This window comes from Poecile atricapillus, chromosome 1 (genome assembly GCF_030490865.1).
Source record: "Poecile atricapillus isolate bPoeAtr1 chromosome 1, bPoeAtr1.hap1, whole genome shotgun sequence".
Classification (NCBI taxonomy): domain Eukaryota; kingdom Metazoa; phylum Chordata; class Aves; order Passeriformes; family Paridae; genus Poecile; species Poecile atricapillus.
In genome coordinates this window covers 74,530,007-74,809,008 of record NC_081249.1, presented here as the reverse complement: position 1 = coordinate 74,809,008, position 279,002 = coordinate 74,530,007, and the positions used below count along the sequence as shown (strand labels likewise).

General features: G+C 38.6%; 3 protein-coding genes across 3 annotated transcripts in view; 2 read left to right on the top strand and 1 right to left on the bottom strand.

Annotated features, from left to right (window-relative positions):
* Nucleotides 1-31,787: 31,787 nt before the first annotated feature.
* On the top strand, nucleotides 31,788-39,177 carry LOC131574182 (glutamate receptor 4-like). Its single transcript, XM_058828594.1, has 3 exons — nucleotides 31,788-31,987; nucleotides 33,138-33,296; nucleotides 38,791-39,177. Exons 1-3 carry the CDS (start codon nucleotides 31,900-31,902, stop codon nucleotides 38,949-38,951), a joined length of 408 nt encoding a protein of 135 aa, XP_058684577.1. The 5' UTR covers nucleotides 31,788-31,899; the 3' UTR covers nucleotides 38,952-39,177.
* Nucleotides 39,178-98,450: 59,273 nt separating this feature from the next.
* GRIA4 (glutamate ionotropic receptor AMPA type subunit 4) lies at nucleotides 98,451-251,458 on the top strand. The gene is made up of 15 exons (XM_058836213.1): nucleotides 98,451-98,607; nucleotides 104,552-104,791; nucleotides 159,543-159,727; nucleotides 176,341-176,394; nucleotides 178,345-178,503; nucleotides 180,309-180,476; nucleotides 182,046-182,150; nucleotides 187,456-187,566; nucleotides 195,047-195,253; nucleotides 201,574-201,944; nucleotides 203,390-203,588; nucleotides 208,386-208,633; nucleotides 241,173-241,287; nucleotides 243,516-243,650; nucleotides 250,327-251,458. The coding sequence occupies exons 1-15, from the start codon at nucleotides 98,451-98,453 to the stop codon at nucleotides 250,489-250,491; spliced, it is 2,619 nt and encodes an 872-aa protein (XP_058692196.1). The 3' UTR covers nucleotides 250,492-251,458.
* A 23,053-nt stretch (nucleotides 251,459-274,511) lies between these two features.
* Nucleotides 274,512-279,002, bottom strand: part of MSANTD4 (Myb/SANT DNA binding domain containing 4 with coiled-coils) — an 8,932-nt gene continuing 4,441 nt past the window's right edge. The window contains exons 2-3 of the mRNA XM_058826146.1: nucleotides 278,250-278,878; nucleotides 274,512-276,477 (exon numbers count right to left, since the gene is read on the bottom strand). Of these exons, the coding sequence (XP_058682129.1) occupies nucleotides 275,902-276,477; nucleotides 278,250-278,711 (1,038 nt within the window). The 5' untranslated portion in view covers nucleotides 278,712-278,878 and the 3' untranslated portion in view covers nucleotides 274,512-275,901. The remainder of the gene's footprint in view (nucleotides 276,478-278,249; nucleotides 278,879-279,002) is intronic.

The window sequence follows — 279,002 nt, the reverse complement described above, 5'->3', positions numbered from 1 at the left end:
TTTTCTCTCATTTCAATTGCAACGAAGTTACAGTGTCAGTCTCATGAAGAATTGAAGGCAGTCGTGTTTTCACAACTTTATCCTTGATTGCATAGTTTTATATCTCTCTGGACATTAATCCCTACTTGCTGAAATGCAATGCAAATGTAATGAATCAATTTTAACTGTTTGCTAGCAAATTTTCTCTTTCCACATTGTACTATCAAGCTGTACTCTTCATCCTTTTTTAAATCTTCAGAGTTTTTCAGGCTGCATTCACAGACAACACACATTCAACTTTCTCATTGCTTTTCATCTTCCCAGTTCGTTCATACTGAACAGGACTTTTCATAAAGCCTGTCTTGTTCAAAGGATTATGTTTGCTATATCCAAACATTTTGGCCAGCTGTGTTATCTAACCTCTCTTTCTGTCTAGTTCTTTTTTGTCTGGCTGAGCTGAATTCTATTAGACTCAGTTAATGTGCACTGTCAAAAAGAAGTTCTCTATGACTCGATATCATGCATTTAACTCTAAAAGTTAAATATTTCTCCTCCCCTCAGAAATATTTTCCCCATTTTCAGTCAAAATCTCTGTTACCAAATATTCCATCAGTCAATGGTGTGTGTTAGCACATAGTTTTTCGTTGCAAGGGGTCAGGTAATTGTCATTCTCTAAATTTTTGCCTTTCAGAGCAACTGGTATTCTGTAGCTGGCTTCAGGAATACATCTTAGAGTGGTCAGCTTTTGAAGCCACTTAAGGTAGTCCACATGCTGAAATTCTATGTGGAATATGAGCATATTGAGATGCTTATGAATTTGCTCATCATGAATCAGAGTAATTTAGCAGCATTGGTAAATGTTACACCTATTTTCTATGAACAAAATGAGGAACGATGATGAAGAAACAGCTTGCAGAGAAATTTGCTATAGTGCCAGAAAATGGAATAACATCTCCTGCCACAGAAAAATTTTGTTAGTTTTCTAACAGGGCATGTAAAAATTTAACACATATTTAACACTTAACTCTATATGCATTATAATACCTAGAATAAATAAAGCTCCTAAGCTCATGGAAGACCATATGTGTCCTGACAATATTATGTTTGAGAAGAAATTCAAGCTTCCTTCACATATGATGGGTTGATCGTGTCATTACTTCATTCCAAATCCAATTGACCTAACAGCCAACTCAAATTACATTTTTTCAGAGTTCTAGGAAAGCACTTTCCCTATATGAATGTGCATTGCTTGAATTTTCAAAGATCAAAACAGGGAAAGAATCCCACTTCAGTGCTTACTGAGATGTTTTATGGTTTGATTTTGTTCTTACTGTCTGCAAATTTAACAATACCTGTATTAAATGAAAGGCAATGATACCACAACTGCAGAGAAGTGTTCAGTTCCTCTGGGCTGGATTCTGCTATCAAGTTGAGGAGCTACCACACAGTACAGCCCAGACACAGTCATGTAAAAACACCCAAAACTGGAATGATTAGAAGAAAATTCCCTTACATTCTGACAACTCAAAAAAACCTCTGACCAAATATTTTTCCAATCAGTCTCTACTCTGAATACATAGCAGCCACAGCCGCTATTTCTCTAAACAACATGCAAATGACATATTCCAGAATAAAAGTTGGATTTGCTTTGTGCTTCTGTAGTTCTCATACAGGTAACCAGTGAAATTACTTACTTGTAGATATTTCTCTTTCAAGATCAGTCTGACATGAATTGGACTGCTGTTTAATTACAGCTCTAAGCTTCATAGGTGGACACTGGAATAAAAATATTGGAAATGATGTCCCCAGATCATCACAACAATGACTGCAACTATTATATTTGTGACAAAGTACCAGTTTATATGTCTCTGTGTTGAATTTGGACCTTCTTTTTCAGTTATTCAGTGATTAAGTTGTTTTTACTCTTTCCCCTACAACATTATTTTTTTTTAAGACATAGTACATATTCCTCAAAGACATGCTTTTAAAGGCAACAGCATGCTGCTTGACAAAGGGCAAAAAATGAATAGAAAATATTCTCTTCTGCCAACTTATTCCTGGTCCAGGCAATAATCCAGGCTACTTGCACAGTTTTATAGAGATCCTTCTGTGCTATGCATTATACAAAACCAAACAAAAAGGTAATTTTCCTGAGACTGCTTTTAATCTACTTCTAAAATGAAAAAGCTACACAATAATTATAAATAAACCAGAAGATATATTCAAAATTGTTACTATAATCACTTATCTGTGGTCCCAAGACTTCCTTTTTTCATTTTCAAGAGCTTTAACACTGTCACTGAACAGTCACATCGTTTCCAACAACAAACTTGTAGGTGGAAAATTTAACTGACCAATATTTGTAATGATCCACCAAGCAGTCTCACTAGTCATGATTTTTAAAAAAGTTGAAAACTGTGAATTACTTTCCCCAAAGTTCAGCAGTACTACATAAGGATTTCATTACCATCATTAATAGAAAGTATCAAATAGCAAGTCCAGTGATGACTACAGGCTAGAAGAAGAGCTCTTTGAGACCAGCCTTACAGAGAAGGACTTGGTGGTGCTGGTGGATGAGAGGCTGGCCATGAGCTGTCAGTGTGCACTCCCAGCCCAGAAAGCCAAAGGTGTCCTGGGCTGCATCCAGAGCAGCGTGGGCAGCAGGGCCAGGGAGGGGATTCTGCCCCTCTGCTCTGCTCTGCTCAGACCCCACCTGCAGGGCTGCAGCAGCTCTGGGGTCCCAGCACAGGGAGCACATGGACCTGCTGGAGTCTCCTATGAGACATCTCCTACAAAGACAGTTTGAGACAGGTTGTTCAGCATGGAGGAAAGAACACTCCAGGAACACTTGATTGTGGCTTTCCAGTACCTGGAGGGGGTTAATAAAATACAGAGAGAGAGTGACTTTTTACATTTACATGTGTAATGACAATACAATGGGTAATGGTCATAAACAAAGAGAGACTTAGATTTTAGGAATAATTTACTCAAAGCTGTGTCTGAGACTGGGTTGCCCAGAGAAGTTGTAGATGCCTCATCCCTGGCATGGTTCAAGTCCAGGCTGGCTGAGTCTTTGAGCTGGTCTAATGGAAGGTGTCCCTGCACATAGAAGGGAGTTTGGAACATGCTATTTTAGGTTACTTCCAAACCAAACCATGCCATGTTTCTGTGATCTTCTTTGAGGAACCCTGTGCAGTCAGCAAAGGTCTGTTCTTCAGCCTTGCAATGGCAAGAACAGGATTCATATCAGATGGACTCCAGCCTTGATCTTTCTTGCGTTTAATTCCCTTAAAATGAGGCCCCTTCTCTGCTAAGGTAACGATAATGGAAGGTTTTAGAAACAGTGGTGATTTAAATGTTAAATGTAGCAATAGATTTTGAGACATTTCTTTTCAAGTTAGATAAATACATTCTTTGTACATAACATATATTAAGTAAACTAAGAAATACTTTATGGAACTTAGAATCATTAAATCACACTGCTATGGCGGTATAAAACGAAATGTATGCATTTATATGTCTCAGTCTTCAATCATCTTGAATTTAAAGTCATAAAAACACACTTTATATACAATAAAAGTCTGCTTTATTACATCACAAAGTCTAGTAAGATTCTGACTTTCTTCTCGCTCTGTTTTCCTTTTTGTATATACTACTGCAGTCTATACAGTCTATATAACGATATTAACACTTTTATTTATGAGTCATTGCATAAATTAAATTATATTTGGTCTAATAAATATGTTGCTATCTAAATAGCAGTCTCATTAGAATTTATTATGAATATATTTTTATTAAGGCAAAGGGATCAGCAGTGGTGTGGCCAGCAGGAGCAGGGCAGGGACTGTGCCCCTGGACTCGGCACTGCTGAGGCCACACCTCAAATGCTGTGCTCAGTTCTGGGCCCCTCAGTGCAAGAAAGACATTGAGGGGCTGGAGCGTGTCCAGAGAAGGGCAGCGGAGCTGGGGAAGGGTCTGGGGCACAAGTGCTGTGAGGAGCAGCTGAGGGAGCTGGGGGTGTTTAGCCTGGAGAAAAGGAGATCAAAGGAAGACCTTATACTTTCTGAAAGTACCTGAAAGGAGGCTTCAGACATGTGGGGGTCAGTCTTTTGTCACAGGTAATAATAGGATGAGAGGAAATGGCCTCAAGTTGCACCTGGGGAGATTTAAATTAGATAGGAGGAAAAATTTTTTCACACAGAGGGTTGTCAAGCATTGGAACAGACTCTACAGGGTAGAAACTCCATAACATTCTAGCTACAGGGTAGTGGTGGATTCACCACTCCTAGAAGTGTTCAAAAAACATGGATATGACAATTGAGGACATGATTTAGTGGTGAACATGGTGGTACTGCTCAGTTGATGGTTGAACTTCATGATCTTAAAAGTCTTTTCTTACCCAAAGGATTCTACAGTTCTATAATTCCATTTCTAATGTACTGTAATGCTGACTGCTGTTTATACAGTTCCTGTAAAATATCTGTACACTTTTTTATGTGGAGAGCAACCTCCACAGTTACATTGCAAGAAGATTTAAATATGCAACAGTAAGATTTGTAGCGACAACAAATAAGTAAAAATACTAAAATGAACACATGCAAAAAGAAGGAAGTCGACTCAAAACATAAAGAGAAATGAGGAGACCAAGGATTAATAAAGCATATCACCAGCATTCTCAAGTAATGAAAGATGTATTTCATTGATACTACTAACAAAACTTATTATTAAACTTTCTAAACATCTACTGAACTGGACATAACACAAATGGTGGCAAAAGAAAGATGTTACAATCTCTTTCACCCAAGAGATAAAACATTAAATAAAATTAAAAAAAGAAAATTGTACATCTACAGTGGTAGACTGTATCAATAAAAGTATTTGCAGAGGTTCAGGAAATATTAATGCCATTGTAAAATGTACTCATGAGATTTCATCTGGAAACTCCATAACATTCTAGCTACCCAAAAAAAACAGGAGTTAAAATTGTAAAAGCAGGAGAGAAAATTTCCTAGCATGGACAGGGAAATGAGGAAGGTTGGTTTTACAGACAGTACTCAAAGAGCATGACTTGCTCATTTTACCAAAATGAAGGCTGTGATGTGGAAAGGAATTACAAGTGGCTTTTTTACAGAACGAAGCAATGAAGGAAGGTGTAGGAAGATGAAGTAGGATGGTGTCAGATGGAACGAGAACCGGTGTGGAGGTAGAAGAATCACATAAACTGCAAGAGACACTAACACAAAAAATATGTAAACTAGACAGAAATAAATTCAGGTTGAGAATTAGGATTCTGTTATGAGAACATACCTTTGGTTTTTTAGAGGGGTGGGGTGGATAGAGGGGAACTCATACCTAAATTTTATATGGCCCTGATCAGGTCAGCTCACTGATAGCAGGGAGCTTGAGTTTAAAGGCCAGGGCTTTCTTGAAGCTGCCACACTTTGCATTGGTTCAAGGAGTTCGTTGAGTTTCATAGCAATGAATCTTGATAAAATGAAAGATGAGACACATTGAAAAAATTAGCCTTAACCTCCAGTATTGCATTATAAATCTTCCAGAAATTAGTATAGTTTGTTGGAATTTCTGTTCTGCTCTTGGTCACTTACTGTCAGACTCTAGTGACACTCAAAACAGCTAACATGGTAGATTGAGTTCAGACATGTGAACGAATCATGGTACTTATGTGCTGTGGACCATTTTTTTTTCCTACTAATGATTTTTCCCAAGGTATACTGCAGAGTGTGTTTGCTCTTAATCCCTGAAATTTGACAGGGTATAGATTTTTATAGATACAATCACCATGGTATCCCAACACTTTCTATACTGGGACACTTCAGCACTTGACTTGATCAGAAACACTCTTTTAATGGATTTCCAGAAGAGTGTCAATACTCTTATGCTAATTTTACTATGTAAATTTGATTTAAAAAAAACACAGCTAGAAAAATATAATATCATCATAATTCAAGTGACACATCTTCTGCACTTTCTCTATTCCTGGAATTGAAAGAATTGATAGAGACAAGACACTCAACTGTATATTCCAGAACATCTGCTAAATTTTTAAGTACAAGCTCAGAAGAAAATACAGTCAGCAGCTTCCACTTGCTTTTTTATTCTTAATATTACCAAGTGAAAGTAATCTAAGGTCAAAAATTATTCCCAATAAAATGCAAAAGCTGTGGAAGATAAATCTAAAAAATAATCTTATTAACAATCTAAATAATCTTATTAACAATCTAAATATGTTAGTTGTGCTCCTTAATCTTGAAGAAAAAATCATCTGCTAGATTTTGTTCTGTTAATAGCTGCAGGGTGACTCAGAATAAACTGGAAAAAAACCATAAAGCAGAGAGGGTAGTAGGTCTGGGAGCTGTGTGTATAGATCTGTTCACAGGGATGGATTTGCACTGCACAATACAAATATAGAGGGTGCACCCACTTCTTGAGTGCTGCACATCACGGGCACTGCAGATACCAAGGAACACTGGAGAAACAGGGATGAGGGTAAGGACCAGGGACCAGACCCCCCTGCACACACACTGCCTCCCATGCTAAGGGGAAAATGGGTCATCTTTTGAAAATACTTATTTCCTCCCCTTGGAGATGCTGATGAAGTCAAGACTTTTTGGACAGTGAGGAATATGCAGGAATAAATTGAAACATAAAGCATGACACTTCAAAAGGCCATTTCAAACTATTCAAAGGTATAGACATTACTAAATGCGACAATTTTTACTTTACAAGACACAGATCAAGTGTTAATTTCCTAGAAATTAGCTCCATAAGTTTAGGTCAGGGGAAAAACAAAATCAGAATAAAATCCTGTCAATCTTTTAACTATTATTTATATGTTTCCACAGGAAAAGGATCTCTGATACAAACAGAAATATTCATACAAGTCTTTGTTGCAGAAGATGTCGAGTCTAATTTAACAAATATTTTCTTGAAAGGTCAGCTAAAGGAGTGCTAGGAAAACCTCTATTTCACACAACATGGTGCTTCTATGAAAATATAAGGTATATTCTTAAATCTCTTCCTTCCAGCCTTGCTCCAGCAGTGTAGTAACTTATTTCATAAATTGCCTATGTCTGTATTCCATTTGCATTTTTTGTGAAGACAAGACATAATTCTTTTCTTGAATGCAGTAATCCAGAAACTACTGCATGGTTTGCATGTTGCAATGACTGCCCTAATCTGCTGGCTGAAATGGGAAAAAATAACTATTATCTGTATTACTCATGCACCTAACCTCCCTCTTTCTCTCCCAAAATAACAGCAACCTTAGATTACAAATGTTTAGGAGTTCTGAGCGTTATACAAAGGTATAACTGATATACTGGGAAGATGATGCTGAGAGTCCTATAAACTTAAAAATAATAAAATAATTACAAAAGGAATTTTCAGAACTGAAAAAATCTTTAATTGCTGTAAGAACAGGAGAGTCTGTCCAAAACTTCTGCTTCAGTATTTCACTGATACACACAGTAAATGCATTTAGGGTAAAGGAAACAGGACAATTGGATATTTACAGATAAACTAGAATTTTCAGAGATAGAAATTTTATTTTAGTCTTGTAATTCATCATAAAAAAAATCTCAAGTGTGTGACAGAGCATCAGTGAGAGATGAAAAGGGGGGATAAAATTAAGACTGACTTCTTGAGCACAACCCCAAGTCTTCTCACTGGTGAGGTGGGGTGAGAGGCAGAAAAGGCCTTGACTCTGTGCAAGCCCTGCTCACCATCCTAAAACATCCCTGTGGTATCACCACTGTTTCCAGCACAAATTCAAAACACCGCCCTGTAAAACCTACTGTGATTTAACCTACCCCTACAAAGCAAGTATTCCAGGAAAAACACCAGTTATTTTATTCAGTAGTATCTTCTATCCCCAAGTCCACTTTTCCTAGGTTTCTTAGGAGTATCTTCTATGCATTAGGTTACTGGAGGAAAAAAAAAAAAATACCTTCATGTCTGTCTAATGCAGCTATAACTCAAAAATATGTCTGCTTTATTATGGAACACTCAATTTGACCTGATTATTTTAATTTTAAAGTTTTATACAAGTAATTAACATATTTCCATATTCTTTACTGGACACTCTGAAAATGTCAGCTCTTTGTAATCTCTTGCTACAGACCTACTCTTTTCATCTGGGGAGTTCATTCTGTTGTTCCTCATACTGAATGCTTAGAATGTCCAGAAAAATTTAAATGGAAACAGCTTTCAGTGCAGAAGGTTAATTCTATCAAGGTTAATCCTTTGTGAAAACATTTTCACTGGGATTTTTTTTGAAGTGGGGGGGGCAGTTATTAATGAAAGGAAGAAAATGTGACAGAACAAGAGAATGAATTAAACCTTCTTTGAAATTAATTAAACCTTTATTCCTTTATCATTGTTTAATTTACTGAATCTGTCTGTAGACTAATGCAGTGGTTAGAGTCAAATACAAGCCCTGCTTTCCTGCTATTTCAGGCAAACAATCAGAATTTTTAAGAGCCCCTTACTGTCGTGGTAAGTCAGGACCCACAGATTTGTGCAAAGAGAGAAGGCTCTATTGGAATTTAAGGACCTGCCTCTGAAAACTTATGCGAAAATCTTTTCCAAGACAGCGTTCTTGTAGATGTCTGTGGTTATTTTTGTAGCAGTGTGATTATTCCTGGCAAAGACACCTCAAAACACTTCTCCAAAACTTGCTTGCTCCTGTGACAGCTGCTGACCTACTGACAGTTTTTGACAATGGCTTAAGCACAAAAGTATCACTGCAAGGTATGAATCACTTGAAAAGTCATTGTTTGATGGCCATTTTTTCCCCAGCTATAATAAACAACTTGTTGTTGTTGTTCTAGTTGTTGTTGTTGTTATATTCAGTTTAGCAAAGCTCAGCAACCGAGTGATAAAATGGCTGTTGAAATTCAACAGCAAAGTGAGAAGTAATGCAAGAAGGAAAAAAATATCTTTACTGATGGATGCTGAAGACTCCTTGTCAACCATCTTCACTAAGGAAAAACTATGAGAACTTCTGCGGATAGTTCTCTGAAAATGTCAGGAAAACACTCAACCAGGAATTCAGGCAGCAACTGGATGTTGAGGGTCATTCCAGAACAAATAGATAACAACCTACAACAAATCATTTCATCACTTTTTGAACCCACAGTTTCTACTGGAAAATTTCATAAAGGTCAGGAGAAACTGTTGCAAAAAAGCTTTCTAGAAGATGAACACAATTATAAAATATTTTGTATATTACAGGAAACTACACAGATTTCAGCATAGAAAAGAAATATGGTGATTTCACAGGAAATACCTATTGACATATAAAAAGAAGAAAGATATGTCTTTATGTATCATAGCAAGATAACTGGAGAACATGCTAGGAAATAATCAGGCAGTGTAGATCAAACAAGAAATATAAAATAAAATAAAATAAAATAAAATAAAATAAAATAAAATAAAATAAAATAAAATAAAATAAAATAAAATAAAATAAAATAAAATAAAATAAAATAAAATAAAATAAAATAAAATAAAATAAAATAAAATAAAATAAAATATATAACTGTAACATTTATGACTGCAGGATTCCGTGAAAGGTTAAAATACAGGGAGGGCTCCACATAGGTCAGACATACTCATAAGGTGTGTTAGTTCTGTGGTTTAGTGACTTATTTTTTTTGCTAACTGACCCAAACTGGCTCTTGATTATCATGATTCCATCTTCCATATTATTATTATTTGAACTGTCATATTAGCAAATAACTCAACTGGATTCATACCTTTGACCTACAAAATAATCAATTATTTACACAATGGTGCACTGGCATCAGGATACATCAGTGTTTCCCACACTGGAGTACCCAGCATGTATTAGGCATTCTTCTATGTTATGAAAAGTACAGAAACAAATCCCATCAGTTTGCAGAAGAGAATCCTGCCTGCTGCCCACAGTGGGCAGGAAGGGACAGGATTTTCTCATCTTCAACACAGGCTTTAAGCACTTAAAGTATTCTGACCTATTCTGCTGAGAAGAACCTGCTTGGTGAGTTCAATAGTGCTTCTGAAGCTTCGTGTCCTTTCCTCTGCCTTCAAATCTCTCTGTGACTTTGCAACTTGACTTCTGCAGATTAGCAAGTGTCCAATAAATAGAGGTTGGGATAATCACAAATGCTGGAGCAGCAATACATTTTCTGTACTACTATAAGCAGCAGGACTTGAAAACACGCAAAATCCACGTGCTTGCAGAGAATCTTGTGTAGGAATCTCTCTTAGACAGGTTTTCAAAACACTGCACAGAGTGAGAAGTTGCCTGCTTGTCACAAGCCACACATTGCTAATGCCACGTGTAAAGGGTTTGAGCAAAAGCAGCCTCTGTTTGAAGCAGGTTCTGGCTGGAGCTGCATCCTCCCCATCCTGCCCCAAAGCTCTGCAGCCCTGCAGCACACACACAGCTACTCCAAAAGCTCTGGCAACACCAAACATTTATTTAATGGGATGAGTGCAGCTCATCACAAGGGTACAGCAAGATCAGGGGTAGCTCCAGGTGAGGTGAGCCAGGGGCCAGAGCCCTACACCTGATGGGTGCAGTGCCACTGACACGGGGGAGGGCAGGGCAGGGGGGTGACAGCACAGGGTTCTACCAACAGCCAAGTGGTCACCAGGCAATGGCAAGCAGCTAGTCAGTAGCAAAATCAAATCCATGCCATTTTCTAGGAACAAGAGGCAGAGACCCCTACAGCAGGGCTCAGACAGGGACTCGGTGGTCCTGGACTAGGCTTAAATGGAACGAACCCTCACTCAGCAGTGTGGAGGGGTGAGCCTTGCTAAGGCCATCAAGGACAACCCATGCCCTCAGGACCCCGACATCTGTATGTAAGGTAAACTCTACTGCACCTAACAATCATGTGCAATACTTGTCATTTGAGCTGAGATGCACATCTCAGAAATGGAAAATGGAAAGTACTGGGCTGTAAAATCATACCATACTGCCCTTTGCAAGCTTAGCTCACTGTAAAAGAGTTATTTTCACATTTCCAGTGAAACTCTCTGACATAGCTAAATTGATTTACAAAAGCATTTAAAATAGAAATGTGTGGGGTTTAAAAAACCTGCTGATTTTATAGTACTCTTGCAAAACTGAGGTTGTATGCACCCTTATTACAACAATAAGCAATTCATCAAAACAGTGGTGTTGCTATAATATGAGCTGTTGGTAGTACTGTGCAGAAAACATAGAGCAGATCCAGGTGCCTGAGCCTTAAGGAAAAACCAGCAATAATGCTTCCATCCTCTTCTGCATCTGCAGAATACGTTACCTCATTCACTACTTCTAGCTGCAGTGGCAACACAGGTGAGACAGTGATGCTGTCTCTGACTATAATTCTTACCCACCCAGTCTGTACTGGGAATTTACATCAGTATCCACCCTCTTTCCTTCTTGTCTCACTGATTGTCTGCTTTCAGTACCCAGTTATCTCATTTTCCTACAGTAGGGCTCAGTAAATTCATTTCCCTAAGACGAGACAAGGAGTCCTGGAATTTTAACAGGATTTGAAGACACCATCACAGTGTGACGTTTTCAAACACTTGTTGTTGAGGGTGAATACTTGATCCAGCTTCAAAGACTGACACTTGCCACAGAATCTGCCTGGGTTGCTTACAGCTTATTATGTCTTGTTCTTGCTGCTTTGCTTGTGAATCAGTATATATGTAAAATCAACATGTGTGAAAACTTTACTATTCCTCACCAGTCACTGAAAAGGTTTTTCTATATTTTTTTAAATTATCTGGGACCATCTTGCATCAGTCAATTTTAGCATCCTGGAATAATCAAAATCTCTTTAAAAAACAATAAGCTTGTTTGAAAATTTATCTGTTTACTAATGGAATTTGCTGATAATGATTGCCTGTTCAAAGCTTTTATTACTTTCTAGTCCATTTTCTAATAAAATTTACATCTGCAATATATCAATAGGCACATGATCAAGTTTGTTTATAAAATAAGCATGTACTAGATGGAAAAAAAATCAATACACTAACTTTGTATACTAACAGCTAATTTATAGTAGCATTTGACATTAACCTCAAATAGTTGCTTCATCATTTTTGGGTAGTGTTTACGAGAGTGGAAAAAACTTTTCCAGTGTTCAGGCAACAGGAACTATACAGAAAAGCTTCTGCAACTGATATGACTTGATGAAAAATAAGTCTACTAATCTCTGCTGTACTGGGTTTGTGCAGCCAGGTTTTGGTAGCAGCGGGGCTACAGGAGGAGTTGCTTTGAGAAGCAGCCTGAGGCTTCCCTCATGTTTGACAGAGCCAATTTCAGATTACAGCTCTGGTAAAAGCTGATCCCATCAGTGATAGTGGTAATAGTAGTGCCTGGGATAACATAGTGAAGAAGGGGAAAATAATTAGTGTGCAGAAATAGATGTGGCCAGAGAAGTGAGGAGTGAGAATTTGTGAGAAGAACAACCAACAGCAAAGAAGGAGGGGCAGGAGGTGCTCCAGGCACCAGAGCAGAAATATCCCTGCAGCCCTGGGTGCAGTCCATGGTGAGGCAGCCGTGCCCCTGCAGCCCATGGAGATCCATGGAGATGCACAGATCTACATCCCACACCAGGGCAGAGGGATGCCCAGAGAAGGCTGTGACCCTGTGGGAAGCAGGCTCCTGGCAGGACCTGTGGCTTCTTAGGGAGAGGAGCCCAAGCTGGAACAGGTTTGCTGGCAGGACTTGTGACCTGTGGTCACAAAAAAGAGTTGTCAGGCCAAAAGACAAAGTAATAGACAGGAAATAATTAACCTTTTTAAGAGTACCATTCGGCATTTTCCAGTATCCAGTCATTTTCCAGTATCACTCTAGAAATCAGCATAAACTTTTTCTCTCATGATAAAGGTGATTTTTTTATTACTTATATTCATATGCCTCACTTTCTTAGACACTTTCCAAATTACCGTAGCTCTGTGCATCACAGTCTTCTTCTGACCCAACAAGAAAATATGTGTTAATGACTAAAAGAAACCCTTAACCTACATTTCTGAAATTTTAGTAACCCTACAAAGCATCACAGTTGCTGACTATGAAATGCTTTGACTTTGAAACTATCTATGAGTTGTTTACTCTTCTTTAGGCTAGAAGAAGAATCCAGCAGCATGGAAAAAAAAAGAGAAAAGAGCAATGAAAGGACATGCCAGATTATGTGATGCTTTTGTTTCAGTCAGAGACCCAAATATCAGCGTACTTCTGCTCCAATTTCAATTTTGTTGTGTTATCAAGCATAACACCATTTCACATGAACAATACCATCAATGCTAAATCTACCATATGTGGCAAGCCTACATTTATAAATAATTATATCCATATTTACCTTGGAATATCTAGATATATCATAATTCTGAATGTTTAATTTTCTATCTGTATCTCCTCAACACGATTTTATAGATAAAAAAGATACTTATAGTAGAAGAAAGTCAAATGGTGCCTGAATGATTTGCAGTACAAGAAAAAGACAGTGATTTTTGCAGATATATCTCTTTCTTAAAAGTCTGCTCACTTTTTGAGGATCTTCCCCACTTCCAAAGAATCTGCATGCTGAAGTTCTGAAAAACTGGTGACATGGCAGCAAATACTGAGTGAAAAATTTAATTTCATACTCATTAACTTTCTGAAAACAATGCCTTTGAACTGAAAGCTGATATTCCTTTTCTACAAACCTAAGTTATAATCCTGAAGCGAAACAAGAGACCAGTTCCCAAGACAGAAGTTAGAAATGAGAGACAGTGTTGTGCAACATGAAAAGAGGCTTTTAAATAATACACAATAAATAGAAATGTCTTCTTTCAAAGCCTAGTTCTACATCTGTGCTCAAAAAGCATGAACCATGAGCCACATGATGAATGTCTGTAAATGTTCACTGAGACTCAGAGTAAAGGTCGAAGTGTATAATATCAGTCAGTCAATCAGTCCAGCATCTGTTTGCATTGATTTTCACAGACTCTTTTTCGAATGCAAAGGTGTGGCATTTAAACCATTTGTTGCTGCAAGTTATGAAGCATCACAATGGTCTTTCCCCACACTTCAGCCCTCTACCTCACATGTCATCTCAGTATGTCATCCTTGCAATGTGGTAAATCATTCTGCATTGTATTAACTTTGAATAATTCCTCATAAGTAGTAGGATTATTTCAATGTTAACTTGTAAATATTTAGATCACGTACTATGTCTAAGGTATGTTTGAATTGTATGCTTGAACACATATTTCTGAATTTAATAAACAGTCAAACTTTTGAAGTTCACATATTATAATCTTTTAAACTCCTATTAACAACAATTGATAGGTTTCTTCACATTGGGATTCATTTTTTGTTGAGGAGAAAACTAAAACGACTGCACCAAGCCTTGACTACTTGGAAATAATTTGATCATGTTTTAACCTCTCTCAGCTATCACTGTTTTTATTATTACCTGACATCCTTCTCAGCCAGCTCCCACTTCTCTATTTGGCTGGGGTTTGTTTCTTAGTAAAAACATTTTTGGTGGGCCATCCAAAGCAGTAAACTTCATTTCTTCATGTGCATAGTACCTGAAGGAATCTCAGAACACTTATAAAAATCTCATTACAACATTTATAATAATCTCAGAGCGCTAATAACAAGAGCAACTTCAAATACCTTGAAATATATACTACTAGATTTCTACGAGGTTTCTTTCTACCTCTGCCTGAGGAAATAGGCCTAAACACTTGAAAAGCATTTTTTCTAAAATGTTCACCAACTCAGTGTAAGACTAAGAGCAAAAGACTAACTATGAAAATCGATACTGTTTGAGAGGAAAAGTCACAGCTGATTTCCATTAAATTTTATCAGAAAACGAGTCTGGTTTTCAATTTGCAATAATTTTCAGTAGTTTTGAATATATGAAGATAGCTATACATTTACATTCCTTTCCTCTCTGCAGAGACACCAAGGGAAAAACACAGAAATTTTGATTTCCTACAAAACAGATCATACTTTTCCAGACTATCTTCTCTTGTTTTTATTGTATGTCTGGCACACTGCAAGACTTTTCATTTTGCAATTTGACAATGCCTTTAGATTCAGAATTAACTGGATATATTTGTTTCTTCACTGTAACCACAATATATGTCAATATTTTCACTTGCATGGTTCAAGTGCTCTCAGACTGTGAGATGAGGTTTCCTGATGCAGCTTAGATCTCTTATGGAGCAAGATGTTCCAAGTCCAGGTTAAAAACAAAATCAGCTTTCATTTTTTCTTATTTTTCTCCATTTGGAATAACACAAACCTAGAATTTCCTAACTTATGATTAATAAAATAGGTGCTTTTGTTATTTGATGACTTCCAAACAGAAATGAGCTGGCAAAGCAAGAAGTAACACCAGGACGGTACATCCAGATGTTGTAGATTTTCACAACAATGTGACATTTCCAGAAGTCTATTAGAAATAAATTAACCCACAAGGATTTCCATTTTTGTTTATCTCAGCAGTGGAAACATACTAGGTTGTTTTTATTTTGCAAGTTTTTATTTTTTTTGTTCCCAACTCTAATGGTACGTTATCAATAAGCCTTTAAGTCAACTTTCCAAAGGTATGATTTAGTTATCTCCTAGGGAGGAAATAATGAGGAAGAAAGTTGGTTGATACAATGTTTCTGGAAGAGCTCTCTTCAAGTTTGAAATCACACCCTTTGAACTGGACACCCAAGCCAGGTGTGCGGGTATTCAGATAAGGGGTGAAAAGTTCATGTTAAGAACTGAAGCTTGGAAATAAATCCCACAATATGATTTCTTCCTCATAGTGTTAGGCCACACAGTAAGGATGAAACAAGATTAGGAAGAGAATGGATCACAATAATGTATCTGTCTGCCTATTAATGTGATTTGTCCCTTATTATGCAGTATCTACTCCTCAATCTGATCTTGTTTTAAGCTCTTTCAAATTAAGAACATATTTGTTCCCTTAGGTCAAGATCCCCAGCTCCCAATTCCCATGTCAATGACATCTTCAGCTAGCGCCAACTGCAAATCTTGAATTATTGATAATATATATTTTACTAAAAAATAACTAAATATGCCTAATGTTTCCTCATTTGCTAAATCTTAACTGTATCTAATAATACACACTTTGTAAAAATATTCTGCATTTAGGTGGAATAGCTGTATGCTGAGATCTGGATAAACTAGCTCCGTGTTGCCAGTTTTCAGATTTTTTTGATTATTCCCTCCTCTGCTCTACAGAAATTCCCTGGATTTCTTACAGTAAGTGATACTGCTTCCTTACTCAGACTTGAAAAATCTCATTCATTAGTTAAGTCAGGTCTTTTTATAGGACCCTGTCCTATATAAACAGGGTTTCTGAGCATTTGCATAAGTTCTTTTTAGCAGAGTAGATTTCACCTTCCGTTAAAAGCTCCCACACTTTTTGGGGAAAGAACCTATTAATTCATGAGTATACTCTTACTAGAGACTTACTAGAGAGTTTTCAAGAAATTTTCTGTAGAAGCCTGCTTGTTCATGCCAAAAAGAAAAAGGTGATTATTATATCAACTCTCATGCTTCAAGATAAGCCTGATAAAAATTTAGAAGTTCATAAATTTCCCAGCTCCATTAGAGTTCAAGAACTTTTATTTTATTTTATTTTATATTTTATTTTATTTTATTTTATTTTATTTTATTTTATTTTAGTCTAAGTTTAATAATTTTACTGATTTGTAAAATCAGTAAATTTTCCTGATTTTAATCAGTATTATTTTGGGTTTGCATAATAGTGAAAGATCTATTTTTCTTTATAGGTAGATATAAATCTATTCAAAAGACACTGAACACTAAGAGGAAAATTTAAGAAAAGACAAGCACAGCGTCCAATATAATTTTGAAGAATGCAACAATAAAACTTGAGAAATCAATTTTTCTCATTTTTACATTCAGTACTTACCCTGTTGGAGCAGCTCTTTTACTTCCTTCTTAAAGTTATGCTACAGAAGAAGAAAAGCCCTACAAGATATGCAGCTAAAATAGTAAAATCAAGCAGTTAGGACTGTGAAAATCAAGGAGTTGGAGCTGCATTTGTGATTTTAAATTTGTTAATTTTAAGACATAATGTAAACTGTCATTACTATAAATTCTCATTACACAACCACTTTGAATATTTTTTCCACATAATTCTGACTCTGTATGCAGTCATTATTCAAGTGAGTAAATATTTAGTGGAAAAATTCAACCCATCTTTATCTACAATCACAGAATCATAGAATGGTTTAGGTTGGAAAAGACCTACAAAGAGCCTTCATGCAGAGATCTGATAAATATGCTACAATGATGCATTGGCCAATAATATTAGAAAACACTAAATTTGATATATTTTCCCTCATTAAGCTCTCTTGAATATATGGAACACTCAATTGCAAGACTTAACTAACACCATTTTTCTAAGGCTGCCCTTTTTCGAGGACTATAGTGTAGCCTAAATCCTAAAAATATCAAAAAATGTTGAATGTAGGAATCCCCACAGCTTGTTGCTCCTGGTAGCCCACAGTAATGTGAGGCAGTCTGAAAACGATGGAAATGAGGAGACATTTCATCTTGTACACACAGAATAGCAGTAATTATTCAAAATAAATGCAGAGACATTTTCACAGGGAATCAGTTTCCTTCAAAAACCATTTTGTTCTGTATAATTTAATAAAATATACAACATAATTTTTAAAGGGTAGAAAGCCTACTGAATGTAATGATGAAGATATAAGAGGAATTCAGATGTTTTGTTGGTTGGAGAGTTAGCACAAAACACAAAACACAAGCCCTTAATTTGAAAATGAAAGAAGGGTTGAAGAACAGTTCACAAAATTCCCTCCAAGACCCTTTCAGGTAAGTAAGATAAAATAACAAATTCTTACTCTAATAACATAATTTATGTCTTGCTTTACAAAACTATTCAAGGTGTTCTGTGAATATTCAATCTTGTGCCAAACCACATTTCACGTCATGAGTTTCATGCTGTTTTTCCTTTTCATCATTCTCTGCACATGATGAAGCGATCAGCTGAAAAGCAGCAAGCTGTCACATACAAACACACAGGTGTGTACAGACACACAGGTGGGAACTACAGACACCTGCTTCCAGAGCAGTCCCTGCTCCTGCGGCTCCCGTCAAGGACTGAGCCAGGCACCTCAGTTTGGAGAGGGCTGCATGCAGGTACCATGGACAGCGGAAAAGGAGCAGGAGGCGGTGTCCCAGGTGCCAGAGCAGAGCTTCCCCTGCAGTGGCCACAGTGAAGGGATACCCACAGCCATGGAAGACCCCATGTCCCAGCAGGTGGATAGCTCCTGAAGAAAGCTGTCACCACAAAGAGCCTGCTCTGGAGCCAGGGAAAAGCATGGACCGACTGCAATGCCCACCCCCATCATTCTACAAAAATAGAATTCTAAGAAGTCCATCTTTATATGCATTTTGCCTACTTCCAAGTTAAATAGACCAATATTTTTTATTATATTTGATAAAGAAAAATAAAGCAACACACTGCACACTGACCTTTAAAAGAACATTTTCTTTCTGTTAGGTGTGTCAAATAACAGTTAAGTCTGATTTTTCCTCCATGAAACCTGTTAGATAGCTCAGGCAAAGAATTCCTTCAAATACTAAATACAGGTAAAGCTTGTCATGCATCATCAGAAATCAGGTATATTTTTTCAATGAATAAGGTTTAATTAAATCTTTCCAGGAACATCTGATCATAGGTAAAATCATAATTCGTGGAAGTTAAAAAGAAATTTCAAAATTCTCAGCTATTAAGTAGAAGATAATTGCCAGTGAAACCTAAGAAAATATTTTTAAGCCTATTAGCACTGTCTGGTGTTCCTTAAGTAACTCTTGAGATGCAATTACCAAGAAAACTATATATGTTTTGATTTGTTCCCACTTCTATCCTAGAAACTTCTGATCAGCTACAGTGAATAGCTCTTGGCAGCTTTGGCTTAGGAAGTCCTGCTTTTCCTAACCTGTGTTACAGATTTTCAGAGTCCTGCCTGGGCTTCATGCTCCAGCACAGCTATCTGGATACTTATATTTCAAGTGCATATTTAGAAACTGAATTTACACTAGCAGCACAGAAACAATTGCCACCTAGACCTATTCACAGATGATTTGGTTGCATATGACTTGACAGCTGCTGTTGATTCTGTCTTAATATCATTAACCTATGAAAATACATTCAGCATAAATGCAGACTTCCATGCTGAACTTCATAAAGTAGTTCAAATCATTGTTTGCTGCAGGTCATTAAGAAACTAGTAAACAGACTATTTAACAATGATGCTAATGTAAATTTTCCATGACAGCAGTCACTGGTATCCTGCTGACATATGATAATGTCCTCACAACGTGTCCTTAGAGCTCAGTAATTACTTCTGTATTCATGAGTGTATTTGGCTGGGAGTTTACCTGATCTGAATGTTAAATCTCTCTGCAAGGTTTACATGTGCTAAGTGCATCAGGTGCATGTACAACATGAATATGCTCAAAATACCTCTAAAAAAAATTACCTGTTCACCTCAGGCATTACACAATCTTCTTGCCACCACTCAAGATTCTGCCTGAAATATGGCTTTATTGAACTATTGCTTTAGCTCCTTACATTACAAGATAACACAATAAGAAACCATTTCAAGGAATAAAAAGTGAAATGCTCCAAAAGAACTGCAAAAAAAGGCTTTAAAAGAGTCTTGGCTACTTGTGTAAAACAAGTTTTTGTTATTTCAAACACCTCTTACATAGTTTGAAGCACAGTTTTATGATGATGATTCTTTCAAGCTGCTTTTAAAACTTCTATACTTTTTGGATGACAAAATTTGAATTTCAATAGTTAACAAAGAGTGCCTAATATTTTTTAATAAGTATTTTATTTTAAAGTGTCCAGTACTTGATTAAATTTACTTCCAAGTGCATAAAGAAATAATACTTTATATGAAGCATCAGTGATTACATGTGAGAAGTCATAGTAGAGAGGAATAGTCTCAGAAAACAAGAAAATGTGTATCTTTAAAAGAGAGATAATGGGGAATACAAAGAAAACAGGACACTGCACCTAACTACAGACTGCATTTAAATGGAATAGATGTGTACAGAGAAAACTCAGAAACACCAGAAGAATAATTAAATCAAGCAGTGTGTATTTCGCAAAAATTAGCTGTTGAGCCACACTAATCTCCTGGGGCAGGATAAGTGTATTACTGTGTGAGCTGATTTTGGCTGGTGTAATTTCCTTCATAGTAGCTGGTTTGGGGGTCTGGTTTGTATTGGTGCTGGAAGCAGTGTTGGTAACACAGGGATGTTTTAGTCACTGCTGAGCAGCACTTACACAGAGTTAAGGCCTTTCCACCTCTCACCCCACCCTCAGTGTGCACTGGGAGCTGAGAGGGGACACAGCTGGGACAACTGACCCAGTTGACCCAAGGGATATCCCAGACCATACAGTACTGTGCTCAGAGTATAGAGCTGAGGGAAAAAGACAGAAGGGAGGGTGTTCAGAGTGATAATGTTTGTCTTCCCAAGTCACCGTTACATGTGATGATGGACCCCTGCTTTCTTGAAGATGGTTGAACACTGGGCTGCCCATGGGAAGCGACAAAGGAATTCTTTGCTTTGCTTGTGTGAGTGTCTCTTTCTTTTCTTATAAAACTGTCTTTATCTCAGCCCATGAGTTTTCTCATTTTTACCCTTCCGATTGCCCGATCACGTTGTGTGGGGAGTGACCACGTGGCTGTGTGGTGCTGAGTTCCCAGCTGGGGTTAAACCATGACAGAGGGAAGAAGAATAAATTTGCAGTATATTGGGTACAGTGAGAAATTTAATATTTTTTCATATTAAATTCTCGTAGGAAAATAAGGGAAATGTCATCTAGATGAAAAAGCATATAGAGACTGTGTGTGACTTCTTGGAAAGCTCTTTTCAAAGTATCAAATGGGGATTTTCTTTCAGACTGTATCCCTCAGAGATTTCAGGCCCAGCTCAGTTTAGTGCTTTCATTAAAAGTATGGATTAAAAAGTTTAAAAATATTGTAGATGAAATAGGATATGTGAGGATTACAGAAGTCTGGAGAACAGTCTGAGAATCCAAAACTGTCCTAATAAATACATAATCTAGAATTAAAAATAAATTAATAAAAAAGAAATAAAGTTCAGAGAAAAATAACTAGTAAGGAGAAATGAATACTGAAAATGCCAAGTGAGGAAAGAAGTACCTAGAAGTTTAAGAGTAATAGTAAAGACCCGTGAGTCAACAGTGCAGTATTACTGCAAAAGAAGGAAAGGGAAAATCTGTTGTCAAGCATTTTGCAGGTAAGAGATAGATCAGAATAATTTCCTTCTACTTGTTTGCAGGGAGAATGCAGCTGAAGGAGTGTCAGTGGCTTTCACGGCCATAGTCCAAAACACACACAGTCACTATGGAAAGAATACAGAAGAAAACAGCAGGGAAGAGAAGAGGGCTTAGAAAGTATTAGTAGTGAAGGAATACTGCAAAAATTAGGGTTTCTTTTAGCCTAGGAAGACAAAGACTTGACAGATCTTTTAGGATATGGCAGACTGTTAATAGGAAAGACAATGATCAATTGTTACCAATTGTTCATGTGAAGGAAAGACAGAAAGATCACAGTATAACTTGCAGTAAAGACTATATAGGTCATATATTAATAAAAAAAATTGAGAGGAGAAAGCTCGACCAGGACACCCTTGGAGAGTCTTTTAGCAGAAATTCTAAAAAAAAGTAGCAGATAAAAATCTCTGTAGGAAGCTCTGGTGTATTTGTTCCTTCCCCAGAGCCAGAGGACTGGACGATATAACCTTCGGAATTTATTCCATCCCTGCATTCCTAATTCAATGACCACATGATGTGCTTTAGTAAGGACCACTTATGGGTTTTTAAAGAGTGCTCTAAGTGACATAAGGTTAGATAATTTCACCCTTTTGCAAAGTAGCATTTTCTTCCCCTAAAGGCACCCCTGCTTGCCTTGCACTTACTTAAAGATTACAGCACTATTTAGCACAGCAAAAGACTGAGAAAGTGAACATAAAATGTATTTTGGGTAATTTTTATAAGTATGTATACATCAATGATTATGAAAAAATCTGACCTCTTTTAAAAAATGCTCAATGAAAAAACTTTCTACCAATAATCCTTAGTCCTTAGAGTATGAATCATTGTTTATCAACTAGTAAATAAACCAACAGCTTATGAATTAATTTCTTTCCAGGAATCTTAGCACTAAATGGGACCATTACAGCACTAAATTGTTTCATAAACTTTACTTAATGCAACTGATAAACCCACCTTGCATCTTTGATACATATTTCTGAATAAGAAATAACTGGATTAAAAACTGACATGTCTTGACTATCAGAGTACTAGTAAGAACTTATACTTACAGCATTTAAGGCATCAAAGACTGATTCTCTAGGGAAACAGATTCTAGCTCTGCAAACATGGCACATGGCTATAGCTGAATGACAGCAATTATTTAGTCTGCAGCTTTCATGGTGTGGGGGACGGGGGCTGGAAGCCAGCTAGAGCTGAGCCAAAGAGACAGATTTATTTGAGATAAACTTTAACCCTACCATGGAGAGAATAATACAATTTTGAATACAGAAAAGCCAAAACCGTGGGCTGAAAATGCATCTTCAAATTCAGGCAATATTTTATGGGCTCTAATTAATATGAAAATTTAGCAGAAAATAGAGAATGTGTGCCTGTGATTTGAGAAAAGCATTGCATTGTACATTTTTTTCTGAAGCTGAGAAGTAGCTTCATGTAAGTAAGAAATGCTTTGGTACAAAAGTATAGATGGTATGACAGCAGGATATTTAATTCTCAGACATGCAGATACAGAACTGTTAGGGACTGGGAAATGCAAGAGAAGATCACAGGATGTAGGTGAAAAGTATCATTTTTATTGGCAATAAACCTCACTAAAACTAATTTTTTATGAGCAATTTAGTGTATCAAACTGCAGTTACATTCTATAAGTATGATTTTGCAGAAACAGCATTGAAGGTTTCCGGTTATCATGCTTGAAATATTTTTTATCAAATTTGTTTTACTTCATGAGTTAAAAAGACAGGGCAGAGGCTTCTTCTCAGCAATTTCACCATTCCCTTTCTCCTTCTGGATGTGGAATCACCCCTTTTGCTCATCCAGCATCATCAATACTGAGACTCCTGCAGCTGCATCTGATGAGGTGATTCTCTGATAGTGGTGGCACAAGCCACACAGAAACCAGTTCACTCCTTCTTATGGGTGACAACACTCGGGAGGTGAACAAGAGAAAAGAGCTAAAAACTATCACCTTCAAACAAAGGTGAACTTTGGGGTGTTTTTTCACAAGAAGTGACATGTAGGCCAATACAGCAAAATGCTATGGGTAGTAAACAGAGGATATTCTATATATGGTTCTGATATCTTCCTCACTTGGCTGAGTAGATTATGTCACAGAGGTTATGGAAAACATTTTAATGAGATCTGCTAAGAAAATGAAAAATATTTTCCATAAAATTTTGTCAAAAAAAAAAAACCCAAAGTACAAAAATGTTTAGGGGGAAACCCTTTTTTTCATGGAATTAGTGTGATGTTTTAATATGTTTTTGTGGTTTTGGTTTTTGGTTTGGTTTCAGTTTGTTGAGGTTTTTTTTTTTAATATAACCAAAAGAAACAGTCTTTTTTTTATTTAGGAAAAACGAATTTTTATTCATAAGAATTCACATTCCAAATATCTGTAATTACCTAAATTCAGTTTCTGTCTCCTGATTTTCTTCTGGTTTCTTCCCATCTCATTCCACATTGAATTCAGTTTCACTACAAAGCGTTCACCTGCAGGGAGTTGTCTTTGTTACTGTGACTGTTCTTTGCTTAGGAGATGTAGAACCAATGTCCTGATCCCAGATAAAAAAGGGAACTTTTAAGTACTGCATGATTCAGAAGAGCCATATGCATGTCTCCTGTCCACAGCAGAGGGACATGTGAGTGAATGACCTTGCTCAACTTGTACCCTCCCTTTCAGATAACAATCTGACTTTTGCTGTGGGTGATTACTAACTAGACTCCCCAGAAGTACCCAGGGGAAGCCTTCCTTTGCTTCCTTTTTTACTTAGAAAAGTACTCAAATGAAAAAGTGTAGAAAATGAGAATGAAATACACTTATTTTAAACCCTATTTCATGTAAGTTTACAGACTGTTGGTCTGACTTGCCCAGCACCTAGAAGACTAACAATAACTCATCTTGAATTCAGGAATTATTATAAGTGATGGGCAGAATCCAGCATTTTTCCCTATACAAACAAGACCAGATGGGCTCAGGTGAAATGCTTTTAAGTTGCTGCATTTTCCCCATACGCACACCTCTAATTGAGGAGGAAATTGCCCCATCCTTCAGAATTGCCTGGCATTTACTACTGCAATAAGCTGTACTTAGGAAAGAAACATTGCTTCAAACTTTTGTATTTTCTCAGGTACATCCCATGATGCAGCCCAGGTTATAAATATGGACATAAAAAAACCTATTAAGCCATTATAAAAGTAATGAATATGAGGTCAAATTTAAAGGGAATAGATTCCATTTTTTTTTTATTTTATCAAATTCCCAGGGACTGAAGCTGTTTGGAAAGTATTGCAGAATTTTCCAATACTAATAATCAATACAATAATTGATTGAGAAATAAAATGGCAAATGAAATGCTATATTAAAAAAAAAAAATACAATGCAGTGCACATGAGAAAAACAACCTTAACTATGCATACACAATAATAGGCTCTAAATTAGGTATTAACACCCAGGAAAGGGATATGGAAGTCTTTGTGGACAGTTTGCTGAAAAAATTGTCTGCAACTTCAGAGAAATACGATGTTTTAGGAATGATTAGGGAAAAAATGCATTAAGAAGAGACCAGTTTTGATGCCTTGAGAAACTACCTAGAACAGAGGCTAGACAGAGCTGAAGGAATAAAGTGGGTATTTATTAAAAAGACCCTGGGCAGTAAAAGAGCCCGGCTGAGGCTACACCCAAAATGGATGATGGATCATGTGTTTTCACACTTTCATAAGTTTTGGTCCATTTCCATTTTGGAGTTAATTGCCCAATTACAGCTTCAGGTTATGAAGTCACCTCCTCCCAGATTGCTATCCTCAGTTCACTGTTGTTTATAATTTTTGGGGCCTTAAGCTGCAATGGTGTCCTTGGTTCCCAGGCTGGAAAAGGATTGTTTTGTCCAACTAAACCGTGAAAAGAACTTGCTAACACTTCATATGAAGTTCAAAGTTATATACTAATGCATATATATATATATATATATATATATATATGTATATAAATAATGGGAAATATGAAAGATGAAACTTAAGGCATGAGTTTTACACCTGAAAAATTGTGTCTTATTTCATGTGTCCTGTTTTTCAGAAAGATAAAAGAGATAGGACAGAGAAGAGTGGCAAGGAGGACTGATATATTTGATATATAGTATAGACTATAAGATATGGGAAGACAGAAAGAGGTGACTGAAAGGTGACAGTATATAAAGTTATGTATTATATGGCAATGTAAACTTTTTTTTCATTTATTACTTTTGGGAATTTCCAGGAAATGGTCAATACAAAATAAGGCCTAAATCAAAGTACATAAACTACTTTCTTAGTATGGGGTTATGGAGTGCATTTGCATAGGATGTTGCTGGACATAGAAATAAATATAAGGCAACAACACTGTAGGCAACACAAGCAGCTCTAGAAAATCTTTAGTTTAGAAGCCTCAAAGCCCTGACTGTCAGGAGGTCAGAGGACTCAGCAAGAAATAACCTTTCCAAAGTCCCTTAAAGTTTAAAGGAAAAGTTGTTCAGCTCTCATACTCTTCCCTAATAAACCTCTGACAGTTACTGTTACACATAAGATACTGAGACAAAAATAGACATTGAGTCTAACTTAATAAGGTAGTTCTTAATTATACCAGTGTTACCACATTTTTCTCACACTGAAAAAACTCCCAGACTGATATAAGCACAATTTAGATTATAGTAAGGATTTTTCACTTTCCACAGTAACTTCTCTTTTCACAGTCATGGTGTCTTATAGTATCCCTTTAATTTCTTCAGGTCATTAGGTTTACAAAGAATGATGTTAACATGCAGCACAGTAGAAAGGAGTAGGACTGGTGGATGAACAAGTTCAAAAACCAGATGCATTGTACTGCAGTTGTTCCAGTATCAAAACAAAACTCTTAATGAGAAGTATTATTAAAAATAGTTAACTGTTCTCTCTACCCCAGAATTTAGATGAATGAAAAATAGTAAGAATGAAAATGGGAGAAAAAAATCTTGCAAAATGGAAGAAAATGCTGTAAAGAGGTTTCCTGAAAAGGAGCTCTGCTGCTGAAAGAAAACTGTATCATCTGCTTGTGCACTGCTCATCTATTCAGTACTGCTGGTATGACTACAAAAGGTCACGTGAGACCATGCCAAAGGGTGGACTGCAAAAATTCTACATAGATGCTTTGTATTTTATTTACTTTTTATTGCCTAGTAGTGCTGAGCATTTCACAAAAGACATAGCTTTGTCCCAGAGTTTACAGTCTAAGGGATCTATTTGACAGATGTGTGAGCTACAGCATTTCATAAGGCAAGAAAGTACTAAGAAAGTACAGGATGTTGACTCAATTGGTTTTGCCATTATTTATTTATTGCTGAAACATTTCCAGGGTCACACAGTGAAAGCTGCAATGAAAATTGTATTTGAAGCACGACTAATCTAAATGAAGGAGTCCCTTTTTGGGATGGATCTCTGTGCCCAGATGGCTGTGCCATAGGGAGCCGTCGTGGCACAAACACTTGCCTACTCTGAAAGGACTCATTAGGAGCCCTGGCAAACAAGCCAGGAGCATGGTGCTGTCTGTTTTAAAGCTGCCACTGCCTCTGTGCACCTGGAACCTGCTAGGAAGGGATGATGGTCGATCTTTATTTTTGTGTCTTTTGATAGCAAAACTGTCATTCTCCGTTCCTCCTCTCTGTGCTCCTAATTGTCACAACCTATCCTTGACAATTGGCACAGCCTTTACTTTCCCTCTTTGTCACTCAAGACCCCCCTCACAAAGTTACATGTCTCCAGACACATAATGACATGCCTTTTTAATAGATGGTGTAGGTGGAATTTGCATTTTGGATGCAAGAACATATAAATAGGAATCAGATTTGCTACTTCAGCATGTGGATATTTATCTACTACACATGCAACATGAACTCTGTTCACAGTGCTAAGTTTCTGTCTCCTCCATATCCTGCTTTTCCTCTGGGATTCACATAAGATGAATGCCGCTGGTATCTTCTCTGCAGTTTTATTCCTCCTAGCTAACATACAGCCTTCATCTCTTCTTTAGTGTAGATCTTCTCATATTATTCAAGTTCCTGCAGGGTCTTTTCATACAGGCATTTTGTTCAAGCACAAGACTATCTGATCAGGAAAATAGCCAACGGTTTCCAAAGCTTGCTAGAGGGGAAAAAAATCTCATTCATGCACCTTCTGCAGCAGGAGTCATTCATATGCTGCAGCAGATAGTCAGCCTCAGCTGATTCTCTACAGAGTGAGTCTTCTCTCTAGTGGTGGCCTCCAGCCAAGGCCAACATGAGCTATTTGTGCCCTAAGGCAGAGCATGCCTTCACCACCAACAGTCAGCACTCCCTAGACAGACCCCCTCTAGCCTATCACTTCCATACAACTGATGTATTCAACGAAACTTCTTTCAATAATTTCTCCATTTCTCTGATATTTCATTGTAGAACTCCGAGATCTGTCCCTCATTCCCTTAATCACCAACCACAGCCTTCCTAGTCTGCCTGAGGGGAATGCTGGGACCTCAGTTCAGAAACGGCTTCAGCACAGCGCCTCCTCAGCTGCCACCAGGAAAACACACGGGCTCTTCCCTCTGGTCTCCCCTTGCTTGGCAGAGTACAGCTATATTGGTTTGTGCAGCAAGGCTGGGCTGGGAGGGTGTGCTGCTGGGGTGGCCTCTGTCACAAGACACCACAAGCTCCCAAAAGAAGCCTGTTTCATCCAGCTCCAAAGCAGATCCATCGCTGCCCAAATCTGAGGCCATCAGTGATGCTTGGTGGCACCTCTGGGAAAACATATTTAAGAAGGTGGCAAAAAACACTGGACAGCAGCTGCATGAGAAAAGAGTGAGACAAATGGGGAAGAAACAGCCCTGCAGACATCAAAGTCAGGGAAGAAGGAGGGGGAGGAGGTGCTCCAGGCACTGCAGCAGCAGTGGTCAAGACCATGATGGAGCAGGTAACAACACTGCAGCCATCGTACAGAATACCCTACGTTGAAGCAGGTGGAAGTGACTCAAAGAAGCTGCAGCCCACTGAGAGCTCATGCTGGAGAAGGTTTTCTGTCAGGAACTGCAGCCCATGGAGAGCATCCAGTGGAACAGACTGTTCCTGAACTGTCCCCAGTGGGAAAGACCCACCATGAAGCAGAGAAAAATAGCAAGAAAGGGGCAGCAAAGTTTTATGGACTAATCAGAACCCTCATTCCTCATCCCTCTGTACTGCTCAGGAGGAGGAGGGAGAAAAGTCATGAAAGAAGGAGTGAAGTTGAGCCTGGTGAGAAGTGTTTGTGTGTGGGGGGGTGTTTATAGTTTTGTCCTTGTTTTCTTACCATCCTATTCTATCCCTCACTGGCAATAAATTGAAATTACCTTTACCCAATTTGAGTCCATTTTGCCTGTGATAGTAACTGGTGAGTGATCTCCTCATCTTTACCATGACCCATCAGCTTTTTCACCCCCTCCCTTTTGGGAATGGGAGAGCAGCTTCATGGGCACTTGGCAATCAGTTAACCCACTAAAGTGGTAAAGAGTCTAAAATCTTATCTCACCTTTCCTCTCCTCCAGCCTTAATCCTGATTACATCCGTGTCACCTTTCCTGTTCCAGTTCTTCTGTAAGATAAACATTGTGATCAACTACTTAATCATCTCCCATTCACTTCTCAAAACTTACTGAAATGGGATTTTCTCCCTTTGATACTACAATTCTATATATTTTTTTTTTCCCCTTGTGTCTTTTAAACAAAATTGCTACAGTATGGCCCCAACCTCTTTCTTTCCTCTCCTTTCCACAGCTGCCAAAATGATCCTGAGCTGTCTGAGCAAGGGAGTGTCAAGTGGAGGACAGGATTATTTCCAGGAATAGCACTGAGTGATACCATTACAGGAATACTGGGTTCATCTCTGACAGTGAACATTAGAAGCCAAAGCTAGAAAAATGCAGGTTTTAACAAATGAGAGTAGATATCAGCTTAAACAACTTAGCCTGGGAAGTGATGGATTTCCTGTCTCTTGAAGTCTTTAAATCAAGATTGGATGTTTCTCTAAAATACATTGTCCAACTCCAAGAGAAATTACAGATTTGATGCAGGAACTGCTGGGTGAGACTCTTGGTCGGATCAGGTTAGACCACTGTATGTTCCCTGTGCACTCCCAAATTCAATTTAAATTAACATGTTACCATTTTATTTTAAAAAGACCAAAGCATATTCCTCAGCTCAGATAGTAGGCAGTAACTTGCTGATCCATTAAAATGGATATATGTCTACAATCCTAATATTTAATACTTATTTTTATTTATGTGAATTCACATGCATATGTGACAGCAAATTAACTAAATATTTTTCCAAGTTCACTTGCTCCTACTGGCGAAGAACCAGTCAACCATGGAAATATTATCTCATTTTCACTGCTTTTTATCTGGGTTTACAAAGTTGGAAAAGTTAAATGATGAAGAATGGAGGAATAGAGGAACCAGACTTTGGGGAGAATTTAGGGAGACAAAGGAGGCAAAGCAAGGGAAAGAAAATCAAGCAAGAGCAAAAGCAGAGTTCACAAAAAGAGATGGGTAAATAATGTGAAGAACAAGCCTGCCATTTCAGACAGAAGACTGGAAAACGTGAAGGGAAAGTAAACAAAAGTAGAAGATTTACTGAAACATAAAGGAATGAGTATTCTGAAATGCAGGTTAAGTCTGTTTGCCATTGATCTGCAAAGAAATCTTTCAAAAAGTAATTCATTTACAGGAACTCTGCCGTCTCCTGAACACACACACACACACACACACACACACACACAGAGGCACACAGCTGGACATGTCGATGCTGATAAGTCTGTCTGTATATACATCTCTACTTTCAATGATCTCTGCTTACTCTCCCATGTGGTAGATGCTAAGGAGTCTACAATCATTCTTCACAAATCACTGTCACCCTCTGCAGCAAATAGAGGGGTTTTCTTTCACCCTCCAACAGGAGAGTTTGAGGACACAAGGTGCAGTAAAAAACTAAGAAAGTAAACTTGACTGAAAGGAGAAAACTCTGATCTTGGAGCAAATGCGTGTGTTTCAAAGCAGAGCCACAAAGTTCACCTTAAAAAAAAATCAATATTCTTTCACATTGCCAATTAACAATTTAAAATTATGCTGTTGCAACTCCAATCATAGATAGAAATATCTTGTAAAGCCACATGTGAAGCTAGAAGCTCCCTCCTCTGACATACAGCTATTGTTGGATGATTTCATTACCTATCATTTATTATACATATTTTTTAATTATTAACTGCAATAGACCCAAATAGACCCAGATTTCTGGCATCTCCTCTGGGAAACTTCCAAGGCTTGAAGAGAAAAATTTAAAGGCACCAAAAACAGACTAGAGATGAAAAGAACCCCATTTTATTTTTTTTTCCCCACTTAGAAATATTAAAAAAAAAAAAAAAAAAAAAAAAAAAGAAAGGTGGAAGGGAAGCGAAAATAAGGCGGAATAGGAGCAGTGAAGTTTTCCTTTCCATCCGCTCTCCCTCCCTTTGGCACGAGTGCCACAGCGCTGAGCGCTCGCCGGCTCTCGTGGCTCCGCTCCGCGCTCTGCCGCAAAGCCGGGCGGTGCGCAGGGGTCCCGCGGCTCCGTGCGGAGGGGGGACCCGCCTGCCCATCCGCGTCCCCGCTCCGCACACGCACATCCTCCCCGCCACCTTCCCTGCTGACACCTGCTACTGAACAGCAGCACCCCAGCGATGGGCAGCAGCGGCCGAGCCTCCCCGCCCAGCCCGGGGCACTGACCTTGCCGGGCCCTCTCTCCCGCCCTACGCCCGCAGCACAAAGTTCCGCCACGCTGCGCGCCCGCGGATCGGCGAGCGAGCGGCAGGAGAAAGGCGGGGGGGAAGCGGGCCGGAAAAAAGCCCATCAAACCAAAAAAACACCCCCCAAAAAAACGCCAAACGAACCAAAAAAACAAACCGACCAAAAAATTAAAAATAAAGGCACACGGCGCGCCTGTGGCCGGCGCGGGCGGGCTCCGCGGCGCGGGGCGGAGCGGGGGCGCGCACGGCGCGGCGGCGGCTCCCGCCCGCGGCGGTGCGGGCGGCGGGGGGCGCGCACGGCGCATGTCCGCCCGCGCCGCGCCTCCGCCAGACGCTGCCCCCCGCCGCCAAACTCACCACCATCTTCTGCATGTGCAACATTTGCAGCCGGACACACTCCGCTCCCCGGCGATGGAGACTGCGGGAAAAATCCGCCGCGGCGGCATGGCTTGCTGAAGCGGCAGCCGGGAGAGAGGCAGAGCGCGAGCGGGAGGGGATAGCGAACAAATTCTAAAACAAAACCACCAGGAAAAAAAAAAAAAAAGAAAAGAAAAAAGAAAAAGGAGGAAACCTCTCTTTTTCTCCCCCTTCCCCCTTTTTTCCTTTTTTTTTCTTTTTTTTTTTTTATTTTTATAATTTTTTTTTTCGTTCCTGGTTTTGTGTGTATCCTCCTCGCCCTCGATGCCTCTTTGAGCAGCATCCAGCGAGCGAGCGGGAGAAGGCGAGACAGAGAGGCAGAAGAGAAGATGAGGATAATTTGCAGACAGCTTGTCTTGTTGTTTTCTGGCTTTTGGGGACTAGCAATGGGAGCTTTTCCTAGCAGCGTGCAAATAGGTAAGCGCTGCATTGGGCTGCGTGCGTGTGTCCAGGGGTTCAATCCTTTGCGAAGTGAGTTGGAAGGAGGCTCTGAAGGCAGTTTTTGCAGATTTCTCCTCCAGCACCATCCCATTTCCGTGCCTGCACGAATCATCCTCGTGTTTCTGTATGTGTGCCTCCGTGTGTCTGTGTGTGTAAATATTTCTGGGTGCGTTCGCGTGCGGGAGGGAGGATGCTCATCTTGTGCAGAACTCCTTCCAGCCCCGGCTGTGCGATATCGGCAGGGCAGGAAGGGGCTCGGGGCTGATGCCCCTTGGCTGCTTCAGCCCCCTCCGACTCCGCTTGCTTTTTTCCTGACTCTCGAAGGAATGGCGAGTCCTGGGCACCGGAGGTTGCGGTAGCCGGCAGGGATGGGGGGGGTAAAAGGCTACACCATCCTTCGTTCCTCTCTGTAGTTGGAAAGTTTAGGGTTTTGTAGGTGTCTCCCTGTAGTCCTGTGCCCCATCCTCACCCCTTTCCCATCGCTTCTTGCTTCCCTCTTTTCGGATGTGTTTCGGATGGGACGCAGCTATCTGAATTCTTTCCAGCTCAGCTCCATCACTGCATCATTTCTTGTGGACTTGTAAAGATGCTGCTAATAAGGCTGAGCTGCTCCTTGCCTGCACATGGCTGCAGAGGAGCAAAGTTCATTATAGTCCTCTTCAGTGAGGATTATCCTATGCCGAGTTGGTATTCTTTTTTTTTTTTTTTAATCCAGAAAGCATCGTTCCGCTTAATCAGCCCGCCACTTAATGTGAGAGGCTGTTGAGCAGCTGATTTACCAGTGTGTTCGGTATCGGGGAGATGGAGGCTAAACACTTTAAAAGGTCACTGTAATCATGACAAATCTGGGTATTTATGTATGAAAGGCTGAAAACCGAGAAGTCAGAAAAGAAGCCTGGATGCATCAGGGAGGTTAAAATCGATTGAGGACGGTGATTTAAAGGCAGTGGTTGTGATTATGAATATGATTAGTTCCTTACCCATTAAAGTCGTAGGACTTGCCTTACTGTGCAGCTTTGGGAGAGACAGTTGCTCAGTCTTAAGAGACAGTAAGTAGCTTGCAAATGATTTACCCAGCTTCTTTTGCTTTTTTGCTTTTTTTTTTTTTTTTTTCTGTTTTTTGTAGGTGGTCTCTTCATCAGGAACACAGATCAGGAATACACTGCTTTTCGATTAGCAATCTTTCTTCATAACACCAGCCCCAATGCATCCGAAGCACCTTTTAATTTGGTTCCTCATGTAGACAACATTGAAACAGCTAACAGCTTCGCTGTAACAAATGCCTGTAAGTAAACATGCCACTGATCACACCACTTTAGGCATAAATTGCAGGAGACCACATCGTTGTCTTGCATTATAAATACATCAGGAAGTCTGTCTTCGGTACAGATACCCTTTGCAGAAGAGCAAAAGGGGTAGCAGCCCTTGTTAGTTCCTTAGTGGAGCAAAATCACCTCTCCTGCCTTCTGTTGACTAACCTGATGTGACATTTACTTTAGTAAAAAGTAAACTACAGTATTACTGTAGTTTCTTGCTTCCTGGTGGTCTGTGGGGATTAATTTTGTTGTTGTAAAGAAAAATGATGAATGTCTCAATAAGTGCATAAACCCCACACTAAACTCTTGTTTGCTTCTGTGCATGTTGTGCCTTGCGTGTATTTGAAAATGTATGATAATGTTTGTGCTCCCAAATGCTTTTCTAATGGCTGGAAAGGAGACAGGGAAGCAGTGGTGTGCAGGATAATATATCTGAGTTGCTTGACGCTGCAGTTGATCTGGTGATGTCACTTGAGGCAGCCCTGCTCTTATATTCTAGGTTGTAAATGTCTCTTACCATTTCGTAATGCATACATCCTGTGGATATGTCTCTATGCATCCATACATTGGTGCCAAATCAAGTTAGTATCTGATCTACTTGATTTCACAGACCACCTCAACTGGAACAAATATTCTCGTCCTACTATATATTTTATAAACACACACAAACACACCCACATACACACAGATGCACATACACAATGAGAGGAAGACACAGAAAGAAATGCCTTTAACAAATGAGGTAACACTTAATTTATTTTTTATTAAAAAAGAAAGTGACATATAGTTAGCTGAACTTGCTACATTTCACTTCAGGGTCTTTACCAGTGGTTAAAACACATGCTAGATGCACCTAAACTCTGAGAGGGGCAAAGCATTATTTCTATTTCTTTTTGTGTATTTCTGGCTGCTTAAAAGGAATTCATGTTATTATGTAAGACAGTGGTATACAGTGGGGCAGAACTGAAGACTGTAGTAGCGTTACTACTTTGATGTTCGTATTTCAGGACTCTATAGGTTTTCCTCTGTAGCTCTTAAGTTTTCGAATCCCTCCTCTTCATTCAAGACTGAATTGCCTCTGGAAGTAGATGCACTAAGCAACATTGCTGAGCGAGTTTAAAATAGAAACGTACTGGAGAATGCCTTAGTGTTCATCGTGCCTTTGAAATACGTGCTGTGTTTTTCTTCACTTTCTCACTGCCATCTCTGTGGCACTTTTTAATATGTAAACATACAATATGCTGTGCAGTTCTCATGAATAATTTATTGCATGATTGCTAAATTTATTTATACGAGTCTTTGCTACTTCAAGTTTCAGATGACCTTGCCACCTTGTTTAAGAGGAAAAGCTTCTGAGCTGCCAAGATGGCTCCATTCATTTTATGCAGGGAAGACTGATGTCCCATAAAGTGTGAATTCTGTATTAAGCAATGTATTAGTTGTGCTTAGCGTTGAAATCAGTATCAAATTCCAAAAGGTAAAAACATTTCAAAAGATGCTTTGAACCTGAATCAGGTCTGTGCAGGTGTAGTTCATTGAGAAAATATTACAGCCCATGTCAACTTTTGCAAGCACTGACAGTATTTATTCCATGGAGACCAATGACACAGTACCTTTTTTAAACTTAGATTTTTAGTAAAAGAGGATGGGACTAAAATTTTTGTGTACTAAAATCAGTAATTTTAGATGAAGTCAATTATTCTAGATTCTGCCTATTCATCTAGTTCTGACAATTTCTCAGGCTATTGTTACTTTTTGGATTAAGGATATTGCTTAGTCTTTCAATTGGAATGTTAGTGAATTAATTCTGATTTGCACAAATTTAAAATTGTCTAAAATTAGACCACTTTTCTGTGTAAAACTAAACACCTTAAATTCAAATAGTGTTTTCCCAAAACTTCGCTCATTTGCATTATTTGCTGCAGATTCTTCTCTCATTCCAACCACCTTGTGTTATTCTTGTCTTATATTTAACTGAGGAACACCTCTCCCATTATGTTTGCTGTCATTTATAAAAATAGTGATTCACAACCTGATTCTTTTTTTTTTCCTCTTTAAGCTGAAGCCAGTTTGGTTCCAAAGTGTTTAATGGCTTTAGAAATGATGAATCCTTGTAGTATGGGGGGAGGCAGAGAAGAAAGGAAAAATTAGATTTATATGCTTATGTGTGTGTATGCTCATACAATTCTGTACGTCTGTATTAAATAGAAGTATTCCTAGAGGCCTTATTTTTTTGTTTCTAGTTGCCACTTAAATCCATACATATTTTTGCATTAGTCCAAGTTTGCATTTATTTCACGTTTTGCAGTCTTGTGCCAATAATCTGACTACTTCTTTTTAAAATCATTTTATTACTGAAGAAAATTTTTTAAACAACAGATATTCTCCTAATGAAATGTAGGCAAACCGACTGACAACTGAATGAACATATCTTATGTTCCTTAAGCTAAGTGTGAGCAGAGTCCTGCAAAAATCAATTGTCTGATAGCTGGAGGACACTAGCTTCCATGTGATTGAATTCGCTGGCTTGACAGAGGCTTCTAAAGCGCAGATGTGTGAGTTTTTCTAACCTAATTAAAGAAACCCCCACCATCAGCTCTGAATTAAGTGATTTTATGATAATATGAAATGAAAACTCTTTGCTGAACCGCTGTGAAACAGTGGGTTTGGACCTTGCTATTTGCGTAGAAATTACTCAGAGCACATGTCCCCAAATATACAGTACAAAAGCCTTAGAGCTGCTGGACCGAGATGAATATTCATGTGAGTTCAAGCATAAAGCTCTGAGACATTACCAGTTTCGTCTGTTTCTGTTTCCATTTGCTGCAGAGGTTACTTGTGAAGGTTCAGGGCCTGACCCTTTGCATGTGTCAGGGAGAGTAGACAGATTATTCCAAAGGACTATGGATGGCATACTAGCAGGTAACTCACTGCAACACTGGCAAAACTTTAATTTTAATTTTTTTTTCTTTTCACTAGGTAAAAATCATACATCAAAATGTTCACCCAGGAGTACTTTTGGAACTTGAATAATTTTGTGTATTCAATGTCATAGCTAATTTCCAATGGTTATTTTATGCATTTTTGTTTTCTTCTAAAAAACATAGAAGATTAGTATTTTTATTTTAAATCTTGAATGCATATGAAACAGGTTGCCTTAGCAGATAGAATCTGTTGTGAGTTATCAAAATTGATCTGATCTATATCACTTTGGAGATTTCAGTCCTTTTTCTTTTCCCTTCACATTTGCGTGTTTTATTTAAACCCTGTTCATTTCTTTTGCACTACATACATTATTCAGAGAATCCCTCTTACTGACAGAACTGAAATTATTCCAAAACATGAATAGTACAAGATTCTTCCTCATCAGAACACAATACACCAGAGCTGAAACATTTGTCTATTGGCATACATTGGTTTGCGACTTATAAGCAGGAAATTCTGTTCATGATTAGAAATTTACCTGCATTGAATTTGATTTCAGATGTTGCAGCAATATATTGATTTTTGGAGAGGATTTTATATATTTATTCTTTAGCTGAATGCAAAATAATTTTCTTCCCTCCGTGCACCATCTATATACTACATCAGATATAGTACACTAGTATATCTCAGCAACACAGTCAACATTAAACATGCTTGATTGCTTATGAGAGGTAGTGCTATAATTTTACAAAGAGCTATTTCCCTTTAGCTCTTGTCTTGTGGTTGACAATTTTTCTGTTGAAGTTTCAAAAATCCTTAATCAGTAGCAACTTGGAGTTCTTGCACAGAATTAGGCTAAAGGGGATGAAGAGAGATTGATTCTAGTCTTTCATTAGTGTTTTATACTAAAAGCTAAGCTTTTCTCTCTGAGTCTGTTTGACTTCTTGTGTATTCTGAGATGAATATATACCTAATAAGTGTAATTTAGGGATAATGAGACACTTCCTTCCTCTTTTGCACAGTTCCATTCTTACTAGATTCTAATCCCAGTAGATGCAAATCCCCTAAAACATAACCTTGTTTATTATGTGCCACATGGATGAGAAGCCTACTGGACTTAAAAATTTTGTGTCTTGGAATAACTTTCCTCTTTCTCCAAGAGTTATTGTCTTTGACTTTTGTGCCCTCTAGATTCATGTGAGGTTTATGTCCTGAAATTGGAGGGCCTGATTCTGCCTCACTAGTAGGAATGCAGTTTCTGAGGAAGATCTACAGAGGTCAGAGGCAGCCCTGAGGACATACAGGAGCCTCCTTTGTCATCCTCATCTCTCTGTGTGTTTGTCTCTGGGCTTGTGCATGCTACTGAGAGGAGAAGCAATGTCATTTTGAAGTTAACTTTCTGCTGAGAACTCCAGAAAGCTGAGGAAATAGACTCACACATAGTATTGCCCTTATATTGTGACTATCTGTCATTTTACCCCTACAGGAGTTTCAACTTTGATTTACTCAGCTGCATCATAATGGGATTTTCATTAAATTTGGTTATTAATTCTGCGTTATAATTACAATTCAATTTAGCGATAAAAGCGTAACCTTGGTTGAATAATCAGTGTCATTTAAAACCGTGGTGTTCTTTATTTAGAAAGTGAGTTTTCGTACAGCTGAATGGTGTTTTGCTATCAAGAGCGGAGCAGTATTCCCAAGGATGCAGTCTGGAGTGTGTTGGAAGTTACCATACAGTCAGCTTTTAACTGCAAAAGCAAACAGCGTATCAGTTGGCTAGAAAGATGGGACTGGATTAAATTTTAACCTTTTAAATAGGTTCATTTACAAACAATTCCTTTGAAGTGAGTGTTTTGCTTTAATACATGGAATTTATCTCAAGCTAGACTCCAGTTATTGAAAACAATTTCTCTTAACATTTTTTATATTAGCACTTGCTGATGGAATCAAAGAACGTGTGTGTACTCAGGTGTCATCTGCCGTAAGAAGGATTCTGTATATTTCTAAGAGATAATAATAATAACATCCATATTCAAAGAGCTTCATAGCTCTAAATGTGATATTTGTAAATAGCCATACAACAGAGAGAAGATCAACTGTCAATATCTCCAATCCATCAGAGTCTGGTTTTAATTTTCAAGGTTATTGTTCAGAAAATAGAGGAAGGGCCTTCACTGACACAGTCTGAAATGGAAATGGAAAATTTCTATTTCCATTTCAGTTTTACCCTGGAAATCCAGAGTATTCATTTCCCTGGCATTAAACACGACTTTTGTCCTAGCATATTACTGGACTGACTAAAACTTTAAACTCAAAAGCTTTATAGTAACCTATAGAAATAATTTAATGTTCATTTCAGAGGATTAATAAGAAAGATTGTGTTCCTCCATTCCTTTTGCAGTAGGCAATGCAGTGCAGTACTTCTTGTGTAGGACAAAGCACTTTAAGAAGTAAATTAAATTGATTAACTTCAGCTTTATCATTGTGATCTAAGTTTGTATGCTAGTCTAAATAACTCAGGCATTTCATTTTTAGGTCTTGATTGTTTTGAGACTTGCTTGTTCATGAGAGGGGAAGACGTCTGCTTTGATTTCTTAACAGTTTTAGATCCTACAGTGAATTGTGCAATTTCAGATTGTGAGCAGGTGAAGTTCTTTGGATTTAAACATGTTGGACCAAATAGTCGTTTCTCATAGTTCCTATTCCTTAATATATGACTGATTTAAGGATATGAAACTGTGCTAGTGCAAAAGTGAACATGTCTCTCTGATTGCACCAGTGTAATAGGGAAAAATTGGTGTTTTCTCTGGATTTCCATTCCTCTGGGTATTTAGCTTGAGGCAAAGATTTTGGACTAGTACAGCGCCAAGTCTCCTTCTGCAGCTGAGGTGGGATACTGAAGTTATGTGGTAGGACACAAAGTCAAACTAGATAATTTATTCCTCTGTAAATCAAGAATTGTTCTGATTTTTGGAAAATAAATTTACTCAAAAGTATCTGATCACAGTGTCTTCTTTTGAAGTTTTGGCGTGGCTTTACTTTTAACAATTTTCTCAGAAGTTTTAGCATCTTCCTCTATCTAGTTCAGGTTCTTACATAGATTTTGGTTTTTATTATAGTTTATAAAGATATTACTGGCTTTTATCAGCATAGATGTGGATTCAATTGTTTGTCAATGCAGTTATATCTTGAGTAATCTCAAAAATTCTGTATTAGTGGTGTCTGCTTTCAGTCACCCAAGTTCAAATAGAAAGGCTACCCTACATTTTGGCACTCAGAGACATTCTAGTATTTTCCAGAGTCCTTAGCAACACCTGCCTTCCTGTTGGGAGCTGCTTACTGCTGAGCACTTGGGAAAATCTGTCCTCTGTGCAGTAACACATAGGGCAAGTGTCTTCTGTCAGTAGTGCTGCTTCCCTGTGAGGACTGTGTTTCCTCCCTCTCTTTTCTCCCATAGTCCAGATGAAGTCTGCCTGACTTGTACAAATAATTGCAGGTTCCATATGGTAAAAGGATGGAACCAGAGTGACACACACCCATCACCCTTGTCCTGGCAATGCACTGGAAAGACCCAGCTCGTCCTTCCTCTTCACCATTTCCTCCAGAGATGACTATAGCTAAGTTTTATGTTGGGCTCAAGGGGGAATTCCAGGAAACTTACAACAAAGCTACTGTAATGGCTAGATTTTGGCCAGCTATGCTAACATTAACAAATTCCAATGCAAACACTGGCCCTTGTCCTGCAGCTTTTTTTCCCCCAGACAGAGCTGTTTGTGATTTAAATAGGGGCTCTACCTGAGCAATGACTGCAGATTGTAACCTCTTAAAAAGAAGGAGTAGTAGGAATCCACTTTATTTGCAAGGGGAATGTTCTCGTTTTTCATCTCATAGCTTAAATTTTTAAACATATTTAATTGCTTAACTCCTATTATTTTTAAAAACCAAAATATTTAGCAATTGGACCCCTGGTATATAGTTGTTAACAAAGAAAGTCAGTTGGGCTACTGTTTTCCACAGGCTATTTCAATTTTGTATTTATATGCAGAAATTGCTCCAGAAGCATGCAGGCTTGTGCAGTACCTTCCACTATATTCATGGCTAACATGCAGTTGTTTTTTTCCTGTAAATACAAATAAAGCCCAAGAGAAAGAAAAAGTACTTACTCTTCTCATTAGATTATTTATTAGACTTTTTGTGGACAAAGGCTTTAAACACATTTTGAAGATGTATTAAAATACATAATCATTTAACTATTCATAACAACTCTGTTTCCCCCTTTCAGACCCTCTGTGGGGTAGGTCCTGTGCCATTTCTGCATGCCCACGCTTCCAGTTGCTTCTGTAGTGTATTTTCATAGTGAACTTTTAAACCCATAAAATTGCAACTTCATTTTGATTTGCACATGTTGATGTAAAATTCAGATATTCTTAGTGAATATCCATCAAATTTTAGGAAAGTTCACAGGTAGAGAGTTAATCACTGAAAAGAATTAAGACCTTTATACTTTTCTTGCCACAGTTTTCAAGGATGTGGAATTTACATCTTCACATTGTGGTGTAAAGGGTGATGCATATGTTAATATTAGAAATTATTATGCAAAATAGGTAAGAATTATTATAAAAAAATTCTGGGTTTGCTAATTTCTCAGATATGCATTATGTTTCATTTTTGATTATCTGCAAGGTCCCTTTCCAATCCAAACCATTCCATGATTTCTTTCTTTAGAGATTTCACTAATGTTACCGTGTTAGGATCAAATCTGTTTTCCCAGTGGGTAAAGCAATTCATATGATACACATTCAAGGTTGAAACAGCAGAAAGAGAGGAAATTCTTGTAGAAAAGAAAACAAAAAATGTACCTTATTATTTGTCCCCAAAAGCTTCCTGTGCTACTTTAATATTCCTGATGTTCAGTAGAGGTGTTTCACACTACTAGTTAACGTGAGATACAGATCTGGATGGTGCTGTGTTAAAAACGTAGCATCAAAAAACTGGCAAGCATTGAGTATAAAGGAGAAAGATTTTATCAAACAGAGATACATGCATGCAAAATTCAGGAGAAAAATCTGTAATGATTTTTAAATAGCATGTGCCTATAGATAAACTGAGTTCTCTGTTTTCTCACCTAAGTTGATGAAGGGAAAAGAGAAGATTTTACAGACCCTCAGTCTCAGCAGAGTAGTGTAGGATCTCCTTTCAGGGATTTCCTCCAGGTTTTCTGTGTGGATCTATCCTGGAGAGGTTTGTTGTTAAAGGCCTTCAGCTTTGGTAATTTCCATTCGTTTAAATTGAGAAGAGTGTTTAAGAGTGGACTTTTCAAAAGCACTGCAGCTGGGAGGATAATTTCCTTCAAAAAATCAATAGTCATGGGCTCTTGGCTGACTCAAGTGTTTTCTCACTTCTCCTCCAAGTAGAAAGCACAAGCCAAGTAAAAAGCTGGCTTTTGGGGCTGTTTGCACACCCAGTTAACACTGTCTCTGTATCTAGCTGTTTGTGTGGCCTCCAGTTGAGAGCTGCTCAGGGTTTTTTCTTTCTCAGGTCTTTTGTTTAAAAAGCAGTATTTTTGCTAAGTGCTTCTCTCAGATGGTAAAAGCAGCAGAGTAATACTGTATGATATGTTACTATTAATTACTATGATTAATTGACAATTAAGAGTTGCTGTCTGGAGGCAGAAGCAAAGGTCCAAGGAAAAGAGTGTAAGAGGTGTATTGGGAGGACCTTCATTGGCAGCTGCTGCAGCATTACATATATCTCATGAAAGCGTGAGTCCAGAAGGTCAGGTGTAGTGCTGAATGGAAGCAATCCAAGTTACAAGTCCTTACAGATGATGGAGGAAAGATGTGAAAGCAGTCTGGGGGAGGAAATGTTGGCTGATGGCTACGAGCATCGTTGGTTCAACAAAGAAGTAAAGGTCACCAGATAACCCGGAGTGTGGATAGCATGCCATAATGTTCACAGATTAAGGCTAAGTGGAATCCTTTTGGTCACCTAGTGGGACCATCAAGATGCTTGTCAGCCAGCCTCAATCCCTTTATCCAACCTGTAATTATTTTTTTTCCCAAATAAATCCAGTGCTGACTTGAAGACTGGAAAAAACAATCATAGATAAATTGTCATGTCATCAACACTTCATTGGGATAGATGGACCCAGTGTCTTTATCTTTGTTTAATGTAGGTACCATAAAGAGTAGGCAAGGAAAAAAAAAAGTCTACTGGGTTTATTGTTGGCTTTTACTTTAGAGGGATACCATAATCAGCATGATTTTCATCCAGTTGTCAAGTGTTGTGCAGCTCCAAGCACTCCTGAGGTTTGTTCTGGATGGTTGGAACTGTGTCATGCTGGCACAGAAAGGTGGCTTGGGACACCCTTAGTAGCATGACTTAGGTATGGCAACACATGTAAGGACTTACCAGGGCCTTTTCCAAGTTCCCTTGAAGAATACTTAGGGTGGATACAAATGGTAGGGCTCTTTCCCTCTCATAAAAGAAAAACATCTCCTTAACCCCAGCAGGGGCTGTGGCTTGAAGCAACAGTAATACAAGCTTGGTAAATGTATTCCAAGACCGTTAAATACATTTTTGCTAACTATTGTATGCTAATCCCCATTATTTGTATTCACAGACTCATCTACCTACAAATACAACTTAATGGTCATATATGTTATACATATTTCACTTTCTATGAGCCACAGAGGATGTGAATCTATTACTGCTTTCACCTGAAGGCTTTGGGCTGTTAGCTTAAAATATCAGGAGTTATGAATTTAGCTTTGGAAGTCCCTAGTTCCATCTGCTTTGTGTGTTGGATGAGATTGCAGCCTGAACACAAACATGATGAATGAGATTTAAACCACAAGAATATTTGCAGAAAGCAAAAGACTGAATAAAAGAATACAAGAAGTGCTCCCATAGCTGTCTTTGATGATCTGTTGCACTGTTCTGAATAGCATATGTATATGGAAAGAATAAAAAAGGACAAACCCTTTCTTTCCTCATACTGTAAGTCACTAAAACAGGTACAAATAGTTACAGAAGACCTCAACAATTAATTATTGTTGTAGTAATAGTTGTATTTACAACATTCTGTTTTCTACCACTCCATCCATTAAATGCTTTTCTTAAATTATTTATTATTCAGTTATTATTGAAACCAGCTAGAAAATGTAAAGGTGTTTTCAGATAACTCAGAAAAAGAACAGGCACAGTTAATGCAAATGCATGTGTGCAGCAGATAATTGACAAGGTTTTGGCAGGTGCTGTGTGAGATGATTTGGAGCCCAGGTGGGAGGTGGGTCTGCCCTGGTTCTTCAGCCACTTTTGCAGACTCAGAAATGAGAGATTACCCAGAGTAAGGACTTTAGAGTTTGAGATCTTGCCCCTGAGGTTGCTCTTTGCCCTCCATTGACCCCCAGCTGGGGGAGAGAAGGGGTTTAAGATACATCAGGAGCTGTGTATTAAGGGAACACCATTATTTGGTGTTGGGGAAAGAGGTTTCAGAGAGCAGAGAACGGACTGATATGGAGCACTACTTGCTGCCTGGGGAATTTTCTGCTTCTGAAAACAGCTGGAAGATGTAGCTGGTGCTTTTGAAACAGGGATTATAGCTGGTGTGAGCTGACATGACTTTAAAAAGCTTTAAGGTGAACATGTGGATGTGCCAATCTGAAAACTTAGTACAGAGGGGGAAGTAACGCCTAGACCTGATGTCCAGTGAAGCACAGGAGGAGTAATGGAATAGCACAAGACTAAAAAATACTGTTCCAAGAGACGCAGAGAAAATTCTGTTCCCTTCCTTCAGCAATCTTCTTCTCCCTGGTTTTTATTGTTACATGCCCCAGCTTTACATGACAAAATGGGAGCAGTGTTCAAGAAGCACCGCCAGTGGAAGCAGTTGACATGGTGCTTCCCATGTTAGGCGCCACTGAAGAGAATCCTGGCATCCCAGAAGCCAAGTCATAATGTTCCAATCCTACCCCACAGCTAGGGACAGGCTGTTGTGGCTTCTGGGTTCAGCACCAGAAGCCACAGCAGCTTATTAGTTCCTGTAATGTATTGATTGCAGATAACTGTCAGCTTAACTACTGCAGGGAAAGGAAGGAAAGGGAAAGAGCATAAAACATTTGCTTCTTGGTTACAAACAAAAAAAGAGATTGCATCCTTATATGACCTCAGAAAAACTCTGCCTGTTTCCATCTCTGTCTTACTCCCCCAAGTCAGAGTTGGACTTCAACATGGTCAGCACTTTGAGGGAGTGGTGGTGCTGTACCACAGTTCATGCAGATGAATTGGATTGCTTCCCTCCATTCTTTTCTGTCTCTGTAATAGGTGTTGAAGGACTACTGCTTTTTTATTTCCTGATGAGAGGACCAGAAATCATCCCATCATTCTTTCAGTTACTGTTTATGATGGGAATCTCTTGCTCTTCAGAACAGCTGGCAGGCACCAGAGCTTCACACCTTAATCTCATTTTCTTTGTGAGCTTTTCACATACTATGCTAAATGGGAGACTAGCAGAAAATCCTTTGAGCAATTACAATAATGGGATAATAATAATTATTGCAGTTCCTTGCACTTATATAGTGTCTGTGAGATTAAAATGAGATCCAGCATAATGTTACCCCTTTGAAACGGTGTGGATATCCCCTGCCAGCAGCATCACCTTGAGAAACTGCTCTCCAGGGCCTCACCTTCCTGCTCCCTTGTATTTGATATGGTAAAGCAGGGCTGTACTGCCACCTTCCTATTCATGTCTGTGAGCAATTGACTGCACAAATGAAGTCATGAAAGAGAATGTGAATGCAAGGAATTGGCACCATGAAGAAGTTTTTTTTTTTCCTCTTGTGCCTATAAAAGACAGGAGAACATTAAAGGATAATCTCTCCAGTTCAGAGGGAGCGCACTTACATAAGATATTTTTCTTTCTTGACTGCACATCATGTAGGTCTTAGAAGTACTAGTTAAGAGAGTGAAGTGTGTGCCACCAAAAATGTAACACACAGGTATAGCTTTAAGCCTGTTGATTTCTTAAAAGATGTGCATTACAATAATGTACTGCCTTCCTGTCTGGGAAAGTATTGTCTGCACACCGTTGGATATTGGCACAATAAGTTACTAGTTTCTGTCTACTGAAATAAAATACCTCGGGACCTTTTCTTGGCCCCAATAAAAGTGTTTCACGTTTAACTAAAATTATAAGGTTCAATGTCAGGCTTTCAAAACTTTTTAAGTATTGTTAATGCTGTGATGATGATAAGTTCCTTATGGTGTGTGACCATAATAAAGTGCTACAGTTTTTTCACTGAGACAAAAATAGAAAAGTCATTAAAAATCCTAGGGTTTATTTGTTTGTTTTTGTTATTGAAATAGACTGTAACTTTCCACACTGAGAGTAAAGAACAATTCCAGAATCTATTTGGAACCTGCCCCTTTTTCTCACCTCTCTCAGCAGACAGAGATGGAAGCATTCAAAACCTGTCAAAAGACAGGAACAAAGCAGACTATCTCCCTGAAACTGTAGCATGGGTGACTGAAAGAATTGTCACTTCCATTAATGTGTCTATCCTGATGCTTGACTTCAAGAGCAAAAATAATGGCTCAGTTTTCCTAAAATCCAGGATGTACCACAATTCTGTTCCCTTTGTAAAAACTGTTCCCAGTTTTCACCTGTAACAGACCTCTGTTGAGGGCAGCATGGATGTGACCATTCCTGGTGCCTCACTGGATGGAGTGTTTTTACCACTGGTCATCATCATTGCATGAGAAGGCAACGTCAGAGGTTGTTACCGCTGAAGATGAACAGATCACACGGACACAGTTCGAGGTGTGGTGAAGAGAAGAGAGAGTTTATTTTTCCCTCCAGGATTTATAGGTTTCTGACCACGGCCAGAGATTGGATGGTCAGGATAACACTTTCTCACAGCACTGGCCATGAGAGATGTCCATCACAAGACGTGTAACAGAAAGAATGTACACATATCTATGTTTACAGTTACTGTCCTGGGAAAGTCTTTAGAAAACTATGTTAGCAAGCTCAGAAGCTGAGTTTTCAGGGCGACATGAGGTTGTACTGTAATACTTCTCACTCTCTTCTCTTCATCCTCACCAAACAGATGTTTTGGTCCCTGATGTCTGTATGGCTGTAATCCCCTGGAAATTGCAGCACCCTACAGTGGTCCCAAAGGACTGCAGCAGAGGTTTGCAGGAGTATCTTGTTTCTGCCACTTCTGTGTTTACCCAGCTAATTCTGTCTCCATTTGGCTTTGTGAAGGGCATGAAGAGAGCAGAAGATGGCTGGAAACCCTGTCCTTACTGGGGCCTTTTGCTCTTGCATCTACATTTCATCCAGTCCATCCTCTACCCAGATTAATTTTTGGAACTCAGACTGTTTTCTTAGGATTGTTACTTGTATTTAAAATTATACACTTGGTTGACAGTGTTTGTAAGGAGGTTTGGGATAATAGGAACAGGTCACTGAGGCTATGCCTCAGCATTTTGGGATGGTGTCTTAGGTTGAGGTGCAGATACATGCAAAAAGCATCTTGCTTGGTTTCTTCCATCTGTGTGTAGAGAAAGCTCTATAAAACATTTAAATACGTTTAAAATGGTGTATTTTGGCTTTATGTGGAGAACTGTAAACCTTTAGGAGATGCTTTCCAGAAGGAGAATTTAAGGTACTTTGCACATCCTGGCAGGGGGAATTCCAATACTCTGTTGGAAGCCTGGATGAGAGTTACTTTACTTAGACCAAGTTGTTAATTTCTGGTTGAAACTGTTGCCCAGAAGTCTCTGTAAATGTGTAGAGCTGATAGAGAGCTGTCCTTCTGCACATGTATTTTTGTACTACTTTCAGCCACTTCAATGATTGAAATACTAAATCTAGTACTCAGACAGCTTTTGGATTTATGACGGTCCCTGAAGGACTTTGGCTTACAGTTATTCATATAGGTAGTTTTGAAAATTTATGACAGAAATAATAACTCTGTGGTAATATTCATCCAATTGCTTATTTAGAGCACCCAGTGTGAGAACAAAAAAATGAGCAGCCAGAAATTCCTGGGGCAAAGCTTTGGCTCAGTGCTCTGCTGTCCCTCACAGGATGGGGACTCCAGAGACATTTTAGAGACTTAAGGCAGTTTTCAGAATTTGCAGAGATGTAAAACCTAAGTGAAATTTGTCCCTGAGCAGCAACTAGTATATTTAACTGTATTTTAGTTGCTGTCCTTATCTATTTCAACTTAATTATTGTTTTCAAATATTCAGGTATGTGCACATGCATTGTAGAAGCATTTAGTGAGTCACCTCTGTCTCACTCCACATGCTGCTCACAGGATGATAGTGATTTTCATCAGCTTGTTCTGCCCCTCTTGCTCCTCTGTCATTGTCTGTGGTGTTGCCCAGAGCACACTCTGGATCTCAAGAGGTTGCAGCAGATCTCTCGGGTCTAGGCAGTAACAGGGGCACCTTGGAAAAACAAGAGCAGGCAGATGGAGATGAGTGAAGTCACAGCCCAGTGAACTGCCTGATGTAGTATTGCCTTTCCTTCTCCCTTCCCTCTTGGGCCATCACATCCACCAAGCTTTATGAAAGGAACCTGCCAGCTATCAGTGATGATTTATGTATATATATTTCATATTTTTGTTATACCTGCCATCTGTGTTTTCTGCATTCTTTAGTCAAAAAGACCAACTGTGACCTGAAGGAAAGTCCTTCTGCAGAGGGGGCAGAACATGTCCTTCTAACATGCATGTCTTTTTAAGAAGAGGGTTAGTGGTGTGATCAAGCATGAGCAAAAGATGTGAGCATTCAGGTGTGATCTTTCAGATATGCTTGGGATGATAGTCCTGCTTTGATGTTTGTTTTTTGGTTGATTTTTTGGAGATTGTTTTGTTTTATCTCAAATTCAAAACTAATAACTAGGAATCATCTGCATAAATCTTATAAATCATAAAAAAAAAAAGGCCAGGTAGGGCTGGTAAAATTGTACAGAAGTCAGGAGGCTGCAGCTCCTTGAGAGTAATGGAACAAGCCTGCCCTGAGCTCCACCTGTGCAGAGCAGTGTCCACCTCTGGCGCTGCCTGCCAGGTGCTGGGCTCCAGTTGGAGCTGCCCACCTACATCCCCACAGGAGAGATTGGCTGGTCTGTGGGGCTGGAGAGGGCACCAGCATTTCTTCCATAGAGGTAGGAACCTAAAAATGATGATTAACAGCTTCAGGCTTACTGCAGGGAGAGTTCTGCCATTAAAAGCTCAGTTACAACCTACTAAGGTGAATATAAGTGACTCCAGAAATGGGTGATTTTAGAGGGAAACTTTCAGACTTTTTAATTAACAAAATAACTGCTGCTTGTTTGTATGCCTTGAAATTATGTGGGTTTTCTTCTTGCTCTTCAGGGTTAATACACTGTGGCCGTGTCATAAGAGCATGTCTGCTAAGTGTTTCTAGCAACATATCTTGAAATGCTGCCAGAGACCTGGAGATCTGCATACCTTGCTTTTAACACAGAGTGACAGCTTTGAATCACACATTGTGCCACTGCACAGCCAGGGTTGTAAATACCAAATTTTAATTATCAGGTATATTCATAATTCATTAATAGGAGGTAGACAAATAGGCTGCGCTGGCTTTGCAGTGCAAGAGATAAATGGAAGATGGTGCATAGGTAATAGATGCTGGAGCAAAATGTGTAGAATTTTTCTTTCCTCCATTTTGTCTTGCTGCAGCTATTTTTCTTGAACTCTAAAACTCATTCCAGGAAAAGGGTCTGGAAACAGGACAAATGTACATTTATCACAAATGTTCAGAATTCTGAAACTGAGCTTTAAGTACAATGTGAGCTGTTGAATGCAAAAGCTACAGGATGAGCCATGGTGTTATATATGTTCTGTGGCAAATATTTCCCTAGTTATTTATAGCAACCATTGAAACTTCGGATATATTAAATAAAATAATTCTTAACCACCTTCATTACATTTGTTCTTGAACATGTAAATTTAACTGACTTAATGATAAATATTCCAGGAATTGCTTGTCAATTTGGGTGGTATGATAGGTGATATGTCATTGATTTAATGACATAAGCCCATGTTTAGGTAATGAACTTTTCAGTCTTTCTCTTGTTAACATTCAGTCACCAGCTTCAACAGTTTTTTTTTCAGGCTAAATTCAAAGAAGCATGGGAGAAGTGTAATACATATTCAGTATATCACATACTTAACTGTAACTTGAGTCTAGATTGCAAAGCACACGATTGCCTAACCATCAGGCTGGCTTTGGAGACGTAGTCAGCTATAAGAAAATGGCGAGCACATAATTTTAGATCATTAGAAGTAATTATTATAACTAGGAATGCTTTTAACCTAAAGGTGAATAAATGGCACCTCTGTGGTATATATGCCCATGGCTTGAAATACCATTTTAAATCAAAGATGTAGTGGAAGACAGAAAATGGAAATTAATTTTTTTGCTTATAATATCTTTTTTTTTTTTGTGGAGTTGTCTTGGGACACTTAGGATGGAAATGACATTTAATACAATGTACTATTTATGTGGAGGCTTAGTGTCAGATATATATTACATTGCTCCTAAACAGGGTAGTTCTTTGTCTGGATCAGGGCTTGGCTGGGAGGTTCCATGGCCTCTACTGGTCCCCACACCTGGGTGTTGGGAGGGTCTGGGGGAGCACAAAATTTCAGGGCCACTAACTTGTTTTACTTTTTTTACATGATGCAGTTTAGTTGGGAATGTGATTCATAGATTTTGAATGAGAAAGGTACTTGTAATTTTTAAGTCAAAAAATATTGTGAAAACACCTGCTTACAAAACAATATTCAGAAGCATACTTAAGAAGTCATGGCAGGCAGGTGAAGTTCCCATTGACTGGAAAAGGGGAAGGGTAGCCTCCATTTTTAAAAAGGGGGAAAAGGGAAGACATGGGGAACTGTAGACCAGTGAGTCTCACCTTGCTGGCTGGCAAAGTCATGGAGCAGGTCCTCCTGGAAGCTATGCTAGGATTTAGATTAGATATTAGGAGGACATTCTTTCCTGTGAGGGTGGTGAGGCACTGGCACAGGTTGCCCAGGGAAGCTGTGGATGGCCCATCCCTGGCAGTGTTCAAGGCCAGGTTGGATGGAGCTTTGAGCAACCTGGTCTAGTGGAAGGTGTCCATGTCCTGTCCATGGCAGGAGTTGGAATGAGAGTTTTTAAGGCTCCTTCCAATTCCACACAGCCTATGATTCTTCCATTTTCTCCTGATCAGGCATTTGGTGACTTTTTTTCAGGAGTGGTGTGCTGACGACACACGCTGTTCCATCAGCCAGAAAGCTAATGGGAGATGTTGTTCTCACTTCTGAAAAATAGGGCTGAATTTTTCTCCCAGTTGATTCACCAAATGTCAAAGGCAGTTTATTTTGTCTGGAATAAAAGGTCAGTAGGGTTTCTGCTGAAGCATATAGATGGCTTCACCCAATTACAGAGTCAGTAGCTTGGTAAAGTAACTGTAACTATCAACTTCTGGTTACATTTTTGGTTCTAAAATAAGTAAAATCAGCCAACCCAACTTCTTTTATAATTTCCAGGACAGCTGCAAATTTCAGAAAGATTCAGTGCTCAGCTATGTATGCTGTGTGTGCAATAGCATCTCCTAGGGAAATACCATGACAAAATGACTCAAGGTCCAATCTCCAACAGTTTATTCATGTGCGTGCCAAACACAGAAATTTCATTTTACCTAGGTGTTCTCATCAACAGTGATCTGCTATTTAAAGGCTGAAAATAAACAAAAAAGTATAAGAGAAGGAAATCTGTGGCATGATCATGCCAGGCATGGTCCTATGCCCCATATCTGAGAGTTTAAGGGTGCACTTCTATACTTCAGAAAGACATTACACCCTATCAGTTACAAGTTACTTGTAGCCAAGCTACGAGTGAAAATAATCATTACTTCTATCATTAAATAGAAGATAAGAAGAAAATAATCATTACAATCTATCCAATATGCTTTTAGCAATTCCACTTTAAAACACAAGTTACAGATGTTCTTTAAGGCTCATCTCAGACAAAATTTCTTTTTGTGTTTTTTCAAGAAAACCTATTATGTCAAAGTTATTGCAATTATGTGTATGTGTAAAGTTAAGCATACTTACATTGAAATGCTTAGCTGAACAAGACATTTGGGACATTTCATTGTTCTTCAGGCCAAAGCACAAATATTTTACAAATGGGGTAAACAAAGTGAAATATTTGCTTGAGGATAAGGAATCAGTTTCAAGCAGGCTTGGAAGGGACTAAATTCCTTTACTAGCTTCTTGACGGAGCACAATCTGAGAGTGATTTACTTATTTAGATATAGGTGTAAGAAACTTCATGATGGGTATATTTTATGGTTGTCTTCATTCTCTATAAATGCTCTGTCTGAAAAATTGGAATTCCTTTAAAAAGCAAACAAGCTATTACATTGCAATCTATTATTATGAAAATAAAATAAAAATTGTGCATACTTTCTTGTTTTTATATTATAGTGTTGTCATGAACAAGTTTATAGCCTTAGCAGTATGTTTTATTTTTCCTGGAAACATTAAAGATGTCATTTAATTATAGTGGGATATACAATTGCTTGTTGGTTTATCATCAAATTAAAAGGGTATATTCCTGGAGCACGGAGCACAGTGTTTCCCAGGAAAACTAATTCCCTGATTGTAAATGTCAAAAACAGTTGCTGTGTTACTATTCTGTTTTTAACTTTTATTTTAATAATATATTAAATATGTACTGTAAGCTGCTCACACAATAATTTTTGCCTGAAAAAAAAAATCTGAAAATATTCTCCTGTTTATTGTTGGGCTGTTTACAAGGAAAATTTATGTCTGTGCTGACTTTTTAATAACAATTGAAGTATGGAAACAATTGTTTCCAGAGAGTAGAAAGAACTTTTGGAGTTTAAGTAATATTGGTGTAAATTGAAGTTATTTATTTCATATATTTTTTATTCATTTTCTCAAAGTTTTTAAGCAGCAGATTTCAAAACAAACAAATACTGAAACAACAAACAGATGTGGTTTCGTGGTAGTCCTGTGGGACCTTTTTCTGAAGAAAAATGGTGATGCAAACAGTTTGCATCAATTCAAGTTCAAATTAGCTGTGCACTGTCAGAGATCCACGAGTCCAAACCACTCAGAAGCTGTAATAGGGAGTTGTAAATGCAAATAGTTGAGTGCTGGGAGATTATTCAGGTGAATTACTGACTTCCTGAGCACTAGTGGAGATAGGTGGATCCTTTACGTGAGGCAAAATTGCCGTTCTTACTCTGGGGCATGTTCCCAACCCTGTTAGAGTTATAGGCCCCTCTAGGTACCACACTATCCACACAGTGCAGGATGGGCTAGACACGATGGCACACCAACATCTTTGGACTGCTGGGACTGACCTGAGGTGACTTTGGACAACTGAGTGTTGTTTCTAGGAAGTGAGGACCACCTGGGAGTGTGGTTGTGCTACTGAGCATCAGCCTCTTGTGGGTAATGGCATGAGAGGGAAGGATGGGAGAGGCTCAGAACCAGGGAAACAGTTTTGTGTCCAACACAAACACCAGCACAAATGAAAGCCTCACAGGTATTTTCAGAGGAGAATGTACCCTTTCTATGCATAAACATCAAAGGATTCGTAGGGTTACTGATTAGGAACTGCAGCTTCTTTTAGTTAAAGAAGGCATGGTTAATTAATGATTTTGCGTTCTGATTAGAAAATTAACATTGCTAATGCTGTTATTAGATAACTGAGTTTCGGTATTATAAAAGCCTTTTGAAATGCAATTTGACAGAGCATATATCAGATTAAATTGGATTGATTATGGGAGTTTTGAAGTTGTTGATTTCTTTGAGAGCTCTGTTAACGAAGCATTATATTGTAACAGAATCCATTAATAGCTCCGTTCTCCTCAGCTAACGGCCTATTACCCTTGGTAGGTAATAAAGTGCAGACGTGAGACACCCTAGCAAGCAGGGTAGGACAGAGTTACTCCACTGTGTCCACTGCAGATCTTCATGTACACTTCTAATTTTGTAGAGCTGGGGAGGGGTCCTGTTCTCACTGTCAGCTTGGGTTGGTAACACCAGGTCCCACAGAGCCCTGTCATGAAGCAGGACTGTGGTTTGTCATTGTCTGTTAGCATCAGAGGACTGGCGTGCTAATACCACATGGCAGGAAGGTGCAGTGACAATGTTCTGTCTATTCCAGGCACTGGTGAAAAGAATTGACACACTGGGACATGTGACCCTCCCAAAATGGCAAATACTACCTGCATATCCTCACCTCCCCAGACCTTTTGTTTTGCATTCTAGATATGCCAAAGCAATTTCCACAAACTTGCTGATGTGCTAGATACCTAAGTGGACAAGACAGTATTAAGGGTTTCCCCCTCCCAGGTGGGGGTAGGAGTCTTAGGTCCCAGAACTAGTGAACTGATTTATTTTCCTGATATCTCTGTGGAAAAAAGACCTTTCTGAAAAATGTAAGAGTACCTAAAGACATGTATTGCACATTTAGGAACATCATTAAATTGCTAGTGTAGCGTGATTCAGCTGATGGCCTTAAGAGTACCGCTGATTTTTCTTTTTGTTTGGATGTTTGGAACGTTCTTTTTTTTTTTTCACTGGTTAATAGTTGAACTTAGTGATCTTAAAGGTCTCCTCCAACATAAAAAAATCCATGATTTTATGATTCTGTGTAGTTTTCCTCAGTTTCTTTCAGGTGAGGTACTTCTCTCCCCAGAGGCCAAAGCAACTGTGTTGTACTCTGGGGTACCATGCAAGAAATGAAAAAAATATGCATTGAATATTAAAATACAGAAGCCAACCTCAGAACTAATAGCAACTAGAGGAATTGGCTGAATACCAGAAGCTCTTTTCAATTCTTCTAAAAAGTTCTCTGCATTGGATCTTGGCCAAAACCTTATCTTGGCCAAACCCTATATGCTCAAAACTTTGGAGAGAAAAAGCCTTGGTGTCTCATCTCTGAATGTTAGTGCTGCACCTTTGCTACTTTCCCATCCATTACTGTAATGGTCCCATTGAAGGCAATGGGCAATACCACTGTACAACTCAAGAGTATAATCCAAAGTCCTGTGGTGCACAGATACACCAAAAAGTTATTTTTCATCTTCTGAGCTTTTTTATAACAGTGATGATGATGCAGGAAAAGATATTTTCACAGGTGGCAGCTGAAAACTGGGCTTTTTGTGGTCAGGAATATAAGAGCTTAAAAAATATCTATCTGCTATCTATTGTTACCTTTTGCAGTGAAATTGCCTTTAATGTAGATGTTGCCAAGTCCACAGTTTCACACTGTGGTTGTCTGGGAGGCCTGAAAAAGAAGCAGCCTGCTAAGGAAACAGCCAATAGGGAAATACATTATACAGCAGTTCTGTTGCCATCCTGGCATGCAATGTCTGTTTTTTATGCTCCGGAGATAAAGCAAAACTTTTACTTTATTCCTTAAGGAGATTTTTGAGGGTGGCAGAAAAACTGAGGATGTGAGATACTATGTACTTTCTGGAGGCTTCTATTAAATTACATGCCCCAAGTATCCCTGCATGATCTTGACTGTAAGAGACGAAATCTGTGCTCAGTAGAGGTTAATAGGTCCTAGAGCAATAACCCAAGAATACCTAAATGCACCTGTCAAAGACTGATAAGGGCTGAGGTCTGTCAGCTGCATTTCTGTAGTTCCGGAATTGTGTCAGCCCAATTTCCTCTCTATTTTATTACTTTTCGGTGACACGAAATTCTTAGGAGTGTCTGGTGCCTTGCAACCCCTGAAACATAATTCCAATTATTTGCCACCAGAACTACACTCACAGACCTGCAATACTAAAATTCTGCCTGCATTGCAGGGTGGAATCAGTAGCTATTTATTTTTTTTTTTATTTTAAAGCCCCAACAAAACGAACAAAAAAAAAACAACAAAAAAAGCAAGACATGACACTGTTGGCCTTTGATATCAGATTCCTCTATGTCACACTGGGTTTTTTTTTTCAATGAAAACGACTTTACACAAAGTTAATTAGATTGAGTTCATTGACATTTATCTGAATTACCATTGGCTCTTAATTCTTTTTTCAATTTTTTATTTTCAGTAGTTTGGGTTTTATTTTGAAAAGTATTCTCCACACCCAGAGCTGGAGACTTTTAAAGCAGTCTTGTTGTTAATGTGGTCTCTTTCAATCAAGATAAGAAAAAAGAGTAAAAAGCAGATGGAAAGGATTCACTGCCATGAGAGAAACAGGAAAGTAAGGAAAGCAATTCCAGGGCACTGGAACATGAGAACAGTTGCACTGTGACCCATGCCATTTCTACCAGGATGCAGAGATTTCTGGAGCCAATGTGTTTATACATGCCATGATTATTTATTCAGTGAGTTTATCTATCCTTCAGGAATTTGCCTAATCCCTTTCTGAATTTGTGTATCCTTCTGAAATTCTCAACATCCTGGTGTGGGAAGGGAGCTGGAGACACATCATATCCATCACCTACAGCATCTTTCCTGTTTTAAGTTATGAAATGAATGGAAAGGAGTCAAATCTTCAGCTATTGGCAGTTGGTTTTCTGGGGTTTATGCGGAAAGCTGCATCAAGCTTTGATTAAACCAGACAAAATGTTTCCTCCAAAATATCATTTAGCCAAACATGCAGATCTGTTGCTATTGATATAGTTCATTAATCCATTTAGATTCTGTGAGTATGGCTGACAGCATGTTCTCTCCCTGTCTCTCTCATCTTCTTCACATTAGATATACTTAAATATCAATTTCTAGATTTAGTATTTGACATTTTAGTTTTGAAAACTACTTTGAATTCAGTGTAAAACACAGAAATTACAAAATTACTCAAATACAAAAGATTTTTTTTTTACTTTCAGATATGTTTCTGACCGTTTTAGTGGCAAGAAAAAAAATCCCCATCCACATAAGAAGTTGATTTCATTTGCAAAATTTCAAACAAACTGAAAAAATAAGTTATTCAGACAGTTTTCCTCCTGCATCTTTGGAAAACTCATACTTATTTTAGAAGCCTCAGATGATAATAATTTGTATTGTAGTACGTACTGGTGTAATCTAGTCTTGCAAATAATGAAAGAACATGTATGCTATTTGTATATTGCATGGAGAATCACAGGTAGTAGTGCTACAAGATCGAGTCATACTGGATTCCCAAAACAGTCAAAAATTAGACCCTTTATGGAGCTATGAAGTTGCTGCAGTACTCTCTGTCCCCGTAAGATTCTTGTGACTGCTCAATCAAAATCCAAGTGGAACAACTAGTTCTTAAGGACACTGGATTTGTCAAAGTCCTTTGAAGAGGTGGCATTTGATTAAAAAGATCAAAATGACAGAGTAAAATTGTCTGTATTACCTGTGACTTCTTTTCCTGAAACCACTGCAGTAAAATTTTTAAACACAGGAAGTGTCTGAAGACTTCATTTTGGAAATTGTACCTTTACGATAAGTAAGCATAGAACATACTACAATGCCTATATAAATGATCAAAAATTGCAAAGGATTTAATAAGTAGGCACAAATTTTTATATCACATCAATGAAGAAAGATAGTGAAGGACAGCGAGCAGGGACAGAGATGAGATGTAAAAGTCTAATTCTGTCATGTTACAGGTAGCAGTTCTCTACCAGAGTTGTTAGAACTCCATGTCCCTTGAGAAAGAGTAGAAATTCATTTTTGCTTGCTTTACTCTCAACTCTTCACACCACTTAATAGAGAACAAGAAATAATCCTTATGACAAATCAGTGTAACTAGATCATTTAGATTTTATTTTCCCTGTATTTTTTCCCTCTGTATTTTATCACACTGCTTAATTAGGAAGATACCCATGATAGGTGAGAAAATTGCTTGAATATCTGGGTCCTTTTGTTGGTTTATTTTGAAGCAGCAGAAAGCAACTAGAATCACTGAACGTGTTCATATTCAGTGCTAAATATTGACCTAATAAATTTTTAACAGGAATTTATTTTGCAAGAGCCATTAAAAGAAAAACTTTTTAATGCAAGCTGAAGTATAAGTTGGGGAGAGGATTTAGGTTATTCATGTATTGTGAGTGATATCAGAAAATCTACTAGGATATGCATTTTTTTCTCCTTTTTTTCCCCTTTTTTCCTACACAAAACCAACACATGTCCCTTTGTGGAATTTTAGTTTTCAGCATTACATGTGGTAATCTCTGAAATAAAAGCATTGGAAACTATTGAAGACTACAAATACAGCACAATAGGCTACACACCTTTTCATTTCCACCTAGGATGTTTCATAAGAAGAACAAGATTTTTTTTATTTTTTTTTCCCAATTGGAAAGGCTTCTGGTTGTGCAGACAATGAATGAGGCCAATTTAACATCAATATTCTCAGTAAAATTAGACAGATGTATTAGTAATCTTGCTCCAGTCTGTGTGCTGACAAGCAGTGCATGAGTAATGAAGAGGTCTTTCCAATGTGACCCTGCTGCAGAGCACTAATGAGAGGGATGTGCGTTATTAGTTGATAGTACATACCAGAATTAGAATAAAGAAATGCAGTTTAAGGTGCTGCTTACATATCTAATCTTCTAGTGACTTTACTTTAGGGAACAGAAAATAAGTGGGACTTCTGTGCTGGACCTGAACAAGTCATGTTTTCCTTGTTTTTTAAGGAATTAATGCTTTTTCAAGAAGAATGTAGAAAGCTTCAAGAAATTATTGTTCCTGTCTTTACAGACAAAAAAGCAGACTATCTGACCTGTAAAAATATTTCCATTTAAATTGCAGTATGGGTGAACAGATAAATGCTTTTAAAATGATCAGTCATGTTCAGTTAAAGGTAATCAACACTTTACTTAGAAATGGAGATACATTTTTTTTAGGTTTTGAAACCCACTCTTGCCTCAGAACTAATAGTTGAACAAATCAACTGTTTTCTGGCTTTTTCTCTAAGATATGCTAACAGACCTTATATTTTGCCTCCTATTTGCTTATTTGGGTAACAATACTTCTGATGAAATAAATTTTTGTATACTCCAGACTGAAAGTTAACTGTTCACGTGTTTTGAAATTGCGATCAGTTGCATAGGAAGAGAGAAAGTAAGATATTACGGAATAAAATTTCATCTCAGAAACACTGCAAACCACTGGTGCTCATTCAAGTGAGGAGATAGTCATGGGGAGTTGTCAGAGGTCCAAGGATTCAAGTCACAATAGCACATTGCACTGGTTTGGCGTTACTGAAACCGACAACACCGTCATGCACTGGACAAAGGCAGATACTCGCCACCCAACACAGACATGATCTTTTGGTGCAGTAGTGTGCCTGTTAAGATGGTTTTTCCCACTCCTTCAGATTTGCAACTATGTGTACAGGGGTAGTAGAAAGGAGATGTGTGATGAGTTGTTGGTTGGAAGCAGAGTGTGGAAGGAAAATAGCAGCTGGCGCTGTGTTCGGAGTCTTTGGTCCTTGGAGCAAAGATGCTTAGAGACACCTCCAAAGACATTGAGAGATTGCAAAATATTTCATTAACCATGCTACTGTGGAAAAAAAGTTTATCTCTCTCAATTTTTAAATTACAGACAGATTAGAATCATAGTATAAAGGATGTTTTTTATTGTTATTGAATAATATATCTTTAGAATAGGGAACACCTAGTTATTATCAGAGCATGAAATCACTAATCCATTTCAGCTGACCAGCTAATTTGAGGAAACATTTGGTCTGTGGTCTGCATGTCCCCCATTTGACTGAGGAAGTCAAGAAAAAGTGCTCGGAAGCCAAGCAGTCTTCCAAGTCCAGTAAAGTGCAAAGTTATTTGTTTTGTTTCATTGGAAATGGTAAAGGCTGGCTGGTCTACCAGACCACTTCGGAAGTGTTTATGTTCAGGTTGCACAGCTGTATGAGGAAGCTCAAGGCTTGCTTTTAACTGGAATCAAAGCAAATGTGATTCTAATCCTCATGTTTAAAAGTAGTCTTTCAAAATATTTTGGATGTCTTAAAGCTAAAAGTTAGCCCACTAATCTGTATTCTGAATCTTGTGAAGTTGTGGAAATAGTGGAGGAAGGTAAGTCATTCTTTTTGTAAGTCATTCTTCTGTTGATTTGCTTAGATTGGTTTCAGTGAGTATTTGCTTGATTGTTTGTATGTACAATAGGAGAAAAAGCAGCTAGCCCAGCCTAACTGGTTTTTTATCAGTTTGGCAGTAGATCTTCCAGATAAAATCCCCCTCCATGTATTGGAGATCAGCTGAATTATTGTCTTTTGTGGTGCATCTTTGTTTGCAAAAGTAACGTTATTTTAGTACTTCTGTGTACGAAAGGATTTTACAAAGTACGTATGTAAATTTTAGAGCAGGGAAATGCAAGAGACTTAATTTTGTATCTTTTTCTGTTTATATTAGATGTTTCAGAATATGTGTGTTTTGTTTCTGTTTACCTATTTTCCTATTTAGTTTTACCTACTTACTCCTCTAGAAAAAAATTTCCTTGTAAAATACAGCAATATGTGCATATATATATAGGGGGGTGTGTGTGTGTGTATGCATACAGATGTGGGCATGCATGTGTATATGTTAGACTTACCCTAAGCCTGCTTGTTGATTCTGATGAAAGTTTGATACCTCTAGTGAAGTAACTGTAAATACCTCAGAAAAATAAGATCTTAAAGTTAATAAAGGCTGTGTGAAAGTTGTGTTCCTTTTGTTTTTGCTTGCAAAGACTAACATGTTTCTGGGAATGTTTACACCAACCAAACTGGCCAGGCATGAGATTTCTCTGCCTTTAAACCATTTGCTGGCTGCCATGTAGGTCCTCTAGGACTGGCATGGAGTGCTGTGGGACTGTAGGTCCAGTTGTGGGCACTGGGGGAGATAATCCACGATATGAACCCAGCTGCAAAGATAGAACAGAAGAAAGAACAAAGTAGCCCCATTTCTCTGAATGGTTTCTCCTCTTCAGATACACAACCTTACCCCACATGAAGTTATTTTCCTTTCCAGAATTGTGAATGGAGGTTAACGCATTTTATCCCCAAACTCCCCATCTTGTAGAGAGGCCAGGGCGAGGGAGACTGTAGGAAGTGAAAGCCCTTGGCTAAAATTAAGATAGCTAAAAAGAGTAGTGGAAGATTTCTCTCTGGAAAATTGGCTTTTGACCAAGTATAACCTTAAGGCTTTTCCAATGGGAAATTTAGCATACCTGTTACTGTGACCCTGCCCTAGTAACCACTTGCACCTGTAGCAGTTCAGTGAGTTGGCGGTCCTGCCGTTTTTACAAGAAGTATTCATGAGCAAAAAGCAGTTCAAGGTTATGAAATAAATTTGCAAACCTCATGTTTTCCCAGCAGAAAAAAAATGCAAATATATTTTGCTTTCTAAACAATTCCTTGTGTTCTAGTGTAACAGGCTATTTGTATATTCTTTTGTTGTGGGACTGTAATATGTGATTTAACGATATAAATATTTTGACAATTATCTGGACAAATGATCTCTTTAATTAGTAAACATTGCTTTAAAATAACAACTAAAATATTAAATGAAACTGTGGTATCTTATATTTTATATACATATCCTATATATATATATATCTTTATATATATATATCTTATATCTTATTTTATATTTTTTACTGTCTGATAAACATGGGCATGTATTTTAAACTGTTAAGGAAACTTTCCTGTCTGACCATTCAGGGAGCACTCTGGCAGTGACACTCCCACCATTCAAGACTTTTCGTTGCTGGGGCTGAAGCCCCTTTGCAGCAAGGCTCACGCAGTCAGACGAGGTTTCACTATGGGCTCAACCCCAGGTTTCCCATAGCAGGGTCTCAGACATCTGAATGCTTTAAGTAATTTAGTCAAGGTGCAGAACACAAAGCCAGCTTGAGCTGGGTGCCTCCAAGGAGGGACTTGAACAACTGAATCCCTAAGCTCTCATACTCTTGCTGTCTAAGTGTGCCGTGGTCTGGGGTCCTCCTGCTGTGTTCTTGGCTCCCGCAGTGTCTCTGAGTGTCTGCTCTCCTGGCTGGCCCCAAAGATCTCGCTGTTGTGCAAAGGGACAGCACCAGGTCATGGCCTTTTGCCTGGGGCTTCCATCATTTCTCTACACCCCAGAGCCCAACCTGCAGTTCACGCTGCAGCTGCACACTGAGATATCTGCGCTAAATGAATTCCTCAACTGGACCACTGAAGTTTGTGTTTGTTGACTGCTCACAAGTTCCAGAGTGCTCTGCTAGCCCACATGCTGAGTTTCATGGAGTTTACCATTATGCATCATGAATTTTGTAGAATGGGAATTAGAAAGCTTTACCTGATGTTTTGTTAGAGTCACAGTGGTTGTACACTGAGGATTTGTCATGCCTGACAAATCAAATTATAGATTCTCATGTACTGGGACGGGTGCCCATCAGTACACTCCAAATTAAGCCATGAGGGGCATACTTAATCATATTGATTAGACAAGGACAGTTAGAGATGTAGAGGAAGTATTTCAGATTGAGTAAAACTCAGAGGAAAAAAATGAACCCAAGACAGGTAGGGCTGAACTGAAAATATCATACCTGGTAAATCCCTGTGCAGAAGAGGCAGGGGAAGGAGACACAGTGGAACCATGTGTCTGCCTTTGTCCCTGCCAGCACAGCCCAGCTTCATGGCAAGGAACCTTGTGGGTGCAGCGACTGGCTGCTGTGGCTCTTGTCAGTGTATTAGAGTCAGTGCTAAGCACAGTTGGAAATTAAGAGAATTACCCTGTAACTCACAGGGGGCCTTTCTAGAGGGCAGTTGTCATATGCTATTAATGATTGCATCTCTTTCTGCTCTGTTGACTAAAAATTATAATTTGAACCTTTAAAATATATATCACGGTGTCTGTATACTATAACATTAACCAGCTTGTACTGTTCCAGGTTGACTGACAAGATAATATATATTTAAATAAGAAATGACAGTGGGGCTCCACCAGATTTCCCTGGGATTCAAGCGGCAATTAAACATTACTCAGTCTTCTTTGTACCACAAATTAATGAAGAGATAGAACAATCAGAGGAGAAGCTTACAGCCAGAAAATACCATTTACGTAAAGTGATCATTGATAGGAAGTCAAATATTTACTGCACTGCAAATCCACAGTTTTTCCTTTTGTAAAAAAATTAACCACAGGCCCATGGTACATGTCTTTTCTCTACAGACATGACTACCGTAGCTGCACCCAGCTATCAAGTAAATATACTGCCAAATGCTTGTTCTTGCCATAGAAATAAGAAAAGCTTACATACAGGTCTTAAATGAGGGCAGTATAAGTGGCTCTGGGCAGTAATTCAGAATGTCCAGATGTGTCACTTTTACAAGAGGACTGTGACTAACAATAGCTCTCTAGTACCAGGAATAGTGAGACCAGCTTGGGATGTGGAAATTCAGGTTATCAAAATGCTGCTAACTCAGGCTCAGACACCTTATGGACTTTTTAAAAGGAATCTGTCACTTCAAGATGTTGGGTTAGATTTGCAATCCGAGGTAAAAACACACAGCAGTGTTCACCACTGGAGCTGACCATTGGAGTAAATGTAGTGTTACCACTGAATAACAGCAGGAATTCACTGCTGAAGAGAAGTCATACCTCAAAATTAAAATTGGTTGGGGACTTAAAAAGCAGAAAACCAGCTAGAATGAATAAAATAATAGCTTAACTGACAGTATTTGAAAAAAAAACTAACTAAATTGCTCATTTCTACCAATGCACTGAAACAGGGACAAAATCTCACTAACATGAGCTGTAACAACATTTATTCCGTTTCAGGGTGGAACTGCTTGACAGTATGTTTCCTTAGCTCAGTAAAACACATGGTGAGCTTGACAAGGAGTAATTGAAATAAGTCACTGTCTAACCCTAAATTCATTATTGCTGTGATAACCTGTACTTAAGGTTGCACTGCAAAATTTAGTCTCATAAAATATTGTTATAGCTGGGTAATAATACTGAAATGTCAGTCATGTTTTTATTCAGGCAGTGTTCAATTAATTAGACAGATTCATAACCATTAATATTATAATTAATATTAAATGTTTTATTACTTCAAATGTACTTACTTGCCTTAGCTGGAGGTGACTTCTTTCTGAAGATAAAATAAACTGCCAAAAACCTTGAGGTTTACAAGTGTCTGAACAGTGGAGTTTCTTCACTTAGGATAATGGATAGAAATGTATTTTTACACATATGTGTATGAGAGTATAGTTTTCTGTCCTTATATTTAAGATGAATAGTAGATCCTTGAATGATGAAATATGTTCTCTGTTTCGCTTGAAGTTTATTTAATACAAGTACTGTTAAAAGCAGATGGAAGTCAAAATGTAATCTTTGAATTTAGGACTATAGTAAGGGTTCTAGTGTTGCTTCTGAATTGGAGTAAGAAGTGTATGTGTGTTTCAAATTGAAAAAATGTACATTTGCATAATTCGTTTTGAGAGAGAGTTTTTAAAGTGGCATAATACGTATGTTTGTATGTGCCAGTCATAGTAAGGGTTTTTTTCCTTGTATGACAGTTTTCTTGGAAAGAGTGGTACTTTTTCAGATACATTATTTTTTACAATAGACTTCGAAAAAAAATACATTTTTTTTTCCACAGGATTCCTGTATATTATTTTAAAAATGAGAAAAATTAAAATCTTCAAATAAAACTGATGATTTTTTACATTGGATTAAGAAATGTTTATGATTTTATTTTCATCCCTTGGAGAGGAGTAATTGAAATTTTTACTTCAGCCTGTTTTAAAATACCTCTTCAAAGGCAGATGGGAAATGAAATTATTGTTTCTCCACTGAACAAAGCAAAACTCTCTTCCAAAAAGTCTTGCAAAAATACCTGCCATTTCTAAACGTATTTTATCGTGTATGTTTCTTAGTAGTGAGAAGAACATTAAGACATCATAGCTACATTCTTTAACTGACAGCTTTCTGATTATCAGGAAGAATATGTTCTTATGCCAAAGAAAGGCAATTGTATTTCCAATTAGAAAAAAAAAAAATTATCAGAAAAAATGCCTTTGAGTTGTGTAAAGTCAAGTTACTATTAAATTTACCTTGCCTTTTGAAATTTCTATTATATATTCTCTCAAAAAAGATAATCTTACATACCTGGGCATACTATTCAGCTAGATGCCTTGGCTTTTCAGTGTCTTTTGTGCTCTTCTGTACTTTGAACAGATGTGATGTATTATTTAGTGTTAGGAAGCCACCACTATTTAGTTACAAAAACTCCCTTTATAGTATTAAAAATGGAATATTATATCCTAGGAAGAACTTATTATAAAAGTTAGACTAGGCTGTGGTTTTGGAGGAAAGATACAGAACAGATGACCTTTGTGTCCAGTATTGATTTGATTTAATCTAATTAAAAGCCACATGAAATGGTCTCTGATGAAATGCTGCTAAGCAAGGACGCAATATTTTGGCTTTTCATTTCTTTGTCAGCAGTGGCTCACTTAGCAGTTAGGAGCGTTATGAAATCTTTTTAATACCTGAGGTGCTCCCAGGTTTCCTCGTAGGAAACACTTACAACACGGTTGCAGGCACCGGCCCCAAGCCTTGCCAGGGTGGGCAGTCTGGCTGCAGTGCAAGCCAGAAATGTACTTTCCCAGCTGAAGACCTAAAATATCCTGATGTGCCGTCTTGGCTTGTCACCTCAGATCCTCATCAGGCTGTACTGCTTTTCAGTGCTGAACAGAGACATGAAGGACGAGCTTCTGCCCTACTTTGTACTAGGTGGCTATAAAGCACGCTCAGAACCACATCACTGGTACACAACTCCTTCCAATATCATTTTGGGGAGGTTTTTTTGCCAAATGTGACTGCATGTAGGAACTGCAAGGTAGGGGAGTGTCAGGGACTGTGGTGGGAGCAGGGTTCTTTCTGTTTTGACAGAGAAAATGTGAGCTACCTCTGGTAGAGTGAGTTCATGTGGTTCAAATTGCTAGGTAATAATTTTTAGGATGATTAATTGTCTTTATTGCAAAAGTATCTACATGCCGTCAACACTTTGTATGCAGCAGGAAAGACTGTGTTGTGGAGGCATGGTTGGCCTGGGGGAACTGATGCTTTGTTTTATTGCTAGATCCAAATAGAGTCTTGGGAGCTAAAGAATTAATCCAAGCTAGGACTGTACTTTCTGTACTGAAATTTCTATTTTGTTTATACAATGTTTGTGATTAGGGATGAGACAATACTTGGTAGTCCTTGGTTTGTAGGTGCTTTAGAGTTTGTGTAGTATGGATACACTGTACAAATTTTCCTAAATAAAAGGTAAGTTATGTAGGGGGGCTTTGCTTCTCCATACAGGCTGCCTTGTGCATTTTTCTCTTTGGACACTAAGGTACTGAAACCATCACACAGATTTACGACTTTCTTGGAGAACTTACAGCAGCTCAACAAGTTCATTATGTGCCCATTTGTTGTCTATTTTAAGCAGACTTTGTGGGTACTTCTTTTACCTGAGTCAGTGTATGAGTCCCTGAATATTATTCATGCATACATTTTCTTTTGAAAGCATAACATTTTTCATGCATTTAACTTTTCAGTCAAACAGAAGTGTAATGGTAAGTGTTGATTTTGTATAAAAATATTGAATGTTGAGTGTATGAAATGCTGAATTTAGAATGTGAAGTATACAGAAAAGCAGATAGCTGAAGGCTGCCTACATGAGTTTTCAATGAATGTTTAGACTGCAAAGTGTCATATTAGTAATGTGTCACACTCTGATTGTCTAGTTCAGTTGTTCACTACCAAAAGTCAGTCTAATGGAAACATTTAATTTCAAGAAGTCACAGATTTTGGTCGCCAGGTGTACTGTATATTGGTATTGTCTGTGGTTATAATTTGAAGGTAGTAACACCTAAAATAATGCTGTGCTAGGCACTACAGCAGTCATTCCCTGCCAAGGGGCAGGAGATGATCAGTGCAGAAAGTAGGAGTCCCCACCCTCCCAGAAAGAATAAACCAGGTGTTGATAAGGTAGTAGTGGTACCAAACTCTGCAATGTTTATGGATGAGTCATGTTGATATGAGAAAGGAAGAGAACAGATATTTTCGCCTAAATTTTCTACTACAGGTATCTGTCATAGGGTGGCTTTACCTTTAAGATAGCTTTGGGAGCTAAGGAAGTTGAAACTGCTGGTGGCTGATGGGAGTCTTTCCTCCTGACCAATTATTGGTCATTTCTAAGAATTGACAGCAGTTTTGACCATTAAAAAGTTAAGTCAACCTGTGAACACCTCCTTAAGATGTAAAGTCAGAGAACTCTTGTCTCTCTTTGTTTCCTGGCTGTGAAACAAAGGCAGCTCCGGCTGGCCTCCCGTTCCCTGCCCAGGCCATGCGGCCCCGTGGGGCAGGGGCTGGGCTGGGCCCAGCGGCTCCCGGCCGGGAGATGGGGCCTGCGGGGCTTGCCCCGGGCTCTGGCCGGGCCGGGCCGGTCCCTGGCTCGGCTGCAGGTTTTGCTGTGACTGAATTCACCAGAGACTGCCGAGTAAAGAAAGGAAAAAAAAAGCTCTTGACCTGCGGTGGGCTGAGACAGTGACCACACTCTCCAGAGCAGCCATGAAGAATCTTCTATCGCAGACAGCTCCAGCTGCTGCTCCGGCAGAGATCACAGAACCAGCTACAAAGCCTGGGCAAGATTTTAACCTTTTCATTACCTAGATGAGACTTGCAGATTAATCCTTTTATCCAGAGAGAGAAAAAGAGAGTAATCAACATGTAAAGAGAGTTTATAAACTATCAGAGACAGTAAAGAAAAGAATTAAGCTTCAGAAGAGGTAGAGAATAAGGAGATGCTTTATAAGCTGAAATATTTTTCTGTTAAAGCTATGGAGATGGACAATAAGTTCCTGAAAAAACTCCTTTAATTCATGATAGAGTATATAGGGAGGAATGGAGTGTTCAAAGTTTGGATTTTGAGCAAAAAATTGTGATACAGTGAGGTGCTGGAACAGAGTGAGGCGAAGATTTGAGGCTGCTTGAGGCAATGAGAAAACTGTTTCCAGGGAAGCTCAAAGAGACAGATGAAGACTTTTGCCTTTGAATAACTCATCCTTAAAATGGCATCCCTAGACTCATGGCCCATACACACCTCAGAGTGATGTGAAATGGGAGGAGTGAGCTCTGATGACAGGATTTCTGGGCAGCTGACATCAGGGAAATAGAAAACTATAACAGAAATAGTTTTCTTGTGAGAAACTCCATAGATTAACAGAAGGAGACTTCTGTTTCTCTACAAAGACTGATGAAAAGACTGTAGCAGGAATTGAGACTGTTTTAACCACCAAAGTTCCAAAGTTTTTTCTGTCTCTATGTTGTCACGTGTACAAAGGAATGGTCAAGTAGTAGGGGATAAAAGAGTATTCTGGAAGTTTATTCTGGTGTTTTTATTATTGTAGTTTTGTTAATAAACTTTCTTTATTCCTTTTAAGTTTTAAGCCTGTCTTGCTCTTGTTCTAATCCATATCTCACAGCAAGAAATAAGTAATTTTTTAGTTACTGCCTTAAAACCACAACAGTGTCTAATACCAAGTACTTCAGTGCTTGAAAGGTGTGAGAATGTCTTACTATTCCCAATGAAATTAACTGATGGAGAGGCCTGAGGGCAGCTCTCTCAGTCAGACCTGAATCTGTGACTTTTGAGGTGTTGGCCTTTATATCCCTCTTTTGTATAAGTGTGTTCCTTCACAGTTTGCATCCAGAAATTTTTTGTAAAGGTTATTTATTTAGTACATAATTAGAATTCTAGCAATTTCTGTAGTTTCTAAGAGAGAAAAGCAGAACCAGAGTAATAAAATCACACAGGAGAGGCACGACTGTATCCACGAACAAAAGTTGAACAGTGCAATTTTGTCAGGATCATGGATGTGTAAACCCTACAAAAAGATCTACAACATATTCTGCTATTCTCTTCCTATTTAAGGGCTTCTAGGAAACAAACTTGAAGGTTTTCTGGTATTTCTGGTGCTGTAGTCTTCAGGACTTGAGGCTCACAAGGATGAAATCTTGGGGGCTGTCCATTTTTCTGAAGGATGCACTGCGAATTGCCCTTTAGCACCTATGGAGAAAAAAAATCAAGACAGACATAAGTATTCTTCAATATAAATGGTTTTCACTACTGTCAAAAAAGCTGCATCCTTCTCATTTTCTGTGTCCCTTTCTGCCTCTCCACAAGCTTTCTTTCCTGCATTTATTAAATATTAATTATATGGTAATACACTCTATTAAATTAAAGGAAACATTCATGTGATTTTATGCTTTGAGGTTTGCAAACTCAGTAAGGAAATACATTGAAACACCAGAGAGATGTAGGGTAGTTACATTCACTTCTGCCATGTAAGTCTGTACTGAATTTTTCTCATTGGCATAAAACCTCTAGAAAATTGACATTTTTATACAAATAAAACAATAGACTTGCACAATGAAAGCATTTTTTCTTTTTGCCTTCTTACTTAAGTCACCTTTGAATAGTATCTCAGTAATTGAAAGGTAAATGTAAACAATAATATTAATAAGTAACATTTTGAGGTCCAGGATATGTTTGCAGGTATAATCTAGCTGCCTTGCACACCTCATGAGTGCCTGCAGGGACTGAGAAGGGTGCTGCGTGCCCTTGCTGAATTAGGGATAGGCAGAAAGTGAGCTTCAATCTGCAGTAGTTGTTCTACCCTGGGTTTTGTCATCAGCCTCCTGAAAATAAGGTTTTGGCAAGTTGTCTTCATTGGAACTTGCTGAAAAACAGCTGAAGAAGCTTTATGGCTTCCATGTGCTGATGCTGAGTGTGTGGTAGCATTGTTCCAGAATCTCCTTAGGAGGCTTCTTATGCTGTGGCTGCAGTTTGTGCCACTTGCAGTGACTGTGCTGGGGTTGTTGAACCTTACAGGTTGTTGAACCTGTAGGTTCTAAGGTCTGTCTGTATATCTCACCTGTGCCTCAAATCCCTGCTCCAACACAGACTTGTTTGTGAAATTGTATTACTGTTCTTGAATTCATTTAATTTCTAATCCTAATTGCAGATAAGATACAAGGCAGCTAAATATACAAAACTCACTCCAAATAAATAGTGAGATACTGAATGGTGTAAACATGTTGGGAATTTTGCATGTTCCTTAGAAAGTTTTTACTAACAGCATGTTGCCAGCTACATCAGCGAGTGAGACTGGGATTCAGTAGAGGATTCTTCCAGTGTTTTCTGTGCACTGTATCTTTTCCCATTCCAGTGCCCTGAGATCAATTCAACTTCCTGCCTTGTTTGGATATGTGCTTCCTTGGGTCATTTTCCACCCAGGAAAGTCCTTCCTACTCTGTCTCCTCACCTCAGGGTTGGAAAATTTTCAGTTTGTAAAGGTCTTTCATTTCTTACAGCTACTATGTATTCATGTCTTCCTCCAATCTCTCTCCTATCCTCTTCACCTGCATCACTAGACCTTCACCATCACAAGCAGCATTATACAGCATTTGTGGCACTAAGAGATTCAAAGATCTTGCCAGCCTTGCAGTGTTGGCATCCTGTCACTTGTATGTCAGGAGAGGATATTCCTATGAAGGCAGCTGCAAGAATGTACCCCATATCCAGATATTTCACAACATATTTAGGAAAGAGCACTTACATAATAAAAGCACCTACTATTTTAATTTGCTGCGGAACAGTTTCCTGTTTTATTTATTGTCAATTTAGACAATGCTTACCATAAAACCTATGCTTGTTTGAATCTTAAGTGCCTGTAACTTGTTTGTACTGTTACAATATCCCTTCCCATCATATATACAAGTTACTAAAAATGTTGGTTCCACTTTAAATTACATACTCTTTGAGCAACTGCTGAAACAAAAGTTTCGTCATAATCCTTTCTACACAAGTGTCTGGCATAGAAGAGGACTAAAACTGGTATCATTAGGATGAAAAACAAAAATAGTGTCCATTTTGAACTGCATTAATTATAAATTCTAAAACCTGATTATGGACCTCACTTCCTGAGCTCAATTGTATAGCCTTGCATAAATATATTTTCTGTTTCATACAGCTTTTTTTTCTTTCTTATTTTTAGTGTGTGCAATCTAAAATGAAATTACATCCTGCACTCATAAGCTGAACCTCCTATATAACCAGGGAGCAATAGTTCTGCAGTAGAGAGAAGTACTATCAAGTTGCATTGTATCCTATGTGGAATTAGTGAGCATGTGAATTGATCTGATGTTTCCTCTCAGTTGTCAGCAGACGGGTCACCAAATTTATATAGTACCAGTCACTGTCTTACCTCTATGTTGTATTATCCACTATGAAGTAAGAAGGTAAACAGCAGAACAGTTCATTACCCTGTGCTGATTTTTGAACACATGGAATACAGCTATGAAATCAGAAGCAATTACAGTGTAGAAGAAAGAAATGTACTCTTTGGGCACACCAGGAAAGCTGAAATTGTATTACCAGTTTGTAGTAAATGTGCAGTGAAGCCCTTTCCTACGAAGAGGATTTTAGTGTCTAATTAATGGCGCTGTGTCTTGCTCAGATTTGAACTCCTAGCATGAACCATACAGTGTGCTCTAGACTTGCTTGAGGGAGCAAAGGGATGGTCTAGTCAGCAGTTCACCTGCATGACCTTTACATTTCTCTGAAGGATTGTGCAGGGTCTGTTTCCTCTCTTGCCTTCTGTAGGGGGGAGGTGTAGAGTATCTCCTGCTTGTCATGCACACACTTAACTCTTGTTAATCCTGTTGGGAGCGACACTGTAGTATCAAAGCAGGCATATACTTTTAATCTCTAAAGCAGCCCTCTAAGAGGTAACTGGAATTTATAGGTCTTATCAATTTGCAGCAGTGCAGGTGAATAAAGAGAATCTTTAAAATAAAGCAGCTGCTGACTCAGCTTACATAGAGGCTTGAGAGTAAAACTGAAAATTCAGCAGTGCTAGTCCCTCCTCAGATATCAGCTGATTGAAAGTGTTACCCTTTTTATGCTAATCCTCTGAGACTGGTTTAATATAAGGTACTGGAGATATGGGTGTCTAAATAACAGTAGATCACTAGTGTTTGGAGACCCTTTAAAGCGTAGCTCCTCAGGGTATCCTTCCACAGCAAGCAGGGAGAAAGTCAAAATATTAAGGTTTGCTTTATGTCTGAAAGCTGAAAAAACTGTTTAAGTAAAATTCAGGGAATTCACTAACATGGAGAGAGTCCAGATCCATTTCCTTTGCCGTGAAAAGGTGGTAGGGGCATCTGCTTTTGATCACTTTTGTATTTTGATTACCTGAGACAAGTAAGGTTCAATAGTCATCCTAACTCAAATAACAGCTGTCCAAATAGCTCACTGCCAATACATGTTGAATAACAGTATCATTGTGTAATGTCAGATTTATGTAATATGCTATTTGTCAGATCACAGATAATAGAAATGCACATTTGTTGTATGGTGCTGGGATGAGCTCATTTGGGATCCAAATTTGTGATCTCACTTCAACCCATAATTAACTGTGTTACCCTTCCAATCTAGCCCTAATAGCTCAAATGTCTGGTTAATGTTTGCAGATATGTTGAAAAATGGAGCTGAACAAATAGTTTACAAATAAAGAGCAGACAAAGATGCTGTTCTTGCTGCTAATTTTAAATCAACATACTTTCAGACAGTTATATTTCTCTCTTTAGATACTAGTGATTTGATGAGTAACCGGAAAAAGTACAGTGGAATAAGAAGTCTAGTACATAGATAATAAATATTATTTAGTGCAGTTAATAAAAATGAGCAGTGGTGTCTTGAAAAGCTTAAAAATTTCAGTGGGCGTTCTGATAGTCTCTCGTTAGTTAATTTTTAATATCTGTTAGATAATTAGATAGATTATTCATCTGTTTGATTAATAATTTCTGTAAAATAATGGCTTTATATTTGTGTCACTTTATATTTTTTTCCTTCTGACTACATAAAACCATGTGCATGGTAGTCATTGCCCAGGGTGCTTTAAGAGCCAGAACCTTGTTCTTAGTTGTCAGAAAAGGGTTTTTTCAGGTACTATTCACAGGTGCTACTTCCTGAAAGAAACTACATTGAATCTCATATGACCATATTGCAGCCAAATTCTGGGTTTTAGAATGATAAATAGCATTGAATTATATATTTTAAAGATGCAGAAATGGCAGGTTTTCTGAGTCTTATTCTCATTACCCATTACATGTTGATTTTGAATAAAATGTTCACCTACATACTAAATGCCTCCTTCACAATGCAGAATATAAGAAACAAGTACTGTGAACAGAATTCCATAAAGTAAATATTGCTTATACTTGTAGAAATGGAGGCATTCTGAAATTTCAAATGCAATGAAGAAAAATGCAAATAAAAAAAACACTGTGCTTGCAGATACTTGTAGAGAAATTTCCTGGATCATTAGATGCCTCTTTTCATTCATAATATGGAAGCATAGCAAGATGCATCTGGTATTTCTGTTGAAAGAAATCACATTCAATTTTTTCAACTTCCTGAAGCTTAAGACATTCATTATCTGAATAACAGACTTTACAAGAAAAAGATTTACAGGTTAATTCTAAAGGCTGATAACATGCGAGAAAATATCAGAATGCTAAATTATATGCATAAATCCAGGTAATGAGGGTGTGGGGAAAGTCTGCAAAAAACTTTATGGACCTGGGACATGTTTTAATTACTGTTCTGTATAGAGAAAACAGATTTCTGAGATCTCATGGTATCTGCAGTTAAATTACGAAGAAGATAACATTATACAAAATGAAGAAACATAAATTTGGAGTTTATGTTCATGACTTCAAAGTCTAGGGATCTGCATATCATCTCAGAAATGAAACAAAAGCTAACCATAAATCAGCTGGTGTTCATTATAATTTACATACATGTATGTAATTAGAAGTGAATGGAACAGTAGAAAAATACCATCATTTGCTATCTTTTCTTAAGAATTGTCTGTAAACATTTTGTGTCTGAACTGTAAGCTAAGTCACAGCTGTAAGTTGATGTCTCTCAAAGATGAGAAACTGCAAGTCGGGTCCCACCATGGATGCAGAGACTCCACTAGAACATTGCTCACTGGGATATTTCATCCTGAGATTGCTGTTAAGTGAATTCCTCAGCAGTGGCAGCTGTTCTTCGCTGGACCTAGCTGCTGATGCTTTTAATGCCGTTAACCCAAGTCCTGTAACTCCATGTTACTGCTGTTGTACAACTCGGTGCGTGTGTGACTGCTGCCTTCTCTATTCCCTTGACCTTTTCCTTGTTTGAGTGTGGAGTCAAGCATGTTAGATTGAAATGCCTTCACTGTTGATTTAAGATTAAAAAAAAAAAAAAAAGACTTTTCATTGGGGCACTGAGTCTAGGAAGCACTCGTGGGCTCCATTTCGTTTGCTTTGCTGTTGTCATGGTGACCTCCAACATGGAAGTGGAAAAAAAATGGCCTGAGGTAATAACATTTGCAGCTCTTCCAGCTGCCTGCAAAGTAAATATGTGTCTGTGATCTTAAATTCTAGGATGTAGTTTTGTAGTATGTGGTGAATTTCTGTCCCTAAAATAAATTTAAATTTTAAAAATGAACCCTTTGAAAAATATATTTATTTAAGTCTATAAGATCACATTTTAATAGATAGTAGTATAGATTGTTAACTTCATGATGTTGTTATGAGGATATCTGTATTGGTACTTGGCTTTCCCGAGGCAGACTCTAAGGTCCTGTAATCTTCCCTGGTCCAGTGGTAGAGACAGTCTTGTAAACATGAGAGTTTTCTCCATAAAACTGTCCTTGCAAAATATATCTGTGCAATTTGCCCTCTGTCACTCTGTTTGGCACTTGCTCCTGCAAATAAAATGTTTCACTATTCAATGGGTCTAATCCAGATTAAGTCTTCAGACCAGGGTGGTAATTTCTGTGTCTGTTTACATCTGCGGTGCTATTTAAAGATGTCATATTGTTGACCAAAATCATTACTTGCCAGACATATTTTTATCCAGTAATGTCTGGGCAGGCTATCTGGTTATAAGATGAATGGGGAGAAAAAAGTGCATTGCTGGAGGGGCTGAAGAGCTTTTTCAGTCTGCATTTTTTGAGGTGCTGTGTGAGGGAACTGTCAGTGATAAAGGAATTGTGCAGTGTGTCCAAGACCTCCAGTTTCTTTTGCAACGAGCCAAAGGAGTAGGAAGAAAATGGAACGTTTCCTAAGATTTCTTATTTTTGAAAGCCATGCTCAAAGGTTCTGTGAAGAATGTTTTATTGCTAGCTGGGTACCAAGACAAGAGGGTACTCTTCCAGCAGGCCCAGATTGCCTTTGGGCCTACTTACATAGCTACTTTGGGCATGTGAAATGACCTGAGAATGGGCATAGCTAACAAGATGACTTGTGGCAATGTCCATTGGGATCTGGGATCACATCTGTCGCTGCACATTTGCACTGCCTTATCTCTTTGCAGCTCAGAAAAGTCTTCTCTTGCAGCTCAGAATAATCCTTCTTTTGGTGATGTTTCTGTCTTGATCTAGCTCTTCTTACATGACTTCACTTTTCTTAAGCCATGAAATATATTCCTTCAGCACTGGAAGAAGACCTGCAAATATATCAGTCATTGGCCTCGATTCAGGCTGTGGGAATGCGGCAGGCTGGCTGCTGCAGAACTGTACCAGTAGTTAAATCTGTATCTGTCAAAGCTGATGTTTCATTTCTCAATACATCTCTCTACTCACATCCCCAAAGTTAGAAGCTGGGTCTTAGAATTATTTGAGTCTGTGTGGACAATTTTGTACTTGGACCTGAAAGCTTGAGGCAATTCTGTACTATTCAGGGCTTTTCACCTTGGCCAAGCTGTATCCCATCTCAGCCTGTGTGGCTGGCTGTGTGTCCTGTCTCTAACACTCACAGGCTGAAACAAGTTCTATCTAGTGATCACCGAGGAGAACCTTTGTGTGCAGTCAAGATCCAGTAGGTTTTAGCTGTATTCATGCATGCACTTGAGTGATCTGGTATTTTATCACTTGACGTACGAACTGAGCCAGCTTAAATCAGTGACAGAGGAGTGATACCACAAGGGAGGACTCAACCAGGCTGCTGTCTTTGGATTTGAATGTAAGATGGAGGTGCTCCGTATGCATGGTGTTTGCATGGGAAAGATGGCGGTTTAATGAGTGCAGTGTGTAGGATTTCATGCCAGGAGATGTTCCTGAGGTTCTCCTGAAAGGTTTCCCACGGGGCATGTGAGTGTGGGACTGGCCAAATATTCTATGAATCAGTGTCAGTACACATAGCTCAAAGAGATAAAAAGTTAAGGGAAGTGCTTTAGGGTAGTGCAAAAGGAAACAGATTTAATTAAGGCATATAGCTCCAGGTGCCTTACAAGCATGTAAATTTGTTCCTGAAAACTGCACTAAGCAGTTTTGGAATTTCTGTCATTTGAGAAAACCATGAAGTGACTGTGGACTTATATGACTTGAATTCACACAGGAGAACTAGAGGTTAGAGTCAGACAGATGCTTGGTATGCATTTACAAGCTCAGTTTCAGTCTGATCTTAAAATAAAGTTGTAGCTAGGTGTACTTAACCATACATCAGTGTCTCTATGAGTAGTAAATGGGATGGCTAAGGTCTGTCATTTAACAATTTTTTCAAACCCTTCTTGGGGAAAGCATTGTATTTGAATTGCCTGCTGATGTTTCATTTTTGCTATGAAAATTGTGAAAGGAAAGGAGTGAAAGGCTTTATTTTCACATGTTCTGAATAAAATTGAATCATTAAGCAATTTAAGCATTTATTTCATTATTAAAATTGATGCATACATACAAGGGGGGTGTGTTCTACTATTTTTTATTACTGCTTTGCTTTTCACTATTTTTTATTACTTAGTAGTTATGAAACAAGTATTATTGATGATGGCTTTAAAGCTGGAATGTATAGTAGTTACTTAGCATCCTTGCTTTTTCTTTAAGATGCCTTAAGCTACTGAAAAAGTCATTTACTATGTCACAGAATTTCCTGCCTTATTAGTTAAAAGAAAATATTTCCCTACAGATATTTTCACATGTAATGCTATTTCCCATATTTCACAAGCTGTTTGCAGTTTAAACTTAATCATATTTGCCTCTCTGTCACTGAGGCTCTTTAGAATTACCTTAGAGATCTAGATATTATTTGGATATTTATAGCATAATTAGATTTGACGTATCATACTTTGTTTATCTCAGTTAATGCCTAAAGGCTTGATTCTGATCTGAGATCTGCAGAGGCATAGCACCAAATTTGGAATAAACTCTGTATTGGAAATGCTAATAGCAGTCTCTGTCCAAAATAGTTACCCTGCTGTCCTCCTGTCTCCTAAAATGTGTTAGATTGGAAGGATGCAGTTGTATTTTTTTTTTTTTTTAAGAATGAGGTAATGGCAGGAAGGGGAGCCAGTCTGCAGTATTTTAGTCTTCTCTGGTGGTACTCTCTGTAGATGTTATTGTGTAGCTAACATAAGAATACATTTTATTTTCTCAAATCAATATGACTTTGATCCTTCAAATATAACCTCCCACAAAAAGACACAATCACCTGTGCACTTTCGATTTGTGGTTTTGTCTCAATTTTTAGTAAAACAGAGATCCAGACATAAAATTCAGCATTCCTAGAAAGTCAGTCTGGACTGGTGATTCTCCCTAGAGATCTTTATTCTCATGAATCAATGAATTGATCATCACCCAGAATTTGCTGTTTACCCTCAGTAAATGAAAAATATTTTGGTTATCATTCTTCATATGCACTTGCCAAGGATAACTGTAGGCTTCTGACTGCTATGAATTAACATCTTTCCTTGCTTTAATAAAGTTCAATATGGTCCCACCACACTAGAGATGGTCCCCATAGCGCTATAGCTAATGCTGCACAGCTAGAAACAGTTGCAATGTGTGGTGGCTGATGATGCAGCAATTCTGAGTGCAGCAATGGTGCTGAGAACTTGTGTTCTGAATACACTGAATTACAACACAGAAATTTGTATCCTTCCTTGCCTTGCATGCGTTGGCAAAATGCTCTCAGCATCCTTCCCCCAGACACATACTTTCATTGTATATCTGATATCATAATCTTTAACTAAGCTGGTTTATCATGTAGATCTTTAAGGCTGATGATGGTTGAAAGCAGGAACACTTGTCAGGCCTACACTGGTTCGCCCACATTGAAAGTATGGGGAACCCTCCTGTGTTCAGCTCTGAGAACAGAGTGTAGGACAGGAAAACCCTGGTGTAAACTGCTTCACGTCTGCACAGCTTTCGGCTGAACCCCTCAAATATATGTGCCAAAAAACCAGAGCTGGTTCTGCTTAGCTCATCCCTGATTTAGGCATTGGGTAACACAGCCCATGGACTCAGATTATTGGGAAATCTTTCCGTTTCATAACTGTCCCTTTTTGTCATTTGAACTCTGACTCAGAGTCAATTGAATTCAATGGCCACAGTCATTCTTTGTGACTGCTATCCCTCATGTGAAAGGAGCCCTTTTAAGAACAGGTAAGACTCCCAAAATGTTTATGTATCAGCAGTCCCTTTCAAGAGATGGAATGCATTTGTGGATTTCCTGAATGAGATAAAGTAGGGGAGAGGTGTTTCTGAATTACCTGTTTTAACAGACTGAAAGTATGCGATTGTGTCTTGAAGGTTATCTATAGTGTTACATTTTTATGGAAAAACAGTAGGCTAAATTAAAGTTTGCTGACATGTATTACAGGTTTAGCTACACTTAAAAAAAATACACATGAAATGCTTTGCAATTCTCATAAAAATACAGGCAGAGAGACTGATTTTTTTCTGGTTTAACCTTTAGATGAAGAATGCTGTTTAGTATTCATAAGGCAGAGGGTAAAGTCTTGCTTTTTGAATTCTGGTGCACTGTTGAAAAAATGGCAAGTGCTGAAAACCACTATTTCTATAGAATTTAATTTCTTGTTGGACTGTTTGTGTCATTTTAGAGAAATATGGCTTTATTAAAGAAAAGACAAATTAATATCCTTTACTTATTAGTAAGAGGTTCTGCATACACTAATTAGCACTGTGTTACTTCTCAGATATTCAAATTATCGTGTACAAATAAATTTTAATTGCTAATGATTTGTACAAAAGTTATACATTTCATTGTTACAGAATGTTGATACTGTGGAAAATTATTAATGCATTAAGTATTTTAGACAAGAGCAGGGCCATAATTATTGCTACTATTAGTATTCTAGTACTTTCCAGAATTTACTGAGTGCTTTAGAAATGCAGAAGACAGCATAGCCTACATCTAAAAAAATGCATAAAACAGCGAGGACAGATGTAATATGCAGAGACTCAGATTGATGGTAGGCAAATATCTCATTATTTACAGGTTTGCTCCTGTGTGAGTCTAAATTTAACACTCTGGTGGTATTTAAGCCGTTGCTGTCTACTCTGATCCATCGAAGTCAGGAGTGACCAGCCTGTGGCTCTTGAGCAGGCGACAGGCAGCCCCTGCCTGGGCTGTGTGTGGAACCACCATCATGGGCATCACTGGAGAAATAAAGCCCGCAGCCACGGGGGCTGGGGGTGCTGCTGAGGCCAGAGAGGCTCTGCAGGGCCTCCTGGCTGGGCTGGGCTAGGAAACTCTCCCATGTGCATGAAATGCTTGAGAGCTTTGGATTTGCTTCCCTGCTCCACTGCCTCCTAGCTCCACCCGGGGACGGGCTGTCTCTTACTTTCATTCCCATGAAGTGTGATGATGCAGAATGTAGTAGCAGCTGGAATTTGGGATGCTTCTAGCCTTTTTTCTGCAACAGTTCTGGCTAGGTGAATGTAGGCTTTGTACCTATGGGCCCTGCAATGCATGTCTGAGAACTGCCATAGGGAGGAAGAGTGACTCAAGGAGACACCTGGCAGGGAGTGGAAAGCTTTTCCAAACATTTCAGAGCAGGTGATCCCACTGGAGTTGAACCATGGAGGGAAGTGAGGGCATAACTCCGAGAAATGTAACAAATGAGGTGTGAATAATGCCTTCATGACTATTTGCTTTCAATTTGCTGCAGCTGGAGATCTCAGAAGTAACACTGGTGAGAGCTCAGAGGTAGTGCTGTGATGAGAAGCAGCAAGGGAGACCCTGTCAGAGATGACTCTTACACGGACCAGAAAGTAACAAGTGTGATTTCTGTCAGGCCAGTGTGCAGGCATCGCTGTGAGTTGAGCTGGTGAAGGTGCAATAGGAGAACAAAGCAAAGAAGATCTTAAATGCTGTGTGAGGAAAAAAAGTATTAGATATGACTTGTGGGAGGGGGGGAGGAAGATGCGGAAAAGGGGTCAGCATTGTGTTGGGCTATATCAGAACTACATGGTGAAGCAATTCCTGGAGGAAACAGAGGAGTTTTGCCATGGTGAGTTGGGCAGATACTGTGAAATCATGAGTTAGGTTGATTTATAGAACTGAATAAATTGAGACAGGCCATCACTGAAGAAGCAGCTTTGCTGTGAGTCACCTATGCAAGACTATTACCTAACAGTGTGTGAACATGCAAAATTGAGGAAAAAAAAAAGAGAGAAAAAAGACAGCTTCAAGAGAAATCAGTGAATGCAGGTAGACAACTGCATTTGACTGAGCCAAAAAAATATAATGACTGTTCTCACTGTTTTCCAGTTTCTCAGCTCATGGTAAATTAACATGTCAATCGGTTTGAATTTACAACTACTGAAAATCAGAACTTCGATATTGAAACAAAGTAGCATACATAAAACAGGCAGAAAGACCCAATAAATAACTTATTTGACCTTTATATATTATTTATAAAGGGCTATGCATGCAAAGCACTAAGCATCTTCCATTTTCAATAACCAGCCTGCAGCAGATCCCATAAAAGCATTGCTTCAGTCTCACATGGAAGGAAGCCAGGTTTATCAGAGGTTTTACCTCAGGCAGTGGGACATGATGACTTCTGCTGCCTTTTTGACATGAACCAGCTGTGTAGTGATACCCAAAAGAAGATTTTAAATAAATAAATGCAAAAAGTAAGTGTGCCTGCATGGCACTGGTAGAAAAATAATGACAAAAAAACCCAGAGGACTGAAGTTCTCTGATACCAACTAATTTAAATATGATTTATGTGTTAGACTTTCTAAGATTAAAGAAAAACAAAATCCCATAACCTTAAGGCAGATGAACCTGAAGTTATGGTTTATGCAGGGGTGCTAGAGAAGAATGGACCATCTAGGAAAATTACAGTAGGTCAAACAATTATTTATGTAATGTACCACACTTATACCAGTGAGCAAGAGCAAATGGAAGCTGTTGCAGTTGTGAAGTTCCTCATATGGAAAGGGTTTACAGTCACAGTCAGGATTTGCAGGATTCTGTGCTTGCGTTATTTAGGTACAGATTCCCCAGTGCTTAGTGGGCTGAGATCTACAGACTCTGCTTTAGGTCAATCAAAAGTGTGGTACCAGAAGCTATGACTCTAGCACATGTAATTTTAAATGCAGGTTTGGAAACAAGAAAGAACTTCATAGTTTTGTAGTCCATTTCTTCTCTTAATTTACAAATATACCTGCTTGCTTTTCTTAGAACCACTTAGGCTTTTTGTTACAATTAAAAACAAACAAAAAAGCACAAAAAGAAAATTAACTTTCAGAAATCTGTAAAAGGGTCATCAAAGTTCTAAGTGATCAATTTAAATAGGGAAGATAAACTACTTATTTTATATCACAAGGGTGCCTAGACAAGATTTTGATATGGTGTCTTCTGAACTAGAAATCTGTGTGTCCAGGGTGTTATGGTAGTTAGGTTGATAGCAAAGGCTCCTACTTGTAAATATTGTCTGGGTTAAGAGTAGCTCATCTCTTAGATGGGATGATAGAAATTTCTACTGGTGGAAGAAGGCAGTATTCAGCCATAGGCTGTATTTGGCCTTCTTGAGAGTGGCATAGCATTAATTACTCATACTTTAAGCTTTACTAATGCAGAAAATTCTGTACATTGGGGATTAACTGGATTTCCTACAGAATTGGGTTTCTTGTACAAATGACTTAAAGGTGTGCCTTTTTTCTTTCAAATCTTGAAGACTTTTTTGTCTTTATGAATTCTACATCTGCTGCAATAGTTCAGTTCAGTTGCTTTGAGAAATCAGAGTTTTTTACAGTGCATAGATTAGATCTTCCAGTGTATTTTGGAAACCTGATGATCTTGGAGGTCTTTTCCAACCTTAATGATTCTATGATGTCCTGTTGGTGCTGGTTGTCCCCACCTCATGAAACTTTCTGAGTGCTCAGCTGGCAGTTGAGTGTATCTGAGGTAAGAGAGCTTCCACCTCTGCTTATGGGGAAGTTCATCTACACATTGGAATGGTTGGACTGAGTCTTCATACTAGTCTTAAGTCATGCATATTACATTCATTGTGTCCTGTTTGAGTGTGCAATTTGTGCAAGCCGAAGTATCTTTTCTATCCTTCTCTTCATTTAAGTGCTTGCAGACTATTACTTTCTGATCCTTTAGAAATGATTCTTCTGATCTCTTTGAGGAAGCAAATTTAATTTATTTTTTTTCTTTGGCATCTTCTTTCTCCCCTTTGCTTCTCACTTTTGTGTGTTTGTTTTGTTTGTGGGTTTATTTTTAAGAATGGAAATAATCTCATAAAGAGTGTCATTGTCTGACCTTGGCTAAGGGCCACCTTACCAATTGCTGCCATGGACAACACAGATGTGATTTTTGGGGAAATTAATTAAGCAGCTTTTCTCAGGGTCAGCTACAGTCCTTCCCTCCTGAGTGTTTCTCCTTGGCTGCAGGGCTCAGCCATGCCCTGTGGTGGGGCCCTCGGAGGCAAACCTCGCTTCCCTCACAGTGGTCCCTGGAGCCCTCCTGCCCAGTGCCTGAGTGCTGACACTCATACAAAGAGACACAATTCAGTGAAAACATCCAAAGAAAAGTTCTTCCCAAACCACAGTACATTTTCTTCATTCTGTTTTCTAGTACTTTTGGGCTAAGCTTTTTTTCTGGTGTGGGTATGTATATGAAAGCTTACTGTCTTGTTTTATATATATAAATTTTATATTTTTCAAATTATATTATTTAATTCCTAAGATGCTGCTGCTTCTTGCATAAGTTTATCTCCCCTGTTCTGCTGGTTGTTACGTCCATTTTTTTCCCCTCCCACAATCAACTGTTAATTAGGGTTTACTGCTCTGTATTTATCAGAATTACTCTGCCTTTTGGTGGCCTGCTAGAGCTTCACCATAGTTGCTGTTTAGCATCAGAAGGCCAAGCAGCAGCACTGGGTCCATTCACTTCTTCCTCTTCTAATGTGCTTTCGGCATGAACCTGGTTGATGCCCAAATCCTTGCCCAAACCTTGCCTCTTTTACCCTTTTGGACAGCATTACCAATTCCAGCTTACTTCTTACTGTCCATTGGTTCGGGAGTAAACATGCTTTTCTTCTTGGACTTCTTTCATTGTTTTCTATGGGCAAAATTGTTTCCATGAGCTTCAGACATTTGTACACTGGCACAGCCATACTACCTTTTACCTTAGCCTACTTCTGTTAGGCGTATATAGATATCTCAGGGTTTTTTCCATACATATATATGTACAATTGATTATGTTTTTTGTACATTACTATATATGATATATTAATATTTCCTCCCCTTAAACTTTAGCCACCATTATAAATGGTTTAATCTTTCCCAGACTCTCACTGTACTCTTGATTGAAAATCATTTTTTTCTTACTATGTTAGCTATCCTATATCATGATGGTTTCAAACTTCTCTTTCACAGCTACAGATAACTTAATTACTGGAGTCTTCTGTTGATAGGATAACTGAGAGTGAACATGGGAATATTTAGACTCTGAAGCTGAGTCTTTTGGGGGAGCTAGTTAAACATTCCTGATGTGAGAAAAGTTTAACAATATAAAAGATGCTAAAATATCTTCGCATCTTTGCACAGTTTATAAGCTGGACACTGACCTGTGTACATGTGGTTTTAGCTTCGTAAAATGTTATCTTCTGAAGTATAAAAATATGGTCACTGCAGGGCTCTGTTTAACAAGTTCAAAAATCTGAGTCACAGAAGCTTAACTGCAGGACAAGTGGTATTTTTGTGAAATCCAAGTCAACTACTTTTGTCTTACAAAATTACGACTTCCTGTCCTTTGAAAACTATCTATTTTGATGTGCTTGTTTCAACTCTTGGCAGTGATGAAGGTGTATGTATTATTCATGATCCTTGAATGTCAGGTGTATTTCCAGTTGCATAGCTCTCAAAGTTAGACTGCTCATTTCATGACAGGTTTTTTGAGTAGCACTAGTATCAGGTATGACCAAGCCATGTGTTAAAAAATCCTCATTCTCCCCTGTTCTTAGACATTTATAGAAATAATGGAGATCAAATATTTGTAATATATGGCATATACTTGCATGTCTTTAGAATAAATTAAGATGGAAAATCAAAAACACGGTTCCTCCACTTCTCCTTCTTCCCTCTACCCTAGCAGCAGCTCTTGTAATCATCCTGTTCAGGAGGCCGGGTGAAATGTTTTGCTCCATCGTGGGAACTGTGGTCTGACCAGAGAACTCTGTTTCAAGTGAGAATGAAAAATTTTCTGAAAAAAGGAAATAAATATGGATGGACAGTTCTGAAACAAATTTTTCTGAGTCAGTTTTAAAAAATGAAATATTTTAATCTTATTTAAAATATAATTATTTGTTTTGATTTTACTGGTGAAAGATGTGAGTCTTCAGGTAGTTTTGAGTAGATGTCAGAGACCTCTACATTTATATAAATTGTATTTTCCTAATAATATTCCTATTTAGATGTCAGAAAAAGGCAAGTTTTTTAATTGCACTCTACACCGTGATATTACCCTTGTGGCTTTTTTACTGAAATTAGAACCATTAGTTCTCATTAGATATTTTTATTGTTTTGAAATTATTTGGTAGTCCTTGGTTTTTGATATGTGGGATCTCAGGAGATGAACAGATGAAAATTAGAGAAAGGTCAGTAAGTAATCATCTGTGCAATTAAAAATACATCATGTTTATGAAATCCAACCCAGACAAATGTCACAATTTTTAATAACTTTTCTCTTGTGTTAAATGCAAAAACCAAAAGTAATTATGGCAAAAAATAATTTGACTGTGTGCATATACACATGTAACTACCTTTTTACCTCATTGTATACTGTATCATTCTGTGTTGTCCCTATTATAAATCTAAAATATGTGCATCATGTAGTAGATGTAATTTAAAGACAGTAACCTTACAAAAAGAAGATATTTTGTCATTGCCCATGTGATGCAGTACAGCAAGGAGAAAAATTGGAAGCATTTTGGATAAGAGAGAGCCCTCTATCAGAGACCGCTTAAGGCATATCTCACTAGCTGCTTGATTTCCTGATTGCTCAGCATTTTGCAGAAGATTGTAGTTACACTAAAAGCAAAGTTATGTGGTTTTGACAAATTATTCACTATTTCTTTGCTGCAAGGCTAGTGCAGAAAACAACTTGCACTCTCCTGGTTTGGTGCAGAGGAGCTTTTAGGTGAAGCAAGGCGATAACCTCGCTTCACCCGGCCAGATGAGTGTAAACCAAAACACTGCTCAGTGCTGAAGTGTCACAGCACTCAGTGTCAGGCAAAATGTAAGCATCAGGAGGAGGCTGAAGTGCTGGTGTTTCCCTCAGAAACCATCAGCTCGTTGCTTTATCTCTAAGGAGAAGCATCCCTGTCCATCACACTCTCTGCAAAGTGCTCGGTGCTGTGACTGCCTCCCCTTCCCAGGTGCCCTGTGTAATAGGAGTGGGGCTGTGCAAGTGGGATGGAACAACAACCAGGATGGTCTAGCTTCATCTAGCTTGGAGGTGTCACCAAGGTTAACCCATCCTGCACCCTGCATGAAAACCACTTCCATAAAGAAAAACAGATATGTCATTGCCAGAGAAGACGGCCTCCTGAAGGGAACACAAGGCCTAATATGCAGACTGGACCCAGTCCTTAGGGAAGCCTGCTGCCTCCCTGGGGATCAGGTTGAACATATGAAGAGAAAGCCTCCTACCCTGGATATGGCCCTCAGAGTCTCAGATCATTATTGATGTATCAGGTAGGCAATGTTAAAGTTGCACCAAGAAGCCTAAGGGCAATCAAGAGACTTTTTTGCCTTAGGATGTCTGGTCAAGGGATGAGGAGCACAACTCATACTGTGTATCCATCCAGTTGCAGGAAATGATGAGGGAAAAAATGGAAAGAGCCAACAGATTCTCTTGACTGTATGTATACCTGTGTGATATTCCTTAAATGCTAAATTGAAATATTTTTCAAAGACCTGCATCTATTTTTTTCACAATCTTTATACTAACTGAAGTTAGTAGATCACGTATAAAGCGTGCCCTCCTAATTTTGTTAATAAATTGAATCTGCTATGCCTGTGTGGGAACTGATTTCCACAGGTGTTCTGCCACTTACTTCCTTGAGGTAATGCAAAAAGATGGGATAGTAAATAGAGAATAGTAAGACAGGATGAAATATAACCTCTAAAGAGCAAGGCCTTTGCACTATTCTGACATGTCTAGACCTATGCCTTAGGCTGTGTACAGTGTCAAATAATCAAATTCTGTTGTTCAAAATACTCATTGATATATGTTTTATTTTCTGATGCTGTGGGATGACTTCAGGCTAGATTTTGCCCTTGTGTGTGCAGAAGCAGTTTTTACTGACTTTGAGGCAAGGTGACTCTACACAGAAGTGGGATATTGTCTCTCAGGCTTTATGGCAATGCAATTATCTAATCAATTGGAGCCGTGTTTTTACGACACCTTATATGCACCAAATCCATAATAAATGATCAGTCTGGAGTTCTGGAGTTAGTAAGTGATTTGGAATAAAACATGTTAATAACATTTGTTAACATTTTGGCCTGTGTTAATAACATTTTGGCGTGGGCTTGTCCATGTATAAGTGGGTGTGACTTTTTTATGTTTCTACAGTTGCCTTAGTGCTGGTCCAAATTTGTATTGGGATAGAACAATATGATTATCAACTGCAAATACGATTACATTTTAAGTCTGTATTTTCAGACACATTTACATTTGTGTTCATTGCAATTACCATTGATAAGCCTTGGTTGTTAAGGTTTTGGGGTGTAAAGTTTTTTTCTAGTACCTGTGCTAACTTTGATCATAGTAGTTACTTTCTGCTTGCAATGTGCAATGAAAATTGTGACATTTTCAGGTAAAATTTAGAAGAGGGCCTGTTAACCAGTATCAGTATCCTGAGCGGTATGAAAAGGGGCAGAGACAGTAGATCAGAGTATTACTCACCTTGAGCCATGTGAGGAGAGGCTGGGGGCGCTGATCTTGTTCAGTCTGGAGCAGAGATGGCTTTGGGGAGGACCTGACAGCAGCCCCCAGTGCCTATGGGAGATCATCTAGGAGACAGAACTGGGCTTAGTGAAGTGAGGCTGGGTGAGAGGACGAGATAGTGAAAGTAAAGTGAATCAAGAGAGGTTCAGATTGATTTTTATTTTTTTTTAAATGCCCCTGTGAAGACAGGCATTTGAAGAGCAGAACAAGCAGATACATTGTGCTGTTTCTGTCCTTAGAGATTTTCAACCTTGACCAGGTGAAGCCTGAGAATATGGTCTGACCTCAGAGCTGACCTCCTGTGAGCTGGAGGTTGGACCAGAGCCTCCTGAGGTCACTCTCAGCCTGAACTATCCTGTGATCCTGTTCCTAACCTCCAGAGAGGTTACTTGAAACCTGTCTGTCTCTATTTGCTTTTTCTGAATTTTGGTCTGTTAAACTCAAAGATAAACAGTACCATGGTAAGAAAATCCTGTGAGATTGTGCTGAGTTTGTCAGCGCTGAGATCAGAACATTATGACAAGGAACATGGTGCTGGAGGAGATTCCTTTGAGTCTCCAATATAGCCCCCTCTGTCCTCACAGGCAACCAGCTGGCAGGCCATCCCTCTTCTTCAGTCTGGAGTGAAGGAGAGCAGAAAATTAGGCAGCTAGTTTGGTTAAACTATCTCTTGATCACATCATACCTGTACTTAGAGGAGGAATTACCCAACAAGTGTGGCTGTGAAGTAGATGATCTAGGCATTGAAAACCAAGAAAGTACAAAGACTAGATTTTTATTTTTTTTTATCTCCTCAGTGTGATTTCAGCAAGACACACCTTAAACCCACCTGAACATGGAAGGAAGTTAAATTACCCTACGTAGATTATGCTTTTCCTTAGGCAAGAATGTAACTAATGCATCTCTTTCTTTTGTGAGTAGGTACATATTAGAAGCATACTAGAAGCATAACTACTGTGGAAATGTTAAAATATGCTAAGAAAGAGACTGTAGAGAAAATCAGGTTTTAAAGGACAAGTTTTCCGTGCTTTTGTATATTAGGCCCTTTTCACAACAACCCTTCTACTTCAAATCAAGCTGTGGAAAATAATCTCTATTTTTCTTCTGAAGCTCGGGTAGCATCTATGTTTCTTTGTTTACCCATAAGCAAAACAAATTAATCAGGCAAAGAGTAGTTAGATTTTGAATGACTGTAGGAGAAAAAAAATGCTTTGTTATGTACATTTTTTTCTGACTGATTGAGTTTAGATTTATGTCAGCATTTCTTTTAAATCTTCAGTTGATTGAAAAGTCTTAATCAGCATGATCAGCATTTTCTAGACTTGAAAAGGTTGATTTTGGCCAGTAATTGCATTTCTGTGTAATAAAATCATTGTGGTACCTAACTACTGAGTTTTTTGTATGGTAGAAATTAAAAGATCATAAAACATTATTAAGACAAATATGATGGGACTTTTTTAAAGGAAATACATGCTAAGGTAGCTTTGAGCTACCAGAAATTAATAGTTTTTAATGGCAGAGGTACTTATAAATGTTAGCAAATATACAGTAAGAAATGTGTTACAATCCTTGTTCAGGGAAAGCTTCCATCAAGAGAAGAGTAAGCAACGTAAATCTCAGAGTGTAAGGAAGAACTTGCTTTATTAGAACTGTTTTGAGTACATCTTGCTGGAACCAATAAAACTGTGGAAAGCCTTTCATTTTTTTTAATTTTATAGCGAAGAAAAAAAAGATTGAACCTGGTTTTCTTAAATACTCTACTCATATTGGTTTCTTTTCCCCCAGTATGCCTGTAGGCAGTACCAATCCATTATCCTAAGGCAGTAGTTTGATCCTGCAGAGCACTGTGGAGAAAAACAGCGTGTACAGAAGCATTTCTGCACTTGGTGTTTTGTGTGATTGCTTTGGTTCCGCATTACCACAGTCACATTTCATCCACCAACTCTTCGGCCACTGTTAATATTTTTTTCTCATTTCTCCTTCCTGTATATAGCAACAGATTGACTGGGAATTATGAATGAATATATGCTAATTAAGAAAATAAAGTAGTTTAAAGATACACAAATGTTAATAGGATTTGAAATAAGAGGTAGCTTGAGGCCACTGCTGTAACTAACAGGCCATTTAAAAATTATTAGCATCAGGCCCAATGGACCAGTAGTAAAGTACAGCTGCCTTTTTAGTAGAGTACCAGAGCTAGCAGCCCCTAGACCCTGAGCTTTACTCCACTGATCACAGCTGTGAGCTGTGCTGAACTACTTTTGCTTATTCCTGCAAATGCCAGCATAGAAGCTACTTGCCTTACATAATGCCGAAGGTGATATATACAATATTTTATTATTCTTAAAGAAGTCTTTACAGCAAATTAATTTCAATACATCAACAAAGGCATGTTCTTGCATATCAAGCTGTTAAATATTTTAATAAATTTCAGTGGTCTGCTTTCATGTACAAAAGAAGGGATTCTATTGCTCATTTTGTTGACCAAACAGTTCAATGAAGTGATGGACTCTACTTTGGTCAGCCTAAAATCCAAAAATAAATAGAAAAAATAGAAAATAGAAAAATCATAGGATGCAATTGAGAAGTCTGCTGTTGCAGCAGCAAAAGAAGTTTACATATTTTAAATCTCTTGTGATTAACATGATAAAAAAAAAATTTGTAAGGGCAAAGCCTGTTTGACAATGTGCCTCCTTTTCCTCCAGGTCCCACAGAAAACTCTCCTTTGGTCCACTCACAGAGATAACAGGATGCCAGCCAAACAATCTCAGCTCCCTTCTTATCTGTCTTCTTTTCTAAAACTATCACCAGAACATTTGCCAGCTCTGTAGAAATCCAAATTATAGATAGCCCATTTCAAAATGTCTTATGGATGAAGACCCTTTCCTGCCGAAGATATGAGAGAACAAAAGAGGGCTCATGCTCCTGTTTTAAATTAGTGAAATTGTGGAAATACTTAAGATGGTGCCTGAAAACCAGGCATAGAGAAGACAAAATTAGCTGAAAAACCAGGAAGAAATGGAGAGAACTGAAAACATTTTTGTCATTGTTTTTTGGGGTTTTTTTGGAGTTTTTTTTTTGTTAAGCATTTTCCAACTAAGTCATGAGCTCTACCTTCAGAGGGTGTATTTTTTGTGAAATTAAGAAAATTCATTGCATGTAGAAAGATGTGAATTGGTGCATAAAACTAAATATTGACAGCTGCTTTAGGCTGGGACCAGCAATGCCCTCTCACTTAAATGGTTTAGAATATATTTTGCCATCTTTTTGTTGTGCTTTACAGACTATTGTTCTCATTTATAACCTCAAAACCTGACAATGTCATAGGAAGAGAGAAATGGAAACAGCATTTTTAATTGTTGTGCCACAAGCAGGATGGGAACTGAAATATCTGCATCGCAGTGTGCCTAAGGAGAGCAATGGGGAGATGGTTTTTGAGAAGCAGTTTGATTTCTTTGGGTTTATGATTTTAAGTCAGCAGGTTTTACTGACTTCTTTTTGTGTGGGTGCAAGAAAGATTCTGGTGCTACTGTAGTCAGAAGTGTAATAATTAAATTTAGTAACATCAGTTGATTTTAATGCAAGTTAGCAGTTTTGCTCTTGGAGGACAATACAAGGTATGCTAAGCAATTTCTGCCTGTGAAAGGCAGTGTTGGGTTTCGGAATGGCTACTTGAGTCAAGGGGAGATGGGTCATGCCAAACATTCAGAACCTTTATTCTACAGTCTGCTTTTAGTTTGGAAGCCGTTAAGAGCTTCGGTTTTGGGTAAAGACACCATTTTGTTTTGTGTTTTACAAGTACAGAGTTACAAAAGAGATGTTCATTTGTAACAGAAGTTAATTATTTAATGTAGAACTTAATTATTTCATGTGAAAAATTGTTTTGTGTGTGGTAACAGTGCTTTATGAGACAGCATAAACATTCTCCTCTCATTGACTGCTAGGTTCTCAGACAATAGCACATCTATTTCCATAGCTATCTCTTGCCCCAGAATTGAAATGAAATAAACTCTCCTTGTTAAACAGAACATGGAGAAATATGTAAGACAAATATGTTAGACACAAAGTGATGTACTTTATTAGGCTTATCTGCATACTTCTTCTAGAGACATCTAAGCTAACATCTGTCTTTTGGTAGTAGAGATTTATGTGTTTAAAACAAGCAGCTGTACAGAACAGAAAAATTTGTGACCCACAGAAGCAGAGAAGACACATACATATGTAGGTAGACAGGTATGCTTAGGCATGTATTAAACTTTTTTTCTTAAGCCTTGTTTTAGCTGAAAAGAGTTATTTAGAAAGCATACCCCATTCATGGCATTTGACACTGAAAACAACCTTTCATATCAAACAGCTGGAGCTTGAAGTCATTTACCACAGGGCACAGCCAGAATATATTTTGCACTCGGATCTGATCAGGCTGGTCTTCCATTTAGAAGGCGAATGGCTTTCACTGTAAATAACCTTAATCAAATGGTTCATCTACATTTTATTTTTAGAAAAGTAATTCTTTCTTCTCATTACTTTAGTTATTATGTGAGACCTATAGCTATTGAAAAATGTCTTTTATACATAAAAGAAGTTGAAAGATTAGTTTTTTAGAGAAAGAAAAAACAGCTTGATGGCAAAAATGGAAGGCAGTGGAACATGCATTTCCAATCATCCACGCCAAGCATTTGATGTTAAAATCTTCATTTGTTACTGTGGCTGATTTCCACTGGCATAATCATGAGAGGCTAAGAAGAAGCCCTCATAAAATGAGTAGAGGAGAAACTGCAAGGCACACTGGGAGAAAATGGACAGAGGGTAGGGGGCTAGCTTGGGGTTTTTTTAAATTTTGGAATTCTGGTCCCCCACAGACAGTGATTTCCTAATGTCATTTTGATCAGACATGTCCACAGTAGGCAGAGCCTACATCTGAAAAAATTCCTTGGCTATGAATCCTGAATTATCTGGGGAAAAGAGGCAAGCTACAAGATGCTGGAAAAAACCTCAGTGCAGTGAGATGGTTGAAACAATGATGCAACATAAAGGAACAAGTACAAGTACAGAAAACCCAAACTGTTTGAGTGTTCAGCATGAGATGTCTGAAGTAACCATGATTTCCAGAGGTATATAGTCACCCAAGAAGGCTAAGATCTAAACTTCTGGAGAGAAAATCTCTTGGTATGGTTTTGGTTTTGTGAAGTTAAGACTAATAATGCATAAAATTTTTGAGGGAGGGCTGCAGTATGAAGTACAGAATAATGAAAGAAATCTCAGAGAATCCTTGCTGAACAGGCCAGTGATGGATAATAAGGGTATTTACAGTCATCTTAATGATTCTTTGAAAATATTTTATTCTTTAATTACATGAAGAACTTAAGTGTTAGCATTTTGGTTTTCAGAAAACTGCTTGTTTTTTTAAAAAACTCAGAACAGCTAATTGACATGTCTATTGGAAATTAAAATAGGAGTTTGAGTGAAAATTTAAAACTCCTTGGCTTTCACTTCTCTATCCTTCAAGGTACCATTAAGGCAGTTCAATAGATCAAGGCTAGGAAAAGCAGTGAAAACAGAAAGATGATACAATTTATGAGGTAATTCTGAGCTGTTGGAAACACCTAAGTTATGAAAAAGCCATCATTACCAATCCTCATGTGGAAGAAGAAACAATCCAAATAATAATGAAGCACATTTTAGATATACATGGCAAAGTAAATTTCACATTATTTTTAAAATTGATTTGCTCTTCAGAGCACACTTGCACTATCACAGAATAAAACTCACAGGATCTCTTATCCACTGTAAGTAAACATCCTCAAATGTGGGTAGACTAATAGAACAATTGTCACTTGATGGGTGAACATCCTCATCCCTGAAATGACAGCTCAGAAGATCCTCCTTGCTTGGGGAATAGCTTCAGCAGAAGAGCCTTGTGCACTTCGTCAAGTGCTGTCCTGCCAATACCTAGTAACAGGCTGCAGAAGGAAACAACAGAATTTTTCTAGATCCTCTGAAGTTTTGTCTCTCTGATCAAGTTGTATGTATTCTCATGATGCAATAGCACGTTCCATTTATCTGACAGTAACACTGGTTTTGAGTTGTGCTTCCTACCATCAAGATGAAAAAAGTAAGGGAAAGACAAGCAGATTTTTTCAAAAACAGGTATTTTCAAAAGTATGTATGTAAATCCCAGCTTTTTTTTTGTACTGTAATTAGTATGTGTAATTAGATAATAGTGGTTATTAACCCACAGGAAATTGGGGGAAAAAAAACAAACAGGTAAGATTAATTGTTTTCAGAAATTAGAAACCATGTTTTCAGGATCTTTAAAAGATGCTCAGATCTAAGAGTGGCCAAGGAAGCAGTGTTTTATTTAATGTTATTTCATCAACATCATGTGATGGATGTCTGTTAATCTTATTGAGGCCAAAAAGAATCCATGGCTTCACTCATTCTAAATAGTAAACAGCAAAGTGAGAGAAATTATTTAAGATTATATCCTTGCACAATAGCTTGAATCAAAGTCAGCAGTGATTGAATTTGATAGTGAGGGAACTCCTGATGATGTAAAATCAGTTACTGAGGAGAGAAAGTAGAACCTCCACCTGGGCCAACACATTCCAAATCTTGGACTGGACAGAGATCATTGCACTTCAGGGGACCTGCGTTGGCTGGAAGATTATCAAGGTGGACGAATAAGAAGTTGAGAAACAGACTCACCAACAAAAGAACAATAGAGTTGTAGTGATGGATCAAATTACATCACTCCCTAAGGACAGACTTTAATTCTAAATATAAAACTACAAATCAGAAAAAAAATAACTCAGTGTCTTTCCTGCAGCGGTCAAATTGAAAACAGTATTTGAGGTACAAATTATGGTAAAGCCTTCATCAAAAAATTTAGGTTAGGGGCCATACTGTATGGCTTCACCTCACAATGAAATGCAGTTAATTCCTGTCAATGACAGTTTTGCTGGCAGGAGCAATGCAAAATTAACATGTGTTTCTCCAAAATGAAGAAAAAGATTGTCGCTATTTTTTCTGTATACTGCAAATAGTTCTTCTTATGTGTAAGAAAAACCTGTGATTACATAGCTATGTATAAAAGCTATTTTTATGTACTTAACTGCATGCTTCATAAGATACACTCCTATTTAAAACTGATAAAATTGATTTTTTTTTTTAGCTTTTTCTTCTGGAAAGAAAAACTTTTTAAATATGCCTATCTTTTCCCTTTTCAAGATAAATTAAAAAAAAAAAAGCTAGTATTGTAGAGAATTGGGCCATCAAAGGATTACTTCTTAAAACAAAATTAATATTTTTATTTGCTCTGTTTCATTAAAATAGGATATGTAGAGTGCAGGGACAGGTTTTATAAAATATTAGATTTTGGGGGCTAAAACAAGCTGCAAATTTGTTTTGTCTACAAGGAAATGTTTGGATGAAGTTCAAATATTAACTGAAAGAAGTAATATGTCTTGTAAAAAAATTAATCTATCCAAGAAAGAGAGAAAATGTTTAATAAGAGAAGCAAAAAATGTTTAATCACACAGGCAATCTAGATAAGTTATCAAACAAGATTTCTCTAGATATTCATTTAATGAGGATGAGTTTTCCCTCAGATGGCAATCTGAAAAGGTGATAGGATTTTGCAAGAAAATCTCTAACCGCCAGGAGTATCAGAGGTGAAATGTTCACATCAGTTAAGCAACTGAGAATTTTACAATTGATTCCTTAAACTAGTTTTTAACTGTAGTCCAGTCTAATTTTCATGCAATCTGTTATGCCTCTCTAAGCTTTTATCCAGAAGCAGAAAAAAATATTTCAAAGAAGGCTGTAGAGACTTTGTCCTTGAGAAAACCTGCCAGTGTCATAGGAACTTCCTACCATGTTTAACTTTTTAAAAAAATTCTATAGCTCCGAAAAGCTTGGAACTCTCACATGTTACTGATATTTTTATCAGCTTTTATAAACAGCCAAAAAGGAACTTCTGTACCAATGTGGATTCTCATTCATGTGACTATGAAAGGTAAATGCTGCATGTGGATTCTCTATGGGAGAGCTTTCAAAAAGAAAGTTTTGGCAGAGTTAGGGATACTCACGTGTATGTGTATTGCCAGACAGCTATAAATATCAGATCCATGGCGTGCACAGGACTGGAGGACAAAGGCACAAAGACTGGATGATTTATTGTAGACAGGGCTGTAAAGTGCTTTTAAAAATGAGAAAAGACTTGTTAGTGTTCAGCAAATGTGAAATTCATGAGGGGTGTTCTATCAAAGAAATTATCCAAGGCACAGAGGAAAAAGAAATGTTGTAAATAAACCCAGTGGAAATTTTTTTCTTGTTCTGTAAAACCATTCTATTGTATTTAAATGGTGTGGAATTGTATATTAATGAAAATAAAATAGTTTAGTGGTGCCCAAGTTTTCAGATAGAAATTATTTAAAGATTAAAGCAGTTTCTCTCACAGAAATTTGTAAATGGCCAAGCTCATATCAAGAAATGAGAGTTGTGAGCACTTTTAAGGAAAATGGAAATACATGATCTCTGTGTGAGAAATACCTGGAGCCCCTGTGACAGACATATGAGATGGGCCTTAGAGAAGGGCAGCTCCAAATCATGTTGGATCTAGGGATAGAATGGGAATTAAAAATACAGAAGTATTTTTCCTAAAGTGAGATTGTGTGAACAGTTTTTAATCTATCGATCTAAATGTAGGTGCTGAGCCTTTCATAATTGTGTAGTTTTGTTTTGCAGTTAGAGAGAGAAAGGTACCTCTAGTGGATAAATCAATACACACAATTTATCACCCATTTTAAGATCTGTCTTCAGAATGTACCTTTTTTCTATTTTAGAAGCACAAAAAAACCTCCAGAAATTAAACACTTGACTTTTGGGTGGTAAGAACCAGGTGAGACAGACTCCTTCACTCTCCCTGTGTGTCCCTATACATACAGAGGCACACATGCTTGTTTCACAACTTCTTTTGCAATAGGCTTGGAGGAAACTTTAATCAATGTATTAATTTGTGGAGAGAAAATCTTGCCTCCCTGTGAATTATTGAGAAGAGTTCAGCAGTTGGATCTACAAGCCAGTCTTGCCTTGTCTCAATGGTCTTCTCTTATTTTGGGCATCTCTCAGGGAAACCTTCTAAAGTTAATTTTCTGTAGCTTAGCGATCTGTTATAAGACATTGTACACAAAATATTACATAAAAAAGTTTAAATTTATTTTAAAAAAAGAAAATACTGTACATGTTAACTAAGCTTATTCAATTCCATTTTCCATTGAATAGGCAAGAAATGCACTATCCCTTTCTGATATTGTTTCAGGAATCGTCTTTTAGAGACAACTCACCAAAATTATTTCTGGAAATGTAACAATTAATTAAAAAATGTAGTAAGTTTGTTTTGCAATATGTTCTCACATCTGCAGCTGAACAAACAGAATTGCATTTCCCAAATTAGCATTTGATCTAGCACGTTAAACCAAGGCTGTCATTGTACTTAGGAAATTATTTTTAAATTAGCTGGTAAGGCGCTTGGAAGAGAGTCCTAGAAGGAACCAACTTCTGTGAGTTAAAAAAACTCATGAATTTTTTGTGTTCGGTGGACCTGTCTGTTGAATTCCAGTTAAATACTCCTGCACACTTTTTAGTATGTGCTTAATCTTATGCATACAGCCAAACACAGTGGCTTTCAGGACAAAGGCTTACATAGTTTTAGGGTTTCAGAATTTACTATGGAACTGCAAGATACAGGCCCACTGGGTACAAGGTTCAAACACATTGGGGTAGCACTCAGAAGCCACATTGAGGCAGCTGGACCATTGTGCTAAGCTTTTTACAGATATATAATAGGAGACTGACCTTCCTGTCCAGTGTTTATAGTCCTCAATAGAACAGACAGTTTAAACCTTGAAAACTCAGACACGGGAATGCAAAGTGACTTGCTCCAGGGGATGAATTTAGTTTCAGAGATTTGGTACCCAGCGTGCCAGACTTCTCATTATGAAATATCTTATTATAGAAGGACAAGTGTTTGAGAGGGATAAATACTCAAGAGGGAAATATATGTGATTTATTGTTTTTTGGGGTTTTTTTGTTTGGGTTTTGGTTTTTTTTTGTTTTTTAAAGCTAGAAAGATCTTAATGTAGTCTTTTTGTTCACCTCAACGACTAATACAGTGTTAAATTTTAGAGCAATAAGCTGGTTTTGGTGAAAGTAATGCTGTGATATTATTTCTGGTTATAATGCTTTAGACATGTTGCTACCTAAGATGTGATATATGCCTCCTAAATGCAAAATAATTAATTTGCTTGAAGGAGCTTGTGATCAAAAGACAAAGGTAGATGATGATTTAGAGGGTGCAGAGACTATAAATAGAACACGAATAGGGTTTGTTGGATTATTATTTTTATACATTGGGTTATGTATTAACTATATAATTTGTAAAAAAAATCTTGTTTCCCTTTTGTCCTATTTTGGTTAACTGTATTTAGAGGTATCCTATTCTACTCCAGACAATTTTTAAGATAGTAGTAAACTGGTCCTAATATATCTATAATGTTTTTCATCTACCCACTTTATGTAACGCTCTTTTCTCTTTTATAATCCTGTCTGTCATCTTATATCAGTGATTTAGTTCAGCTCATTAAGTTCATCTGAGTGTTGGGAATTTTTTCGTAATGCAGGAGCATAATTCAGTATTAAATCAGCAGTCTCAAACACAACTGAGGAAGAGCATATGTGTTTTAAATCTATTCTGGATTTGGGTGCAAGATAGTTTAAAACTACAGAGGGATAATTTAGATAATTTCTCTTTTAGTTCCAGAGCTCTAACAAGCCCTGGGTCCTCTTCCAGGAGGTGGTGGTCAGTGGAGTGGTCAGGAGGAGGTGGATCAGGGAGCACAGAGGAGAAAGAGACTGTTGGGATGATCTGTGCAAAATGAACAGAAAGATCTTTGGACATTTTAACAGGAAACACCAATCTCAAAGCTACTTTAGAAATACTGCTTAATCTCATCTCTGATGTCAGAGTTCTCATGGACATAAGTTGATAAATCACTTGATCTAGGGAGGCAGGTTCATATTTAGATTAAATGATTCTCCCTTCTGTGTTTCATCTCACTTGTAGAGCTTGCATCTCCATATGGGTAGGCTGTTCCTCTTGGAAGGAGTTCCTTAGGTTGGGAAAATTTGCACAGTATTTTTTGCATCAGTGCTGGCAGGTGCACAGCAGCTGAACAAAATAGTGTGTATGACTGTGACCCATGAAGACATGGATCACTGACAGCGTTGCAGACACACCTCAGATGAAAATCTTCATGTACTATTACGGTGGCAGAAAGAAATGTGACTCCCTCAATATACTTTTAGATTTGTTGCGCTCTGGAGTTTACCAGATGAAAGGAGCATAGAATAAGCTAAGTTGGAAGGGATCCTCAAAGATAATCAAGTCCCACTCCTGGCTCTGCACAGGACCATTCTCAAGAGTCACACCATGTGTCTGAGAACATTGTCCAAATGCTCCTTTAACTCTGTCAGGCTGGTGCTGTGACCACTTCCCTGAGGGGCCTGTTCCAGACCCCAGCTTTGGGTGAAGAACTTTTTTCTAATACCCAACCTAAACCTCCCCTGACGCAGCTTCAGGGCATCCTGTCAGGTTCTGTCACTGGTCACCAGAGAGAAGAGATCAGTGCCTGCCCTTCTTTTGCTGGAGGGAGGGGAATACAGGGACAGACTCTGTGAGAAGATGTCAGGGGCCACTCCTATGTCAGAGTTTTCAGCCAGCCCCAAAATGGATGTGCTGGTGGTGAAAACTGAGCTTGCCAGTGATGCTGTGGTACCTCAGTGATAATGCGTTTAGTAAAGGATAAAAAGCACTGCATAGGAGCCCTGAGAGAGTGGAGTGAGAATATGTGGGAGGAACAGCCCTGCAGACCCCCAAGTCAGTGCCGAATTAGGGGCAGGATGTGCTCCAGGTGCCAGAGCAGTGATTCCCCCACAGCCCAAGGTATGGCCCATGGTGAGGCAGCCATGCCCCTGCAGCCCATGGAGATGCATGAGGATACAGGGATCCACCTGCAGCCTGTGGAGGATCCATGCCAGAACAGGTGGAAGTGACCTGAATGAATCTGCAGCCCACAGAGTCCCCATTGAAGCCAGCTGCTGGCAGGAGCTGTGTGCCCAATGGAGAGGAGAGCCCACACTGGAGCAGGTTTTCTGACAAGAATTGTGGCCTTTGGGGGGACCCATGCTGAAACAGTCTCTTCCTGAAAGACTGCTTCTTGGAGAGTGCCTACAGTGCAGCAGTTCTTGAAGATCTGAATCCCATGCTGAGGGCCCATGCTGTGGAAGTTTGCAAAGGACTGTATCCCCTGGGAGTATTGGGTGAGAAGCCTAAGGAGGAAGGAGAGTCAGACACAAGTTGTCATTGACTGATCACAATCCCAAATCCCTGTTTGGATGTCCAAAGCATAGGAGGAAGGGAACAGAGGGCAATAAAAGACAATCTTCGTATCTGAAAACTTCCACAATGCAAATTTGAGTCTTTCAATTTTGGCGCTTCCATAGTTTCTGTTTTTATGACAGATCAGTGTGTCTGTCAACATATCTGTAATAGCTAACTGTGCCAGGCCTTCCCACACAGGAGTTGAAAACTTAGGGGAAAGCATTTTAAAATGCTTATTCCAGAATCTGTGTCCTGGAACACCCAGGGTCTGTGAGTCATAACTGATGCAGATTCTGTCACGTTACTTCGGGTCTTGGGCTGCAGGTCTTCCAGGTTCCTACATATATGGTTCCTATACCTGGTACCTGTTTGCTGCTGAGCAAAACACATTGTTGGCAGACCACCTGTACACTACTTATTCTTTGTAAATATATCGTTTATAGAGGATTTAAACTATGTGGGTATAATTTAGAAATAAGGAGTTGTCATTTTTTGCTTTTTGTTTTTCAAAATAAGGTTTGTGTTTTAAGTGAGGGACTTTTTTTTCAGAGTAATAGCAGGAACTTTGTAAAGTATTTTTCTTACAGAGAAAGAAGACCACATTACTTGACCGTGTGTCTCAGTAAACCCTTCAACATACAGAGTTTTTTGCCATTTTGGCTTTATGATGTCTTTTCTTAACTGAAGGTCCTGTGAGTCGCCTGTTCTTTTAAAGTGATTTTACTATCACGTAGTACAATCTGCTAGAATAGAACACATCTAATTCACATTACAACTATTGCAATAACACTATCTTGGCCATTTAAGGTGCATTGCAATGTTTTTTCTGGAGTCTGTTCCAAGGGGAACAGGCTGGGTGGAGAAAGGATTGAGAAGCAGCCCTGGGGTAAAGCCTTGGAGGTGTTGGTGGATGAGAAGCTCATCATGTCTTGGCAATGAGTGCTCAGAGCCCAGAAAGCCAAAGATGTCCTGGGCTGCATCCAGAGCAGCGTGGGCAGCAGGGCCAGGGAGGGGATTCTGCCCCTCTGCTCTGCTCTGCTCAGACCCCACCTGCAGGGCTGCAGCAGCTCTGGGGTCCCCTGAACAGCAAGGAGTCAGGTGGAGTTCAGAGGTGGGACACTTGTTCCCAGGGCTGGAGCTCTGTTCCTGTGAAGACAGACTGAGAACCAGGTTTCAGCCTGGAGAAGACTCCAGGGAGGCATAATTGCAACCTTCTCATACCTGAAGGGAGCCTACAAGATAGATGAAGAGAGTCTATTTACAAGGACATGTAGTGACAGGACAAGGGGGAATGGCTTTAAGCTTTAAGAGGGTTGGTTTAGATTAGATGCTAGGAAGAGATTCTTAACTTTGACGGTGGTGAGGCACTGGAAGAGTTTGCCAGAGAGGTTGTAGACTCCCCATTCCTGGAGATGTTCAAGACCAGGCGGAACAAGGCTCTGAGTAACCTGATCTAGTGGCAGGTGTCCTTGCCCATGACAGGGGATATTGGAACTATATGATCTGTAATGTCCCTTTCAACCCGTTCTATGATTCTATGAGTCTCACCTCTGCATTCATCTCATCTTTGGTGAGACCAATGGCATTGCAAAATCTGCAGAAAATGGTATATATTATATAGTATTATATTACATATAATAATATGGATAGAAAGTTGTCAACTGCAAAGAGGTATCTGCTTTAAAGAATATTATTCAATATTTTTCGAATTATGCTCATAAAAGTGTGTTTGTCACTGCTTTGTATTTATGAAGGAAAAAATACAAAATTTTCTTAGAATGCTAGTATGCGACTGTTTTACCAAGCATAATTTAGTGCATTTTTGATAAGTAAAATGTCTTTAGAAGTGTAAGAGAAATGGAAAAAGAATTGGCAAATTCAGGTAGTCATGTTTGCTGGGAGGCATTTTCTGAAAACGGTAGTGAGCTGGAATGCAAATCCTCATGGCTTTTCTGATTTTGTGGTTGCTGCTGATTACAGTAAAATTGATTCAGGAATGTTGCAGCATCTCTGCATATGTTCAAGCATCATCTCCATAGTGTCACAGGCATTTTTTTTCTCTGTGGGTTTTGTACTGAGTAAGAAAAAAGTCTCATAACGCTCATCTTAGCATTTTTCTTATCAAGGAGCAAAGAAGGACACTCTCCAGTTATTTCCCAGTCTTGATCTCAATTACAATAGCACAAGTTTTCTTGGATCAGCTAGTTCAGAACTTTAATGGTATTCAGATAACGTTTTATCACATTTGGATTTAGACTGGGGCAAGGATAGTTTGCTTTGAACATGAAGAATTATTATTCTGTTACTCTAAGTTATAAGTACTTCAGGGTCATATTATGTTATTTAATGAAATTTCAAGTTTGACTTTTTTCTCCATCCTGAGAATTAATTCGAGCTTTAACTCCACTAAGTGTACAATTTCACAGCTTGCCATTGGTTTCTTAAATTTTTCATCACATGGATTCCTAGTGTAAGGACCATGTGTTACAAAAAATACTTTGTGCCCCTGTAAAACTGCAAAGTACAACAACAGGGAGCCTTAGGAAGGAGTTGTCTAAACAAGAAATATATTAGGTAACTACCACTTACATGAGGTTTGTGTTGAATTATTTCAGTTGTCAGAGTTAATTGAACTGTGTTTAAAAATAGAGAAGGCCTGCCATATCCTCACAGAAATACTTGTAAATCATGGAGAAATCCCTTTGCAGAGGAAAGTAATGTACGGGATGTGACTGAATGAATGATTATAGAAGGAAGATACAAGAAACAAGTGTTTAAAAAGGATTATTAATAAGAAAGATTGTGTTTTAAAAATAGGAGATATAAAGGACGTTCGCTGCCGAAATGAAAGCCTAAGTTAGGGCTTCCACTGAAAAATTGTAAACTTTTAAACTTTTAAAGGACATTAATACAACAGTCAAAGGTCATTTACATATTTAAATAAAAATACAGAAAATAAGAAAATAATTGAAGCTGTTCTATATTGATGATGGGACAGAGAAGTAGGAAAATCTGGTTGAAGATTTCAAACTAATAGATATTTCACATTTATTTTCACTCAAGGAGAATGTTGATCTTAAAAGAGGTGTGATGACTAATGAGGACAGAGAAGCCACATCTTTCTTCCCTGGTTCTTCAAGAAGTGGTTTACTGAAGGGCAGATGCAGTAGCAAGCACCTCTTACTAGAGCTGTTAAGTAAGTTGTGATATATCTGATCAGTGAAGTTACAGAACTGATTTTGATGTAAAGAAAGCTTTAAAATATGGATATAGACCGAAAATGGCATAAAATGCAACCAGGAGTTGTTAAGGTAGACAGTATAGCATCGATCTCTATCTTCCAGTTGCCAAGAGAATGTAATAAAATAGACATATTCTTAAGAGAAGTGATTTATGGAAATGGAGACAGAGTCAAAAGGCAAGCATGAAACTGTGGAAAAGATGGCAACAAATTTTGGTAGAAGAGGAGGTGCCAGGCTGGAGAAGCACATTTACAGGAGAAAGATTATAAATGTCTAATTTGATAGTAGACACAGAGTCAGGGTACCATGATGGAATTTGCTGGAGAGGCAGATAAGTACATTGAACAGAGCAGGCAAAGACTGTAAGCATAGAAGTAAATAATTTTAAAGGAGTGCAAAAATATGTATGGCATGATGGAAAACAAATTATAGCGACTAAAGAAAATACTCTGCTATAAGCAGAAACTCATTGTTTGCAAATGGCCCAGGAGGAAGAAGGAGCAGACTTTTCATCCCAGCATTATCATCAGCCATCATTGAAGTTCAGATTTTAGAAAAAAATACAGTATCATCTTAGGATATGTAAGAAAAAATATTTTGTGGTCGATATGGTGAAATAATGTAAAAAATAGCAGGAAACCTTTAACTGAAAGTCTCAACATGTTGGTCATCTGTGTTCAAGCAAGATGAGATGGAGCTGGGAAAGCAGAGATTAAAGTTGCCTGTGATGATTAGTGGATGACAAGCCAATCATTTGAGGGGTCTGTGGGAATCTGTTTGTGTGGTCCAGCATATAAAATACCAAGAGGGTTTGTAAGAGATGTGTATATTGAAGGTGAACTTGGGTTCAAGAAAGAAGAAAGGAAGAAAGCTTTTGAAAAAGCTTTATTGATATAAAATCTGGCTATAAAAATCATTAGGATGAGAGCCATAACAGTGGAGGAGACTATAAAATCATAAAACTGCCCTCAAGCTACTTACTCGAGTTCTGGCATAAGAACTGGGTAAATCACCCGAGTCTTAGGAGAAAAATGCACAATTTGTATTTTCAGCTCTTTATGCAGTAAATGTAATATGAAAAAAAATTAAAGCTGAAATGATTTGAAATTGTACGATTGCTCATCGTACCCTGAGTGTGCTGCACATGCAAAAGACTGTGAACTCCAGGCTAGTGGGAAGGTGTCTTAAATCTTCCCATGTTTAGGCAACATGTAAGAACGGACTGTGAGAAGAGAGGATCTGGAACAGGAGAGCATAGGAAATACTGAGAGGAAAGCATAGGAAATATGATGATCCTCTAACTGACTGTTCCTTTCTCCAATTTCTGTGATTCTGGGAGAGGTAACATTATTAATGGTCACACAGTTTCTAATAACTTGGTTTGTGCATCAAAAAAACAGGATGTTTTTCGCTAGACCCTTTATGAATTGATAGAAATGCAACAGTTACTCAAGAAAATACCTATATGCCTGCCTTTATGTGTAGAGATCAGCAAAGTGCTTACCCAGTCTGATGAAATCAAGAGAAGTCTTTCCCTATGTCATAAATTAGTCCAAGAGCAAATCAAAACTCAGAATATATATTCAGGTCATTTGTTTTCTGGTTTTCAATTAGCAGAGAATAGAAACAAAAGGGTTGGGGCAAAAGTCAGATCACACTGACTTACTACATTTTACTTAAACTGCCCTCTTAAAGTCAAGGAGATTATTCATGAAATAGGTTTTTACTCAATGTCTCTAGAAGTGTTTTAATGTACCACAAGGGCTTCCTGCTTAAAAGGGAGCAAAGGTTCTGCATTGCTACAGTTCAAAATGTCCAAATTTCACTTACAAGGTCAGTAACATTTTTTTGATAATTTTCACATTTTAGAATGTGAACATTTTTCAGTTCAAGGTAGTGGAAATGCTCGATGCCTGATACTATGCAGAGTTATGGCTGAAACAGTATGTGTTGATTTTTTCCACTGGTGTGCAAAACCACGTTATTTATTTTACATTTTATTTTGGAGCAAAACTACTTAGATACTTTAGTGTTCTATGAATAGGATCAGAAAGTCACAAAATGTTATTTAGATATTTATTTATTGGTTTCCAGAATAAAACAGACGTGAAAATTGAATGTAACTGTAGATAATGTAACTGTAGATAACATAAGAATTGCTAATATTCACATTAAAAATTTGGGGATGTTGGAATGTGTAAGTACATGTTTACAGATTTTGTCACTACTTAAACTCTGTTTGTTTGTTTGTTTGTTTGTTTCAGTTTGCTCCCAGTATTCTAGAGGAGTTTTTGCCATTTTTGGACTATATGATAAGAGATCAGTACATACCTTGACCTCATTCTGCAGCGCCTTGCACATCTCCCTCATCACGCCGAGTTTCCCCACGGAGGGTGAGAGTCAGTTTGTGCTGCAGCTGCGGCCGTCCCTGCGGGGAGCCCTCCTGAGCCTGCTGGATCATTATGAATGGAACCGCTTTGTTTTCCTGTATGACACAGATCGAGGTAAGCTGTGACCCAGCTTTCTTATCTTCATCATTCCAATGACTTTTGCAAGAGCTGTGAACTTTTATGTCCCATTGAGAGCTTGGGGAGCCAAATTTTAGAGGGCCTTTGAGGTGAAATACCTCTGACTGAGTAGCTGTGTGGCTGAAGGAAGAACTCCTTAGTCTGCAAAAATTGGGTATTGGATTCACATAGCATGTAATCGACCGGCCAAAGTCTGTGCTTTAAGTCTAGAATACTAAAATCTTTAAACTAATGGTAGTGAAACATAAACACAGTTCAATAAGCAGAATGTCACAGGTGTAGTCTCTCTTCAGTTCACTTTTTAAGTGACAGCAGTACAGAGAAGTAGAGAGGAACAGCCGCTTCTCTGCATCTGCACTGGTGCGAGCTGAGATGGGAGTGAGCCTGTGGGACTTGCAGGCTTTGGAAGGTGAAAGCAGAGAAAGGCTCTGCCCTCAGGCTGTGCCAGAGGTCAGAGGCAATACCTGCCAGGTATCCACAGGCCAGCTCATCTTCTTTCAGCTGGAGTTACTCCAAGTGATGGACTACACTTTTACAAAATATAAAACTAATTACAGAAAAGGGTGCATTTTCTGTCCACAGTCTCCATTCCACATCCCAGTGCATCTCAGAACTGTTTAAGTGGTAAGGAGCTGTAAGTGCATCACTGCATGTCACCACTCAGTGAGGAATTGAGAGGTAAAAGCTGTTCCCTGAGTTGTGTGTTCATTCTGCTGGCAAAGTCTTTGTTTGTGGAATAGGACTGAGCCAGCAGAGCTGAGCTTCTGCAAAAGAGGCAAGATTTTTGTGTTGGTGGCTTGCTTTCAGGGGGGAAGCAAACAGCATAGCTGTAGTCAAATAATTATTTTACTACAGCTGTTTCAATATAGTTCCCCATGTGGACAGTCTATTCTGGAATTAAAGTGGCTTTATTCCAGTATAATTGCTCTGCAGAAGAAATAGGGAATTACAGACTTAACTAAATCTGTTTAATTATTTGATTATGGATATATAAGTTAATTTTCTCATATATACAAGCACTACATTTTAGTGAGTTTTTACCTTGATATACTGCCTAAACACCTGAATTTGAATCTCAATAATGGAGGAAAATGAAAGAGTTTATATTGTTTCATATCTTTTTGTTTGTTGTTTTTAACTAAATATTTTTTGTAATGCTTGCTGGACCCATAAAGGAAGTTCTGGGAAGCATTCTACAATGTATTAGGTAACTGGAAAGAGAAAAACATAGCAGAATTTTAAGGTATTTCTACTCAAAATATAGTTATGGGTACCAAGAAAACAAGCACATAATTACAGATGTGGTCTTACAAGTTCAACAGATTGTTAAGTAAAGAAGTGCACAGCCTGCAGTTACTCTTCTCACCTGAATTCACACACTTAATTAGATTGAGACATCATTTTTAAGCAGGTGATATCACACCAAGGACAGTTTCAGAACAGTCTATAACAGTATGGTTAATAATTAATTCTTATGGCACTGAACTCAGCCACTCTGGACTCATCAACACGTCTTTGATAAAGACATGACATTTTCTATCTTGGATTCAGGGGATGCTAGATTGGATAGACTCTCAAATTCTGAATAGGTCTCGTGATGCAGTTTCATGCAGGAGAAAATAAGATTTAATGTATCTTTTGGTATTAAGAGTACAGTAAAGACATAATTGTTGAGTAAATTTTCACCATCTTTGCACAAGACAAAATTTCAGTGTGGATCTGAGATACACTTAAAAAAAAAAAAAAGCATCTCCTTACGATCAAAGTAAGTGAAAAAAAGAAAAAAAAAATTATGTTGAATCAAAGAATATCTATCAGTGAGGCCAGAAATTACCCTTGTCCATATTTTTGTCAGAGATCCTTCCTTTACATGCCAGATGTCTCCCTGTTTCTCTGAGCAGCCCCATCAAAGCAAACCGAAAGAAGGTGAACCCCCTCAGCAATTTGTTACTGGGCTTGCAAGTTGATCTTTGCAGCTGAAGTGGGAAGCTATGAATAAGCTCTTATGGGGGAAGGTAAGCAATAAGCCTGAATTCCAGCCTGACACAGTAGCTGTCGGTGAAGAAGGCAGTATTTAGCAGCTGTCAGTATTGTAAAAGGCAGAAGACCTTTGCAAAAGGTAGAATGACAAAATACACTTAGACAAACCTTCAGCAGCAGTGGTGGACAAATTAATGTTGTTTTCAGACCTGCTCTGGAGCCTTTCTGTCCTGCTTGCTTCTTGGTTCTGTTACATGTGACTCAGTTGCTGCTCACTCGTGGGGGTTAATCAATTACATCCTATTATCAAGGTAGGTTTCTCTGTTATATCATTCCATTCATCTATTTGACAGCCCCTGAGCTCCCTGCAGAACCCCAGTCTTTAATGCTGGGGCCACCTATGTTAACATTTCAGTTTAGGGCAGGAATTTACTTTTGTTGCATCTGTTTAAGCCATTCCCACATAGCACACTTGGGGTTACACCCCGTAGCAGTCGTGGGCCTCGCAAACTCTGATGAGGTGGTGGCTTCAGCTCTTATGTTAAATCTCCCTTTCTGATGTTCTGCCAAACTCACAGTCTGGAAAATCACTGTCCTGTGACAGAATGAAGATACTAGGAAGAATGGCAAAAGTAAAAAATTAATTGGATCTAGCAGGGGACATTATGGAAAAGGAGAGCAGGTTTTGCAAGAGGCATTAGACCTAAGAGAAAAATGAAGGAAAATTCAGCTCATTATTTAACAGGGGAAAGGGAGCAAGTAAAGAGTGACACAGAAGGCTAAAGCCTGAAGCGTCCTTTTGTTTCAATACATTCCTCTTTCTCTTATCCTCCTTCCAGGTTTAAAAAGGTTTAATTATGGCCTGATGCTTAATACAATTAATATTAACAGCAAAGTGCCAGGAGCACAGACAGGAGAGGGAAAAAGCAGGCTAAAGAACATTTATCTGAGTTATACAAAGCATAGTAGGAAAGGGCTGAAGCAAAACCTGTACCTCTATCCAGAGGAAATGGAAGTCCAGCAGGGAAAAAGAGCTCAGGTAATATTTGATGTCACCTCTAAAGTGAATTAAATGAAAAAAAACAAATTAGTAGAGCAGAAGAATATTCAGTTTATATATGTTTTTTTACTGAGAGGTATTTAATTTTGAAAGAGGCATGCAATCAAGTATATCTGTGTATCTGTAAATCCATGGGATTTTTGACCTAGCACAAGTATGCAGTAGTGTGATTTCACTAGTTGGTGACAACATTTTCTGACATCAGAAAGAAAAATTTGGATCCTGAAACGACAGAAGAGGGCTGAAGGAGTTTGTGTGACATGTGAGAAGCTCTTTAAGAATAAAGTCATAGAATAATTTAGGTTGAAATATTGAAATTGGGTGACCCTTAAGTCCAACCATTCACCTAGCAGTGCCAAGATCCAGTATAGACTTGAGCAGAGCAAGAATTGAGCCTACAAGAGGTCACTGTTAGTTTTCCACACTGTGTGCAGCCTTACTGAGAACTGGCATGGCTGAAATTGCTCTTTAAACTGCAGGGATTACCCAGAGCTGAGGCGTCCCATGATGGAGAATCTCAGAGGGGCTGTAAAGCAGCATGGGGACACAGGACACCAGGGAGGGTGGCAGCCAGCAAGCTGGAGAATGCTTTCACAAAATGTCACTATCCATTTGAATTCAGCTGTGTTTCACAGCAAGCATTTTCAGTCCCTGATTGTGACTAAAGTGGGGAGCACGAAGGGTAGAGCTAGCAGCTGGCCTAGCAGTTGGTTCACCAGAGGCAAGGACTGTAAAAGAGTTATATTCTATAGAAATCAGGCATCATGTGTGAGCCTTACGAGCTTATGTACCTTGTTAATGCTCTTTTCTTTCCCTCCACTCCTTTTAATTACATGTTCATAAAGCCAACACAGTCATGGCTGCAGATGAGGAAAATTAGCTCACTGTGCACAAGGTAAATTTGATTTTCCCACATTTCTGGATAGCAACTCCTTTAAAGCTGAAACTGTTCTATGATGCTCTGAACCTGGAAGAAGGTTTATACAAGTACTGAAGACCTGTTAATCTCACAGTACACAGAGTAGCAATCTCTAGGCTTTTGTCTTTAAGAACTTGTGGAGGATAAGTGATTCCCAGAAGAGAACAGAAGATGTCTGGAGAAGGCAAATAATGGTACGGGAAATTTAAAGCTTTCCCTCTTATTTTGAGGGAGATTAAGGATTTTATTTACAATCAGTTTATCAAGATAATCTAATTTCCAGCTTTGGCAGAGCATTTGGCTCAGCAGTAGCCATTAGGTTTGGTGTGTCCATAATTAGTACCTCCAGTGATACTGCCTCAGGCCTGACTTTCTCACAAAATAAAAAAGAAAACAGAGGTTCAGCTATAGCATAGCAGTTTGAAAAGTAGAAACCATAACCCCAAAGTTTTTGATAATAACATATTTTAAAAGTAAGAGCAGGTGAGATGCAAGGGATTTCTCTTTGAAATTGCATGACAGCTCAGAGGAAAAGAGGCTTTGGTGGGTTAGTGAGCCTGGCCAAGGTATGAGTGGTACAAAAAGGGTTCAGGGTTCAAAGTGATCTGCCAAATAGACAGTTCAAGAGGGTGAAATGTGGTAAGGTGGTATAAAGGCTAAACACAGTAGGGGAGAATCATAGATACAAAGTGCAGACTAACTGTCTCAGAATTAATACCTAGATATAATGGGATATATTTCAGGAGCTGTGGTGAGCCACAAGTATAATGTAAGTACAGAAAACCATGCTGTGTCCAATAAAGTAGAGGTTATTTTGAAGTTTTGAAAAAGAATGTTGCATGTGAGACGTGAAAGCTGAATATTGCTCTCAGCCATGGCTGGCCATGCTTCTGTGTTGAGATTTCCACTGCGAAAGAAAACATCAAAAATTTTCAAAAAAATTTTACCTTGCCCTTTAAAGCACCAGATACTGTTTTCAGCTGTAACAAGGGCCTTCAGTATAAATGGAGCTCAAGGATCCATTGCTGGCACTGTGATCACTGACCACCACATACAGATACAAATTTGAAGGTACCACAGAAGAGAAAGAATCTTTAAAAAAAAAAAAAAAAAAGACATGACCAATGAGAAAAAACTTTACAAATGGAGATTTTATTTTATTTTTTTAATTGTAGGACTGTTAAGGAGCAAAGATCAATTGTTTGTACCTGGTGAGCTGTAGGCAAGATAGAATTATGTATATTGATTTAAAGTGTTACTGGGAAAAAATGTTTCAATCAGATTGGAATAAGCAGATGAGGTTCTTACCACTAGGGTAGGATTGTTTCAACTTCAGAAGTTTTGAAGAGGTTAGTGAGTATCTGAAGTGGTGATAGGCTTTGCTATATCCTCCTCAGATGATCTCTTATGTCCCCTCAGGATTATTTATGTACTTGTCATGATTTCTCTAGGAAACTGGGAATGGCTTCTTCATAGTACTTGGGACACTGAAAAGATAATTTTGTACTTTGGAGCAACTTTCAATAATATATATTTCTATTCAATTATATATAAAGCCTTTGTAAAACATTTAGTGTATTCTATTATTCAAAAATCAGATCAAAAATATTCTAAGTGATCTAGATAAAAACACCATAAAATCACGTTGAAGGACTATCATTATAATATGGTACCCAGTAAGTTAGGTTATCATTAGCTGGGAATTTAAGTGCTGAAAGAATTGGCCCTCTGTCAAGCTTTGCTCAATGTTTTTACTGCACTTCTGAACAAATTTTTCGATGTCTCACTAGTGAAAGCAGTGGTAATATAATAGCAAGTTGTGAAGTTATTTCAATACCTCAATTAAAAGACCTAAACTTACTTACGTCATTAGTGATACAAACATATAACTTATATTTTTATGTGCATAAAAATAAGAGTCAAAGCTCTTATTTGTGAAATAAATTAAAAGAACCAGGTGTTGCTAATGAAAACAAAATTGCAGGTGACCTTACAAGTCAATACTGAAAAAAGATGGTTTTGACCCCAAGTGCTCTTTACTTATTAATTGCTTTCTGAATAGCAGTGTTAAGCCCAAACCTACGTCACTCTTGCCTTAAACTTCTAGAATAATATCACAGGTAAGACTGAAAAAATAAGTCTTGAACTCTAAAGAACATTATTTTGGGAATCTGACTTTGTTCAATTGCAGTCATCACTTGGTCTTTTGCCCTTTTTTCATTGCTATCACCAGGAAGAATTTGGTAGGATTCTCACAATATGAATCTTTCATCCTACTGATCTTTGGCAAAATGTTGGACAAAAAAAAAGAAATATAAGTTCATGACTGGGTCCACTAAAAATGGAAGGTTCTTACTTGCATCATGCATTTTTGTACCAAACTTTTGTGAAATAAAGATCAGTGTTATGATATTGAAGAAATATGGATAAAAGAAGCAGCATGCAACACCTGCTCTCATAGTCTTCAGACTGCTCTAACATCATGGTCTGCAAATCTGAACCTTTCCATATTCCTCACTAGATCTGATAAAAAGCTGTTTGTCTTCGGCAAACACTCTCATGTGAGCAGTGAATCATGTCACACATATTGGGATCCAGCTACCACTGTGTTTGTTTTTTACTAAAGTTATATTGTAATTTAATGCAGGACAATCTGAACCGATATACAAAACATAGAAAAAAATATCTTGTCAAATATCAGTGAATTTAGAGAACTGCAGTAAGTTTTTCATATTATCTACTGCTGTCTGTACTCAGTAACAGTAAATTTCATGTTTTTAATGAAACAGGGCAACGTGCTTTATCCATCAGTAACTGGCTTGCAGCAAATTTTGTTTTGCCAGTGTTCGCTCATTAATAATTATACCAGTAAAATGCCAGCTCATCCTCATCTTCTCAGCAGGTAATAGCAGCTTGAAAATACAGGTAATAAATGCACACGTGAAACTAAAACACAGCTGGATCCTAAAATCAGCATTAGTAATGATACTGTGACTTTCCATCTTTCCCTTGTCTTAGCACTAAAGAGAAGCAATACTGGTAAATCAACAGGGTCATCATTTAATTTGCTACATGTGAAAAATCTTCCAAGAGCTTTCAGAATACTTCATTTAACAAAAGTGACTCTTTTTTTTTCTTGTTATCTGAAATGACTGAACATTAGATCAAGGTTGAAATTAACAGAAAATGTAGGTATTGGAATAAGAAGCTGATCATCAAATGTCCAGATGAGTCTCCCGACTTTGGTATTCCATGTAAGACGTGGCTCAAACTACGCTGCATCAGTGTGTTTGGTCTTCTGCCTAAACACACAGAACATGGGGTGCAGCCTGATATGCAAATACCATAGGAATATATGAATTCTAAAACATTAAATAAACTTCTTCTTATTATATTCCTAATCTGAAGAATTTGCTCTCCTTTATTCTGACTTAGTGGGTGCCATGGAGAAGACAAGAGACTCATGATAATTTTAAATATTGCTTTTTAAGTTGCCATGCCAGTGAATCATCTCTGCCCTTTCTAATGATTTGTTTGTGACAGTGTTTCAGAATCCTTAGAGCTAAGTTCTTTTCTCAGTAGCATTTATCTCAGTTTTGCACATGTGTAATGCAAGATTATGCCTGTAACTTCTATATGCCTTTATATTCCAACATCCAAATGTAAATAACATTGCGACTTCCAATGGCTTGTTCTAATGATATCAGAGAATTAGAGAATAGTTAATTTTTTGTTACCTGCATATGTAATACATTCCTTTAAATGAAAACATGTCATTTTTATCTGGTTTTTACACACATTCTGTGTTTACTTGAGAGCAGGGACAGTATGGTCTGTAATTCTGAATGCCTGTTTCCATTTGCTTAAGAGCTTTTGCACACAAGGATGATATGCTGCAGTTAAGAAAAAAAGTGACTTCATACCACTTTTTCTGAAAAAGCTCATCTATTGGCATTTTTGTTCTAGATTTTCTGAGTAGTAGAAATAAGTTAAGCTTCTCTTATTAGTTTCAAATAGCAACATTTTATTATTATTCCATACCAAATAAGAGGAGGTATTTTATATATATAATGATTGGACTTGTATTCTTTTGTGTGGATCAAACAAATCACTGTAAGAGAGCAAAGTGTTAAGCAGAAATCTGTGTTATTGTTGATTTGTATTTAACTTTCATATTAATATTTAGGGTAGACCTTGCCATTCTTTACATATATCAGTGGTATCACGTTTGACAAACCCTGCAAAAAACTACCTTCAGTGAAGGCAGTCTTACACCAGCATAGCCAAGAGCATCTTTTCTAAGTCTGAGGCTGTGCTATGTCACCACTACACACTGGTCAGCAGTAACGCTGCAGACAGTTGATGGATCCAGCAGCCAGCAGCGTGCACCGCCAAAGAAGGCCTTGAAAAGACTCAGACGAGGAAGCCAGCCACACATCCAAATGCTTGTGCTTTAGAAATTCCTTTCAGTATGGACATCCGAGTCCTGCAGCTGCTGATCGTAGCCTTTTATATGGCCACAGGTGTTGGCTTCAGTGCTGGAGCACGGAGCGGCAGCAAACAAAGGGGGGTATAGTCACTGCTGCCAGAGACCAGACGTGGTGCCAGTTTAATACTGAATGTAAAACAAACACTTGTGCCAAGTTGTTTCTAAATGCATTTTTAGTTAGAAAAATTAGCTTGTCTTTTGAGAGTATTATCTGTGTGTAGATGGATGTTCCAAGTTTTAATAGAGTATAAAGCAGGCTTTTTAAAAATAAAAATAAATAAACAAGATGTAGACTTACAAATATCAAGACACGCTATTCCATTTTTTATGCACCTATTGTTTTAAAAAATAATCAAAATATATAGGGCTAATTTACTTCTTTGTGATCCCTCCTTGGCATATTTGTGAGACATATATCCCTTGTGTAGTGTGAGTTACTTCTCCAGAGCTGGAGCAGGAAGTAAAGGTAATTCTGCTTTATAGTAAATCTGTGTTTGTATATGAGGGTATTTCTGGAGTTGCACCTTCTTAATTCAGCTAATTGAACTGCCATTCTGTCATCTGTGCAATCTGTGATTTTAGGGTTACATTTTCTGCTTCTGTAAAGAAGCATATTCCAATGTATTTAGATGTTCGCTATTCTGAGATGCATTTTCCCTATAAATGGAATATATTTTAGGTGGTTCCCTCATAAATTACAGCTGAATCCTATTTGCATACATATTTATACAAATAATTTATCTTTGGTCAATTCCAAAAGGGATGGTTGAAGTGTAGACATCCTTTTAAAATGATTGACTGCTTATCACAGTGCTACAGATTCTGTTTCTGCCTCTGTACAGGGAATTTCCTGCACTAGTACTTACAGATAACGGCATTAGCAGCTGCTTCTGTTACCAAAATTGCAATGCATGTTTGAAGAATTTAGCATTTTGCAATTGGAAAGAGAGTTACCAAAGGGTCCTTTAATCCTGGGGTCTCAAAATCCCTTTTTTGTACTACTACCTTGGTGGGTTTTAATATTAATGCACACCTGGACGCTGCAGGACATTTTCCTTTGGACAAGGGGCACACATTTTGTTCCAGTGTGACTTTGCCTGCAAACGGCAAGCAGAACATTTAATGTGGTTTTGAAGATCTGGGCATAATAAATTATGGAAGTGTCACCAAAGAGAAGGGTTGTGAGGGCTGTGAATACCACACTGGCTGCCAGTGTAGTTCCCTGGAACAAATACATATTTTATGTTAACCTCTTACTGGGAAAAAATATCAAGAAAGAAACTGCCCTGGGAGTAAGGACTTGTATCCTAGACCATCCCTCTCCTAAGGGTGAATCCGGTCAGCATGGGACTGTGAGCTTGTCCTAAACACATGCTGTTATTTCATGGAAGGTATTGGAGCCAAATTTCCTCTGAAGTGAGATCAGAATAAGGAAAGTAAATAAAAAATGTCTAGTGTACATAACATAATAAACAAGTATTAAACACAGAAAAATAATAAGGAACATCTTTTTAAGTGTACTATTCAAAGAAGTCTCTCATACCAGAAAAATGTGTTTGCAGATGCCTCTTAAAACATGATTTGATATGTATGAATAAATCAAGTGGAAAGAAAACAGGTTACTATGTTAGTAAACTTGATAAAAGTAAGACATTTAGATATCTCTGTTTTCAATTATATCCTTCCTGTAAAAAAAAAAAAAAAATAAAAAGTGCTCTTCTTTATATTATGTGTTAAGGAGGGTTTCAAATAGGTCTGAATTATTCAAAACTGTTTTAAGAATCTTTGGCTAATGGTAGTAAAAGTAAGGTAGCTTTGCCAAATTTACGTTATAAACAGTTTACTTTTAGAGTACAAAACAGGTCATGAACCTGGCCCTTAAACACAAGTGACTATCCCAATCACAAATCTATCACTTATTTTTTGTGTGGAATCTACTTTTGAGAGTGTGGATTAATTTTTATCTTATATATATTTGTATGTATGTATGTATATGCCTAATAATAATTATATCTCTTAGCTTTAAATATCAAAAATCTTCATATCTTACAAATTCAAGTCCTGCTACTGAAAAATATTATAGCAGTACTTTTAGATTATATTTTCATTTTTATTTTCATTTTCTTTAAGCATGATATTATAACCAACCTTTTTTTTACAATCTTCAACTAGTATGTCTCAACATCTCCATTATTTTAAAAGTATTCAAAATAAGAAACTCATCTAAAATAGCCTTTTCCCATGAAAAACATTTCAATATTTGTCTTTCAAGGAAAGAATCAGGGAAAAAATGTCCCAGCTAATTCTATCAAGTAATCATTTTACTGAGAAAATAATATCCTTCTTCTGAAGTGTTTAATAAATGTGTTTTAAAAGACCAGTGATTCATTGTATATATCTTTTCGTTTGCACCTTTTGCTAGATTGATTTCACATCCAGTTTCTCCTCAAATAAGCAAAGCATTCTGCCAGGTATTTCCTAATGCAGCTACATGCACTTGATCTTGAGGCAGAATGAAAATCTCTGTTCTGAAGCCAAGGGTGACGTTCACAGTGTGCCTTTCTGCACAGGACTTCAATTATTCTGTGAAACATCCCCTAAACACCCCCCCATACACACACCCCTTGATGCATCCCTCTCTTTTGTGATCTCTTCATTAGCCCTTGTGAGAAGAGGAACTTCCTTTCTCCTCTGTGTCAGGATATCTATCCCCTTGTGGGTTCTGAATCTGTGGACTGTGGGTAGAGCTGCAGCAACTTTATCTTCTGTCCCTTCAGAAACTCTCTTTGGTAGGGCCTCCCAAAACTCAGATATTTTGTTGCTCATATTTCCATTGCTTCAAGGAGGTTTAATTATTTTCAATTGCATTATCTTGTGAATCACCTCAGGATCTACCTCTGCAGTCCTGCTTTCACATATATGACCAGATTTATTGGCTTGATTCTGCTTCCTTGATAATTTATATTGGCTTTTTTTCCACATCTTCTAATCCTTTTGCCACATTTTCCAGTTCTATCACTACATTCCAGTAAGCTTGATCCATTTTCAGTTCTTATACATTATTTCAGAGTCTGGGAGCCACTGCCATTCATTTCTATCTCTGCTATTTACAGTTATCACAGATCACGATTTTTAGCTTGAAAAGTTAGAAAAACAAAATATGTAATAAGACTTAAAATTAGTCTGTGGCTGTCATAGTGAAAAAAACTGCAGTTCTGTCTCTGGGTGAACAAAGAGTTATCAATACATTTTAATGCATCAAAGTTCCAGTTTGAATGAAACAAAAGATGTAAAACACAAAAACCCAAAACAAAACCCGAAACCAGATATCAGTTATATTTGGTTTAAGTCTAAGTCATTTTAGAATGACAAAGAATTCCAGGTTTTATTTACTTACTTTATTTCTGCTAAATTGTCTGTGGTTTTCACGTGCATGAATCACAAACAGCAAAAGGAGAGGTTCACCAAGTGCATTATCTTGTAATCTCAATTGCACTTCCAAGCTTCTAGACAAATGATAATAGGAAATGCATAGAGGTGCAGTATTTCATCTGTACCAAAAGATGAATTCACAAGTAGACTAAACACAAAATTACATAATTTCTCCTCCTGCGAGTCAGGCACGTTGCGGTGGCCACTGCACAGCTGCTGGCCTGGGCGGCATCCAGGCAGACACAGACACAATTGTCTCTTTTCATCTGAGTCGTTCTGAATTCCTTCAACAGGAAATGGAGCACAAGCAGAAAAGTTTTAAAAACATCCCAGACATGAATCAACAAAACCCCCAAACATCTGCTCATCAAAGCTCATCAGAAAACAGTGTATTTTATTTACACTACTCTTCTGGGTATACTGAGAATGCCTAATGAGGCTAGAGATCACAGGAAATATTGCTGGTGAGAAGTGTCCATTTCACTTTCAGAACAACTGGTATAATCTACCAAAAATATGTGAAATACAGAGTATTTCTTTGCCATTTTTGTTATTTATTTTAGCATAAAGTGATACAGTTTTATTAAATAACACAGTTCACTTCAAATCCAAGCTGGCTAAAAGAAGATAACAACATCTTACACAATATTTTAATTTGTTTTGAACATAAAATTGTTCTAGTAAATGCAGAAACCGGGATAATGGAAAAGGCAGCTAGTATAAATGCATTCATCGGAGATGTGAGAAACATTTTCACATGAAAGCAAATGTGGGGTCAGATCCTCAGAGCAGCTCAGCATAACCTACTGACTGCATCCTGTACTGGATGGAATTGGGCCACTGGGTTTAAGCATCTAATGTTATGTAGCTTGTCTCTTCCACAGGACAGATCCTATACTTTGTGCTCATGCAGGATTTATGAATCCATGTGTCCTTACAAGAGGTCTCGTTACTGGGGCCGGTCTAATTTCAGCTTTGTCCATAGTAAGAGCTCAGAGACCCTTTTCTTCAGCAGTTGCTGTGTTTGTAGAGCTGCACTCAAGCTATTACACGAGAAGGTGGTTAACTAAAAGATGGTTACTGACCTGAGCTACTTCAGTTATTGCAGCAAGGGGTTCACCTCAGCTACAGTGAGAAAACAGCGGCCTTGACTTTGTCCTTGCAGACATCCTCACACCTCTGCGCATATCAGAAGGGAAAGAAAATTTTCTTTTTTCAGAATAAAATTTGCTAGGGAGTGAAGGGATTGTTTTAATTTTATTTATTCACTGTCTTATTCAGTCTCTTTAAATGGTTCTTATCATCTTAGCATGAAAACAGTACACAGTATTTCCTCTGAGGCTTTTCTGTTTGTGTTCATTGGGAAGCATCTTCCTTAGCCTTTAAAAGCAGCCAATAGAACACCTTGGTCACTCTCTTATGGACACAACTTGGAGATTATGTCTTCCTTAGTAAATTCCAGAAGCAAGAATACTTTCATAGCGTTGGTTTGGAGGAGGAAGACATTAGCTATGAATGACTGGAGCAGCTGTAAGTCACATAAGGGGAAATTATTCTTTGCAAGTGTAGAAAGGAATCTTATTCTGCATGTCTGCTGTGTAGCTACAAAATATTGCTGTCAATGCCAAAAAGGATAACCACCTGCTGAAAGAACTGTGAAGAAGATTATCTCTCTTTCTTATACATACACTTATGAAACGTGTACTACACACTGGACCATCTCCAGCATTTTTCTCTTTCTCTCAGCATTTTTCTAGCCATTGAGTCAGTTATTCACCCCCTCTGCCTGACCTGTGGAAAAGACATCTGCTATGGAGAGAGGCCAAATATCAACATATAACATGCTTCAGTTTTGTAATGCTAACCTTGTAGAATAGAGCATTTGCTTGTTTTTTATTCAACCTGCTTTTGAGTTTTGTCACGTGATTTTGTCACTGGGATGTGAGGCCAGCACTCTTTTCTGCTTCTAATCCTTTTCACCAGGCTGGAAAGAGCTTCTTGCTGACTTCTTTCTACCTGTGCAGCTGTAGAAATGCTCTGCCAGCAATGCTAATGCTCCTTTTCCAGTTTTTAAACATTCTGCCAAGTAGAGAGAATTAATAACAAGATCTGAATCATCTCTAAAGTAACCCCTGTGTCCTATTCCTCCAGTATGATGTCATTTTTCAGCTCCTGTCTGGGATAATAAGAAGAATCTCTTATACCCCCAGAGCTGAGACCCGTGTCAGGGCAGGTCACACCATTATTCCAGCCTACCCTTTCGCCTTTGCAGCTCTAAATGTTTAAAAACCTTTAGGCCAGATTTTACAGTCCATGTCGTGCTGCTCAGCTGGTGCAAAGTGGATGGACTCCAGCCAAAGCTGGCGAGTGGCCACAGCCTTCCCCTCGTGCCCATGAGCACAGCTGGGACAGGGCAGTGTGGGCCGTGTCCCCGTGGCTCCTCTGTGGTGTCACACGCAAGGCAACCCAGGCCAGACCCCCCCAACCTTGGAGGGCTCAGCCCTGGGCTCAGCCCTATGCATGGGCTGGGCACCCCTTCCTGCCATGGCCAGCACTGGCCCCTCTGAGGACATCCATGTTTTAGAGCAAAGCTTTTGGTTTTTAGACTGAAAAACAGAAGAGTTGAAAGAATTGGTGGGTTTGAGTGGAGGTTAAACTAATAGGGAATTACTACTAAACCTGAGCCATAGCTGATAATATCTACAATTTACATGCTGACTGTATCTCCTGCAGCAGCTTTCTACTGCAATGTAGGCTTAACTTGATTCTCTTTCTTTCATTTTGTTTCATCCTTTTTGCTCCACTTGGAAGCAAAAACAAAGATCTTGAAGGGTCAAGATGAACTGTCAAAAGTTAGTGGAAGATGCTTTGGGATAGCCATGCTCAGTTAGTGCCACACCTTCAAGAAGTGCTAAAAAGCACCACTTTAGGTTTAAAAGTGTTTATTTTTTTGTGTCAAGAGGAAAACTTGGCCTTTAGTCTGCAGAGACCTCTGCAAACTGTATGAATGTGTGCAGAGCAGGAGCAAAGGAGCGGATCATGTCCTGCTGAACTGTGGCGCCTGTTTCTGCTCCCAGCACCTTTCATTCCTGTTGCAGCTACCGATGGATGGCTTGCTTTGGCTGGCTGTCGAGTTTTCTGTCCCCAGTGATCTGAGGATAGTGGGTACACTCTGAGCTTCTCCCCTCTCTTCTCTCCTGTATCTCTTCTACCACACATCAGTGATGAGCTTTATTTCATAGTTGCATGGTATACTTTGCTTGTCTACAATTCTCTGCAGTGCTTTTGGTTTTTCATTTGGTATGAAGACTTTGAGGCAACAGTTCTGCAGCTCATTGTTTCTATTTCTGCAGCCTAGTTCTTTCTGTCCACCGTTCAGAAAGAAGGACTACTCTGACTGCTTGCAACGACATCCCTAAATGCCAGTGTGGCAATTCTGAGACTGTAGTGTGGTAAAAGAAAAACCCCTTTCTAGAAATGCAAACAGGCTCCTAATACTGTGGCATTTACCTGCCAGTGGCTGTGCCTTGGCCTTGTCCTGCCCTAAGAGTGTTAGTTGCATCTAGATACCACATCACATCCCCTTTGGCCACTGCTTTTATTAGTAAGGGGCTATACTGCATTGGCTGTGATAATAACAAAGTACTTTAATTGATATGTCTGAAACAGCTGTCTGATACAGGACACTAAATTCTTTCTGCTTCTCTGCTCCATTTGTAGTAAAGAGGCAGTTTCTGAAGGCCTAAAAAGTTATCTGGCTTGTAAAGAAAAATCCACTCTCTGGCAGAGACTGAAGTTATAAAATTTGATCTACTTAACTAAAAATCCTATTAGATGGATTTACACATGGCTCTCTGACATCAGGCCGTCCAATATGAAGAATAGGACCTCAGGCCTTTTAATGGGACCTGAAGCCTTAAAGCTGTTTAATGCTGTCAGGAATTTTTTCCAGGTTACTTCTCCATGGTTCCTTCAGATTCTGGTGCTAAAAACAATGCAAACTAGTGTCTGATCCATATAGACCTTGCAGTTTAGAATATCATTGTGTCAGATGATTAAATCTGTTACATGAGAACTCGATAAACAGCATTGCTGTAGTCAAGAAAAAAAAGTATTTATTTTTTGTCACAACTAGCTACATGGCACAGCAAGATGCATGTCCTTTGTGGCTGTTTCGAGCTCTTAAATAGTCAATTCTCATTTTAGCTTACTGTTTTTTAATCCATTTTTTCTTGACTTCATAGCACTTCATCGCACCCCATTCTGCAAAACCATGTGACTTAATTTCAAAACTAACAGTGTTTTAGTGTTTTCTTCCTTGAGTCTCTTGCTTGGAGACAGGCGGTTCTGTGAAGTTCTCAGCACTCCTTTCTGCCCAAAAAGAAAACATGAAAAAGGAAATTTTTGTCCTCCTCTCTTGTGTGAAAGAGTTTGTGACCCCAAACAGTGCACTGGCTCAGAATTCAGATGACAAAAAATTTACCTTTCAGCTCCTTTATTCTAATTAGTTTTGTAATTTTTATTTTTATTTTTTTTTAGTATCATGGAATTGCTTTGAAAGTTTGTTTGCTTTCAAGTCCTACCAAAAAAAACACCCCAACAATTGAACCCCCAATGTCAACACACTGCTAAAGATCCTATGAAATACTAACAGTTTAGTTAAACTGGATTATCCCCTATTCCCTTATTCTCTTTGATTCCTTCTTATCTTCTAGATTGTAATGTTCCTGTAAATGAGAGAGATGTTTTCCAGTACTTTGGTACCATCTTTGCCATAGCTGTCAGAATTTTCATAACCTGGGCAGGAGAAGAAAATGCATGTACCAGACTGGAATAACTAAATAAATTTGCTTTCTGAGATACCATGAACTCAGGGTACTCAGAGTGACCCTTGGCAAAACTTGGTGAGGTGTTTTTTCCCTAAAGTGTTTGGGATGGTGTTTCTGGGCCCTGAGGAAACACCTTTTCCTCCAGCATCCTACAATCTAAGCACAAGGAGAGGACATTACTGTATTGGGTGCATTGAGCTCATACTGATTGTGAGGAATATTGGTACAGGTGTTTTGCAAGGCAGAGTAGCTTACTTTCTAGATAATATTGCTTTTAGGTGAAATATTATTTGTCTGAATTCAAACACACTACACGGGGTTTGCATTTAGTTACCATAAATGATCATGAAAATGCAAAGCCTTATATATTGATTCCTCACTCTTCAGCTCATCGAAGTTTACAGTACATTTGGCAAGTGGGTATTGACCTTCACATGGATGATGGTCAATGTTATCTCTTAAAACATTAAAATCCTAGTCTCATCTAAATAAAAGTGTATATCTTTATACTACCTCTCCTTTTTCCACATGGATTATTGTGTTATAAAAGACAATTTATGAATTTAGCTTGGCATTACTTTGAATCATACATATGCTTGAATTTTCAAATAGGGTGTTTGAAATTAAAATAATGTATTAAAGAACTCTGGTGAGACATGGTGGATTTATAAAAATAGAAAACTGCAAGTACAAACACATAAATATTTATGGTGAATTTTCTTATCCCTGTTTATATTTTATATTTTATATAGCATAATCTTTCCGTCATAGTATTAGTTTTGGTCTGCCACTGACAAGAAATTTAGAGCCACTGTCATCAATCAAAATAAATCACAGTTGCAAAGAGTTAATATCAGATCTACAAATATGAAAGCTTTTTAATGCATGACTGATGTATGTGCATGTCTTGTCCTTCTGAATTAAAAGGACCATTTAGGGCTGAAAATGAAATCCTAGATGAACTGTTCTTCAATAAATAAAACAAGGGATACAAAGCTTTTAAAATACTTTGTGATTCATAGATACAGTTCATAGAGTGCACATTGCAGTGGCTGTTTCTTCAGCCTGATTCAGCCTTCACTGACAGTGGTGAAAATCAGGAGTAACTCCAGCAAAGCCAGTGGAGCTACCTGGGATAAGATGAGAACAAAATGAGGAATTTATTGTCACAGCTGTGAAGAAAATATACTGCAGTGATGGATTATTTCTTTATGGACTATGACACAGCTTGAAGGAAGGAAAAATAGTAGTGGCCTATGAACAATTGATTTTCTTTTTCCCAATGCTGACTGAAAGTAGAGCCACTGTTAGCCATTGCTCTTAGAGAAACAACTGAGAAAGTACAAAGAAGTTGTACTGGATGTGAAGCTCTTTTGCAAAGATATTTTCACTTTAATGACTGAAACACAGTATTTTGCCTTTTTGTAAAGGAAAATGTATGTCTCTGAAAATGGTGATGAAGTCTGCCTGGTAGCAGACATTTTGGAGAGCGTATATTGGAGAAATGTCTGCCAGATTCTGCCTGAAATATTCTTTATTTGCAGATTAGGATATTTTAATGTATGTAATTTTGAACTATTGCAGTCTTCTATGACTGTTTAATTCTTTAGTTAATAAATGGTAGAATTCTTTAGTCAATAAATGGTAGATGACTTTGAGTTAAGTAGATCAATGAAGACTTTCATTTCTGGAGTTTTTTTTAAACTGCTTTAACTTCTCATAACTTTCCATGCATACAGGTTAGTATAATGGTTATATTTGGTTAACAGTGAACACTCAAGTCACTACCTGTTGCTAGTAAAATTTAATAAGCCATTTAATTTATCTTTCTCTTGCAGTTCTCTGTCCTTTTCAAATTAGATCTAACACTTGGTTTTGATCTTTAGCAAAAAAGTGCCACTATATTCTTCTTTTAACGAATCAAAGTGGAAACTGACACCTAAGTCTAACTGCTTTAAATGCAGAGGGCAGAAGATTCACTCTGTGATAGAATTTTAATTGCCAGTAAGACTTCAATAAATTTAGTGAACAGAAAGCAAAAGAACTTATTTTTGCTTGGTAAGATTACAAAAGAGCTACTAAGATGGGGAATTTAAGCATCACAAATGTACATGAAAAATTACTTGGAATTATTTTAAAGTAGCCAAAGAAAAACTTAAAGGAGCAGAGCCCTAGCTCAGAAAATGCCAAATGGTATGAATCCAGATGCTGGGAAATGTCAAATGTTGCAACTACAGAACTATCACTAAAGGGAAAGGAAGCTAACAATTGAATACCAAGGACAGATACCTGTAGATTTTATTTATTGCTTTTGAAATTAATCAGAGGAAAATACAGAAGCTATCGAATAAAGAGAATAAAGCTATTGTTACAAGAGACCAGTTATCTTTCTCCATTTGAGTGCATATGAGCAAAGATATGGTAGATTTATCTATCTTTACATAGCCAAAATTGAAATAGCCATGAAAAGCTGGCCATTTCAAAACTCTTGAAGAATTTTGTATATAGTTTTGAATTATATACAGTTTTGAATTATACCATGAAAATGACACTTTCAGGATATTACTGAAAGTATAAATGTAGCATACCTCAATTATCAATTGGAGACTGTGATGAGGAACAGTATCTTGAGTTATATTCTTGAGTAGAGCCGAAGAAGAACTATTATAGGGAAGACAACTCACTCAAATTTTACATCTGAATGTAAGGGAGCATGACAAAACTGCTAAGAGACTATAAAACATAGCAACTGCCTTTTGGCCTTCTTGTGAAGCAGCTGGTGTTGCATAGTGTAGGATTCTGGATGGATTTGGCCTTGTTCAGTGTCAAATATTATAAGCTGCAAATTGAAAAATATTGTGGAGACTCTAAAATACAGTGATATAAAACCTATCTATAAAAATTCTGTGGCCCAAATTTCTCTTGGATAGTTTGTCCAGTTTCATTCAGTGTGGTAGGACTGTGGTAATTTATTCTAGGTGACAGTAAGACTTAGAGTTTTAAGCTACATAAGAGAAGAGACTTCAGCAAAAAAAAACACTGAGAAGTAATCAATCTTTTAACTCCAGATTGAAAAACTACCACAAAGCTAACAAATTGTTTTTAAAACTAATGACAACATGAAGTGAAAATCTAGTTTTTGTGGGGAAGCAACACTTCATTCTGATTTTCAAGCCAAATCACATGGTTGCCTCACAGGAAGCAGCTCCCGTGTTTTCTGTTGTTATTGGGTAAAATTCACCTTCAGGTGATGTCGTTGAGATAATACAGCTGGCTAATGTTTGTATGGATGGCCATCAACCCACAAAAAAATATAATTATTTTCTGAATGAGAGAAGCAAAAGTTCTGTGAATACTGTAGCAAATAATTAAAGTGTCTAATGAAAATAAAACACAAAACAGGCAGACAAATTCCTTTGTTTTCTGGTAGCTCAAAAATGCCATGCTTCAAATGTAACAAGGTGCACATATATGTAAAGAGTGAAATGAGTCTAAAAATCAAAAGCCATCTTCAGTGAAGTTTTAAACCAAGTTTTTCATGCATCTCTGATATCATTATCAACTCTTTGCTTAGCAAAGAGTGTGTATATTCTTATCACTTATCTAAAAGTGATGCTTGTGATAAACTGGCAATTAGCTGATTACCAAGCTGCTTTGAGAAAGATTGTCTCACTCGGTCTTTCTTCATTGGTTTCCAATTCTGCCTTACCTGGTTTTCTTCTGTTTTCTTTGTTATCCTTGGCGGTCACTTCAGCTGACTAAGTGACCAGCCACTGACCACTGTGATTTGTGATTACAGCGTCACGCATCTGCCCTTCACCTCCACCTGTTCTGCTCTACATCACACTTTTATTCTAACTCATGGACTGCTCACCCTATGGTGAATAAATAATTTGGAATAGGTGCTGTTCCATATCACTACACACAGCTGAACTCCAGCTGAATTATTTAGACAGCAGTCAACTGACTACCAGATGTTGTCTGAAACAAGCTAAAACCGGGGTACATGGTGTGGCAGGTTGCTGATGCTTTCTCCTTGGGTTATGGGGATATCACTCTGTGTTCCAGCTCAGGAAATGGATGGATACCTGGCATATAACTGATCTTAATGAGTGAGGCAAGGAGGTACTTGGTACTAAGTACCTTAGCCTTTTCCTCAGCCTTTGTCACTATGTTTTCCCCTGCATCTTGTAATGAATGGAGGTTCTCCTTAGCCTTTCTTTTGTTGCTAATGCATTTATAGAAGCATCTTTTAGTCTCCTCCAGCAGTAGCCAGATTATGTTCTAGTTGGGCTTTGGCCCTTCTGTTTTTCTTTTGTAACCATACAACATCCTTGTAGCCCCTCTGAGCTGCCTGCCCCTTCTTAAAGTCTCCTTTTTACCGTGAGTTCCAGCCAAATCTCTGCTCAGCCAGGTGGGTCTTCCCTGCCAGCTCATCTTTCAGCACATGGTCTGCTCCTGTGTCTTTAAGATTTCCTTCTTGAAAAATGTGCAACCTTCCTGGACTCCTTTGTCCTTCAAGACTGCCTCCCAAGGGATTCTGTCAACTGAACTGCTAAACAGGCCAAAGTCTGCCCTCTGGAACTTTTTTTTTCATGTAATATATATGTATTTGCAGATTTTCAATGTCACAACAAAGTGCTTTATAGCAACATCCTAATAATGAATAATGCAATTATAAATAATCAGAACAGCCTGAGCAGTAGTTCACATTGAAAGCCTGAAAAAACAAAAAAGCTTTTTGTTGTTCATGAGTGAAAGAATATTAACTAGAAAGCTGATGCTCTAAAATGTACTAAGTAATTTTTTTACTCGAAACAGACATTCATTTGAAAACATGTTCATGTACAAATTGCATTGTGATAGTTAATCAAAGAACATGTCGTTAAATTAAAGGAAATATAATTTTCCTTTTGGCTGATCATTAACCTGATAGGGGTCTGCCCCAGTTGCAGTTTTAAAATGAGAAACTAGGGAATCCCTTTTAAAGAATTCATTTGGCTGCTAAAATGAAAAAAAATAAAAAAATAAACCCAACAAAAAGTGAATGAACAAAAACCCCTGTTTGGTTGGTATTAGAACTCATTTTAAGCCTAGGGTTAGTATACAACAAAAACTTACATCTTCTTCATTGAGAAGATACCACAGCTACTACAGTTTTGATTAACGTCCCAGCTAAGTCTTGGATGTTTTGTTCATCTTGGATTACATTTATTTGTTCTGCCTTTATATGGGTTTCTTACTTCATTAGACTTGATGTAGTGTTAAAAATGGGAGCACAGATGAAAAGAGGGTGAGAGATTGTCATGTTAGACATGGGCAGAATTTCTAACGTTACATTCTTTCTGTCTAGTTTCCTCTTTCTTTTCTTTGAATTGTAAAGCATCATGCTTCTGATACAACACATAAATGGTGAAGAAATGCAGCACCTCTTGCTCTTCCCATCTGTCTGACTCAATGAGAACTGAGGGGTTCTAAAGACTGGGCTGTGTTCAGTATAACATAAATTATACATTAACTGGGCATTTTGCTGTATATGGAGCAACAGTTCTTTGCAAACTGCTGCACTGGGAGTCCATCCTGCAGGGAGGAGCACTCCCCAGACTGCTGCATCGTGGGCCACTCTTCCACAGGGTCAGGCCTTCAAGGACAGGCTGCTCTGGCGTGGGTCACAAGTCCTTCCAGGTAACCTGCTCCAGCATGGGCTCCTCTCTCCATGGGTCTGCAGCTCCCTGCCAGGAGCCTGTTTCTGGCCTCCCATGGGTTCCCAGCCCTCTGTCAGGCATCCCCCTGCTCTGGTGTGGATCTCCTCCATGGGCTCCAGGTGGATTTCTGCATCTCCATGGTCCTCCAGGGGCTGCAGGGACACGACTGCTTCGCCAGGGGCTGCACCAGGGGCTGCAGAGGAATCTCTGCTCGGGTGCCAGGAGCACCTCCTGCCCCTCCTTCTGCACTGACCTTGATGTCTGCAGGGCTGTTCCTCCCACATGTTCTCGCTGCTCTTCTCTGGCTCCAGTTACATCTGTGCCGTAATTTTTTTTCTCTTCTTCTTAAATACGTTATCACAGAGGCTTTACCATCACTTCTGATGGGCCCAGCCTTGGCCAGCAACACATTCATCTTGGAGCCAGCTGGCATTGACCCTGCTGGACATGAGGAAAGCTTATGGCAACTTCTCACAGAAGCCACCCCTGTAGTCCCCCCTGTACCAAAAGCTGGCCATGCAAACCCAGTGCAAACACACATCTGAGTCAATATCAAAACAGGCTGATATCCCTGGTAAAATCACAGAATCACGGAATAATTTGTGTTGGAAGGGACCTCTGGATCTCATGTGAAAATTCTCCCACCCAAATATATGGGCAAAATTCAGCCTTAGAAAGGTTGCTCAAAACCTTCTCTAATCAGTTTTTAGTAGCACCAATAATAAGGATCCCAGGTCTCTGAGAAATCTTCCCTTTTGATTACCTTCATTATGAGAATTGAAAATTCTGTGTAAGGAGCTTGCATCTATTGGGCCTGTCTTACTTTGCATAGCTATTCAAAATTAATAAAGAACCTTATTTGGAGTCACTTACACCAGTAATAGTCTTTTTCAGTCTTAGTTATGGTATCAGTAGTATAATTGTATAATAAGAAGATTTTATTTTTTTTCTCTGCCTTGAGGTAAAACTATCTGCAGAGACAAGAGCTGCACATTGTGTTAGACTTTGCTGGTTATGTACCCTGTTAGCATGGGGAAAAACAAGCTGTGACACTGCTCCATTCTTTCCTCTGTAGATTATCATCTCCCCTCCACCCCAGCCAATCCTTTTCTGAGACACTCAATGCAGTAACAGTTCTTGAAAAACCAGCGAGTGTCAGGATTGAAATTGTTCCTGGCTTCAGTGAGTAGCTCATGAGGAATTGGTCGCGCAAGGAGCAAGGATAATGTAATGGCATGGAAATGTCCCACTTCTTAGATATGCAAACACACAGTGCTAAGGGCTGAATTTTTTTGCTTCAGTGCCTTTGTAGATGGGGGCTGTTTCCCCAGTGTGCTGCACCTATGTGAGCTAATGGAGGAAGTGCAAAGGAGGCAGAAATGAGAGGCCTGCTGCGTCTCTGACCCCCAGCACTCTCCTCACAGCAGCTGGGCTGTCAGGAGGGCATCTCGGTGCACCTGGTGCATGCCTGTCTCCGGCTGCTCCCACTGCAAGGAGGAAGCAGGGGACCGAATTGTGACTTTCTGGGTCACCGTGCACACCCGAATCTGCCCCGAGCTATGCAATTACACATTTTCCTTATTCAGGGATCATGCTGACTATGTGATCTAAATAAATTTCAGAGCTTCTTTTCATGTGGCTGTGATTAGATAAGTTGGCACAATGGCTGTTTTATAAAACTGCAGTGCACTCTGTCTATGTAGAATGTAGAGAAGTGCTGAAAATGAAATTCTGAAATAATTCTTTCTTCAACTGAAATTTGGTTTTCAAGCTATAAATGCAGGGTATTTTTGAAGAGGGTTTAACTGGATATTTTTTCTCTCCTGGGAGATGTGTGCAAAGCTCTCTACCCTGTAGATAAGGCAATGACAAAGCTAAATTTGATGCACTAAATGTCATGCTTCTACATTTTCTGGTGGGCATACATTGGAATGATGTTTACAACATGAATCATCATAATTGCTCCTGATAGGTCGCTTGTATCAATTTAACTTTCCTCCAACAAAAGACAGCTCTTTATTTCTTTCCTTGGAAAAGTTGAGCACCTCCTGTACAGCATAAGGCTTCATAACTGAATTTAATGCTTTTACGAACATCAGCAGAAATACCTTTGCATTTGTTCCTGATGGAATTACTATTCAGGATGAAAATTTTTTATCTTAGTATAGCTCCTCCAAACCATAAATACACTAATGCAGAATATCCAACATCAGACAATTTTAAGTGTCTGTATGCCAGAACATTTGAACTCTTGTTCTCACAGATTGTAATTTCTTTTTGCTGGATATATGCAGAACTTAGCATTTCTCAGTACTGCTTTATTGTACTTAATTTTCATTTCATAGCTACCTTACATATGATTCATTCTTAGTGAAAGTTGCTCATTCAGATTTTCATTGTTTTATGTGTTCACACAGTAAATTTTTCCAGTGTTGTATACAAAAAGGTGTTGTGGGTCCTGATTTTGGGGTGAAAGGAGGATCAAAGTCAGGAAAAGAGGAGGGATAAGTAGACAGATAACAGTGTACATTCCTGAACAGTACTGTGTAATTATGTCAGAAGTCTGTCCCTGAATTGATGCTTCTTTCAGGTCCTGTACTGAGGCAACATCTGATCTGGATGCATTTATATTGTGACTTCGCAAAAATGCAGGATATGATGAGGTAGTATAATGAGAAGCAGAAGCACTTGTAGCCACTGAAGTCTCTCCTTGTCACTGCTTGTGTGCAGCTGTTGTGTGTAAAGACTGACAATTCTGTGAAATCAGGATGAAAGCACTAGAAGGAAGAAAAATACAACTACAGTTATTCAATACTACATTGTCAACAACAGCCAGGCTGCAATTTTAAAATAGATGCATTTGTTCTAGATCTGATTTTGACTCATTGTGCCAGGACAAAGTTAAAAACTGAAAGTGAGGGAGACTGAGAAGTAATAGTATCATACTCCTTTTTGGAAACAGGCTATCTCACATGCATACTGAAATATGTCAGTCTGGTAAAGAACAGTGACTCATACACACTTTGGAAATGCAAACAGAAATGCTGCTCCATCAGAATGGAATCAATATTATTAAAGTACTAAAAATAGCAAAATTAAATGAGGATCTTGATTAGGAAAATGAAAAAAAAGCCAGCAAGAAGTTTTGCATGGGTTTGAGAAAAAAGAGGCAACAAAGTATGAACTAAAAATATAATTATGTTTATGAAGTGGTTTATAAAAAGTTTTGCTTCAGTATTTGTTATCAGTGGTCGAATTATCCCTATTTCATAAAGGGGGACATATTTGTGAGCAGTCATTGGAACCCTTCATAGTCTTTACAGAATCACAATAATATATTTGGTCCCATATAGTTCATAATGACATGGCAGAGTTTATTTTTTAGTAATTTTTTTTTATTTTATTTAGTCATCATTTTAGTTTTTGTTTTTTAGTCATTAATTTTATTTATTAACAACTTCCTCCTGTTTTTGAAGAACAGAATGGTGTTACCTTATAACATCCAAATGTTCTACAAGTGGCTACATTATACCTACCCTGGGATCACTGAAATATATCATCTCTAGGTACCTATCAAGGACCAGGCCTTGGCATACAGCTACATATTAAGAATGTTAATATTACGTGAAGTGAATAGGGGCTGTCCGTGTTCTTTGCCTGTAAAATGAGGTTGATACCTGGTATCTCTTGCAAAAAACATTCACAATAAAGTGCAGTTTTTGAGCTGCTGAGATATAGGAATACTAGAAGCTATTGAAGTTTATGAGAAAGGAATCTGAAGATTATAAAAAAAAGGTGATAATTAATATAAAACAGAGGATTTTTCCTCATTTCCTCTGTTTTGTCATTTGTCAAATCACATAGCAAACAACTTTGTGGAGAGAATAAAGTCTATATGTCTTCTGTCACATCCTTGGAGCAGGCAAGAAGCCAGTGTATGACATAAACTGATGCCCCTTTTTTGTCTTTTTGAACTATTCATTATGCTACAAGAGTTCACATTTTTATTTAAACCCCTCCCCCTGAAATTAATAATGTGATGTCAGCTACATGTACAAGGCCAAAACAACCAACTGTGGATAATTCCCCTTCAAAATCTGTCAGATACAATTTTCCAAAACATGAAAAATGCAAGTTGCTCAATAACACTCTACCTCCTCTTATGAAATATATTTCATAGATTAGTTGCAAAAACATAGAAAGAAGAGCACACTGAAGCATTCTATTTTTTTTTTTTTCTAGCAGTTGTAATTCGACTTTCTGGTTTCTTTTGCATTTACAAAAAGTACAACTACTGATCATATGAATTATCACTGTTACCTGTCTCAAGTGCTGTGCTTTAGCAAATGAACAGCAGTGGGTTCATTTCTTATTTCCTTTCCTTTTTCACTCTTTCCTTCTGATTCTCAGTGTACTCTGGCATACAGCTTTTACCTTCATATGGCTGCAAAGATGTTTGAGGGGGTCTTGGCAAAATTGGAGAAGGTGGCAGTAACAGGCCCAGGTACAAAATGGCTGAGGATCATTGCACAGTGCTCTGATTTTTCTGCTCTGTAGAAGAGCATTCAATCCCCAAGATGGTGTTCACTTACAGATGGCAGAGTTGCTGAAAGGAATTAATGTGGGAGTGTGGCATAGTCATGACTATTTTTTGCCTCTGGTAGGATGGAATAGCTGCTAACAAAATATCCAGGTGATTGTTTCATCTGGTATTATTCAAAGCCTTTGGTTTTAAGATTCCAGCTTTTGAGATACAGAATTCTTGGTTCACATAGATAGCTGACAAGCGATTCATTAAACATAATAAGAAATGAGTCAAGACAATGTGGGCTATGCCTACACTTCATGTTATGCTTTGATTGGAAGCTTGCTTTTTTGACCATTTTTGTCGTATTGCATGGAGGTTTCCTGACTGCTCAAGAAACATTCAAAAAATGGGTCTTCCTCAACAACCTTAATGGATTGATAGCATGACAATTTTAGAATGGAATTAACAGCAGAATTACCCAAAGGCAAGCTACCAAGAAAATGGAAGCTGTGTGTGGATATGAGTATTATTTGTATCATCATCGCACTGGAGAACTGTGGTATACTGCTTACACATAGAAGTACAAAAGAAAGAACCATTGCTTAAAGTGATTACATCTAGGCATTATACAGGAGAGTGAGAGCAAAAGATGGGAGAATTCAATCCCACAAGGGGAGGCATGAAAAGTATTCTTAGTATCAATGAGCAGTCTGCTCATTGTCGAGCTTTCTTGCAGGTGGTATGGAAAAGCAGTATTTGAGCAAGGGTAACGAGGTGACTAAGCAAATGCTCACAGGGATTCTGCTCAGCCTCACAGATTTTGCAGAGCCACAAAGGAGAAAGCTGAGTTGAAAGCTGGAAAATTTAGTAAGTGGATGTGAGATTAACATCACTGATCATCATCATCTGTAAAATAAATTATAATACAGTGGAGCTTGTCAGAAAGGGCCTTGAAAGTGGAGAGAAAGATTTAAACTTGATGCCATAAGGAAAGAAGAGTAGCATAACAGGAATACAAAGAAAAGGATATTATCACCATAACAGTAAGCTAAGAGATATTAAGTAACATTATGGATGGATATGAGTGAGGAAAAACTATGTCTGCCAGAAATTAATAAATAATGTTGAAATGGATGAGAAAAAGGATGGAAGCTATGGTGAGTTTGGACTGCAGGCTGGATACAATATGCAAATATTAAAGAATTTAAACTGCAAAGATAATATTTTACCATTAGCATGTTTAATGTGGTGAATTATTAGAGTTCTGATACATAGGTTAGGAGCCTGCCTTACAAATAAGATGTGCTGTTTATGTTATCACATTATTTAAGTCAATAGGCAGGTCAAAAAGGAAAATTTTTCATGTTGATCCTGAGCTCATGAGGAAAGAGTTGAAAGGCAGAGGACAATTTTCATCTGTCAAAAACACAGGCTAGACTCACAAATGCACAGGTTATAAATTTGATAATGGCTAAATATCTAGGAAAATAGGGACAGAATACAGATTTAAATGCTTAAGCCGAAACTTTAGCTGATACAGACAGTTAGGTGGGAAAGCAGATGAGATGATCTGAGAGGGACCTGGCAGACAAATGTGCTTGAAGGGATTGTAAGCAGTGGATTCAGAATGCTTAGAAAGAAAGGAGATTGTAAAGGCAAATGGATGTTGGATTGGTACAAATTCAAGTTCTCATTGGGAGGAAAGGATGATACTAATGTGTATGAAGTATATATACCTGTTTATTCATATTTATAAGTTTACAAAAGAAATACTCCAAAGGCAAACACAATTCCTTTTTCTTTTTGCACTGTAGCCTCCTTGCCACTTTATTTTTATATAAAGTATGTGGGTTGGTTTTAGAACTCAGCAATTCCTTGAGAGTAAAAAGGGCATAACTCTGGCTTAATGTGTGAAGGGTCTGGATTAAATAGTTCTATTAAAAGCTTTGTTCCACTAATTATATAGGTAAGTGCTAATATAACTGGTTTATATTACATTTAGAGTACAATATGCACGAGGAGGGATGTTGCTTTTCTAAACCTTCTTTGCTGCAGAAAAAGATAATGAGAGCTATATAAAGTCCTGAAATCATAGCCAATTTATCAGGCCTGCTATGTGAGCTAATGCAAGACTAGAGACATACTGCATCGACTGCTGATCGTTTTATACCACTTTTAATGCCTAGAAATGAAAAGAAAGAAATTAATGGGGAAATAAAGAGAGAAAATGGAATATATGTAATGTATTTTTACACTTTGAATCTCACCCTATTATTAGTCTTTTTATATGGAAAAAATCCAATCAAATCAGACAAGTATTCAGATTTTCAGCATTATCCCATATACAGGGATTTTAGAGGATGCTCCAAGAAGGGTTCCAAAAGAATATATTTCTGATGAGGATCTAAAGCAAACAATGAATGCAAGCTAAAACAAATATGGTTTCCTTAGCAATGATGATTCATGATACCATAATTATTTGTTGTTTATACTACAGCAGCAAACATTCTTTTATAATACTATTACTAGAAGTCTAGAAATTGCTTTTGAGGCCTTGCTTTAGTCTAAGAATTGACTTTAAAATGTAAGCTCAAGCAGGTCATTTTAAGTAAAGGAAGGAGGAAAAAGATAATGAGCAATAGTAATAATTCAAGGCACATTTGTGTTCTGATAACATAAAAATTAATTTGATTCCTAATCTGAACTGTTGCATTTAGGCTTTTAATTCAAAATTATCTACATATCTGTTTTTTAGGAAAGTATCAAGGGCTTGGTGTAGTGGGCATTGGGATGACATGAGAGAGCACCATACTCTGGGGAACAGGGTAGTGGGAGAGGCTCCCATGTTCTCACCTGGCGAAAAAACGGTGTCTGTAGTCCCATCCCAGCTGTCTGTGCCTGAATTCAGAGAGCATATGGGACAAACAAGTGGGGTTAAGTGTCCCTGTGTGGCCACCAATGTGGTGGGTTACAGAAAGCAGTGCTGTGGCTAAAAGGATGGCAGTGTTGCAGGGCATGGAGGAGGTGGACAGGACCCAGACCTGTGCTCTGTGCAAAGGGGTGACTGCACTGTCCAGGAAATTCCCTATGGGGCAAACTGACCTGGAGTGCGGGGCTCAGGAGCAGAGGACAGATAAGCAGGTGTGATGGTACCTCTGCTAAATGCAGTCAAGAGGTGAAAGTGGAGGAAACCTCTAAGCACCTGGAGAAAGCCTCAAAATTTCAGGTTCTGATACTCATGGGGAACTTCAGCTGCCCTGATAAGTGGTCAAAATGCAATAGGTGTGCAAGAGTGCAAGAAACAGGAGATTTCTGAAGCACATCCAGATGATCTCTAGGAACAGGCAGTGAAGGTGATAACCAGGGTAGACCTGTTAAACCTGAGCTACTAGCAAGGAAGAGTAAGGCTGGAGATGGGCAAGGCAATGGCAGCCTTATAAGCAGCAAATAATCTCATTTAGGGATCTTCTTAGCACATTCCAACAGATATCTTCTCTTTGGAGGAAGGGGTTCAGAAAGCTAGTTGGTCTTCCGGGACATTTTTCCTCAAAGCACCCAGATTACCCTTGTTGATGAGCAGCAAGTCAATCAAGCATGGCAGGTGCTTGAATGGGGAGATGCTGACAGAGCTCAAATGCAAAAAGTAACTCCACTGAAGATGGAAGCAGGGACAGGCTCTCTGAAGTACTATGGAAACATGGCTCAAGCATGGACCTGTGGAGTAGAACGAAAGTCAGCAGAGGGGTGTAAAGTGTGTCCAGAAGTGTATTGGCCGAAGGAGGTGGAAAAAAACTCCATGTGAGTCCACTATCTGTTGAGCAGTGGAAGAGTGGACAAGCACACAAAAATCTCAGTGCCTTTTTATCTTGATTTTTACAGGGAAGATCTGCCTTTGGGCCCTCTAAATCAGTGAGCTAAGTAGCAAAATTGGAATGAAGGACTGTGTCCGAGACCTTTTAAGACAATTTTTTTTATTCAGACCAATGATACGAGATGGTTTCTATCCAAGGGTGTTGAAGAAACCCTTGACATCATTTAAAGGCTGTTCTCTATGGTCTTTGAAAGATCTTGTTGTTCAAGAGGAGGTTCATGATGACATGGATAAGGAAAACTTCATACCCATCTTTAAGCAGGGAAAGAAAGAGGATTTGGGAAAGAAGAGGCTTGTCTTTGGCTCACTCTGCTAAATAGTTATGGAGTAAATTCATTTCTGCATATATGAAAGACAAGGAGGTGATTTGGAATAGCTAGCATGGATTTACCAGAGTAAGACTGTGCCTGAATGATCTGATTGCTTTCTATGATCAAAATACTGACTCCAGGGACAAGGGTAAAACCAGTAGAGTGGTGAGTAGGGGTATTTAGTTGGACTTTAGCTGGGCTTTTGACATTATCTTCCGCGCAATCAACAACTGGGATACAGTTTGGGTGCATGAGTGCTAAGGTGGGTGTACTGTTGTGATTATCTGTACAAAGCCCAGTTTGCAGCCAAGTATTGGTGGTTGGTGGTGTGCCTTTGGGGCTATTGGGGTTTTTACTGCAGCCAGAAAATACCTACCATGCAGCTGCTCACTCACTGCCCACCAGTGGGGGGGAAAATGAGAAAGAAAGTGTAAATCTTGTCGATTGAGATAATAAGATTTTAATACTTGAAAAAAAACCAAAATATAATAATACTGATGACATTAACAATTATGATAGTGATGAAACAAGAGAGAGGGAGAATAAAACCCAAGAGAAACCAGTGATCTACAATACAGTTGCTCACCACCTGCTGGCCAAGGCCCAGCCCATCCCCCAGCAACATGATCAACATGAAAGACTAGGTCTGCAAAAGCAGTTGAACATATAATTCCCATTTTCTGTAGGATTTTTTTTAATATTTCATGATGCTGTTCTTTGCATTCGAGGCTATCCTTTTGAGAAATAAATATTCTTTCTTTCTCTACTGGGTCTAGTTGCCTATAATTTAAATACTACTATTTTAATAAAATCATAGCATGATTGGGGTTGAAAAAGACTAATAAAGATCATCTAGTCCAACGTCCCTGCTATGAGCAGGGATATCTTTCACCACATCAGGTTACTCAGAGTCCCATCCAACCTGGCCTTTGAAGAGTTGCAGTGATGGGACATCCACAGCTTCTTTGGACAACCTCTTCCAGTGCCTCTTCAGCCTCACTGGAAAGGATTTCTTCACTGTAAGGAATTTCTTTCTTATATCCAACCTAAATCTACCCTCTTTCAATTTTAAACCATTTGTCCTCCCACTACAGGCCCTGGCAAAAAGTCTCTCACCAACTTTCTTACAAGCTCACTTTATATATTGAAAGACTGCAATAAAGTTTCCTCAGAGTCTTCTCTTGTCTAGGCTTAGCATCCCCAACTCTCTAACCATTTTTGTGGCAATCTTCTGGATTTGTTCTAACAAATCTATTCTTTCTTGTACTGGGTCACAGAGCAGGACACCTACTCCAGATGAGATCTCATGAGAGCAGAGAGTAGATGGGAAAAATCCTCTCCCTTGACCTGCTTGCCACACTGCTTCTGGTACAGTTCAGGATATGGTTGGCTTTCTGGGCTGCAAGCACACATTTTCAGATCACATCCAATTTTTCCTCCACCAGTTGTGCCAAGCCCTTCTTGTCAGGGCTGCCCTCAATCCAACCATCCCCCCCAGTTTGTATTGATACTGAGATTGTCCTGACCCAGGTGCAGGACCTGCACTTTGCCTTGATGAACTTCTTGAGTTTTTCATAGGTTCACTTCTCATGCCTTTCAAGTTCCTGTGGATGGCATCGTGTCCATCTGCCAAATCAGCTGGACCACTCAGCTTGGTGTGATCTACAAACTTTCTGAGCATGCATTCAGTCCCATTGCCTCCGTCATTAGTGAAGATATTAAATATTATTGGTCCCAACATGAACCCCTGAGGAACACCGCTCATTAATGGTGTCCATTTGGGCATTGACAGCAAATCTTTGTCCAATGCAGCCAGCCAGACATGTCCTTCTAACAGTTCAGGCATCAAATATGTACCTCTCAGATTTAGAGATGAGAGTGCTGGGGAGGATAATAGCAAAGGATTTGGAGAATTTAATGTAATTTTTTTACCTTTCCTAGCATTTAGAATTTGGGAGACAGAGAAAGAGACACATTAAGTACTGGTAATGAGATTGTGTACTGTAAGCATTACTGGTTTTATTCCTTTCCTTCACTGGAGAACGGTGTCAGAAAGATGGGAATAGTTTATATTAAGGCACTTAAAATATTTTCCTGTGCTTTAATTAATCTCTAGATTTCTATACGTGTACATTTTTCTTTTTAAGTCTCTTTAAGAATTGTTTTTACATTTTACTCTCCTTTTCATGACTTTTGTTGTTTTTTCCCTCAAAACATGAATGAAGGAGTAATTTTTTTTGGCAATTTTAGGTTCATTTTGAGCCTGTATGAGACCTTACCACATCTGTATACATTACTAAGAGGAGGAAAAAAATTGTTTTTCTTCATCCTTGATGTTTTCAATATGTATCATAATGCTTTCTTAAAAAGCAATACTGAAGACCTGACAGGCATGTGAAAGTATTTCCTATGCATGAGTTGTGCTTTTCCCCGGCCCCACCAAAAATGCTGCCTAAATGGATTTTTTTAACCACTCATCTTTATCAGTACACATTCCAAAGAGTAGCAGATTACTGTGTGTAACTCACGAAGTTCATTGATTCATTGGAAACCACTGTTCTGCTTTCTAAGCTACACATTTCATCTGCCTTCTTAAGTATCAGGGGGTTTTTGCATATTAAAGATTTTTCAAACAGCCCTGAGACAAGTGTCAGGGAAATTAGATTACCATACCTCTGGAGAACTGAATTTACTTGGATACTAGTCTTCAAGGTGCTGTAGTATTCAATTATCTCGTGAGATTTCATACTCAGTTATGTTTAATAGTCTGTGTGCTTTGTAACACTTCTTAATTTTCTTTATTTCTTTCCAAACTTACAACAAATAAATGGATTGTGTTTTGAAAGGATGATTGTTAGTGTTCATGTGCATAATGCTGATCAGGATAAATAAAATTTTTGTATTGTTACTATTATTTGGTGCTAAGCACTTTTAGCCATGTTAATTCTCTTCAAGAAAGAGGGAGTCTGAGAAGAACTGTTAGGATGATCATCATTATGCACCATTCATGTCATGAAAGAAAAGAGTCATCTGTAAATGATAAATTATTGGGTTTCATCAATATATTAAGAGAATGAAAGTAATAGAAGAAATAAAACTTCTTAAACTAAAGAACAGTGTTGAATCAGATACAAAGTAATGTAGAAATGGCAAAAAAAGCTACTCTATATTGGAAATAAGATTATTTAGTAAAAATGGAAGAAGGTTGTGGAAGAAGCACAGAAGTACTTTTTAAAAGGTAAAGTAATGATCTTTGTCTTAAGGTTAGATTTTGTCCAGGTGTGTCCTTTTACTTTTAATGTTTGAAAAAAGAAATGTGTGTTGTTTTAATATCATGTGCTTCTAGTATCGTGTTTCTGTATTAACTTTTGAAAATGGCATACATACACTTTTGGGGAAGATACCATATTCAGCAGTGTAAAGATAGGGAACAAAGATATTTGGTAATTTCTAAGTAATAATTTTGTAGGGATAAAACCCACTTTTCAGATTCAAGCATACAGTAATGATAAATACTGCAGGAGACTTTGAAAAGATTATATGCAGTATAAATCACCTATTATCAATAAGCAATCAATGAATTTATAGTAAAAAATAAGAACTTATGCTGTTTTACTTTCTCTAAATTTTTTTTTGCCCAGTACTGGGCTTTGTATTGTCTTACTTTTGCAAATGTCAGTGCCATTAAGAAAAATCAACATTATTTGAATAATCCAAGAAGAGCCCAAAATAAAGAAGAAGTGGTCCTGTTCAAATTCTCCATGAAATCTAGGATTTACTTTTGTAAACTAAGGGTCAGAAGAAAGACCACTACAGTAAAAGAAACATCAGGCTCCTGAGAAGATAAAAATACAAGAACTGTCTCTGGATTTTATTTACTTGTCAAAAAAAAGTAAGTTTCTGAAAATGAGATGCCTGACCCTTTCATTGAGTTTGCCTCTGTTTCTTATTGTGTCTCACTGTCTGGAGGGGAGTTCTTCTTCTGACTGTTTGGGTCAAGTAACTCCTCTCTTTTATTAGATACAATGGTCTTTGGCAGGGCTTTTAGGAAATTAATTCACTTCCTTTTGGACTTCATCCCATGCCCAATACCTAACTGATATTTTTAAGAAGACCTTTTCTTCTCTTGCTGTTCACTGGGGTGTTACGTCTACTTGTTAGATTAAAAAATAACCCTCAGATTCCAACCAGTCAAATGAAACAGCCTCTTAAACAAAAGCAAAAACAAAAATAAAAATAACAAAAACAAACAAAAAACCACCAAACCATCACCAACAAAAAAACAAAAACAACAAAAAACAAAAACAAAGGAACAAACAAAAAACTTGTTAATTGGCAAAAGCCCTTTGAAATAATTTTCTATCTTGCTGACTGTATTTTGCCTGTATCGATATATAATGGACTGAATTCTCTCCGTAATTACTGGAAGGACTTTGAGTTTCACTGGGACTGTACATACACACCCAAGTGCAAATTAATCTGTGTTTAGGTTCATTTTTTTCTTCCATAGTGTGCAGAAGATGCATATATCCTGTTGGGATTGCGAGTTGGTACAATGACCTGCTTGTGGGGAAAGGAGAGGATTCAGGAGGCATCCCGGATTGCGCACAGCTGCTGCGTGATGCCAGGAGCAGCCCTTTGCATTTATCAGATTGCAAGCAAAAGTACTAAATGAAATTCTGTATTGAATTGTTAGAGGTGAGGTGGGACTAAATATCATAGAAAGGTTGAATTCCCTTTTCCTGATTCGGCATATTTGAGTGTGGGCAAGAGTAACAATAATGAACGCTCTAGAGAATTGGAGGAGGTTTTAACTCAAGGTATTACATCCGTGCTACATAATGAGGAACAGTCATGGGTTTCATATGATTATCACCACTATCTTTGAACTTGATTACTTCAGTCTTTCAGTAATCCTTAATTTCAGCCTTGGAGTGGCTAAACACTTGGAGTAGCTCAGCATTCTGCTTTCTAAAAAAATGAGGACTAAGTTACTGACTGTGATTTTATTGCACTAAAATAGAACGTAGGGTTGTTTCCCAGGCTATTGGGCACTTTTCAGAGACTTTTACATTTTTCAGGTGAATACATTACATTTGTGGAGTAAGTCTTTGTATTTGTTGGAAAGGAGCATATATATAAAAGAACCATAAAACAGATACTCAGATCCAACACAAAGTCTGTGGATCTGGATTTCTGTGAATTTACTGAGGTGCCTACAAACCCCTTTAAATGCAATGAAGTACTCTAATGAGGCATGGATTTAATCTTCAGGGGTAGTCCAATGTGAAGATAGCTCACAAATCCTGAGAAGACCAAAGGAGAAATATCAGGAAAAGAAAATCCTAGAGTGCTAATTTATCACATATACACATTTTATTGTCTGCTCTTTCAGATGCCTGGTTTCCTTCTAAATTTTTTCCTTCCACTTTGTTGGAAAATCAAGACATTTTGCAAACTCACAAAGGGCCAATCTGGCATAAAATTTGATTTTTAAATTCATTTTGCAATCCCAAGTGACTGACAGTGCCTTCTAGTTTCATTCTTCCTCAAGTCACTCTAAGTTTATCCCATACAGGTAGCTTGTAGCTGCAAGTTGTATTACTTTGAAATTTGGCCTGTGACATTTATGGGAACTGCTGTCTGCTGTTATTAGGGTTACTGTATAAAAGCAGATTCTCAGGCGCCGTTCCAGAACACAGATGGAAGTTCCCAAGGATATGGTTAGGCATTGGCACAGGCCTTCCTAATACAGGAAATTAGGTGTTTTGTCATGTTTTAATTATGTAGCTTAAAAGCATCAAGTCATAATATATGTGTGGCTTTTTGAAACCTGAATTGTAAAAAACCTGCACAATAGAAGACCCTTGGAGTGCCAGAGTCTAATGGAGAAGTGTGGCTTTTAGGTAAGAATGTGCAAGAAGATACGATGTGGTACGTAAAGAATGAGTAGCTTTCAAATTTGAATATTACTGTGTTGCAGCATAAAGACCTTTTCTGGTATCAGTTTTGAGTGGAATGAGGCCACAAGTTCAGTTCCTCATGGATTTCAGTTGACATGCAAGCCTGGAGCATGCCTGGAGCAAGTTACTGTGCCAACAATGGAAGTTGCTTTTCAAACTGAATGGTGAAATACCAGTTTGCTGCAAGTTACCTCCTTGGTAAATGTTGTGTAGCATTTGTTAGCATGGGAGGCCGGGGGTTTTTTAAAGTTTTTTTCATAGACAGCTATTAAATAGCCCTGATATTCAGTGACTGAGTATGTTCCTGGGCAGAAGATTGGTTTTGCTGTTGCAATCCACTGAATATGTCATGCACTTCACCTGCACAGCTCTTCTCAGCCAGGAAGCAGCGAATATTGACATATTGGCATGCTGACAATGAACTGTCAAAAATGTCATGAATTCTAAAGAAAAAAACTATGCTTATCTATGGTAGACGTTTGGCCATGTTTTAAGTGTTCGGTTTCCAAATAAGGCATGCCATTTAAAAACCAGAATCTGTTGCTTCATATCTTTGAAATGATCATAAAACACATGCAGCAGCTTTTTAAACCATGTGCCAGAATTGTGCTGCCCAGACCACCCTGAAGTTGTGAAACTACATGTATATGGAGGATATATTACAGAAAGTTGCACAGAGCAGGTGAACAGTCTGTCTAAAAAGTGAATAATCTATTTATTGGAAAAAAGTATATCAAGACAATATTTAACATAAGAATAAAACATCAGTTCCAATCCAGACTATGATTTGCCATGTTTACTACCCAAATTCACCTATAACTTTTAATATGCTTTGTGACAGGACAGCAGTTTTAGTGTCTAGTCCTAGTCCTACAAAGGAGGGTCCCCTTCCTGCCTGCCTTCCCTCCAGCTGTAAAGTTTTGTCAGCATACTGGGATTTCGATTTTATATCTGGCTCTTTGTTAGCTTTAACTGCTTTTTGTCAATTACATTTTTACCTGGCACAGAATTAGTTGTTATACAGTTAAAACTCAGTGAATCTATTAAATGGGTTTTTGAATTAAATGCTCTCAAATTTTAATTACATCAGATTTCAAATATTGAACCAGCTTCTTCTCCTGTGAGTAGTTCCAGCTAAAGTCAATACGAATATTTTATGAGTTATGCAACAGGATTTGTCCTGCCTTTTATAAGTAATCCTAACACCCACACACAGAGAATTTCTCTAGTTCTTATTCTGTAAAAATGCAAGTTAGAATATGGACTGCGTATGACTTATCTGTTATGCTGAAAAAGAATGATTGAAAGGAAAATGCGAAGTAAATGATTTAAATTATTGGCTCCTAAGCATATTTCAAAAGAAACAAATATAAATAAAAATAAGAATATATATGTATTCAATATATGTCTAATTTGTATTGCATATTTTTGATCATCCTACTTTCAAATTAATTACTGAATTTCCATTTTGAAGCAAGTTGTTTTATTTTCAGACTGATAAGTATTAAAAAAATGCCTCTGAAATGTCTTCTTGACCTAATTAAAAATAAAAGTAGGAATAAACAACTTGTCCTACCTCCGAGTCTATTTGGTTTCCAAAGTCATCTTTTTTGAGACCTTTTTCTGCACATGTACTTGGTACAGTACCTGGAACAATGAGGCCTTTAAGCACAACATTATTTATGTAAATACAATTATTCCTAGCAACATGCCTAAAATTTTATCCACATTCTCTACTATAGGCTGTATTGTACAAGTCTATATTTCAGATGGTTGTCTCAGGATAAGAATAACCTTTTTAATCAAAAAGACACATTAACACCAGACTCTTTCACTGGAAAAGGACTTGTTCATTTTAACTACCATAGAGATGAAAGCTAAATAGTGAATATTAACATTCTCAGACAGAGGTAAAACCTTAAAGAAATATCTGTTAAGTAATTACAGTTCTTTTTCTTTCACAAATACATTCCTAAATGAAGACATTAAGGGTTTTTTTGAGTCTTCATTTAGTGATACACAAGTCAAGACATCATCAATAGAATACTAAATGTATGCTGAAACTGGTAACTTGTATTCTTCCATTAATAGATGTTTTATGTTTTCTCCATTATATTAAGGAGAAATCTCTCTTTTGTGTCTGTCGTGAACAACCCCAGAGGACACAACATGATGCTTCAAAGTAGCTTCAGGCCATAGAAGCAGCCTGGCTCCAGGACAGAGGTCTGGGACACCACACAGGAGGACTTTGCAGATTTACACAGTCCTCCAACTGCAGCAAGGTTGTTTGGTGCAAATGTCCTGCAGTGTGTCAATATTGAGATTTTTGTCCTCCTATCATCTCCAGTGTTAACAGCTCAGCAGGGAAGCGCCTGCTGCTGTTTATATCTGTGCAAATTGTCTCTTATGAAACCATCTCATAAGGGACGTAGGCGAATGTCCAGTTTCTGTAATGGTGATGTTTGTTTATTTGCAATTAATTAGACTGAGATTTGGCTCAATGATTTGGAACCTGAGTTAGCAGGTAACTTTAGCAGGAGGAATGAGGTCACCCTGTCTTTTGTACTTTGGGACATTGTGCCACGTACATCCCAGCCTGGAGTCACGGCACAAAACTGCCACGTGACTCCTTCAGGCTGCCACTGGGCAAAATTCAGTATCACAAGCAAAACACAATGTGCTTAAGGAATTCTGTGCAATTTTACAGCTGTAGCCTGGTCTCCTGGAGACACTTTAGGATCCCAAGCAAGGGAGTCCGGGGTGATGCCTGCTTCCTTCCACTCCACTTCCAGAGTAAATGCACTCAAGGAATAATTGTGGCCCACAGCTCTTTTTGGAATAATGCTTCAGGACTCCATCTGTAGAGGTTGGATGTCACTGCTTTAAGCAAATTGGAAAATTCAAATCTATATTGTATCTCTTTAGGAAAATAAGACAGTTGAGGTAATTTATAACATTTAAGATGCTATATTGTGAAATAATATCTTGTCAATCATATTGAAAAGGGCAATGGAAGCACAAGCCAAAATACATAAAGAACTATTAGTGGACAGCAGGTTTTTCACAGTGGTTTTTGAGCAATAGCATAGATAGCGTTGTTCCTGGCAGCAGTGTGTAAGGAAAATTAAATAATATTGTTTATTTAGATCAATTATCATCTGCTGTAGATTTTTAGAAATAGATTTTTATTTCCAAGTACAGAAGTGGAGACATCAAAAAAGAAAATTCAAAGTGGGATTTTTCTGGTTTTGCACTACTACAACTGAAATTAGACCTCATTTAGTATTTTATTTTCAATTTACATTAAAGTTTAGAATGCCCAATGCATGTTCTAGGACTTAAAAAGTATCTTATATCTATTGAGCAGCTCCTACTTTCACACTTCTCATTTGTCTTGGATACAGAAAGTCCTTCTGTAATGTCTTACTTCTCACCTCCTTAAGTTTTTGCAGCCAATTCCCACATCCTCTGCAGCTTTTTCAGATATTCTTTTGTAAACTAATTAGCCACTGAAGGCAAGTCTGCATTAAAGGTTTCCCACCTTTCTGATAAATATTCTTTGTACCATGCTGCAGAGTCATTGTCTCTGTTCTTTTTCAGCCTTGGTGGCTATTTTAGCATTGTTTTCGTGCTGTGGGTTTGCTGGAGAGGTTTAGACTAAACCATCCACGTGCTCAGTCCTTATGATCATGACACAATGTACTCAGGGGCATTCAGTGACACTTGCAGAATTCCATGCTTTCTTGACCAGGAATACCAAGCGGGTATCTTGCTGCCACTGCTCTTCTGGGTAGCAGTTATGCAGATACCAAATTATTCCTATTGCTTCTGTTTGTGGAGATGTCCTAAATGGAAATATTTAAGCAATATCCATTTTTATTAAAGAGATGATTCCAGTCTTGTGAAACCATGGTAATTTTTTTCTCCTGGCAAGTCCAAGGCAGAAATGCTCACTTCTGCTCATTAAGACTTGGGATTACACCAGAGTGTGCTTTTCTGTGAATAAACAGCTGTTCAGGGGAAGGAAAATACCCAGCTCTAAAATGAACAAAGTTCTTAAGATCATTTGCTTTCAAAATGGTCAATGCAAGTGCCATTGTATAATGAAACGTCACAGGCACTTAACTTTTATGGAGCAGTTATTGACTGGTCACTGTGTTCATTTTCAGACATTAATGCCAAGGTCAGTGAAAACTAACCAAAGTCCACATCAACATATATTTCATACTAGAACCTCGCCAGGATTTTATTCACAGCTTTCTGTCCTGATCTGTTTTCAGACAGACCAATCACAGATTTCAATGTCTGCATTATTTTACCTGTTATCTTTTCATTATACCTTGCCCATTTCCATGTTTCCCACTAAATGTCACTTCCTACAGCTGAAATTTAATTTTAATTGTTAAATATATTCATTCTACCAAAGCTTTGAACATGAGTTTATGATTACTTCTTGGCATATATCTTGCCTCAGTGGGATGTAATAAATTAGTCTAATCATATGGTGAGTACTTACTTCATTCTGTTTGTTCCTGCTAGGAACTGAAATCGTCTCTGTAATTGTATGCAAATCCCTTCACCAGAATAATCAAAGGAAACCTATGTGTAGCCGCCCATCCTCCACAAGAGAAGCATGAAAGTAACCTAACTTTTAATTCTACTTAAATGAAATGTTGTATCTTCATAAGTGAAATGTAGATACAAAATAGAAGAATAAAATTTACAGTTTGTGAGTAGCAGATACTGTGATAGTATTGCTGGTTGCTTTTAGTCCTGCTCTTTACATATGCATAACATTACGTTTATAGTGTCCATGGCATCGAACCCTAGAATTAATAATACTGGAATTTTTCATTTTAAACAGAGAGGAATGTCTTCTCCTCCAAAAAGTACATGAGACATATTATGGAGGGTTTTATGAGTTACCTTCAAAAAGGTGCTTGTTTCCTTCTACTGCCTGAAGGATACTGGGTGAACTAGCTCAGAGTTAGCCATCAAAATTACAGTTGAGATAAATTCTCCTGTAATTCCCTTACTCTAAGGCATGTTTTATATATTAGCCTCAAATCATCATGATTTGCTTCTTTGACCTCTGTCAAATATTTTAGCATTAATTTTTTAAACGTGGGCACCAAAAGGAGATTGAGCCATGTAGGAGTAGTCCAGTGTTCTCTGTGAAGATCATATCATTCTCTTTCCTATTTCTCTGTATTATAATACATTAGCTGTCTTACAGCTCTACTGGAAAGGATCATTTCTATGTATCAATGACTGTGATAGCAGTGTTTGTGAAGACACTCAGATGAGGCAAGGTTACTAAGTGCCTTTTGCTCTGCCAGTTCTTTTCAGAAGAGTACTGAAAAGAGTGAGAAGAGAGTAGAGGAAGCCAAAACAACCAAAAATCTCTGTTCATTTCCCTTCTTAGAAATTTCTTTCATTTCTTTACATGCTGGTTTGCACAGGTTCATATAAAGCAGTTACAGACATGCATACATATAGATGTATTTACTTCTTATGTACATATATATTTACAATTGTAATGTCTTGGAACATTTAAAAGGAGTTACTAAAATGTTTTCTCACTTTTTTTTTTCTTAATTGTAGGATTTGGGTTTTTTTTTTAAGCAACTCAGATTCTAAGCCCTTTGCAGGGTTTAGTTGAGAGTGATATTTTCAGTCCCTCAGATGAAGTGCCTAGCAGCTGCGTTATTCAATGTCACAGAATCATAGAGTCATTTAGGTTGGAAAAAGTTAAGATCAAGTCCAAATATTAACCCAGCACTGCTGTGCTCACCCCTAAGCCACGTACCTCACTGCCACTCTACATGTCTTAAATTCCTTCCAGGATAGTGACTCAACTCTTTCCCTGGGCAGCGTGTTCCAGGGCTTGACAACCGTTTCCATGAAAAAATGTTTCCTAATATCCAATCTAAACCTTCCCTGGTGCAATTTCAGGCTACTTCCTCTTGTCCTGTCACTTGTTCCCTGGCAGAAGAGGCTGACCCCCACCTGGCTGCACCCTCCTTTTAGGCAGCTCCAGAGAGTGATGAGGTCCCCCCTGAGGCTCCTTTTCTCCAGGCTAAACACCCCCAGCTCCCTCAGCTGCTCCTCACAGCACTTGTGCCCCAGACCCTTCCCCAGCTCCGCTGCCCTTCTCTGGACACGCTCCAGCCCCTCAATGTCTTTCTTGCACTGAGGGGCCCAGAACTCAATTTGAAGCTGGGTAAGAGGAATGATCGTTGTCATTACACTTCAATAAAAACCACTATGTGAAATCTTCTGATACTTCATAAGTTGCTGCTCCATTTCAAAAAGGAGTCTCATTTAAATGCTAGTCTACATAGGAAAAGCACTGAATTAATTTTAGAAACTGGAAGAAATCACAGATCTTTAGGATTATCTCCAAATTGTTAGTTGTTGAGGGAGCATAAATCTAATAAATCTGTGGTCCAAGTGTCAGTTTAAAAGATACAGTAAGACATATTTCAAACCCACTTCAGACAAGTGGTAATCATAATCATAGCATTCAGATTTTAGGTCCTGTTTTCCCAAGGCTTCTTACATTTTTCTGAAAAAGGTAAATACTTCAAAATAAAGATTTCAAAAACATCTTAAATGAAATTTAAAATCAGAAATAATGTGGGATCTACAAATAGAACTTATGGAAGGAGTAAGGTCCTGAATATTATCTGCTGTGTAGCCATCAGTAAATATTGACATAGCCACAAGAGCATAGAGGTAGAATTTAGGTTGTGAATTCCTTCAACTGTTTTGGTTTTAAAGCAGTAACTAAAAACATTACTTATTTCTTGCTGTGAGATATGGATTAGAACAAGAGCAAAACAGGCTTAAAACTTAAAAGGAATAAAGAAAGTTTATTAACAAACTACAAGAATAAAAACACCAGAATAAACTTCCAGAATACTCTTTTATCCCCCACTACCTGACCATTCTTTTGTACACATGACAACATAGAGACAAAAAACTTTAGAATTTTGGTGGTTAAAACAGTCTCAATTCTTGCTACAGTCTTTTCATCAGTCTTTGTAGAGAAACAGAAGTCTTTTTCTGCTAGTCTATGGAGTTTCTCACAAGAAAACTATTTCTGTTATAGTTTTCTATTTCTCTAATGCCAGCTGCCTGGAAATCCTGTCATCAGAGCTCACTCCTCCCATTTCACATCACTCTGAGGTGTGTATGGGAGAATGAGTCTAGGGATGTCATTTTAAGGATGAGTTATTCAAAGGCAAAAGTCCCCTTCATCTGTCTCTGTGAGCTTCCCTGGAAACAGTTTTCTCATTGGCTCTCAAGGCCTCAAATCTTCAACTATTACTCTATCTCACTCTGTTCCAGCACCTCACTGTATCACAATTACTCCACCTTTTGCTCAAAATCCACACTTTGAACACTCCATTCCTCCCTATATACTCTGTCATGAATTAAAGGAGGTTTTTTTTTTTTCAAGACCCTATTGTCCATCTCCATAGCTTTAACAGAAAAATATTTCAGCTTATAAAGCATCTCCTTATCCTCTACCTTTTCTGAAGCTTAATTCTTTTCTTTACTGTCTCTGATAGTTTATAAACTCTCTTTACATGTTGATTACTCTCTTTTTCTCTCTCTGGATAAAAGGATTAATCTGCAAGTCTCATCTGGGTAATGAAAGGGTTAAAATCTTGCCCAGGCTTTGTAGCTGGTTCTGTGATCTCTGCTGGAGCAGCAGCTGGAGTTGTCTGCAATGGAAGATTCTTCATGGCTGCTCTGGAGAGTGTGGTCACTGTCTCAGCCCACCGCAGGTCAAGAGCTTTTTTCTTTCTTTACTCCGCAGTCTCTGGTGAATTCAGTCACAGCAAAAACTGCAGCCGAGCCAGGGACCGGCCTGGCCCGGCCAGAGCCCGAGGCAAGCCCCGCAGGCCTCATCTCCCGGCCGGGAGCCGCTGGGCCCAGCCCAGCCCCTGCCTGGGCCGCATGGCTGGGCAGGGAACGGGAGGCCAGCTGGAGCTCTGTTACCTTTCACAGCCAGGGAACAAAGAGACAAAGAAATTCCCAGGCTTAGGTCTTAAGGTGGTGTTCACAGGTTGATCTTACTTTTTAATGGTCAAAACTGCTGTCAGTTCTTAGAAATGACTGATAATTGGTCAGGAGAAAAGACTTCCATCAGTCACCAGCAGCTTCAACTTCCTTAGCTCTCAAAACTATCTTAAAGGTAAAGTCACCCCATGACATTAAGAGCATAGAGGTAGAATTTAGGTTGTGAATTCCTTCAACAGAATGCTTGTTAATGTGAATGCCTGTTGTTTCAGTCTGAAGACTTCTTTCTATTTTGTCTCAGGCAGCTATTAGAAATGACACAGCCAATAGGTAGAGACTGCCAGGCATTTTATAGTAAAAAACTACTTTTCTAACAGATCCCTGCAGAAAGGAGGCAGAAGACCTGACATCAGTCAGTTCTGTCCTAGGGCACAGGTATCCTACTGAGGCAGATGCCTTATGGGGAAAAGTAGTATGTGACAATATAAAGACAACACCATAATACATTAACCAGATTGCATTAAGATACTGCTAATTTGAAGATATACCAGCTCTTGAGCGCTTTACCTCACAGTGCTAATATCCTTTGACACGGCTCTTTAGGATGTTATTTACACAAACATCTGTGTACGTTTGTATACCATCACAGGGCAAAGTAAATCCTATTAAATTGAGACTAGAGAGGTAAATTGTTGGCAAACTAGAAATTTCTGGAAAATAGCTATGCCTGAATGAAGATGTTGTGCAAGAAGGATAATTTATTAGTATAGATTTTAGCAAAATTAAGAATGTTGGCGCAAGGTAATAATGTAAATATTTGAACTTACTTTATTTTCTTCCAAAGTAGATTAATTTTTTCCTCTCTTCTGCCCTTTCATTAAAAATACTGATATACATTAACCCTAATGATTGTCCCAAGATGACATATCAGATACCTGTTTATTTATAGAGGCCACACTGGTGATCTGACAGAAGTTAGGCATAATACATGCTTCTTTCTTTTTCCCTGTCTCTTTTGTTACACTTGTTAGCTCAATTGTTGGGGGTTTTTAGGTAATAGTTTGTAAAGTTTTGATAACACTGTAATTACATGCAGTTTCTAATTTACCATTTAAAGTTCTGTACTAAGAATTTGCTAAAATTTGCTAAGAAAGTGTCTCCTTGCTACTTGTAAACTACAGAGGAGCCAGTGATCTCTCACCTGAGCCAGTTGCAGCTGAAGCCTATGGCATAACTGAAATTAGACAAATAAAAGAAAATAATACATAAAATGCTAGCAAGGTACAAAAATTGGGTTTTGGCATGTATCTGTAAGTACCTTTGGCTGTTTTCATCTCCATGCATGCTTGTTATAAGAAAGATTATGGGACTGCCACGTTATTTTGAAGGCATTCAGTGAAATGGGAAGGGTAATGGTATCTGAAAACTGTGAAAGCCCAAAGAAAACTATTAGACTGGCTTCAAAACCAGGGCTTTTCTTCAGTCCCTCTCAAGTTCCCAGTTATCTCTATCACTTGGCACTTTGATAAGACACCTTTACAGTGTTTTTCATATGAAGGCTGTGGACTCTGAAATGCAAAGAAGAGGAAAAATCTTGCTGCAGAGTGGGTGTAGCATAAATGGGACCTGACACAGCTTGAATCTTTGATCATGAATTCCCATTGTGGTGTAAGCCAAACCTCCTCCCATATGTTCCCTGAAAGTACATTTCTTAGACTATGTTGTTCCACTTAAGATTTTTTTTAAAAAAAAAAAAGAAGTCATGGTTGTAATATATTGACAGCATTTTCTTGTAGCTTTGTGTTGTCCTTAGGAAAGAAGGATTATTAAATACTGCAGATGAAGCTGCACAGCAACCAGTCTCGACAGGACTAAGGGAGAGAATGGCAGAAAGTCTGACCATACACCATTGTAGGATCTTGTTTTGAAAGTGCCTCTCAAACACCAAGAAAATATTCAAGGTCATAGTTGTCAGGGAGGCAAGAAACCTGGACTCAGAGGCAGTTTCCTTTATCATCAAATATTCTGAAATACTTGAAACAAAAATGCAGTAGAAGAGATTGCTAAACTAGATCCATTATTTCCTGAGTTTTGTTTCAGAAACATTTGTGGTAAAACTGTCCTGATCATTGATGATATAGGTGGCTTAATTCACAATCTACATCGTATTAGATCTCTTTGCAAGTAGACAGAATTCTGAAAGCTAAGTAAACCCAAACATGGATTTCTCAAAAACAGATTATGTGAGATAAAGCAATTTTCATTCTATTACAGAATAATTTGTTTTCTAGACATTGGAAAAAAAATTCTGTGTCTCATTCTACTGCAGGTTTTTACATTTTCATGAAATTTTGCTCAGGGAGTGAATTGGGTTTGCATGGCAGGGGTTTGGTGGTGGGGAACTACAGGGGTGGCTTCTGTGAGGAGCTGCCAGAAGTTTGCCCCATGTCTGATAGAGCCAAAGCCAGCAGCTCTAAGATGAACCTGCCACAGGACAAAGCCAAGCCCCCCAGAAATGGTGGTAGCACCTCTAGGATAACGTATTTAAGAAGGGGAAAAAGTTGTGCAGTGGAGGTAGAAGTGAGAATATGAGAGAGAAACAGCTCTGCAGACACCAGTGTCAGTGCAGAGGAAGGGGTAGGATGCTCTCTAGGCCCCAGAGCTGGTGTTCCCCTGCAGCCTGTGGTACAGACTATGGGAGGCAGCTGTGCTCCTGCAGCCCCTGGAGCTCCACAGTGGAGCAGATTATAGAATTATGGATGGTTTGGTTGGAAGTGACCTTAAATATCACCTCATTCAAACACCCCTGCCACAGACAGGGAACCTTTCACTAGACCATGTTGCTCAGAGCCCTGTCAAGCCTGGCCTTGAATGTCTCCAGGGATGGGACATCCACAGCTTCTCTGGGCAAGAATGACCTTCTACAGCCATATGTGTGGTTGAAGGAAGGGGAGCTGGAGGGAAAATATTTAAAGATTTTTTTTTTTTTTCCATGTTATTCTACTCTGATTTGACTGGCAATAAATTAATTTTCCCAAGCTGAGACTGTTTTGCCCTCAACAGTAATTGGTGATTGATCTCTCCCTTTGTCTTGACCCATGTTTTCCCTCATCCCATCCAGTTGAGGATTGAGAATGATATAGGGCTTGGTGAGCACCCAGCATCCAGCCAAGGTCAACCCATGGCAATGAGCTAAAGAAATTTTTTCTTGATGAAATTTCTAGAAGATCTATCAAACAGTGATCACACTCAAATTCAGAAATAAGTATATGAGATTCATTGTCAAATAAAGAGTTATTATGTATTGGTCCATTCTGGTTGCAGGGGATTTTTTTCCAGTATCTTTGTTAAAGATTTGTATGAAAAAATATAAAATGCTTTTTTTAAGCTTGCAGAGGATAAAAATTTAAGAGCAATGTTTGTACTCTGGAATACATTTTTTAAATACATCTCATTTTCACCAATGTACTTCAGGAAAAACTTGGATCAATTGCAACATGTCCAGAGGAAAGCAAGGAAAATTGTCAGAATAGAGAATAAAACATTTTCCACAAGGAAAAACTGAGAGAATCATGTTTCAGAAACAGAAGTGCAGATAAAAAAGAAATGTAACAACAGTCTTCAGTTACATAAAGGATTGCTTTAAGGAAGAAGGGAACAAACTGTTCTCCAGGCCTGCTAGGGATAGGACAAGAATGAACAGCTCCAAATTATGCCAGGACAGACTTAGGTTAGACTTTAGAAAATATCTCCTAATGATAAGCATAATAAAGAAATGAATATATTACTTAGGATGTGACTGAATCCTCTTTAGAGATTTTTAAGGACAAAGGAAGATATCTGTCTAGGATTTTTTCAATATAATTTATATGTCCTGGGAGATGGAGGGTTAGAGAGGAATAGATGGAGCTGTTTCCTGAGTTCCCTGTCTTACTTTCCAATCTCTGTATCATTTCTGTGAATCAGACCCAAGAAGGACTCAGAACACACCTATAGTTCTAGCTTCCACTCTGACATCTAAATTGGCCAGTTTGTATGCACTTTTTTTTGACTGTTCTGGCTCCAGCTCATACTGTTGAAAAAAACAGGGGTGCAAATGATTTTGTTTAAGTTCTGAAAGTTCTGTGCTGACCAAAATTTGAAACAAAACTGTATGTTAATAAAAAGGTAATAAACACACAAGGAAAAATGAAATATGCATGAGTTTGAATGCTTGTAGTTATTAGTGGACTGTCCAGTCATGCATCACTCATACTGTAAATTTCTTGTATGGTTTTCATTGTTTTTTTCTGGATTCATCTTGACAAGATTTGGCCATATAAAATAAATGGTAGGTATTTTCATTAAGCTTCATGTCCAAACTCCTTCAGTATTCATTGGGAGAAAAAAAAAAAAAAAAGTGTTTTTTATGAGACACATGTCTCTCCTTTGAAAGCTTGAACAATTAACTTAGACAACTACTCTATAAACAGCTAGAATTAAATGACATTAATCCAGTCCTGAATATTAGATATATTGCCTTATCTTTACCAAATAATTTATTGTTTATTCTTCACTTCTGCTGTGTGTTGGATTTATGAAAAAACATCCAAATATGAATTCCTACAGTTGGAAGTAGCTTTTGTAAAGTAGCTCCAGCAGTGTCTGGGGCTTTTGGGATCTTAGTAAATCTTGGGAATGAGATTTATTCTTATTAGAAAATTAACTGGCCCTGAAAGAGAAGCAAATGCTTTTGCATTTCAGTAACGTGCCATATATGAGCCAGTATAAGCCCATCTTTGGAAAAGACCCATGTTCGTCAGAGATGCTTTCTATGCCTGGTGTCATAACAAATATATTGCATATGCTGTTTTCAAGTTTATTAACCTGATAGCTTGCTAATTCAGTATTGTTAGTCTGCTAACCATAGTAAAGTATAGTCATAATATGTAAATATTGCGTCCTCTTCATTGTAGGAAATTAATAATGGGTTACTGCACAAAAGGTCCAAAATGAGAATTATTGCTGGGGGTGCTGCTGTTTGGAGCAAACGGGCACTTCACTGTCTGTCTCCTGGCAAGACCATCAGAAATTATTGCCTGTGCTCAGAGGCTTGGGGAAATGGTTTCCCAGAATGAAAAGGCTGCTGGAAGATTAAAGTTACTGGAATTTAATTATATCACTGTAATTGATCACTGAACTGTTTTCTGGTGAAAGCAAGCAAGCAGGCAAGCAAACAAGAAAAGATAGGGAAAAAAATAGAAAAAAAAAAGAGGAGACAAAAAGGAAAAATGTGCATTCCAGCAGAAAAAATACGATGGTACTCCTCTGTCTCTTCAGTTTATTCTGAAAATGCTGAAAATATTTAGATATCAGATTTTACGTTTATTTAGATTGAAATAAATGAAAACAAATCGTTGCCTGCTGAAATGAAATTGGTTAGGGAAAAGCCTAGCTGAAGACAAATAAAAAAACCTGAAAGGTAGCTTAAATTTTAAAATCAAAAAGTTTTCTCATTATTTCATCTGCTTGGGTGGAGGAGGGTTGTATAAAGGCTCCAATTACAGAAATGTTGCAGTGAGTAGGAGGAATCCTGGACTATGAAATTTTCCATTTTACAAACTTTGGCCCCCAGAAGATATCTGACTCTGAAGAAGTACTAATATCTCTACAGCACCAGGTGCACATATGCTATTTTTCCAAGGTTTATGCATTTTTTCATTAAAAAATGCCAGTGGGTTGAGGGGAGAAGGCTTAAAAAATCTGAGATTTTGTTTGTAATGTATTTACCTGTAGTATCAATCCCAGTATATAGATTTCTTGCAGTAGGCATCTCCAGCTTTGATTTTCTAGGAACCAAATAGAGTAAATTTTCATTTTTAAGATTGGGGGCGTAGGAAGGGGGGTGTTCATGTGTTTTGTTTTTTTCCCAACATTATGACTGTGTGTAATCTTTTGGGAAAAAAGAAAAAAGAAAATAGCAGTGTGGTGGGTCACCACAATTCCCCCTGACAAGAGAGCAGAAAATCAAGGAGAAAAGGGATCAAGAAAACAAAGTTTTTGCAGACTTACCCTGTTGCTGTTTGGGTTACAGGATGTTGAGGTGGAATTGATATTACTGGTCCTTAAGCAGCTGTTAGTATCTACATTTAAGCAATGACCTATAAAAATCAGTTGGCAGACTTTTGGTCTGAAGTTGTCCACAGGTCATGTGAGGAAAATTCCCCAGAATAATGTCCCAAAAAGAGGAAAAAGAAGTCCTTCTTGCATATAATGTCCTTGCATTTGGGAAGGACTTCAGTTGAGCTTTCAGGAGATTCTGTTGACATTTTATTTAGTTCATAGATTTACTAATTAAAAAAAAAAACAAAACAAACAAACAAAAATCTCAAACAAACAGGCAACCCTGTGAAGGATCAGAAACTTTTTGATACACATTTCCAGGCTTCAAAGATATGCTTGGGCAGAATCATTTTTCTTTTTTAATAAATAAGTTATTTTGATTTGAAGGTTGAATAAGTTGATGAGAAACAGTTACTATAAAAATTTGTGGGAGAATTTAGCTTACTTTTGTATATTTATAGGAATTAGTCCTAGAAATTTCCTAAATTATATTGTTTAGAAGAACATGTATTGTGCACTCAGTTGATATGAGCTAGCCTAGGGATTTTTTGTTTGCTTTTATGCAACAAATAGTATTTCACAATAAATGGAAGGGATGTATTACAGAAAATGAATCATTCATCTGTCTGTAGCATAACTGAGGATAAACAGCAGGTAAACAGAAAATAAATACCTTTTAGATGACAGCTATAATATTCATGTCTGCTGTCTTTACTTGGGCAAACATCTTTCTAAGGATTAGGAATTTTGCTTAAATAGAAATGCAGCATTCATTTTCTGAGAATTATCCCAGGTTATTTTCAGAGGTTTTTGCCTTATAAAATGTTTGCAGAAACCAATTTTTTTCCTTGTCAGCTGTGGTCAATTATTTTGGACAAATAGGCATTCTCTGCAGCATGTCTAATTTTTATCCAACTGGGCCTGTGAATGCCTTTATTCATTCTGTGTAAACTTCATCCTTGTCAGTCTGTTATATTAAAAATTGTTCCTGCACACTGAATAGATGACCATGCCACTTATGACTTGCACAGGGATTCTGAACTCTTCTGACAGAGAATATCGCACCATATCCACTTAGTGCTGTTTAGCTGTGTTATGCCTCCATGTAAAAACCCTCACTAAAGTGCCAGCTACCGTCAAGAAGCTACAGAAGCTTCAAATACCTAAATGAAGGCAGTTGCTAATGAAATGTGGCAAGTGAAACCTTGATCCAAGATAGAAGAAAAGGTTTTCTGTGTGTTTGTCTGATATTTGTCATGCTTTGTGCTGGGATAAATTACCAGTTTGATCAAAACACATCTTAGTGAAGTTGTCCAAGTGAAATAAGAAAGGAAGGAGGGAATGTCAATTGCTGTTTCAAACACCATTCATTCTGAATCAAAGAAAATGTTAATTAGTGTCAGGAAGATGAATTAAGTAAATGTTGACTGCCTTGGTAGCAAAGATCAAGTCAAAGTTACAGTGTAAGTGAAGCAGGAACCTCTGTAACATTGGAGTGGTTTTAATATATGTCTATATATGGAAATGAATAGGAAATGAAGCAAGAAATACAATGCTTGGGAAAGAATCTCATGATTTGCAGAGATAATTACAGGCAAAAAGGAGATTGAATATAGCAACAGGAAAAGCAGAATAATTACGCAGCAATTAACAGTAAAGCTGATGGTTCTTTGAAAAAAAATAACAGCCATCGGGTTAAAAATATATGCTGAGTACAGAAATGTTTTAATACTCAATACATGGAGTATTTGAATTCATTTCCTGCAATAAAATCCTGTTTCATAAAATAAATGTCTCATTTATGTTATAAAATATGTTCTGCATTTTATGTATTTATTATAATTGTTAGTATTTTTATCTATGTCATCTGAATTGAAGGGGAAAAAAACCTAATAAATGTTCATTTTGGAGTGCTGGTAAAGATATAAAAAGTTATATTTTAAGTTAATATTTCAAAGACTGCAAATGTTATAGGAGCCAGTAGAAAAATAGCTACTCCTAGATTTGCAAGAAGGTTAGTTTCACATGTGTCCAAAAGCTTCATATTCTAGTAACACTATTGTCTAGTTTTATTTGACTGGAGGCAAACTCAGATTTTGGTCCTGTTGTAGGTCTCCTGCTAACTGATTAGTTAGCAACCACACACTCAAATGTGCTCCTTCTGAAGTGTAACTTACAAAGATTCCTCTTGGAATCTGTGGGAATATCTCATAGTTCTGCAGGGAATCTGTCAAGCAGTGGCATCTTTAAATGCATTAAAATGACACCTGGGGGTCACTGCACTTGGGCATGGGACATTCTTGTTGAAGAGGGAAAGAGGATACCACTGGGTAACCACATCACTAAGGAAAAAATTTAAGATGTGAAATCTTTCATTTAAAGGTAGTGGGGAAAATTGTGCCAGCTAATGAGTTAAAAGCCACAATCCTGTTGTGGTTCTAGACAGGAGGACCTGCTCTGTATTGAGTCATTTTTATGAACGTGTCATTGAGAAACATATCTGTCCTTCTGTTCTTTTTGTCTTCCTTAAACATTAACTCTGGGTGTGAGGTGTACAATCTTCATTGCTTTAAACAAATTCCACACTTATTCTGCATGAAAAATAGAATAATACATGCTTCCTGCTTCAGGGGATAGTTGAGCAAGTCAAGACAAGGTTTGCAAGCTGTCCTAATTCATGTCATAAGCTCCCCTGCTGCCTCGGTGCTGCACATCCCCAGCAGGAGGAAGGTGAAGGGCTGGTGGTTCAGGGCAGCCTGAGACTGCCCTGCAGGTTCGGGGGAGACCTCTGACAGGACACTGCCTTTCCCATCTGTGAACAGCCTCAAAGACATCACAGGGGCATCAAACACTGGCACTGATAAAGAGCAATTATCCTGCCAGTGGTAACAGTTAATGCTTCTCCGGTGCCCTTCATTCATTGACCTCTAATCTCTTTGCATGCATTGATTCAAGCTATATGGAAGCTCTGAAATAGTTCAATATAATTTCTATTCATACATCTGTACTGGCATATAAATGCATATGTATAATTAAATTAAACAAAGAATTCTCGCTAGGAAGCATTAAAAGCTGCTTGGATTAAGTGTTGTTATTAAAAAAAGCAACCCAAACCAAGGCACTTGAATGCTTTTGTGGTATGCAAATACTTCCGCTGAATGAGTAGGCTCAGATTTTCCCTTGCTGTGTCGTGAAATACCCAGATACAAAAACTGTACAAAACTAATCTGAGAAGCTGAATGCTTGAGTGGAAGAGTTTGTGTGTATGAATCATATGACGATTATCCATAATGCTCACTCCCAGCCTTCTGATCACAGCGATTGTAAATTTTGTTAATTGCATACTGTGCGCTGATCATGACAAGCGGCATAGGTAGGGATTCAAATATTCTCTTATTCCCTTCCCTGCAGGAGCATATGTTAAGAGACATAATATTGATTAAGGACAATTCCTATTCTAAAAACACAAGGATTGTGTTACTAGTGTATTGTATCCTTCTCTTTTAGGTTATTCAATACTTCAAGCAATTATGGAAAAAGCAGGACAAAATAGCTGGCAAGTCAGTGCCATCTGTGTGGAGAATTTTAACGATGCCAGCTACAGGCGGCTTTTAGAAGATCTGGACCGAAGGCAAGAAAAGAAATTTGTAATAGACTGTGAAATAGAGAGGCTTCAGAATCTCTTAGAACAGGTAACACATGCTTTAAATGTTACTGTAAACACATTACTGAAACTCCAGATGAGATTGTGTTTTGTTCATTTTGGCACTGGAAATTAAACTGATTTGTTTAAGTCGATTTTTTTTTTACTCCGTGGACCTATATTTGTATGTCCACTTGCCTGTTCCATTCTCTTTTCATATACAGCACTTGTCTTAGCAGCTGGCAAGTCAGGGCAGGGAGCCTCTCCTTTCCCCCTCAGGACCTTGGTGGCGAAAAGCACTGCAGCTGTACATTTGTACAGTCAGGGCAGCTGCACATTTGGTCCCACTTCCCAGCACCTCCCTGCCTGATGCCTCCTGGGTCAGAGGGCTACTGGAACAACGTGGTGTTGTTGAATTGCCAGTGTGTTCTTAATCTGTACCTTCATGGGGGTAAAGCTCTGCCTTATTTGAGGGGGAAAAAGAAATCTATTTTAAATCCACTGTTCTTTCTGTTTGCCAAATAGAATAGGTCATGTATTTCTAGCCATAAAAAGCTTTAAATTACTGTTACAAATATTTAAACTGATAGTTTTATCACCTTTGCAGGCTATTTAGAAACATGAAGAGCAGTGAATAAAAGTGCTATTGAACTGGGAAGAGAGGTCATGTTCTTCTACATGGAAACATGCTACTGGGGAAAGAAAATAGAGTCAAACAGACTGGCTTGCACTGGGTATTGCCTATACCAGTGTGCAAAGTGAATATCAAATTCACTGCTGCTCTGATGTGGCAAATCTATCTCTATATAGTATTTACATGTAAGCTCGTTCTTAAATTATGAACAAAAATTAAATAAATGCTGCTTTGAAAGAAAAATTTTGCTAAATGACAGGAAAATAACTTACGGTTAACTATCTGCATCTCTTATGATCCCACATATTGCATTGCTGTGGTGCAAGTTCACTGCTCAGTGCCTCCTGCTGCTGCAGGAATTGCAGGGAATGAATGCCATCTGCTGGTGCTGGACCTTCTGCCACCATTCTGCTTCTCTTGGTTGATGCATTAGAGAATTTTGAAGATTTTGTTGCAAAACCATTCATGATGCATCTGCCTCTGAAGTCACTGAAAAATTAAATGTCATTTTTGATACAGAAATTCATAAAATAGTACTCAATGTCATATATACATCAATTTTGCTTTCACTGGTAGAAGGTAAAGACAGAAACTGAGAATTAATAGTGTGGCTGATATAACAAGGACTTTTTCTATGACTGTTGCCAAGAAAAGAGCAGACAATGCCGTATTGCTACAGATACTCATTGGGCCTTTATATCCTTCTTTATTCTAAATGCCGTTATGTTTTAACACATACTTTCTACAGCTTATAATGAAATCCTCCCCCAGTTCAGCCTACATTAAACAGAACACCCATGTGAGGGTCTTCTAAATTACATTCAGAAAAACAATTTCTCCCTCACTTCTGTGTGAGCACATGATGTTACCTGATTTCTTTAACATGGCATGCAAATGTGACATAGAAAAAGTATGTTCTGCTACCACAAGTCTTCAAGTACACCCACCATCCTGTGTAGGTGTTCCTACTGACTATCCATGCCGTTTCAAAGGAAAATTAAGTCACTGAGTACATGTTTGGATCTCACTGATCTCACGTGTACATTTTATTTTCATCCAGGAGCTGCTACTTATTTTCCTTCTAGATCGGCAGTCAGTCGATTGACTGCATATTCAGTTCATAAAGGTCTGGATTTTGCATGCCTAAAATAGGTAGCTAATGCAGGCATGCTAAGAAATAAAAATGGAGTGCGTGGCCACAACAGGCTGAATCAGACATGGTGAGGTTGTCTCACACCTCTACAGGACAAGCCTTAAAGCTAATTGAGCTGTTTTTGCATTAACTGCACACAGAGAGTTGAGGGTAGGAGTTAACACCTTACATGCAGCATACTTGTATCACTTTTTGGAAGTGATTTATCTGGCTATTCTCTAATTTTGGGTGGGATAAATTTTACCTAGGAAATGAGCTTTTTTTGTACTTCCACTTATGTTTATTTGCTCCTAAGTGTAAAAGATTTGCCCTAAATCTATGCTAGTGAAGGGAAAGAAACTTGCTTGTGGGCTTACAGATTTTTTTCTTCTCTCAGTAGTCACCTTCTATACATATCTAACATATACGTATCTATTTTTGCATGACCTAATTAAATTGGAAGTCATGTATCATGTGAATTCCCTTCTTCCCCCATATGCCTGGAGATTGTCTCCATTCCTCTAAAAGACTGTCACTGTAAAAGCAGGAATGGCATTACAGCCAGGCTTGAGAAAGTATGCAGAAGAGCTGCAGCTTTACTCTATGAAGGTCCTGGTCTTCCTAGACAGGCTGACCTACAAATGATCCTGGGGTGCTGGTTTGGGGTTCCAATATGACCCTCAAAGATCAAATGCTGCTTTGAAGATGGGCAGTCAGAAGCATTCTCAGATCCAAAACATTTATTTGTCAAAAGATAGGAATGAAGAAACTAGCAAAAAAAAATTAGCCCAATGTAGAAAATGCAAAACAACAACCATTTTCAAATATCAGCCATTGACTTTTTCCCTTTGCTTGAGGGCTTTAATAACCTGTAGCAGACAGGTAAGGTGGCTTCACAGCTTCACAGATGGACTGAAAGTTGGCATGTTCTTCCCTGCATACACCAAGGAATTGATTAAGCTTCAGTGAGTCTAATTAACTCAACTTCTTTCCTGCCTAGTTCTCCTGTAATTGAGAGCCTAAGTTGTGACTATACTGTAATACTTTGCAATGTACAAGTAAATGTTCTGCAGAACATTTAGGAAAAGTAATTAAATCTCAGTAATGAGACCATAACTCAAAGTGCTTTGCCCTTAAATCTACACAAATGAAGGGAGGGAAGCTGGCTTGTGGGTTTGTGGGTTTCTCCTCAACTGACTGCCCATGTACATACACATTCACACTTCTCATGACTGTGTATCTCAAGCAGCGAAGACTGAAGGTTTTTTCACTGGCTGTGTTGTAGAAGTGAGCTAATGTGTTCCTCCCCTGCCCATGCCTGCTGCCCACTTATCTGACCTGGTGTTTTCTGCTCGCTGCCCTCTTCACTTTCCAGCAGAGAAAAACAGCACCTTGCTGGTTCCTCACTTCTCATACAACTTTATTGTCACCATTTCCCATTTCCCTTTTCCCCCCTATATTTATTAGTTTATTAGTTTTTCTCATTTATTTCTCCTCCCCATGTGCATTGTTGTGTGTGTAGAAACCACCCTCCACACTCTGCATCTGGGACTTGTCTTCACAGAAGAGTTCTCTCCTGGAACCCAGTGATGTATCTGAATTCCAGACTCCCCCCATGCACAATCCAGGATGTCGTTTTTATCATGAGATCTTCCCTTTAGGTTTTATTTATCTGTGATATTTTAGGCAGGGCCAAATCTGTATTGCTTTTTATGGTGAAATACAGAGAAATGGGGTTTGATTTTCAGATTTCCATTTTAGAAAGGGACAGTAGGGCTGCCATTGTGTTAAAGCCAGAAGATGGATTCAGCCTACACTCAAGGGTTTGTATCTGATTTGCTTGGATTTCCCACTCTTGTCTGCATCTCAGCAAAGGTTTCAGATCTTACCTCTCAAGGATATGCCAAGACTGAGATGATTTTCTTAATAAAGCAGTGCTTCTCTTCTTCGGTCATGTTCACCCACACAAGACTGACTTGGAGGTATTTGGGGATTATTGGAAACATTTTGCTTGGTTTTGGTGTTAGTGCCTGTTGGCATGGCTCAGCTCAAAGCCCTGTTTAAACACAGCACTGAAGCAGGACATCAGTTTCTGCACACATGAAAGAGTTGTTGCCTCTGTGATCAGTAAGAGAGACAGCGTCTTCAGCCTGAGTCAGCAGATCTCCACCTACACTTAATAATCTGCTATAACTTAAGCCTACCAAGATAATTTTAGCTCCTTTTCATCCTTTATTCTCATGATGGTGAAAGAACTCCTTATCTTCTTAACAGCTTAAAACAACCATAACCAGGAAAACCTTTTTGTTACCTGGAAGTGAAACTCATCCTTTGCACTCTGGCAGACCTTACCATCCTTCATCCCAGACTCTGAAAGACACCACACATATTGCCAGAAGTGTTTTGTTTACTTGCTCACTTTAAGTGATGTACGTGATTTGCCTTTGGGAAGGGGAAGCAGACCTGCACCATTTTATTGACCAGTGTAGTCCTGGTGTGTGGCTGGGGTGGTGTGGCTCTAGGCTTGGACTGCTCCCTCCCCGTGGCCTCTCAGGGCAGCCTTGGCAGTGCTGGTGTTTGGGGCAGCCCCACAGTCTGTCACACGAGGGGATTCAGTGCTTGATGTGACCACTGCTGCTTGCCTGCAGAAGTAACCCAAAACCAGTGTGTTTCACTGCTCAGCAGGAGCCCCCAGAGCGGTCCAAATAAGATGGAAAGTGTCTCTGTCCATGGCACGGGGGTTGGAACTTGATACTTTTAAGGTCCCTTCCAATTCAAGCCATTCTAGGGTTCTGTGATCTTACAAAGATCTATTCCATGTCAGCTTTCCACACAGCTTTCAGAAAGCATGTTTCCATTTTGGAGAAAGCACATCTGTGCTTAATGGTTATAGAAAACTTTTTATGCTTAACAGAATGCGTTCTAGAACCCGGTAAGTGATCTCACTAAATCTGATTCCAAGTTTATTTATCCAGCCTTTTGTTTCATCTGTTCATACACAGCCATAAAAACCAATGTGCAACAAGTTTTTGGTTCAAAACATAAACCAGGATAGCCCTTTATTTGTGTTGCATAAGTGACTAAAGACAGAGGCAAAGCCCTGTTTTCCTACAGGCATGAAATTAGGGATTTTTATTTATTTTTACCATTACCTTTGCAGATTACAAAAAGGGAGCTAAAACAAAGACACAGAAGGATAAAACGATATCTACACAGTTTTATGTAACAGCTATAGCTTATATAGCAGAATGCATTTCTAGTGATTCATTTTTTGTCACAGACCGTTGTGTCCTTGTTTACCAACATCCCTTTTTTCATGGCACTTTCAGCAGGTGGTCTTTTAAAAGCACAAAAATATTCTGTTTGAATGAAAGGATGAAAGTCAGTGAAAGGGATGGAAAATTCTTTGCTTCTGTGTCTCTTCTTTGCAAGCTGTGTTTCTAAAGTGCTCCCATGAATTTAATACAAAGAACTTTCTGCTTAAGATGAAACGAATGCTTGAAGCCCATTGTAAAATGATTTCCAGTTCCTTCCAACAAATCCACTGACACTGGCAGCAAGCTGTACAGCATCTGAGCAGTCCAGGCCAAAGGAGTCATTTGCCACATACGGCACAGCAAGAAACACACAACTGTTCATTGAGAGTTTTGTTTCTTTTCTTACTCCCTCTTTTCATTTTATGTTTCTTCCTGCTTTTTAAAAATAGTGTCTCTGTTTTTTGCTCATCCAGTGAAAATCAGAAGTCAAGGAAGACTAGAGCTGAAGGGTATATCTGCTAAAAACAGAAAATTATTACTTGAAACTTATATGTATTTACAGAATTTCTATCTGAAATGCAGAATCCATGTTCCAAAATAAATATGCCAACAACAACAACAACAAAAAAGTGGGTTTATTTATTACTAAGAAAGCTCAAATAAAACTAATACCTCACACCTATTTAAGTTGAAGTTATGAAACCCCAAGTCAGGCTTCCAAGTCTAACAAAATAATGATTTTTTTAATTTATATTTTTCCCACAGAATTTTATCCCTATTAGTACTTACTTATTGCTTAATTTTTATAAGTACAACCTGAAACAATCCAGAAACTACATACAACAGATGGGAGTTGTGTTCAAAAATATTAAAACAAGTGATATCCCCTTGGTTTTTTGTGGGCTTTGTTTTTCTCCAAATCCACCTCTCCACAAGTACCATAAAATTTTTCATCCCAGAGGTGTGCTGAGCAAGAAAGAAAAGGCAATTCCTATGGCTAAGCAAGAAATGTGTGGAAGGTGTCAGTACCTATGTGCAAGCCATGTGCTGTCAGACAAGATGTGTAGTGTCCAAGTGCTTCCTGTCCTTTTGGTGGCTAAAAAAGATGGGTCTCTGTTCTCCACCCAACAGCCAGTATTAATAAGAACTGTACAGACATAATGCCTTAGATGTCTTAGACAGTGTCTTAAAGATACTGTCTTCCTTTCAAATATAGCTGAAATTGCCATATGTGTTAGGAAATATTTTACTGGAAAATCAATAAACAGACCCAGAGATAGCTCAGTAGCAGAAAAGTGATTTCCTTAGGAAAGATGATAAAAATATATAGCTAAAAACACATGTTTAAGGAAATGTCATGGTGCTCTCTCCTAGGTTGTACTTGCATTCAGTTAGTTCAGTTAGGATACTTTACCTTCAGTAAATACACATCATAGATTTCTTCCATTATTTCTTTGCTGCTTTTCAAGCAATGCTGAAGTGTAATAAAACAATGAGGTCAGATTTGAAGACTATCACAGAAAATAATTTTGAAGATTTCAGTGAAAACATATTATATTTGTTCAGCCACTGTATTTACTCTTTTTACTTCTTCAGAGACCAATAATTCTTATTATTGGAGAAGCATACTGTCATTTGCTCAGCCATAGCTGATCTCACAGCTGTTTCTTATAGTTTGTTCAGTGCTCAGAAATGTGTTCAGGTATACAGTGCAGTCAATAATCCAAACACATTTGATAATTACACTGAAAAGTGTAAGCTAGGAGTCATTTAGATCATGAGGAAAAGTGTTATTAACTATAAATACTTTAGACCTTTTTTTCTGGTCTTTCAATATTTTTTATTTTTTTCTGATAATCTATACCAAAAGGACATGTAAAATGATGTAAAGAAGCTTTCAAAAGCATGAAGTGCTGAAATTGGAAGTTAGGTTTGTTCCCCTGTCCCATTTCCTGACAGAATTCCCATTGTCAGCACATATTAAGCATTGCAGAGCAAATAAGATACCAGAAGAAAAAGAAGACTGGACTCTTAGAGCAGTGGGATTCGTTGTCAGAGAGATTTTGGTGCTGGTTTTGAAATTCAAACCGTGAAGTGTTGGCATGAACAGTTCTATTTCACAAACTGAGAGAATAACTAGAATTGAAAGTCACCTCTGAAGATCACTCCTGCTGCTCAAGGGGGCAGCCTTAGATCAGGTTACTCATTCAGCCAAATTTTGAATGCTTCTAAGGTGGATCCCATAACACTTATTTCCTGTTTCACTACTTGACTACCTCATAGAAAAAAAAAATAAATTCCTCATGTCTATCTGGAATTTCTTGTGTTGCAAGCTATGTCACTTGCCTTTTGTCCTGTTGTTGTACACCTCAAGGGAGAGTCAGGTACCATCTTCCCTACACCATCCCACTGGGTGTTTATTAATACTGCTAAGATCTGCCTGAGCTATTTGTTCTCCAGGCTGCTCCAGTCACAGCCCTCTCAGTGTCTCCTCATATGACAGATGCTTCAATACCCTTTGTGGAGTTTCTCTGGACCTGTTTCAGTATGTCCATGTCTCTTTTGTACGGGGGAGCCCAGCAGTGGGCCCACTGCAGATGTGCCTCAGCAGAACTGAGCAGAGGGGTGGGATCACCTCCCCTCAAGCTAATGACAGTGCAGTCCAAGAGGCTGTTGGCTTTCTCTGTCGTGAGAGACCAGCCCATGGAAAACTCAAACCAGAAGCCCAGGGGCTTTCTGGCAAGGCTTCTTCCTGTCCAGTGTGTTCCCAGCCTGTCCTGCTGTGCTTGGTGTCCTGCTTGTGCTTTCGTGGCTGAGAGGCCACGAAGTAAGACACGTGTACACAGCTGAGCTCCTGTGATTCATAGTACCCTTTACACACCTATAGGCAGCTCTTGAGATAGAAATACCTTATGAGTGAGTGAACTGTGTATTATCTTGTATTGAATCTTGCAAACCCATAATGTGCATGCATCAGAAACAGCCAGAAGGAACACTGGGGTGATCAGATCAACCTCTGTGCTACGCTGTGTGACTGCATCTAAAAAGTCCATCACGAAGCCAGGCAGATGCTTCTCCAGCATTTTAGCTCCTCATTTTCTGCTACTAAGTAGTCTGCTACTTCTTCCTTATTTCCAATAGCCCTCTCAGGCAGATTTTTACCATAAATACTATTTAATTTTGCTTCCATAATGACCTTCATGCGAAGCTCTGAAAAGCAAGCTGAAAACACAAGCTAACTGTAATTGCATTTGCCTAGGACCTTTGTTTACTTCTTTCTGAAAGAGAATATTGCTACTCCTAATTTCTGTTTTCTAGAGCTTTTCATATGCAGTAACATGACAGTGTTTGTTTCTATATTTATACATATGTCCATAAACACATCCCCATGATGAGGACTATATTCAAAAAATAAATGTTTCTTCCTTTTGCATGAATGGCAATGGATTTCCTTTCTCCTTCTGTCTGTATCTTCTCCATCCTCTCCCATAGCCTACATCTGACAAAGTTGAAACCTCAGCATTCTGTATGTTCAAAGCCTTCCAATGCCCACTGTGAACAGCATTTTCTTCTGAATTTTGCATAGTGAATCAGTTTTGCTGTCAGAGATCATCAGTCTAGCTCCTGGTGTACCAAACAGGCTGATTCCAGGGTTTTTTTTCCTGCACCCTGCTCTCCCCAGCCCATAAGAATTAAATAGAATGTTTTACAGTAGACGAGCACTTTCCTCAGCTCTGTCTGTGCTCTGTATCATCCAGATCAAGCCTCATTGCTCATCCGGGGCTTATTTGCCTTTAAACACAGAGGTGAAAACTGCTATGGAGCATCTGGCACAGATTTAATGTTTCAATGTACATGGCTGAACTTATACATAATAATGAAAAGAATTAGATTGTCCTGTGTAGTATTTAAATTTACACATGGATGTAAAGTTGCCACAAAGTACTAGTATCATTAATCTTGTAAAAACTGCAAGCCAATAAACTCTAATTAATAACAGCTAACAATTGTTACTAACAAGCATAATAGGGAAGTAGCTGCCCAGTGTCTTGAATGCTGTTCACAGCTGTCTAACTAACTCAGTTGTTCAGGATAATGTTTGACATTGCTTATTCCTCAGCCTTAAAGAGCCTTGAGATATGTTGAAAAATATGAGAGATATGAGAAATATCATGTATGTGTTTGCACTGAAAACCAAATCTCTCTGATAGATAAAATGGAGTGGGTTGTCACAGCAAGAATTAGTAGCAGTAGTAGAATTAGCAGTAGTAGTAGTAGCAGTAATAGTAGTAGTGGTTAGTATTACCATCAAAATGAAAGCAAATACATGTGCGTGTGAAGAAAAGGACAGAAGCCTTTCTGAAGAAGGAAGATATTCCCCTCCTTCTTCATCTCCTCTCATTTTGTCTTAAGAGTGCTAAATTTGAAAAAGTAATGTTTGACTGCTGAATTTCTCTAAATTGATTGAGTTGTCAATTTGGCTGGTTTTAAAAACATTTTTTTCTTGTCTTAGTCTTCAGTGTGTATACTAACTGAAGATATCACTTGGCACTTTCGCAAATCATATTTAGATTACTAGCATACTTCATTTAAGACAATCATAAATTAAAACATGATGCATTGCAATAAATTACAACATAATAAGGGAAGGCAGAAATTAACCAAACATGTGAGTTACACGGAGTACTAGCTCCAACATTCCTTTTTCCCCATTTTTCATGAGCACAGAGATGTGTTGGCACAAAGGATCACTAGCACAACGCAGATGAGTATTTATCAAGAGACAGCATGGCTTTTACATGTAGTTTGGTGGCATAATGTAGATTTCCTTATCTCTTGTTTCTGAAACAGTATGGGCTGTCTGCAGTTTTCCCCTATGTCTATTAGGTTTTCATGAATAAAATGCAGGTTTAGTTCTGCTCCCACAGAACCCCAGGAACAAATCATTAGCCAAAGAATTTGGTATGTGCACAGAACACAGTAGTGTAGGCTGGTAGCAGTATTGTTGGACCACTTCAGGGACACAGCAGCAGCTGTCTTCGTATCTGAGTCCCAGAGGGAATAGAAGATTCATAAAGTGCCTTTTCTTCATCAGTCTTTACTCTCCATGCTTTCTTCTCCCTAGAGGTCTATGGAGCTGCTTCTAAGCAACACTGTAATGTCAAAGCAAACTGATAGTTCTTCTCCTGGAAGGAGACAGCCGCCAGCACTGCCACCAGCAGTTTCCTCACTCTGCAGAGCCAGGAGGAGCTCTGCATGGGCTCCTTTTTGTGAAGCAGCTGGGATTTTGCACACAGTCCCACACTGCACAGTAATAAGAATGCATTTTGTTACTGCAGCACACAACTGATGAGGTTTGGACATGAGAAATAAGTTATTTCAGTTACTGAAAGAGCAAATAGGCAGTAGGAGACAAAGGGTGAATATGCATGATTCAAAGGATTTGTGAAGTGACCTTCATCTTACACCCTTCATCCCTTTCCTCACCTCCTTTTTCCTTACAAGCCTGCATATCCTATTTAGGATAGGAGTAGGCTTTGAATGCAAACAACTTCAGCATGAGAAGGAAGCAACTAGCCATGCTCAAGGCACTGGTTAATGACCTTTGAGCCACCTGTCCAGGTTTTCTTCCCCAGCAACTTCCTGCACTGCACATGGCTCTCTGCTTGGCCAGCTGGCAGTAAGCACGGGGTCTGTGTGGGAAGCAGCGTTCTCTGCCCAGCCGTGTGAGGGCAGGTGTGCACACCCCTGTTCCAGCTCAGCACCTGCCTTCACAAGAGACAGAGCCACGTCTGATTTATTTTCTGCCTTCCTTAGCATCCTCTCTAGTGGCTGTGCACCCTTTCCTCAATAAGAATGCCCTTTTCTGAGTGCTAGTTGTTAAAATTAGGCTTGTTTCTCAATTGCTTTTTTTATGGCTTTGTGAAAGATTTATCCTGGCTTCAGATATTGTATAAAATCCCACTTCAGTTGTGGTTTATATCTTTGCCATTTCTGCTACAATATTTCAAGTCAGGTCTCAATCTTCTGTCTTTAACAAGTCTCCACTCTTTTTATATTGCGTTAGACAGGCTTCATTTTATTGCAGGTGTTCCTTTTCTTAAGGCGGTGGATTGTGACACAATAGCAAAGAGGAAAACCTTTGTTAAAGTCCAATTGGCAATGCACAGCTATCACCCTTTGAAGAGATTTAACTGAAAATAAGTCCTTTTCACTTCAGCTGTACTGACCTCCATCTTCTGTAAATCATAACGAGGGACATTTCATGCTACAGAAGTTTAGCATTATTTTAAAATGAGTTATGTGCAATATCCATTTCACAGTAGTAGAGAACAGAGGATGACTTGGGGCCAGATTCTCTCTTCAGATGCTGATGCAAGTGCACAAATGGTTTTATCAAAGTCAGTGACCTTGCCACACACAGGAAAAAAAAAGAAAATAATCAAAGCAGACACTGGTAGCCCTTCTTTCCAATAGTAGAACAGTTTCTGAATTTCCTAGACCAGGCTATTGTTCAGCTAAATTGAAAGAACAGTATTGTATGGTAAAGTTACAGAGCGGTGTCAAAAACCTGAGTTGGATCCCGCTGGCCCTGCTTTTACCAAACTTTAAAGTCAATGTAATTCTAGTTACTTTTTATTACCATTGGAATTCTGAAATCAAAATAATGCATTTTCATCATTGTTATAGTAGATCAGCAACTAAAAATTTTCACAATGCACTGTTCTTTTTAGTTTCTTATGTGTATATGCATTTTATAATGTGATTAGATCCTAATGCTGATTTGGGTTTTTTTGAAGTTCACCTTTCTGCAGATGCTAACATAAACAGTAATATTTGGGAAAAAAAAAAAAAAGAAAAACAACCAAACGAAATTGTGTTAGATTCTGAAATAAACTTGATAGCCTAATGGCTTTAATATCTCGTTTTTTTTTTTTTGTTTTGTTCTGTTTCATTTACAGAAAATGAGATATTAGTGTGACTACAGCGTAGTATATGGAATGACTGTTGTCTTCCCTGTTAATGGCAATTTGGGATATTTTCTTACTTGTTCTTCTTAATACTCATGATTATTTAATAATTTCTTCAATTTTACAAAGTAAAAAAAGGCTTCAATTCTAGTTACTAGTCACCTTGGTCATTGAACTAAAACCAGCAAATCAACATGCAAAAGCCACTGCAGCATCCTGATTACACCTGCTCTCAACCTTCCCCAAAGAATCAAAGTCTACCATTCCCAGCAGTTTCTTCCTAAAATCTCCCTGAGCAAGCTGAGGTCACCCTACACTCCCATTGTGACAAAATCCAGGTGCACCATGTCTGTGTGGTGTTTAAGAAGCCAGAGTGGGAGTACAGAGCAAAACCAGATGTTCAGAATGTGTAAGTGAGGAAGTACTGCATAGCACATAAGCATTAGTATGCTTAATGTATAAATACTGCATACTGCCCCTGGTTGCTGGCACTATGACAGTTTTGAATCAGAGCATCTTGAAGCAGTGAAGAGCACAGTTTCACATACAGAGGGTTCTTCCTGACCTACCATGACCCTGACCTACTGTATCAGCAGTTTCCTGGTGTTTTGCTGCTTGTGTGGCTGGCACAGCCCAGCTTTGCTGCCTTAGCCACAGTGAATGCTGTGTGAAGCTCCTCAACAGAGCCACGAAAGGTCCCTGTGACAGCACTGCCCTCTCTTCCAGGACCTTGTGTTTGAAGGCAGTTCTCACTGCTCAGCCTTGGGTTGCATGAATCTGCCGCCTGCCTCACAGATGCTCAGAGCCTGTCTTAGAAGGTGCAGCCCATAGGAACACAGAGTATCTTAGCTGGAACACGCTTTTTTTTTACAATAAATCTCCTGGTTCCTGAGTTTCACATCAAGGTTAGGCTCAAAATATATGAACTCTTTTTTTGTTTGGATGATGCTAAACAAGATGTGCCCTGAAGTGTTGTGTGAGTTCAGTCTGGTGACCAGGTTAGAAGGAGTCCATTGTAAATCCCTGAAATCCTGGCTATGGGTGCCAGCTCCTTAGCACCGACACTTTTGCTGTACCAATCTTATCCCACCAGCTGCCCTATTTGCTAATGTGGATGTTAGACAGTGCCACTCTACCTTTCCTCTGTGATTGAACTTGACCTTTTGGTCTGAATTGAGGGGTGCACAAGGAAGTACCTGGGTTTTTTAAGTGCCCCCAGACTTAATGAACTTCTGTAGGAAAGGCTTTCTGGAGCACTCTCTCATCTGACAAAATCTCAGGCCTGTTTTGGGTTCTGGGTAATATCTACTGTTACATGAATGGAATGGCTGAGGTCTCATCTCTCATAACTTTAGCCACTCTTAAGCAGTTAAAGCTCAGAGAAGGAAAGTGAGAGACTTCACATTCCAGGCTGAGTAGCTGTCAAGTTCCCTCCCCTGTTACAAAGAGACTTAAGGTCATTGCCTCAATATCTCAGGACAGTGAAGCAAAAGGGGGTGGTTCAGGTACCAAGAATTCGTTTCCTATTTTGTAGATCAAAATCTGCAGCTTTGAGTATTTGAGAAAGAAAGATGACTGCATGTGTATTTTGGATGTTCAAAACTATGACGTTCACAGAAAACTATTCCACTAAGCAGGCACTTTTTCCCTAAACTATAACCAATTCCTGGTTTTCAAAGTCTGTGTGATCAATAGCTGTAATACTTTCCAAATTAAAAAACAGAATTGTACCCAATCTTGGTTGAAAATAGAAACCATTACTTCTCTTTTCTGGCTACATAATCAACATTTCTAGGGTGAAATTCATCTCAGTTAACATTAGGGGTATAAAATGTAGGTGTCTACATCAGAGCTAATCCCCATCAACTCTTTTTCTAGTCAATGCAGAAAAATACACACTTCCAGGGCACAAGCTGTCTAATTAGTTTTACACATGTGCTTTAGAATAAGCTGAATCATTTCCTCAAAGTGCCTGCTCTTTCCACTGACTATAAGGGAAGATAAGACAGCTATGTGATACAAAACTGTGTACTTGTGTCACTCGCCCGATGAAACAAGCTTTGAGAGAATACAATGAAAATGTCAAATTTCAGGTTTTTCGAAAATATTATGTATTATTCACATCAAATCCAGGAATTCTGCAGTAGTATCTACATGCTTTTCCTGGGAACAAGCAGAAATAAACAGAACTGAAATAAATCTCAAAAAGAGATTTGCCCAAGGTGAGGGTGAATAGATTAAGAACAGATTTGAGGAGAAAGATTTGGGAGGTGTTGGTACTTGATGATCTTTAAGATCTCTTCCAATTCAAACCCTTATATAATTCTATGGTCTTAAATTATGTCAGTCCACTTAATAACTTTCAGGTTCTGATGAATTTTATAAATGTAAATTTTATTTAAATGTTGTTATTTAAAATTTTTAAATGTATTTTTTTTTATTTTAAAAATGTAATTTATTTGAAATACATTTCAAATTATAAACTTTTTTTTTTAAGAAAAATATTTAAAAATATAATGTTTTTACCCTATATCAGTTTCCCTGTAACAGGGAGGCAAATATTTTCATTACCATGCAGTGCTGAATGAGTATATAATATATATAAGTTTTATTTGGATCAGAGATCATATTCCTTTCGAAGCCATTGACCCAGCCAGGGCTTGAAACTTTTTGCTATATGGAAAAATGAATTACTTGACAGTATCCTCCTCCCATGTGTTGAGCTTGTAATGGGGAAAATTGTGACTTCTCCCTCTCTGCCAAACCCAATAAAATGGTAGCAATGGTATTAAGTCACTGATCTGGGAGTTTTATTAAGTCTAAAATTCATTTGTATGAAGGGTAACAATATGGTTATTGCTTTGTTGTTTAGTGTCTTCTAGGATTTTTTTAGGTTTATGTTTTATGTTTTAAAATACAAGAACTTTAGCTGTAGAGTATTGTTGTGGTTTAAGGCAAATTTAGGGAGGAAATTTCCAAAGGGGTCCCTCTAGAAAGCAAACCAGTTCAGGAGACATACACCTCCTTCAAGAGAAGTGGAAATAATTGTTTATTTAACAAGAAAGTATTCACAAACATGAGAAAATGAATAATATTAAACAATAAAACCTCTCGCTGTTCTGTAGAGATGGCAAATTCAGAAAGTCCTTGTCGTGGGGTGTTGCTCATCTCACTCAGTCTCTTATCTTTATCAGTCTCACTCAGTCTCTTATCCAGCCTTCTGGGCTGGAAAATGCGTCCCGGGCCCCAGTGGGGCACAGGTGTGAGCTCCCAGTGTTTTTTCAAACAATTTAAATTTAATTTTAAAACAAAATTTAAACAATTTTAACCACATACTTGGATTACTTGAATTACTTGAATCCCTTTGATTTTCCCATTCATTCTGCTGCAAAAGGGAATTGATTTACTGGAATGACAGAGTCCAGAATCAAGTATTTCCAAGTCTTAATCTAGATTTAGGTAATGAATTCCTGGATGTCTTTTCTTCAGCTTTTCTTCATCTTTAAAATGTGTTTTTATTCACTTTTTACAGCACTGGCAAAAAGGGCTGCAAGTGATAGTGAATATTTGTACTGTCTTTTGAACATGAGGTGTGATCCCTAAAAGCAGGAAGTTGTCAACTCTTCAGTCAGAGTCTAGAGCTAAGATTTCAAAGCAGGAAAGGAAGCAGATCCACAAGCTTCATGTTACTCACTGAGTAACCTGCACTTTGTGGAAAACTTTAGCTTGTGTCTTATTTATTCATTTGGAGGGAAACTAAAATGCCTTCTGGAGAGGTGAAAAATTGAGCTGCATGCAGACTTTTTCTGAATGAGTGGTAGACTATCAAAAATAGGAATTCAAAGGACTATGCTGTTAACTGCAAGCTGCATGTACTTCAGTTACTAGTTACTGGTTATTAGTACTGATTAGTTTCTTTAATAAAAGCAGCTTTAATCTGCAATGCATCTATCATCACCATTTTCTCCTGAAAAAATGTTACCTAATTTTCTTTTTTCAGCACATTAAATGATAGTCAATTCATCATAGAAATTGCAATAACATTGATGCAGCGTGCAGGTGGACACAGTTTTTGTCTAAACCCTCTGGCTGATCTTGCCATATAGTGGTTTTTGTCTTTTCTGCATCACTTGATGCTATATTTTGGTTAAACACTCAGATAACCTTGCTCTGTCCTTACTCATGCCCATTCCCAAAGCCTTTAGCGTTTTACTAAGAGCTGAATAACACTCTTAGTATTTGACAATGTCAGGAGAAAACAACTTTGATCCCAAGAGATGAACCCCCGGTTTCATTCATAAATTCTGCACTGATTTCAAACAACAAAGTAAGTCAGTGGGTAGGCTTTCTAGCTAATGTGAGATCTCCTCCTTCTGAATTTGTATCCCATTGATAATTGCTCTATTTGGTAAAATAGTGTACAACAGTAACATTTTCAGTATAGAAGGCGCCCAGATTACCACTTCTTTACTTTACTCACTGTAATTTTAACCTTTTCCCATTATTAAGCCCTTGGAAAGTTATAGCTATGTTATTATAAAAAGACTCCCAACATTATACTACCGGTGCTATATATTTTGGTTTATATCTAACTTTCTATGAAAACACCTTTATAGAGAAAACAGCATGACATTGTTTTTCCTTTTTTGTCTTATTTCTCTCCCACAGATTGTGAGCGTGGGAAAGCATGTTAAAGGATACCATTATATTGTTGCCAACCTGGTAAGATACTTTTCTAGAATTATACCCCTGCTCGGTAAGTGAAACACTCAGTTTTACTTTGAAGTTATAGCACTTCAGACAGCATTTCCCATTTGTCTCTAATATGTGCTTGTAGGTAATACATTCTTTATGCTGTGTAAAAGAACTTAGGTTTCTTATTGCAGCTATCTAGATATGGAGGGCACAGAAATATAAGTTTTATCAAAATCAAGGTAGGAGAAAGAACCGATACGTGTATCTTGAAGCTGAATTAGAATTTACAGAACTAAAGCGATTTTTGATTCATCTTTTTCTTATTAGTAACATAAGAATTCTAGAGGTAACTCTTATACATTCCCCAGGGAACATTTATTTTCTGGTACGATCAGCTATTTCCAGTCAAATTACTAGTTCAGTATTTTTACTTTAAGGCTAAACTGGGCATTCACACAACTAATGTTCAGAAGAGGGCAAAGAAAGAGAAAATTCAGTGTTTTATTATTTAAATGACTCATTCTTTAAGCCAAAATACCTGCCTGGCAAAACACCGTGAATGTAGGACAGAGTCTAATGCATGCTTTAAACTGCTTTCTTTCTACTCTCCCTCAAGGAATTTTAGTTGACATGAAATATTTTATTGTGCTTTGCTGCACTTGAACCTTAACTTAGTACCACTTCAGATTATTTTTAAAGCCTCAGGTGTTTCAAATGAGATATCTGTACTCTTAGGTCTTATAAATTAGATTTTTCAGCATTACAATTTTATAGTTCCACAAGTAATTTTTCTTATGCAAAGTAGCTGCTGTAAACAAGGAATTGGATGTTGCAGTAATCATCTACTGAAGTATGCAGTGGAGATGGGCACATCTGATCTACTTCAGTAGGGGCACACTTTGTTATCTACTCTATGTTCAATTATGTGGGTAATACGACTTCCCGATGCATCACCTTTTATATTTTCAGTCAGTATCCCTTAGGACATGAATCAAATCTCTGTCCTTAAGAGGTGATTTCCCCTAGGATATTGGGTCAGTAGCCCAGTATCCCACAGATTGTTTTCCTCAATATTTCTAGATTTGTGTTTTCACTTATGTTTTCACTGATAAATATCAATCAGAGGAATTTACGAAAATTTAAGTAAGATACCTCTGAGCTAGCCTTAGACATAGCAGCTAGGAAAGGAGGAGATTTATGCTTGCTTCTTAGTGCTTTAGCAGTTTGTGTTATGCAGTTTATTGAAGTTCAGTTCTGTCTCTAAAGGCAAATTCTAGTAGAGAATTGTGCTGAAGAGATTTGCCAGAGAAACCAAGAGGTCAGGACATATATAACCTTTCTCTTCTCTAGAGTCTTGGGGTTAACTCTAGATTTTCAATATATAACAAATCTAAGAAGTACCACAATCCTATTTAACAGAAGTGTTATCCTGATGTTGTTTTCCTTGCACTAACAATGAGATTCTCATGTGCTGTCTCTGCCTTCTAATGTCTGTTATATTATCTCATTTTCAGCCTAAACAATGAATCCTGCAGTAAATGTATTTACAGAATAGTGTTGTTCATTTTTTAAATGTGCGAAAAAAGAGGGATGCATATTTTAAAGCACTAGTACAGTGCTTATTCCAGTCTGACAACTTTGATGGAAATTGGATTAAGCCTTTAATATTCTTCAGGCATTTTTCAGTTGATCTGCTAAAGGCACTTCTTCAAAAACTGTCTGCCATTCCCAACAATGCGTTGCTTAGCTGTCAAGACCACCCTAGCAATAATGTGGCAAATTTATTTCTTGGCTTTTTTTTCTTTATTACACAAATAGAAGTTATGAATGAAGGTTCAACATTATTCTCTGGTTTTAAATTTTGCCTTCTAATGGAACCCTGCTGTTGTACATTCTTTATTCTGCTGTGCTGACCTAGAACAGATTGGACCCACAGTGGTGTAGGAGGGCAAACAAAATCTTAAATTGATTTTCTAGGGATTCAAAGATATTTCTCTGGAGAGATTTATGCATGGAGGAGCCAATGTGACTGGATTTCAGCTAGTGGATTTCAGTACCCCAATGGTAACTAAGCTGATGCAGCGCTGGAAGAAACTGGACCAGAGAGAATACCCAGGATCTGAGACCCCGCCAAAGGTACTCCCTGATCTGAACCACTACCAAAGATGTCACTCCAGTGTTCTAATTTCTGATTAACATTGTTGAATACATGAATGAAGACTTTAATATTTAGGCAGAGGAGAAGGCAGTTGATCTTACTATTACTGGCCATTAATCATGCCTATCCTTACATTTGTATGGTGGAAGCAAAAACTGCAACACATTTTGCTGATGTGCTTGAATGTCTGTTGTCACTTATTCTCCAACTTCACCCCTTTACTGACAGCAGTTAAAGGTCAAGTGCTTAACTGACAATTTCAATAAAATTTACATTAATTAGTCTGATTATCTAGGTTTCTTTGGAGTGCATCTCTTTCCTGACAGATAAATTCTTCTGGATGAGATTTTACTGTAACTGTAAATTTGCTGCCTTTAAATTTTCATACGGAGTTCCCTCTGGAAATTTTCCACCTCAAAACCTCACATAGAAATCACATTCAGGCATGATTTTAAAGTTAAATCCCATCCCAGTGTTTCCCTATCTTAATCCTTCAAAGATTGGTAAGAAAATATTTCTTTGACATATAATTTTCCTGGCAGCCAAATCACAGCACAGCTGTAAATATGACTTCATCAAAGTAGTTCTGCTTTTATATGCACTAATGCATACCAGACATGCTTGAAAATGGGCCCCTTTGTGCTGGGCACTATGCAAAGATCAGCAACAAGCCCTCCCTTGGTTTGGACATTGGGAGCTTGGCAAAATCTAGACAAAGTGTCAGCGTGGGTAATACAGGACATAGCTACAGAATTCAGTGAAATTCCAAAAATGTATGTTAAAAGAAAACCAAAAAAAAACAAAAAGCAAAAAAAACACCAAACAAAAACCAAGGGTATGGAATGCAGACATCCCCAGTTACTGGTGACAGGAGAAATTCTATCTCTAAGACTCCTTGCCACAAAAACAGGATTATTCTGTCTGCTTCTGAGAAGTCAGCATAATTAAGTGGAATCACACATAATTCATCTAGGGATAACCAAAATTTGAGGTTATAAAGATAAATCATGTCTCAAAGACCTTATAATCTGCAAGAAAAAGGAAAGGAAGGAAATTAGATTTGAATAATGGAATTTGAATTTTGGAAGTTAGAGAGCATATCAATAGCAGCCCTGGGCATGTGAACAACTTTTCCTGATGCGTTGTTTTTATCAGAGGAGTGTACTGAGGAAACTCTCCTTTGTCTATGTGGCTCCAGGCTAACATCTGGTGAAGCCTTGTTCTAAACGTTTCATTTAGTGTGTTATCAACCTAAAGCAGTTGCTGTTGTTGGTGTAGAAACACAGAGTGCTCAGGGTACGTATCAGGCAGAGAGCCAACACAGGTTTTCTGACAGGAAGAACCTACTATTGATCATTCTTAAGAGTTCAAATAGCCTGGATGGCTGGGCATTAGCTGTGCATTTTTTCAGTTATATTTTCTCAGTGAATTACTGTTTCTTTTCTTTGGAGTAAGTTGGGTGGATGGGGATATTCCATATTGTATACGTCAAGTGGGGAAAAAAAAAAGAAAAATACTTGAATATTTCAAGTTTAATTTGTTTTTTTTTTTAATTAATTCTTAAGAAGCAGATTTTTCTACCCTTAGGAAATACAATTTTAAAGCTGTATCTACTGAAATGTCCTGTATTTGTCCCTTAGACGAAATTGCTTTTGATTTTGAGGAGAGCTGTTTTCTAAACAAAGGTGTAGAAACTGCTGCATAATAAATCAAACTAGAATCATCTTGAAACAGCAGATTTTTTTTGTCAACTCTGAAGGGCTGTGTTTGTCCATCTATTTAGTATACATCTGCATTGACATATGATGGAGTACTTGTGATGGCTGAAACTTTCCGTAATCTTAGAAGACAGAAAATTGATATTTCAAGGAGAGGAAATGCTGGTGATTGTCTTGCCAACCCTGCAGCCCCATGGGGTCAAGGGATTGATATGGAGAGGACATTAAAACAGGTAAGAGGAGGCTTTACTCTAGGGATCTTTTAGAATTTTGGATGCCAGTTGCACACTATGTGACTTGCAAAACAGTATGCACAAAGGCAGTAATAGGAGAGAGAAAATTATTTTTCACTTGGAAATTGGAAGCAGCCTGGGCTGTTCAGGTTGTTCTGATTTGTAGCTTGGAATGAAGGCAGAGAGGACCTACTGCTATTTGAAGCTACTGTTAGATCTTTTGAGATTGCTGGAACTTCCTTCACTGCACTGCTGAATTCATTTGTTACTACTGCAAATAACCTGGCTGTACAGATATTGTCATTTAAGAAAAAAGGTATAACCACATAATATAACCTTTCAAATATGTTTCTGTCATCTTCAATAAAAGTAGACTTCTCCCAGGGAAATCACATAGGTAGTTTTGGGGCTCTTTTCTTTAAAAAGAAATAACCCAGAGCTATTGTTCTCTGATGTCAGGATTTTGAATTCCTGATGAATATGGATGCCTAGAAAGTTCCAGATCTCTGTCAAGACGATTTAGCCTTTCCTTTGAATAGGACAGTAAAGAAAATAAAAATCCTGCAGTGGAATTTAAATAATTGCAAATGAGCAGACTCCACTCGGGAGAAACTTCTGAGAAGTGACTGCTGACAGAGCTGGCCTAGAAGCCAAGGTTTCAGTCCTGGAGAAAAATCAGCTGAGATAGAAATGGACAGAGGGAAAAAGTGATTTCAAGCCACATCTTGATTCTTAGGGAGAGGAATCAAGCATTTTGTATTCTGTGCAGATGCACAGATCAGTAGCAATTGAGAGAAACATTAAGTCAGGCTTCTGCGTTCAGGCAGACAGCATGAGACTTTCATGGACAGATCCTGATAAAATCAAAACCAGCAGCAATATGGCCACAACTTCCTTGGGACAAGGACCACAGTTTGGGCATCCCCCAGCGACAAAGTACTGAGAGAAAGAAAAAGTGTTCTGGATTCAGCTGAGGCACAGGTGGTGGGAAACTGCCACAGCCAATTGTAAGGTTTCACATCTGGCCTTCTTCATTCGAATGCTTTGAAAACACCCTTTTCAAGCCCTATCCATATCAGCCCTGTCTCATCTTCCCTGAAGGTAAACTGTTTTGCTGGGGCTAAGGTTGTTAAGTTGACCTTGATGAGCCATATATACTCAACTTGTACCTTTAATCTAGTGGAATGGGAGCTAAAAAGACGCATGAGCTCAGGCCAAACTTCCTTTAGGTTTTTTTCATGTGACCCCAGGAGTGATGAGAATAGTGAAAAATGTACTTCTGTTTCAAACCTGCAGGTGGAAGGTGTTGAGCTTCACAGCATGAAAGAAGAGAAGGTCCACTGTGTGTCTTTGTTAGCAGTTAGATACTGACATATCTAAGCCTGTTTTGAGCATGGTTTGACAGGAAAAAAGAATATAAAGTAGCCAGCTTTATTTCTTTGAACTGTTCTACAGTAGTGTTTTTATGGTAATCTAAGGATATAGCCAGGATAACTTGCACTGCTCTGTGCTGTTTGAAATAAAGAGCATAAGACTGGATCTTCATGGTGGTTTTTCTTCCATTTGTAGGTTCGAATACAAGGCTTGACTGGAAATGTTCAGTTTGACCACTACGGTCGCAGAGTCAACTACACCATGGATGTCTTTGAGCTGAAAAATACTGGCCCTCGGAAGGTATGTGCTGACATTGCTGTCCTCATATCATATAAATGAGTTGTGTACAATAAATCAGTTATGCAAACATATTAAAGTAGACTCTGCAGTTTGGAAAGGTATAATACACCATGTACACTGATATTTCTGGTGAAACCATCTTTTAGCTGCATTTTCTACTAGATGCTATTATTCAGTGCCTCAAATTGTGGAATTCAAAAGCTAGTGTGCATCTTGGAGTGGTGGGATGTCAGTGAGTCAAGCATACTAAAGAAAATCAGCTGGATAACATGTTGCTAGGCTGCTGGGTGATGGAAAATGGTCAGAATTCTGAATAGTAGATATTTCATGTACCTTATCCCAAGATTTCTGTCTTGAAAATTACTTGCATTTTTAAGCAAGCTGATTCTGTGTAAACATGAATCATAGGCTATAATTAACAAAGGGCTTTTAAGGGTGAAAGGACAGAAGAGGAGGGAGAAGAAAGAGAAAATTACCTGAATCCTTAAAATTTTCTGAAATTTATTGCAGTATCTAATCCTTTGTGCTTGATTGGCTTGGTTGCTTGTAAGCAAATGCCCATTAACATATGCCTAAGCAGATCCTTCATGTCTGAATGCTCATTATCACTCAACCCAATCACTTTGAAAAGATAAGCCTGGGTACTTTGTTGATCTTTTCTCTTCTGTGCTGAAATTTGTCCATTTATCATAGTATAAAACAAATAAAAGCAGAAATCATACCCAGGCTCAAGGATTTTCATTATTTTGAGTCATCATGGCCTATTTTGTTTGTGAGGTCATCAGAACAAGAAAAGGGGGAAGGTGATGGTGATGGCTGCTTGAATAGGGCCAAAGCAATCAAAATTGAGTTAAATAGTCCTCTGGTATTGGCCAGAGGTGAGAAGTACAGTAAATAGTACCACAGATGAGCTGTGTGTCTCTGGAGACAATTACCTGCCACAGTGCTGAGGAGGCAGAGTGTTAAACTGCAGACCCAGAGCAGAATTACACACTTGGATGAAAAAATTACACTATATCACTGTGTAGAGCTGTAGACTGAAGCAAAGCATGTGCCTGCACATAATGCCTGTTGGTGCAGTTGTCTTTTGAAATCGTGACAGATGGCTGAAGAATAAATTGGGAAAGGTGAGTTTATCTTTCATCTCTTTGGAAGTCCACTATCTTGTGCCAGAAAATGTGTCTGATCTTGCTACCAGCCCTGCCTCCTTCCTGTCTCCTCTCCGCACCTTTGGCAGCCAGGAGGATATATGGGTGGCTGGGGTGCACTGGAGGAAACAGTGAATTATGCCCTTTTCATCCCCTATTCCCAGTTGTACCGGAGGGAAGACAAGGTGCAAAGAGATGTGTTTAATTAGGTCACAACTTGAGAAACTTGTTAGGGAACGTGCTTGTCAGCAAACTTTTGAAAAGAGTTGATGTTTCAAACTTTGTCACCTGTTACAGGAGAGGTGCCTGTCTGGCACCACTGCAGGGATGTCCCCATCCTCTCCTCTTGTCTGCAGTTGAAGGGGAGGGTGATTGCAAACAGAGGAGCTATGTCTGTGCTGTGCTAGAGGCCCAAGGTGCTTTTTTTACCTTTCAGTCATGCCTTTCTTCTACTCCTAAGTCATTACCTTTGTTTGATATAACAAGTCATAACAGCTCTGACAGATCTGGCTACTCTGAAGAATTTATTTCACATGTATTAGATAGTGCTTTATATGTGATCATTGGACCAGTTCTGTGGTCCAGCCTGACAAATCCTATATAATATGTGAGAAATGGCTCTAATTAATTGAACTAAGAGGCCTTCACTATTAATGTCTTCTTCTCATGTCCAACATAACATGACTTATGAGTCACCCAGCACTATCCTTTCAAAACTGCCTTTCCAGTCAGAGTAACGCATGACTCCGATCTTTAGAAAAGTGATTTTTGTTGCCCACAGCTTTAAATATGTGAAGAGACCATTAAAAAAGGGCACAGCTAGACAGAGCAGACTTCCACATCGTCTAGTAAAACGGGAAGTATTAGCCCATGCTCATGTTAGTTTCATTTATGCAGCACCTCTTACTTGGTTCTTCTCTGCAAAGCAGTAACAAAACCTGCTGGTGAGGGGAAAGGGTAGGAGGATGAAGATCACAGAGATGTAATGGAATGGCTCCTATGACTTGAAGGTTGTGATCAAGTGATACAGGCTTTTCATTGGTCCTCAGGGACTGGACTAGAGGCAATGAGCACAAACTGAAACACAGGAGGTTCCTTCTGAACATTAGGAAATACTTTTTTATATTCTGAGAGTGGCCAAGCATTGCCACAGGTTGTGCAGGAAGTTTGTGAAGTCTTCATCCTTGGAGACATTCAGAAGCCGTCTAGACACAGTCCTGGGCAACTGGCTTTAGGCTGAACAAGGAGTTTGTTCAAATGACTTCCAGAGGTCCCTTCCCAGCTCAGCAATCCTGTAATTGTGTCATTCACCATCCTTCCTATCACCAAAATAAAAAGTAAACAAAGCATATACATCACATGCACAAGATGCTCTAAGATTTGGCTTCTGAACTCCAACTTGGCAACATGAAAATTAATTATCAAAATTTTTGAGTATTCTCTTGCCCTCAGTGGTTTGTGAGCTCCAACAGGATCACTTAAGTGGTTATTGCAAGGTACACAGGCCTTCATAAAGAACGCTATACATTCAAATGCCAAACTGTTACGGCAAACTTACTTTGAGGTAAATATTTTTGCAATGTTTTCCTAAAAGATATATTCATCCTCTGTATGAGTGGATGCAACTGCTATGAAGTTCAGTTGCAACCCAAAAAGAATTGGAGGTACTTTTATAGCTAAATTCAATCCCTTCCTTTGAGGAGTTCTTTTCCTTGAGGAATTGAGGTATTTAAGGGAAGGCATACTGTTATTTAGTGCCCTCAAAGTGACTGTGTATCTCTTTACTTTTACCCAAGTGTCTTGAAGTATCTTTCATATTTATTCAGTAACCTAGTTCAAGAGTTACTTTAGTGCAGGTTTGTATCAAACACATACAAGCTCACCCCAATACACAAAAGCTTAAATTCCTTTAAAAGATGTCTGTCATTTCTCAAATAATGCCTTTATTGCAGTCTGAATTTTCATATAGTACTTACTTCTGTAGCACAGTACCTCATTCATTTTATGCTTTCCTTTTGAACTTATAGCAGTGAAGAATGGTGCAATGAAAAATCATCATTCACTATCATAGTAGTTCTCTAAACTGACAGATTTTGGTGTACCTATTTTGCCTTTTGCTGGTTACGTTTTTTTGACAAGAACTCTACATTTTCAATAATCAGTTGTATCTGTGGCTGTGTGGCTGTGTGGCTGAAAAAGAATATTTGTTAACACTGCATACTACTAGGAATAAAACCTTCCTCTCCACTTTATCAGCACTACTGACATTTCCTGTTAGCTGCAGACACCTAAATCAAGGTTCTAGTGCCGTAAGAGCAACTGCAAAAAGAAAAGGAACATTACAACTAAATATCTCAGAACTTGTGCATGGACAGTGCTTTGTGCTTGTTTGCTTCACTAATAGAAAAACAAATCACTCATGTTCAGTCAAACTACTCTAGGGACTGTTAAAATTACTTGCCTCTCTATGCATTTTTTGCAAGAAGGAAACTAATGAAATAGTAAATGTAAAAATCAAGAGGAAGGGTGACTATTCTAATAAAATACAGAATATACATATATATAATGCATATGAGACAAGAACCAGAAGCACGCCCCTGCTCTTTTAGTCTCTCACATCACTGCATTGAGCTGAGCATGTCATGGTGGCAGAATCCTATGTGACAGTGAATTTAATCAGGGTTTTACAATAGTGTTGGAAATAATATTGACTATGTAACTTATTTGATCATTTAGCCAGTTTCCATCATAATGAAATTTTGCATCCAAGGCACAGAGTGTCCTTTGGTCCTGACAATTACATTGAAGTTCTGCCTGGAGCCCACTTTCCACTAAAATTCCTGTTCCTCTTCTAGGAGGCATTCCTCTCTCCCAACTCTTGTTCTCATGAACTCCTAATTAATCAAGAAAGGGGAAAAGGGGCAGTTGCTACTAACTGGTCCCCAGGTGCTCCCAGAAACTGAGCTGTGCCTGGTTGAATTGCATCTCTTTGATAGAAACCTTTTAAATCATGTGTCCGTTAAATCATGCTGGAAGAAAGATCAGTCTCCCAATTCATTAGGCTGTCAGCAAGCAGGGGAGCCTCTTGAGGGGGGATTAGAACACAGTTCTACTGACATGTTTGTGTTAATGTTGTCCATTTGACATGGAGCTGAGTTCTGTCAGTGCTGGGTCAGAGGAAAAAGCCCCAGCAGCCTTGTCAGTGGATGCACAGAAAACCATGACCTATCCACAGAAAAGAGAATGGGCAAGAAGGGGGAAAAGATAGGTTCAGGGGTTTTTCTCTATGGGATTACAAGAACAACTGATTCAAATCTCACTCTAGAGAAGTTCATTGCCAGCAATGAACAAAGGGAGCTGTTTTACCTTAAAGCTCTTAAAGCTGCTCAGGGAAGCCTAAATGCAGCCAAGGAGAGAAAAACCTGATTTGTTCCACCTCCCTGAAGGCACTTCCCAGAGATATATTTAGGAAGAATTCAGTCTCACTGTGCTTTACAGTCAGTGGGAAAAGCAAGCACCTTTCTAGAAGGGATGCTTATCCTGCATGAGCTGAGTCACTGTCTGCTGGTAGTGTCTGTCCTGTGAGTGTAAAGTGTAAATAACAGGGCCTCTAATGTAGGTACTAAAAGGTCAGCGCTAGCAGTTAAGTGGAACAAGCCTGGTATAAATCCTGGAGCTGGGATCTCCTGGGAAGCCCAGGATGGAGCAAGGAATTGAGATCAGCCATGGGATTGCAAAACTGTCATCCAGATGTCTTTCATCCCTCAGTCTTTCATTCCTCTGTCCAAGATCAAAAGATCTGGAGTACTAACAAGTGAAAATATTCTTGTGGGGAGAAAAAATTCTTATATCTCATTTATGCCCCAGAAATGCTTCAAGCTAATGAAAATGGGATTTACCTTATGTCTCGGGTTGAAGTAAGTAGCCCAGATCATTCAGGAGCAGTGAAGTGGAGGTGCCACCAGGTCTGTCCCTGTGCAGCAGGGGTGCAAGGTGGTACACTCAAAGTGATAGATGCTTACTCCCATATCTAACGTAACAGCACTTACTTTGGAAAAAAACAATCTTTGGATTGCTCAGTTGTTCTTAGCATAGTTTGTTTTGTAGTTATGCAGAATGTAGACCTTATTGCAAATGATATACATTTTGTTTTGCAGGTTGGTTATTGGAATGACATGGATAAATTAGTTTTGATTCAGCATGAACCTACACTTGGGAATGACACTGCAGCCATTGAGAACAGAACAGTAGTTGTCACTACAATTTTGGTAAGGTGTTTCTTTTTTCAATGCTTATACTGGTGTGTGACATAATCTCATTTCTAGTTATGATCTAATTTAGTCTGCCAGTTCCTAGGTTAGTGGGAGGATGAGAGCCATATATCTTAATTATACTGACTGTCATGTCTGCACAGATTTTTTTTGGTTTGCATTTAATATAATGATTCACTTGAAATCAGGTTTTTAAAATTGTGTTGCGGTAATTTTTTTCTCTTATTCAGTCATTTCTATTTTTTACTAACGTAAGTCTCAGAGAGATGAATTCTCACAACCTCTGATTGATAAATCTTGACTCACAAGAAACTTGAAGAAGAAAAAAACCCAAAACCTTTAAAGGACAAAATAGAAGAGAGGGTATAAAATGAGAGTACTGTAATGCCAGTATCCCTATTTGTTGGCAAATTTATTGTAGTGCCAGTGTCCCTTTTTGTTGGTAAATTATAAACTCAATAATTGACTTTAGTAAGAACTAAAATGCTAAGTAGTATGGTTCAATCAGCCAGTCAAAACTGGATTATCTGCTGTTAATTGTGAATGAAAACATGAATTTAGTAGATGCATTCTTAATATGTTTATTTAGCATTGCGGTAAAATTTCCATTTTAATAAAATCTAAATAGATTTGGAGGTTGATTTTCCAGGATTATTGTGTTTTTAAAGAGTGGTTGCAAAGGAGAATGAGTTGCTTCATTCATTTATTTTTTTAATTCACAATTTTTCAAAGCAATTGTTTATTACAAATCTGTATTTTAAACAAAATATTTAACATTTTTTCCTCTGAAGTCAGACATGCCCTTTAAAGCTGATGTTTATCAAAGCCAACTGGCAAAGGGTGACCTTTACATGACCGCTTTTAAGATTTTACATCTCAGTTCACTGCCCTTTTCACCTGCTTCATTTAGACAAGACATGTTAACCCAATAAACTGTGTCTTAAATGAGAAGGAATATTCTGTAGGTGTTATTAAAAAATAATTTTTCTAACTCAATACAGTTTAAAGTAATCCAAAGAAAAGCATCAAGACATTTTCTAATTTAAAATACAGTTAATCACCAGATTTTCAGCAGTGTGTTTATGCATTAAGTATGTCTTAAAAAATCTCCTGTTGAAGGTTATCATTCCAGGATACAAAACAACCAAACTACTTTACAGAAATTCAGAATGTAACTCCTAACCAAATTGTGTAACTTTTATTTTTATTTTTGCATGGGAAATTTTAAATATATGTATCTTTTTCCTAAAAAGGAAAAAAAAAAAAATAAAAAAGACTCGGTGATGGAAAAAAAATATACTTCAGTTCAGTCCTCCTCTTTTCAGCCTCTGATGAAGAATCCTATTTTAAGAAATTGATCAAGGAAGAAAAGAGTTCCAAGATGCTGCGAACATTCCTAACTAAGGCTCAAGTATTAACCACCAGTCTAGTAACATTGAGCTAATTTTTCCATATGGATTACTGTTCCTCTGACTGGATGACCAGGCACTGAACCACCAAGAAAAGTTCTGTGACTAATCTGAAATGTCTAGAACAGATGATGTTAACCTTCAACTTTGCCAAGCTGAGAAGAGAACGATGTGAATTACAAGCTTTCAGTCGAAATTTTCCTCTCAAACCAATCCTGATACCTTTGACTGAAGCTCTCACACATGAATACTGTAATTTCCATAAATAGCTCCAAGCTTAGGAAAAGCGAGTAAAATATAATAATGAAAAGTAATAGAAAAGGTTTCTGTTCACCAGAAAGGAAAAAAAAAGGAAAACGAGAAAGCTTTTAAAATGTGTTATCTTGCCTGTCCTGTTTGCATTGAAGCATTTTGATGTGCATAATAAATGTTATCTTCAAAAGAACTTTTCCAGCCCCTGTATTGAAGGGACTGGTGGGATCATTTGCAAAACCAAAAAGCTGAATTAATATTCCAAAGCATGCCCTGTGTTTATGCAGCATGTCATTTCTGGATAAATGCAATTAATTGAAAGCAGCGCAGCTTCTTGACCAAAACTGTCCCCTTTCCATGTTTCAAAATCACAGTGCAAGAGAAATATATTGGAATTTGGTTTGAATAAGAATATATGGTGAATTCTGCCTTATCTTGTCCATCTCCCATATACTCCTCTGGGATCTACACATGTGATGCTGAAGGCAGAATGGAACCATGATTCTTAATATTGGCCTGCTAGGGCAATGTATTTAGCATCTGCAAGCATATGATCACACACGCAAAGAAAAGAAATATTTAACTAGAGTAAATTTCAGAGTCCTGTTATTTTTCTCTTCTTTGTTATGTTGCAAATGCCACAGAGACTTTTTCACCTCTTCACTTCCCTCTTCATGTTGAAGGGAAGTTGAACCATTGTAGATGACACATTTAATTTTGGTTGCATGCATATTTTCCAACATTAAACTGAAAAGCTTCTGCAAGCAGTGCTGTCAGACTTTTCAATCTTGAAAGACAGATGTCATGGCAGCATAGGAAAAGCTTACAGGTTTTCAGCATGCCTTGCTTTTTGCCTAAAGCCAAATAGCACAAGTTGATTTGTCCTCTGTTTCTTCAGCTTTTATGTGTCTATGCTTACTTTGCCGTAGTGTGGCTGTATGGCTGTTGCATAGAAACTGCATTATAATGAATTAATTAGCTCTGCACTCAAAGAACTTAGTACAGTGTTTTCTACTAGGCAAAATATTTTCTTCATTTGTAACACAGTGAGAGCACATAGTAGTTATTTTACATACTTGGTTTAGGCTCTCAGCCTATCCCCAGTTAGCTGTGTGGTGCAGTAGCAGCCCAGAGAGAGAAGGCAGCAGGGGCAGCTGATGTTCTTTACCAGCTGCCATTTGTAGTTCCTATTCTGCCCCTCATGTGATGCACAGCCTCCTGCACTCTGGAAAGGACAGATTTCCTCCTACCTGTGCAGAAGCATTCCCATTGGGGTGGGATGATAACACCTCCAAATGCACAGTAGGCTCACTGCATGACTGGAGAAGGGATGTTCTTCGCAGCCCTGCTCTAACACTAAGGTAAAGTGAGGAACTTGTCTAGATAGGGCGGATGATCATCTGTAATTTTGCAGGTTCAGAAATATGGTTACAAGTTGTTGAGGCAGAATTTAGGGAAGTAGGCTCGGAAGACTAATCCAAACTCTCCCAATACATTTCATGATACAGCCAACTCTGTACTTAACTCTGAGACTGCAAAACTTAAAAATCACAAAATTCCTTTAAAACCAAAGCTTGATGATGAGCTGCATCTACATCGTGGCTTACAGTTCAATATCTTAATGAGATAGCTGTTGGCAGATTAAGTTTCAGGGGCAGGATCCAGTTCACAACCAAGTCACCTAGATGTAGATGACTTTACAAAGGGTATTGATTCGGTTGCATTCAGTGACATTTAAGATGCTCTAGGATATACAGCCTGTGCCCCATTTCTTACGCTGGCAGAGTGACCCTTGCCTGTCATGCTGTATGTGTGACCTCTCCCTCTGAATGTTCTAGCTGGTGTATGTACTTTTCAGGCATGTGGGGTAAGTTTTGCCCCAGGTTTTTAAGTCCACAAAGATTTAGACCTTGACTCAGTGGCCCATAGGTGGATGCCTTATACTGAGGGTATCAGACCTATCCATAAAGGCAAGCACAAAACACCTGCAGAATAGCACCTTGGGGTCAAGCAGGTCACCTTAGGGCATCTAAGATAATAGGCAACCTTCATTAGGTGACTGAGAATCACCATCACTGTTTTGACTGATATACTCTTGATAGAGTCTTACCTCAGAAATTCTAATTATAGCCTTTTTCACATAATAGAAAAATATTTTTTCATGAGAAACTTTATCAATTGAATTCTTCAGTAGACGAGAGAAAAAATGAAGTTTGTTGCATGAAAATAATAAAGACTTCAAACCGAATCCTGGACACTTTATTCAGAAAAAAAGAAATAAAAAATAAAAAAAAAGGAAAAAGGAAGTCACCAAAAAAACCTTCCATTGACATTTTCAGAAGTTTCTTTCAGAATAAAGTGTGATAATGTGTCCCACACCTGTTCTAAAAAGCAGAAATTTCCTTGCACAGATATTTGTCACTTTTACAAATTATTTTTGCAATGGTGAATATTTTTAAATCCACTTCACATTAGGAAAACCAAGTTTAGATCTGTTTGTTATTTGGGTTAGTTACTTTGTCCGGCTTCCCTTATAGTATGAATCATCAGTTGTGAGCATTTAACTGTACACATGAATTTGTGGCAATGTGGTGGAATGATTTGTTTACATCTATAAAGGTAATTGTTGCAGACATCAACTTGTATTTGCAAATGTTAACTATTGTTATGAAATTGTGAATTATATAAGTAAAGCTTGCACCATTTCAAATATCTGTTCTGTGCTACTCATTGGTCATTTCAATGTGGACTTTTCCTTGATTCACTGCCCCATAAAATACTCTTAAGCAGCTGAAATCTTGCAAATATTGCAATGTTAAACCTCATTCACCAGTAAGTCAGATGTGTGGTTTATATCAGTAGGTTAAAAGCACATAGTCCAAAAATATAGTTAGCACAAAAATGGTGGGGAGAGATAATCTTTCTATTAGACAAGAATAGCTATAACTGGAAACAATGGGAAAGTAGGCCTATGTTTTCAGCTATTTCAGCTGATTTAATAGAAGATACTACCTCTCCATGGACGACTTGCATCTCTTGATTTTTAGACCACCATGACTACACTAACATTTCTATTAACTTTGAAAATGCTATTGCAATGGATTATACAGAATAAAATGGTCTTTTTGAGTGCCACAGATAGAAAAGAGCATCAAGATGTGGCCAAGTACATGCTATTGATCAAGTCCGATATTTCATGACTTCACAGTGTGACCTTGAAAGTTCATCTGTGTAAGTTACTTGTTAGCAAACCAGTAAAACTTGCCTTTCAGTGTCTTTTTATTATAACAACTGAACACCTCATCAGTTTGAAACACCCTCAAAGTCTGAAATGGACAGGATTTAAAACTAGGGCTACTATCTGATGTATTTTTTTTAAAAAAAGTCTTTATCAGAAACTCACTTGCAGTCCCACCTACATTTCCCCCATCAAATTCTACCTTGAAAATAGAAAGCTGATTACTTGGCAGGTAAAGTAGGCACAACAATTAAAGAGGTATGAAATAGGTTAGGAGGGAAAGATCAACATAGGAAGCAAATGGTAGTAGGCATTGCTGTTATCTGGAATTGTACCATTTCACGCTGGCAGATCATACTCAGTTGCTGCTGCTTTGAAAGCAGTCACAGCAAATCATGCTACCTTACTCTCTAAGATAATTGCATTACAAAAAAATGCTCCCTGCTGTATTTTGCCCTAAATCAGTGAGATCAGTGTGAAAAAGGGTGGTGGATGGAGGAGAGAAACAATGCAGTTCCTCCAAGTACTCAACAGATCCCTGTCAGATCTTGGTGGTCACTCCACTGGATGAGATGGCCTCTGCTTGTACCTACCAAGGACAGTATTGGGCTACCCCACTTCCCTTCTCAGTGCTCCCTCACAGAACTATGGGGTAGGAGGGCTGAAGTTCACTTAACTTTTAACAGAAAAAAAGAGGCATCTGTAACTTGGCTTTGCTATGCAGAAGCAGTTAAAATGGTTTTTTTTGCAGCAGTCCTGCCAGTGGTGAGATGCAGGCAGAAGCACAGTGTCTGGGTTTTGGAAGAAGGAGCAAGCTGACTTGGCACGCTCTGTGCCCGTCTTCTTCAAGTCCATCACCAGAATGATCTCCTGATGTGACTCTAGTTGCATTCCTTTGGCCAGGGATTTATGGCTGAATCAGAATAGCTAGAAATCACTTAACTCTGGTCTTTGGAAAACAAAGTGGCTTTTGAGGTGCAGCAAGAAATATAGCTGAAGCTTGTAAGGAGAGTTCACATATGTAGGACAGTGGACAGACTTGGCTGCCTTTCTAGCAAGCAGTTGTCTAAATCATAGACAGGACAGAGTATTTTTCACCTTTATTTATTTTAAACCTTTTTGTGTGCAATAACATATGGAAAGACACAGATTTTGGCTCTTCCCCTCATGCAAACAAAAAGCCTGTGTGAGGTAGGAACATTTTATACATGCAGCCAAAGTACTTCCAAAAATCAAGAACTACTGCAGAGATCACGATCTCCCTGCTTTTCTCCCTCTCTCCCTCTAGAATACCAATGGTTGAGATCAAGGTGATTTAAGTGGGAATAGGAATTCAAGAAAAGGTGCAGGCTGCTGGTAATACTCAGCAGTTTTCCTTTGAAGATGCAAACTCAATGCAGGCAAAGGCATTGCACTGCACTCATGTAATACCACCTATCCTCCCTTGTTAGACATCTAATAGAGGTCAAAAGATTGTTGTTTATTACAGGTGATGTTCTTGTAGTTTCAGTGAAGCAGGCATTGTTGCACTACATGTTTAAAATTATTTTTATTTTTGTACTAATTATATCTGTAGGAAAGATGTGAATAGGACAGGATACTGCCAAGGTTAGTGTCAAAAGACCAACATTTGCCAGGGATAACACAGAGAAAACTTAAGTTGCCAGTGATGTAAATTCAAACAAAGGGTGACCTAAGTCACTCTATATTAGACAAATATTTCATCCGGAAATTTCATCCATTTCTCTAAATATGAATTATGTGAAGTGATTTGAAATACCATCAGAAAGTATAGTTTTACTTAATAATCTCTAAAGTCTGAATTCACACAGAGCTAAAAAGAAAAATGACCTTGATTTCCCAATTGCATAACGTTCACTATTGTTATAGTATGGTTTATATAGGGAATGCAATAACCACTCTTCTAGACAGGTTTTATTCGCTTTCAATGGCACTCACTGTCCCAAAATACTTGATACTTCTTTTTCATACAACATGTGAAGTCACTGACAGCTTAAGGCCGTTCTTGTCCATGCATATCACTGAAGTTCATACTAAATGACCTTGCAGAATCTGCACCGTTTATTTTAAAGGGAAGATACATATTTCCTTGGGAATTAATTTCTATGTTCTCACTAAAATGTATGTAGCCTCCTAAGACCTACACATTCTGAACCTCAATACGTGAAGTCACTCAGGCTCTGCATCTGAAATTTCATAGGCAGTAACCCCAATGTGTTAGAGGATATGCTTACTCACTGGAGTCAGAAGTCTACCTTTTACCTTCACCATCTCACAGCCCTTGCACTGTTTAGGCCCAGCCTCTATTCACACTTTAAATTTAGCATTTATTGCACTAAGGTCTTCCATTTAAAACGGTCAATAATTCTTGAGAAATGTATAAAGCGTATACCTTGCCAGAAGGATTTCTGTTCCTAAATTTTCATTTAAACGTGCTAATACTGTCCATGACCTTTTTATAAAGTGTGTGTTGTTCAGTCAGTTCATGACATGTTTGTTTTTTTTCAGACTATATTCGGTACACTTCTCCTTTACAGTTCTACTTCTTTCATTATAGGAAGCCCCATATGTTATGTTCAAGAAAAACCATGATACGTTTGAAGGGAATGACAAGTTTGAAGGATACTGTGTAGATCTGGCATCAGAAATTGCAAAACATATTGGTATCAAGTACAAAATTGCCATTGTTCCTGATGGAAAATATGGAGCAAGGGATCCAGAGACAAAAATCTGGAATGGGATGGTGGGAGAACTTGTTTATGGGGTAAGCATACCAATTTTTGAAGCAGGATTTAATTTGTCATAGTATAAGTCATAAAAGAGGAAGTATATGTGTGTTTTATTTAATCTTGGGGTCACAGAAAAGAAACAGAATCTTGTTTCAGATCTGTGTGTTTTCACTTATTTTCAAGATAAAATTTAATAGTTTCATGCAAGTTCTACTATTTATTCAATTAGCACAATGAAACATTAGAACATCCAGAGTTTGAATACCCTTAAAAAATCATCGGTGTTAGAGACCATCTATTCCTGATACTCTGTAAAACTTGGTTGGGAAGAATATCACTCATTAATTCATTTTCATAGAATGATGGATGGACAGACCTTTTTAAAAAGATGGGATTCTTGGTCTAGTTTGAGAAATGAAAAATCCACGATCATATATATTAAACATAGGTAATAAACCATTGCAGACAAGTACATAATTAGGCAATTCACAATGAAGACAGACTTTTAAGATGACCTTCAGTAACAAAATTTAAGAGAAAACCTGGTAAGTTTAACTATTGAGAACATTATGTTATAGACTGATCTGGAGAAGGATTCTTCAGAATACCATAATAGTTAGTAATTCTGTTGACACATAATGTTCCAATATTTAGAGAAAATGGCTCCAACAAGCCTAAATAAATATTTGCAATATCTGGTGTTAAAAGTAGCAAAACTCAGTGCTGAGCTGGCTGATGACTGCAGTTGCTAATATCTGCACTGAGAACAATTCAGAATTCTTAGAGACACTCTTCATTTCAGTGATGGAATAAAAAAAATCCTCAAACTACTAAGGTGTGAATATTTCCACCCATGAACTCCTAACGTGCCTCAACCTCCCCATAAAAAAAGTCCCGCATACCAGTTGATCCATCCCAAGTTGCATTTTTCACTATTCTATTGACAGTTTGGGCCTTATGTTGCAAAGGCTTCATGGCTTTTGTAGCAGCTCCATTTCAGTTCCCTTCTGTCATTTTAGCATAGCTGATAAATTTTCCATTAGCATCAGTTCAAGGGACTCTGCAGTATGAAACAGTCTCTGTGCTGTAGGAGTGTGGGAAATGTTGCCCCAGAATTTCAGTGATCTCCCCTCCCCATTGGAAAGGGAAGGTTATATGAGGTTCACAAAACTCTCCATGCTCTTGGAAGTTCATGAAGGAACCAACCTCAATTTTGTCTTTAAAGAGTAGAAACACTGAAGTTCACCAAGCATGTATATCTGCTTCAGTGGCTTGAAAGCAGATGAACTCTTAGGATATTAAAAGATAAAGATTTTTCCAACTGATTTTATCAAGTATGGAGGTTACTTCCTGTCTGGCTTTTAATTGCAACAGCAAACCCATGGACACCAATGGCCAAGCACTGTTCTATACTAGAATGCTTTTTCAATAATCCAAGAAATGTTACTATTTATGAGAAAACTCTTTTACTCAGATGTAAAGTTTCAGTGGCCTATCATCTAGTTGAAAATTACAGAGGAAACCTGATATTACACTTTGATTTTCTGTTTGTTTGGGGTATTTTTTTCCTTCTTTTATCTTAAAAAATTTACCTCATCAAACCCAAGCCGCCCTAGGACTAGACTGAAAAAAAAAGTGTTGTGAGGAAGCTCACACAGATATGTCAACACCTACATCTTTTAACAGAGCTGGAAGCAGTAAAGTTCACAGGCACGAGGAACAAATTACCCGCATGAAGAAGGCCAGCCCAGAATACAAGGCCAACACTTCATTTTTTGTAATGGAAAAGAGTGAGGAGGAAGCTGTTTCCAAATATCTGTTTAGGATTGGCTGCAGTCTCTTTGTGATTTTGAAGCTGGGCTCTGGGAATGAGCTGGAGCAAAGCCCTTGGAGCTCCTTTTTTTACTGAAATCAGCTGTTGCCCAGTACATTTGCTCCACTGCCACAAGGCTCCTTGAGGTTGTATCTATCCTGGAGCATCAGCAGCACCAGGGAATGCCCCTGTGCCTCAGAATTCACCCAATTAATCTGCTAAACTGCAAGAGTGGTCTCTGGTATGGTTTTGGCCCATAATTATTGTCCAGAACAATTCCTGAGCCCAGCTGAACCCTGGGATTGAGCAGAGACCTTTCCCTACAATCAGCTTGAATGTGGCCATGCAGGTTTAGCGGTTGGGTGACTCATGGCAGGGCCATGGCCTGCCCAGTGCCACTGGGCCTTAAGGCCAAGAGCTACACCAAGTGTGCTTAATGTACTTTTACAGGTGTAGCTTTAAAGGAAATTGTTCTTTCTGTTACTTACAACATTTTCTGCTAAAGATTTCCACAGGAAATCCATCAAAAGCATCCTCCCTGCAACTTCCTTGAGTCCCTGCCAGACAATTTACAGATCATCAGGCTCCCAGGTCTATTCCACATAGAGAAAGCAGAAAAATCAGTCAGCCAGAGACTTTGCTGCAAAGCTCTGCTAGAGGAGTATGTTCATCTTCTCTGATAGATTCCCTAATCATAAGCACAAGTTGTCTGAATAGTTGGCTGTGTTTCAAGCAAGGCTTTTTATTTGCAGCCAGGACTGGGAGAAAATTTGCAACTGAATTAGCAAGTTGACGAAATTATCTGTTTGGGAAACATTTTACAGCTTTTAATTCCCAACCACGTTAACCAGTTTTGCTCTGAACAGTGAGATTGGACCCTTTCTGTACAACACGAAAGGTTGTTCTGCTCTCTTGCTCTTACCATCATACCCCAATGCCCCTTAGCCCTATCCATATTACTGAGAGTAGACATGTGAAAATTTTATCCCATGTTCTTTAAGACCTGTATGCACCAAAGGTTGTTCTGATGTCTGGACACTCAGGTGCTGCGCAGAGTCATTCCCTAAACTCCATGGTTGATTTTTCTATCATGTCTCAGAGGAAACATCATATAGAATGCTGTGGGGAACAGTTTTGCTAAGATTATACAGAACATCGTGGTGTGGATGGTTATTCATTTTCCTGTTTTGATTTTAGCACATTGTTAAAAACTACCAGGAAATCTTGATCATTTATCCCTGATGTATCCAAATGCATGCAGTTGTCCATGTGGATTCTATTTGCCTTGATATCTAGCTTCCAGAAGAAATGCTGGCTAGGGATGAAACGCCATTAAGCACATGTAACAGGTGTTTCCAAATTCACTAGCAGTCAGCTCCAATTAAAAATTCATTCTCCTGACACAGAATGCTTCTCTTTCACTGCTTAAGACAAAAGGTCACAACTCAATTCTGTTTGAAATCTCAGAGGCCATGAGATTCTGAGATTAAAATCACTTTCTGCATGATTGTTCCCAGATAGCTTTACTACATTTTCTCAGATAGCTTTACTACCTTCACAATACCAAGCATATTCACAAGGTTATAATAATCATATATTCTGGAAAAGAAAATGTCTCTCACCATCAGAATCAAGCTTGTCCCATTGTATAATATTGGAAGGATCCAGAATGCATCTGTACTTGGTAATGGTGGAGCCTTGATTGAAATGCTGTTACAGACACAGTTGATTTAACTGTGAAGCATCATTAGTCTTTGTCAAAACAGATTTCACTGGCAACAAAATAATTAATTGTTTTTGCACCATAGTTATGTTGTTAATCACTTAAAGCTGTAATTATATGGTGTACTTTAACTGGGCAAAGCACAAATGCTGATAATTATCATGCACTGCTATTTTCATTATTTAGCTTTTGCAATGAAGAGTTTATGTGGGCTTTATATGACACAGAATAGTCTTACAAAAATAATAATATGATCAGTCTGGGGGGCTGTAGTTTCTCCAATTCTTTTGGCATTTAATTATGACTTAGCTATATATTTTCTCTTTAGATTTGTTGGCATAAAATGGATTTATCTACATTATGAATTATCTGTTTCTAGATCACTATTGTAAAAAATGCATTAAGTTTCTATTTCTCCTCTTTAACTCTTTCAAGTACTGTAGGCTAGTTCTGATATTGTTCAAGTTCTGAGTACGCTATTTGAGCATTTAAATTTGGAAGATAAATCCTCTCCAGCATTTCACATATAATATGCAATGTGCTAAGTAGGTATTTAAAATTTCCTCAATTTGCACTAAAATAATAATGTCACTATTCTAGCTTACATTATGAAAGCTAACAGCCACCAGGGATCTGTGTTTTAACCCCAGTAGAAATCTACAGACAAAAAAAAACAACCTGTTAGCCAACACCTTTGAATACAAGTGACCAGTTCTATCATTTACACCACGTTAATGAAGATACCATTGTGTGACAAACACAGAGATTGTCAGGAATAGATCACAGTTGCCATGAGTCTTTCACTTAATCAAAGTACTCCACATTATGCATTCTCAGTAATCAAAATTTAGAAATACAAAAGACGTTGACTCTAATGAAGGAAGCCATTCTTCTGGAGAAAAGCTATTTATGAGTAAGACGAAAAACAAAAATAGAAAGCCAGTAGCTCAAACCATCTTTAGACTACAGAAACTAAGTTTACTTTATAATTTTCAGGCTACTTTAAAATATATTTTAGATATGTTACTCTTCCTCATATAATAACTGTTTTCATAAAACATCTATTTCAGCCTGACTTAGGTAATTACAAGGGATTAAGAACCCAAATTTTTTAAAATGCCTTGTATAACAAAATCTAAATTAAAATTCAGAGAATTAGCAGTGTTATCATAGCATTTACCTGAGACATTAGCACCAGTGGTAATTTCTGATATCTTTGCAAAATTATGATTTCAGATGCATAAATTTAATGTCTTAAAATGTAATATCTTTACATAAAATCTTGGTGTTTGCATCACAACTATTTCAGAATGACAGATATAATCTGATGATTAATATACAGCCATCTTAATGCAAATGTGCATTTTTGGGCCATTGCACTGGAATGAGTCAGTTCTTTTGAATTATTTACAATTTCAAAGCTGCCAAAATAGGTTTAATTTTTAACTACACAATATTGGTTTAAAATTAAATTCCATAAAACATATATGGTTTCATATGAATTGGCACATAAAATAAAAACCACAAATTATTTCAAATACATTTACTTGTGTCAAAGTTGTAAGATGACCAAAAAGTTCCACTTCAATATTTTCTTTGGCACACAAGCTATTTACATAACACTTGGATTAAACTATTTGAGCACATCCTTATTTTTCAGCATGCTTTAATCTCATTGAAGCAACAAAGTGTTCACAAAATACTGTTACTCTCCTGAGCCCATAAGCTGTATAGAAGTCCATACTGGTCACAGAGCACAGGCTCTGCTCTGTGACTGTACCTAGACACAGCATTTCATGATGATGAACAGGAGATAGGTTTCAGCAGCTCTTGCACCTGTTCCCCTCTCAGAGGTGCATCCTGTGACCCAGGTCCCCATACAATTCCCATGGGAAGTGCTGCTGTAATGACAGCTTTAGTGTAAAAGGCAAGTCTAGGCGAGGAACAAACTTTAATGTAATGTAGCATCCCTAATGAGAAAAACGATCCATTAGCTACTTAACTCCAATATTTTATAGTGCATACAGACATCATTGTTAGCAGCATAATCACCTCCATCAATAATGATTCATTCAAGATTGGCATCTTCATCCAAAAAACATGTTAGAAACACATTTTAAAATATTCTTGACACTAGTGGGAATGGATTCAGTGCACATTTTATCCTTTTATCGCATGATTTTGCCCACCTATTTCCTGTATACTTGCCATTTTTAGCTGTTTAAAACCTAATTTAATCTTATTGAACTATTTTCCCTTGTGACAACTCTGTGCAGTTTGGTGGAATCACAGCAACAGTTAATCACTTTTGCAGCCTCATGCCATTTGGAGCTTTCTTGAGTCTATTAACTGCTTTACCTCAAAATATTATGTCTTGCAAAAATATGACTATTAACTACTGTTTCTGGGATCTTAAAAAATCTCTATGTGTTCAGTGGCAATAGGGTAATTCTCATTTTCCATTCTTTCTTGAATTCCTTTATTAAAATTTAAATTAATGCCTAAAATGATCTTCCTACACTGCTGCTCACCTCTATAAGATTTAAGAGTCTTCTTCTTGACAGAAAAAAATAACTATTTGCAAAATTCTGTAAAATGGTAAAATTCTGTAAAATAAAAACCTGCAATGTACATGTTTTACTGAAAGCGTACTGAGTAAATGCAGAGTGTGATAGAAAGAAAGAGAAAAATGCTACAAAGAGCATTTAAGCCACAGTGTCCTGATGTTAATAACATACCTTTGGAATTAGCTGCTTAGCTGAGTGTATAAGCACACATCAATTAATCTATACATCTATATTTCTTTTTTTTCTTTATAGAAAGCAGAGATTGCTGTTGCGCCTCTGACCATCACTTTGGTACGAGAAGAGGTCATTGATTTTTCTAAGCCTTTTATGAGTTTGGGGATATCCATTATGATCAAAAAGCCCCAGAAATCTAAACCGGGAGTGTTTTCCTTCTTGGACCCTTTGGCGTATGAGATCTGGATGTGCATAGTCTTTGCCTACATTGGTGTCAGTGTGGTCCTGTTCCTAGTTAGCAGGTTTAGTCCATATGAGTGGCACACAGAAGAACCAGAGGATGGGAAAGAAGGACCCAGTGACCAGCCTCCCAATGAGTTTGGCATATTCAACAGCCTCTGGTTTTCCCTGGGTGCCTTTATGCAACAAGGATGTGATATTTCCCCAAGGTTTGTGTCAAATCTTTTTACATTTGCATTTTTATTTTCGACACTGAAGCATAAAACCTTCCTTCATTAATTTTCCTGACAGTGTTTTGAAGTTCATTCTTCAGGAAGCCTTTTGTTTTTTTGTGAGCTTGTTTTTCCATTTTGTTTTGTTTTTTGTTGGGTTGTTTTTTTTTATTGCCATGATAACAGCAGCAGATAATCTGCTTTGAATTTCAGTCATTACTATTATTTTACCAATGTCAATGTGCATAAACCACAAACAGCTCTCAGAAACAGCAGGTTCACACAAGGGAGATTCCACTGGGTTGACTTCAGAACTGTCTTGTTGCAAGATTTATTCCATTATGTTGCAACCATGAAATGCACACAGTTGTGCTGAACATCTGCCTTGCATCAAGGAATGCCCCACTTCTGTTTCAAGTTGTACAGTGCTGCTTCAAAAATATTTCTGTCTGTGAGAGACAATATTTGACTGTCTGTTTCTGAGAGGCCACGCTGTGTTGCTCAGGTGTGCCTCACAGAGCACATGCCTCAGATCTACTACGTTTGATCCTAGCATACATGATTAGTCCTGTAATATATGATTGTCTAGTACATGATTAGTCTAATATATGCAGTCCTGAATTTCTCAACCTTTTAAAAATTTCTGGAACTTTAGTGGGCAATAACTAAAAATTTTTAATTAAATATTATGACCTAATCTTTCAAACTTAAAGGCTTCATTTTAGCCATTTGCAGTGAAATTTTGAGTGTTCAGCATTGGCCTAATCCTTCTATTATTGAAGTTAGCAATAAAACTGGTACTAATTAAGAGTGGATGTGCATTACTCGTCAACAACCTTCTCATCAAATTGCAGGTATTTAAAAGGAAAATATAATTTTTTACTAACATAAATGTCTCTTTTATCAGAAAATTCTTGCTTCTTAAAAAAGAAAAATGTGAATGTTCAATGAATGATTGCAGTAGCTTCTGGAATTTTTGAGAAGTTTGGGTGACAGGAACATTTTAATCCTAGAGCCAACATAATCCATATGCAAAGCCTTTTGCATTTTTTTAAAGAGGAAACCAGGAAAGCTACTGATTTTCAGCTACCATGCTTTACTTTTGTCTCCAGAAAGAGATTACCTACCCAAAAATTAAGTATTTTTGACAATTTTTTCCTATTTTTAGGCATGTCCTGAAAGAATAGGAACACTAAGATTACTGTTCAAGAGGATTTAAGCTTCTGTGTATGTGAGATACACATTAGTACAGTGGACTACATTGTAGACATTGAGTTTCAAGAGTGGAAGCATTAAATATTTAAAATGCAAATGATCTTCCTCCCATTGATTGTTACTTAATGACAAATGTTCAGCAATAATGGTGCCTTCACTCTCACTTTCTCTCTCACTCTTTGTGGCTCAAGAGACAGGAAAATGTGCATTATCTTATTCATGTTTAGATCCCTCTCAGGTCGCATTGTCGGAGGTGTCTGGTGGTTCTTCACGCTCATCATTATTTCATCCTACACTGCTAACCTCGCTGCTTTCTTGACTGTTGAGCGAATGGTCTCACCCATAGAGAGTGCAGAAGACCTTGCCAAACAAACCGAAATTGCTTACGGGACACTGGACTCAGGGTCAACCAAAGAGTTCTTCAGAGTAAGTTGGCGCGTCCATCAGAGCAGCTATCCCTACCAACCACTCTTAAATATGCTTGGAAATTTGAAATAATTTGCAATTTTATGCAGTATTGTTTTGTAACTCCTGCAATACTATAGCTACATTTTCACTCCCACAAGACCATTTGTTGGAGTTTTCAGTTTTTTTAATCTGTGGAAAGCTTACTGATCCTGTAAAAAAAAAAAAAAAGAGATGCAAAAGAGATGCCTGGGGGGATACTGAAGCCAGTGATAATTAAAGTAGCATTGCACTATTGATTCATGTGAAACTACAGTACTGAAGTGATGTGCAGCATTGAAAGCCTATGATGGTAACGTGGAGTCTTGCAGGTTTTGTTTCTGCTTATGGATTTGGCTGTGTGCATTTTGCTTTAGGGTCTTGGCTGGTGGGCAGGAAATGCATTTTTTAATTTGCTGACTTTCAGAAGGATAATAAAGAGAAAATTTAACTCGAGGGTATGTGGTTGGAGCATTAGGAAATAGCCTAAATAGCCATTCATATGCCTGTGCTGTCTCTATTGATTACTTCATTGTCATTTGCTTTCCTGCATTAGTGTGGTTGGTATGTAATCCTCATCATTTGCCAGCTGGAAAGCAGGGAGCTTGGACATCACAAGCTGTACATAACAAACAGTCCTTCCTGCTTTATTTTATGTCTCCAACAGATGAAAGTTAAGCTCGGCTGACGAAAGTGAGTTTAGTGTTTGAACATAGCTCTGAATAAATGCTGTGACCCTTCCTTGAAAATTACACAGTTAATTAGGTCATTATTTATCTGAAATGTGGAGATTAAGGAATTTTTAGAAGTGAAGAAGATGGAATGAAATTTTTTTCTAATTGTCTAATTGAAAGGAGTTTGTGTTAGGTACTCGCACACACCTTCACTGTTTTCAACTTGGCCAAACTGAATTCCGTAAACCATTAACAAAAATTTTCAATGTGGTTTGGAAACTATAGACAATATCCATTCAAAGACAGTGTCTCAAGTGAAATAACCTTTTTCTTGCAACAAATATCCCCATAGAAGAGCTTGAAAATCTGTTCTATTAGCTACGGAAAGATGATTTATAAGATTTAAATATAACTTAACAAACACATAGCAATTGGACCTTCACATCATGAAACTGATCAAGGAGTCTAGTTTAACCCAGATTTTTCTAGATTTCTTCTGTAGGCACTGGAGAAAGAAAAGAAGTCCTGTGCATCCTATGTGAGATGTGTGTGTTACAATGAAGTAAAGCACACATTAAAGTATCTGGCTCTTGAACTCTAGAGGGATCCAGATGATCCTAACAGTTCCTAACAGATCCTAACAGCAGTTTCTAACTACACCTGTTTTACTATTTTTTTTAGTGAGCACAGTCCCTCCTGCCAATTATTTATATCCACCCATAGACACATTTTTAGTTATTTTTGCGGAAAGTTAGATATTTTATTCTTGGAACTCTAGTTTCAGTCCATCATAAGTTGAGGTTGTAACGGCAATATATGAGTACAACTAGTTCTTTCTATCAGAATGAAGCTGTGATGATACTTAAAAACATGATGCTGATGACCAGGCAGATTTATGTAGCTTTGTACTTATTAAGTTCTTGCATTTTCAAGAGTAACTAGGGCTTGCCAATTTGTTAGGCCATGGTAGGCAAAAATTAATTCCCAAAGGAATAGTAGCAAACGAAAGACTGGACTTCATTTCTTAAGAGTTTCAAAATACTAGTACAAGCCACTGTATGGAAGTAATGAGATCAGATATTTTGAGGTAGAAACTATATTAGTCACAAAAATTTCATGGTTCTTTTAAATCATCCTGTAAACACAGAAACTTTTTCAATAATTTATGCCAGTTCTCATTTTAAAGAGGAGACACTCTAATGAACTAAAAATGTCTATGGTGACAGCCCTTCTTTCACTTCAAGCTTAAAGGGTTAAGAGAAAAAAGAAGGAAAATCAATGTTTCTTATTTTCTTTTTTCTTTTCTTTCAAAATACAGAGGGAAACATTAAAATTGACTACCAATACTAAATACTATTGCATATGAAAAATTGGAAGCTTAATGAAGATTTGAACTGTGTTGATCACTTTCTTTAAAATGGTACAATTGAGGCAAATGATTTCTAATCTCTGTCACAGTGTAGTGATTCTTAATGATAATTTATGTGCTATTTCTAAAAGAAAATTCCCAGAACAGGGAGAAAGATAAAATATCAGCAGACTATATTTATAGAAAAGCTGTTTTCATAATATATAAATTAAGACCTAGCCTGAAACAGTAATACAAGAAAACTTGTGTGCCAAGTCTAACATTTTGTGTGTTTGGAAGCAATTCACTTTTTGGTATTAGAGTCATGTGATTGTCTGGCTGAAGATGAGCCTTCAGGACATTTTCTCATTATTTTGTCATTTCTGATCAAAATGTCAGAAACTCTGAACCCCTCTTCAGCATGTTTTAAATGTGGATTGAAAGCAGAAAAAGGAAATAATTTTAAAGTCAACATAAAAAAAAAGAGGAACTTTGATGCAGTTAGCTGTTGTATACTCCTGTTTTCTGGTTTAGATACAGTAAGTGTTGTATTCTTCAGGCAGATTGCTCAAGAGGCAAAGTAGTTAGTTTTAGCAGTTCTACTCAGAAAAGCCCAAAATGAAAATTCTCCCAGCTTGGCTGACTACAGGGAATCCTGCAATGTTTCCTCATATGACAATAAAAAATATTTGTTAGTTCACTCTTCAGTTTTGACCCTGAGTTGACATGTAGAAATTGAATGTAAACAAATCAAAGTTTGGGAGAAGAAAATGCCCTTAGAGAACAGATACTTTGTTAGACTTTCCATATTTTTTCTATTTTCATTGGCAAAGGAGACTAGATTCTAAAAATGCAACTTTTTTCAATTGATTTAGGGCAGTGTTTCCTATTACTAATCAAGCTGTTTCATGTGCTGCATAAAGTTTTAAATTAAAGTGACCTATTATATGGTTACTTTATAAAGAATTAGATGTAATGGATGTCAAGATGAGATAAATGTTTGGAAGTGAAGGCAGACAAAGGCAAGAAAATACTCTTGAAATTATGACTGATTTATTTACTACTCTTATTTTTTTTCTTTCTGTAAATTTAAATCCATTAAATTACATCAGTATAAAGCAAAAATAATGCAGTGGTGGCTTAGTTTATGCTCTGCTCCCAGCCACTATTATGTAAATATAAAATAGTTGTGACTACAGTGGAAAGAAAGGGTGACAAGTCAGGATGTGATTATGGACATACACAGCTGTTGTTGATTCAAATGCTATTATATTTGACAGAAAGATAAAATTACGCATACAGACAAACTAAAAAAGGAAAGCATAATTTATTATGTTCTGCTATATGGCATTTTTATTGAACATTTTTAGTTAAATGCCACTTATTTTCAGGATAGATTTAGGTCTCTAACAAACTGTTTTCTAAGTAATAGTACAGTCATTCAGTAATTGATAAAAAGAAGTGCTTCAGGGAAATTACCGTCACATATAAAAAGGCTCAGTTCCAGGTTTCTTAATGCCATTTTTAATTTATATAATACTAAGATTATAGGATTTGGTATTTATTTAAATAATCCAAGGCCCTTTGTTTTGGGGCTTTATAATAATGAATATTTTCCTGAAGTGTTCAGCACAGTGTAGGAATAGGCTCATAGACCAAATCTTGCTTAGCTAGAAACTCCTCTTGACTCAAATAAAAGCTGACTTGAGCATTAGGTTAAAAAGTCCTTTTTGCAGAATACATAGGGAAAGACAAGTGCCATCTGTTATTATAAAAACAGAGTGTAGTGTTCAGCTGACACGCTGCTGGTTTGCATGTATGTATTCCTATTGCTGGAGGAGGCAAAGGAGTTGTTGAGTGAATCTAATGAGCATGGGAAACTTCTCAGCCTGACAGCAGTTCCTTCCTTTCTTTTAGTGAAAATTTTTATTTGCTTTCATTTTTTATGAAGTTTTATTTTTGCTTAAGCATTTACCTGTAGTTACTCCATGCATTCCCAGACAGCAGAATTTCCAACTAAGGCGCTCTAAGCAGTGAATTCTTGTGCATTCTTTGAGAAAGTACATTTCTTACTCAAATATTGGCAGAATCAGAGTCTTTAAAATAAATCCACTGATACTGCAATTCTAAAATCATACCTAATTCTTTAAGAAAGATGCTTATGGGATTTTACTTCCTTTAATATTTGGTCAAACTCGCTGTTTCCATCTTTTATTGTGAGCAATGTCTTCAAATATTTTATAGCATTTCTGAATATAAATCAGGTCAATTCTGGACTCTGAATTGTGAAAGCAGAAATCTTTCTTAAGCTATTGTGGTTTTTTTGATGGTGTAAGAAATGAGTGTTAGAGAAATGCTTTAAAATTCAGCTGAGTATTTATGGGGAGATTATCTTACTGTTTCTCTTAAGAGCACAGGCCTATTGTGGACATCTATTTCATATGTCATTCCCTAACACACACTTTACCATACATTGACTGTGTGAACTTCCTCTATCTAACATTAAATTCAGCTTTGCAGGTGTCTTTTTTTGACTGCTAGAGGGTAGTCAAACTTAAAAATCGTATCTGCTATTATAGTATTGGTGCTTTTATTTCTCATCTCTTTTAAAATAATGGAATTCAAATAAAGCCATTCTCCAATATTTTCCCAACCTCAAATGTCTGAAAAATTAAGTATGAGTGATTTTATTTGACCAGTGCCATTTTGAAACGTTGCAACATTCTTTTGTTCTAACTTGTTTTTGATTTTCTCCAGAGATCAAAAATAGCAGTGTATGAAAAGATGTGGACCTACATGAAATCAGCTGAGCCATCAGTGTTCACTAGGACTACGGCAGAGGGAGTAGCTCGTGTCCGCAAATCCAAGGGCAAGTTTGCCTTCCTGCTGGAGTCCACCATGAATGAATACATTGAGCAACGAAAGCCATGTGACACCATGAAAGTGGGAGGAAATCTGGATTCGAAAGGCTATGGCGTAGCCACACCGAAGGGTTCTCCATTAAGGTGGGTGGAATAGTATAACAATATAAAATGTGTTGTTATAGTATTCCACCTTCCCTGATGTCCCTGATATAGCTCTTTTTGTTTTGTGTGTGAACATGGTATGTTATTTTTATTTTCTTCCATTTAATTTTTTTGATCAACAAAGGTAACCATTTCTAATTGCAATATGGATTTAGCAGCTATAGTTGGCACATGTTTCAAGGCCATATAAAAACCAAACTGGTTGAACACTAGCTACTTGAAGTCAGCCTCGATAGAATTAACATCAGTTATTCTATTTCATCAGCTTTTTTCATGGAATTCAACCCTTTATAGTAGTATTATGCTTACATTATCTACATCAGTATCTGCATCAATAATATGCCTACATTTTATGTTTTGTTTATTGATCTCGGCTACTAATTTCTGAGTAAGAAGATGCTTGTAACATCTTTTTTCAAATGTCATCACTTGGAGGCAATTAGTCCTTCATTAAAGCAACTTCATTAATATACTTTTTTATTAAAGCACCTTCTTATTTAGAAAAAATGTTTGTGTTTCTAGCATTATGCATTTCAGTACTGCCTTCAAACTCACCAGTATTTTCTTTATCATAGTATCAGATGCATTCAGTAAAGTAGGAGAGTTTTTTGATTCACAGGCAGAACATCATTTGCATTTCATTTAAATTATCAGGGGACACAAATCAAGGTGCCAAATTTGTGTTAAAATTGGCATTATTTACCATTCTGTTTCTTTCATGTCTAAGGCAAACAAAACTTGCATTTTACAGTGTAGATTTGCCAATTTTCTTCAAAACAAAAGAACAACTAGCAGCTGAAAGGAGTATGACCTATGGAGACTGACAGTGATAAGGTGCACATGGGTGGGGGAAAGCGAATGCTCTGCAGAGCACCCCATTTCTCACATTTGTGCTCATGATAAAGGATTACAGTGTGAAACAGTGGGGAGGAAGTAGGTGAAAGGAGGAGTTGCAAGTGGAGATGGAGCCACATGTCTGTGGATGAAATAAGTAAGGAGCTATTTTGTCTACATCTGTGACTGCAGAGGAGACATCATTACCGCTATGCAGGTAACTAGACTCACTCATAACTCATCAGTTTAACCTGCACACAATGCCACAAACATCAGTAGCTGTAACTGTATTACAGGGATGGTGAACGGAGTATCATTAGGGTCATTTCCATCCACAGCAAAAGAAGATTTGTATGTGCAGCAGAAAATCAGGACAGTTATTTCAGTGACTGAACATGAATTTTTGGTCCTTAACATTCAGTACCTCTCAGATTTAAAAATTGCCACCTTCACTGCTGACTAAAGTAGTAAGAGAACATTAAGGAGGTGAGAGAGGGAAAATGACAAAAAATATGTTAATTCTATAGAAAAAAATGTCCAGAACTCATAGAGTAGTTAAAGGTAGAAGGCAGTGCTAATACGAGAGGCTGATCTATTATCTGGATATATTTTCAAAACATTTGGTTTTTATTTTACATTTCCAGTAGACTGATACCTCCTTCTCAGTGTTTCAGACAAGCTAAGAATGGTAGGCAGCACTGCAGTTTAGGGTAGTAAGAAATGCCCATTGCTGACAGTCATGCTTTACTGAGTCAAAGGCAGGACATACATTTTGGGAGTACTTCGGCTGTTGTCATATGTGTCCTAGCACTGGGCTCTTTGCTTTAAGTCTGCTTTATGGTGCTCTTTAGTCCCTCTCCCTTTTTTCTGCAGAGTATTCAATACCAGCAAGAGACAGCCTGTTACATTGAGCACTGATAGCCTGTGGAAGTTGATTTGTGTCAAATTTGGGCTTATTTCAGGTTTGTTCATTTGGCTAGACGAAAGTACCTAGGAGCAATGGGAATGAGACATAAAGCAGTTAGAAGTAAGAGGGTCTAGTAAGACTAATAAAAGCAGAGAGGAAGAGCGCAACCATGATTGTAAGGATCCAATGTGAAATCCTAGTTCCATCCCAGCTAAAGACCAAGCTCCCAGACATTTCAGTGAGGCCATAGTTTCATCTAACTGGGGGTCAGCAACAGTTAGGGTGATGTGATCAAAACCACATAGTTTTTCACATCCTACCTTCAAACATGTTTCAAAAAGCAGAATAGGGGAAATCCTACCGGACTTGAAAATTGGACCAAATCTTCTTTCAAGCTGTCTCGACTGGCTGTCCATGTCCATGCCTTTCCTGAGCCTTTCTTTCACATGTGCTAAGCTGCTTGTTCTCCTGCTGCACCCCATTCCCTCTCCAGTCCCAGTGACAAACCATCAGTGCTGCTTACCTACTAAAAACATTAAGCAACACACTTAATGTTCTGGATAAAAATAAAGAACAAGCAATACCTCACATTCGTACCACCTATTTCATGTATATCTATAGAGAATAGCTCTTGCAGAAAAGGGGAAAAGCTTCCTCCCCCTGTGTTCTTGAAGAGAAAAGAGTCAGATGTAAATTTTAACTGCATGTTTCAGTATTAGCTGAATTTTTTGAGATATAGAATATGCTGCTTTTGCTATTTTGACTGCATCCCACATGGTAGTGTTTCTGTCACTGATCAGATGACTTATGTAACTGCTGTCTGCACAGATAATTGCAAATATTGAACATGCAGTTTGAAATCCATGAAGGGCAGGCTAGCTGAGCTCATTACATAAATTAGTCAAAATACATAATTTGCTACGGGAGTTGTAAATTCTGTTTTATTTAATAATCCTAATTTCCTATTTGAGTTATATGTAGACCACAAATTACTTGATGTAGTTCACAAATAATTGCAAGTAGCATATAAAAGTTAAACATTCAAATGCTATCATTGGTCTGTTCAGGACTAGGTTAAAAATAACAATTTTTCCAAATGAATTATTCAAATCAAATTATTCACTAAACTGTTTGAACACCTATTTCATTAGAAATATTTTAGTCTTAATCCTCCTCCTACTTACAGTGATATAAATAACAAGTTTTTTCCCTGAAAATATAGTAGCATCTGAATAAAATTGATGTGACTGTACAGAGAACCAGACCATGTATTTTCACTTTCATAAGAAAGTGGTTCTTCCTGTAGCATAGAATTAGGGATGGTTCCCTGCCATCACATCACCGGGCTCATGTTCATTACAGAGCACATACCCATCACTTGGTTCATGCAGATGAAATCCACCTGTCAGAGAGATCCAAGGCCTGGTCTCTCTGTTGCTCATGGCCATACACATGAGCAGGGTAGTGGATTTTAATTCAAAACTCTTCCTTGTTGGGTTTCATGCTACACTCTTGCGGTGTTCAACCAGTACCTATTGGCTAATTGGAATGATTTATTCTCTGTGCTGGTGCAGTATTACAATTAATGCATATCACTGAATGGAGGAGAATGGGAGATGCCTGATGTGTGTTTCTTTTATGCCCAAAGGGCAGTACCACATCACATATCATGTGTGTCTCCTTCTTTCCTTCCTTTTTAGTGATATTCATTTCTATGTGATGTTGTAAAAAGCATTTTTGTGTTTGAGAAGGAATTTGGGATTGAGGGCAAAGGCTCTCATGGCACTACCCAACTGTTCTTACTGTTTCCTCCTCCTACAACGGTAGGTATCCTTCCAAAGCCACTGTGTAGTACTCAGTGTGAATTAATAAGTTTTTTCCTTCAAAGGTGGTGCTTTCAAAGGTGGTTAAGAGTGCTGCTTGTCTGCTTAGCAAGACCTGCCTTTGTAAAAGTGTTGTCGTTAGGAGATGTTCTCATGGCCAGACTTCTGGCCATTGTGGATCACCCCTGGGTCGTCTGTCTTGCCACTTACAGTAACTGTGTTTCCAGAGGGCAACACCTGGAGATCTTGTACTACTCAAGTCCTGTGCCTTGCATGCCTCTGCTTTTCTGTTTTAGATATGTAGGCATCATAAATGAGTTGTAATAGTGAAGAACATGAAAGAGTTCTCCACTCTAAGAGGTAATGAAAAAGAGATTATGGGCAGCATTTTCTCAAAGGTACACTGAAAGCTTTTCCAGCTTTTTGTACCTTGAAGCTGTTTTATGTAGAGGGGAATGACAGGTTGGACTAAGAAATGAGGAGTTGTTGTAATTTTTTCTCTCACTGTTAACTAATGGACATTTGTCCTATCCTGTCCTGTATCCAAAAGTATGCAGCATGGAAGAGTGAAACCTGCAAGGTCGTAAGTGTCTGGTGAGACGCTTTGAGGCCCAGCAGATAAGAATGCCAGGATTAGATTTAGACAAATAATAGGAAAACTTTGACTATATGCATCAGTATGTTTTAGAGATTGGTGATATTTGTTCACCAACCTCATGAAATCCAGAGCTCTAATAAGTTCCTGCTATTGGAATTACAGTTAATATTTATATATATTCATATGTGAATATTTATATGTGAACCTGGGATTCCATATTCCATTATTCAAGTCTCCAGTCTTATGTAGTAAAAGATTAACTCAGTTTGACTTTAGGAAGGATTTGTAGTGTTCTGGAGGGGAAGGCAAAAAGGTCCACGTGGTGGTATCTGCTGGTTTTTTGCAGTGTGACATCTGGTGACATGAACTGACTCTACGTTTATCTGTTCTTTACTTTACACTTGAGGTGTCTAACATAAGGTGTGCAGTGTGAGTCATGCATCAGTGATGCTAGTGTTGGAGGTGTAGCTTTCTGATCATTCTAGAAATTGTGTGAAAAGTGCAATGCAAGTAAAGCTAGAGATTTTTAGTGTTCATTCCATGCAAAGGAGGAGTGCCCTGCAGATTGCTTGGGGTGTAAAAGGCATCTAAACGGTACCCTGTCAACAATTTATGGATTCTCCTGGTTTATATGTTTTATATATTTCTCCTGTTTTATATGTTTTATGTGGAATACCTGAAAGAGATTTACCCTAGAAGTGAGAGATCTGTGGTGGAAGGAACTTTTTCTTGAAGAAAAATGAATCTATGGGAATAAGATAAAGATCTGTTATGAAGGGAGTCTTTGTGTGCATGAGTTCTATAATTTACCATCTTGAACTCAGTAACTTCATCATCTCCTTGTTTTCCTGAGGTGAATCTCTAAAATTGCCATTCTTTCATTATTTCATTTCAATGTGGTACTACAGCTGGCAGTGTTAGCTTTCCTTTTCACAGATATATCTAGTATGGTTCTTTAGAAATCTAGTTTTGGAAGAAAACTCATTTTATGCTCATTCATACAAAATTTTGGCAGACCTTACATGGGATGGAATATTTCCCCCCTCCCCCTTTTTTTTAGGGGAAGTGATATTTCCTTTTCTTGTTTTCATTAACCTGAAAATAACAACATGATGGTATAGTTTCTTCCAGTGGGACTATTAAAATTTTATCAAATGTTGTCCTTAATGTTTTGGAGACCAGAGTATTAGGAGCTTATTGTGGAAGGAAATCCCAGCTCATCATTCACTGCCAAAGCTGTTTATTATGAACTTAATATATTATTCTGAGGTACACCCTAGTTTTCACTTTACCCTGCATTTTTAAGTCAGTGAGCTGGTAATTCACACCAAGCTCTGTAGGAAAGCCATCAGAGTAATTACAAAGTAGTCAACTGTAAAGACCGGTAAAAACATTTCCCCCAAACTTCTTGCATGCTCTGGTTTCTTATGCTTTCTGTAAGACTGGATTTGTGTGTACAAAAGGATAGGTATGATATTCACAGACTTCCTCTAAGTAAGAGAAAGACTAGGAAAAATATTTGAGCTGGACAACCAAATTTTTTACACTATCAACATTCGTTTACTGCAGAGGACTTCTTCCACAGTTGTATTTCAAAGGTTTTGTACTGCAGAAATCCATGAATCTTTAGAAAAATAGATTTTTCCCATTAGTGAAGCTTCCTTGTACAAGTTGTGTCATATCATAAAGGAAGCATTTCCCGGGACCACTCTTCAGTGTACCCTATACTGTTAAGTTTTGAAAGGTCTTTATAGATTTTTTATTTTTTTAACCAATATCGATATAGCTATTCTGTCTCGGTGTTTCTGTGCGTCTAGGCTGCATTCTTCACTCAATGGCATGTTCCTGTTTCTGGAAAGGTACAGAAATAGGTAAAGGTTATGTATGGCTGGGTCATCCTGATAACATATGTGGCCCAAGTGCTTCTGAGCATGTTCTGGCACTTCAGAGAGAAGAATGGGTATTTCTGTGGCTGGTTAGCTGTCTTCTGGCTGGCAACACTGGCACATAAAGGCCTCCCCAGATCATTCTGAAGACAAGCAACCATCACAGTGAGGAGAGACACAGAGGAAGCAGGTTTGTTTTTTTTTCTCGTTTCTCTTCTCCTGCCAGAAAGTCTGGCCTTGCCCTTAATCAGTGTTATTCACAGAGTCATTTCAGCAAAGCACCGTAGGACCTAGAAACTGATGTTATTTATATACGATGTAGAGGAGATATAGAGAGAACTGGTGAGCAATTGAGGTTTGAAAATTAAAATGAGTGATGTGAAAATACTGAGGTTGACCTCTACACTTTTGAAGCAAGGGCCACTGGAGAAAGCAAAAAGCCTTGCATTGTTACGGGGTGGTCTCTTGATACTTAAAAGAAAAGGATTTTAGTCAGCTTGCCAGGATTTTCCAAGGTCATTTCTTTCTGTGATACAAAATTATATGAAAACTAGAATGTGATCTGTAGCATTTTATACATATGTAAACATTATCCTGTTTGACTGATGGTGCAGATCATACTGTATGACTTCGCATAATATTTTCCCTTCACTGTAGGCATAACAAGGCTTGAATTACCACCTCATTACCATTCAGTGTCAAAGCTTATAGCTGAGATATTCCTCAAGCAGGTCAGATCCTTCAGAGCTTGTTGAGTTTTCTATCAACTGAAAATAACACTTACTAGGTAAAAAGGCAGAGAATGGGCCACTGCTTAGGAAGGAATATAAAAGTCAGGGGTCAAAAGAAAATCAGTGAAGAGAAACTGACAATGAATCTTAGCAAGTTGTTCTTTCAGCTGAGCCTGGGAGGCATACTTAGTTTTGGTTACCTGGATTATTTCTGTCTAAAACCAGCGTATCTATTTGAAAAGTAAATATAAAGCCTTGGGAAGAGAGATTAAAGTCCCAGCTTGCTCTTTTCCCCAGTGATGCCTGTTGGATTTTTTTCAGAATTTTCAATCAAGATAAGGGTCTTCCCTGTGTAAAAATAGTACAGTATAAAAAGGGGAAAATTTGATGATGACTAATAAGATCCATTGCAAGATATACAAGCAAATGTATTGAGGCAAAAATCTTCTACTTGAAAGAGTTTTAGCCATTCTTGAAATTTTTACTTATAGAGGAAGGAAATTGTAATAATTCTGATTTAAGTCACCAAATTGCAGTGAAGATCATTGCTACTGCGATAATTTCTGATACTTGTGTCTTTGAAAAAAAACAACTCATTAGTGTCCATGATGCTGCACTTGCTGAATTTTCTCTGACCTAGAAGGGGGAAAACATCACTATTTCAAGTACTTCAAAGAGCCATCTCTGACCTGCCTTACTTCACAGAGCCTGTTTCTTCATTGCCACTAGCAGGATGTTTTCACTCTCAGACTTCAGGGATGATTCATAATTGAACAAAGTGGTTTGGAGGACAAAGCAAAAGTCACAAGAATTTGTTCTGCTTATATTTCTGTTTTCCTACACTACAAATAACAGTAGAAGCATCAGATGGAAGGCAAAGCTCCTCCAAGATGCTCAGCTCCCATTTTGGCCACACTCTCAGGTTCTGGTGCCTCTCTGCTAGCATCATTCTGCTCCTTACTCCAAGGAAGGTATTGGGATTTTAGTGAGAAAAGTGAAGAATTTATGAGCAGAAGTGAAAAAACAGAGCATGGAAACAGCACTAAAACTATTGCACAGAAAAGATATTTTTTAATATAAACATGTCAGTGGCAATAGCTGTTTTTAATTATCAGTATAATCAGTGTAAAAGGGGAAGCTAGTATTCTGTATCTTTGGCTTTAGTATTGGCTTAAAAGCACAATGAGGCTTTTTTTTAAATAAATATTTTTTACAAGCTATTTTTACAAGAGATTTCTCATTCTGATATTTAGTGATTACTAAAAATTTCTTTGCTGTCCTACAGAAGCATTGGGCCACTCTGAGGTAGTCAGCACCAGGAACAGTTCAATAATAGGCTTTTTTTCTACAACCAGAAAGAAATCAAGGCAGCAAAAAGATCAGAGTTCTTTTCTTGCTTGTCTATTTCAAAACTGTTTGAATGCAAGCAGGATAGGAGCTTCACAATAACAAATCTGTCCAAATGAAATTTGTCAGACTGTTGAATTCTTTGACAGGTAAAAAGGGGCATATAGTTAAGTATAACCAATGAACTTACCTCAGACTATCAGCAATGGCCATAGTGTCTCAAAATACTGATACCATTTCTGTGCATGTCTTTCTGATTTGCTGGACTTTTACAAACCTTTGATAAGCATTAATCCCCACTGTATGCCAGTGGGATACAAAAGGTTATGGTTGTTTCCAGTCTGTAGATCCCCTGAGAAATAAACGCTGCCTCTTGGCACTTCAGAAATAATTTTCTCCTGCCCTTTTCCTTGCCATTTCCCCAATCTCTTGTAAAGCATCTCAGCAGAGGGCAAGATGCAGCCCTTTATATTTTAACAATGCTGCTCGTTATTATTTCTCTCTTTTCTTTTTATTACAACTCTCTGGCTGTTTAGGTGTCAAGTCCCAGGAACTGCCCTTTGAAGCTGATGGTACAGTTCTCGACAACTAAAAGGCCTATCCCACTAAGATAATAATTGTTCAGATAAATTGTAGGTAGACTAAAGCAAGGGAGCAGGCTGCTGAAAGGCATCTCAGCAGCTCATAACAATACCTCTCTGTGGAAATGACATTTGGGGAACAAATAGCACCTGAAAAATAGTTTGTGATTAATCTGTGTGGTAGTTGCAAAACTGCCCACTTCCAATTGACACTAAGTACTAGATGGACTCCAGGAGACATAAAATGGTCATTTAGTCTTTGTGCAACTTTGATTCTTGTGAGAAATCTCCAACCAAAAGTAGGGAGAAAAGTTTGTTTTCTTTCTTGTGGTTTCTTTGAACTGAGAACGGCATCTCAGACTGACACAATGTGTGATAGAGTAGGCATTATGGACTGAACATCCCCGCATGAAAGGTGGAAAGGTGTTGACAGCAAAAAACAAGATTCAGAAGTTTTAATGTATAATTTAAGCTAGTGTGTGTCTTGACACAACAGCTCTAAAATGTAGCTCTTTCCCATCATCAGAATTTTCCCAAGGAGCTCAAGTTCCACATAAAAATGGCCACGTATGTATCTCACTGATCAGTACAAGTTTAAAATATTGTTTGATAAAATGTTGACTTGTAGTTGATCGATAATTTTTCCTCTTAACTGGTCTACTTTGTGTGTGGTAGGAGGTAGAATGAAAACTAGTGCTCTTTTTCTCAACTGTCTCTAGTTATCCTTAACTCAAGTCTCTGTACTTTTAAAACTCAGTGCATTACTCCCATTTTCTGCTTTCCTTCCTCTGCTTCCTATTCCAACCAAGACACTGAGTGAGAGCTTAAATCAAGCCTGAAAAGGAATTTAGCTCTTATTTAACTGTATCTTTTAGCAAATCACATTATGCTAAACAATGATGTGTGTTCTTTTGTTGCAACTCTCTTTTAACAGTTTTTGGCAGGATTGGAAGTTTTCTGTAGTCAAAGTTTGACTAAAATTTTCCCTGCAGTTTTTTAAAGCCAAAAGTCAACTGAATAAAAGTGATACAAGGCTGACCTGATACAGAGACCTATTTTATTGTTACACTTCAGGTACTTCTTTCTACTCTAAAAGAACACATGAAAATAATAATCTGCCTCAAGCACACAAAGAAAATAGAGCTTTTTTAGTATTTTCTTTTTTTCCCTTGGTCAGGAATAGCATCTCTGTGCAGGAAGATCCAGATCCCTTGCTAGCTTCCAGATCTTCCATTACTAGCAGCAGGGATGAATGAGTCCTGCAGGTGAGAGCAGCCCCAACATCTGGCAGCCCATCTGTTACCTCTAGAATATGTGCAGCTTTCTCTGAGCATAATTACACATCAGGCTCTTTCCAATCTGTTGCTGGTATGGTTCCATTTAATGTGGCCCAGATTTCTAACTATGTCTTTAAAAGGCATATGTAGAATTAGGTCTTTGGATTCCTTGGCATGGAAGCAGGCACCTGATGTTGCACATTTTATGCTGTGTCATTTGTGTGATTTAAGTCTATTTTGGATCTTAAAACTCTTAAGCCTACAGAAAAATTCATGGGATGCAGTTATTTCCTACAGAAAATCTCAGCTTTTACTAGAAAACCCAAATTGGGTATATTTCATGCACCTAAATGTAAACATTACGAGGCAATTCTTCACATTTTTACATATTCCACCAAAACTTTGAATTTTAAGATTTCCACAAGAGCCTTTTACTGCTTGCAACACAAAATGTGAAGAGACAGGTTTTAGGAGGATGCTCATTTCCTTATTGGTTTTAAATAAAAAGACAATACCCTCTGTCCAAAGCTAGGGGACCAACTCACATTCAAATGCTCTGCATTTACTAAGATCCAGCCCCTCAGGTTTTAATCAGTTTACAATAATATTTTGAATATATTCTCTACCTGCCAATAGTATTTTTTGGTTTAAAAACCACATGAACACTTGACAATTAGTTATGACATTTCAGTTTAAATAATGCAAATTCAGTCTCTGAAAGTGTAGTTGAAAGTGAACAGAAAGTCATCACAGTTTCTTGAGGATTTAGGATTTTTTTTCCTGTCACAGTTAAATAAGCAAGCTGCTATTTTTGGCATCTTTTTTAGATAGTGGGCAATTATCCAAAGCAGTTTCCAATTAGAGTGCTTTTAGTTCATCCAATTTGTAGGCCACAAGAGAAGATACTGTCGCATCAGATAAAATAATTGCAAACATTCTGACTGCATCTAGAACACGACATCCTTTTTTTTGGCCTCCTCATTTAAGAAAAACGTCAATACATTGAACCTATTTCATGGAAGATGATAAAGATGGAGCTGGACTTTCTCTGATGAGGAGAGTCTGGGAAAGCTGGACTTGTTCAGTCTGGAGCAGAGATGGTTTTGGGGCATCCTAGGAGCAGCCCAGAGTGTCTGCAGGGGGGTGTTTGAGGAGATGGAGCCAGACTCTTCACAGCAGTGTAGGGCAGGAAGGTCAGTGACAATGAACATAAAATGAAATGGGAGAAGTTCAGACTGTATGTAGGGAGGAACTATTTCCCCTGACTGCCGGAGGGCAGTCTGACAGTGACGCTGCTCAGAGAGGCTGTGCAGGCTTCATCCTTGGAATTTTACAAAACGTGACTGGTTGAAGCCCTGAGCAGCTTGGTCTGACCTCAGGACTGACCCTTGTATAAGCAGGAGGTTGGACCAGACAACTCCTTAAGCACTTTCCAGACTGCACTGTGCTATGATCCTTTTTTGAAAATTATGGCTATGATAAGGACGTCTTTAGCCATCACACTGAATCTCCTGGAGATACAGGAGTATTTGGAAAGTTGTAGTAGCTTTATAGATGTGTAGTAGCATTTTTAGATGTTTATGTTTCCTGACTACTAGGCTTTAGTTACAATTTCTGTGAATTAAAAGTCAAGCAGATCATTCTCATCTGAACAAAGTTTTCATGCTGAAAAAGCAAAATAGAGTGAGAAGTGACAGTGCTTCATACCTCTTCTTTGCCAGGGAAAAAGAAGCAGTTAATTTCCTAAGCGGCTTTATACAGCTGCTGAGTGATTGACAGCATGGACTTTTTTGGAACTTGTCAGTGGGTAAAAATGTAGAAGAGTTTGTGTATTATGAGAGTCAGGCCACTCAGGTTGGCTGTCTCCCACTTTTGGAAGGAAAGATTAGGAGTATGTTGTGGTTAAAGACAGAATTGAGGAAATACACACAGAAGTTTAAGCTTAGTCTATGTCTTAGTCTTCTGGGTGACCAGAAGGATAAGTTCTCTATGAATTGTTGCCTGAAAAAACCCAGACATTTCTGAGAAGCAATGAAGTCATGATTGCCTGAAGTCATGTCATACTGGTGAGCTTAGTTAATGACCCTGCCCAGATTTCCTAGGAGTCTTGGAGGAGATCAATGCACCTTCTTACTTCAGACTGACCTTTGCTAATTGAGGGTAATTGCCCATCGGCCTCATAGGAATAGTGAAGACTAATAGCATGGTGTTTATTGTGCTGTGAATATTTGAAGCCCATTCCCATTCCAGATGTTTGATTATTTCAAATTCATGGAGGCGTGTGTGTCAGGATAAGCACAGTGGTAGATTTCTCAGTGTCTTTGGTCAAAGAAACTGTTCTGAAAAGAAAATGATGGGGAAACTGTAACTTCAGCTTATGGTTTCTGAAACAGTCAGTGGTCTGTAGCCGCGTTTTGTGTTCCATTTAGAAAACAGTGGCAGAAATCTCCATCACCAATGGCCCCTACTCCATATGGCTTTTTTAATTAAAATTGGCACATGGGCATGTGTTCAGGACAACAGTAATTACATTATTTGTATCTCCACATCCACTATGGAGACCTGCTAATACTTTTAGAACTGTGTTTTCTCAGTAGCCTGGCCGCTTGTATTTGAAATATTACAACATGTGTTACCATATTGATGTGATTGTGTTTGGTCTGACTGGTGTGAGAGCTGCTATACTTACATTTCAGAGTGGTTTGGATTGGAAGGGACCTTAAAGATCATCTGTTTCCACCCCCCTGGCATGGGCAGGGACACCTACTAGACCAGGTGATGTAGTGGATGAGAATGAGTGGGACATAGTGAAGTCCTGGCAGGGCCATTTTATTGAGCTTACTGTGGCCTTTGTGGACACAGAGCTGTGCAAAAGTGAAGGTGCTCCATGCTTAAGTGGAACCTGCTTCCATGCTGGGGGAAGGTTTGGAATTTGCTGCTGTGTACATGGCTGTATTGATGTATCATATAGCTGGTTGCCAGAGGGATTGGATTGCCCTTGTGATCATTTCACCTGATCTTGGGCTGATGTTCAGCTGGCTTCAGGTCATTTTAATTATCAGCACACTGGCTATTGGACCAACCATCTCATCTGGTTGCTGGCACTGTTTATGTTTGTCTAAGCATATCAGATATTCCTCATTAACTTCTGCAATAATATTCAGACAGAAAGTCCTAGGAACTCTTCCAGCTAATCCCCATTTTGGCTGCTGACCAAATAAGGCTTTATATGGCACAACTGTAATTGCTTCATTTGTATGGTATTGATCTGCCATTAGGCAAAACAAGCCAGCATTTCACTAGGGCACAAGTTATGCAGTGTTCTTTATTGTTTGCATTGCAGTTGCAGCTCCAGTTCCCACCTGGGAAATAGCTTCCCTGTTTTCTTTTTCTTTCAGTCTCTGTTTCTAATGAAAGTAATGAACTTCAAAGTGCTTGCATCATAATTAGACCAAAGCTTGAGAAAACATGTCTTAACTGGAATCTTGCCATTTATTGCCTTTATGAAAAACATCAGTATGAAGGCAAAAAGAAGCATAAATGTAATATTACAGGAGTCCCTCATGCCTCTTCTCTGTCTAAGTTTAGACCTGCCAAAAGTGTATCAACTGTACAAATCTCATGAATTAGTGATCTGTTTCTGGTGGCCATAAAAGTCAAGAATCCATCTTGATTTCTGTGCTGCCAATAGCTTTTGGCATAGTGGCCATGTTTTATTAATAACTTTGTGGACATTGATGTCAGTGGATGAATTCTCTCAGAAGCAAACAGCAGTTTTTCCCTACAGCTTTCCCATGTGGAATAAGCTTTTCTTACTAGGAAAAAAGTTATTGAAGACCTTGCTTGTATTACAGCACTTTTAGTACTGTACAAAATGCTGATGGTATTTGGCTTCACAGTCATTTCATGCTTCATTTTCATTAAGGTGAGACTAGGGCTTGGTTGATGAAAGGTCTAACCAGACAGGTAAAAGGTTAGAAACAGTACCTTAGAAACAAAACAAGCATGGGCTTGTTCCTAAAATAAAGATATAGAGATAAATAGAACCACAGAATCATAGAATCACAGAATAGTTTGACTGTGAAGGGACTTTAAGAGTCATCTAGTCCAAACCTTCTGCAATGTGCAGGGACTGAGCAGGTTGCTCAGAAGCTCAGTCTGGCCTGAACTGGAATGTTTCCAGGAGTGAGACACCTCTCTGGACAACATGTGTTTTACAATCCTTATTCTAAGAAATTTATTCCTTATGCCTAGTCTGAGTCTACCTTCTTTTAGTCTAAATCTGCCTTTCTTTAGCTGAAAACCACTGCTCCTTGTTGGTTTTTTTTTTAGCAGGCCTACTAAAAAGCTTTGTTCCCATCTTTCTTATTACCCCCCTTTATGTATTGAAAGGCCTTAATAAGGTCTCTCTGGAGCCTACTTTTCTTCAAGCTGAACTCCAACTCTCTCAGCCAGTTCTGATTCAAGGGCTGTTCCATCTCTCTGACCATTTTGTCACCTCCCTCTGGACGCATTCCAACAGATCCCTGTCCTTCCTGTGCTCGGGTCCCTAGAGCTGGATGGAGGTAGTCACAGGAGTGGAGGGGCAGAATCACTTTCTTTGGCCTGCTGGCTGTGCTTCTTTTTATGAATTCAACTGAATGTGGCTACTCCATGAATTCCTGAGATCAGCAGTAGTATTTGTTTTTCTTTCCCAAATACAGCTGCTGGGAAGGCAGCAGAAGTTGGGGATTTTTTTTCTTTCACTGTAGCTCTTGCCACAGATACCTATATCTGTCACCCTGAAAGTGGTTAAATGCAACTTCTTTTTGTATGACTCTTCTCTGAGGACATCTCAGAAATATTATCTAGAATAGAGGACTTTTATCATTTTTTATGGAGAAACATAAACTGACAGAGGTAGTAGTTTATGAAAACGGCATGCAGAAATGCTCATTTGAGCACTTTTACTTGTAGAAGTCACTCCATGACTCCTGATGTTTTTCTGCCATTTCTGAGTCTTAAATACATCTTACACTAATCAGGTGCTCTTGTGAAATCCTGATGCTTGCAAGAAGGAAAATACAGCAACATATCATAAGGTGTAGAAATCAGGTAGAGACCATTTCAGATGTAGCTCCTCCTACCCAAAATTGTATGTTCATAAATGGTGGATTCAGCTCTACATTCATGAAAAATTGGAGAAGTCTGAGAATGAAATCTTTTCAAATATTGCCAGAGTTGAACCAAATCTGCAAAAATGCCAGGTATGTTCAATGCTACATTAAAATCTTGGGTTTGTTATTATGCCCTGCTACTCACTAAATAGAACATACATTTACATAGCACATTGAGATATGGGGCTGATTAGGAACCAGAAAACCGCATATTTGCAGTTAGCCCAGCAGGATATTTTATTTTCCATGATTTGTAGCAAGATTCAGCAATAAGTTCTGACCCCTTTTGGAAGTCACAGTAACATTTCTTCTGGAATAAGTGATCCAACCTGGGACTGGGTCTTCCTGCAGAGGCAAGCTGTGAAATGCTCAGTCAAAAGTACAATATTTCTGCCACTGCTGGGACGTGTTGAATGGAGTGAAAAATTTGAAGCTGATGAAACAGCTGCCACCCGCTTTGTTCTGGAAGATTTTGATGTAGTAAAATCTTCCTCTGCATAAGGTAGCCAGAGTTGGTGATCTTTATAGGCTGTCTAGTAACCCATGAGTGATATCAAATGGACTGAGGGGGATGTAAAGAAGGAACAGCTTTCTAAGTTACAAGGAACCACACCGTATTTCTATTCAAAAAGCACTGAATTGCATCCAAAAGAGATATGTTTTCCTAGCCTCCTTCAGGGTGAAAATAGTCCCTTTGTGGCATTCAGAAGCATAAATTTAAAATGTCTTACAAATATGGTTAAGATGTTATATAAAGGAAAATTTAAATCTTCTGTCCAAGATGAGAAATGGTGAATAATGTTTTCAGTCCTGTTAAATCATCTGTTTGAAAAACAGTGAAATCAGTTGTACAGGCAGTAAACTGTAGCATTTGTTTTTTTCTTGAGATGGAGAGACATAAGGAGTTTGAACATACACCTGGGTAACAAAACAACGTCATTGCAAGAGGTTTGCACTAATGCAGTCCAAGTAGGGGAAGAGAGGGACAGCATGAGGCTTGAGAGATCTTCACTGCAATGACCCTCACCTCAAGCTGCTACTCCCTGACTTTCAGCAGTGCTTATCCAACACAGATGGAACCTCTGCCTGGCACTGAACCACATGCTGTGCTTTGCCACGAAACCCCGACCTGTCTGTGCCAATATTGTCATTTTCTTTTAGTTGGGGGACCCTAAACTTAGGAGTTACTGGAGAGACAGGTGAAGCAGTTTCCAAACATCTTGCTGCAAAAAACTGTGCCTTGAGGTCTGCTTCACCTAAGGCAAAAAAAGAAAAAGGCTTTCTGCCATCCATGCCAGAGGTGAATGTTGACCCCTCTGAAAGCGTTATGTACTGGGGGAGAAGAGAGATGTACCTAAACATGCTCACTTTACACATTTAAATTTAAAAAATATTATTGTAAATTCTTTCAGCAATTTCACCTATATAAAACCCAGAAATGGCTCAAGGTTACTAATGTTTCTGAGGTGAAAGAGAGCTTGAGGCACTTGGAAGTGGGCTAAGTTTAGAGAGTGATTCCTGCAGCATGGAGACAGCGTTACACTGATGCTCAGACACTTTCGAAAATTATCACTCAAGTGAGGGATTTGCTGAGGGTGGTGAGACACTGGCACAGGTTATCCAGCATTGTTGTGGATACCCCATCCCTGGGAGTGTTCAAGGCCAGGTTGGATGGGGCTTTGAGCAACCTGGTCTAATCAAAGGTGTCTCTGCCAATGGCAAGGGAGTTGGAACTAGATAGTCTTTATGGTCCCTTCCAACCCAAACCATTCTGTGACTCCATGATTCTAAGCCTTTGAAACATGTATTCTGGCTTGCAGGTGTTGGACTGCAGCAGCCTATTCACATAATCCTGCTTTTGCTGGAACCAGCAAGAAAAATTGTGCTTTAGAAAAAAGAAAAATGCAGTGCTCAATGAAAGCAGGATTAGGTAGTTGCTAGCAAAAATTAAAATAGCTCAGAGTCTGGAGAAACTAGAATTTCTGCTGCTGCTAGACTGTGTACTGAACCAATATGAACAGTTTCTCTAGGGATAATTTTATGTGGTTTTTTATTTACAGCAAAGCTTTGTATAAAACAGAGAAAAAAGCTGAATTGCAATCCCAGGTCAACTGCTGTTGTTTTTACACAGGCAAAATATATATTTAATTGCTTGTGCCAAGAAGTGTTTGCATACTGTAATTGGAATACCTGACTGCAAAACAGCTTTCAATCTATAAAATTATTTTAAACTACAATCATCAGACCTCTTGCTGGTGTAAATTGTCAGAACCTCTTTGAATTCAAAGTAGCTATGTCAATTTTTAGCAGCAGTGGGTCTCCCATTAATTGGAACTCCTGCTGATCCTCAAGGTGTCAGTTTGGCTCATATTTGTTTACAAAGCTCAGCTCGAGGAACTAAACTGTGTACTGTACTTAGGATATACATAGAAGCTGTAAATAGTCACTGCCCCTGGAAATTAACCATCTTATTTGGATGGCTAAATGAAGAATGCTATACTTATTTTAATTAACCACAATTGAAAAGTATCTGAGCACTGCTCTAAATTTCCCACCTCTAAATAGATAGGAATAAACATACATTCTTGTAAAAATACTTTATTCTTATTGCTTGACTAATATTTTGATATATTTTTCTGCAAGAGGTGCTTTTAATGCAGTTGGACAGGGGATTTTAAAATAATGTTTTTAAAAGGCTTCAGCTTCTAATGCAGCACAGAACCTGCCCAGAGCTTTTTGGCAATGCTTTGCCTTTCTACAGACCAGTCAATTCTTCAGGGGTAGGTGAATTTTGCAAGATGGAATTCAGGAGGCATTCACTGTTCTGGTGGGTCCTGAGCTGGACCTGTGCATTCTGCTGAGATGGCTGATCACATACTTTCTTTGATAAGCATGAATATAGAAATGGAGGAGCTTAGCAGAAAAGCCTGAAAGAACCGCTGCAGAAGAGCTAGTATATTATGAAGACTCATAACATGAATACTAGCAGTTCTTTATTTAATATAAATGCTGGCCAAGTTATGACATCAAGGGCCAAGGGCTCTATTTTTCTTGAACTAACATGTGAAAATGTTTTGATGATTGCTGTGCTTCAGTATTTGAATGCATGTTTTTTTTCATTGAAAAAACATAACATAACATAACAGCATGCAAACCTTTATAAAACCCAGTAAAAATATTTCCTCTGTAAGATCTTAAATGTGTTTAAGAGGACATGCTTTTAAAGCAGGCCTTTTGTCTTTAAAGTTTAAGCTATTTTTCTTGTAAAAATGTTCGTGCATTAGCTCTCCCTTTTAATATTTACATTATTGATCCTTCAAGCCTTCTGAGTACACAGTGATGTAAGCTTTGGCTACATCTTCCTCATTAACAGAGAGCTTGTTTAATTCCTAATTTATTAAACATATTCAGCCAGTTCCATGCAGCTTTACACTTAATTTCTCCTGATGAATTGTCAAACACCCTTAAACCGCACTACATTTGTGTTGTGTTACAATCTGCCATCAGTGCTTTTCAAAACATGGATTAAATAAACAGCTCAGAAGATGCGCAGGTCTTAATTTTTTGCTTGGTAGGGTTGCATTTTCATTTTTCCTGTTAAAAATCATTTGAATGTATGATATAGACAAGCTATAAAAATGCACCCACTTGTGCTAAGCACATTTAAGACAGATCCTCAGCTGCATTCAGGAAGCGCTAGGCTGGGGGGCGAGGAGAGGCTCCTGGCAGCTGTGGCCTCCTCTTCCCAAGCCACCTGGGCTGGATACAGATTAGGTCATGAGAGAATAACTGCAATTCACATCACTGAAATAAGGTCACTGACCTTGGCATCACTGAGCAGCCTCTCTGGCTTGTCCTGCAGGAGGAAGCCTGTGCCAGGAGTGCCCAGGGGCTGGTCTGCATGATGGCTGCACCAGCAGGCAGCTGCAGGGAGAGACATCCAAAGTGCAAGGAGGAAAGTGAGCTTGGGGTTGCTTGAGACACATCATCGCTTGCCTACACTGGCTGTGATACTGCAGTCTCAGGAAAGCTTGTTCCTCTTGTGCTGATGCACCACCACATCTGTGGTTTTACTTCCCATTGTACAGTAGTTTGCTGATTCCCCTTTCCTTACAGGCACCGGTTATATAGGAGTGTATGTGCAACAAACTTATAGGACAATGTGGTTATACATTTTATCATAATAGAAAGAAAGCCTCTGTATTTTGCCAGTTGGCCCGTACCTCACATATGGCCCACCTATGGAGCTTTGTTCGTATAGCATTCAGTACTCCTTGTTGAACTTTGTTCTGTGTTCAGAGAATCCGAGGTTAACCAGAGATGCCATCTCTCTTCACCACGTGATTTCTAAGTGACTGAGCAATTTCTGAAATCCCTTGAAATTTTGAAATCCCTTGTGGGAATGATTTGTGAAAAGGCTTTTGGAGAGTTGGGGTCTCTGCTCCACTTTTGCCTCGGCAGATGCAGCAGTGGCCCCAGCATTTCTGAGATGATGGGCTGTACAGTATGGCTGCAATTGAAGCAAGGCTGTTTTCATGTATGTGGGGTCTCATTAGTGAGTCACGTTATTTTTGCACATCTTGTTCCTTCATTATTGAAAGTGAACAACATCCCCAATCCTAGCAGTGAAACAACAGTGCCGCCGTCTGTGATGATAACTGCAGAACTGTGCTAAGAATATGCCCAGGATGCAGGGAAGTATTTTTGCTATCTAACATGCCACTTACACAGAATGTATGAGACTAAGTTCAAGAAAGGGATTCAGGAAAATGTCAAAGCTGTTTAAATAGCTAAAGACATTTGAGTTTTCCTGGCAAAGCTGTACCGGCTGCCTGAAATATTGTTATTAAATGCCTACAGCAGAGATCCTGCCTTTGTTGTAATGAGTACTTAGGTACCCGTCCGTACCTTTTTGCCAGTATTCAGTATTTAGTATTCAAAAGCAGATATTCTGAGATCATACTTCATGGAGACAGTCTCCACGAACCAGGCCAAGGCTGAGTCCTTAGAATTGCATTTTGGGATGATGCTGAATGGTGCAGATGGGTGGTGCTTTCCACCCATCCTATGAACCATGGTGCATCCAGAGATTTTGAGAACTGAATGACTTAAATGAAAAGCAGCTTTGGCTGAGAGTGCACATATTTGCATACAAGTATACATACATCTGGATACTTATTTAGCCTGGAGAGAGCTTTTTTCTTTCTGTTGTGTGTATTCAAGCTCTGGGCATTAAACTGTGAGAACAGGCTTGATCTTACTGAGCAGAATGCATTTCATGTTTTAGTTCCTGATTTCTAAGGAGTGATGAATTGCTGTGCTGAAATTGATGTTGAAACTGTTGCATTAGGCAAAATGTTGTGTCCCTTTTCATGATGTTCTGCTATGACTGTCTCAGATTTCCAGTAGTGCTGGTGATGTTGGCTATGGTGGTCCCTAGCCTGGACCTCTGTCTCATTCCCTTGTGGTGCAGGGACCTTTGTGTGCCTTTATCAGCTGTGGAAAAGCCCCTCCTGTGGTTGAGCATATACATGAGCTGGGTACCACAGTGTGGTGTTCAGGTCATTTGTTGCATGCCTCCCTCACTGCTTCTTGCAGACTGAAGTCCAACAGATGGGTCAACTGCTAACCATTGATGTGATCCAAACTCACTGGAAGTCAAAGCCAACCCCTCTGCTGGCTTCCCTGGGCTCTGGGCAAGCAACCTGCTGCAATTCTTTTGGGTAACAAATGAGGTATCTGTTTGGAATCACTGATGTTATTTTGCAAGGGACTGGGTAGTCCCATTGGCATCTGTCTGTGCAGTTTTATCTTTTGATAACTGTGTCAGGTTTACCTACAACACATATGGGCTCTTCGAAAGAAAAGAGAAGGGATACTAATTAATGTTTTAAACTGCTTACTACTGTTTATTTATAGGGAGATTTATAGGGATTTTAAAGATTTTTAACTGAGTGATAATGATTTAATTCTCATCACATTTTTCATACTGTAATTCTAAAGGTTGGTTAAAAATAGTTGTAATCCATGCATTGAAATCACTGTGTACCCAAGTACCAGTGAAGTGAGGGTTGCAGTTTTGTCTGAACTGGCTTGACTACTGCATGCAAGGATTCTGTTTTCTGAGTAATGGAAAAGGCAGGACTGTGCAGTGACACCAAGGATTAAGGGTCAAATATTGAAGCCCTTTCCTGCTTTCTGCTCTTAAACCCTGACTCTTGCAAAGACATCAATTCCTTTATTGAGGAATACTTTGTCTTTAGTGGGAGTTTGGACTAAGTGTGGTATTCAGAATACATATCTACTTCTTAAGATGAGAGAAAAGTTTCTGCCATGGAGACTCAGGTTTACAAATGTCTTCCTCTGTGGCAGAACAAAGCACTGTCTTAGGATGAGTGTGGGTGATCTAGCCTGGCTCTGAAGTCTCAGTATATAATTTTCAATACAGTCACCATCACACATTTTAGGCTCTCAGTTATAACCTACCTGGGAGGTACAGCTGTGTTGAGCAAAGGTTCTCTGTGTTTTGCTGACCAGAGGGAAATTATTTATTTCCGCATGTTGAGGTGGACCTGGATAACAAAGCAACAGAGAAAGCAGTGTGAAACTAACCTGGTTTTACATGGCCTACTAGACATGATGAGGACAATAATGTGTTACATTTATAAACAATACAGTTTCATTTCAGAGTGATGATTGCAGCTTAAATCCACATTTACTTCTTCATCCTTTTTATTTTCATTTCTCTATTGTGCTGTGAAACTGTCTATGGATATGGCTAATAACCCAGCTAAATAACCCTCTCATGAATGGGTTTCATTTATTTATTTATTACTTTAGGACTACTATCAACCAGCTGCTTCTCAAAATGACTGTGGGAAAATTTTCCTTGATAATCTTTAATGCTTTGGAAGATAAATTTAAACATTTGGCAAGTGAGAAAGCTCTTTCCCTTCAACATGAAAATTAAGCACAAAAACTCATATTAGTTGTCAAAGATATCACCTAGTTGTTTCTAATTCATCTTGGAATATCCAAATGAAAGGTGTAAGTAGACATTAACTTGAAAAAAACTTGTAAATTATCAGGTAACATCTTCACCCAAAATAAGATAAAGATTGAAAAGAAAAAACCTTTCTAAGGATTTTAGCATAAGGACTTTGTTTAATTTGGTGAACTTTAATGTTCACACTTGAGAGACTACAGCTCAGAGGAAGTAGTTTGAAGATGCTTTTTTCAGATAGACAGATTGATAGGGTTTCCCATCTGCTTTAAAATCAGACTGAGATTAAGTGGCATGTTGAGAGTTAGTGATATTCCTTGAAATACATTTCATTTTTTGTGGGAATGATCAATCCTGCCCGCATCTGTAGAACTGTCAAAGCAGCTGCTTGTGTTTGCTGTCCAGTGTGACAATTCGACACAGCAGCATTAAATTAGACCTTGGTTTGGATCCTGTTGAAGCAAGAAGGAGTTTTAACATTGACTTTGTAGACAGCAGGCTCCAGATATATATCTAAGTGCTTTTCAGAATAAGTAATGTTGTTCAGCATCAAAGAACTATGTTTCCAGGATCATCTTTCATCTATAGCCCAGTCCCAATGTCCTTAAAAAGGTAACAATTATGTTTAGGGTACTGGAAATCTGTCTGTTAAGTGGCAAGGCTGGCCACACAGTTAACTTTCTGAATGGGGCAAACAGACTGAAAGCACAGGCTTTGTAATGAAAAGCTGAGTATGAAAAATCTGTAGTAAATATGATTGGTTCAAAAGCAATTGCTTCCAAGAACAAAAGGGACAAATGAACAATTTCATTCCAATTTTGCAGTTGCTTCTCTCCCTCTGGAGTGTGAACCATAATTAGAGCACTTATACAAAATCACATTTGTCAGCTTGGCTGCTAAATTCCCCTTAAAGATTTATCCACCAAGAGCAGTCTGCTATCACTCCCACTACAGTTCTCATTTTCACTTTCAGGGACAGACAAGCAATTACTTTATCTCTGTTGAAAATCTCATATAAGTCTAACTGCAGTGAAGTTAGGTAACATCAGATCTATACACAAGTAGTTTCCAAACTTTATGACCAGCCAGAAAGGACCTGTCTTTCATCCAGGAGGAGCTTTATGAGAAGCTGTTACCAGAAGTAAAGTAAAGGCTTGTCCTGAAGCTGACTTTTGTCCCCTGGATAGACCAGTGTAGTAAAGGATTCCCCATAAGCTGTGAAGTACCATTGTCTGTACCTGTTTGCCAGGAAGATATCTCTCCTAACAAGTGAGAGAAAAACTTCCATTCCAAGATCAGAAAAGACCCCCAGGGACAAGAGATCAGCCATCTCTAGAGAGGCTGAATCACAAACCCCAGTGTCTTCTAGTGCCACATGATTTGATAGAGCCCTGCTGCTAGAGGATCTCTTCCTGGCCCTTCTTTGAGTGCTTGGAAGGTGTTACATCCTCTCATTATTGTTGGAAGTGAGGATGCTCTCGATTGTCATAGTTCTTGTCATATTCCACTCAGTCCTGACAGCCAGATCTTGAAAGCATTAAACAAATTCAGAGAGAGAAACTCCATCTTTCTCAACCCCATATCATCCCCAAAGGGCAGTAGTTAAGCTACTGACTACTTCTCAAGTATTTTGGAGTTGAACTGTGCCACTGTTCCATTTGCCTCTGCAGAGCCACAAGCAAGCCTGGGCAGTCACCCATTAGAGAGGGTGTATGTGTCTGATGGGCATGGATGCACTAGGGACCTCTGGACATAAAAATAGGAAGATAAAACTTTCTTGATACTGATGTAGTTGTGTATCATTGGGATATGTGACTGTTTAGGGTCTTAATAATACAGATAGGAAGCTGTACACTTAAACAAGTACAAAGTTTCCTTTGGAGCTGATGAAGGCTGCATAAATACCTTGGCAGATTAGTTATGGAAGGATTTTAAAACGTTATGTAGTGGCTACAGTCACTGTCCTAAGTCCAGATGCCTATCCTTTGGGTTTGTATGGTGGACTGTACTGCCTGTACTGCTGCGGTCCGGTTCTGATCCTCTCTGGACATCTAAAGTGAAACCTCTGAGCATGCACAGAAGCAGCTGTGTCCTAGGACCAGCTGTGTCCTAATTCTTGGCTGAGAGTCAGTGCAATTCCAGCATCCCTGAGTTCCTACAGAAGCCATGGTTCTGTGCTTTAGCCTTTGTGTTGGCAATGCTCCTCTGTCTGCACAGATCCAAAGTCTCTCTCAGGTATTTCTCTCATCTGAAAAAAAGAGCATTTAAACATGATTTGGAGGACACCAGGCTCACAGAGCCCCTTTCAGTCTGTTGTGCCCATGCCACTGTGTTGCTAACAAAGCAGGATTTGTCTTTCATCCAGTGGTATCATTACATGTATAAACTCTCCAGAGAAAAGCCCCCAGGATATTAAAAAAATCTCCTTGTATCTTGGGTCCTCAGGATGTCCAAAAAACCTTCTTGTCTCTCAGCACTTAGCTAATTGGCTGGCTTTTCTCTTCCAGCAGTGCCTGAGCTTCAGTTTGGCCGCACTGTTCCCAGGTTCCCCAGTGCAGACACCCTTCATCACCGCCTTCCTCCTCTGTTCCTCAGGTGCTCTTAGGGCTGGGACACGGTGCTCTCTCAGAATAGCAGGGAGTCCCTGGAGTCATGGCATTATGCTGGTCCCCAGGTCTCTAATGTGCAAAGGGAGCAGGACTCTCAAGCCTGCATCCCATACGTACAGATGTGTCAACAGCAGGGCTTCAGACAGACAGAACTCTAGGCACTTTTGTCCAGTGCTTTCTATTGGCTCTGGACAGCATCTTAGTTAGTGTGTGAGCTGTTAGTCCTCCTCAGCTCTTCCTCCCATGGCCTGTTTCTGGAGCCCTAATCCTTAGCTCAGGCAGGATCAGTCTGAAGTGCTTCATGTCAGAACTGTAGTGATACAGCGACTGGCAGCGTCTAGCACAGGCAGTCGGGATCTTGCCTCTTTAGTTCGTGGGGATACATTTTCTCATCTGCTTGAAAAAGCAGCCTGGGCCCACACTGAACATACTTTAAATATAGATTCAAATAAATCTGTGTAAATCGTTTTTAATTCCAGGCAGAGTTTTATCATCATTTTGCAAAAATAGTTTGGGTTGGTTGATAGAATTTTTGCATTAAAATCCAAGCTGTTCTGAAAATTGTTTCTAGATCTGGAAACACATTTTTCACATTTGGAAGTAACCACAATTATTTGTGCTGCCAAGGGCTTTGAAATATGGAAATGAGAGGTTTATTTAGTGTGTGGATCAAGCTTATAAACAGCTTAAGTCCTCATTCCTTCTAACATCTTAACAGCTGTGCAGTTTCTTACAAAATATGTTTTATCGTTTCAAGAAATGCTGTTAACCTCGCAGTTTTAAAACTGAATGAACAAGGCCTCTTGGACAAATTGAAAAACAAATGGTGGTACGACAAAGGAGAATGTGGCAGCGGGGGAGGTGACTCCAAGGTTAGCCTCAATGTCACCAAAAGCGGGTAAACAGTATGTGAAGTAATTGGTGCATCTGCTGGGGTCTTACCTGCAACAAAACAGCTTCACCAGTAGCACAGCACTGCTGGTACCTGCAGCTGAAACCGAGGTGTATGCAATTACTGTCAAAGCAAAAATATTTGCATTTGTTCAGGCACCCCAAGGGGAACTCGTAAATGGTCTCTGGGGTGAGATCTATCACCGGTTTTCAGAAACATGCATCTTCTGAATTCAAGGTGGGCCTTTCCCAAGCTTGTTAAATACCTTCAGAAGCCTGCTCGCCAGCTAAGACTTTTTTCCTTCAGTGACATTAGAAGAAAAGGAGAAAGAAATCAGTGTGACTATCTTTGAGGGGTAATTTAATGTGTGGTCCAGGCTCAGGGATCCACTGTTGGCACAAACAATACCAGTACAAATCACAATTTTCACAAGTATCCAAATAGGAAGATAAATTACGGTTAAAATATCTTCATGCTGACATTTTCTGATATCTTTCCAACAAATTGAAATCCATGGTGCTTCCCTAGGCATAATTTACCAGAATTTATTGGACAGGAATTTTAGGCTGCATGCTAGGCTGAGGTGTTAACAGCTTCATATTCTTTCTGCATTCCCCTGTCTTCCATATGGCCAGTACCAGTACTTCCTTGCTTTCTCACAGCTTCATTTGAGAAGCTGCCTGGTGCTGAAAAGAAGCAAAAATGTGGAAGATGGTGAAGTGGGGGAGAACTGAGGTATCAAAAATACCTCTTCTGTTCCAGGCAGCATGTAACAATATTTATTTATGTGCTCGTGTGTGAACAATATATTAGAGAATGCTGCACAGGTAGCTGTGCAGGCACAGAGCTAGTCAGAAACAGATGATTAAATTTGACTAATTTGTCATATACAGTTTATGTAGTTTTCTTTGCAGTTGCCTACATATATTTTTTTCGTACTATTTTCTCTCCTTCTTTAGTCCTCCTGCTCTTTCATGCTGTGTCCTGGCCTCAGGGACCATCCCTTGGGCTGTTCTGCACTCACCCAGAACTGGTCTCCTAATCCTCTTCACTTTGCCTTCAATCCTGCTGCTCTACCTATTTTTCCCCACACCGCTCTGCTTGCCAGCAGTCACAGTTTCAAAAATGGTCTCTATTTTCTTTTCCAAAATGTTCAGATACATTATCCCCAATAGCGCTTACCTCTACTCAAGCCTGAGCTTTTGCATTACTGGGGGAGGAGTATTTATTTATCTATTTTATTTTTTAATGTCACAGGCAGAGAATAAAACCATTAAAATACCTCAGTTTTCTTAGAATATCCTCCTCATAAGCCTGCAGTGGTTGCAAAGTAAGACAAAAACTCGACAGCAAACTAAGGATTCTTTTTAACTTACTTTCCCTAATTACCAGCCACAGGTGCTGTGAGTCATGAAGCAGGAAAAAGGGAGCAGCGTATGGTAAAGGTTCATGTAGGGCTTCACCAGGGAAATGTCTGGAAGTGCTGAAGGAGCAAGTTTGGTATGGTGGAAAGTAACAGGAAAAGGAGTTGCAGGGAGAAAAGTAAAAAAGAAAGGCAGGGAGTGTGGTTCATGGAGAAAGAGAGGACCTGTGAATGCAGGAGGAAGGAAGGAACACACTGCCAGTGGAAACAAACAGTAGGTGACACAGGCAGTTGAGGATACAGTAGACAATGTGGTGGGCAGGACAGTGTTAGCAGAGGATGGAGAGCATGATGGAGCTCAACCCGTGGTTCTGGGATTACAAACAGCCTGCCATGAGCTGACCTCAAGCCTGTTTCTTGCCACAGTTTTTCCCAGGCACAGCTGAGTGAGTAGGCAGCACCAGTGGTCCTGGGAAGCTCCAGGTCCATCATGTACCCACACTGGCCACGTTTGGTGGACCCAGGCACGTCATGCAGGTGAACAGGCATTCCCATGCTTCTCAAAGTCTGCACTGCAGCAGCATCTGGTCTTGGGTTATAAACTACAGCCAGGCTGATTCCCCAAAGGGTGACTTAGCCATTTATCATCTGTAAAATTAATTTCCTTGTTCAGAAACAGTCTTGATCAATTGAAGTCAAGACCCTTTCTGCTGAATTAATGGAGCTCTAAGTATTTTATTTCTTTTCTACTATCAAATTATCATCAGTAGAATAACCAGAACATTACATGCTACTTTTGTAAACCTGATAGCTACCAACAAGTCATGAACTAAGCTCTTACCTTCTTAAGAAGCTTAAGAATACTTCTTTTCATTGTATGAATTTAAAAAGAACAAACCCTGAGCTTTTTTAGCAGCTCCAGTTTAAATTTCAGGGCTTTGCACTCTCATAAATGAGCATAAGAAACTGCTCTTCTCTTGAAAGAAATAAAACACCTGAGGCTTGACTGGCAATTGTGCTGTTACTATTTGAGATGCGTTATTCAGAAAATGAGAGTGTAGACCCACAACAAGCCTTCATGATAATACAGAGGACTACAGAAATGAGGGAGCTTCCAGAGAGTTCAGCTGTTCTCCAAAGGTTTGGATAGCTCTGTAAAACAAGATGTCTCCTACCTCTATTCTCTTGCTGTTAAAAGGTCACCTCTAGCCTCCCCATTTATTGTTCCCTTTAAGGGACAATCTGCCAAAATTCAAAGACAGTTCAGAAAGCTGCCCTGTGTGAACCCCCTGTGGTTTAGTGATCTCATTAAGTAGTTCATGATTGAAGATAAAAGTGAGTTCCTCAAGTCATTTGAGTGTTTTTGAAAGTGTTACCTCAGATCCTAACTGTATGCCATCATTTCATGTGGTGCATGGGAAGGCACTGAAAAACAGTTTCTGCACTTGGCTCCATTGTTTTTATAAAGTGTGAGTGGACAGAAGCTGTGCTGATGGAGATCCTTTCCAGTCTCTGCTGGCAGCCCTCAGGAGAACACGGTGGCCCATGTTTTTTTCAGTCACCTGGTGAGACTGACCTTTCACTTAACGTCTCAGCCATGAGTGGGTAATGAAAATGCTCCTAAAATATACCCCATGATTGCATTTTTAAAATCCTTGTCTACCAGAATTCTATATTTGTTTCAGAATCACTCACTATTGTGATTTAAATGTTATAATTGCCCATTTGTTGTCCTGAACACAGCGACTTCATTAATGCCATTTTAAAGCAATCTGATTTTGCTAATGATGCTGGCTCAAGATCCAGCCTGAGGCTCTTAAAAAATGGCCCTTCCAACAGCATGTGATTGATGTCAGGATAGGAGGAAATCAGTAAGAAGCCAAGAGAGGAAGGAGAAGGGCTGAGAACATGATAAAAAGTTAGAAAACCAGTGTCCCTGTGCCCTCAGGCTGTGCCAACACTGACTCCAGCACATGGGTGAAGAACAGGGTGTGTTGTGCTGTCACACAGCAGTTTTGGACTATGGCTACGTGAAGCAAATTATTCTCCATAGATAAAGAGTAATTTTGGTTATTATTTCTCATATGTTATCCTTACATGAACTTGAGGCAGTTGGATCCTGTTTATATACAACAGAGATTCTCAGCAGCTGTACACTGGAAAAAAACTACTGATTTTCACAAACTGTGCCAGTTTACTCTAATTGAAGATTTAGCCCAACATTAGTAATTCAGGAATCACTAAGCAATTGAAGAAAACCCAGATCTATAATTTTCCACTGCCATATTAAGTACACAATGCTGAAATTAATGGAAAATTTAATTATAAATGTGGAATTTATCCTCTGTATGTGACTTCAGTACATTGCTCTTGTTCACAATAAGCAAACCATAGCAATTTTTTTGTTTGTCTCCTTTAATATCAGTTGGACTACTCACAAGCTGATTTTGTAAGCAATCTAGTAACAAGTTGTAGTCTCTGAGTTTGTGACTGACATGGTCAAAGTAAGTGACTTGCCCCAAGAGCCAAGGTGCTCTGGACATGCATCTCCCATAAGAGCTGTTGAAAATCTCCTGCTGAAAATGAAACAAAGAAACAAAAAAAAAGCGTAAAATACATTAAAATTCACTACACCTGCAATCACTTACTGTGATTGCAAATATGCTGTGATTCTGAAAATCATAAGTGAAACATCTTCCTTTTCCATTTTGCAGCCCTTTTGTCTGGGCTTCTTGTATTGGACCATGTGCATTTCCCATCACAGCTGACTAATTTAAATTGGGACAGAGATCCTGTTTTGAAGATGTAAAATATTTCAAAATATCGTAATATATAATTTTAAGTTTTTCTCAGAATGCTTCACTCTCATCACAGCTGAGGTCAGATGTGAAGGAAATGTCACAGAGCCTTGTTAAGGCAGGCAAGAAAGAGAGCAGCAGAAGAAAGACTTGCTTGAGTGTCAGCAAGGCCTTCATTCAGAAAGTTTTCCACCAAAACTCGTGGAGAGGAGAAACAAGGGCCTGGCATCAGTCACATCACTGCTGCATCCCTGTGAAAAATGGGAACTTCCTCTGCTGACCATTGCCATTGAGATCACTTAGAAACTGAGGATAACGTGGCAATTTAAAGTGTGAAGTTGATTGTTTTTCCTGGAGGAAAACCTGAGAGCTTCCTTGCAGAGACAATGCAGAAAGGATGACATTAAAGGAGCTACAGCTGCAAAAAAGAAAAAAATCCCCTGCCTGTTTCAGGCTTAATATGCCCAAAGTCTTAGTGCTGAAAAAAAAAGCAAAGGACATGGAGACATCTGTTTTCTGACTTGTTCCAAACTTGTTGATGGCCTTGATAGTTCATATCTATTCCTAGTTATCAGTTTAATCTGCAACAACTCTATAAGCTTCTGATTTTCCAAATGACAACAGTACCTGTATGCCCCCTTACCTTTGTCATAACCAGCCCTGTTACACTGATAGGATTTAGGAGCATGGGAATGTGGCTCAGTGCCAGCACATGACATGTTACAGATGATGGCTATTCAAATTATATTAATTATTTTGCACTTGCACTAGAAGCCAGCAGAGGATCATGCTGACAGGCAACTTGCCAGCACCCAAAACCCACTCATTTCACAGCTGTGGGACTCTCATGTTCCTCTGTCAACCTGCACAGCCTGCTGCCAGAAGCCTTAAGGCAAAATGTAAGTTTGAATACTGGAAAAGAGCAAAAAATGGGCATTTTTGTTTCTAGAAGCAGAGTATTGCATATAAATTAAATGTGTGGGATTTGGAAAGTGGATGAAGCTTTTCCTTACTTAGAGTGATCACTGGAGAGTTCTGGGAAATCCTCTCACCCAACTATGGCTGTCAAAAATTTCTCCAAGGCACCAAGGGTTCTTTAGCAATAAATGAAGAGACAGGCATCTCAGTATCATCCTTTGTTAATATTGGTATCAAAGCCCACCATTTGGAGGTACCTACCTTTTCTCATTAACTGCAGGGAGCTCTGGACAGACAGACAAAGCATGGGGCATAATTTAGGGGTGAAAATATTGAGGTGAGGTGAATCCCCCACTTTAGGTACATATAGAAGGAGTAATCAGAATGTATGAAGAGGCAGGGTCCCTAGAGCTAAGAACAGCACACAAGGCTCAGAAGCTGTTACTTGTGTATTACACTGCTACATACAAACCTGCACAAATACATCAATACATAAGTGTTTGGGAATTTCAAAGAGTGTAATAAGCCCCTTTCCTCTTCAGTACTATTTTAGTAGACTCAGTCACACTGTACTCATTAATGTTTGCACTGATTATTTATTATTTATTTATTATTTATTTATTATTTCTTATTAAGCCTTGAATCCATAAATTAAGTAATGCATGGATTATCACATATTATGGGAGAAAAATTTTCCCATAGGAATTTGCTGGCACATACAGGATCATGGCATTTAACATCACCACAAGGCTATCTATCACATGCCATTTCTGTTTATCTCCCTGCTTCTCTGATATATATTGTATTTGCATGCACACCTGCACATAAATAGATATCTATATGCCTACCACATTAAGAACTGGACAATGATTTGAAGTGGAAAGTACGTAAAATAAATCTGTTAATAATTTAATACGTTTTTAAAACATATAGTGTTAGCTCTGCATGAAGTGAGGCATTACCATAATACTCTGACATTATTCAATGAGTTTAAGCAACTTCACTGTAAACCTATAGCATTTCAGGATTTTGATGCATTGCATTAGGTTTCATTTCAATATTAAACTCTGTTACGTCACCCACAGCAAATACCATCAGTAAAAAAAAAAAGCTGTTTCAAGTAGAAATTTATCACCAGCCTGGGACCCTTGAAATACTGACATGGATAAGTGAGATTAAAGGAAAAACTTTGAATTTTAAAATAATGTTGGAACAGGAAGTGAAAATGGAAGACTCACAGTCCTTCTTAGCTGGGGATAAGGGGATTTCGCAGCTCTGCCCCCAAGTTCTTTGCATGCAGACCTCCTATTACAGGGCTGTGCCAAATGGTTATGGGCAGCACAGTGCAGGAAGCATCTTCTTTTCTTGCCAGGATAATTTTGAGGGCAGTAAATGAAATACCTATGGCCAAATCATATTATTAGTTTGTATTCATGCAAACTAAAAATAGATTGAAAGCAAGGAACACAAATTAATGTTTCTTAAGTCGCATAAGCAGTTGTCTCACATATATCTCTGAAGGGTGTGTTGTTAATATGTGTAAGCCAATAGTTTTGGGTTCACAGTAATTGCATACTATTTATTTACAAATCTTCCCCAGCAGTATGTGCCTGTTACCTAAAGCGATGGAGCAGGTCCCGGTCATATGTCTGTCTCTAAACCTGGGCCAACAGTACATGACATAGCACCCACTGTGGCCTCTGCTCTGTCACTTTGCAATGCGATTCTATGTAGTTTTACTTGAATAACATAAAATAACATATATAATGTTATTTATGTTATTTTCCACGTGAAGAACTCCTGTAAACCTTGCCGTTTTGAAACTCAGTGAGGCAGGCGTCTTAGACAAGCTGAAAAACAAATGGTGGTACGATAAAGGTGAATGTGGACCCAAGGACTCTGGAAGTAAGGTCAGTCGCTACAGTTCGGGACCTAACTATCTTGTTCACAAAGCAGTAGAGGAAGTAATGAACAAAATGACGTAGAAATAAAATAAGCAGCTGTAGACGCAGAATGAATCAGCTTCGGCCCATCTTGATGGGGGTCGCACTTTAATTTAAGGAAGCACTATTGCATTTTAAAGTCTTCAGTGATATAAATCACCAAACATAATCCCACATATTCAGACCATCTCTTGAAGAAATACAAAGCAGATTTTTGGGTTTGGAAGAGGCAAGCTGGATTAGTTGTTTCCTTCCTGCCTGGAAGGTATGGACTTTTCCCATTGACTGCTTAGGAAATGTCCTCTCTCACTTTCTTTTGGAGCTGGCCTACCTCAGCAGTTTTCTGAACAGGAGAAATGCTAGCAGGAAGGATTGACTTTCATTGCTGGCTAGGATGGTGGTGTCTTGCAGCCTTTGGGGATGTCCCTGGCTCCTTGAGGGCCAAGGAAAACTTAACTTGAGCTTTGAAGTGAAAGGCTTCAGTGATTAATAGTTCCTACAGCCTCCAGTGTTTATCCTAGTCCATACCCAAACAGTAATCCTGGCAGCTGACAGCTCCTTCTCTTTATGGGGACAGACCCAGAACTGGGTATTTTCTGATGGCTGGGAAACACCACAATCAGTGCCAGCCCTGTATTTGAGGAGTCTGGCATTTCTTCACAGTACTCGACTCCATGGCAGCTTCTGCAGCCACAGCTAAAAGGAAAGAATGACAGGCACTGACTGCTTGCTGCCTGCATGTCCCAGGACTTACCTTGATAAAATTAGCCTGGGAAACAAGCTTTCTGACACATTTTGCTTTTTCTGGCAAGTGCTTTGAAAAAAAGGAGTGAAAACCTTTTAAGAGGATGACAAAGTACCTGTAAATAACAGCTGAGAAAGCCTCAACCCACCACCTACGTTAGGGCAGATCTTTCTCAGTCCTGCCGCCTCCTTGTTTGCAAGCACCATGTTAGCAATTGCCACCAGAGGAACAGTGATCTAAGATACTTAGATACCTCTAGCCAGTTAAAAAGGCACAGACAAAGCAGAACCCAGCTATAATCACCTCTGTACATCCATAGGAACCTTCACTGTGCTACTCTACTGATTACACCATGAATAGTGCCTCTTTAAATTAAACATCCAAATTTTTTGCAGTCTTCATAAGTTAAAATTTCATAGAGATTACAATCAGAAGTTAAGTGTTCTCCTTACTTTAGCTAAAGATTATATAGTCTGCGTAAGAATAAAGCTTTATAAGTATTTTAAGGCACACAATGTAGCATATGAAGTCAATCCTGAGAGAGTTCCTTGAGAACTATACTGAAAAAGCACATGGATTTCAAGTCAAAAAAATGTGCTTCGTAACTAAGCAGTGAAGTATAGAGAAATGTAGAATAGTTATTTACTACAATACACCCAAGAAGGTGATTTTTTGGTAAAATTATGTATATTTAATAATTTGCTAAAGAAAATCCTTACTTTTTTCTAAATTATAAAAAATATGTTAAATTGCATAAATTGATATTTAGAAGTATACTGTTATTGAGCTTAGTAGTCCATGGGCATGTTCCAGAACTGTATCTGTAGTAAAATAAAACCAAAATACAATAATAGGTAAGAGGCAAATATATCACAATGTGTATGGTAAAGTGTGCACTTTCGAAGGAAGTGTTTGTTCAAAGAAAGAGCTTAAGCCTCGCATGTTATTTTTGCCTGACATTTAAGTATCAGAAGCTCAGTCTGGATATTCTAAATTAACCACAATGCCTATCACAAGTTCAATTACTGTTTCTTGTAAAGATCAGGCAGAGTCTTGTCTGATATAAATGGATTTCTGGATTCCAAGGCTTCTGAAGAGCTTTACATAAATGCAGTTTCATATCAGTGCTGAAATGTCCCCTAAAGAGACCTAGACGTGTCATTGTTTAATTCTCTATGTAATGGAAGTAATACTTTGCAGTAAGCAAGCAATGACATCCTGATATGTTGGCAATATACTTAAAATACTTTTTTATGCCAACCAGGAAAACTAGTTGCTTAAAATATGTTTTAGAGATCCAGATAGGTCTAATTTTTCTAAAGTATGTGAACAGCTGTCATGAAATTTCAGCTAAACATTGTTATTTGTCTATTTCTAACGTTTTAATGTGTGGTTTGTGCTTCTCAGGATCCGTTTTCCAGGGTTAACTGTGTTACTTCTGTTTTCCCAGGACAAGACGAGTGCCTTGAGTCTCAGCAACGTTGCTGGAGTCTTCTACATTCTGGTTGGAGGCTTGGGCTTGGCAATGCTGGTGGCTTTGATAGAGTTCTGTTACAAGTCCAGGGCAGAGGCGAAACGAATGAAGGTGGCAAAGAGTGCACAGACTTTTAACCCAACTTCCTCGCAGAATACCCAGAATTTAGCAACTTATAGAGAAGGTTACAACGTATATGGAACCGAAAGTATTAAAATTTAGGGGTAGGACTTAGGGCCTACTACAGCGAGTGGGTGATGCATCTTGTAACGCAGTGTTGTGACATGTCTGTCTAGTGGTGCTTGCTTCTGAACAGAGCTTTATATTTTGGAAAACTTCAGTGCAAAGTGGTTCAGTTCTTTTGGCTGCAGATGTACAGTATATTATTCTATGTTGCTAATAGACATCTGCATTGCAAAGAATTTTTAACATGAAAAATGCATTTTGAATAACTCAAAGTTGTCAAATCAAGTTGAGAGATGACAACTATTTTAATTAAGAAAGTATATATACAGAGGGCCAGTTTCAATCAAGTACTTGATTGGAAAGTCTGTTTTCTGAAAGGTTTGCACTCTACTAGTGACAAATTGCTGCAAGCCTGTATTATTCAATATTGGCCTTATCTGTAATCAAGATTTAGGATAGGCAACATCACTGAACCATAGTTAACCTAATGGAAGAAAAGGCACTGTTACAAGAAGTCTAAATGTTGTTTTTACTTCACTCCGTCCTCCCCTCCCTGTTCCTTGACCCTCCCTTTGATACATGTTTTATGCTAATTTTGTGGCTTTTTTTATTTTTTTTTTTTTCCCTCCCCACATTATCCTGCTTCAGGTCAACTTTTGCCCACTGTAATAGTCACAAGGAGTCACTAACCAGTGAATAGACCTTGATTATCACCCTCAGCTTTCAGTAACAAACCCCCTTACCTAGGTCAAGACTAGTGTATTTTAGACATTCATGCAGTGATTTTGGAGGCTGAAGAGCTGATGCTGCTGAGCTGCATCCTGCATAGCTCCCCTGAGTAGGTGTACAGGGATGGTTTACTAATGCACTTGCTCTCATCTGTACAGTGAGTATCTTGCCAACTAATCATTAGACAGATCAACTCTATGACCTTTGGAAATGGCACGCAGCAGCAAATTGAGCTTCTAAATATAACTTTTATGTAGCTCCCAAGCTATGCTGGCTGCTTTGTAAGTGAAGCTAGCACCCTACCCTGTTATGCTAGAGCTCCCTTGCCCTTGCGAATAGCAAGCCACACGTCTCCTCTGTTAACAATTATCTTCAGCTTCATTTTCCTGAGCCATCCCTGTAGTGGAAGTAGAAAACACAAGTTTAGGGAAATATGATTAATAATATAATACTTATGTTGCCACCTAGGAAAAAAAAAAAAAAGCTTGTAGGGAACAACTGGAGATACACTTATCATTTTTTATTTATTATTTATGTAGCGCTGGAGTAGACGGCGCTGTACAGTAGGTGAAGTGTGCCAGACACATAACAGGTCCCTGTCCCGAGGAGCTTACAGCCTAAAGGCACAGCCCGTACAGTACCGAACCATACAGTACAGAGCAAACACAGAGTGAGCAGAGAATGGTGTTTGAGCATGATAGCTGGAGCGCTGCGAGGAATAGGTGGGTTCTCGGGGCGCGAGGGAGGGGGCTGGCTGGGAAACTCTCCCCTCCATACTGTTCTCTGGGGTCTTCTTTTCTTCCCTCTTCTAGATGGACTCATATTCTAATTGTAACAGAGCTGCCGGTTTCACCATGTAAAAAGAAAAAAAAAAAGTGTTAGGTGTGCACTTTGCGCACTAGTGAAAATGTGAGGCACAGGATGTGTCAAGGGGACTCCAGGATTATAGATCTGTATTCATTACTGTGCACTGGGACACAGGACTTCCAGATGCTAATGTTGCTCTCCCAAGTCCACTCCCTACTGTCAATAATAAGGGTCTTAAAAAAAAAATAATCCTGTGCAAGTCATTGTGAAAAATGCAAGGATGCTTTCTTCCTTTAAATTCTTTAGTGATATGCTCACAACTGAAAGTGTCCCCAGGCTGATATAAAAGTAAGAATCCCAGAAAATATATTTCTGATCAAGTTTACGGAGCGCAATGCATTCAAAATGCAGTCTTAAAATAAGCAAACAAAAAAATTAAGCTTTCATTGAAATACTGACCCGGCCCAAATTGGCTGAATGCCCTAAACGTGGCATGACTTGACAGTCCCCACAGTTGCCACCCAGCTGTTATTCCAGTGCAACAGACACTGATTATACGTGCAGAATTTTTTTTAGTCTTAGTGTTTTGTTATAATAAAAAAATAGATCTAACTGAATTTTGGATTTAAAAGAAAGATAAGTACCTTACTCTAAAGTTTGGATTTCTGTGGGACTTGTTTTAATACAGAGATTAGTTCCTATTGGAAAAATATGCTTTAAATGATACAAAAATGTAGCATTTTGTTTTTCATTTTTGGAAATTCATTTTTGGGTCAGTCAAAACATCTGATAATTAACATTTTAGGGTGCAGATTTTTAAAATTCACAAAAAAATCACTAGGATTTTGAGCAAATATTTACAGACTTCTAAAATTCTTTCTGCTTCTTTGGCATAATATGTATGTGAAATTGAGAAATTTCAAGTGAACTTCTTATAAAAATGCTTATGCTCATATGTGGAAGACTGCCAAGACCCAGTCACCCTCTCCTGGCCACACTGGCAGTGAGAGGTGCCTGTGTGCCACACTGCACAGGGGGACTGTATCAGGGACTATGCCATCTGTTCATACACGTGCTAGTCATGAACCCCTGTTCAGCTAGCAGCATTACAGAGCCCACAATGATGGCTGCACATATTTCTGTAGAAATATGTCTGTCTTACACATTTTGAAACCTTTGATATCTTTTTTGTTGTTGTTATTTTTGGTTTTTTTATCCAAGGAGTAAAAAGATCCTATTGGAACTAAAACTTGCTAATATGGAAAGATGTCTGGTGGTTCTAACCTGCATGAGTAACCAACACATCTGACTTTTTAAGCTAACATCAAATAGTTTTAATGGTATATGTTTTAAACTAATATAAAATAGCTTAAATAACCCTCTTGACAATCAATATTCATTACCACGATTTTTATTTTAGTTTCATACAGTCAAATATGAGTTACCTCAGGGAAATTCACCCTGCCTGCAAGGTAGCTGAAAATGAAAATGAAGGACTAGTCTGTATATGTGGGTCTACATAGATATTATATATCTATATTAGATATTATCTCTATCATATTATCATATGATAATGGACAAGTCTATATGTGTGGGATAAAGACATCCAGAAGCACTGGCAAGCAGTTGCATCTGCTGAAGGCAGGGAAGAAAGTTTGCTTTAAGGAGGGAACAATCCTCTTCCTCTGGGCAGCAGTTTTTCCATTAGTATTAAGCCCTTAGTGTACAAGTAGAGCTGATGCCGAGAGCAGTGAGAAGCTTAACATCCTTCTGTCCTGCTGCTCTAAGGCAAAGCCCTGCTGAGTTCATCGCGCCAAACCCACAGGTTTTTGAAGGGGTTGTCCCAGTATCCAGCCAGCCTCCACCACCACCTCTCCATGGCCTTCTCAGTGGGCCATGAAGCTCAGGAACCAGCTTCCAGCTCAGCTGCCTTCTCTTGCTCTCCCATCCCATGCTGTTGTTTATAACTAATGAATGAAATTAATTACCAAACTACAAAAAACAATGAAAAACTACATTATTACAATTAACTACAAAAAAAGGTGAAGGGCTACAGGATGGCTCAGTAAGTGTACAATGTACTTATTTTGACTTGTATACTTCCAATGTCATAGTCAAGAGAGAAAAATACATTAAAAGTTCATCTTAGGTATTTGTGCCAAAGCCACCTCCCTATGACCCAAGTACTAGAGGAGCCTGAACAACAAAAGAACACACACAGGCTAGGATATCTCTGTTATACAGACTGAGGATATCAGTTTCCAAAATTCCAGTTTCCCATTAGAAACAGGGCAGTCAGTGTTTTCACAAGATTAATTTCACAACTAATCTAATCAAAACTAATGACAAATTTGAAAATACCTTATCATTATTAACCGCATACACTTACTGAAAGGAGACTTTCACAGTTTGGGTAATATTCACAGTAAATAACGAGACTTTTCCCTCTTATCCCAGCCACTCCTCAAATTATTTCTGCATCCAGGCCATAAATCTGATGTTGTAGCAGCACAGTTAAGCCTGGCTTGTTACCTATAGCATAGTTTAAAACATAGTGCAGACCCCTACCTGGTTACTTGGCTTTATGTCTCAAGTACAAGTTTGACCTGCTCCTCCTGGCTTTGTAAGTGTCTGAGTTGTCCTGTGGTGTGTTGCTGAGCTGTTGTTAGTCTTGCTCTGAGGACAAGAGTTATTTCCTTGCAGCTTTTCTGTTCTTCTGTGGAAGGCTGTTGAGAAGGTGTTGTTCTCTATTTTTTTTTCCTTTTTTTTTTTTTCCTTTTTTTTTATCCTGGATCTCTTTTATTGTCTTTCTGTCCTGAGTGTGTTGTCAATGGCCAGAAAGTTATTTAGACTGAGCAGCTAAAGCACAGTTACATACAACTTGTATATCCCATACAAATCTGAGTGCTCTCACTCAGATTTCCAGGTGGGAAACTCCGAATGGCCGTGAACAGATAGCTGATCAGTGTGCTGGAGAGACTCTGGTACACAGTGATGACTTCCTGAGAAATCTAACACATCTGGAGCAAGCTGTCCCTTTTCCACCCAAGTTTGCTTTCTAATCTGGTTTGGACTCTCATCCCTGTCCCACACTGAAGCACCTTTAGTTTTTTTCTTGCCACTGACCAGAACGTGTTCTCTGCACTTCTGCAGTTGCCAGTATCCATTTGCAGTGGGACTCAGGACGAGCAACCATGTGGCTCTATACCACACTGCCCATTATGGCTGTGCTTTGCAAATGCAGAGAGTTTTATTTGCTGCTGGGAGGTAGTTGAAGCTTTTGGTAATGTATAGGCCCAGGTCCCCACTTCCTCATCACCTCTGCTACACTTTTTGTGTCTGGGTGTTGTTTTAAATCAAGATATGTTTGGTAACAGTCCCTGTCGCAAAGTACAGTGGCAGCAGGGAAAGTTTTCAAAGGATGTCCTTTACCAAAGCCAAGGTTTTTCATTGTAAGGGGAATGCCATAATGCCCTCTGTAAGCTAAGGCCTTTTCCTGAATTTGGGTGCTTTTGAGAGCTGAAGTTTTTAGGGTAGTTGGTTTGGAAAGCTGCTTTTAAATCCAAGCTCTGACTGTGCTGTATTTTTGACAACTTTTCGAAGGAGCTACCGATAACAGTGCAATATTAGACTAGTGCATTTCTTCAGAAGTGCACCAGAAGCAGTGGAAATGTTTGGGAGTTTTAAGGACTTTTCCTCATCCCTATATACTTATATATAAAATTAACTCCACATATCGAACACCAGCTCAGGATTTCACTGCTACCTCAGAAGGAGAAACTGGGCTCAGAGGGATAAAGTTCAAAATTTAGAGATTACTAATAAAACAAACAAAATGACTTTATAATGTTTGTTATCCTTTTGCTCCTATGTGAATGCACCCTCCTATCTCCCTTTTTACCCAATTTGTATTTCAGACTGCATCCCTGCATACCATTTACATAGCTTCTCCTGATTAGAAGTCAGATTTCCCCACTGATTAATATCTTAACATGGTTATTGCTGAAATCTCTTCTAATGGATATAGTTTGGGTGCCTTGCTGAATTTTTTGACCTTATACACTTACCCTAATTTTAGTCATCTGGAAATCATTTACTTTAAACTAGTCATCTTTGGTTTTTTTATAATCACATGAGACATTCCTATTAGATTTGGCTCCTGATTTTTGGATGACTAAAGTTAGATGGCATAACTATAAACCTTTTAACAAATCCAGACTTTATTGCTTGAGTAATTTAGTCCCTAAACAAGATATTTTTTTTCTGATTTAGCTGAAACTAAAGATTTTCAAGTAACAAAACTTTAAGCCTTCTTATGGGAAATTTAGACATAATGTAGAAAACCATATAAAACTATTTTCTCTCAGTAAATTACATTTTCTTTGAAAGTTACCTTCTCTAATTGTAGGAATATATATATATATATATATTCCTACAATTAGAGAAGGTAACTTTCAAAGAAAATGTAATTTATTGAGAGAAAATAGATGAAAGAGATTTGAGTACATTTCTCAGATTTCCAGATATTAAATATATGCATTGTGAAAATAAGTAATAATTTCTTTAGATTTGAATGATGGAATTGCCAGAGAGATAGCTGCCACAGTAATTGCAATTTATAAACAATTTTCAGTAGTTAAATTGAATCCTGTCATTCCTAGTTGAAGGTCAAAGCCTATAAACACCTGTGCATGACTTTATTCACAGATGCTAATGCTTTCAGGTTCCAAAAGGTCTTCTCACTGTATATAAATTCATTTCGAAGCAATTTAAATGAAGGTATTACCTCTTCAGTTAATTTCATTATCAAATTCAGATTTTATATTTAAATCAGTAACGATTTATTGTAATGAAATTTACCCTCAGAATTGCTAGTCTTTTTTTCCCCAGTAGACTTAAGTGCTATGTATTATATTTATGAAGATAACTATTTTTATATTTAACGTTAACATGGAAAAATGCAGATGTCTAAAATTTAATATTTTGGTGTTAGCTGTGTCCTGGTTGGTTGAAGGACAGAAACATGATAACACTTTCCTCTCTTCTGCTTTTTCTTCAAACCTAGCTTACCTTTTCTGAAGCCATAAGAAACAAAGCCAGATTATCCATCACAGGGAGTGTGGGAGAAAACGGACGCGTATTGACTCCCGACTGCCCGAAGGCCGTGCACACTGGAACTGCAATTAGACAAAGTTCAGGATTGGCTGTAATTGCATCGGACCTACCATAAAAACCAAAAAAATAATTGAGTGCCTTAATCAAACTGTGTTGGTGACTGATGGGAACACAGCACAGACTGTAACGACATGGGAGTGTCATTGATGAACTAATAATTTGGCTGAGAAAGGGAAGTACGTCCAAATGCGCCAGACATCATCAGCAACAGTGTGTGCATGAGCTCAGCTCGGAAACCCAAACTCAGATTTTATATCAGGAAAATTCATAATTTAGTTTTGTTGGGGGGAGGGGGCTGGGAAGGGTGTATTAACAGCAACAAATTTCACTTGAGTGGACTTAAAACTAATAAGACTTGCCAGTTTAGCGCATTAAACTGTGAAGAACATGCTCAGAAAGGACACCATTTTGGTCTTTGTCTTGACAAAGAGGGAAAAATAGCTATAGAAGTCAATGAACATGCTAACCTGTGTCTTCAGAACATCAATATATACAATGGAAGAATACTCAGCTGTTCAGCTGTAGAAATGAATCACTAAACTGTGATAAAAAAATAATAAATATGTAAATCCTGTGAAAAAAATAAAGAAATTATTTACATTTTCTTTGGAAAAAGAGGAATATTGAAACATGCTTGCTTTTTAACTGATGTAAATTCAGTAGAGGACAACACAATTCTTTTTTCTAACCATCTTAGGGAAAAATCATTGCAATAATTGATATAAAATGCCATCACTGTAATAAAATTCAGAGAATTTTTTTTTATAAAAGTTGTTGGTCATCCTCTTGTTTGCTGTTACCTTCATTCTGTTCCATCATTCCGTGTTCCACAGATTTGCATCTGTCTAATACAAGAAACAAAATGATAAAATGTTTAGAGTACTTCATCAGTCTGCAGTGTAGAATCAAAAGAGACTACGGGTCACTCATGTTACAGATATTATTTATAATCTTGTTCTGTGTAAGAAACTGTGGTTTTTGTACCCACCAAAAAGAATAAAACAACAATTGTTCTTATAATATTGACAGAGCTTGAGTTGTTTTCTGCTCATTAGGGATGCCACCTGGAAAATAGAAAAGAGCTGTTCATTTCTTACAAAAGGATTCAGAATCTTGTCAGAGTCAGTCCGAGTCCCTGCACATTTTTGAAGTGCTTTTAAGTCTATAGGGAGGAGGGACTCAGAGCAGCTAAAGATTTGTCATGATTATTCACTAGGTATTTTAGTTCTAGACACTAAAAACCTTTCTGAAGTGTTAGGAAATAATTTAGTGGTAGCATTTGTCCTCTGGGTAGGTCAAGGGACGAGATGCCAGGGAGCAAGGAAGTACAGATGACAGTCCTTGAGACTGATGTGACAGATGATAGATGCAGCCTGCTTGGTATCCAGGAGCCTCAGCTTTCATCCCCCAGCCTATCGGTGGCATGCCTGGGAAGGACTAGCAGCCTTTTGAATAAAAGCCAGATGTCAACAGGAGCAGGCATGTCTGTAGGTGCAAAGTTGCAGCAAGTGTGTTCTGTGATGGTAATTCTCCTTGGCCTCACAGGCCCTGGCAGTGGTGTCCAAATCCAGAGGATTGCCAGCAGTGTGACAGCCACATGCCAGAGCCCAGACTGCAAGTGAATTCAGGCTTGGAGTAATCACAGCTGGAGAGTCTCCCTAGCCATGAGGGGCCATGTTCCAATGGCTTACATTTCCCCAGAGCCTGGTGCTGGTGCTTCTCTCAGCCCCCCAGGGCTCTCATGCAGAGGAGAGTGGGCCCTGGGTGGAGCCCAACACTGCCCAGCAGGGACCAAGCCCCAGCTACTGCCAAAAACAGAGCCAGACACTGGTGAGCCAATGCTCCTGTCTGGCGCAGACAGCTGCAGAGTTGCAAAGCAGGGTTAGTTTCAGTGCAGATAGCAACAATATAAATATGAGTTTCTTGCCTCAAACACTCTATGGACACCCTTTATAGCTTACTGGGGAGACATAAAGAATGAGAGTGAACGACTTCATCTTGAAGTAGACCTTAAAATATCAGACAGCTGAACCATAGCAGCAAGAGCCTAAATCCTTCCACTAACCTTAATACAGGATGACGGAGACCAGTTCTTACACTGAGCTTGAGACTGCATGCAAACATGAGAATAAGGTGATGCTTACCCCTCAGGCATAATAACTACAGTGTGTGCAGGGGTCTTAGAGAAAAGACAGATAACACTATAATGAATCACTGTGACTAAATTTTGTATGCATGTTTTACTGGCGTGTTTAGCACATTCATGAGTTACTGTGAATTGTTCTGTGTTTCTTTGGCTAGGTTAGGTGAGTTGTCTGGTTTTCTCCTTTTTGAGTAAATCTGGAAGCTCCCTTGTTTTCACAGCTAAATTTAAAAAACAACTTCTGGGCGGGTTGGTTCTGAGTTTGTCCTTTTTTTTAAAAAAAGAAAAAAAGTGTTTACCTCCATTTTTCACAAAGTAGCATGTTAGAGGCTGAACAGATTGAGAGACTGAGTATGAAGAATGCTATCTATTTTGTTTTACTGTGTCTGTCTGTTTTTCCAGGAGCTTGTCTTCATCCTTTCCTTGTCCAAGACTGTGAGCAGTGTCAGGGCTGTCTTGGGATATTTACTGTCTTCCAGTGTTACTCCTTTTATATGTTCCCCTGTCTCTTTGTATGTATTTTTCACTTTCAGTAAACAACCCATCACTGCTGTTAGGAATGTTGCTCCATGGAGCTCATTGTTAATTCCCTAAGTCAGGTTTCCACTTGGCAATGAGGCACCCAAGTCCTTTGAGAAGTCCGTTGTCAGTCACCATGCACCAAGGAGGATTCAGAATCGGGCAGCACGAGCAGTGCAGCCACCAAGCTGCATGGCCATGGAGTGGCATGACCCACCGAGGCCATGTGGCCAGCAGCCACAGTGGGGAATCACCACATCCTCCTACCATTTCCAAGCCTTGTGCTTCTAAGGGAATGCTTTACTGCAAGAAAACTTGGTCTGTAAAGGTAAAGAGGATACTCCCACTTTGCTGAGGCCTGTCATAAGCAGATAGAATATTTGGAAAAAAAAAGAAAAAAATCTGGATAGGGAAAATGCTACAGCAAGGAGAGTTGTACCAAAGTTCAGGTGGTTGAGAAAGCAATCTCAGGGTATTGGTCTGCAGTCTCCACAGTAAGTCAATCTTTTGTCTTACTCTATGAGAGTAGCTATTGCATGACTGCAGTGACCGTAGAGGGCAGCCCCCCTGTGAGAAGGACTTGGTGGTGCTGGTGGATGAGAGGCTGGCCATGAGCTGTCAGTGTGCACTCCCAGCCCAGAAAGCCAAAGGTGTCCTGGGCTGCATCCAGAGCAGCGTGGGCAGCAGGGCCAGGGAGGGGATTCTGCCCCTCTGCTCTGCTCTGCTCAGACCCCACCTGCAGGGCTGCAGCAGCTCTGGGGTCCCAGCACAGGGAGCACATGGACCTGCTGGAGCCAGTCAGGAGGAGTGCTTCTAAGTGTATCACAGGTCTGGAAAACCTTTCCTGTGAAGACAGATTGAGAGAGTTGGAGTTCAGCCTGGAGTAGAGAAGGGACCCCTGTGTAGATGTTTCAGATGGCCTAAGACATCTCAAGTAGTACCTGTGGGAGAGTAAATGAATTGTGTCCCAGACTCTTCGGATGAGTTCTTTTCAAGCCTCCAATGCCTAGATCTCCATGGAGTATGAAAAGACTTCAGACACATAATTTTCCTATAGATTTCTAAATTTAACTGTCTTAATGATTAACTGAATTATACCAGCATTTATCTGCTTCTAAAATAATTTCGGTTGTAATGTAATCAAGAGCAATTATTAACATTAACACTCACAACAACATTAGACTCATCTGCAAAATAAGTTTTCTGAGCTGATGTGAATCATGATGCAGGACCAGCCTGCTTTGACATTCCCTGTTATATTAGTAGCTTTTTGTCCTACACATTAAAGCCTCCCACACTGGTTGTGTATTCTATTAAACACCTATTAAATTTAAAATCAGTACAGACTTGCTGGGTTGTCTGAGAACCTCACATGCAGAATTAGTTTTACACAACCACTTGTTATTGCTGAATTTCACCTAGGGACTATTCTGGGAACTGAATGTACATGTTCTGAATTGAATTTGCCTTGGTGCAATTGAGAACAGAGCCTGGGGAAAGGAGTACATCTTTATAGAACTGGTTGTAATCATTGCATGTGGTAAAGGAGGGCAGTGGCACCTGTTCACCTCTGTTGCTTAATAATTCTGTAATAGCTTCTGCCCTGATAGGATGTCAGAATGAAGAACAAATATTCTTTAATATTCAAAGTGTAAGTATACTTTCATCCATTAATAGAAAATTACAGCAGAAGGGACCTCCTAAAGCTCTCAACCTGCAGAATTTAGCCACCACACTAATGCTGAAAACAAGAAAAGAAAGGCAGCCTGTGAGGAGCTGCAGAGATTTGCTGTAGACATGGATTAATTAACACTGTTAGCACAAAATGTGTAATTGGTATGCAACAGCAAGTTTAGCGTCAGCTAAAATGTCGAAGGGTAAGAAGTCACCAGTGGAATTATAAATAGAAATTTAGAGCCACTTCCTTTTCTAAGTGAGAGGAGTGCCACAGATTCCAAATAACTTATTGATTTCATAACAGTTGCATTAAATGTAAGGTCAGGCAAGCTGAAACTAGTAAATAAGAAACATGAAATAATTTAGACTGGAAGGGATTCTGGACGTCAGCTCCTTCAAACTGCCATTTAAAGTAGATTCAGCTTTGAAGTTAGATCCAATTTCAAAGCTTAAGAGGTTTCTCAGTGTTATTCTATCATAATTTTAGCATCTCCAGTGTTGAAAATGTATAACCGCTCTGGGCAACCTCTTCAAAAGTTTTGACCACCCTCAATATTTTCCTAAGAGCAAAATTTTCTTAAATTTTTTGTTATTATTCTGCATTGAGAATGGATTCAAAAGCAGCTACACATATCCTAAGCTTCTTACCTAAATGAAAATGTGCATTATCATTTGTGATGCTGAGATCAGAATCTGGACCTATCTGTTAGGGGACTAAGACATGTTGTCATCACACTTGAGAGGAGTGTGCCCTGCTGTCAGTCTTTCCTTATGGCTAAAGAAAGGATTCACGCCCCCGACTCACCAATCCATCATCTTCCATTAGCAACAAATACTAAAAAGTTCTAAAGGCCAGACCCTGATTGTCCTTTTAGATTGTTGTATCTCTAAGAGGTTCAAAGACCTTCAACAAGGCTAAACTGTTTAAGTAGACTTTCAAGTGCTTCAAGGCAAGTTACATATTTTCCTAAGTTCTGGAAAATCAAATATATTATTTTTCAAGTTTTTGTGCATTTTAGCTGTTCCTGTAAGGATTCCAGTGCTAAGGCCCTGATTCTACCTAGCCTTTTGCCTGATATTAATTGTAATTGTTCAAATCCATGCATAATGGTATAAAAATGTAACCACTAGTGTGGATGGAAAGATCTGATCTGGTGAGACTTTTAAATGTATATTAGTGTAACTGTGTAGAAGGTATGGAGAATTTGGAAGTCACGAGACTGCAGCAGTTTAAATCCAGTAATTCTATTAAAAGAGTCTTTCTACACACTACATAGTCATTACATCCATAAATACGTAACAGAGGTGGCGTCTTCCCTTCTACCCTTTTATATTCCAGCTACCTGCAATACTGTCAATTGTTGGAAGTTCCCTGACATTTCTAAAACAACTTTTAAAAAAGTCTTTTTGGCTAAAAGACAGAATCAATATTCTACAAAAAAAATTCATCTGTTAAAAGCTCAATCACAAGGATTAAGAAATAACTGCTGGAAAGCCTATAGGAAATGCAATGGCATTCTGAGAATATGATATTCAGGGTGATAGTCACTGACCTTAAACATCTGCAATTTAACTATCTAGAAATTTGTAGGATGCAGTATAAGGAACTGATTTTAGATGTCTGTTTGTGGGTGGGATAGTTATGCCCTAATAATCTTTTCTGAGTTTCGTTGGTGAAGACAACCAAGAGTGACTCATTCAATGATTGACATTTACGCTACAGTAATGTCACTTGGGCAGATGACTCCTCCTCATGGTGACCCAAGTCCAGCCAGCACACTGTGACATGGAGTGAGTCTGGCACGTTTGCATCATCAGTAAGATGAGCTCTGATCATAGTGCCAGCAACACAGGGACACAAAGATGGGGTTGCTGCCATCGCTTCCAAACTGAATGTTTGCTATCTTCAGCTACAGAGTACCTGATGCCCTGTCCTGGGGTGACTTTATGATACTGGTATCCCCAATCGTCTGGTTTATGTTATATATTAAGTTCTGCACCTTTAAGACTGGCTCTGAGAGCAAGAGAGGGGGAAGAAGAAGCCGCAGTTTGTGTTAAAGAAAATATAACTCCCACACATCTCGCTCCTGGACTGTGGTGTCTGCAGCACGGACAGACAGCGGGACAGAGCTTCTCCCTGGCTTTTAGTTAGTTTTAGCTAGCCTCAGATGCCCAGAGGTTGCTTGCTAGCCATTCTGTGTGTGAACACACAACTCTGGACTCCCTGCTGCTCTCACAGCTGGTATCTCACAGATACCACCAACCCCTAGCAATGACTGCTTCTCCCCAGCTACAAAAGATTATGTTGCTTGGTACCTGTTGTGTTCAAATTGCCATTTAATCAATATAAGCCACTGGTAAGCTGGTGGGAACCCTGGTTACAGCAGCAGCTGGATGGCCCAAAATCTGAACTCTCAAGGGAGAGGTGAGAGGACATGGGGAGATAATTCCCTAGTGGTAAGTGTATCTTCAGCCAACCTCAGGCATGATATTCTGGGTCAAGGGCTGAAGGCAGGTCAGAAGTGGCCCTCTGGAAGTGCATGGGAACTCTCTCTGTGCATTTCACTAGGTACATTTTCATTACAGCTGGAACTTGAGCCTGTGTTTCCTACAGTTCAAGTGAGTTAACTACTGGTAATATAGAAATTTCCATTTTCATGTTATTCTATAAATACTTATTTCTTCACACCAAGTGGAATGTCTACAGAAGAAACCCAAGCCAGGGGCAGTCTGGTTTTCATCCTCACTACAGGAACTATTCCATGAATCAGATCTAGGATGATAGCAAATAAATTGAAAATACATGAAAAGGACATCATTCATACAAAGAATAGATATAAGACTTAATTGAGGGAGTATTTTAAACTAATTTTACACAAAGCAAACAAATGAAGTCACTGTATGAAACACTGAATTGCATCATTCCCAAGGAAAATGTAAAGAGGTGCTCCCTTTTAAAACAAGCAATTATCACTCTGAATAATGTTGGGCAGAAATGCCTGCTCTTTCCCCAGAGACATTTCTGGGTACGAGGAGGAGCCCTGAGGAAGGAGGCTGTCAAAAAAGTTGACTTACAATGATTACCATGTCAGGTTCAGTTAGGTTTGATATTTTCCAAGTGTGTGATCAGTCGCTGAAGGCTTTGAAGTGGCAAGCGTGATGCAATTGAGTCTGAAATTCCTGCAGAGTTCCTGAACAGAAGGGGAGGTTTCTTTTTAAGCATGCGGGCACAACTTCTAACCTGTCTCCTCTTTCTCCCCATCAAGCAGAATCCATTTCAGGAGAGAGCGTGTGCTTAAGATCACTGCTTTCAGACAGGTTCCTCAGTGCTTGAAAGGCAGGAAGGTGATGTGGAGATGCCGCTGCATCCTTTTTCTCCCATTTTATTTGGCTACAGGGGCATGCAAAGCCTGAGAGAAGGCTGTAGGACATCGAAGCCATTAGCAAGCACAACTGATAGGATTTGGTCCATCATGTTGATATACTTTCCATGCATTCAGACCTGTCCACCTGATTATCACATCCTCTGTTAGGAACTGAAAACCAGGAATCACTATGACACTAAATTAACCTAAGAAAAAAGAACAGATAAGTATGAACCAATTCTTAGTCCTTTTGGCAAATTCTGTAGGATGCTGAATCATAGGAGTCCTGACCCAAAGAGGAAATTGGCTGATGCTTTCACTCAACATTGTTGTAACCATGCTGTTTCTGAAGGCCTCTGAAGCTCCCTGGGACTGTGAATGGTCATAGAGCACTAGCAATTTGGGGTCAACCTGAAAAAAGCTCTCTGGAGATTTTATTCCCACAAGGCAACACAGGCTTTTGACTTCCCATCTGCATGACGTTCACCCAAACCAGTCATACTGTCTCATCTTGTTATGAGTCTCGGTAACAGTCACAATCCCCAGTCCATGGACATGTCACTTTGTGGGATGCTCATCTGGCCACTTGTGGATCAGCAAACAAGAGGAGCAGAAAGACCTTCTTCTGAGGTGCTTTGTTTCAGGTCCCATCTCTTCTATTCTCTCCCTGCTAGGCCACTTTGGCCCTTTTCCCTAGGCTAGAATTCTGCCCTGTCAGGCATCAATGGGCTGGTGAGGAGGAAAGGGATTGATGGAAATTTGAATGAGTGAGTTGTGAACCTGCTCTACTGGTTTCTACTGTTTGGCTGCCTTTCCTCTTTACAGTTCCCCTGCTCTCTCCCACACTCACTTAGATCTCTTTCCTTATTTCAAGCCCCACTACAGCTCTGGTCTCCAGCATGTTCCTGTCAGAGCTCCTTCTGCCAAAGCCTGGCTCACCACTTGGTCATGAATTTCTTTCACTGCCCTGAGTTCTTCCACCTTTGCTCACCTACATTAAGCACCAAGACTTTCTCCTACCCACTGGAGTTTCTTCCACTCCTGCAGCTATTCTTTGTGCCAAGATGATAAAGGTTGTGATCTTGTCACCACACAGGCCCCCTTGCAAGGCAATACCATACCTAAGTTCCATATGACAGCTGACCTTAGACTAGTTTCTAAACCTCAGACTGATTACACTGGTGTCCCTGGGATTCTTTCCAACTGAATCAAATCAATCATGAGGTCTCATATTGAAAGCCTCCACCAATTCCAGTCTGATGAGTGGTCACAATTAAAGCACAAGGATTCCTTTTCATGGTCATTGCAGACAGAATTCCTAATGGGGTTTTTTTTGGGTTTTTGGGTTTTTTTTTGAGGATGTTGGTGCATTTTCTTCCTCACTTTTTTGCAGTAAAGCTAGAGTCACTCAGCCTTCATTCTGTATTTCTGATGTGGATTACTCCTACTTAAGTGTACAGTTTTACATTTGTCCATCTTAAATTGCATTCAGTTTTTCCAAATTATTTATCCGAAGTCTTAGCTTCATATAAAACTTTTCAACATTTGATATTAAATAGAAAATAATAAGGGAGAACAAAATGGAAAAGTGTGTTTCAATAGTGAGAAACATTTCATTATCACAAATTACCAGCGCCATTAATATTTAATAAAATAATTCTTCATTTTAAAATTTTCTCATTGAAACAGTGATTTTCTGCAAAACATTGCAGAAAGACTGCATTTAAAGTCATCGCTTCAGAGTTGTTTTCAAAATGATGGTCATGAAATGTTTTTGAGGCACCAGGAACAGAATGATGTTGTTATAGCGATGGAAGTGATGTGGTGACTTCGTGGAACTGAGTGAAATTATGCTGACAGTTTGGGAACAGCTCCTTTGTTTATGAGTTTGGCTTTGAAGAAGAAAGAGAGATGAAGCTTTGCAAATCTAAAGCTTCTCTGTGTATAAAATGCCAAATATCCTAACTTCTCTCTGACCAAATTTACAGCTGAAAGAAGATAAATATTTCAACAGTGTTTCCTCAGGCCCATTTACTTTAATATCCCTTAGGAAAAAAGGATTTATACTCATACAGTAAGCTTGCACAAAGGGATAAACACCATATTTTATTAAATTTGATATATCTGAAGGGTTTCCAAGTAGTTAGAAAACAGAAGTAATTTCTAGGCAGAATAATATTTTTTTCTTTCCTGGTATGAAGTTATCAATAAGAAAACTTTATCTTCTATTTTTTAATTAGCTCTCTTGGATAAATGCCACAAAACCCATTTATTCAGTAAAATGATGTTAAGACAAAAAAAGTCCCTTTCTAGAACATCCTCTCTTTATGTTCCTTGTTAGAAGAAAGAACAGGAAAGAAAAAGATTTGTACGTTTTCCAACTGTGGAATTGAAATTTTTATAGGGAAACAGCACATGCCATTGAGCAACATTTCAGTCAATGGGAAGACCAGTGTCAGCCCACAAAAAAAAGAAAATGAAAAAATGCCAAAATTCACAGTTCCAGCTACCATTAATGTCAAACAGAAAATGTTCAATTGAAACAAAAACAAAGAAAGAATTCTAGCAGTACTCTCAAAAGTGGGCAGTACTTGGAGAAAGTCCTTGGAATGAGTCACAGAAAGGCTAAATCTTTTGTACTGAGCTGGTCCTAGTGGTCAAGCTGCAATCCAAACATCTTGTTAGAACAAATCCAATGGGAGGTTGTTCCAAGGAAAGAGAGAGCATCTCCGGAAACACCAAGTCAAGAGCTGTGTACAAAGGCAGCGAAAGAACATGACACAGTGGAGAGAACTAGCAACAGCAGAAATCCAAGTTAGATAATTGTAAACAGAATTTTTACAGAAAGGTTGTTCAAACATGGAGACAGACTGCTCAGAGGGACTGTGGAAACTCCATTCTCAGGGGTAATTAAAGGTGTTGGATGTGATTCTGAGTAACCTGATCTAACACTGAGATGGGATGTCCTAGCTCTGACTGGGGGTGGTGCAGAAACTTGAGCATCTTGCAAGTTAAATTATATTCTCTAAACCTTTTTCAGTGGAGGATTGTTTCCTTCCTGTCACTGGCTCTTCAACATGGAATAGCATTGTTCCTTGATTGGAAAAATCTAGAGAGATAGAAAGAGTTGTTTTGTGGTGAACTAAAAAGAAAAAGGCAGAGGAATTGCCTGACATGAGACTTTGGAGCCATTGTTAGAAGTACATTCCATAAGTACTTCTTACATAAGGGATTTTCTGACTTTGAAACCCTTTGCAGCCAATGTGGCAACAATGAGTCACAAAGATGAGGGAAGCAACAAGTTTCCTGGAACAGAAGGAACAGGTTGCTGAGCAGGAGTTTTATGCTTAGCATGTGATAAGGCAGTGTGTGATGAGAGATGACGTGGAGGGTGCAATTTAAGGTGCTGATCATACACAAAATTTAAGAGCCAAACAGCACACCCACAGATCCTGATTTGTCCGTCCCAGTGGGGAACTGGCATTCTTCACCAAGGATTATTCATATCATTCTTCACCAAGGATTATTCATATCTAGTAAATGATTAGTTTGAAAAGGATGTGACCATATATTAAACAGTTGCTCCTTATAATGCCTGACTTCCCCACAGCCCCTTTGCTCTCTCTGCTCCTTTCGTGACCAGGTACCAAACATTTCCCAAATCTCTTCCACTAAGAGAAACCCCATTTTGCAAGATCCATGTATAGTTGCTTGGACTTCTACTGTCCATAGGTACACAGTTCCCTACACACAGGGAAGAGGGATATTTTCATTTCTAAAAGAGACTTAAGGAAAAACATGGAGGCACAGGAATGGGGAGAGCACCTATAGCAAAGTCCTGGCAGAGAAAAGGAGACGTGTGATAGATGCAGTGCTAAGGTGGTTATCATTGCTGAAGGGAGCAAACATTTGTACCAGGGGAAATGCAAACTGTTGCAAATGAATCATTTAGGTTGAAAAAGACCTTCAAGGCTGGTGAGTCCAGCTGTAAACCTAACACTTCCAAGTCTACCACTAAAGGATAAAGCCCAAGGGATTGCTGTTTTCCGGTGTTTATTTTGGAAAAAGACATTATAATGGCAGGATTGCAAGGACATAAGGAGAACCTGCCAGCATACAGTATAATTTATACCATATAAAGATAACAGGGAAAAAGCACTGGGATGTAGGCTGGTCACTTGGTTTCACAAGTTCATTTTTTGTGAGGTGCATGCTGACTCCATGTCATGATACCCACCTACCACCCGGGGTGTTTGTCTTCTAGAGGGACTCAGACCTTGGTCGTTTATTACCATGAAAATTTTGGGCAATCCCAAATTGCTCTTTTCAGAGACTCACGGGAGTACAGTGGAGAAGGGAAAATTAAAAGCATCTCGCTGGAGGGCACATTTGTCACAGCCCACAGCACCTCCCATGCTGGTGCTGGGCTTTCAAATGCCACTCAGAACTGACTTAAACCCTAACTTTTTTCAAACACAGCTACTTTCTGTATCCAGGAATTTGACTGTGTTGTTTTGCCTTCATGTGCCAGAATATTCTACCCTCTGAAATTTCCCATGTAGATCTTTCCAGACTTTAATCAAGCTATGTAGTCATGACGTGTTCTCTCAGATAAATTAAATTGATCTATTATTTAAATAGCTGGTTGTGCAGCAGCTTTTTTCAACCTGTAACAGCTCTTGAGACATGCACCCTGGGGCTGTGTCAGCACAATGCTTTAGTCAGCCATATTTCATACTCCTAAAAGCTTTGTCAACCCGAGACCACTTTGGCAGGAGGAAGGGAAACCTCTGCAGCTCTGTGAGACCCACTCAGACATGTGCACTTGAAGACAGAAAGTTCTGCCTTGCCTGGTTTTAGCTGGAGATCTGCCTGACCTCTCTTCGGGGACGTGGCAGTGACCCAAGGGAAGAGATGCTCCTACCTGCTGCCACCTCTCCCTCCAAAAGCAGTCAATGAGGGCACTGCCCAGACCCCACCACAGCCACCAGCCTTGGATGGACACTCAGGAAAGAGAAGAATGAAGCCAAGTTCCCATCCAGGACCCCTAGGACAGGTTTAACCCCTCAGAGCTGATCCTGGAGCAACCAGGCAAATTCCAGGGCAGTCACAGACTGTTGAAGGGAGGACAAGGTGGGATGAGAGCCCAGCCACACTCGGCAGTGAGTTATTATCACATGCTGCAGTGAACATGTGGTGGCTTTTTCCCTGCCTACTCCTTGCGGGCCGACAACCTTGCTCTGGTAATTTCAGTGGGAAATGTGATGAGTAGGTGAGTATGTCCCCTGAATTGGTATTTCAGGAAGAAAAGATTAATTTATGTATATTTGATAATTGGTGATGCATTTCTTAATTTGATTTCTTTTGGATGATTTCCTATATACCCACACATACACAAAATAAAGGACAAAAAATTTTTGGCTGCTGCATTTCATATATATTAGTAGCACGGTTGGTGGGCTGGGGTGTTTTTTTGCCAAATACATAAGACCTGCTAAAACTTACCAAACAGACTCCATTTTTAAACTTAAATTTCTTGTATAGGGAAAAATATTCCACAAGCACTAACAGTGATAGCTGCCCCTAGACCACACCAGTAAATCTTGACATCAGCCTTTATTTAAAGAGGAAAACACACCTCAGTTATCCTTCTCTGTAGATGAAGAGAAGCTTCTGGAGATGAACTGCCTAGTATATTGGTGACAAAGCTGTCTGTCCATTTGTAACTTTCTTGGGTCAGCTTGAAGGTGTCAAACTTTGGTGCTGATGTAGGGGAAACCATTGTAGTGGAATGTCCAAAAATTGATTTGAGCCACTCTTTCTGCTGCTGATACAAATATGCTCAGCTTTTGAAAACCTGTTTGTCCCTGAAGATTCTCATCACCTATGAAACAGCATCTCTCAGGGCTGCATAGGTTGATAGTAGTTACATTGGAGGTCAAATATCAATAAGGAACAAGCCAAAAATGTTAAATTAAATAATTTTGTAAGCATATGGTTTTAGTTCTCACAAATACCTTGTCAGGATTTCCTTTAATACTTGTTTAAAACAGGTTCCTACCTTTGTTCGGTCCCTATTATTTCTCTTCCTACTGCAGTATAAAAAAATATATATATTGGGAAAAACTTTTCCAGGTAGCCATTGTATCCAAAGTTTGGGAAATCTAAACAGGACACTTCAGTTTTACTACCTGCCTCACTATACTGGTTTAAAAAATAATTTTAAATTTCAATTTGAACTCCAGGTTAAATATGACAAAGGAGCAGAGATAAGTCTAGAAAAAATATCTCTAATAAAAATGAAGGATTAATAAGATCAGTGTGGAATTTACACTGGAAAACCAAAGACACTGTCAGAAAAGCAGCTTGATGGGAAGACATTGGTTCATGTGAAAATATAGCCTCAAAACTCTCTGTTTGTTTACTTTCTGGTATTCATTTTTAGCTATCAAATTAAATTAAGTCTAAACAATGCCATTGTGCCACATAAACTGTATCTGTCACAACTCTGGACCTGCTCACTTTTCTCAGACACTCATCCCAGGACAGTTTCATAGCTCAGGCCTTTGACAAGAAATATTCCATCAGGAAAATGTGCTACGCAACTAACCTGAGCAGCTCCCTTCCGCCCTTCCAGTTTTATGATTTCCTTTTCCTTGGATGCACCACTGAATTTTTGAAAAGTCTCACCACAGAAGTTCACCATTGTTTTTGGAGGAATGATTTCAGACTAAAATCCATTTATCTCAGTATCACAGAATCAGTTTGAATAACCAATGTAGTCACTTCTTAACAATGGGACTTGCTTCTTCCTTTCTCTTTCATTCTCAAAGAGGAGCTTTTCTTTCATTAGTAGACTTTGGATGAGACTCTGAGCCAATGATGTTCTCCTGGTCACTTGATAGGGAATATGCTTTAGATTTCCTTGGGAGTTACTAGTGCTAATTTGGTCTCTTCCTGCTAGCATCTGAATTCTCCAGCTGTCCTGGCTCTCCACTCTTTTGTTCTTTGCTTGCTCCAGTTCTAGAAGCACAGCAATGCTGGGGAGGCTGTGAAGCAGATGGAAAACCTGCCACAGGACCTGGAATGCTTGTACCACACTGGACAAGACTAACAAAGGAAAACAACCTCCTTCCCTCCTTTCGTGAATGAGTGCTGTAAATTGCTTAAACAATCATCAGCAAAGGTATCGGTAAAAACAAGTTAATTATAAAAGTGACAGCACGGCAAAGTTCATTGGCAAGGTTCCCTCTGCTACTTACTAGATGGTTAAGCACAGTGAGAAGAAACAGCAAGAGATCCAGGATGAATCAATCCAAACCAAAATGAACCAAAACAAACCCAAAACTATCTTTGCGGAGACAGGGGGAGGGGGAAGGTACAGGAAGGGAGTAAAAGATTCGTATGGGATTTACAATAACACAACAGTAACTTACTTACAGGGCTAATTTACCTAAAAATCTAAAGTACTTCAGAATCCAGGAGAGCAGCATTTTTCCCACATTGGTTATAGCAGATACACACTTGTAGGCATACAGACAGTGTGGTCCAGGAGAGTTCAAAGGATCTCATTACAGGGACTCAAGAGAGTAGGCTCTAGTCACAATGAAGTTGCATCCTGGCCACACTTCAGGTCAGCACCCTTTCTTTGGAAGTTTGAGAACAAAAATGTCATTCCACTTGGATTGTTACTCAGGCAAAAAAAAAAAGTTTCTAAGGCTGTAGGTTAAAAAAGTAGGGGAGGAGGCAGCACAAGTTTCCTGGAAGCAGGTGGTATTTCTGATAAGGTCAAGAGGAGCTCTTTCCAGGTGCTGTTGGTCATAGGCTGAGGCTTCACGAGCATTTCCCAGATCATAGTATGGCCTGGGAGGAAAGGAGGGATGCACCACCCCACCTCCCACTCACAAAAACCACCCAAACAAAAATGTCATGTGTCAGATTTGTAGTGTGCACCTGGGTAGGGGTACACCAAAACTTGGGATGAGTGTTCAACTGCATTACCCATGGGCTGAGGGGAAGCTCTTATCCTGTGGTCCATGGTGCCTATCTCCCTCAGAACCTATATTCTCCTAAACCTCCTCTATATGGTTTTTATGCACACACAGATGTCCATTTTCCTGTTCATGTCTCCATCGACTGAAGAGCAGTAGAGACATTGCTGAGGCCTTCCAAGCTTCCCCTGGTGCAGGCAACGGTGAGGATGCCAGCACAGTGATCATCGGGAAGAACCATGGCCCTGACACCTTCTGTGCCATGCAGAAGGTTCTGCTGACCCCAAGGGAAGCTGGCAGATCAAGTCTGGAGGCTGCTCCCTCCCTCTGACAATGTCAGAGCAGGTTTAGGAAAAGCTTTTCAAAGTCTGCTCCACTTACACTGTTTTTGTTTTTCTCCTAACCTCTTTCTGAACTCTTGGATAAAAAGCTGCAAACTGAAGTTCACAGAACTTGATTTCTTTCCCAAAAGACTTTTGTTCTACAGGAAATAACTCTTTTCTACAGAAAGAATAAACATATGAACTACTCAGACTTAACAATGCTCATGTATCACAAGGGAGAGTGTGAAGAGGGCACAAGGGATTTATTTTCTGAATGGATTTGTTCATCCTGAATAAAAGCTGGCATCTCTTAATAGATTGAATTTTCTTTTCTGGCAAACAGACCAGCTAAACTGACAAGTTTCTGAGTACAGCCTCCTAAATAAACAGCCCTGTCTCCGTCTTGCAGAAACATTGCAACAATTATAAACACTGCAGATGGAAAAAACAATCTGAAGGAAAGGAAGCTGGCAGGCTCCAGGAAGAAGGAGGAGCCGGCACGTGCACTTCAATTCACAGGAAGGGTCCTTTTGTGATAAAAATGAACTAGTTCAAGTGTTCGTGTTCACTCTTGCCTCTGAAAGAATTGCTTCCAGAAAATCTTTTGTTATCAAGATGATCTAGGACAAAAAAATTTAGATTATCTACATCTTTTATATGAGGTCAACTATAAATCAGTATTTTATGTGACAATGCCTATTTGACTAGACAGAAATACTTTTTCTTTAGTGTGAGATAGTTCAGAGGCTGGCCATAACCCTTAGCTAGTCCTTCAGAAGTAACAGCTCTCCTGCAAACCACTCTGGATTAGGCCACCATTTTTCTTCTATTTCTGAGCCAGAGGATCTCTCCAGTTCCAACCTGTAAGAGAAGCAGTGTTAGTTCTTTTAACTGTAGTCCGCACTGAGTGATTTAGAAAGCCATTAGTGCACCAGCCACCATCCCTAGATCAGACCACGCAGCAGTGCTCTGGGAAGTCTCTGCAGGGAGACCTCCACACATCTAAAAGCTCTTGCCCAAGCCCTATGTAGGTCATGAAAAGTAGCACCCACACAGTCATACAACAAAAACAATTTTTATTTTTTTAGTGTTTTCATTAGATTAGTCCATTTTTGTCTCCTGGCCTCAGGTCTGAGACTTTTTTTGTGCACTAAAACCAATACAAAAGAACAGTAACAGTTATCTATGTTTTCTTTCCTTTCTGTATTTTGTGCAATTCCTTAAGCTCTGGGGCAGTTGGCAGAGGATAAGGATGCTGAACCTCTTGTCCTCCCAGATGCTCAGAATCAGCACAGGCTGACCCTTGGGATCCCAGGCTTGAGGACCATTGTACTCCCCAGGGGTCTGTGCTGATACCGCCTACCATCCTAATTCCACCTCCCGAGTTCTCTCCAGAAATCTTGAGACTTATTCCCCAAGGAGGGATCACCAAGCAAACCTCAGTTCCACAAGTGCTTAAAGCACTAGTGCTGTTCTTGTTCAGCCTATCTGAACCCAGGCATGGCAAAATTAGTCATTCATCTCTTCACCTTTGCATATTTAATTTCCCCAATTTTTTCTGCTGTGCTTTTACTTTCTCAATTGCTATTTTGATGCAATAGTGAAAAAAGATGCATATCAAAAGTAGAGTAGACTGAACAAATGATCGGTCTTCACAGTACTTCTTCAAAATTTTCTTGGTTGGAGTAGCTTGCTGCTCTCAGAAACAATATGAAGTCCTTCAACTAAAAATGTTTGTGTTAGTAGCACCTGTATAAAATAGTAGTGATGTTTCCATTTCAAAGTCAGTTGAATGCCTGAATCAGTAGAAAAACACATTGATCCTGCAGAGCCAGGAAGAGAGGTGAGATGCTATCCATTCTGTAGCTGCCATCATTCTTGGCCTTCACCCATCTCCCTGGAATTCACTCACTGACTCTACCTCTGTAATCCAATTCCAGGTGTGGTCTTTTTGTGTTGTTCTTTTATCATTACAGCTGGCCTTGACATATCAGTTTTGTTCATCTGCCACGTAGGGGATGGTGGAAGGAGCTGCTCTGATAGAAAATCCTAAGCAATTCTGTATTAATATTATTCCCTTCTTGAGAAAGGGGAGGAGGCAGTGGAAGGCAGCCCAGAATGCTCTGTCTGATGCCTCGTTTCCCTGTCTCCTTGTCTCTCTACTTGATAAGTATCACAGTTAACTCCCTTCAGCTGTTTTAATATCCACTGTCAGAGCAGAGTGTGTACTACCCACTTCACCAGTCCAGTCCTCCTGCTGCCATCTCTCCTTTGAACTACCTCTAACTGAATTCTGAACCTCTGACCTTCCCTAAAGTTTTGGATACAAAATGACTGACATAATTTGAGACACAGCCACCTTGCTTTGCTTTGGTGAGATGACAAAATTCCCATTAGGGTACCAGACCTTGGCTTTCTGAGGGATTTGTAAGTTTGTTATTTCTGACTAGTGGGATCTATCTGGTATTCCTTGGGGAAAGGCTTATATACAAAAAAGGATGGTAAGATAGGATGTAAGATGGAAAAGTCCAAGGTGTAGCCCTGAGCAAAAGTCAAAGAGCAATGAAGGGCAGACAATTTTACAACATAAACAGGAAAAAATTCTATTTATGTTCAAAATCTAGGAATAGGTTTTGCCCTCATATCTACAAAGATATGCAAGAACATGAACTTTGCTTTATTGAACCAAAGCAATTGTCTGTCTGGACAGAAATTCTGTCCATGAAATTGGCTCCTAGCAAGTCCTTTTCAGAAAAGTGTAAACATGCCACACTAGGATCACGCTTTCCTCTGCTGTAACCTCAGGGCAGTAGGATGTCATTTGTTCCTAAAGGCCACAGCTCTCTCCATCCTTACTCCATTGGCATGGCTGTCCTGGCTGTCCCTGCAACTCATGCTACACTCTTGTACCCCATACTTGCAACCCTTCCCTTGCTAGGAAAAGGCACTCCCTATATCCTGTATATCCTATATCCCTATATCCTATGACTGTTTGAACATTTCCAGCACTTCAGAGAATTGTTTGACTAACAAACATCTCTATGACAGAAAAAAAACCCCTTTGGAAATCTTTTTTTTTCACAGGCCTAGCACTGAGCAATAGTAGTAAGTAAGATGATGAGCTCATTTCACATAACCCTTAGAACAGTTATAAGAAGCAGGTAATGATTTTCCCCAGTACATTAAACAGGTGACTAGAAGATTGGCAATCCATTAACAGAATAACACACAATAGCTTTCTGCAGAGGAACATTTAATTTTTATCTTTCCTGGTTTGCAAACCAAAACTTTATAAAATGCTTTTCAAACTTCTATTCTCTCTTTCAAGTTCTCATTTCTGTAATCTCTACAGTGAGATAAATATTGGTCTGAAAAGAAGTATTCGAGTAGCTAAATTGACAGAGGAGCAAAATTAAAAATTTGCTTCTTCCTTTAACTCTTATACACGCTGTGATGGGGCTATCCATCACAAGTGAGCTATCTCAGGACTGATCACAAGTCTGGCACAATGTAATTACTGAACCAAAAGCATTGTATTATACAGCATGAAATGAAATAGCAACTTTGCCTTCCACATTATGAACCCGTTGACTAATGATGGAGTGTTGCAATTAGAAAATATGGAAATAACAAGACAAGGTATTTCACAGTCTACTAATGTATAGAGTAAAACTACTGATAGAGTGAAGCAGGGAAATGAAAACCAATAAAACTAGAACAGAAAATAACAATGGCATTCTTAATAATCTGTAAAAGGAGAGGATGGAAGTGTCCTCTAAAGCAGGCCAAGTTTAAAAGGATAATGCACAGCATCTGAAAAGTGCTTTTTCTGGTCTTGTGTCAGTGGACCAATATTTTTTTTTCTGGTATTTTTTTGTGATGGCTGAGAAGTCTTGCATTCATTGGCATCATGTGACCTAGCATCAGGAGATTTTGCTTTAAGAGATTGAAGAGGAAAACCCAATGAGTTGGGGGCAAGAGCTCCCACTGCCCAGAGCTCCCTCCCCGACTCCCATTTGATGCTGCCTGAGGCAAAAGGCTGATCACCCTGTCACTGCTAGATCACCTGGGGACACCAAGCCAAGAGCACAAGTGGCATAGCTAGTGCTTTGGAAATCATGGGTTTGGTACAAATTGGCAACAAAATACAACAACAAGGAAAAGATGAAGTACTATAAATTGGCCCCGAGCCCACACGAAAGCCATTCTTCCCTCCTTGAATGCTTGAAGCATGCATTTTCAAATAAGCTGATTATCTGGAAACAAGTACAGGTGGGAATTTATTTTAAAAAATGCAATCTTTTTTCTCTTCTCCTCTTCTCTTCTCTTCTCTTCTCTTCTCTTCTCTTCTCTTCTCTTCTCTTCTCTTCTCTTCTCTTCTCTTCTCTTCTCTTCTCTTCTCTTCTCTTCTCTTCTCTTCTCTTCTCTTCTTCTCTTCTCTTCTCTTCTCTTCTCTTCTCTTCTCTCTCTTTCTCTTCTTCTCTTCTCTTCTTCTCTTCTCTTCTCTTCTCTTCTCTTCTCTTCTCTTCTCTTCTCTTCTCTTCTCTTCTCTTCTCTTCTCTTCTCTTCTCTTCTCTTCTCTTCTCTTTCTCTTCTCTTCTCTTTCTCTTTCTCTTCTCTTCTCTTCTCTTCTTCTCTTCTCTTCTCTCTTCTCTCCTCGAGTCTCCTCTCCTCGGGTCTCCTCAAGTCTCCTCTCCTCGAGTCTCCTCTCCTCTTCTCTTCCCACACCTTCGCACCTTCCTCTCTTCTTTTTATTTTCCTTTCTTTTATTTTCTTTTCCCTGGATTAAAATCTTTCCATAGTCCTTAATACCAACTACAAACATTCTGAGCCCCTGATGCAAAACAGACTCATTAACCTACAGAATAATCCAGCCAACTTATATTTCATCTTAATGTTAGCTGCAACTTCCACAGTGCCTGAGTGATGCAGGTATTCAGATTTACAGTGATACACAGAAAAGAAAATGAAAAAGAGAAAGTAAAAACAAACAGAAAAAGATAAGGAGAAGAAAGGAAAAGAAAAAGAAGAGAAAAAAGGTGAATACTATTGCATATGGTGACATTTTCTGACACCATCTGGCTTAAATTCACTAATTAATTTCAACAACAACAGATAAAAATTAGTCTTTCCTCCTCCCTCTTCTCCCACCTATCACTTCTGTCAAGACTCCTGACTGACAGAGAGTAGGATTTTTGATGGTATTTTTGTGTCTGTAAAATATCAGCCCTAGGTCTGACTCCATCTCCTTGGAGCACTCTGTGCTTTTCTGCAGGGAGTTTTTGGGGGTGAATGAGCCAGACAGGATACTCATCACTGATGCTCTTTTGTGGCAACTGCATGAACAGTTCCATGAAAAGGTAAAGAAATATTAATTACAGGCTTCAGTTTCCACTTGCACAGGGGATTTTAGAAACTTCCTCTCCTGGCTAGTAAAGACATCTTGAGGTGATGAGGATACAAACACTTTCGAAATCCTAACCATCTCTTGTTTATCTTAAAAAACTAATGTTTTATACCTTGTATACGTTGCTTGCAGCATCTCTTTATGCACAATGAAAGTGGGTCAAAATGTCCTAGAAATAACATAAGACCATTGACTCAAGGAAAGGAAGTTCTCTTTGAATTCTACTGTGCTTTGTCAGCTGTGTCCTGTTGGGATGCTGTTCGTCCTGGGCTGTTCCTGGGGACTGCATCTACAACTTTAACCCCATGATAAATGTTGGTAGAACAGTGACTTCATGTGTATGTCCTAACTTGGGTGACATTTACAGGGTTGAAATCTTAACCTTAGGCTTCACCATCAGGATCACAGGTTGGTAAATCAAGCAATTAAAGTTTAAGAGATTGCAGATTAGTATTTAAATACATGACATTTAAATTCAAATTACCACAAAATGACTGCATTTTCATTGTGAAAAAGCAAGCTATAAAATGGATGTATTAAACTCTGTAATTTTCTCTAAATTTTCTGTTGAAACTATTTTCAATGATTTATCTCAATACTTAATTCCATCATTCAGTATTTTCCCAGACGTTTACTATAACCACAAGATGCCTCATTTCCCTAGGAGGCTGAATAGTTGTTAGGAAAAGTAATTGCTTACACACAGCACTATTAACATTGGAAAAGTGTCCAAATTTCCAAAACAATTAAGAATTCAGAAATGGTTCAGATTTATCTACCTATTCTTCCTTAAAACCTTTAATGCTCTTGGGGTACAACAATTCTGAGGATGTTCAATGTAAAATACAAATCATTATCCTAATGGATAAATGGAGTACAAAACATGAAGACAGAGGTGCTGGGATCAAGCAGCAGCTCAACTACCTGTCAAAACAGAAGCCAGAGTCCACACCTGCTCCTTCCTGGCCAGACATATCTTCCAGATAAGATCATAGGAACGTTCTTTCTCTTCTCACTTGGTCCTTCTGGTCACTACCTCTTGCAGAGCTGGTTACATTGCCCCTTGTTCCTACTCTGACCCTGTCTGGCAGTCAGAATAATGATCTAGAATGTTGGTCACCTCAGATCACAGCAATCATAATATCCATGCTATCCCACTATCTTGGTCAATGTTCTATGCACTAGACACCTGACTAACTCCATAAATTCTGCCTCTTTCATGCTTTAAAAGGAAAAGGTAAGTATTTTCTCCAAATCACAGGAAGTTACTTTTAATATCAATTTGCATGATACATATCAAGGAGCTGCCGATTTGTGTCTTTATTTTGGGGTATTTGATTTGTGAGGTAATGTCTTGCTGGCAGGAAGGGCTACAGGGGTGTTTCTGAGAGAAGTTGCCAGAACTTGTCCACATGTCCAACAGAGCCAATCCCTGGGGGCTCCAAGATGGACCCACCCCTGGACAAGTCAATCAGTGATGGTGCTAAAGGCAATGACAATGTATTTAACAAGGGGAAAATGCACAGAAGCAAATACATCCGGAGAGGAACGACAATATCCAAACAAAAAAGCCCCAGACACCAAGGTCAGTGCACAAGGAGGGGCAGGAGGTGCCCCAGGTGCTGGAGCTGAAGTTTCCCTGCAGCCCGTGGTGCAGAACATGGCAAGGCAGCTGTGCCCCACCAACCCATGGGGGTGCAGAGATCCACCTGCAGCCCCCATGCTGGAGCACGCGGAAACATCTGAAGGAGGCTGTGACTGCAGGGGAAGCCTGATCTGGAGCAGACTACCAGCAGGACCTGTGGAGAGAGAAGCCCACACTGGAGCAGTCCTGCTGGCAGGACTTGAGACCCCACAGGGGACACACATTGGAGCAGCCTGTTCCTGAAGGACTGCACCCTGTAGGAGCCACACCAGAACACTTCAAGAAGAACCACTGCCTGTGGGAAGGACTCCTGTTACAGAAATACATGGAGGACTGTCTCCTGTGGGAAGAACCCCATGCTGGAGCAGGGGAAGAGTGTGAGTCCTACCCTTAAGGAAGGAAAAGAAGACAAGTGTGGCATGAAGTGACCATAGTCCCCATTCCCCATTCTCCTGCACCACTTGCAGAGAGAGGTAGAGAAATTCAGGAGTGAAGTTAAGCCTGGGAAGAAGGGAATGCTGTGGGAAAGGTGGTTAAAGATTTGGTTTCAGTTCTCATTAATCTACTCTTAACTGATTGATAGTAAACTAATGTCCCCAAGTCGAGCCAGTTTTGCCCATGACTGTAATTGCTGAGTGATCTCTTCCCTGCTCTTATCTCCACACATGAACCTTTTGTTGTATTTTCTCTCCCCTGTCCAGCTGAAGAGTGATGGAGCAATATTGGTATGCACCTGGCATCTCACTGAGGTCAGCCCACCACATTCAGGAAGAAAAAACTCACAGAAACTTCCCCCAGGGAATTTTTATCTAAGTGGTTGGTGTCTCCTTCCTTGTTCCTTTCTCAAGTAAGCCCCAGCTGATTTAAGTCCAGCCCTGAGGTGCCTCCTCATTCTGACTACACAGGGAATACAGGCATCAGCAACTCTGGGGCGCAGCAGTACTCAGTATCCAGGTTTCTATTCAGATGTAGCCTAGTTCTCTGTGAAAAAAGCCTCATAAGCCATTTTGGAGTGTAGTAGTCAAATTTATTTCCACTGTAGAAGCACATTTGTTTCAGTAATAAAAAAATAATCTTTGCAGAATAAAAGTAAACCTGTAGTGGTATAAATATTATTTACTTGCACAAGAATTCACCTAAGTCACCCAACATATGTTTAGACTTAGTATTCCCACAGTCCTACATTTCCAATGGAGTTTACAAGATAGTTACTAGCAGAAAGATGAGAAAGGTGGAAGTCTGGCTCAGTTGGGATTTAAACATATATGAAATAATAGAAAGCTTCCTTGGTTGGTTTTTTTTTGTTGTTGTTATAAGACTACACTGCCTATGAAAAACACTAACAGCCTTCAGCACTGACCATTTCTGTTTGTCTAACTAAAATATGTAACTTAGAGAGCCACCGAAGCCTCTTCTGGCTGCCTTGCAGACATGACTTTGGTGCTGGCCAAGCAGAACCAGCAATGAGTGTATGTAAGTGCTCAAGCTCAGAGGTTCTTAGGCTGTGCTCAGTCTCCATTTCTGAGACTCCCATTACCAGCTGCCGCCTTCCAAGAAGAAGGTCTAGCAATTTCCTTCAGGGGGTCATCACAGACTCATTAGTCAGCATACCTTATCAATCAGTAAATCCTTGTGCTATGCTAACATAGGTGCTCTACTCCATACAGCATTATGAATGATCTGGTGAAACCAACAGGCCAGCTTATAGTAAGTATGGCTGATGTGTAACTTGACCTAACACGAATACTTCATCCACAAAAAAAAACAAAACCAAAAAAACTCAAACGTTTTTTTCTGCACTCCCATTCAGTTCAAGCCATGGAACAACAGTAAAAACAACTGCAACAAACTTAACTTGCACTTTTAACTTCTGGATAATTGTTCAACTGTTTTTCCCAATTGTGGGGGTGGAGGAAAAAAAAAAAGGACGGGAATAAAATTTAATGACTCTCTCTCATACTGACTGGATTCCTGTGTTCTGCTGAAATTATACTTCTTTATCATATAGGCTATTGTCAGCACCACGTCCTCACAGCAAACGCTGATTTATTCTGATCCTTCCTTACTGTAAATACAGTGACAAAAAGTACAAGGTTCAGCCTTGACTCTTCTCAAGGCCACTATGAGAGGAGGACACCGAACTAATACAGCACAATACTGAAGACAAGAGAACGTTAACACTTAAGTTGATACACTGAAAAGCAATTTTACACATAAGCTCATTTATGTAGGCACACTGACATACTGAGCACCATTTTTTTTTTCCAGTTTAACATCAACATTCAACTCTGAACAGAAGAATGTTAAGTCTCTAGGACAGTTTCAGTATCAAGGAAAGAACTACTTCTAATTTAGAAACATCAAAACACTAAAGTTGACACCTCAGCTGAGACGTTCACTGCAAGTGACCCTCTCTCTGAATTCGAAGGCGCTCCTTCTCCACTTGCAAGCGCTCCTTCTCAATCTGCAGCTTCTCTGACTCAAACTTTAGGAACTGCAGCCTCTCTTTCTCTAACTGCAAACGTTCCTTTTCAAGTTTTAACTTTTCAGTCTCTAGATCCAAAGGCTGCATGATAGGTTTTTCAGTTTGGGTGAGGTCATTTTCCAGCGCAGGTTTTTCAGCATGCAGAGTCTCTAGCCTGAGCTTCTCCCACTCAATCTGAAGTCGCTCCTTCTCAATCTGAAGCCTCTCACGCTCCAAGTCAACGTGCCGCAACCGCTCCTTCTCAATCTGCAGGCGCTCCTTCTCCACTTGCAACCTTTCGGCTTCGATGTCCAGTCGCTGTTTCTCCAGCTCCACCTTTTGCTTCTCCAGATTTATAAGCAAGTGAGAATCTTCATAGGCTAGCCTAGCTTGAGCAGAGCTCAGATTTCCAAACTCTTCAATGTGGGGGAAGTCTGGTAGGTCATTTTCCTTTTTCGAATCTGGCAGAACTGACGACAATATTTCTTCTTCTTCCTCAATAGGAAACTGCAGAGAGGAACGTGACAGACAAGAATTACATTCCAGTCTTTATGCCAGAATAAATTTGTGACACGCAACTTGACTGAAAAGAACATACTGCATTTTTTCATCTTTAAAGCTATTCACAAGTGTTTAACTCGTATGTTGTAAAATAACCATGCTACATCAGAAGATTTTTTTATCATTACACAGGAAGAGAAACAGGCTTTATCTGCAAGTGAATATCTGGTAAGAAAAAATGGAGAATCTTGTCAGTGAACATACAAGAGCATCCAGAAAATACAGCACAGTAGTTATTATAGATCATTCAGAACAGCTGATAGAAAACTGCATCTAGAAGACCATATGTTGTTCTTACCTTTCATAGAGCTGAGTGACATTTATGTAAGCCACCAGGCATTTGTTGTGACTAATTATTTATCAGAGCAGATGGATCCATAGGCTATGTGTTATGTAAGCTAGCCTAACCTTCAATAACTTGGGCTATTCCATTCCTAAAAAACATTTAACACTGACATTTTCCACATGCTCCTAACACTTCCAACTCTATTAAGTGGGTCAATAAGCAGGACTTGTTTAACCATTTTGTGTTATCACATTTGCTGTAAAGCTATTTGTGACACAGATGATGAGGTGGTGAGGACCACTGCTCTTGGCAGACTGTAACATTTTGTGTCACAGCTCTTACATGCTACAAATTCATAGTGCAAAAGAGACAATTTGTCTCCCAATACGTACACAGCAAGAGAAAGGCAAACTGAGGAAGGTAAGTGTTCAGAAAAACCTTGGGACTAGTCCTAATGCCAGTCCTCTAGCATTAGAGAAGACACACACTACTCTTTGGCACTGTCTGACAGTAGTTCTCACTAACATCTAACAGCTTACAGTGATTTTCTCCCAGCATACATATCAAAAGAGTTCAGGCAGGAGTCTCTTCCGCACTCCTCCCACTCAAAAAACCAAACCAAACCAAACCAAACCCCAAAAAGCAAAACAAAAACCAAAAAAAACAAAACTAAAAAATGTCCCCTCCAAAAAACCCAAAGCAATAAAATAAGCCAAACAAAATTGAGTACCCCTTTTGGAAATGAGAACTACATACTTCAAGAAGAACAGTAAAACTATCCCAACATTTGATTGCACTCCAGCTGTTTGCCTACCCCAGGACAGTCACAGTACTACTAGGAGTATCAACTTGTCTACAGAATTTGGTACAGCTTGTCAAAGTCACACTAAAATTCTGACAGAGAGGAAAGGTTAACTGACCAATTCAAGTAATGTTTTCATCTCCTGTAGGTTCACTTCAAGAAATGCAAAAAGTATGATATTTCTTTCTGTATTCTATTTCTTTCTGTACCTGCAGGTAACATATACTTTCATTTGTTAAAGATGAGCACTTCTCTGTTCATCCATCAAGGCAGTCTGAATGACTAAATGACCAGTTTCCTTCAACAGGGTATTTTCCTTGCATTGACTCCACTAATTCTTATCTGTGGCACATACAAATGGAAAATACATGTGCAAAGACATACTCAAAGTTTAGGGATATCAAATCAGTAATCAACATCCAAGACCTTACACAGAATTGCAAGTTGCTTGATTTGAATACCATGTCTCTGAATTATATTTATTTCTACAGTTTAGTTCACACATTCAGAAAAAAACCAGAAACAGATGCTATGAAGAAACACAGTATTATGTGTTTATGCTGACAGTGTATTATGCTGAAATGAAGCAAAGGCCATATTGCATATAGCTCATGTAGGTCAGTAACTCACTTCGAAATTCTGTGGATCCTCCTCTTCCTCTTCTACTTTGATTTCTGTTAAAGATCCACCGGCTTCTCTGAAGTCAGTCATATTTTGCCATTCAAAACTAGATTCAATTGCAAATCCCATTTTCTCGTCCATGTCTTCATTGAGAGAGTCATCTAAATTGGATGAAGGAAGGTGAAACCCAGCACCCACTACTTTGATGTTTGCATTCAGACGTTTTCTCTTCATGAGTGCTCTCCAGTCAAGGTATCGCCTTTTCACTTCTGTCCCTGTTCTCTGCTCTCCTTCACCTACAGCATTGACACACTCAGCTATTTCCTCCCAAGCTTTCCGTTTCATCTCATTAATTGTTGTATTAAGTTGCTTTGAAAAGAGTACTTCTCTCCTTTTTCTGATTTCCTTAAGGAGAGTTTGAGTTTCCTGAACACTAAAATTACTTTTTCTTTTTCTTTTTAACTGTTTCATTTTTTCCAGGCTTAACCTAGTAATTTCACCACAGCAGACTACAGAGATGATCTGACACTAATCAGCTACTAATATAAATAAATTTAAAAGCAAATGAAAGCAGAGCTCAGTTCTCATGAAGTAAATTTTCTCTTCACTTTGTAGTATTTTTCTATTTGTCAGGCTTCCTAAGAGAAAAAGAGCAAACAAGATAAATCTCCAAGGTATACACCATATATTTTCATTTAAAAACTTGACTCCTAAGCCATCATTTAAGGAATGCATATTTTGAACTAACTCTTTATTTGATAA

What these genes read in the sequence shown, in the direction of transcription:
- GRIA4 (XM_058836213.1), top strand. Translation starts at nt 98,451, where the DNA reads ATGCGTTTAGTAAAGGATAAAAAGCACTGCATAGGAGCCCTGAGAGAG. An exon ending in TTCAGAATCTCTTAGAACAG is followed by an intron (nt 159,728 to 176,340) that starts GTAACACATGCT and finishes TCTCTCCCACAG; the next exon opens with ATTGTGAGCGTGGGAAAGCA. An exon ending in ATTATATTGTTGCCAACCTG is followed by an intron (nt 176,395 to 178,344) that starts GTAAGATACTTT and finishes TTGATTTTCTAG; the next exon opens with GGATTCAAAGATATTTCTCT.
- LOC131574182 (XM_058828594.1), top strand. Translation starts at nt 31,900, where the DNA reads ATGAGGATAATTTGCAGACAGCTTGTCTTGTTGTTTTCTGGCTTTTGG. An exon ending in TCCTAGCAGCGTGCAAATAG is followed by an intron (nt 31,988 to 33,137) that starts GTAAGCGCTGCA and finishes TGTTTTTTGTAG; the next exon opens with GTGGTCTCTTCATCAGGAAC. An exon ending in CTTCGCTGTAACAAATGCCT is followed by an intron (nt 33,297 to 38,790) that starts GTAAGTAAACAT and finishes TTTCATTTTTAG; the next exon opens with GTCTTGATTGTTTTGAGACT.